Here is a 236,369-nt window from a genome sequence, read left to right as displayed (position 1 = left end):
TGGGGGTGTCCCAAGCAGGCCGCTACAGGTGACGCAAGCGGGGTTGACGTGGCCCTAATGCCGCAACCAAGAGCTCGTCTGCCCGTACCGGATGGCAGATTGTAAATTAAGGGCAGTCAAATGCTTTTGTCCGGGGGCGGTGAAACAAATGGCAATATTGAAATGAGGTTCTTGGCGACATTAAGGCTAAATGGCATACAGAGCTGTATGAAGAGGCTGTAGCACGTGGAATGGAACATGAAATGCGCATTTCATAGCAGGCAAAACATCAAACAACAACCTCTTTATCATCAAACTGAGTCAAATTCTTGTAATATATATTTGGTTTAATGACCATAATACATGTTGTGCATAAGTTGGTGTTACTTAAGTCCAGGTTTGCCTGAGAGAAACATTTCAAGCAATTCTCTTTTTAAATAGAAAACTAGTTTATGCGTAGTTGATGTATCAGTATTAATAAGAAACGGATCATTTTTGTGCCATATTGACATGGAAAGTGGAGTTTGCAGCTCCAACATCTGTTCTTTCTGCATCCAGCGCCTTCATTTTGAAGGACTGGGACAAAATTGCATGCAAGGAAGAACCACAGGCTTTTTCAGTGTGGATTTCTCCAGTTTGCTATATGGATGTTCCTCTAATACAGGAGGATACAGTATGGGGGGGGGGGGGGGGGATCCCCTGGGAGGCAGAAGCTTTCACCCAATACACACGTATGCTGCCACGCCTCCCTGAGCAGGAGACCCTGGTTTTCTGGGTCACGGTTGCACACAATGCATTTGCATTGCTCCAATTGACAACATTTGGCATTGACACAGATCGGACATCCACATGAAAGGGGCTGAATTTAACCCGCTAAGTACAAGTTGGAGGCACTTGCCCAGCACATTAAACTACTTTTCAAAGCTAACAATTATAGATTTTAGTCTAAGGTAAATCCCTGCATTTCAAGGTTTGCCAATCAAACACAAATATAAATACGACGCATGTAAAGTTTTCAGAACCACCACATGAGCTTGGCCAGTTTTCTGTAAAGGTACAAAGGGGAAGTTCATATAAAAATACACAAAAACCATTGAGTTACTCATTTAATGGCTTGTCAAAAATGTTTTTTTTGCTCCTGTCTCTCTCTGTGTGCCTCCCTTTAGCGTCACTCACCTGTCATGTTGTAATACCTCAACCTGGATAAAAGCTCCACGTGATCAGCATAATCTCACAGCTCAGGTGCTGCCAGCAGGACACACGCAGGCACCAAAGTGCTGACTGGGGGAGCACGGAGAGAGTTAACGAACAATCACCGTCACCGACAGTGGGATTTATTCCCCTGCTAATGGCGCTTCAGTAACACACAGCACAGCCGCAATGCTTTCGTGCTGCATGGTGCTGCAAGTTGGGTGAACTTGCGATACACCAACACTTGCGCTTTCCCCACAAACTGTCGACAATGGATGAACAACCAGTGAAAGCATCCCATATGACTGTGCTCTGACAATGAGGTGGCAAAGATGAGCTCCTTGGTCATAGTGTCTATCTAATCAGCAGTTTGAACAGGATTCCCACTGTGCAAGAACAGAGGCTGGATGTCAGACAGCTCCCGTGAATTAAAGTAACCAACCCTCAATGATTTAATTTATCGGTTGCCTTGGTGACGCATGTAACGCAGTGGAATACAACAGCGCAGGGGGATAATTTGATCGCTCTTCACCTCTGGAGTGGCATTGCTGAGGGAAGGACAGGAATTCGCTGGCTGCGTATCCTCCGATAAGGTCGGTCCCTTTCAGGCGTGGAGCAACGCAGCAGCCGCTCTCCTTCGCACGAGGTCAAAATGGACGGCCTATGAAGACACAGACGTGACATATCAACACCGCGTGGTGCAGTTTCTGCTTGTGTGCCAGATGAAGCGGTTTACAAGCCTTCCCCAACACCTCCATATATGAGGATCACTTTACTTGATGGAAGGTACGACTCCTCCTGTGAAAACGGTTGTACAACTTCCTCCTCATTGGCTCTGGAGGGAGTTTCTAAGGTCAAAAGTGTAAAAGAGTGCTTGCCTTGCAGGGATCATCATACCAACACGCTGCATTATGGGACTTGTAGTGTCCAAGGTTTTGACAATACAAAAGCCTAAAAGTTTGGTTATTTTAGCTTCCCTATGTTAATCTGGCTTCTGTATATTAGTGCGTTAGAGTACTGTGCCCTTCAATTCAGTTTAAAAATACATTTTTTTTTTATAAACCAATTTGAATTTGAGCAAAAAAACCCTCTTAGTGTTGGCTTTACCTCCAACTCTGTCTCTGTCCAAGGACAGCAGCACCAGAATGGCCGCGAGGTGGGAATTAGGGGGTGGGAGCGTCTTATTAAATGCCATCACGTAGCAACCAAATGTTTTCATGCTTGTTTGCCGCTGCAGCCGAGAAATTGACCGAGTGACCTCATCCCACTCAAACTCAAACCCAGCAATAACTTGTTCTCATGTCGCTGGCTGGCGAACCCGAGAAATACATTTTCTCACGGGAGATTGCTGTGAAGCAAGGTGCTTTATTTTGTAATTTACCACGCAGCTCTGTTTAATCAAGTGAGTGGAGGCCCACCTGCGCTGAGCACACAGTACCTTCCAATCAACACACCGCCACACACTCTTTGACTGTAACCTCACGAGCGCTAAGGTATCGTTTCCTGATACAATGGAAGGAAGTGCGTCACACACCTCGAGACAAAGAAGAATGGAACACGGCTCGGGGCGAAAAACAGCGGAGAGAGAAAAGGGGAAATGTTGGAAGCGTGTGGTGGAAGAAGTGAACAAACAACACACAACGTGTTGTGAGAGGAGAAGAAAGGAGAGCAACAGGTCGGGGCACTTCAGAGCGGTCAACACATCCGCAGCTCGCAGACCAACAGGACCACGTTCCACCTTCACTGGACTGCCTTTTTTTGGTGGAGGAAAACAACCCCCCCTCTATACACACTTAATATTAGAAACCGGGGGAAGGAAAATGCTGCCAGACAAAAAAAAAAGAGATGTTTTGGTTTTTTTTCGGTAGCTCTGCATGGGTGTTGTTTTTCTTCGTCGTTGGCACAAAACAGTCCAATGAAATGGCCTCGTCTCAGTCCGGCTCAGCCTGCAAACAATGGGCAGGTTTATCTCACTCCGTCAACAAGGTAATCCACGTAATTTACGAGTATGCTGGTCTGGGAGCGGGCTGAGCAGCGTGGAATGTTAATGCGTTTTAGCCGAGGGACCATGTCGCCCGGCTGCTGTTTGACCTCAGCAGGTTAAAGAAGAAGCCACATAGAGAATGACAAAGACGTAATGTGTGAGTTTGCTCTTCTACTGCACTTCCCAGAAATCACATGTTAAAGTGAAAGGGTGGGCGGTACGTTTGAGCTTCAAGGCCTTTCTTGCCGTTTCTTCTGGAAAGTCTGGAAACACAAACGCATCACTTCACAGGCACCAAACAAAGTGTGAAAGAGCTTTTTGAAGCGCACGTCTGAGACATTTTCTGCTGTGGAGGTTGAATCATCCTATCAATTATTGTAAAGGCAGATAAAGTCCCCTTTATGGAAAACCAAACGGAAAGAAGGGGCTGCAAGATACTGTTTTATCCACTTATCTAAAGTCTGTTCATCAAGCTGTGCTGTATGGGAAAACTTGACTCCACGTCATGTCGGAGCTCAGGGAGGATTAGCGCTCTTGGCTTGTCTCTACGAGCAAGCTTGCATTTCTTGTTTGTGTTAACACACAGATTTCTTTGTGTTCTAGTGTGCCGCTCTGAGGCTTATCCCCGCTGTGGAGTCATGCACAGTTTTGATCCGGGTCCTGAGTGGAAGAGCTGCCGTGCAATCGGATGGGAGGATATCGGCGTTGTAATTGATGAGCTTTCATATTGGCCCTACCAGGATGAACTTTACAACACAAAGATGGTGGGATGGGAACCAACACTGTGGGTGATGGTGGAAAATAAATATGCTCTGCATATAATATTCTCTGAATTCTCTATTCATTCAATTTTAAGCGTAGTGAAATGTAATCGACATGGACCTCCGTGATTAAAGATGATACCAGTAGCGACCAAAAAGGACATTTGACAACGGTACCTGGTGATGGCACCAGTTAAAAAGTTCAAGGGACACATCTGTGCTTGTGTACACTGAGCGTGAAATAAGACTAAGACGAGTGTCCCCACTCATGCGGGGCTTGAGAGCGACCAAAGGTACAACATATTTTTTTGGGGGGGGGAACAGAAGAAAAAGGAAATATTGTTTGAGGATGTAAACATTCAAGCATGATATGTCTCTAAGGGATCAAAAAGGTTCTTACAATCCATCCTCTGGGGACCTGATATTTGTGGCAATCCATCCAATAGTTTAAGACAATAGGTCTGACCCTTTGACCTCACCATCCCTGTGGCCACGCTGCTAGTGGATCAACACACTCATGACTTAAGTTACTGCACAGTTGCCTTTAGGATGTTTCCTATGACTGAGATCTCAAAAGATGCTCCATCCTCCTACATCTACTAAATGCAGATGTAGGAGGATGCATGAGGGATCTCCTTCCCGTGGCTGAACAAAATGGTGCGGGCTGAGCCTGTGGCTCACAGCTAGCGGTGCTAACAGCAGTTTACTTGAGAAGGTGATGGAGGAAGAGCCCTACCACTCCCCCAACGACATGGTGGGTTGGTTAAACAGCGTGCGAGTGCAGAGCTTAAAGGCCGGCTACGTCAAAAACTCACAGAACGACAGCACCTCACTCGCTGCTCGGCTGGACCTCAGTCCTCCATATGTTTATATTTGCTGCCTTTTTATTGCTCTGAAAATCAAATTTAGCATCTTAACAACAAAGTGAAGGTAATTGTAGGAGACAAAGCAATGTGTCTAACCATCTTTGGTAATCTTTGTTTTAGCCAACATCACATCACATCATCAAAGCTAAAAAAATAAATAATTCCAATATTTTAATTGTTCACAACTGAAGAACAGTTAAAAGAACATTAGCCAATTTCCAAATAGATCAAAACAGTATGATGGTGAATGAAACATGACCACATCTCCAGTGAGTTTCTGAAGGGACCTTTAATCTTTAATCTTGCTCCCGTGTTATCAGTCATTGGGAGCCAAAAAAGAAGGGTTTGGTTGGCAGGGTAATAATAATAGTAATTTGGATTTATATAGCGCTTTATAGTAGTCTCAAAGACGCTTTAGCATAGTTGGGGCGAAAACGGTATGAGACAGGGTAGAGCTGGAGTTGAGGATGGAAGAGTAGGCAGCAACCACTGCTAAAGAACCATGATACGTGGAGACAACTGTCAATCAAGAAAGACTCATTATCCTCTGAATGAAACAAGAAAATGGCACAGAGAAAGTCAACAGTTCAGGAGGGTATCAGTTAAAACTCTTATGTTGTTTGACAGTCATTGATTGAACAGAAATGTGAGTGGGGGGGGGGGGGGGGGGGGATTGGGGGATTGGGGGTCTTCTTCCTGCGGTCGACTCCTCTGGTGCGTCCATTACTTACAGCTCAATGGAGGCTTAATGTGAGTGTGGAAAGTGGAAAATTTAATTAGGCTGCCAAGGGGGGTTTGTGTCACTTGGCACGAACCATCCCCCCCACCGTCCCACCCACACCCACCAACAGCCCCTCCACCCTCGCTTACCCTTTGCTCGCATCGTTTGCTGCAACAACCCCGGCGTTGGCTCCTCTGTTTGTATTTTTACCCCCAGTCCTGCGGGGCCCGACCCACTGGTCCAGAGGAGCAGTGAGGGGTCGACACAGAGGTTGTGCGACCTGATTGTGGTGGCGCTGCCTACACCGAAGCCGTGTGGCCGCTGCGTGGAGGGAGGCACAAACACACCCACTGCCATTTTCCTCTTTGCTGCGTGTGACATTAAAACACAAGGCTCACATGAAGGCTTTTGAAAACCAGTTTTATGTGGAATCACACTTGTAAACAGACAGGATCAGACAGGATCTGCAAACACCGTCACCAAGAGGCCAATATGTGGTTTTGTATCTGCTGTTGCATCACTTATTTCAAGCACATTCGCATGCAGCTTCAATTTCTTTATAATTTTTTGTAAAGTTGGACAATTGGCCTTATTATTTATTATTACTGTTGTTTCTAGACTCAGCCCAGAGACTGAATACCACAATTAGAGAAGAAGCATAGATATATTTAGCGATCTTTGACGTTCCATACAGACTCATCAAACTGTAAATCAAGGAATCTCCGTCCGTTTTTAAGTGTGTGTTTTCTGCTCCTCATTCATCTTTCCTCGGCGAGTTGAAGCCAAAGAGAGAAGGCGTCCCAAATCAAACACAAGTTGGACGCAGCATATTGTCGCTCATGTCAATTAGTTAACGATCTGAAGCAGAGAATTTCTTGCATTTCACGGTTTTCATTTCCAAAAGTATGAGATGTGCTATTTCAATTTGACTGCAAAACCCTTTTGTGTCCAGTGTGAATCCTAAACACTGCGGTGGATTTATGTCAGCATCAACGCATCAAGATCAAGTGTCTCTTCCATAAAATGTTCTTCACAAATGCTCATAGTGAGATCAGAAAACTTGAATCCCACACAGACAATGTGGAACTGACGGCCGAGCGGTTCATCATGTGACCGGATCACATCTGCTCAGGCTCAACGGAAAAGTTTTCCTCCACTCGTCAACTTCCAATGCATGGATATTTATGTTTCAGAAGGAGGGGGGTTGGCTGGTGGAGGGCTGAAGAAGTCTTGTCACATTACATGTACCTGTCTGTGCGCGCGTCTCCCCTCGCCGCTGTCATCTCACCTGACAGGTCTATCAGTGTCCACAGCTGATCAGAACGCGTCCCTCAGACTGACAGGCCGAACCGACCGCGCTGCAATCCAGACTGACAGCTCCTCAGGAAGGGAGGGGGGGGGGGGTAAAAGAACACACACAAACAAACACAACAAGGGGAGTAAGTTAAAGTCTGTGAATGCCCTGAAATAAGAGCCCCCCCCCCCAACATCTGCTAATGAAGCGCTCCTGAGATCACGCTTTGTAACTCAGCGATTGTGACAACACGTTACATTCAAAAGGGCCATAAAAGCCCAGAATCCTCTTTATCGTGGAAAGAAACACCGGGTGCCAATTGGACTATTTTTAAGCAAATTGAGACTCATCTCTCCTGACAATCGGTAACGTTGAACCGAGGCCAAGCGTCTCCGCACAGGGTTGTACGTGTTCCAGGAAAAGAGGAAAAACACCTGCGGGAGGAGCTTTGCTTTAACCCATGGCAGGTTTAAATCCAGTGCCTGTGATCACACCTGGGGGGGGGGAAGCTAATTTCCCTCCTTCGACAAAAAAATAAATAAAAATCTGCCTTTATCTTGTCAAAAGCCATCGAATAACAAGCCCATCCAGAACGCCTCGACGACGCGAGGGCGAGCCAAAACGGGAAAAACCTACGAGCTGCAGAGCGGGGACTCTTTGATCGGCTTAGCCACGCTCTCCTGGCTTCTCATGTACGAGGAGTAATTAGCAATTAACAATCGGGGTTTAACTAGATCCAGTTATTATCTAAGCAAGGGGGGTAGGAGAGAAATATCTGCTGTTCTGAGTTGGGAATGCATTAGAATTTGTGCTACTCGAGTTTGAAAAAAAAAAAAAACAGAAAGAAGAGCGAGGGACCCGAGTCATTTTCTCAATTTCACGACATCTCTGGGCCTTTTTCCCCCCTTCTTAAATTCCCAGATCAAACAGGCTACAACAAAAGGCACAAAATCCCCCCCCCCCCCCTCCGCACTCCACCTCCTCCTCCTGCTCTCTTTCCAAAATTAGTTAAGCCTCTCAGCTCCAACATCCTCAAGATGGCTCGCATCAACAAACCCTACGCTGCATCACAAACGCCGCATAGCCTCAGAAATCCACTCCTCACACACACACACACACACACACACTCCTCATGCAATGACAAGGACAAACTTCTCATATGTCACTCTGAATTTGTAAATACAGGCTAAAACACAAAGTACCCCCAGAGTCACTAAAGTTTGTGATTCGGCCTCCCTTCTATTTCACTGGCCCAACTGTTGGGTAATATGTTCAGTCAGGAGGCTGAAATGTAAAAAGCGAGGATGTCAGACGTGCTGATTGGGCTGCAGGGACAGGAGAGGACAGTAAACACTCTGGAATAAGGCCTTCATCGTGCCCTGACACATTCAGGCCTTTTGGTTGCTCCTTCTGATGACCTCATCCTCATCCTCTGCCCCGGCTGTTTACCCTCTCTCCGATCGCAAGGTGATGATTCAGGGTTTTCAATTTCAACTTTCCCTCTCTCTCAGCTGTCGTCTCTCCGCGCACGCTTCCCTGCATCCACCCCCAGCACATCTCCACGTGCGATTCCCTTCACTCTTCAAAAGTTGCCAACTTCTGAGGCGAACGGATGCCAGGAGCTGACTCCAGGGTGGGTGGGGTAAGTGGGTTGTGGCCCAGGAAGAGGCGCTCGTTGCTGAGCTCTGAAGTGATCCTGTTTCACACACTTGTCAGTCTCGGGGGGGGGGGGGGGGGCCTTGCTGCCTCCGAGCCAGCTGCTTTTTTAGGGCTGTCAGCCCAGCGGTTAACGTTAATCCAGAGCTAATATCGGTGCTGAGGACACCTGCCTCCTCTGGTAGCATCAAGGCTGCTGGCACCCATTGGTCGCTCATTACTTGGCTAGCTGTCCGGTGGCCACCGGCGAGGACGTGGCTGAAGACGACATTCTTCTCACCCCGAGCTACACAGCGGAGTAGAAACATCAGGTCCAAACACCACTCCATCGCCCCTCTCATCCTCCGGAGGGGGGAATGATCTTTGTAGTCTTCAGCCCATCCTGAAATCGAGTCCCGGTCCAGCAAAGCGTGACCGCATAAAAAAAACCTGAATCCTCTTCCATCAATTTCATCATCTGTCGTCCACATTTTTCCAAACTAATTATTCCACCCTTTAATTATTCCACCCGACTGCCGTTGAGATCTCTTAAAGACGGGCGGATTAGTGGATTTCGGAGCATTAGCTCGGAGGGTTGGCAGACCTCTGCACTGTAGAGGCGCGTCTTCAAAACGTACCTTGAGCAGCACCTCCACAGGATCATTACACATAAATCCACGCTAAGGTGCTTATAAGCGTGTAAAGGTGAGCCGTGTTTAGGCGCAGACACTTTTGAGGCGAGAGGCTAACCGAGTGTGAATGGGGCGTCGCCACGCCGACACAGTTTAAAGCCACTTTGGGGGGGGGGATTGTTTACAAGTTATTCAAAGGGCTTATGTCAACTTGGGTCAGCGTCAACCCCTGAGGGAACTTTTTGGCTCACTACACAGTGCGATGTCACGGCCCGTATTGGTTTAAGCCAGAACCTTTTGAAACCAACGGACTCGATCGCTCGTTGTAAACCAAGTAATTGTCGATTCGGCGGGCTGAGCTTCACCCCTCATCCAAAGGTCACCGCTGTGGAGCATCCATGGCGGGAGTTAAAGCTGGCCCCTGCTCATGCTCGTTAAAGATGCTACTCCTTCTCTGAACCCCCCCCCCCCCCCTCCAGGACTGAAGAGCGGACTGTCCCTCGGCTGACAACTGAGACGTTTTGAAAGCAGGTCGGGGAAGGTTAGAGCAAGGCCCGTGGAGCCGGGCCGCGGAAAAGAGGAAAAGAATCCTGCTTTAAAAAAAAAGATGTTTTTTATTAGGGGCCTTGATGCTATTAAAATGCCCCAAATACATTCACCCTATAGTTCTCAATTAAACGTGACAGTTGCTGCATTACCAACAATAAATATAGCAAAGGGCTGCGCCTCGGGCCGGAAAGGACCCCATAACTATGACCCTCATATTTAATGATGAAAACAAGCAAGCGCATGCATGCGCACATCCATGCATGGGCGTGTGTGTGTGTGTGTGCACGGACGGACACGTGCACGCACACACACACACACACACACACACACATTGTGTGCTTTGGCTCCTTATTACACAAGCGCATTAGGGGCCTGTGAAGAGAACAGAATCCCGAGGGTTTGTAAATGCACTGCAGATACGACACATGAAAGTACACCTTAAACATTTGAAGGGCAGCTCACAAGTACGAAGATCATCTGTTCTGCTAGAAAGGGTTTAAAATCAGTGTTTAATCGAAAAAGATGTTTCTGTTTTTGTCCACACAAAGATGAATATTTGTTATACAAGCAGGTAACATATTTTAACATCTATAAGAGAAACAAACAACAAGGGTTTCCCAACAAAGAATCCTGATGAGTTTTGTGGTTTGCCATAAATATCTGAAATTTGGAGCAGACATGGTGAATAATTGCTGATTCTAAACGCGCCCGATGCCATCGACTGTGCAGTTGATTTCTACAAGATTTCAAAAATATATTGCCTACTATAGCTTTTTTCTTTTAACTTTTTCTTTTTAACATCCCTTAGGATGTCAACTGCTACAGTCTGAATGGAAAAAGGAGATCACACCCTTTTGAGTTCAAAACAAGGGCCCACTAACAACTAATTTTTTTTTTTTGATTTGCTCGAATAATAAATTCCAACACAACAAACAAACCGTGGAGACAAAATACAAAAACATCACGCACGCCGTCTGGGGAAACAGAATTCTTTAATGGATAGAAATTTGGACTAAACATTTACAGAACTGTCCGTCCAGCTGTCAGGAATAGACTTCACAGGGCTTTGAACGGTCACATGGAGCATAGAGGCATTTAAAGAACATTTCTACATCAACAGTGGAGCTAAATATGACAAAACAAACAAACAAACGGTAAACAATGACATTTTGGCCTTGTCGCAACAGCTCTTTGTGATTAACATGTAGTCAATAGTTTACATTCCATCAAATATCTTTCACAGCGAGGCAGCTGTGGATTGAAGAAGTTCTCGACAAAATTCACATCATTTCAGCCCGATCCCATTAAATTGTGTGGCAAGTGTCTGCTACACCAAAGTGACTTCACACCATAACTGAAATAAAACCAGAGTAATGAGAGGCAACTATTCCACAGAAGCTGTGTGCAAAACATTGTCACTGTGCTGTCCATGTACAGTACATTTCCACAGATAATTCTGTGCACACAGGTACACAACACAAAACACACACTCGCATACACCCTCCAGGCATGTCATTAGGCTCGCGGGTACTAGAGTTTCCCGTTGGCAAAGGCTCCCTCTTGGAACTGAGGGATGAAGCCCTTGAAGTACGCCCTGAGTGAGAGAGAGAAAACAGCAAATGAAACATAAAAAATGCAACAATAATTTTGTTTAAACGACATCAAAGCATCTCACGCATCCAGTGGGTCCCTGCATGTACCAAGAGTGCAGATAAAAGGCAGAATGTGTTTACTCGTTACAGTTACGTGTGCATGCCACTGTCTACACGTTACCGCTGTGGAGGGAAACAGGAGAAACACAATCAAACGACACAAGGTATTTAGCCACAGGTGGTGCGTTCAGGTTTGGGTGTGTTTGTTCGTTCGTGTCAGATTACACAAAGCTAAAAGTTCATTTTGGGAACGATGCATACTTTTGCAGAGTGTTAGATCCCGTTCATATATTCTGTTGGTTAGATTTGTTGGTTAGTAGCTGGATCAGCTTCTGTTCTTATTGCCTTGTAAGAAAATGTCTTGTAAGTTTCTAAAAATGAGCCAATAAACTTTGTTTTCCTGTATTTAAAGTTTTGAAAACCGTTTTCCATTAGTTTATCCGAACAGCTTGATGAGGTTCCATTGCTTTCTCTGAAAGACATGTTTTTCATCAATTAAGTTACAAAAATATAGTTATTGTAGTTAAATACAGGAGGTCACACATTTCAATCCCCCACATATTTAGAGCAGTCATTAACCTTTGCCATGCACAAAGCACACCCTTCCTGGGCTGCTGCTGACACCTATAGATCGACTCATTTATTGAAGGAGGGATCACATCTGTGTGCAGTGCAGTCCAGACAATATGATCGTATTGCATCAAAGATCTAAAGCAGCTCATATAGGATATTCATCATGATAAATGTCATTGTGTGGAAAAGCATTCTGTTGCTTTTTAGTTTTTAGATATCCACTGTGTCATTTGAACGCAGTGAATTCCCAAACTCACTTTGCCCTCTTTGCCATCTCATTGCCGTCCCAGCGAGGGCTGTAGGGATACGACTTCTGCACCTGAGAATACAGCTGCCCGCTGCTGGTGAAGTGGTACACGGACTGGAAGGTGAGGGTGGGCTGGTCCCTCGGGAAGTACAGCGGGAGGTCCACTAAGAGGAGCAGAGGGACAAAGAGGGGGAGGTGGGAGGAGTAAAAGAAGAAGTTGAGCCCATCTGCTTGTGATTCCAGCAAGAACAGCAACAGACCTTTTGGCTTTCCTACCGTGGACTAAGAAGCAAAAGTCCTTCCACATCAGTAAAAGAGTGAGTTTTGTGAATCCCTCGGCATCATACTCCACCACGCCCCTGCAACACACACACACACACACACACACAGGTCACTTTCTTGTAAAACGTCAGGGATGGTGTCGAATGCTGTGACCACTTGAGATGACAATGTGCTCCTCTCCTGTCCACTCACATTCCAAAGTGGCTGAGGAAGGCGGCGATGTACTCTCTCCTCTTGTGATAGCCTTGGATGACATATTGCACCTGGAGGGAGCAAAGTGGCAGCTTTAGCAAACAAAGGGAAAGGCAACTGCAAGCCCCAAAAGCTGACCCCGCGGAGCTGCATTTGGGGGCCTTTAGGCCCATGCATCACAAGCTGGGAGCCAGAAGACTCCTTTGAGACACAGTTCCATGTGTCAAAATAGTCTCGGAATAAATCTGGAGTAAACGTGTTTTAGTTTCATTCAATTGTGGAATAAGGGCACTAAACATTAAGATGAAACAATGTGTTGGCCATTACTTGTGTCTTTAACTTGTTGCAGCTGTTTTTGGGGATAATACGAGATGTTGCACACATTAAGCATTTTCTACCATGTGTTAATTATTACAAATATTAAATTAAGCCATAAAGTATTAGTCCCTTTTTAGAGTGGTGACCTGTTATTTATTTATTTTGTGAAATACGTTTGTGATTATCAATAATTCAGGGGATGCAGAATCAGAAATGCAGTTTCACACTAGCTCTAAAGCTCAGATCCCAACACCACGGTACACTGAGAAGTCCACCGTGGCACACCCACAACTGAGCTGACGTCATAGTATCAATAAGTGCCAAAGGTCTGTCCACAATACATCCATTTCTTTTCAACAGGTTGCCCGCAGTGCGTTCTGAATACAGGCCATTGTTGGTTTTGTCGATTACGGGTCATGTTATCATAGTCCTATAATGTATCATGTTGCATGGAAGTCAAACGGCAAACCTGAGGAAAACCAAATCGTATTAGCGCGTTTGACACCCAACAAGAACGTCTCTTTCTTAGCTGTGAAACAGCGATGGAAACTCTACTAGAAGTTTGGAGTGTACTCACCTCCCCACAGATGTGATTGGATCATTTCTATTATCTTAGTAATACTTTAATCATTTAAAACTCTACCTTAAAAGAAAAGAAGTTAATTCTCACCCAAAGAGTCAATTAAAAAGACAGCCCTATACATACTCTGTTCAATGAACAGCAATATTGTAGTTACATTGCCTCTTTTACCCCCCCTTCACATGTGCTGTATGCATGGTTCCTGGTCCGTCTTGCCCTGAATCAGGCCTTCAGAGGCAGAACTCTACCCATTAAAGAGCCCACCCAGAAGGTAAACAAATCGTTGGCATCTCGAGAGCTTAAGAGAGCTGAACTTTCTTTTGAATGTTGCTTTCACTCTAGAAGCAGACTGCGCAGAGCCGAAGGAGGCACAAAATCTATGAACGGGTGAATTTAAATGTCACAGAATCAAGCTTACCGCTTGACGGCCCAAATCTGGAGGAAGAAGCTCTTCCACAGAGTCTGTCAATCGCTGTCGGAACGTTCCTCCATTCAACTCGAGGGTTTTACATGGAACCTGTACATTCAGTTGGTTTCAATGTATTTATCATAAAAGGTTGTCTTAGCCCACTGATGGGGGGTTTGAGGGGAATGGATTGTGGCCGCTGAAAGCAACATGGACAGTGCATCACTTGCAATCGCTACATACATAATGATATTAAGGCGCAGACATTTGCCTTTTTGAATCATTTGCATCTGAATGCAATAACCAGGTTGCCAAAGGTAGAACATAGTGGCAGAGGGGAAAAATAACCATGATTATCTTTTGACTGAACTGACCAACGAGTTGCTCAAAGCCTTCCTCAAAACGTGAGACCATGTGACAGAGACAAACTGTATGTGGACTTTATCAGTTGCAGTCTCCCATCACCTACTTTGCAAATAGCACAGCAGCAGCAATATGCTCTTTGCTTGGCAGCGTAGCTTTGCTGGCGCTCAGACCCTCGGATGCTTTCTTTAGGCCTGATAGCGACTGCAGAAGCAGCGCAGCCCTTTGCCCCAGAGAGTAACCCCGGACGCAGCTGATAGTGATCAGCGACGGCATCACCGCTACACACAAAAGCCGTATTTAGAAAAGAGCGAGTGGAAACAGGTGGAGCCATTTCATCTCTACAATAAAAAGCCACGAACTCTCCAGCACGAGAACCGGTTGCTCTCTAACTGACGTGTTTAGCGTGTGTGGACAGGTGTGATGAAGAATCCTCTTTGCGTCCAAAGAGGGGAAGCTCAGGGCTCACTTCATTTCATTTTTTCCTGGTAGCAAAGAGCGATGTGCAAACTCATGTAGCAGGCTCATCCTGAGCCGGAGCTGACCCTCACTCACCAGAAGGTAACAGGACAAGATGTACACCATCATACGTATGTGCACATGGAGGGCAAAACTAAACTGGCCACTCGAGAGCCAATCCAGGCGTACACGTGGCCTCTTGACTTTATTCTTTTGTCTCAAGTTGCTAAAACCAAGCACAGAAAGGGAAGCACCTACAACAAGTAAAAGTAGACAAAAAGTTATGTTTTCAACTTGCTAACATTATTTTTTGATCCAATTTCAAATACCACAATCATTTGGAAAAGGGTTAACTTCTGGAAAAAGCAAATGCTACCAGGGGATGAAGAGAAGAACCGTGTGATATATCGGCACATCTACAGCATATTGCATGATTAAAGTCAGTTTTTATCTGAGGAGTGCACACACAATGAATAAAGCTGAAGACCCACGGGTACTGCATGGTGTGATTAATCATCAGCCATGTATGAATGAGGGCATTTTAAGAAAGAGGTAGTAATCTCTGATCCACACAGTTGTGTGCGTGCCTGTGTGTGTGCACGTGTGTGTCTGAGGAAGGTGGGTCTTGTAGAGCTGTTAAACAGACACTTGTGTTTACATGGGACAGTGGAGGCGGCAATTGAGCTTTCTCAAAAGCTGCAGGCCCATAAATACTAAAAATGCTGTTTTATCTGGTACGTTAGTGTGTGTGTGTGTGTGTGTGTGTGTGTGTGTGTGTGTGTGAGTGTGTTTCACGGGAATCGTGGATCACTGAACTTTCACACTCATGCTGAGAAAGGACTCCCACCCCCACCTGCAGCCAGGTCTCTATTGGCTGCATAGAGGTTTGAGTGATGCAAGGCAGGTGATCTCGCTCTGCAGGTATTCAAACCCGCCTCCGAACCACGACTCCCTCGCCCACTCGCCCATTATCGTCTGTGTGTGTGTGTGTGTGTGTGTGTGTGTGTGGGGGGGGGGGGGGGGTTGTGATGCAATAAAGCCGGAAGTGCTTCCTGTTGTGTTATTGAGAAATCTCTCGTCGTCTTCTCTCTCTTTCACATAAGCATTCGCACCGCCCCCGGCTTTCATTTCATGAAGAGTGAAAGCTGCATTTTAAAGAATTGATATCCTGCTGACATGACCAGCGTGTTAATATCCTCCCCTCACCATCTATTCTACACTTTATTCTGAATGTTAGAGTTGATTCTGTGCACCTCACATATCGTTGTCCCAGCATAATGGCAGTTAAGTTGAGTCTATCTGATCCAATCTGAGCAATTCTACACATTATCTGCTTATTTGGAACAAAGTGAAACTGGCCTCACCAGCAGAGAGGCCTTGGTTTGGATTCGGATCATCCTACACATCTGTAGGATAAGTTTTGTGACTGCACCTGGTGCGGGTGAGACGCCATCATGCTGAATCGGTCCCAGGTCCAACACAAACGAGCCTCACGAGGTGGAAGTAAACCGTGTTGCTGGTAAATATCATGATGTGTCATGGTGTCTCGTCTCCACCACTCAGCTTTCTGGAAATCACTCGGCCCAATTATTCATGTGTTGTGCATTACTTTGGCGGGCGGGTTGCCCTTAGAAACTTTGTGTGGATAATGACGGGAAATAGCCCCTTTTCACAGACAACCTCCCGTGTGAACGTTGGTTGGATGCGGATCTGTGAGCGTTGCTGCCTCTAACTCCCCGCTTAGACTGCCAGCCGCCTCTCGCTGTAACGCACGCAGACGGCTGCACCACCTCAGCTTTGTCTCAGGGGCACTGCCGCTTCAAGTGTTTATCTGGGCTCAGCAAACGACTGCCCCCCCTCCTTCTGCTGTGTCTCTGGCTGAGGGCCGGCAATGCACTGTAGTGTCACCACTACGCCGACCGGTGAGTGAAACTGGTGAGTGAGGAGATAACAGGCAATGGATGGCAATGCTTTTGAGAAAGCTGCGGCAATGATGGGCTAGACCCCCCCACGACACCCCTGCCCTCTGATCACTAATGTGGAGATTTTGGCCCCAACTGACCAAATCACCAATGCAAGATGGCGGACATACAGGTTATTATGTACAGCGCGAGATATAAATATCGCTTATGGCACAGACGCCATTAATGACCTCGAGCACACGCAGTAACAAGGAAGCTGAGGACGCAAACTTGAATTAATCTCTCTCATAGGCCATTGATTGATTGAAAGCAACTACTTCCATGTCTTGTATGTACGTACTGTAGGCAATGGCTGAGAAAGGTCCTGGAGCCGATATTTGTGAGTAATTCTTTAATGATGCAGGCGCCAGGTGCTGCCAACATCACTCCGCACAATCCTCGGCAGAGCCACAGCTGTGAGCCCAGTGCGCTGCAGACAAGTTGTGTCAATACAATCAAAGCATCTGGAGTGCGTGGGAGGGAATAATTGATGGTTTTTAAAGAGCAAAATGACTGCACAGCAAGTCTTCTTCTCCAGAAAAATACAATAATGAAGTCGTCTTCTTATGGGCAACAAGAGATAGAAAGAAGCTCAAGGTTGTTTTGCATTTCTGATTAAGTGTCTTCTTCCACTCAATTTGGACATTTATTACAATTATTAAATGTATAAATTTATAATTTAATGTTTTTTAACCATCAAAGCTTCTACAGCCTTTCAACACCATGGAAACAAACTCCCCATTTTAAATAAAAGAACTAAAGCAAAATATTTGGCTGAATATAATCATGTTACGAATTTGTGATCGTTTTTTTTATTAAATCTGTCATGACCTCAACTATTACACAACAATCTGCAGTGGCTACCAGTATTTGGATCAAGTCCAAAACAAGGCCTGGGTCGGGTTAGTGGTGATACTGTGAGGAGCTGGAGCCCTCCTGCTTGTGTCACGCTGCCCTTATCTGCGGGTGACGCTGCTCTGCAACATGCCGTTCCAAATGCAGGCCGCGGCCTCCGTGACTCTTTCAGGGAGGCGAAGGGAGGGGTCGTCATACTGCTGAACCTAAGCACCCGGACACACGGGGGTCAATCTGGGACACGAGTGTTCTGGGCACCTTGAGTATGCTGGTCAGAGTCCAGGAACAGGAGATGGAAGGTATGTGTGTGTGAGATGTGTGTAGGGGGATGGGCATTTCTCCCCAGGGGAATGGCATCACATAATGTCTACACTGCATATCTACCTGTCAACCTGCAGAGTCCAAGGAGCGCTCAGACAGCCTATGGAGGTTGGCCAGCACGCCCACGTCGGCAGATGCCAGACATATGTGCATGAGTGCCCATGCACATGTTAGCGCACACACAAAGACACACACACACACCCAGCTTGACAAAAGACATCCTTCAGTGGACACACAAATAAATGATTCCCAAACCTGTCACACACGTTAAAGTTACTACGAGGAACTTTTAACTGATTACAAAACAGTCCGTACTCAACGCAAATCCCTCATTGTGACCTACAGACATAAGTAAACCAGACCATCAGCAGGGCGAGTGGTCAGCGGTGCCGTCTGCTTGGATTCTGCCCGAAACCGATGAAGTCACGTAGCTCCGTCAGCTCAGACTCCACCAGTGGGACTTTAGTTCCAAGAAAATAAAGTGACAACCACAGGCTCCAGTAGTGGGGCTTCAGTAAAAACCTTAAAATAATTTGAAATGACATACAGACGGCGCCCCCATGCTATGTAAAGGTAAAATGAGTTATGTCATACAGCGTTACCTTGTTGTTGAGTAACTGGCACACTTGGGGGACATAGTCAATTAGGCATCCTCCGCTGGGGAATGCTGGGATATGAAGTGCCGAGGAGCCGCCCAAAGCACTGATTGAAAAAGAAGAAGACAGAAGCGCACATATTCATTACATGTCATTTAGCTGACGCTTTTATCCAAAGTGACTTACAATAAGTGCATTTCAACCATAAATTCATATCCTCATCACATGCAGTTGCTACCTCGTTGTCTGGGCCATTATAGAACAACACAAAGCTTGTTTGTCGTGCTGCATTTTTGAAAATGCATCTAAACATAAACCATGACCGAATCTGCTAGTCGGCAGCCAACTACAGAGGTTAGGGAATTAAAAACATAGCAGGAGTGGCTCGAGCCGGTGGAATCCTCCTCATTCTCCTTCACTCATCCAGTTCTTCTTTTGACAGCCTCCTGATTCCATCCTGCAGCACAGCTCCATTAGTGATTAGTGCACGCTTGTTTAATCAGGAAATCTGCTGCAGCTCCCTAGTGACTAACCAACCAAAGTAGTCACTCCCTCATTTTTTTTCAGATCTGGGGCAAATAAAACAGAGGGAATACCCTGAGGATGAGTTAAAGGTCTCAAGGAACCGCTTATTAGCTTTTAATGCTCATTTAAAGACACACGGCGGAGGGTTTCTTCCGCTGCTTTCTATTTTTATTTAATTCTTCATTATAGCCGGACAGTCGGAGGGCATTCGGACATGCTGCGACGCTATTGTAATGTTGAATGTGAATCGACCACATTATGCAACATTATGTCAAATGTCGAAGATCAGGTATGTTGAGATGCAGCCCCTCATGCTTAAGCTTTAGCAGAAAGGCTGCAAAGGTAAAATGTAACACCAGTGAGTCACAAACCAATCCATCATCCAAAAGTCTAAGAAGTTTCTACACCAAGCATAGTAGGAAAAACCCACCACTCGTTTTTCAATTGGGGTTATTTGAGGTCCAGGTTTATATTTTGGAATCATTAATCACAAATTTATCTGCTTGGTGCAATTACAACCAGGACGACCCTGAAGAAGACATTTTAAGAGAAACTAATGAAATCAAGCACCACAAAGCACAAGGAATGAAGCAGCTTGAGAAGAGTCTAATCCAACTATTCAGCAGAAGTTTCAGTTTAAAGTTAAAAGTTAAGTTCAACGTCATATTTTTATAACATATTCATATTTCTTGCAGTGTAGTGCTATCCGTGAATCCAAACGCATGGCAATCATTTTACAAGGTCAGAAAAATGAAGATTCATAGAAGGTTAGAAAGCAACATTAGAATTTGTACTCCACCTGAAATTGTTGCAAACTGAAAAGATAAGAACGACCTTACGTTGTGTAACTATTTACACACTGACAGCAAAACTGCTCTATCATTATAGTTTTTAAAACAGGTTTAATTTCTCATGTTTAAAGTCACCGTGAATGCAAAAGTAATCCGATGAGCTGGTTTGATTGGATCATTCATCAAAGGTGAAGAGAGGAGAAGAAAGAATTTAAGGGTGGTAACACAAAGGATGCACACAGGATGATAGGGATGGTGCTGTAGGCACCTGAACGACAGCTTCTTGCTAATGTCTGTCATTTATTAGCCCAGTGTGAGGACCAGTGCTATCCATTGCACCCCTGTAATTGATTGAGCTTTGCCTTGTTGAACTCCTTTTCAGAACAAACACAACAATACAGCGCATTGCACTCAGTGTGCATGGTTTCCGTGGATAAGAAATTCTATTAAATAAAACCGGCGCATAATTAATTACGGTGTGCAGAATCATTTTCACAAGCTTTTGAGGGGAAATATAGACAATATGCTTGAAACTACTAAACAAATCATATATGTGGATTGCTAATATATTTGGTTTTATAATTTATTGAATATAATTTTGGAGTTTTCTCCATGTTATTCTAGTGTGCATTAGTTGGAGACATTCAGAGAATCCATTCTGTAATCAATTATTCATGAATGATTGGCAGACATTTCGAAAGACATTTCTCAAAAGTTATGGGCAGCTTGCCTTCAATTCGAGTCGACAGAGCAGATGGGTCGCAAGTCCACAGCTCTTCATCATCATCATCATCATCATTTCACTCCTCAGTCACAAATAAATTGCTTTTTTTCTCCAATGGTGTATCAAAATATTATCCATTGGTTTCTGAAAATGTTTTTACTGTGTAGGATGTTTTTTACTGTGTTTAATGTTTTAATTGTGTATGTTTTTTACTGTGTAATCATGTTTTTACAGTACATGTTCTTTACTGTATGTGATAATGTTTCAACTGTATTTGACAATGCTTTTTACTGTGTGGGATAATGTTTTTCTATTGCATAATTAAAGAAATTCCAAAGAAATGTGAGAAATAGGGAGGTGGAGTGAATTGCGAAATCAACCTGTCATCATTTCCAAAAAACACTACTGTTTATGGGGAAATGACGTCTCACCAGAGTTGAGGAAAAGGTCAATAGCCACCTGACTCATAGTGTTGCCTGGCCTAGGAGGTGTATTTAACTGAAGGAGATAAACAGCTGGTCTCATTCATATAGATGCAATACAGACTGTCATGAATCCATTTTCATTGTCGAAATCATTCTCTTCAGAACTCCAAAGCCACCATCTACAGTAGGCTTTGTGCACATCATTAGTAATAGCTTGTGCATTTGCTGTGCAGCAACAAATGGTCAACTGAAAATGGCTTGCAGCAAAGAGTAGAGAACCTTTCAAAATGTGATGCCCATCTATCCTCCCACATGTCTAAGAATAGCTCCATATCATTCAGATGGAAATGCAAACAAGGGAAAGAAAATAGATGTGTTAATGGCACTCAGGTGAACAGAATATGATACATTTTGGATTTCCATGTTTTTTTCCCCCCTTGAACTCTCAATTGAATGGAGGCTAACATAACACCGACCTCATATACTTACCAACATCAGACACTCACTAACTTTATCAAAGAGTCCAAATCCAGTTCCTGCTGACTGTGGCCTAAGGATGTAGACCCACTGAAAACCCATTCACTTTGCATCTATTCAACCATTTTTTCTGCCAGAATAATTAATATCAAAGTGAGAGCCAACTTGGCTTAAAATAAACATTGTGGAAAAAGAGTAAAATTAGAGGACAAAATCAATGTAAAAAAACACAAAAAACGTGAATAGCTGTACAATGGCAGTTACAGTTGTCTGGATAATTCAGGTTAGACAAATCATTGTTAGAGCAGAACATATTCAACGCAGTCCTTGGCATAAAACTTGCAATAAACTTTTACTTAGTTGTGTTCAACTTAAGTAGGTAGCGGATGGTTAACTCTCAGCTCAAGCTAATTTAGACCATAGAGTCAACCCCTGTGCAGAGGGTCACATCCAGAGCTGGTGACAATAATCTACTTACAGCTTCTCTACTTGCAAAGAAGTGGAATATGTCACTTTACAAATTGACGTGATAGTCTGAAAACTTTCTTTTTTTCAAAGTAGAATTTATTTTTCTGAAGCTGACGTACTCTAAACCCCCTGAGGATCGACCTAGCTCAGATCCCACCTGTTCTAAAATAGAATTGAAAGTATGGTACATTTCTCAAACATGAGCCCCGCCTTAATGCAGGAAGCTGTATAAATTGCACTTGCATGGAGCAAAAAGGAAGAATCTGACATTTAAGTAGCTGCACTTATCTCAAGGTCAAGAAGAATTAAATTAGGCAGCATAACTTATGCATGGGGGGGTTGGGGGGGGATGTAAAAACAACAATGAAAAGGCATTTATTCTGTTAGACACTTCTTATCTGGTAAATTCAACATTCAACAACACGTTTGTTAACTCTGTATCATCTGTCCATGTGCTGCACCACATTGGGGGCAGCATTTCCCTTGTACTACTGGTATTGCAAACTTACAGTCCCTGTTAATAAAGAAAAAAGGGGTGGTCAGCTCGGAATCATCTGGTGTAATCCCCAACGTCAGAGCTCACAGCGGACTGGTGCAGTGCCGGGTCTAAACTCGGATTTTGGGGCTAAATGCCAGCCGCATGCAGAAGAGCCGCTGAATGCAAAGCATTCGCCTTTTGAGGTCCAAGTGGTACAAACTAGCTGGTGGAGAAAGAATGTTCCCCTTCAACCAGACAGAGGGCTGGCAGATCACTCACCACAGTGATGTGCTCGAGGTAAAATGTGAAGAAAAGGTTTGACAGGGAGTCCGTGTCCATGCAAATACATATTCCTATCCAGTATCAAAATCTAAAGTGAAGCATTTTCCTGAAATTGTACTGCGTCTCTATTTTTAATGTTCTCAGGCCAGTGTGAGCTTTTAATTGGCTTCGAATTGAGCTTCCTGTGGGTGGGCTCACCATCCAGACATAATGGCGTTTTATTTTTCGAGTGGCACCCCGAAGAGTCCTCGCTTCAGTCTCCACCGGTGACATCGACTCTACCCACACACACACCGGAGTCACCATACAGACATGCAGCCTTACACAGCCAATGTGACCCACTGTAGGACCTATTTACAGTAGACAGTGGGACATGCCTGCCTGTTAACACACTCGCACGCACAAACACGCTAATGCAGTAAAGTGACAGGGCTGCCTGTGACTTCATCAACCAAAGAGATTATACTCCGTGACTCAGGTGGATGGTGACGAAGCACAGTTTGTTTATTTGTGTTTTGAACCTACGAGTGTGTGTGTGTGTGTGTGAGTGTGTGAAAGAGAGAGAGAGAGAGAGAGAGAGAGAGAGAGAGAGAGGGTGTGCATGACAGTGACGGCGGGTGAGCAGATAAAGTCTCAATTGGAAAAGAGGGCAGACATGATTCACTATCAAAGTGAAAGATGAGGCTAAGAAGAACTGTTATTCAAATGTGGTTTCAAAGCAGCAACATTTCCATTTTTATTGCCTTCTTCCTTTCCTAAAGCCTGGGAGGTTCCTCGGAGGGCCGCGTTCGACTGCGCTTGTTGACTCGTTGGACTAAATAACATCCTATTCTTCCCCTGGGACTGGAGAAAGCGTCCGTTGCCTGTGGCGGTGGAAGTCAGTAACCTTTCTGTTGAGAGGTGACCATCCTCCAATAAAAGTGATGAATTTTGTCTCGGATTCTATATTCGTCCTCTATTTGAATGCAACCAGATCAATATGAGCCCCAGGCCTCAGCCATTACACACAATCGTATAATATGATTAGGTCGGGCAACGGTGGGAAAAAGCTGAACTTGAACTGACCATATAGGATATATGGTGCTAATGTTAAACATCTGCCAATTATACTTTATTCTACTAATACTTCAAATCAGCGATCCCCAACCCTTTTTGCCCCAAGGACGGGTTTCATATGTGACTTTAAGGCCCAGTCCACTTGCTCTCCTCCACGGATCAAAGGGGGAATGCCTGAATATGCTAAGCTAGTGTTTAGCAACTCATCAGCAGAGTAGCTAGCTATAGGAAGAGGGACATTGTTAGCTTGAATCTTCATGATGGCCAAGAAACGTCTAATCTCTTTTTATACATTTCTCTGTATAGTAATTGATTTTGAATTACTTGTGCACTGGTTTTAATTCTGTATTTTGCTTTTATAGTATACGTTTGATGCTATTCACATGTGATGATTTTTTTCTTGTTGACCAAGTTTATGCCTGCACATTAGCGTAACAGATTTCTGTACGTGTAATCCTGCAAAATGTCTGGACTGGACTTCAAATGAGGGTGTCACGCACAAAGACACGGCGTGCACTAACGGCTTGGGATTGGAGGCGCCCCACATTTCAGGGACATCCTCAATCCTCAAGAGAGCGGAACCACAGGAACAAAACCACACAACAAAGAGGTGTTCTTGGAGAACAAGAGGAAGGCAAGAAGTGGCAGCGTGCTTTGAGCTGCTGAGATAATGTCTGCAACGATATTCTTAAGACTGCTGAGTGGGTTTTGTGGTGAATTAATTTCATCAGACAGACAATTTCTCCACTGTGACGAGACGTTCCGCGGAACCTTGAACAGAATCTGATCGAAAATGCAAAAGTCTGTAAAACACCTCAACAGACCCCGGAGAAGGGACACACAAACTGTACACCCACACGTACTCACACACATCGGGCAGGCAGGCATGTACCCACACACACACACACACACACACACACACAGGCACCTACAGGCAAATGCAGATACACAAACATTAGCGCACCGCAGCCTAAAACTGTCTCTCTGTGTTGATTTTTCTGGGCTCCTAAATCTGGTTTGGGGGCAGAGACGGTGCCCACTCGATTCTTTTATGCCATGCAGCAGGTTTTCTGGGGGAAGGAGAGATGCATCTAACTCGTCTCATGGGCATCGCACAATCAGGTAAACAAGGTGCAAAGGCGAGACTGAAAAGCGCGCTGAGTCTGGTTGCGTAGCGGCTGAGGAGACGGTTTCAAACAAACGTAAAAAAGGGTGACACGATTAAAAAGGAATGTGAATGTGTTGTTAGTGATGAGTTTTACGTGGACAAATATATTTTGAATTACCCAAATGAAGTAACAAAATAAAGGGCAAAGATTAAACCCTAATTATGACATTCTGCCAGCAGCTTCTTAATTACAGCCGGGTCAGAGCGAGGATTTCAGCGGTTGAACAACAGGACAAACAGCGACGCTCTCTTGTGAGGTGGGTGAGAATTAGGGGGGGGGTTTTGCTTTATGTGACATTGATTTTTGTTACAACTTTCTTCAGATATAATGTAAATCTTCATGGGACGATGGGACGTCCCCATTAGCCGTGTTGCATAGGAAGGTGTGTTGCTGTCCTTTGCACATGGACACATCTGTAGACCAGATGCCGGCTTGCTTTTGGCGGCTTTAAATCGGCGAGGCCTTTCCTCCCTAATTAAATCCCTAATCAATTATTGACAAACTTAAGAGATTGAAATGTTTTTAACCGCATTATATACCATGTTTTATTTGTCTTTTTAAAAAGCCCTACTGTTTGTTGTTTGTATGAGTTGGTTTGGTGTAAGTTAATAAAGCTTCATAATTAGTTTAGTTAAGATTCCAGCTTAAATTTAAAGTAAGGACATTATTGCCAAAGAATGACACGCTTGTCTTTGTTAGCTCAGCAGAAACACTTTGATGTCTTGTGTGAGATTTATGTAAAAAATATATTCCTCAGGGATGGATACATTTGAACTGCATTCTGCACCATCTCTACCCAAACCGCTTACTATTCGTATCTGTAATTGCACTTGTCTCCTTGGTATTAAAGCCAAGTTAATAAAATCCCAACCCGCTTGATACCCGTGACCCCTCTAGTGCCCTGTCTCATAACTATTCTGTTTCTCTGCCATACTCAAGTCTTCCTTTTTGTTTGGGCCTCCACTGCAACAACAGTTGAAAAATACATGATTTGGCTCGACAACAGAATCTACCGCCTCCTCCGATGTTAACATTTATGCATTGTCTAAATCTATTTAACACTTAACAGCAAGTTTAAACGAGCGAGGAGAAAAAACTGCAGGAGCTAGGCAGCGTACCACCATGGCTTTCACAGTACATTTCCTTCTAGGCGGCCCTGTAAAATGTTATATAACAAACAAACACTGAATCTTAAGCAGGTGAATCTGTAAACCGGCAGAAGAAACCGTGATTTGACTTCTGCTAATCAATCGTTTTCTGCAACAACAAAAAAAAGTATTTTTTTCTCCCCTTGGTAACATTTCAGCTGCGGTCTGTTTGAAGACAATCAACAATAAAGAGGGAATAATGGAGAAAGCAAGAAATGGAGAGGAAGAGGGAATAGAAATAGAGGTAGAAGGCTGTAGCTCAGGGGGGGTTACAAGTTTGCGTTCAGAGCCCCCAGATCCGAGTAGAGTAAAAGTGAGATATCAAACAACTCGGTGAGCGATGAAAGAGAAGAGAGGTGCGGGAAAGAGAGAAGCACAGTGAGGGAAAAGCTCTCTTCTCCCGTGTGTTGTCGTCTTTTTTCTTCCTCTCCTCCCTTCCTCTCCTCGCTGCGTTTCAGTGGAGCGAGGGACGACCTCGCTGGGTAGAGCGCGGCTCTTCTTTCTCTTTTAAGTCCCACTCACTCTCTCGGTTCCCTTTGAGGATCAGCCAGAGGGATCAGCCGAGGAGAGCGAGTGATGGAAAAAAAATAAAAACGGAGAAGGATGGAGAAGATAGACGGGCGGCAGACATCTGAAAGTGTGGGGGGCAGAATAAAAAAAAGGCAGACAAGACGGCAGAGAAGGAGGAGGGACGATGGAAGGATGGAGGGTTTGAAGGACAGAGCAGTAGAAGGATGGAGGGATTGAAGGATGGAGGATGGGGCATGTAAGGATGGAGGGATGGAATAAACGACTCAGAGTACTTGGAGGACAACCCCTCATTGTCTTTGAGTCAACCCAAACAAAAATCATAAAAGAGCAAGACAAGACGTCTGTTCAGGTGTCACATGTTTGATGACTTGGTGGTGTGTCTTTGTCTCTTCAGAGTCTTGAAGACTTTCACCACTTTTCAACCTGGTGTTTATCAAGAGACGTGCTCATAGATCTCCTGAAAGACTTCATTCAGCACGAAAACAAATGAAATCTTTGTTGACTAAAAACAACAAAGGGCTTCACGTGGCCCTAGAGCAGCGTTAACGTCCAATCAAATGAGGTGTTGTGCCACTACTTTCCCAGCCTTTAAATACAACTCCACTTCAGTCTATATGGCAAATAGATGTGTGCTCTGATGGAGTAGAAAGGAAAAAGACAAGAAATAAAAAAGACAATTGATTTAGAGAGACGCAGGAACCTGAGAACATTTGGACGCTGAATAGATGAAGTTGATATGACAGCATAGATAAAACAGGAGCATAACCGATTTCTGGAGCTGTCTGCAGCTGCTGCTGCTCCTTTCAACATCTCGTAAGAGGTGATTTAAACAATTCCCCACGCCGTCTTCATGTGAATTTCATCCTGGCACTATGAACATTTGTAGAAGCCCTTGAATGTCGCCGTCTATCCAACAGGATGTTCACTCCTCAGTGGAGCCGCGTGGATACAACGGGCGGGCCGTGAACCGAGGACTAACGGGGGTCAGCGAGGACGGAGACGCGCAGCGAGCAGATCTGCAGCCATGCATCCGCATGCTAAACAGCCACAGCAGATGCACGACGCGCAAGAGGTTTTGTTTTCCAACGACGAAGGAAAAGACATACATTTCTATTTATTTTTTTTCCCCGCCCTGGGTCATGAATTAACACACTCCCACACAGCTGACAAAAAAGGTGCACAAAGGCATGAGAGCGCAGCGTATCCCTGCCCGGCCTTGATATGCATATGTGCACAGAGCTCACAAGACAAAAGAGGCAACAGGAGAAGAGGGCTGGTGAAACCAGCGCCTGGCTCCAGCGCGGTTAAGCCTCTGCAATTTTTCGAGCGCTTTCTTGAGGGGGGTTTAGATGAGGAGTGGAGTGTGTGGGGGGTTTATAGCATACTACCCCCCCCCCCCCACAACCTCCCCGCGTGCTGCTTTGCCGGCAACCATCCCGCTCCATCCGCTCTCCACTTCTACACGCCTTTAGCCTTCTTCTGTCTGTTCTCTTCACGCAACTGCCAACTGGGGTGGGGGTGCAGCAGCGTCGCTCTGGTCTGGAGCTACGGCATGGCGAGGGGTCAGTCTCCCTCACACACATATGCCATGTTTAAAAAAAACAACAAAAACAAAAAGGTGACTGCAGTTTTTCCGACCACCACATCAGCACTCTGGGTGAAAGCCTCTTCAACCAAATGGATGTTCAGTGCAGGAGGGGGGGGGGGGGGGGGCAGTGCACGCTCTGCACGTGTCAGCCACAGTCAGTCTGGATGTCAGTACAAGTGCTCAAGAAGTCCTTTGTAGTCACTGCCTTATGCACGTGGTATTTTATCCAAAAAATGCTTCATTCCAATATCATATTTAATAATCAAAAAATTCCCCCAGGTTCCATTGTGCATCACTGAGCTGTCGTAGCAGGTTACTATCTCGTTTGACAACTACAGTGTAACTTCAGAACATGCGCACAAGACAGAGACATTCCTGCTGTGTTTTTTGGAGACGCCTCAATCTGGCCGGGCGTCCTCAAAACAAAGAGCTAGCAGACGGCAGTCCAATTTATTTGTTCTTAAATCAGGACCTGTAATCGCGCCCTGGCACTTTGCAGTCTCTGTGTCCGCTGGGTTTCCAAGGAAACATTGTGACTTGAGACGTGAAGTGAAACAATAAAGTGAAAGAACTCGGAGGTTGTGCTACGTCAAGGTTAGAACATTGAGTTTTGCGAGGGAGTTATAGCAGTCGCTCTCAAAGCAGAATCATGTACTGTAGGATTCAGACACAGTTTATTCTTTACATATTGGAGAGGAGGCGTGTGTGTGTGTGTGTGTGTGTGTGGCAATGCATACATCTGCTTCAGTGTTTGTGCTGGAGTGTGAGAGACAACTGCATATATGAGACAGAGAGAAAAAGAGAGCAAGAGAAATAGAAAGAGAGGGATGTCCTTTGTATAACATGGCAGGCGATAGAAGAGGACAAAACAGAGAAGAGCATGTGAAACAAGGATGAAATAGCAACGTGGGGAGACAGGAGGGAGGGAGGCAGAGAGAGAGAGAGAGAGAGAGAGAGAGAGAGAGAGAGAGAGAAAGTAGTAGTGGAGGTGTGGGGGGAAGCAGAGGTCTCTTAACCTTGTGCGACGGGGCGTGTGCTTGTAAATAAACATCAGCCTGAGATTATTCCGAGCACGAAGGCCTAGACCCGGGGGGCCTGAGGTCAGAGTGGGCCCATACCTGGCTCTGTCCCTCACACACAAACACACACACACACACACACACACACACACACACACACACACACACACACACACACACCAAACACATAGATGTGGTGTTATAGCCTATTCAAATACCCACGAGCATGCATGCATCTTAACACACTCATTAGCAAACACAGACACAAGCACAAGCACACGCACACACACACACACATCACAATTTGTGATTCAAAAAAGTGGATTTAAACAAAGAGAGTAAGCACTGCTGAAGTACCCACTCACAGTGCCCACAGAAATTCCACACAAGTCTGCGTGTGTGCGTGCATGCAAAAACAGACACACACTCCGTCTTTTGTTGTTGTTAACACCCCAGATGTCTGCAGACACCCAGTCATCCCGAGCCATGACGCTGTGTTTCATCCATCCCGCTCTTTTTGTTTTGTTTTGTTTGTTCTTCCCTTGTTGTATTTCCAGGAACAGACTGATGAGTACAGACACTGGGATGTGGGATTGTGGCAAAGACATAACATGGCGAGAGATTCACAGCACACTTGCATTAATTTGTTGTCTACCTTGGGCTTTCCCGCCCCCCCCCCCCGCCACGTGGCTCTACAGGTGTCTACTACAGAACACAGGTCTGTATTGTTCCCTCACACTGTGGGCATGGGACAATGAGGATACCGGCCATTTTAATCATAGACTCGTCGCCAGATTATTTTCAAGATGAATCGATTAACAGTTTTGTTGTAAATGATAGAGGAAAAGGAATCATGCCTCTTGAATACATTGCATTCACTTATTACCGAGCCGTCTGTAGTCTGGGACTTTTTCATCATGACTGTACAACGAAACGTGTTCATTTCAGGGAGAAAGTGACACAGGACACATATTCTTGTAACTTCAGCGCAAAATAAAGTCAGTTCAGATGGAGATGGTAAAAATCCCACTAAGAGCGATCCCTGAGAAAACTGAATTAACCAGCAGGACCAACAGAAAACACATCCATTGCATACGTGGTGAGCTTACTGTTCGATGCTGGGAGAGAGGTAGAGTTTGGGGAAGACTTGGGTGGCCTCAGCATCCTCAAAGCTCACAGAGAGAAGAGCTACGTCCTCTCCAGGGTCCACCGCTGTGTCCTGAGAAAGACAAAGCAAGGACGGTAATGTTACCTGGTCAAACCATCCTCTATACCAGGCAATGCCTCCTCTGAGACAAATACCGCAGATTTGTCGAGGCAAACTGATTATTTTAGGTTCCAGATTTGGTTAAAAGTTTAACGGTAGTTATGAGTACATAAAACAATCTATTTAGGTAGCAGACATTTTTGGTTTCGTGGCAGCATTTAGAGAATCTTTATAGTTCATAAAAGTATATCAAACTTTGGGAAAATCCACATTCTAAATGAAAGCCTTATTTGATCAGACATCTGAAAGAATTCAGATTAAAACCTGGCCTTGGGGATTGCACACTATAATGTGTGGGCAAGTCCCAAAATCTGGAGGGAGATGGAGAAGAGAGGAGGAAAGACACCAGATGAAACATCTGTTTTGTTTCATGCCACATTAGCTTCAACAGCTGCACCACGTGGCTGAGATGATGACTGGGAGCACCAATCAAATCATGTGTGAGATGGATGCAGAGGCCACCCGGAGCTGCTCGCTGCAAACATCGTCTGTCTCTCCGAGGTTCCAATTTCTCATTCTGTGATGTTTTTCCTCGAGCATGGCTACTTCTCAGGCACTGCCATTAGTGCAATTCCACATCAAGTACCATTCCGGGCTCTCTCTCCCGACAGAGGCTCGGCGGCATTAATCAAATGTCTTACAGATGGTTTGAAGTCATCCATTTGTTATAATTGCTCCATGCCGTGGTGAGAGGAAAGCTAACCACCACACACGATGGACAGAGGCGAAGAGCAACCAGTTTGCAGCACGGCAGCCTCAAACGCGACGGGCCTCATTAGCTGATTACACACACTATGCTGACCACCAAACCAAACTGACCATTGGTTGAAGAGAAATACGTCTGAGTGGGTGCACATTTCCTCTCCAAGTGGAGTGGACTTAATTTTTCTGCAATCTAATAACTTAAAAAAAAGTAAAAAACACAACATGAGCATGGGATATAATGTATTGGACCATAATAAACAGATCTTGAATGCACAGTGCATTACCACAGAAGAACATGCAGCTAGAGACAGTCACAACAATGGCAGCAGCTCTGCTGACTATCATGCAGCAGGACTTGTCGTGGCAGATGCATTAGGGGGTAAAGACATAAAGAGTCGATGGGAGGCTATGAAAGACAGCGGGGTGTGTGGCATCCAAAAGTGTTGCCTGACGGAATCAGCTCACATCATTAGAGCGTGCATCAGTACACAGGAACGGCCCTCTGTCCTACAGCAGCACTCGCAGGCATCTGCCGCTGACAATATGGGACAGATAGGAACAGGCGTGGAGATGCAACGCTGGGTCGGAGGTGGGGGGTTTAGGGAAGGATTGTTTTGCTCCAGTTTGTCGCTGTCAAGTCCAGTTCTCATCATTAAAGGTGATTTAATGGTGCTCCCTTTGGACCACGGAGGAGTAAACAGACAGATGAGACCCAACAGGAAGGTGAGCGGGCCAGGAGAGGAACAGAGGGCTGCTCTGTACGGGCTGCAGCTGACCAATCCCCCAATTCGGTCCGACTAAGGGCGCTGTTGAAGAGAGAGCCTTTTTGTGGAATGATTCAGACTCATCGCATCCCAGCAGACAGCAAAGGGCTGTCACAAGTCATATTGCATCAAAGAAACACAAACTAAAGGCAGAGCCTTTAACTTTTTGCCAATGCCATTTTAAATCAAATGTGCTAGACGCAGTTGCTGAGGCTATGTACATGAAAATATTATTTTTGTGTAACTATACATCAAAATTGTACATGTTTGACAAACATTTCTATGAAACTGGTAGTAACACAAAAACCTTGTCAACCAGGTATGAGCTCCAATTAAAACATACAACAGGATTTGAACAATCTACAGTCACATTATTGGCTCTGTGAGGCTTCACTTGAAGTAGTCCTGGTACAGTCACAAATACACACATGTATGCCTCGAGATCAGTCCTCTATGGTCATAGTAACATTAGAAATTATGCTCACCATCCGTAACATTTACTGTGTTCACCATCTTGAACCTTTCCTTTTAGCATAATTGCTAATTAGCATAAAACAGCGCAGTTGACGGGAATTATTTCCTTTTGCACATGGTCCCTTCTACCCAACTATTTGAAAAATCTTCCCCAAAGCATTGACCTCTGATGGTAAAGTCAGGCATTCACCTCTAGTCATTAAGGTTAAGCATTGACCTCTGATGGTTGAGGTTAAGCATTGACCTCTGATGGTTAGGGTTAGGCATTGACCTCTGATGGTTAGGGTTAAGCATTGACCTCTGATGGTTGAGGTTAAGCATTGACCTCTGATGGTTAGGGTTAAGCATTGACCTCTGATGGTTAGGGTTAAGCATTGACCTCTGATGGTTGAGGTTAAGCATTGACCTCTGATGGTTAGGGTTAAGCATTGACCTCTGATGGTTAGGGTTAGGCATTGACCTCTGATGGTTAGGGTTAAGCATTGACCTCTGATGGTTAGGGTTAGGCATTGACCTCTGATGGTTAGGGTTAAGCATTGACCTCTGATGGTTAAGGTTAGACATTGACCTCTGATGGTTAGGGTTAAGCATTGACCTCTGATGGTTAAGGTTAGACATTGACCTCTGATGGTTGAGGTCAGGCATTGACCTCTGAACACATCAAGACATAACCTGATGATTGGCGAGGTGGAAATTTGACCATAGGGTTAGCGTTGAAGAAAGTTATAATAATTCATCAAAGATATGGGCCAGATGTGATTGCCCATATTTTTCAACGGTTGTTGATATTTATCAGTCTAGACAAAAATTGTGGAACGCCTAACTGAAAAATTCAGTCCTTTCAGTTATTGTAAATTCTGACTTGGGGATAGAACATCAGTCAGAGAGAGAACGTTGACCAAAAATTGAGTTTTAATAGAGTCTAAGAGATTATAAATTGCTGTTGACCATTTGCTGCGATTTGTAAACAAACGCTTGATGAGTAAAAACAAATGTGTTGGTCTCTGAAGCTCTTGCACTGCTCAAATATCATGATCCCATTTAATGGGCAAAAACGTTCTCGCTTGAAGTAGCATGTTTAAAGTTAATTAAAGTGTAGAGGGACAATACAAATGCTTTATTTGACAGCTGGTTTTTGTTATGGAATACACAGTGTGCTGAAGTGGGTTCTTAACAGCGCAACGGTAATTTAGAGGCATTTACTCTCATGATTACCTTCTCCCTAAAAAACGTTGCAAATCCAATACAGGCAGTTGGGTAAAGATACAAAATTGACCTTTTAACCTGCATGCATTGAAACCATTATTTAAATTGAAACAGACGAGCTCTTCGCTTTGTAATTTAAAAAAAATCCCCAAATGTCCGCTAATGTTTCCGTGCACATCTACAGATCTTAAGCCCTTTCAACCAAATACACTCGAGGGCAACTGCTGCTTGCTTATGTAAAGAGTTAGTGGAGAAGCAACTTCAAAAAAAGCTTCTGCTCAACAGGCCACAGGCAGAACCCTAATGAAGAGACTTCTTCATTGGTAAGTAATGAGCACTAAAAATGGCTTGGGTCAGAGGAGGAGGCTCCTGCAGGGGTGATGGTTAGATGTTAAAGCAGTATTTACTACATGGCCCTGGGGGGATGTGACTCAACTGCTCAAGGACTGGATTTAAGGAAGCAGGCGAGGAGTGTGCGAGCCCACGTGTGCGTGGACATCAAGGTTAGAGGGTGCCTCCGAGTCAAACGCTTTCACGTGGCCGCTGCCACCCGGCTCCTTCCATCCTCCTTACTTTTTCAGTCATGGGTCCACGACACACGCACGCATGCACGGGGCCCTTCGCTCCTTGTGTCCGCCCTTGTGTCTTCCTATGCCCCGGCCTCTGGCATCTCCTCTGTGTGGCATGTGACAGGTTGGAGATGTGACAGCTGTCCTTATGCCAGACCAAGTCTGGCCAAAGTCGCAACACACACAAACACACTCATCGGCGAACGCTGCACGGGGGCTCCACTGCAGGGCTGGTACGGAGGAGGTAAGGGCACTTTGTCCGCCTTCTTCGACCAACTTTAAATGTCATGCCCGACGTAATGGGGCGACTTGACTGACAGCAGGGTTGTTGTGCGGGGACATGTCCAGCTTCTAGGCCAGCAGCTCCAAGGGGCCTTGTACATGTGCTGGACACACAATGAGTTCAGGTCAGTGGCTGCCATTCAGGTAGGATATTTCTGGAGGAACTCTGGATCTTCACTCGGTGACCAGAGCTTGCTTGGATGCATTAGGGTGCGTTCACCCTGTTTATATGATTATCTTGAGTTAATTTGAAAGCTGTCGTGGCATGAAACAAGCAACTGGGAAATACGTGTGTCTCTGATGCCAATGAGAGTTTAGGTCGCGCGACTTCCTTAGCACTGGTAATATTAGCATTTGGATGGGCACACCATTGTTCTTCTACCTCAGGGGCAACTGTGGCTAACAGGGGGGTAGTGTCATGCTTCAAGCAAAGGGTCATTGGTTCAATCCCTCTGGTGTCAATGTGTTCATGGGCAAGACACAACCCCAAATTTCTACCGTATCTGTGATAACAGTGAGTGAATGGTACAAATATCAGTGAGCGTGTGGATGGGAAAATGATGTATATTAGTAGTACATGTACCATATTAGAGTTCATTCACCAATCTAATCTTTATTATTCTTCTGTACACTTTTTTTGGATGCTCGCTGCTGCTTTCAGCTGCGGAAACCATTAAATCAAAAATGTTCAGCTCTTTGAGGACACCTGGGCTGTCCTAAAACTTTATTTTTCATACATTGACAAATTCTTTTTTGAATTGCAGAAATTCCTTTCGGTTTCCTTTGTTCCTCAAATAATGGCTCCAGCTACAAAGTCAAGCCCAATTTTTACACTTTCACTTCCAAATATTTTTGCCATTCTTCCAATAAAATGTCAATGTTGTTTAAGAGCCACATGGAAATGTCACAAAATAACATGGTTTTGGGGAATGGTCCACAGGATAACGCAAGAAATTCTGGGATACGAATTCCATATGAATCACAAGCTGATGTATCTGTATGTACACACATACATACTATGGAAAGACTGACACACAGGCTACAGATGGACAGTAAATGGAGGAAGTGGACTCGATGTCAGTTGACACAGAACTGACTTGGCAGCAAGTTCTTCATTTCTTATTTTTATTTCTGGTTGTCGATGTTGTTGATGACTTGTATTGGTTTTCTTATTGTTGAATTTAAAAAAAATCTGTTAACTGGATTTCAAGCCTCTGTTAATAAAAATTCACAGAGCAGCACTAAAATGTATATTCCCCGCTCAACGTCAAGAGCACGGAAGAGAGCGTAAACGCGACCATCGGCGGTACAACATGCTAAATGATACAGTTAAAATAGAATGGAGATCTCACGTACTGAATTATACGTTTGGGACTGCATTTTCATAAGTTTGAGAGACTCACAGTGGCACTCGAGGGCGGGCAAGCGCAGGGTCAAGGTGGCAGCTGCCAAAATGTCTTATTGCATGACATGAAATGTTCTGATTGAGAAAGAGAGTTGAGGATATTGTTCCTAATGATGTGGAGCTGCTGCTGCTGCTGCTGCTTGTGGGGAAGGGGGGGTGGGGGGGGGGGGGGGGGGGCGCAGAGATGTGATGTACTCCAGGGGCCATGATGATCCCGCTCCCTCCATCTCAAATACACAACATGCAAGCGTAAGCACAAGTCACCGCAACCTAATCTGGCACGCATGTCCAAGAGGACCTAACGTCCTCGTCTGTAATGTCTGACCCGTCCCACGCCTTTCCTTCTCTTTCTCCAACTCTCCGCTCACGTTTTAACTGATCTAAGACAGCGATGGTGGATGATTAACTAGGCAACTTTGCGTCAACCACATAGTTTCCCCCTAGTCCAAGGGCTTTATTTTAGCAGGAGGACAAAAGGCAAGAGATTACAGAGCACACATGCTCCACCTGCAAGTGTGTTGGTGGAACAGGACCCAAACACACCTAAACACTGCCCTGTTGCTGCAGCCACGAAAGCTTTGTGGACGGGGTGTGTTTGCAAACTGAAGAATGGGAGTACACCCATGTGCGTGCCTCTCCTCCGAGCATGCAAGTCAGTTAGAGCAACAGGGTGTGGAAACAGAATGTACCCAAGTTAATTTGTTTGGTGAATGCATTCATTATGTCTGCACACGATAGGAGTAAAAAGTCCTTCTATTATTAGGTCATCTTAATTCCAATATGAGATTGGGGAAATGGAGACCATTCTTTTTTTTTCACCTGAATGCGGTATTGATATAACAGAAATGTTGATCATGTGCCTTTGCAGTTAATCTCTCAATTCATCAGATTTTCATTCAACGGTTTACGGTTACAAACAGTTGGACACAAACTTTTGACGGATCGAATGTTCATTTAATGTTTGTTTAAATCATAATTCATTCATTTTCCTAAAAGTGGATAGAGTGCATGAGAACAGTACGATTAGAGATCAATTGGAAATGGCAGAATGGTTGACACAAGCTTTCAAAGAAAAACTGTGTTTCCAATTTTAAGCCTTTCAAATTTCACTGGACTGCAGGATCTTTAGAACTAACAATGAGTCCGTTAGCAGTTCTACGTAAGGAAATGACAAACGGAACAAAAGAGTAACTTTGATGCAAAAACAGCAGTTGCATTCCCCAAACTCCCCCCACACGGCAACACACCCTCCGCTGCTTGGAAATGAGATGGAAGGACCTATCACTGAGTCATAACCATGGATGAAATATAGCTACAACCAAATGGGTCAACTGTGAACTCAATACCAGCCATCAAAGGTACCATGAAAATGCATAAAATCAAATGGGAAAAGATGCTGACATTTGCGAGCACAGCTTTTTGCAATAGGGCGGAGTATACTACACTACTTCTTGATCATTTCAGTGCTCCATTCTCTGCAATGGCTTTCGTCATTAACTGGCAGATGACCAATACGGAAGCCACCACGGGAGTCACATGCGCGTCCGTGGCCAAGTGTCACCGATAGTGTGTCACTAATAGCATGTCACCGCAGCGATCTGGCCTTCGCTGTACGAACATCAAGAGAGGGTGTGTGTGTGTGTGGGGGGGCTGGAAGCCACACGGCTGACTCAAGTATGGGTTTGCATAAGCATGCCTGTGTGTTTCCAGAAATGAGCGAATGCACGTATGTCCGTGCCGACGGCACAACGCGGGGTGACCTCTAAGTCAAGTGCCATCCGACCGGTAGACCTTGTGGTGACGGCATTGTGGGCAACGTCATCAATCTCAAACTATTTTTGTGGTTGCCAGAGATTGTTTGTAAAAACACAACTTGAGAACTTTCCACTAAAAAGGCTGGACTTTTTGAGCGGAGGGGCGAATACACTGGGTTGCTTATTGTGGCATTTTCAGGGGGTGATAATTGTAATTGGATTAATATTGCTTCACTGGCAGTGTTGCAGGGTGTTTTTGTCCCACTGCGCCGTTAATGAGACTAATCCGGTCATTTGAACCACTGCAGCCCCTTACCGCATTTAGGACTGATGTTGGGCTTAAATAGCCGTGAAGTAAAACCATTTACTGCATTTCAACATGCATGCAAAGCCTATTGGTCCATGCAATTGCATGAAAAAAAGATAACGCTCATCTAGATTGAAAATAGATTGGAAAGTACAATTTTCCTTATATTCAGCAATTCACAATCAATCTTAGATAAAACACAGTATTTCTAGCATCTGACATGCGTTGCTGAAAAAAAGCTGTGTGAATACAACAGTGAGTTTGATATCAATTACGATGAATTGCTGACAGCAGAGGATTTTCTGTTATCTTAGCTGATTGTGTTACTGATAACAGAAACATGTGATACCACGAGGGAGATATGCAAGACAAAACATTCCAAAAAACAGTATCCTCCTTAAAGTTAGTCCAAGTAGACACATTAACTGGTTAGAATCTTGTCATGTCATTTTCTCTAAATATATCAGATGCAGGGCTCTAAGCTTATATTTATTTCATATAAACCTTTTTCCAGTAGAAAGCCAAAATACAAATATCAACTGGCATGATGTGTTGTCTTTGAGCTTTGGAGAAACAAAAAGGAGCCGGAGAAGAAACACACATAAAAAGTCGGATTCTTTTCACGGTAAGCCACGGGAAAGTAAAGGCCAAGACAAATGAGCAGACAGGCAACATATAGATACACAACTCGCCCCCCCCCCCCCCAAGCTACCACTATGTTAATAAAAAGCCTGGAGAAGGCGCGCAGGAGGACAAGGAATTGAGGGTCAAATGAGTGATGATTACATCAGGCTTGAAGTCATAAAACCAAAGGATTAGGGGGAAGATCATTCCTTACAGAAACCAAAACATCACATATAGATAGTGTACAACTTGATGTAAAGCGAAGGCAGAAAGTAGGCCAGAGAGAAGTAATTCCATGGAGGCGTTGGAGAAGTGTGGGGCGGCGGAGGAATAGTCAGAGAAGGGGGGAGGGAGGGGGGGTTCTCCTGAGACTGTAATGCTGGAACCCTCTGATGCTCAGCTGGGGGTACAAGCAGGTGGGCGCGAATCTCCTGTCTAGAGACGCAATGTGGGTGGTTACGAGGGAGGGTGTGGGCCAGTTTTTATGTGTTGGATGATTGCGGATCGCAGATTAGCCGAGGCGGAAAAGGAGGCGGAGTGACCTTTGGTATCAGGGAGTCACGTTGGGGGTCACTGGGGCATTAGGGAGTGGGTTGGAGCTCCGTGCTCTCTAAGTGCCCCTCCTGAGGCTGATTTCCCCTAAATCCACAGACTCCAGAGAGTATGCCGAGGCGCTATCCTTCATCTCCTTAAACAATCTTTGGGCATTTACTTCTACACTTCAAAAACAGGGTGAGGGGGCATCCACGTCTTCTATAAACACCACCTGACATTTCATCAGGTGGTGTTTTATTGATAGGCTTTCATAGGGATGTAAAGAACATTAGTTAACGGGGGATGGTGAGCTATTTACAGGCAGCTCCTTAAATAGACAGTAGAAATGTATGTTCCTTGTAGTAATTGAGGACAAACAATACAAGAGGAATGTGTTGTTGATGTAGGACATCTGATAATTAAAGACAATGTTAGATTATAATCTAATCGATTGACTGTTGATTTAAAACATTTCAAATATCATTCTCTGAAGCATGACATTTTTGTAAATGTATATATACATGTATATCATGATTATTTCAAGGCACTGTCTTTATTCTATGTTTTCAGCATACGCACATCAGACACTGAAAACAAGCTAGCCAAAATGAACAAAACTACTAATTAAAAAAATCTTAATTCAATAAAAACAAATGTCCCAAGCATTGAGAGACTCATGGTGCAAATATGCTTCCTGATTGCATGTTTGCCATGACATCATGAGGTGAAGCGTGACTCAGCCACAGTGAGAAATAAGTGGTTTATCATGTTCAAACAGTTATAAATTCATCGGCGTCAGAGGCCTTCTGTGGCATTACTCACTGCATATGGTCCCACACCTAGTCATGATATGATGAGCCAACTAGATGGGCCGAGTGCGCGTCATCAAGGGTGGGATGGGAGTTTTTCGGAGGAGTCTGATAAATCCGCTGAAGAATTACGAGCCTAATATGGCAGCCCTGGTTGTGTGGAGTGTGGGAAACAAAAAAACAGGAGGAAGACGGCGAGGAGATGGGAGCTGTCACAAAGGCGAGAGAAGGTGAAAGAAATGAAAAGGTCAAGGAGCTCACGTTGTCGGAAAACCACCCCGTCTTGCGGCCGAGGTCTGGTGCCACTAGTCATGTGTCACAACAAAGGATGAAGGAGAATGCCCGACTCCTCCACCCTAGGGCACGACCTTTCTGACAACCGGGCCGTCAATGCAGCACCAGGGGTTGTTGCTGCAAGTGATGGCTCAGTGGATGGAAGCGCACTGACAGAGGGGAAGACATGCAACACAAAAGGCCATTTACATCTGTATCCGAATCACCTTTTTTTACACTTTAAATCTCCTGAATGCAAACTGTAAAATCTCAATAACGTAAACCCAATCATCATGGCCCTTGATTTATTTGCATAAATGTTTTCAGCTTTTAGTTTTAGGTAAGGCGTCTGCTCAGGTTGAAATTGGGTGCAGTAATGCTGTACAGGACTGGACAAAGGTCACCTTTGTTGGACTCGGTCCTGCAAATATACAATGTGCCATCATTATCCCTCTGCGTCATGAAGGGAATTCTGACGCATGACGAGCAGAGGAGCGACAGACAATGCGACCCAAATTCGGCTGTTATGTGGACGTTCCGGTAAAGGCTGGAACGTGCAACTGTTTGTTGTTCATGTCGCGTGTGTTTCCTCGCTTGAGTGTTTGAGAACAAACCAAACAAGGATCCACTCATAAAAAGGAAAAGCCGTCTGGCCCTGACCAGTGCAAAAAAAGTGATGGTAATGTGTGTTAAGCAGAGCAAGCACATGCCCACACACTTCTTCTTCTGATGAAGCAGAAGTGATATACTTCTGTATTATGTGCCACGTCCTGTAATGTTCCAGTTCATTGTGTGCATTCCTTAAACGTGACTTACCAAAGGGGTCAATGGCAAACTGCTACAAATTTACTCTGTTTGGTTACAAATAAAAAAAAATAAAAAACACTGATTTGCCATTAGATATTGAGATTGCTGGCCTCCTTGTTGTGCCCGCAGCGTGCCACCTGAGATTAATGGGAACAGTTATGTCGTAACTCATAGGTCAAGTCAAATATTTACATTGGCTCTGTTGGGTTTTTCTGGGTGTGGGCATGGCCGACCACAAATGGATATTTACTCGAGCATGGATACTCTCTGCTTTCTCGTGGGCTTTCTATGTTTAGGATTCAGATGAAGCCTTCAGTCTATCCAGCTGTTGACATGTGAAGTCATGACCTATTCCCCCTCCCTATTGGGGGGCAACAAAAATGATATTATCATGAAGCATAAAAGTCAGCGGCTGCAGAAGGAGGGAACTACACAGAATTTGAGGGGGGAAGTTAATTCGGTCTGATAATGATAGCTTTGTACAGTTACAGACACGAATGTCAGGTGACAGGCATCTGCTTTTGGCTGATTCAACCAAGTGGAGACCCTGGAAACTTAAAGAGTACACAGGGACACACGTTTAGAGACGCAGCTGCAATGTGAATCAAACGCTTTGACTACAACAGGTGCTTTTTCACGGAGGCCAAATAGACCAGTGACACGCACTGATTAAAACCCTAACATAAGACTGTGTGCGTCTGAGATAGTTTGTCCCAAACATTATTTGTTAACACGCTAGTGCACAGGTGTTCTTTGATTTCAGCGCTATGCACACAAGGGGAAAGTATGACTGTGCGGCGCTTTCTTCGTGACAGTCTGGAACATGAGTGAGATGAAAGCATGTTGGTGGGCAGCTTCATCCAGACTCCCTTTAACTTTGTGCATCATTTTACTCAGAGAGCTTGAAGCCATGGAGTAACAGATGTTAAACCACCTGGTAGTCAGCGCAGCAGGGTTCAAATCCACTGAGCTTGTGAAGAAGACAAACTAGATACAAAAGGTCAGGACCTCTGACACAAAGGCCCACTTACTGACTCTACAGACATCTTCCAATAAGCCACCAGCACAATCACTCTCAATGTCCTGCTTTGTAATCATGGCTTGCCAACTTGTGTGTACATGCAAATGCTGGTGAACGTTGCCCTGCTATCGTTGGCTTTACATCTCCTTCTAAACTCTCCCATTAGCGAGTATCACTATTACACAACATTTAACCATTACCAGCTCCAACTCCACCAAACCACTCTGTCCACGAGCAATAACTGATGAAACAATGCGTCAGGTCCATGGATCAAAGCCTCAAAGGACCCTGGTCTGAGCCAGCCGATGCTACTGTGCTCCGATTGGCCAGTCGGCGTTTAAGGGGCGGGACCTGAACAAGCCACATCCACACTGAAATTATTATATTCATAATACTTCAATGTTTTAGTAATTAACATCATAACGTCCTGGTAGATTGGGTGACACCTGTGGTCCGTAATGGGAGTTGTTTTAATTTTACAACTAAAACTGTGTGAACAGCAGGAACAAATATTGCTGCTTTGCAGTGAAGGCCACACCTGGTGGGATTGTATTATTGTCCTTTAGTAGAGGAATGCTCACTGTGGATTACAAAACTCTGTTACAGCAGTCAGAGAACAACCAACTCCTGGAAATTCATTCATTCGCTTTGTCCTCTTGCTGATTTTCTCTAAATTTGGTGTCAATTAGCAAATCCTTTGGAGGGAAGCCTGGTTAGTGAGACCGCTATCAAGGGCTTTCTGGACAACGTGCATGCATCGTTTCTTTTAAATCTCACACATGAGTGGCATTCCACTTAGAATTAAAACAACTATATGGAGGAAATAATAATATATTTAAATGATACTGCCATAACTAAAAAAGGGTTTTATTTTCACACAAAAAATGATTTTGACCTTTTAATTAGCTTGAATAAGTTGTTTTTGGAGTAGGGTCAGACTTGCAACCCACTGACCCACTCACCCCCTTTATTTTGCAATTGCATCCAGAACTCTTGCAACAGAAAGGTTTCAGTTTGCTGTGCAAGCAAATTCAGGCGAGGGGTGCGCATTTCCTGCCATCAGAATATACCCATATATGGTATCATTATGTCTGATCATATCATAAGGTGCTGGTAATTAGTAATTGAAAATACACATCTGCTAATGACAGACAGTAATATCAATATTGCTGCAGTTTTATAATACAGAAATAAAAATACTATTATGCAATTTTTTTTATATGCGAACACTTAATACTTCTGTTTTAGAGCCGTTACGCCTGACATTTAAAGTCATCTTCACCAGCATACCAAGCCATAGTACATCCACCATTTAAAAGCCACATAATTGTTTATCTGAGTGGAAGCATTGGATGGCCTTTTCCCATTTCAGTGGAACACTGCATTAGTGAAGCCCAAACTGGCAATTACTTGACGATGTCTTTTGGGCAACTTGCTTCCCTACTAAATGCCATGTCTCAATACTATACAGATAAGCTATCACTCAGCAGCAGGACTTTCAAAAAAGCACCAAGAAAACTAAACACATCCTTATATGCTTTGGTTTGACCCGGAATTTATTTTAAACGTAGTGCTGCAGATAGACTGCATTTTTAACGCTGAAAAAAACAAATGTTTTTTTTTTCTCCATGGACCCATAAAACAAAAGGTAGACGACCCTATAACAGCGGGCTGCTTCTGACAGAAGTGGTCTTGGCTTTTACACCAGAACAAATGTTGGATGAGAGTAACCGCTGATTACATATTTAAAGTAATACGCATAACTTTGACTATATTATCATATTCATCTTAAAATACGCTAATATATATTTATTTTTTACATTCCACCCATTTCTATTCATTCTCAATTACTGCAGTTTATCATAAATAGTTCAACATTAGCTGAACTTGCGGCCTCTGTCCCCTTTGTATCAAGCTGCTGTGCAGTAAGAACATGCACAGATGCAGCAGGAGAAGAACCACAGCAGAAAGAACACATGAGACAGAAGAGGCAAGGCAGAGGCAACACGCACAACACTCTAGGCATTATGGGAGTAACCTGCAATTATTTTATAGCTCTTAAGATTCCTGAGCTCTTAGTCAGTGTTTACCGTGCAAGGGCACGGCAAGGCCACAAATTACAACCACTTGCTCTGGCACCAAATACTCAGCAGTCACGCACACGCAAGAGCTCCCTCTAAAAGAAGCCCACGGGCCGAGAATGGAAGGACACAAAGGCGATGGGTGCACGGTGGCCGGTGGGTCACTTTTTTGCTTTGTTGGTAACACTAAAGTCTGCATGATCCAGTAACGTCCAATTGTACTGAACTCCCTCACAACAACAGCTCTTTTAACAGGATGTGAAGCAATGTGGTTGGAGCCACAACCAGCGGGTCAAATCAACAGGAGCATGAGGCAGTAGTTCACCACTTGGCTCATGACACAGCAAAATACCTAAAAGGGCCGTACTGAAAGCAGCCTGATCGAGGTCCGTATTAGATAGCACTGATGGATCTGTAATCCTAGGTACTGTTGTGTGTCCATACATGTGTGTGTGTGTGTGTGTGTGTGGGGGGGGGGTAGTGACCACAGTATGGTTTTCAAGGTCTGCCTCAGGAGTTGTGAAAGACTCCTCATGTGACGCAGCGAATGTCTTTAGCCACGACTTCTCCAAAAGCTCAACTGCCTTCCAAGTGGAAGACGTAAGCTGGACAAAAAAACCCACAAACAACAAAAAGCTCTACAGCGGTTGAGAAAGGAGGGACAATTATGTGGCAACCGGAAAGGTAAGAACCGCAAATGCTGTAAACAGGTTTGGGCACTGTTCTGACCCGATCGGGGCGAAAAACACATCTGGGTAGCTTGGACCAGATTGTGCACAACCAGATCACATCGACATTAAATATACGAGACCTGGGTTAAGCAGACCTGATCGAGATCGGACCAGATGGGGGGGGGGGGGGGGGGAGGACAGGTTCTTCTGATCCGCTGCCTCCTTTGCACTCCATATTAAATAGAGTTTTGGTGTTTTTCTTGAGACTACAATCTGTTTTGCAATGACAACAGAATAACGTTGGAACCTCGTGGAACCAGACCACATCTGTGTAGAATAACAACATCTGGGTAGAATAGGACCAGAATGTGAGTAAATAAAACCAGTAACATATAATGTTCATGGCTGACTGCTGTTAACATTCTCATGTTATTCTAAAACCTCTTTTTGAGACCAAAAGCAATTGCAAATAAAGAAACAGAGGTGAAGAGTGGGATGGTGAAATCTATTGATTAGAATAAACAACACCTACCTAATCAGCCCACTGAAGTAATCAGAAGCCGACCCCATGCTATAAGTGACCCTTCATGTTTGATCCCTTCATAACTGATTAAACAGGAAACCATGAAAAACACTTCAACAGGCTGTAGGTGCTGGGGATGGATTTTTCTTCTTTTTTTTTTAATTCATTGCGGGGCGTACAAACTGAAATAACGCGGATAAAAAGCCACTGTGCCAAGAGGAGCTGTTTTGAGAAGAGGTTAATCATTCAAATTATATTTTTAATTCCATAGCACTGAGTGCCTTTGAACAACTTGGCAATGTAAACAACATGGGTGCTGACCAATGAACTGCTATTATATCTAATCTGCTATTTCAGTGCAGTTTCCAAATGTCAGAGGAGGACGGTGATGCAGCTCATCCTGTGCACAGAGCGTTAGACGCTTCTACCGCTTCCAAAAAATGACAAACCATCCCGACCATACCAACAATAGCATAACAAGTAGTAGGATAAAAAACACATTCAAACTGTTGTGTGGTTCAAATGTGTAGACAAGAGAAATCTCCATTCTAAAAGAAAGACCTAGTCTACAGCACCTTCTGGTCCTCTAATATCAAACGTTGATGCACATGATCATTTCTACAATGAGTCACCAACAATCAATAAAGGTGATTGTGCTTTTGAATGTCATGATAACATTTGATTACTTTGATTGATTTAAAATAGTGCCCCATATCCTTATGAAAAGAAGGTTGATTGGTCATTTTTTTAAATTATATATATTGAAAATCTAACCATAAGCTGACATTTCTCTAACTTACTGGTTTTTAAAAGAAGAACCCTGTGAGAACTTCAACGAAAAGTAACAGCGTTACTGGTAATTCCATTCTTGCAGAAAAACCAAAAAACGTTGATAATTATACTGTGGGAGATAAACTAAGTAAAACAATAGAATATGAATACAGGACTTTTGCAATGTTATAGGAAATAATGGCAATGGGCAGTTCCATGGTATTATTGGTCAGATGCATTTCAATAACAAGTTGTGCTTGAATTGTTAAGCTCTGGGGGGTGTGTTTATTTTTTCTTCTACTATTAGCATTATTGATTTGTACTTACTTCACATTCATTGTTTGTATCTCTGCTCTCGCCCTGCTGAGGTGGAACAGCGTGCCATTATTGAGCATGGCGGTGCTGCGGTTTTAATTTCTCATGTTAATTTCAGTGTTCTGCCTTTATGTGAAAAGTAACAATTATGAAAAGATGTGGGAAATGCATCATTTGCTAGAGATCCATTCAATATTTTATTTTTGGATGAAAGAATAAATTATAGACAAAAAGAAGGAAAATTAAAAGGGAGCGCTAAAATGATATTAATTTGCACTGACTAGGGTCTGGATTGCTTTTTAATTACTGATAGTTTTCAGCTGTTATCTTGGCTTTGCAGACCTTTTTGCCCCTTTCTTCATGTGTTAAATACTTTTTCCCTGTGTCATTTCACATTATTACCCATAACTTTATTTCTGAACTTCTTTCTTTTGGTTTCTTTCTTTTCTCAGTAAATGTATTTACTGAGAAAAATGGTGATGTGTTCAATACTTATTTCACCTGCTGTATGTGTGCAGGGCATAAGGAAGGGGACGAGGAAGTGTAATAATTAGAGTAAGCCGCCACTGGGAAGTTTAGACCAGGAACAGCTAGCTCAACAAACGAACATCTTAAATCCTAAAAGTTTGATATGATCAAACGTTTGTAACAAGATCTGTGAGCACTGTCGTCTTCACTTGTTAAGTAGATGCTCAGCTTGCAGCTCATACATCTCTGTTCATGCGTCAGGTTTTGAATTTACTATCAGGGAATCTGAAACGGCTCCATGTGTGGTCATCTCACACAGAGCAACGGAATATAGCAGATATTAGTTTGTTCACAAGACAGGTCACCTGTAACACCCTGTTAGATCAATGACAGCCCCCCGAGGCACCTCAAACACACACACACACACACACACACACACACACACACACAAACACAAACACACACACCCACACTGGTGACATGGGCCAGGACTTGTGGGGGGAAACAGGGCTCAAGTGAAGCGAGAGCGCAGGGCTCAGTCACGAAGGTGGCGTCACTCTGGTCTGATCGGGGGGGACATTTAGAGGCAAGCCGCCGCTGCAGATCTACGCACGCCGCTGAGCAAGGACGGACCCACGGACAGATGGTCGCATGAGACGCAAATAGGGGAATCTTCAAATAAAAAGGTCACTTTTGTAATCAGGCTTTTTTTTGTTCTGTTCAGGTGAATCCTGGAGAAGCTCAGTGATAAATGTTTAGTAGAATTACAGCTAAGCCATATAAGCCAAAACAATTATTATATTACTATTGGATTTTTTTTTATCAATCTTGTATGTATACGAAAACACAAAAATACATTATCTTTAAAAATGAATTAAAGATGCCTCTTGAAATAAGTGTATGTTGTGCTTGAGGAAAAAGCGATTTTGAAAACAGGATTAAACACGTGTTTTAGTGTCGGCCCTATGGCGATGGAGGTAATTCCTGGCCGCGTGACGGCAAATGTGCTTCAACATGTTGGATTTGTCTCCACTCACCTCAAACTCGCCGCCCTATTCTAATACATAGCTCCCTGTGTTGCTGCTGCTGCTGACCTGGAACCAGCAACAGCTTATTTTCTGAAGAACTTTAGAAGACTGTAGAAGTCTCTGAGAAAATGACTACCCTTCCCTTGATTTATTGCCTCAGTAAACACGAGTTATGGTCTCAATCACTAGCAACAAATCTTCTTCAATACAGCATGAAGTTCATTTAGTATATTATGGTCCATTTAAAGTCAAATAGACCCTCGAGCATTCTCCAGGGAAGATCCCCTTTTTGATTGACAGGTTTGCTACGACAGCATTGTCCAGTCGGGAATTTGTCTATGTTATTGTCTTTAACCCTTTCACGTTGTGTTTTCACTTAATGAATGTCATTACAAAAAATGTCTTCTGCCTCCTGTGTCACTGGTGTTTGCAAATAAAAACACAAGCGCCTTCAGGCTCCCACGTGGCAGTCCACAAACCAAAGGGTGAAATCAAAGACTAGGTCCACTTCTTCTATACAGTCTGTGGTCTGAAGAGAACCCACGCGTGTAATATGACCCGCTGGCGCTCTGAGTAGCCATTTAGAGAAAATCAATTTACATTTTAAAACATAAAAAATGAATTGAAATGAATCTATAAAACGTTTTTCCCTAGTGTCCTGCCATAAAACATCATGATACAAATCAAGACGCGTGGTGTCAAGCAGACCATAGCAAACGAGACGCACACTGTACTGCAACCAACCGGGTCACAGGAGAAAATGTCCTTCACAGTGTGAGGTCAAAGCCCGCCGCTGAACAAGACGATAAGAGTGAAAGCAACTTCAAACGGGTGACAGCCCAGAGGTCAAGGTACGATCAAGGGTCCCGGCCGGTGCCCGAGAGAACCGTGCAGCCTTTAAAGGGGGGGGGGGTGGGGGAACTGCCAACATCCATCTGTGTGCATTTCAGCATCGTTCCACTTTCACCGTCCTTCCTACTCATTCATTTAGACTGAGGAGGGCTGCCCCCTTTAAAAAATGTTTAAAAAAAAGGAAAAATAATGAATAAACTTGCATTCCTCCCCCCTTCCCGAGGCTGGCCAGTGAATGCAGGAAGGTAAACATGTCCACTGTGGTGAGCTCAGACCACGCGGATGCCTCGCTCCAGGTAACAGTTGTCCTCCACAGCTTCGCGCCCACCAGCTACATCTCGGCTTTCCACGAGCCGTGCAGAGTAGGCCGTGTCTGCACAGATTTCCGCTTCAGTGCCAACCCTCCCCTCCTCAAGCAAGGACATCCATGGATTTGATGAGGAGGTTGATTCAAATCAGGGTCAACAGTCTGACCTCTACCTACAGTACCTGGTCTGTCTCCATGGGATCTTTTTTTTTTTTTTTTGCATATTACATTGGAGTGCAAGCCTGTTTTCATGTTCGCAGCCACAATCTGCAATCTATGTATATGTATGCATGTCTGCTCAGTTAGGAGAGAAAAAATTGCTCTTATTTCTTGTGCAGAAACAGAAGATGCAGAAGAAGAATTCACTTGAGTCGTCACTTGCAGAATTAAGATTCGGGTCGTCGGTTTGGCGTGCTGTGCATTTGTGTTCTTAGAGTCCAGCCTATCGCTCCATAATCCCGTTCCCCTGTAATGCGTAGGAGGACAAGGTGTGGGCTGATGTTCATTACTTTCCTCTCTGCGAGTCAATACTCTTTCTGAGTCTTCCAGTGCTCCCATGGTGATACTATGTATACCCAAGCTTCCAGATGCAGCACAATACTGTGAATGTGTGTGTGTGTGTCCATTACACATGATGTGATCAGGGTGACCAAAATGTACAGCCTTATCTGGGACTCTAATGAAATCACTAAATATTACAGGGAGTTCTTCTTTAACAACATTGTGTCAATGGCTACCACCGCCCACTGCTTAACGATCTCAGTGAGTCTGCTTCCACTTTGAAAGACTTTCCTTAGAGCCACCAAGTGACAGTACGCTTGTGTAGAACCGTTCCTTCCTCTGAGCACGAATGTTAAAAAACATGTACCGTATTTTCGCGACTATAAGGCGCACTTAAAATCCTTTTTTTCCTAAAAAAACGACGCGTGCGCCTTGTAATCCGGAGCGCCATATATATCGATTAATTGGTTGATCCATACTGGTTAACGAGGATCCATTGGAGGGAAAGTCTGGTGCCAGCAGCCGCGGTAATTCCAGCTCCAACAGCGTATTGTAACGGACTGTGTTTTCATGTTCTGGAGCGGCGTTGCACTTTACAGAGTTTTGGGATGGTCAGTGAAGGGCGCACAATGTGACGTCACTCATCTTAGTGCCACCTATGGGGACGCGGGAATTGTTGTTGTTTTGGAGAGCGATGGTGTGTTTTTGTTCGGCGTAGGCTACGGCCGACAGGAGCCTGTTTCTCCACAATAAAACCAGAAGATAAGCACATTGTCCAGAGACAATTAGCGAGAGTGGCTACAGTACATTAAAGCTCGTAGTTGGATGTCGGGATCGCGCTGACGGTCCGCCGTCTGTTCCAGCGCTGCCTCTCGGTGCAAGATGCACCAAAGCATTTGCCAAGAATGTTTTCATTAACCAATAACGAAAGAGATATTGTTAATATCCACATTAACGTTTGAACAACGTTTCCATGGGAGTGAAGAGTTTTCAGAACGCTTAATAACGTTTGATTTAGCACAGCCGATCTAGTGGATGCATAACGCAGCCCCAGTCAAACGTTTCACTGCAGTTACTTCTATGCGCCTTGTGATCCGGTGCGCTCCATATATGAAAATAGTTCTAAAATTGGCGATTTATTGAAGGTGCGCCTTGTAATTCAGTGCGCCGTATAGTCGCGAAAATACGGTAAGTTTTATTTCACAACCACTAGTGCAGCAACAAAATAGAACTTAAACGCTGCATGAGCCCACTTAAAGGCTGCGGAGAGTGAGACGGGTCGTGTTGCTTCAAGATTTTTTGAGAAGCTCAGGGACACTGGAGGCTGACGTGAGGCTGACGACGGTTGCCGTTCCCCTTATGTTTACCATCATTTCCCTCCACAAACACAAGGTCGGGCTGGAAAAGGCCAGAGAGCCAGCGCCTCCAGCATGAGGGCAGTTGAAGACGGGGGGTGGGTGAAAAGAGAACTGGAGATAAGGGAGGGAGGGGGGAAGAGAGGGGTTAAGGCAATCGCTGATGAGATAGAGGGAGGGAGGGAGGGAAAGAGAGAGAGAGAGGCTAAGCTGCCTCCAGACACCACGCGGCTCAGAGCAGATCGAGAGTGACGGCTTGCTGATTAGTCAACTCACAGCCCCCCAAGACTGCATGCATGCACGCACGTCCCCCGCACACACGCACACACACACACACACACACACACACACAGTGCGGTTCATATACCCTGCTACTACTGTTGCATGCATGAAAAAACACATAAAACACGTTTTTTTTAAAGTGATCATAATCGATCAGGGAGAGGGGGGGGGTGATTAAAATTACCTTCAGGAGGTAGACAGGGATGTTACTGAAGTCCCCGGGTAGCTTTAGAAGGAAGCGGGCTGAGAACTCTCCTGTCTGCAGAAAGAGGAACGGAGGTATGAACATACGTGCTCATACATTGACAAAAAATATGTTTTGATGTTGAAGAATATATGGAAATGTTCATGTATAATCACAATCAAAAATCAAAGGGCTGAAAATCTAAATTCTGGGCAAATACAATACCAAACACGTAGGAACTCCTCACGTAGGCTTGTAATTAACCGTGTGCGTGGTGTTGTTCCATTTAAAGCTAAATTCGTACACAACTGGAAATAAACTGCCTGTGTTGACTTTTAGTTTCCAAAGGGACACCAACAGCGGTCTGCCAGCTGATCAACATCCTACCTCATCTGCTCACTGCCCAGCTGTGACATATTGAGCTTTCTGAATGACCAACGGGTCTGCTTTTCTTTACTGATATGCACATGTATACGGCACAGTGTTCCAAACCAAAACATGTGCTGTCAACCTACAACATAGCGGAAGCACACTATTGTGTTTGCTTATGTTCACGAGCACTGGGATCGTGTCCTCGGGAATGCGTGCCGAGAGAGCACGCACGGATCACAACATGATGGAAAAATGATCCGAAAATCATGTGCTTATTCGGAGGGGCCAAAATAAAAAGAACAGAACACATGATTCTGACTCGTCTGACACTAGTCATTTTGTACAAGCAAACGGGAAGCTTTTATTCCATTCTATTTCCTCTGGAATTGTCTTCTGAGGCTCCATACAAAATGTGCAATTATACAACCATGAATTATAACTGGATTCTGTGAAAAGAAGCTTATTAAATGGTGTCACAGTAGAATGAAGGCTCCTGCTAGCAAGTATTTATGTTGCAAACTGACATGGCGACAGGAATAGCATGAGCTTCTACAGTGAAACCGTCCCTACGCCTGTCAGCACCAACGGGTGCAGCCTACCCAGCTGTTCTTGCGCCCGGCGTAGATCTCCATGTTGCGGCCGTAGTTGGGATCGTCCAGCAGACTGTCGTACTCGAAGAGCAGCCTGGAGCTCTCGCGCAGACGCTGGCACTGGTAGAGGTGGTACTGCTGCAGAAGCTCCTTCACCAGCTGCAGCAAGCAGTCCGGGTCCCCAGCGTCCCAGCGGACCAAGTGCTGCGGGGACATGAAGACAAACACGAGACGCGCAACTCATCATCCGGACGACACGGGAGAGTGTCCAATCAACACGTGGGTTATAGTCAAAGCCTCCGGAGGCATTTACTCCTTTATACGTTGTGGCCGGAATGTGGCCTACTTTGCATTCACCCTCATTTTTCTGAGCAAAACATGAAAGTAATTGCACCACTAGGCTGTAACATGGTTAAAGTTACAGCTGCTATTAGATGCAGTTGATGCAAGACAGGTGAAAAGATTTAGTTCCTTCATTAAAAGGCTCACAAGGTGTCGACTAACACAAAGTAACCAGGACATGAATGCTGAACAGAGATATTATTGTTCTCAATCATTCAAATTGATGGTCCAAAAGGGGATTAAAAGCACAACAGGGAAAAAGGAAACCAATGTGGTTTTTACTTTAAGATTTCAAAATGTCACTGAAAACATCCTGATAAAAAAGGAGAGTGGAGGGTCAAATCTGTAATGTTTTGAATGACTCTCTGGACCACTCATTTGTTTCCTGTACTATTAAAAGGAACACAAACATGTTTTCTCAATTCAACGGCATACATGATGGTTATGTGACCTTTCTAAAGTCCTGATCAATTTGAACAACCCATTATGGTTCCGAATGACACTTGAGACAACATTTGGAAATAGTTGGTAATTCATAAATACTAGTGGTACGGCAGATAGAACACGAGAGTACTCGGGGGAGTTGGGAAGAACATGGCAGAAGAATAAAAGGATTGTCCCTGGAAGAGGAGAAAAAAAGATGTCACAGTAGCCTGATCCTGACAAGCGGTACTTCCCAAGACCAGATCAGAAGGAAAAGGGTTGTGCTAAAGGAAGTCCTGTTTCCAAGGAGATTTAGAGATTTGATGTGGAAAAGTACTGAGCCTTTTCTGTCCTCTGCTGCCATTCTGATTGACAGATATATATTTTTGAAAAGGGTGCTTTGAGTTGTTTGCAGCATGTGGATGGATATAGATCACACACACGTGGTATTATCATTTAAAAAAGCTCCACCGCGTACACAGACTTCGACTCCCACACTCTTCACTTCGGCAATCCCCGACAGCACTTGACCGACCAACCGAAGCCCGGGAGCATCATGCAAATTTGAGAAAAAAATAGCAGAAACCAATATGCAAATTTGGGGGAAATAAATCATATGCACTTATCACATATGAGTAAGCAGGACCTACGAGGAATGATTCTCGAGCAGGTTCATTCTACCACACGGAACCTTTCCACTCTAAGGGGAACCCGTCCATCGAGGCACGAGGAATAAATCCCGTATAATTAATGCGAACAGCACCGTGTGGAAAAAAACCCTAATGGCAGGGAACATCTCAGGTCTAATGAAGACGGATGGATGGCCTGCTTCCTGGGTAATGAATGCTTGATAGTGGGGGAGTTCACCACGCAAAAGCACAGCAAAAAACAAAGATGAAATATAATACATAAAACAAACAACTGTCTTAGTGAGGTTGTTCCACGGTTTGGTCTTTCTTTTAAATCTCTTGGCGGAATGATCCCTTTGAAGAGATGGCCCTGGTTTTCCTTTTTTTAACACCGTATTTAATTTAATTTGCGTCAGTTTGGAGAAAGGCAAGATTGAAAGTACGGGAAGAAAGAGATTACGGAAGGGGCTGCTCACACTTTTCCGTCTCGCAAGCTACTTTTCAAACAACCAAGTCATGGCGATCGACCCCCCGACCCGCGTCGACCTGTCCAGGTCCGTTTACCCAAATAAGAACCAAACGGAACAACAACGCTTCATACCGTGAGTGCCAAATGAATCAATATAATAAAAAACAACCAGCCTCTTATCTGTCAGGAGGAGGGACATTTTCATTACCTTACTTGGATGACTTGCACTGATTGGAGTCAGCCAGGGTTGCTTTTGAATGAAATTAAATGTGTCCGTTAGTTGGATGGCTAGTAATTAGCACTACTAAGTTTTGCCCAAGTGATTTTCTTCCAATGAACTACTGGCACCGCCTCGGCAATTGACCGGTCTATAGCGATCGACCTATTGGACCCCCCCCCCGAATTATGGTTAAATGTTTGGGCTTAAACTAATAGGTACAGGAGCCTCTGTGGCAGTGAGACGAGTTTAGGGGCGTAAATTACAGCAAGAGCGCCTCTGGAGTCCTGGAAAAGGGAATTGCTTCCTGTCCCGTCTCCCTGAAAGTGGACCACTGCTCTGCAGGCTCAAGCGGTTGCGCCTTCTCCTCCCCGCAGCCCTCGGGACAATTGAACATAGACCAACTCAAGTGATGAGCGTGCACTGAGTGGGAGGGAGGATTAGACCGTAACCACCAATAACCATTACACGAGCGTGTCAAGTCGACTTTGACTTGCATTAGCTCGTCTCAGTGACTGTCTGTCTTTTTGTTCGCCCGTCTTCCCGTCTTCGTCTGGCCGCCCATATTGTCCCGCTGATGGACAAAGCTTCCATTGTTTTAGAGAAACGTCCGCCTTACCATGGGAGACAAGGGGGGAGGGGAGGGAAAGGTCTAAACAGACAGACAGTGACTTCATCGTCCCTAACCAACCGGTGGTTACCAGCAATGTCAGGATTCCCGAAACGAGGACCCAAACGCAAACAAGGACAGGCTTTGTCCAAAAGAGGCAGCCGGCGCTCCAGGGCAGAAGCCAGCTGAAACCGAGGAGGGACTGAGGAAGTGCTGCGTCAGGATTGTGACACAGAATATCAGCCAGACTCCACAGGAGGAAGAGAATCACGGAGGAGAGATCTGAAATGGGAGAGTGGGAGGGAAGGGGGGGTGCGGGCGGGTTGCAGAGCTCAGGCAAGTAGGCCAAGGCCAAAGATAACAGGCTTGAGACTTGTTCCAGTGGGAGGGAAAGCTACTGTAAGTGTCCTCGCGACGTGGTGAAGCTCTTCCTGACGGTTGCACATGATTCCCCGGTGAAAGCCCCGCTCACAAGGCAAAGGCTTCATTTCTTCATAAATCATGCAACACTAGGCTCGATTTTATTTAATACATGGCCTGTAGAAAGGCAAGTTTATGTAGTTTATGAATTTGAAATCGTCTGCAGTACCAATATGATCCAAACGGTGAATACCCAAAACAATTATTTTATTACTGGACAAAAGCAACGGCACATACCGGATGCTTTCTGTAAGGTAAAGCATGTGACCTTTTCCCGTGAGGGTAAAGCTATCCTTTGGTATATATGAAACAACACCATCGGTCTTGCCATTGGCCTTTTAAAAGATCCACGACTGACAGACGCCATTCGTATTGGGGGAAGAAAGAAAAAGCGCCCACCACTGGACTGTCTCGTATTGTACTGGCTTTCATGACTCTGAGTTAACAAGGTAGCCCTGGAAAGCCGCAGCAAGGCATTGGTCGAACACAGAGGCAAACATTGTGAAGAGCAATGAACCAAAACAGCGATGTCCGCGCGTGTGTGCAGACATGCGAGTCTGTATACAGACTCTTCGCTGAATTGATTTTATACGCTCCGCTGAAGGCTGTGTGTGCCAAAACAAATCTGTGTTTTTTTTTTCATGAATAGAATAAGCCCTGCAGAAAAATGTACACATTCGGTGCATAAAAAACAAAAGAGCCAATAGTCGCAATCAAAGCTACCTAGGAGTCAAGATAAAGCGTGTGATGAAAAGAACTGGAATATATTCCTTGTACGAGCCCTCTCGATCCCTCTGTAAGGAAGGAACATGTTCGCTAAGGCTTTATCCACAGGGGGTGGATAACGTGGTCCTCGACAAAAGTCCCCGGTTCAATCTGGAACTTGTAATCCAATTATTTTGACACAACACACTGGTTAAACCTGTGTCAAATGATTAAGCCTAAACTTGGCTTATGATAAAACCTGTCGTCTCTAATTCGAAAATCACTGATATTTTCCTTATTTGAAAAGAGCACATATCTGTAAGGGAAGCCACGTGTAATCGTATTACCTTTAGATACTATTATTATTATTGATTCAATATCAATGCTAAAAACTGCACCAAAATATTGGATTACCATTTAGCATCTGGGCTATTCCTGTAGTGTGTCCGAGCCAATGTTGAAAACAGTCAGAATAGCATTGACGGTTGACATAATTGTCTTTAAAAACACACATGCCTACTGACCGATTTACTCCAATCGAATTTAAAAATGTAAATGAATTACAAAGAACTAATCAAATCCTCTGCGGTTCAGCTAGCGTTCACTTTTCAGAGAGTCACCCACAATGGACAAATAAAAGTGTTTACTTTGAAATCAAAAGAAAAGAAATAGAAAGTATCCTTCAATCAATTCTCTGCATTTAATCCCACCCACACACTGGGAGCAGTGCGCTGTCGTTATGGCGCCTGGCGAGCAGTTAGGGGTTGTCTTGCTCAGGGACACTTTGACACAGGTCATGTAACAGCCGGGATTCAAACCGCCAACCCCACCATTACCGGCGCAACCTGTCTACTCCATGTGCTCCAAAGAAGATCACCAGAGGCAATCTGTTTTACAGATTAACCCACTGGTAGCACGAAAATCCTGCCAGCACTGCTACACAACTTACCATGTAGTCTTGTTTGAAGAAAGACAAAACTACGGAGTTCAACTTATTGCACTAAAGTGACAGACATTTGAGGGTTAGAGGAATCACTGCGTATTGTAAAATGTGCTGGCAATAAAAGAAGAACTCAACAAAAAAACGGTGTTTTCCGTTAAGAACAAAATGTACACCTAAATTGGGCATCTTCACACTGAATAGACCCAAGTTGACAGAATTATGTCTTCTTGTGCCATCCGTCTGTACCATCTCTGATCCAATATTTATCGTAGGCCAATGAGAGGGGGACTGGCATCTGAAAATGCAAGATAATTATATAGGCCAAGAGAAGATATTTGTTTTTATGTCTTAAATATGATTTTTATAGATGCTGGCAACCTGATCCAATAAATCGCTGTTGACTTAAAAGTGTGAGGCATTAAAAACTCCCAAGTATTAAATTAATCTCTGTTAGTCTTTAATTCAAGTGTGGGCTCACACCCTATTTGCCCCTAGAGAGTGCCAAGTCTAAGATCATGCTAAATTGCTCTTGTCATGTGTTTAAGACACTTGGCATTCTCATCCCGGTGTTTTTTTTTAATTTTTACTGTGAGCTGTGCCATTTGTGTCCAACACAGTGCAACTTGTTGACAGAATTAGCTCCTGTCTCATTACGTTGCATGTGGCTCAGTAACTTCTCCGACCTAGGACTGGACACTAAGAGGACCGATACGGCGCTCCCATCTTAGCCTTAGCTCTTACGTCTCTCGTTTTCTCACATCCATCAGCTGGTGCATACGACTTGCCAAACTGGTAGCGAACAATAGCCTGCCTGCTGAACGCATTCACAGAGCTGTCAGTGGGCCCCGCCAATAATAAACTCTAATAAAAGCTGGAATGCATTATTCCACACAGCGGGAAGGAAACAGGAGCAACAGTTGGTACGCCGTGCCCAGGTTGACATAATCCTGCTTTATGGGTCTTCTGTGGTCTATTGTTAAAACCTAACAGGGGACGAGCTGGAGCAGCAGATAGGAAGCGCTCAGCGATGCTCGGCATCCAGGAATACCACCGGGTAACGTGAGGCTGGGAATATTTCCTTTTCCTACACGGGAATAGTGCTTAAACAGGCTTTAAACTCATTTTTCTTCGTAGGAGTGGTCCTGATATCTAAACATTGAACAACGTCTCATTGTCTGAGGCCAGGACTTCTCTAAGGAGTTTTAATCTCCTAAAAATAGTGCAAGGGCAAATAATCTTTTTGGCTTGGAGAGCAGGAGTGACCCGTGAGCGCAACTGGCAATCCGATGAAAATACAAAGCGATGCGTTTTGCCGTCTCACTATCTCCCTTTCTAACATCCATAGCCTATTACGGGCCTCGGCGCACAACCCACCTGCTGCTGCTGTACACGTTAACATTGAAAGATGGGTCACAGACATATAATTAGGTTTTTAAAAAAAACAATAAATTACTCAAACAGGGGTAATTTGAATCATTAGGAACTGTGAAATAGAAACAGGTGCTCATGGAGGCAAATGTTCCTCTAGTGCACAATGGGGCTTATTGGTGTGTAAAAGAACTCTCGTACATTAGTAATTACTCCAGGATTTGGGTATTTTCATGGTATTTCTGACAATACTTCATTCTGAAATTGTGGGACATGGCCCCCACCGGCAAATAACAAGCCTTCACTAAATTAGCGGGGGGGGGGGGGTGAATAATGGTCAAAATAGCCTTGTATACTAACCAAACAACACAATAGAGAGCATTGCTGTTCCCAGGGTAACTAGACAGAGCCTGTCCCTATTGCACACAGAGGAGTGCTGAGAAACAGGTTGATGCCGTATCTGCAGAGACCATCGTGGCTAACCCCGGGTTCCATGGGGCAAACACACACACACCCACTGACAAAAGTGCTTAACACTGGGGAACTCCCCAAATGCCTAGTGCCTGCACGCATGACCAGACACGTCTGGACCAGACGAATAACGCATTGGGCACAGAGAAGGTTAGGGTATTAGGTGTGTAAAGTAACAAGGCATATGTACTCTTATCGCACAGAACATATTGTATTTCTGCTGTCAACTTCACAAAAAGAACTTCAAAGGGCTGCACAGTTTCTCCATGTTTGTAGTTTTACATGAATACATTTCACATGAATATATTTCAATACATATAATAATAGTCTTATAACTGGAGTTGTTTATGACAGTTGAAACATTCACAAGATTCTTCTGAGGTTTTTATTCAAATGATTCATATAATTTATAATAATACACTTTTTTTGATCTGCCTCCCAGTCAAACAAACATTCATCACACCATAAGCCATCAATGTTGACCTGAAAACTTGCAGAAATCTTGAAATCAAGCTGGATATTCCTAAAGGGTAAAGATCTGATAACCAATGACATGTTGAGCCAGTTTTAAGCAAACTTTTGAAAAATTAGGAGCGTTTCAATCAACTGGATTTGAGTGGGAAAACCTTCGGGGCAAAAAGCCTCTGAGCTTCACTAGTAATGAATATCAGAGGAGGAGGTTGCCAGCTGGAAAGAAAGCACCATGCAGTGGCACTCTACGAGGGGGGGGTTGAGAAATATGTTTTTAATCGCTCTTTGAAGTAAAACATTATAGGAACAACTTATCCGCCACGAGTGTTTCATTTATCCTTTTTAGACAACCGCTTGTTGATGGAGACGTTTATAACTAACTCATGATCAGGATTTCGGTTTGATCCTTTGTCAGGCCCAATGGTTTTATGAAACTCGGTTAAAGGGCGAGGCGCGGGCCAAGGAAGGATTTTAAGTTTTAAGTAAGTCACGGTGAGGTGGTGCAGGGCTTGGGGGACGTCTACCCCTTCCAGGTGCTCTTCCAGTTCCGACAAGTTTCACAACTATGTTTAGTGCAGATATCACACCAGCATCTCATTCAAACACAGGTTCATACTTTGCCATTGCACTGAATAAAATGTCTTTATAAACATGTCACAACAGAACCATGACATCATTTCCTCATTGTTAATAAGAGCAGACCAATTAATGTCCAGGCTTTTCCTCACACTCATAATGCGGCGGTTCCCAAGACGTATACAAATCTTTTCACTTTAGATAAGGGTGGAAGGCATTTTGTAAAAACGAGTTAGTAGTTTCAGGTTCAAGGGCTGCTGTGCTGGATGGCTGGCAAGCCCTGACTGGGACCTGAGTTGGACGCGTGCATGTACGTTCTAAGCAGACTACGCCAGTCCAACATCATGTATTGGGTTCCCATGATAAACATTGCAATGCTCTATACTATTTGAAACTTTATGGTCGCTGCATGTTCACCACAGTTAAGGAATACCTCACACGTCTTTTAACTGCCGAATGGAAGCGATTAAATCTTTAGGTTAGACACCAGTTAATGGAGTGGTTGAGTAATGATCACAGCTCCAAGTCAAGATTTACTTCCGTGTTTAAAACAGAAACAACGGCTCCCTCTCAGCCCAAGTTCGATTCGATTTTGGAACACAAAGCTTTCAGATTTTCGGGGGGTCTCTGGCTCCGCTTTGGGAGCACAGCGAATATTAGCTAATGTCAAATAATTTGATATAATGATCTTGATAATGGGACTAGCCTCAGCTGTTGGCCGGTACTCAGCAGGTATCTAAGAGCAGGCTGCAAAAGGACGCTTACACAAGACTGCTACTGACCGCCAGACTCGTCAAAAACAAGCCATCCTCGCTAACTCCAATATATACAGAGTGGAATATCACTCCCAAAAAACCTCATTATGCAGAGCTATGTTCTGTACGTTGAAATGTTAAAAAGCACACAGATTTCCTTTAACACATTGCAAACTAAAGTGACAAAGTCCTATATAGAATCCCAAAATAGATGTTGATGAAGCTTAGAAAGAAATTGTAAATATGGGAATATGCAAACAGCTTTGATGCAGCTCAAACCCAAACTGCTCAAAGTCAAAACAGAATAACATTTGTAACCACATTTGTAAGGCCCTAAGATCATGTAGAGTTGACTGGATGAATTGTTTAAATCCTGTCATTTTTCACATTTCTCTGTCTAAACAGAAACATGGATACCTAACCAACTAGAGGCCTGGTGACAGCAGGGAAAAACCACGGAGCCATGCAGAGCAGCTAATGATACCCTCGACCGGCTGTAAACAAGAGTTGTGTGTTGCTGAGACATCGAGAATCCAACCAGCCACCGACCGAGGGACCTAAAATTAGCCTAATGTTTACCCCGACGGATCGCAAAGCTCCCACAGAGAACTCCTTCTCCACGTATCTGATCAATCAACAGCATGCTCATCAGAGGTAGCACACCATGCAATTCTTATTGCCATTAAAAGAAGTCATTGTACAATTACATTTGGTCGCTTGGTTATGAAAAGATTCATTTTGTATTTGGACAGTAAATAATTCCCGGGGGATGAAAAGGGAAATTAAGGACCTGCTGGGAAATACGCGTTTTAAGGAGTTGGAGGGGGTTGTACTTACTGAAAATGCACAGAAAAAAAGGAGGGAGAAGGAGAGATGACCTCAGGCTGAGAGACAGATGAAGGAGGATTATGAGAGCATAAACGGCAAAATGCAGCCAGAGATTGAGGAAAATAAACATGTGTCTGGGCGGCCGTGCACTGGCGCAGCAAAGGTACTTCCCCTTATGTGAACAGCTGGATTTTGCGAGACGGTGAGCAATACTCCCCTCTCTTCTCCCAGACTCTGACACAAGCAGGGGAATTTGGCGTCTACGTTCCGTGTGGCTTCCGTATAGTTCTGGATAACTACATGGTACTATCGTAACAACAAAGAAGTACTCAGTATACTGCAGATCTCAATCAAGGCCTAATAATCTCCCTGGCGAACAGTGAAATGATCCCATAAACAGCCCGTGGACAATATGTCCTAGTCGTGACATTTTTGATTGATTGGTTTGGAGCCAAGAGACAATGAAAAAGTTACTTAAACTTGCATTCTTTATGGACATCAGTGGATGGACTCAGCATTGCAAACCTGGGTTTATGGTAGTCTCAAAGAAGCACATGCACATTATCTGGAACTTCACGGAAGTGTCATGTTGAAACCACTTTTTGTGCTCTACAAACATTCAATCCACACCCTATTTGAAGTTAGACAGCTCTGATGCAATCAGTCCTGCAAAACCAGTTCTCATACCACACATGCAATTATTTGATTCTACTGTAGATCATTGCGTCTCAACGTTTTTTCTGGTTAAAGTTAAAAGTGTGGGGGAATTATTTGTGGATTAAGCACGTGTGAGAAAGGATCCTGAGGCCTCATTCACTCAAGACCAATGTTGAGTTCTGCAAGACTCGCGCAGGTCTTACACAAAGTACTACAGTCCCTTTATCAGTCCCAAAAACTTAAAAACTTAACTTCTACTGAGGTAAAAATAGGCAATAAACCCCCTGTAAGGAGTGTTGGGCTTACAGCTAGCAGCTAAGGCCATTACCAATACACACTTTAGCTGCTGCCAATTGCCCAGACAGCTTAATGAGTTTAACCTGGTTTTTGGCAAAACTGTGATGTGTCACGTGCTGCAACTTGATTTCCCGTTTCATGACAGATTTCCGTCTCTGCCGATCAGAGCAGGAGCAGATACACACACACACACACACACGCCGGTTTCATTTGTTTAGGGAATGAATGCCTATTGCCACCTTTTCCACTGAAGACAAAAGCCAGATGTCAGAGGGTTGTTTTTGTCCAGTGGGAAAGTGGCTTAAGAGTGTTACGTGGTACTGAAGTACAAGTGAATTTATGATCAGTTATTGTGAGGATTACGGGCCGACATTCAGGCCCACACAGGAGAACCATGCAATGTGGCAAATTAATGAAAACATCTGGTTAATAAGTGGAAAGGGATCAAAACAAATGTGTGGTACATTTTGGTTTTTCTTGTGCCCAGTAGTAGTATAATAAAGCATTTACATTAACTGTAAAATCAACTACATATGTACAACCTTTTAAGTCCTCCCTTGGTGAGTGCACATACTCACCGGCAGTTCAGAGGGTTCGGGGAGAAACTCTGCATCCTCTCCAAAAATAAAATCTGGTGGCAATTCTGGATACTGTGCATTGAATATGATATCCCCTGGGAGGAAAGAAGGAAAGGAATAATATAACCAGCATTAAAAAAGTTTACTTTACTTGCATGTTACTGTGCAATATAAATTGAATCTCATATGAGCTCATTTTCAGCATTATTTTCACTTTTCAGCACAAGATCATTTTGTCTCCGGTGAGCCTCAAAATGTAATTTTCTTTCAACGAGAGAAAAAAAGTGTCATCTTTTTTTTCTTTCATTAATGTGGCAATCTGCCTTATTCCATGTGGTTTCAGGATATGGAGAGGGGCTTTTTTTCTGGGAAACAGTGGCCTTATATTATCCTGGCTAGTCTTTGATCTGAATCTGTCTGAAGGCAGCCATTGCTACTAGTAGTATTAGTAAAGTAATGAGCAAACTAGATATTTATTTTTGACGCCACTCAAATCCTCCAGAACAAGTCTATCTATCTGGTAAAGATAACTGCAGATGCTTTTACAATAGCAAACATTTAGCAAAGCAAAAATAGAATATCGTGGTAAAACACCCCAATTAAAGGATGCGTCGAGACGAAAACAAAATAATGTCCTTGGCCGGAGCAACCAACAACATCATCATATAATCTGATCACATAACATGCTCCTTTTGCCGGTACACAATGTTCCGATATAACGTTACACAAGTCTGTTTGTGTGCTGCAAGACTGATCTGTTCCCCTTTTTCGCCGCTCTAGCCCCAGCGCAACGAGGTAAAGCGCACACACATGGAAATAGTTTTTTCCCTCCCAGTGGACAAAGGAGTCAAACGAGGAGACGAGAGGACGGGCTCGTAGATCGCTTTCAAACCACTGGCAGTCTGTCAGAGACGTGCTGGCTCGGCTCCAGAGGGAGAAAAAAAGGGAGGTCTTGGAAGTGCAACCTTTCCAGGTTACATTTAAACACCGCTTTGTTCATACAGACGGCAAAGAGAAGTACCGTCTGGTCGCTGCGTGCCGGGCCTTTCTATTTCAGCGAGCGCTTTCCTCTCTTATTGAGGTCACAAGGGCTTAATATGAACAACAACAAAGGCCACAAATTGTTGTTTAGCAGTGCCAGTCACAGCGGTGAAGTGGGAGGGGGCTGGGCTCACGTTATTAGTGCTTGGCTGTGTGCAGTGCACCGGGCCTTTGTGCACGGCTGACACCACCATCCCTGGTCCTGATTAAACAATGGGTGGGTAAACCAAAGGTGGATTACATGGCTTCATTACAATATAGGTCTAAGACCCTAATTTCACATTAAAAGACCACAGTGTATTAGTCCCGAGGGAAACCTTTGTGCCAGACATTGGTCAAAGATTCAAACTGGTGAATAACAAAAAACAATAAAAGAAGCAATATAAACGCGTAAGAAAAATAGTTAATTGCAATATGAGTGAGGTAAATAGAAAAAATACGATTCAGTAAAGAAAGTGACATTTGCAATTATATTGAAAAGTAATAAAAAGTTATTGGATATTTTTATTCTCAGTGTCCAATGTTCAGTGGAGCACTCTTTGCATTTTCCTTTGCTACATATTCCTAAACCTTACGTCTAAACGTCTCAAGCTTGGCTACATCTTGACAGATGTTTTGATCATATCTGCCCAGACAGATTTTTTGCAAAATAAGCAAAGCATACTTCCCTTTTGCTAAAAATGTTGATTTTTCCCTCCTAACCAGGACCACAATAACTTCGACAGTTAGAGGAAACGTCACACACATACTTTATCATTTCAGAATGTTCCCCACCTGCAGACTCAGTGTTTCCCCTATATTTCCTACTATTCAATAAAATGATAATATTTGATATGATAGTTTAAATTGGTTGGCCTTATAGTTTTGAACGCCTTGATATCAATCATTATTTTGTCATTTTTTTACATCTGATTTTGCCGTGAATATTCAATTCATTTTATCTTGTGTAGCACAAAAGAGCAAATTAGCCTCAGACTATACACATGCAACATTCCCTGTCCCGAAACCCTCACTTCGGCACAGGAAAAAAAAGGGAAGAAACCTTAGTGGGAAGAGGGCAGAGGAGGGATCCCTCTCTCGGGATGGACAGACTGCAATGGATGCCATGTGTACAGGATGAACAACATAAAGGATGTACAGTACGTTTAATTCCTACAACAGCAATGACTTAATTATACATATTACATCCTCATGCATTCATGATCATCTACTGCATGTCTTCCTTTGAGTTTATTTGCCGCTGTACTGTCAGAAAATCATGGCTTCGGTGACTCTTACCCCTTTTGAAGTAGGATGGCCACGCGCAATTAGAGAGCAGCTCAGCCTTTGAGGAACCGTGACAGCCTGAAGTCAATCATCGGGTGAATTTAAGCGGTCTAATAGGACATTTGATGGGCTAAGTTGAACCACGTACCAGGAACGGGGCCCTGATCTAGCATGTGTGTGTACGTACAGGTCCGAGTTGGCTGTGGTGCATCATCATTTCAGAAAGCATCCAATAGAAAACATTGAAAAAACAGTATAATCACTTAACATTGTTTCAATGTTGCCTATTGGGCACTTGAGGAGAATGTTCCAATGCAGCGTCACCATAATAACAAAACTATTGTTGTTGTTGTTTTTGTGCTTGTAAGATTCCTGTGGGTGCTTTAGGTCCTTGCCTATTAAATTGCTAAAAATGTCCACGTTGCTGTTTGGTAAATCTTACATTTGGTTCAAGTGGTACAGTGTGTTTACATTTTCATCATTGGCATCCCTCTTTTTAGTCAAGTTAAGGTATCAGGACAGGTCGGGATATGTCCACAGTCTTCACTAATCTGTGTTGTGGTTATTTAAAAGGTCTTTTGAAAAAGGTTGGCTTAATTTATGCACCAGGGTTCGAGACTTGAAAACCACCCGTCATCTTCTAAGTGGATCTCTTGAAAATAATCAAGGCTGGACTGATTGAAACGTTGTATTTGAAATCAAATTAATTCAGCACTGTTTTTTTCTTCTTTTTTTCAAATTACATGCACATTGTTCACCTACACAATGAATCAATTAACCCGAGCACAGTCAGAGACCTGCAAATTGAAATTCTGTTAGCACTTACATTTTGGGGAACAAAGAAATGGAATCCAAATGAACTAAATCAGTTATGGTTATTTCATTTGTGTCAAACCATCAGACGAGTTCCTGCCTAGGTAGAGGGAAATGTGAGCGCTGTGCACAATCCCCAGCTGACCTGAAGCCCATGTTCTGGTTGTGGTGGAATTTATATTGTACTTATTAGAAATAACTTGCATTGCTAAAATCTGAATAAATGCACAATTCATCATCAAATATTAAATGTTACTATAAGGCATTTTATTTTGTCTGCTTTCGGACCATCCTGTTCTGCCTTCTCCTCTCGAGATTTTTCCTGCAGCAGATATTTGGTGGCCCACTTCTCGCATACGTGTGCTGGACGTAGGGGTCCCGATTAACTCACAGTGCTTTAGGGATGGTTGGTGTATCCTATCCTGTCCCCTGACCCTTTTTGTAATTGAGTGTTTCTTTAAGTTTTACTTCATCATGTTAATTTGCCTCATTTTTTAACATTTTTACACTTATGTTACTGATAAAATACCCACACCAGAGACTAAACTGCTCAAATTCATGGGCTCATTTACTCACACTTCAGGGTTTCTCCAGCGTAGGGGATGTGGAGTTTAAAGCGATCACAGCAGGGACCGGGGGTCAGAGATGTACAGCTGAACATGGGAGGAAACAACAGAAGACATAATTCATGTTAAAGCCTGAGCACAGTGGGCAACCTGAAAGTCCAGGGATAATTCAAAGCACATTGTATTTCTGACTGTAATGGTGCAAACTTAAAATTGTGTTCTTAACATCTGCTCCACTTTCATGTAAAACTCTTTTCTGTAGACGAGTCCCTTTTTAAGTCAAGCTGCCTGAAATGTCCAAAGGCTGTCGTGTGCCTCCTGTAATTCCACGTTCAATTTATATGAGAACAGAGATACACACAAAGGGAAAATGTATCAACCTAATCTTTCAATGCATTCAACTTTTAAAATTCAACTTCATGACTGACGTTTTAAAAGGATTATGCCCATTTATTTTCTCCCACTTAGCCTGCATGCATTTTCTTACGTTTTTTTTTCTCCATTTTTAAAAATGTAAAATTATGATTAATACAATGAAAGTGTAATGCTGAGACATTTTGTAGTTAGAACATTATAGAATATTTTACATTTTGAAATTTGATTCATTGTGTTTTGAGATTTGATTTGTGAATTTAAGGAATCTAAAGAATCCCATTATGTAATAGAAAGAAATATGCATTTCTACTCATGCCATTAATGTGTCTTTCTAGGATTTCTTTTTTCTTTTAAGCTTTGGTTTGGTAATGGGTCAGGATTTTGATAAAGAGCAGGTGTAACCTTTGGAGAGACAATCATCATTTTTGTATGCTTCTGTATGAATATGAACACATCACGTATGACAAAAAATGGACAAAGTATGAATAGGCATTAAAGCTATCATGCAGCATCCTTTTTCTATTTTTTGTAAGAGTGCAAAGGCTGCATCATTGTCTATTGTCCTGGCATAGAACACCATACATAATGATATCAGAATCGTTTTAGTGGTCTTCAATCACCATTTAAGTGTAGGCATTCAAATAACCAAAAATCTCAGAGAAGATACGATAAATATCTAGTATTTTCATTTAAAGAAAAATGGAAATGTACGAGCCTGCGTTGACAAAAAAACATTACAACTCAAGGAGCATTTCGGTTGAACTGAGAGATTTGTCTTTGGATCAAAGAAGAAACGATTAAAATGAAAACAAGCTGGAGATCTAGGTGAAGGTGTGGAGTCAGAACTGAATTTAAACTGCCACAATTACAAAGTCAACCTATTTACACATTGGGAAGTATCAAAGATGAGAGGACTTATGGTTCAGCAAGGTTTGTAAAAGATTTACTCGACCACTGGAACAGTGTTCTTACTAAGAAATCATTTAGAGAACTGCAGCTGATCCAGAACGCTGCTGCTGCTCTGGTCCACCAAGACCAACCAAGTAGATCACAAGACTCCAGTACTGCCCTCTTTACAAGGGCTTCCTGTCTCACAAAGAATCGAAAATTTCAAAATACTACTGTTGTTGATTTTGTGTGTAAAAGGCGTTGGAAAGGCAGTAACATAATATATGCCGCTTACAAATATTGAACCATCTTACATGAATCCAGTGTTTCAATTTTTCCAAAGTGCCGAATAACAAAAAATGTAGATTAATGTATAATGTAGTTTTATGCATCACTTGAATGCAACATCCCAGTAGAGTAAAGCTCAGGGCTACTGAATGGACACCTCTGTGTTTGTTTCACATGTGTCACATCGATGGTCTCAGACTGCTCCTCACCCAGTTTTGAGGTCTGTGACACGGAGACAGTTTGTCGAGTCGAGTCCCACGCGGCCATTCCGCACAACGCTGGACAGCAAGGGCCTCAACTCGGGTGAGATCCGGTGCAGTGCGACCTCGGGGGACATGTTGTTCATTGTAGCCACTGTTGCGGTGCCTGTGGAGATACAACCGTTCGAGGAGATGCTTTACGTGGCATATGACGCAACCAAACCTTTCATTCGCACAGACAATTCAAAGGACATTAACTAGTGTCTCATCTAACGTCAACGTAAGTGACAAACGGTCATTTTAATACTAGCATTTCAGAATTGTACGAATTGTACGATACTGTAAATCGTTAGCCGCTGATAGCTTTCGGTGGAAAAGAGCGTCGAATTCCCGCCATTTGAGACAATAGCTTGGTAAAAGAATAATTCATTAATCGTTGTCATTTTGGATACACGTGGTATGAGTTACAGTACCTGAAATACCTATAAATCATACAATTCAAGAAGGAACTCCAATGTTTACTTCAAGCTCTCACATTTCCGGTACATGTTGTTTGGGTCCTTTTGGGAGCCCTGGACTCAGCTGTCTATAATAATGCCTGTTAGCACAGTGCGTGTTTTCACTACCTGCGCCATATTTCCGGTTATATAGAACTCGTACACATCTATTTATTTTATAAAATGATAAATTAATAAGTATGGGCCAAAATAAATTCATATTGCATTGATTTAGTGACAACAATGGATCTGGCAATAGCTGTGACGTTAGAAAGCTGTCATATTGCTCTTTGACCGTCACATTTCTGTTGGCTGTTTGAGTTATAGACGGTTATAACTCTACAAGAACATAAATGCAAGGTAATGATTATCAACAACAATTTGTCTCAACACACCTGATTCGACTTTAGTTTTTGTTTTAAACTAGGTTATATTCCCCTTTTCCTGCGATGTATTCCACAGTGTTCCTTCACCACAACTGAAAAAAATGCTTCACACGTTAACTAACCTCAGATTAGTTTGCTTAAATATATCTTAATATTTGCCGTTTCTGGTATTATGAAGACAATTGAACAACTTTTTTACGAAAAAATAATTTGTCTGCAAAGCACACTGCGGAAATACTACAAATGTAAACTAAACTTTATCAGTAGGACTTTGAACACAACCGGAGAAAAGCTCACGTGTAGATACATCTACAACTCATCACCATTTATTCTAGCATTTTATTGACAATACTTTAGGTATCACCCATTTTGGTACACAAGTCTAAAGAAAAACAAAAAACGGACCGACAAATCGGGAAAAAAACCAAAATAAAAAATTAGCAGAAAGGGATGGAATTATTGCAATATGATCAGTGGCATTTCCACATGACTGCAAATGAAATTTGACTGTCTTTGGGGTGATTCAGAATAAGTAAGAATTCCCGGGAATGATTAAGTATTCATTGGAAAGGGCTGGCATAGCAAATGTAAAGCTCATTATTGTCAAGCAATTACTGGTGTGGAGTAATTAATTCAATGCCGTTATTGGTACAACGTTTAGCTACAACGTTTAGTCTTTTGAGTCTACTGAAATGGTTGGAACAAAAAGAGCCTGTAAAAGTGTGTGTGTGTGTTTGGTTGGACCGAGTATCAAAGGAGTATTTCTATGATTATAGCCATTATCTAAACTCCCCTTTACTTTTTTGTCAACCTTAAATGGTCAAATCATTGTTATAACAATCATTATCCAGCCTAATCGGACATGCTTATGGCTGCGTCTAAATAGTTTATCCCACTCACATAACTTGGAATAGCCTTCAGACTAAACGGTTTCAAACACATGAATGCGGCCCTTCGAGAGAATGCTTTCTTCATTCCCCCACAAATGTGAACCTGAACCTTTTTATGATCTCTTTTTTTCATGCATTTGGATTTCTTTCTGTGTCTATGAAGACCGATTGTGTCTATTGTGAATCCACACTCAAATTTCAATAGAGGGGTAGAATTTGCTCATTTTAGGGGTTTTGAACAATGCAGATTGCAAAATATTCTCCTGCAGTGGAGACGGCGAGGGTTTTCTGGGCGAGCTCTTCATGCCTGCTGAGGGAAGACAATATGCTGCGAGGTGTGGGAAGAGAGAATTGAGCCATCCGGCAGCCAGCGGCCAGGCTTTCCAAGTCCTCCACTGCCTCGGCACAGATTTGAAGAGATTAACACACTCGTATTAGCTGCGATACAAGCCGGGGATTGAATTAATTATAGACTTTTGCTGGGCCGCGGTGCAGTCACGTGGAGGAGCATAGAAATGCCCCCCCCCCCCCCCCTCATTCTCCAATAAGATTGGAACCCATCCAACTCAGAAGCGATGAATGCTCTATTTTTACATTATTCCTTGTTCAGTCAAGCTAATGCTAATGTGGGAGATAAATAATATCAAGTGAATTTTTGTGTGGAGGCTTTTGGGAAAACAAATTTACATATTTTGCCTGAAATGCCCCTAAAAGGCCACTATGCTAATCTGTTGTTGTTTATGAATAGCTTATACTGTGAAATAATGAAGAAAGTAAAAAACTGGACGCAGATTGAGGAAGATTGAGGAATTCAAGAATCTCCCAAATCATCACAGCGTAATTTAATCCAAAGATCCAGGTCAATAAATGAGTGTTATTGCAGTAGAAATAACAGCTGTTTGTGTCTCAATCAGATGTCTGAGGAGGCTTTTGATGTGATGGTGGTTGGCTCCTGTATGACTGACTTGGTGAGGTGAGTAACTTTACTCCTCTAACGCACTGGTAGTTGTTTAACAAGGTGTACCAGTTGTAGATTGTAAATACACCCGTGATTCATGAGAAGGACGAGCAAAGAATCGCCAGTTAAATCCCAGTTCGGGAAACTCCTTTGCTTCCTCAGTTTGGCCCAACAGGAAGCAAGACATTGGGCAAATGTTCATGATCATGTGAGAAGAAGTATTACAAAAATAAACCTTTGTCTTAGGCTCAAGGTTTTGGACCCGTTCAAGACGTCCCAATATGAAGAGCCACAATTATATTTACTTCTTGCTGTCTGACTCCAACTTATGTTTTGTCTTAGTCACAAAAAATACTGCAACTATACGTAAGTGGTAAATTCATCAGTTAGACTAAATCTCTCATTATGTTCACATAAAGACCATAATCTGTGGTGAAATGTTACAAAAGTAAGCAGTTCCTAATTTAAAAAGGGTCTCACCAAGAACATTTCCATATGCCAAAAGGTGTGCATGTAGCTCGTAACAGCATTCAACTGAAAAATCAGCTTTTTGATGAAAACCATAGAGCAAAATTGCATTGCTGTAATCATTAGTAAGCCCAGCTCAGTAGCGTGACAGTGTGTACTGCAATACATGCAAGTGTATTTTAGTTTTGTATTTGTTGAAAGTCAGCCAAGGAGGTTGAGTGATTTTAGCCAATCCGTAGCGCTAATGTTTAATTAGCTAACTAGCTAAAGGCAAAATACAGTCGGCATTTCAGAACAAATATTAAAAAAATCCAATGGAAAATTCCAAATGACCTTTTGTCAGGGGAACCAATGCAATGCTGACTTCCAGGTTGGTCTACAAGTATGCGTGGCCACATTCCTGCCATGTCTCCATCCATGAGGCATAGCAGCAATAACCAACAAACGCTCAATTGCCTTTCGCTTCAAACGTGTTTCCCTTTGTCCCAATTATTTACCACCATTTTCCATCGGCTACTTTATTTTAAAATGCCAAGCTTGTGGAAAAAATGCCCTACAGGCTGAATGGTATTTTCCATTATTGAAATGGACTGCACAGTAACGACAAGAGAGGAAGTGGTTTAAACTTAGATAATGGCTGCCTTTTCAATACTAAACGCCCAACGATCTAAAAGCTTGTGTGGTACAAGAGCTTTCAGACCATTAGGCCGTAATAGCATGAAGACTTCTGGTTTAAATATACATCTGTCCATCCTTTCTGTCAGAAGAACAGATTCATTGTTACAGCAGGTATGTATTGCTCTGGAAAACACTCAAGTCCTTCATCAAGTGATTGACACATGACATTCGCAGAGCAAATCGGCCCCCGGTTTTAAAGGCCTCAAAGTGTGCAGACGATCTGGCTGCTGCTTACAAAAATGTCAGCATTGCATCACCATCATAGGCGGTGAGATTTGCCGAGCCTAGTGGCATCCATTCCCACAAATCATTAGTCATCAACAGCAACACCACGGGTTGGTTGAAAAACAATTCGTCAGCCTCATTTACCGTAACCTTTGTGAGGAATGACACAGTCTAGATGGATGAGTAGAATCCATTTACGGTGTAATGTTGTGTCTTCGCTTTGCCTCGTTGCACCGACACTTCTTCCTGTCACAGCCTCTGAAGCGGGCTGCTGGAGCCTGTGTGGCATATTGTGTCATACATCGTGTCCAATGTGTTTTTGTGAGAAAAATAACTGTAAACCAGCTACCAACACCTGGAGTCCCAACTGAACAACAGCAGAATATGTGCTTACGGGGGGAAAGTTCTGTGTGTGTTTGCTCTCAAGTTGTCACCACGAACTGCAACTCATCAAAAACATATTCCCTCCCCTCCTGATTTTTTTTTGGAGGGGTGGGGAGTTGATTTGAGTTTTTTTGATTTGTTGATCATTAGCAATTCAAGCAGGGACTGCTTGCTTCGAAAAGCAGGCGTTGCCAATTAAGACCCTAATAAGCTAACGGGAAAGGGCCTGTTTTTAGAGAGCATGTGTGTGTGCAAGAGTGTGTGTGTTTGTGGAATGGGGCTTTTTGGATAAGGGTCAGAATGCAAATAGGGGCAGGTAGTTGCAATACTTTAGCAGGCCTTCAAAGAAACATGCATGGCAGCGTTTGGTCGGCAGCACAATTCAGTGGCACACAAACACAAAAACACACATGTCACATTCTCGACCGACACAAACACACAAGTGTAACTCGGATCCCTATGTGCGACTGTACTTCGCTTCTGTGAGACGGTCGGACGTCTACCTGCTGTCTGCAGTGCACAGAGAGGGGGAAACCTGAGCCTCTCAGGCTTGTAACCCATTGTCAAAGCCATAGAGTGCCCCCTGCTGCCTCACTCCACCGAGTGGAGACACGCGTCACCTGCTCAGTGAAGTTCCCCAGCAGAGCCCCAATGCACCACGGGATCATTTCCCGCCGAAGCACAGTGAACACTTTACCTCGTGTCTCTAGCTCAATGCAGGTACCTACAGAGGAGAGCTCCAACTTTAGGTTGGGTCAGTTGCACATTTTGTCCATTGATTAAAAAATTCTTCTCAATGTCAACACATCTTTAAGCAAAAAATGATTATTTCCATCAAAAAGTATTCAAACCAAAATGCCTTTTTCTGTACTCTATGCAGATCTGTGTGCCGACTTTCCATTAGCGCAGACCAATTCAGACACAGAACAGTTTGACAGGTGGCCTGTTATGCCCACTGATAGAGGCCATTTCTGACTGCCAAGTAGAAAATAGCAACACGCACGTGTCTCCAATCGAGCGGTTGGACCACGCAAAAATAACCACACACGTTGTAATCCATCACGACACTTCTTGTTAGAAAGAGTGGCTTAAATTGACCGTGTGCTTTCTCCGCGTGAAGAGGCCTTCACCTTGCCGTGATTTCCTGGAGCTTCTGCCCAAAGTTCACTTTCCAACGACCAGTATTTCAATTTGGTTTCTGCCCGTTGCTCGCCGACAGCTGAGAAATGACTTTTGATAGAGACGGCGGAGAGGGAAACGAGAGCCAGGCCCAGAGCAAATAAACCACGCCATCGCAGCACCTGCTTCGCTGCCTTTTGGGTTCCATGGGAGAAAACGCACTGAGGTTGCACTTTAGCACGTAACTGCGCTGTCGGTTTGGCGTAGTCACCACAGACAACAATAGCCAAGTGTCTGTCCGGGCATCGCGATGTGTAGGTGGGTTTATTTAGGAATTCAGTTATCCGGCTTGAGCTGGCTGTTGGCCAAATCACGTTTATTTACAAAAGTTGTGCCCTTTGTTTGTTACAATTGTAGGAATACCTCAATAAATGTAATAAAGATATCAAACATGACACACAACAAGTCAGTTTAAGGCAAAAACCTGATTAGTGACCCATGCATTAAAACATGCTTATGATGCTTCTTAATCTGCTTAAAGACCTTTTTATTCAAAGTTACAAGCATGGATAACAAAAAAGGATGTTTTAGATAGTAAATAATGCTTCATAAAATAATCATAACTCAGTAACACATCTATAGTATTTTACAAAGTCAACCATGTTATACACAATCCACAATACATTACTTAGGATATTATAATGATATGAATATTTTTTGCAATGTATTGTGATGTGATTATGAATTGAATTCCTTTAACACATTAAAGAAAGCTAGTTTTGTATGTTGCATTGTTGTTTAAGGAACATGATACTTTTATACTTGACTTAAAGTAAAAAGAGAGCACATAGAGTAACTGATAATCACATTATGACGATTGTTGCCATGGAAAGAGTTGTAAAAATAATGGTACACTATGATGCTTGCAAAAATAAATCCCATCAGTGAGTTATGAAATAATTATGGTCCTTTTTAGTCATCCTAAAGTATTTTACAATACGTTGTAAACATTGTTTTTAATAATTACTAATAGTTATGTTGAAGAAAAAGTGAGAAAGTCGTACCAATGGCTCCTGTTACAATTCTTTGACAAACAGCCTCCTATCTGTCAGCATGGTGCACTCCTCTGAAGAAAGATTTAAAGACTAGCAGATAAACTGGAATATGTACTAGATTGAGTAAAACATTCCACCAGGCGTGGTTCTCATTGCTGTTTCTCCCTGACTGACACTCCAAACACAATTTGCTTATGTACACCTCTGTAAACATGCGATTCCTCTAGAATCTGAAAAGCTAGGTTTTGTATAGACATGTTGAGTGGTTATTTGTCAAACTATTTATTGTTCTGTCCTCCTTGAGTTTTACTTTAACACTATCGAACGTGTTATTCCGTGAGCTTTATAGGCCGATAGGTGTATTTTGTCCTTTTGGAACAGGCTAACTGTTGAGTCAGTATGCTAAGCTAAGCTAGCCAGCTACAGGCAGCAGTCAGGTTTACCATTCAGATAATGCAGTGATATACAACTGGTCTTTTTGCAAGACGGGGGACACCAAGGACTGGTCTTAGATGTTTCATGAAGAATGTATTCATACTTTAATATATATTTGCTACTTAGATTACGCGTTGTGTTCACTTCACCTGTTGCACATGAACTATCTACTACCTTTACAGTCTGTATGAAGGTTTAACGATGATAAAAGTGGTTTCCCCCAACAAAATGTACATTTTCAGGTAGATTTGGCCAAGTGTGCGTGCGTGTGTGTGCGTGTGTGTGCGTGTGTGTGTGCGCGTGTGTGTGTGTGTTTGTTGGCATATTTACATGTGTCCAACCTTTGTTTTGTTTGCTTCTCACCACAATTGAGTCTCGCTGACCTCACATCCTGTTGCCTGCGGCATTTCACTGTTTTCACACGCCAGTGCAAAAACAGCAGCATTTAGAGCAACCTCCAGTGTTTGCCGCCAGCGTCTCAGTTACTGGAAATCCTGGGATTGAGTGGGTTTACTGTAATAGCACACCTGCCATAAACACACACACGCAGTGAAAAAAAGAGCAATAACAGGGTGAGAAACAGGTTTATGACAACATTTTGCCATCCGCAAACCCATGGCACCAGACCGTGCCCTGACGTACCGTATGGAGCCGCCTGCTGTCTCTCAACCAGGTTACTCACCCCCCTCCCTGGCTCCTTGATTGGGGGGATCAGGGGGAACAGGCATCTCCTCCTGAAGACACCCACCTGTGGTGCTTCAAGAAGAAGAAGGGGGAGAAATGGAGAAGGGGTAGGACTTCAACCCAACCCCGATGAGTCAGGCATTAGTGGTGGGGCCAGTGTCAAGCTGAGACATCGATGGGTTTTGGCTAAATGTGCCATTTGCAAATTTGGAGAAACCTCCAATCTGACTGAATGTCTACTGTAGGTAATCTATCTTGGAGTGATGAGCCAATTGCCCTAAGCTGAACTATGTTCATTCTGAGAGGGAGGCCTTATGGTTGTATCTGGTTGACTAATAGCTACACCACCAAAACCTTTAGTCTGGGATTGTCATTTTCCTTGATAAATAAATAGCTTAACCAAGTTTAAAGTTTGAAGGATGCATTTTGGAAACTTTTAGCTATAGAGTGAAGAGACTGAAGGAAAAGTGAAATGAATTTCAAATCCCAATCAAACAATGTTTTTTACTTTACATTTACTTTAAATGTACTTACGCCTGTTTTATTTTGCCCCTCAGCCAGGCACCAAGGCTACCCAAAGCCGGGGAGACCATCCATGGTCAGAAGTTCTTCATAGGCTTTGGAGGGAAAGGGGCCAACCAGTGCATACAGGCGGCAAGACTGGGGGCCAAAACCGCCATGGTCTGCAAGGTAAGGCGCTGGATCCAGTCCTTGTTATAGTGTTTGTTGGATGGGGATCCAAGCACGTATCTGCGCACTTCAGTTAAAAAGATGCACTCTTGTTTGCCCAACCTTTGGTTCAGCTACATCTTACCCAGTAAAAATAATCAGCCGTCAGCCACCACATACCACCAACTAGCTAACAACTCCCGAAAACCTTATAGCTTCGTTCACACTTGAGCACATCAACTCTGCATGCCTCATTTTCTCTTGATCAATACTATACAGCATGCATACGCCCACCCACACTTGCACGCCTTCAAACAGGCAAATTCCCATACCATACAACCCTGAGTCTCCAATCAGTAGGCTCAGCATGGCCTTTCAACCTGAACACTAAAGCACCGAAGCCCCACCTCTGTCAGAACAAAGAGGCCCGATCGATAACAACCCAGTGCGGGAGGAGCTCTCCGGGCATGGGGAGAACCCAAAAATAGACACCCGGTCTTGTCAAAAAACATCCAAGACGGAAGGCCACTCTTCAAAGAGAATGGGGCCAAGCAGCCAATACCAGCCCAACCCATTATCACAGACAGCTAGAAGTGCCCGTGTTTTGGCACGTTTTTTGGAGAGCGTGGGTTCGAAGTAGACGCCTTGGGGCAAGGTGGGGAACCCTTCCACAACCCAAAGTAGCTACAGATGTGGACATCCCTATGCGGATCAGGGGAAGAGGAGATGGAGAGAAAGGAAACGAAGGCGAGGTTGGCATGAAGAGGCGGGAAGGCGGGGTTATCGTGTCTTCGAGGCTTGGCGCAGCTGGTTGTGTGTGTTTGCGCGTGAATGCGTTTGTTGACTTTGTGTGTTGGTTTTTGCACATTTTCGCCGACGGCACCATGCCAGTAAGCCGGCAGGCCACACAAAGATCCAACCCAACTGAGGTTTGACTAGAACACTTTTCAAAAAGTTGCCGCTAACCAAGTCTGACCCTGCTTGACACTCTCTTTGTTATAATCGTTTTTTCCTTCAATCTTTTTTAGGTTGGTGAAGACTTCTTTGGAGACAATTACATTCAGAATTTCAAAGACAATGGCGTCCACACAGGTACAGTTGTTGTTTTCTGGTCAACATTTCTGGGTTGAAGATAGAAAGTTCACACACAGAGCAATGATTTCTTTACAGTCTATACTTGTTAGTTCTTTTAGTTACTCAAGGCTCAAGGCTAGAAAGGTTCTCTGTTGTTATGGCCAATGGCAAAACATGGATTTGTAGTTTCTTTTCAAAAGTTATGTTCAGTGCATAAATCCGACTTGTACGGTCTGTCGCTTTCGTAGCTAAGAAACCGTGATGTGAGCCAAATGCACTCCAAGCAGTCAGTAGCGGTCCGTTACTATGGTGTTCAGTGGTTTAACAGAGGAGTTTTCAATTAAAAAAGGCACATAACGGGTGCTTTTCATCTTCTCTCTCCATCTCAGACTTTGTAGGCCAGACCCCTGACGCAGCCACGGGAACTGCCTCCATTATTGTCAACGATGCAGGTGAATGCTTCTGTCGCTCGGATCCAAAAAGCTCTTTTTTAGTTGAAGTAATGGGCGTCATAGATGTACAACCAAGGGTGTTAGCGGCAAACTCTTTCTGACTAATGCACACAAACATGTATGCCATCACAGACAGTTGTTGCTCCACCGCTGTTCCAGTGACTATAATTCCTGGACACACACACAAGCACAAATACTTAATGCATCCACCATGCTGAGGATCCACGGGTTCCAATGTGCAGCGATACGAGGTGTTTTGTCCTGTAGCCAATACAGTAGGGCTCAGTGTTTTGAAAGAGAATTGAAGTCCTACTGGCAATAAGTCATTAAAGAATGTGCGCATGCCATTTTGCAATAGTGTAAAAGGGTTCAGTTAATTCAAATGTGTCAAGTTATTTCATTAAGTGACGAAAACACAAGCCCAAGCAGAAAGCTTAACCAATGCTAACCCAAACCCTCTGTGTTCTCAAGTGGGTTTATTTGATTTTCTACACATTTAGTATATGGAATGACAGTTTTGATGGAAGCGTGACTTTTGACGTCCCATGTGACACTGCCGCGCAGGCGAGAACGCCATCGTGATCGTGGCCGGTGCCAACATGCTGCTGGGCGGCGAGGAGCTGCAGGGAGCTCTTCTAGCCGTCAGTCGTGCAAAGGTTCTGGTGTGCCAGCTGGAGATCTGCCCGCAGACGTCTTTACGTGCGCTACGCATGGCGCGGGAAAACAAAGGTCAGTGGGTGTTCTGGACGCCACGGTGAGGTGTAGGGAGAAAATCGATGGAAGAAAAGAACCAACTGTGGTCTTCCAGGACTCCTTGTTTCACCATAGAAGTTACAGGTAAACAGGTTATGGCAGGACTTCTGATTACCTGATCGTGATACAACAACCAAAGTATTTCTTTTGAAAAACTGAGCGCATGTTGGCGGAATTAGTAACCACACAGTGTTTGAGAGCTGTGTATTCCTTCCCGTATGGAAATCTACGTCAAAAAAAAGTGTCAACTCTATGGAAACCTCTCTATCCAGTTCCATTTGTTATCCACAACCATCTGTGTGCTCAGTATCCCAAACATTATTATGTTTTGCCAAAATATGACTATATGCATTTTATTTCCCGCTTGCAATCCCTGTTGAGAATGCTCCTCTCAGGCCAAGCCTGCTCATCCGCTAGCCTGACACTGTGCCTCACTTGGTTATGTCTGATTGGTAGCTGATGGTGGTTAATGTCAGATGCAGAGAACATTTCAGAACTGTTTATTCGCAAACATGTTTTTCCCGCTGGGAAATCCCGGTAAGCCTCGCTGGATTGTCTTAACGCGCTCTCCTCCGCTCATATCAAAGGTTTTCTTGGGAAGACCGACAAGCAATGACACTTGAAGATGTGGTGGTAACTTCTCCCTTGAGATCTCTTTTGTTTTCGTTCACCATCCCAATTTCAACACTTTGTTGGTTGTACGCCCAGGCTGCAGAGTGTAATCGCATTGAATACAGTACCCAATGATCTATCTTAATCACTTATGGGACTTTTCTGTTTGTCAGCCCTATTTACACTTCCCTCCAGTGAAAGGCCTCCCACTGACTTGCATCACTCCACCACGCAAAGAGCGGGTTTTGTTTGGTCGCCGTCTACGTCAACCACCACGTCTGCACAAACATTACTAAACGCTAACGGCATACGAGGCCCATTTTTACACCATCGCCCACCCGTGGTCCCTTCCTCCAGCCACCTTTGTGGTGCTAACCAGGTTACTGAGCTCATCATCCCCAGCAGCGTCCTATTATTAGCGAGCGTCCGCGTCATTTGGTGCGTCTGGGGAGCTTCCCGCCCCTTGTCATCGGGGCCTGTCGCCTGGTAATCGCTCGCCGCAGGCTGCCAGAACTGAAAGTCGCATCCACAATCGCGTTGCAGATGGGACGCCCAGATGGCCATGCTGAGCCCCCCCCCCCCTTCCGTCACTACGTCGACCGCACCACGGGATCAGGCTCTGCATGTGGCACCAGGAGAGAGTGGCAGAGCGGGCGAAGATGCCTTGGCAAAGATGCCGCCTCGACGCTGCTGCTCCAGCTTATTGCGTAAATGGAGTTCTCCGGAGAGAACTGGGTGTTAATGGGTTTGGCGACGGTGATATAATTTTAATGGCGCGGGGGTGAAGTGCCGCTCGAATTACGCAAATGTCACCATTGAGCAGCACAGATGCCAGCTCTCAGAAAAACCCTCGCAGGATGAGTTCATTTTCCTTTACATCTGATTTTTTGAGAGGGAAACCTATGCATATACTGTATTTATTACCATCTACCATTTTAAATTGAGGAGTAAATGCAACTCAATTAATCCTCCCCTTCTTCCTTGTTTAAGCAAGAAGCCGCTTTTATATTTCTCACCAGATGCAATTAGAGCCCGTTAAAGCCCTTTCACACACTCACTTATGACTCATTTACTGTGTGTGTGTGTGTGACTATGCAAGAGTGTTTGTGATTGCCTTGTTCCCCACCCTCCCGCCATTGTTTTCCATCCAGCTTTCCTCCTAAATTGACCACAGCAGAACCAAAACAGCAGTAATTCTGTACTTTCTGGGCCGCTCCGGCTGCGTCTTACAGTCCATGCACGGCCAGATCTTGAACCTCTATGCAAATATGAAAAAGCCCAGTCATGACACATGCACACACATTCTCCTGCCAGACGTGACTCAGTGTGCACACATCCCAGTGTTACCACATCTGTCCCAGCAGCTGTGTGTGTGTGTGTGTGTGTCTGAGTGTGTGTGTGTGTGATTGTGTGTGCAGTTTTACTCACATCTGGAGAGCAAAAAAAACAAAGTAACCCGACCACGACGCACCGTTTATCGTGACGTCCACACTAGCAGGTCCTTTGCATCGGAGAGTCAGATTACTTCATGCATCAGTGTATGAGAGATTTCACACAAGCTGCTCTGGCGCGCATATTGATAAGCTTCCATCCTCGGCAGTCCCTTTGTGTGCATACTTAATGATTGTCTATGCCTTCGACATCGGTGCCTGAATCATGCCGTTGATGAGGGAGCAGTGAATGGAAGACTGTCTCTGTGCTTCTAAAGCGGTTCCCTCCACAGCTACAAATAACAACACGATCGCTGGCGGTAGACAGAGTAACGCATGAGGAAGCCTTTTTCAGGATGCTGTCTTTATCCTGTTCACATAGTAGTCAGGACTGACTGTTAATGCCACTAACACACCACGTACTGTAGGCTGTGGAAGGAATCCCAATTAACAGTACAAATCAGGATGGCGCAGTCAGCATCAAATGTTACAATATGCAAGCGAGCGCCTTCGGGACGTTGGAGAGATGTGATGGAGGAGAAAAACTGCTGAAGGAATAGAGTTGAAAGTTTTGTTCATATGCAAGTAAACAGGCTTCTGTTCATCAAGATTCGTGGCCGTTGATTTTTCAGGATGCCGTTCTGTTTTCCTTTCTTTCTAACATAGTTAAAGAACTAACTAACAAGAACCATAGAACTCTATTGATCCTCCTTTGTTTCAATTAAACAGTCGGATTTCCCTGGTCCGCCCCAGTTCTAAGTCAGAAATAACCGAGCACCTTAAAATGTTTTACTGATGTTAGGGGGTTGGGTGTATCAGCCCTCAATCTGCAGATTGAAGTACTTGCAGAGTGTACAACGTACCATGACTGCGCTGGCAAACAAACAAAACCCTCACTGCTATTTGCCCATATTTTGATTGGCTAATATTGAGACTTTTGGCCTGAATTCCATCTCTTTCAACGCTAATATCCGAGCGCTGGCTCCAACGGAAACTTTAGCGTCTTCAGAGGATTGGAGGTTATTCAGAAAGGCTGTCTCCAGCAGACATGTCAGCAGTGACGGTAGTGACGGTATAGACTATATACGGATCAACACATTATTGGGCCCTCAAAAGACTAGATGTCATTAGTGAAATATGAATCTTAGAGGCAGGTAGCGTTTGCAAGTTAAAAAACAGCCCCCTGGATTCCCATGGAACTGTGAATTCTCGTTCCCAGGAAGAACCAAGTGGTTTGGACCGGGCAGCAACGGACTGTACCAGAATAATGACAGCCTTATTATTATAACATTTTACAGCATTTGTGGAGGACGAGGAGGAGATGAGGAACGGATACTGAGGGCCGAGGGGGGCAGACAGAGATTCCATTTCTTTTATGCAAAACAGAGGCGTCACATTTCAGAGATCTCGCACTTGCCTTGGAAACCAAAGTGATGGAAACTGAGGTGCAATTTGGTCCAGAGAGAGAGAGAGAGAGAAGAAGAAGAGGAGGAGTAAGAAACAACCTCACATCAATTCTTTTGTGACACAGGCTTGGCTCATGTAGGGTATACATCCAGTATATATATATATATATATATGTGTGTGTGTGTGTGTTTGTTTAAAAAGAGAAAGAGAGAGACGCTACATCCACTTTTACGAGCGAGCACCCCGGCATCCACCTCAAAGCACCAGGTGGCCAAAGCCCTGCACAAACCCACGCAGCTGCTCTCTCATGTGCCCACGCAAACACACACACACACACTCAGCAACTAGGCACACTCTTTTGCAAAACACACTTTGATGTCACCAACGCTGAACATATATTTCCCTCACACACAAGCCTCACGCACGCGCTCGCTTGCGTGAGGCTTTATTTTGTACACAGAGATATGAGGATGGATTGCTTCGTCAAGCCGGGCTTATCCTCACACATACACAGGAATGGCGGTATTAGACGCATTAATGCCCTCTGCTCATGAATATGCACGAGACAGTGATGTGCAACACGTACAGAGGATTACTTCTGACAAACACTCTTTCGCTCTCACCCTTTCTGGCGCGCAGAGAAAGGGTCACAACTCACGCTCACCCACACACTGACACACGGGTGCAGGGTTATGTGGCCCCTATTTTGACACACGCCGTTTCCACCAGGGTTTTATATATTCTGCTCTATTCCCCGGGAACGCTAATTTAATTGTTTAAAAAAGGTGTCCTTTTATTGACGCTCATCCACTTGAGCCTGAGAGAGAAATCCCCAGTGGTGGCCCACTAGCCTTTGTTCACATTGAAAGTCAGACCTTGACAGTAGAGCTTAGCAAATGGAAAGACAATGATGTGAAATGTGTCAGCGAGGGACATTGTCACAATTGTGTTCCTTAAAATGCAAGCTGGCAACTGTAACCGAGAACAATTGTGTTCTTTAAACGCCTGTTAATGATCGGCGTCGTCCTGAGCATCCTGTAAATTGTAATGTTTTTGCAATTCAGTCAATGGAATGAATTGCCTCCTGGTTTCTTGTTGCAGTGAAGACAATATTCAACCCAGCGCCGGCCATCGCAGACTTGGATGCAGGATTCTACACAGCCTCCGACGTGTTTTGCTGTAATGAGTCCGAGGTGATGAATCACACACACACACACACGGGACATTGTTTTTGTCACAGCAGAATTTATGCTTTCTCACACATTAGCTCTTCGTCCTCAAGCATGTATACGGTCACAAAAATAAAACCGCTCTTACACAACACAACCCTTGGTACTGAGTTGAGCAGATTTCTGTTGTTGCATCATTTTTTTTGTTGTTCAAAAATACACTTAAATTGACTCTTATTCTGAATGTCTCCAGATGTCTCTGTAAAAAGGTCTGTAGTCAGATGTGTGTAGAAGATGTTGAAATGAAGGAACAGCATTGTTTTGGCATTGCAGATTAGAAGTTGGTGAGTTTATGGTCTTAATTGCGTGTTTGCTCCATATTTACCAAATGCCTTTCTGGGCCCACAAACCAATGAGGGACGGCACAACGACTGCAGCCCTATGCTTAATTTTCAAGTTTCATTTATATTATGTCAAGACAAAAGGCCTTTTAGGATGAGGAGTATGAGCCTGGTTAACCCATTTTGAGTACTGTGAGCAGCTTCTACACAGTGGGGTCATCTGCTCAGTGGATTTCTACCTAACCTGTAAGCCAACCTCCCAACCAAAGTACATTTGCAGGCTCTGCTAGGAGTAAGATAGCTGGACATACTTTTCCCTTGACATAAAGACACAACCTTTGTCTTAGCAAATAGTGAACCTAAGTCATGATTGTTCCGATCAACAGAAGCTGCTGTTGAAATGTCTGCAAAGCAGAAACATTGGAGGACTTGTCGAGCAGTTGGAAATAGATCTTTTACTCTTCTCTATAAAAACAAATCCATCAGTAGGTGTGCGCTGCTAATGCGCGCCCACACACACGTTTTCACAGAGATTCAACTGGGTCATGACCCCTGTCGGCACATCAATAGCCCCACTGTAGCCTTTAGCCAATACGTGTAAGCCCCCTGGTATGACGAGGGAACCCAGCATCTCGCCACCTTTGTACGGTAAGAGCTCCATGTGTCTCGACTGTCAGGTGATGACAGACGAGCGACGGGTGAGGGGGGGCGAGGGCATTGTCGGATGTGAATCGTAGTAAAAGACAACAAGGCAGATGTGCTCTTTGGCTGAGTCAGCCACCCCCTCGGGGATAAAGTGGAGTGAAGTGAAGCTAGTTTGCTCCGGGAGTCTGTATTTGATGTGGTGATGCAGAGCGGGGAGAAGCTTCAGCCAGGTGTGGGGACATGAAAGGGAGAGTTGACGAGAGCGCAGCGGTGCCAGGTCACGGAGGTACAGTCATGTGTTGGAAAGAGCACTAAAATATCCCAATTACGGCCCTGGTCAACTCTGATTAGCACATATACAAAATGACTGTAATGACAACCCATTCTTCCCACCTATGCCCCCACCCACCATGTCCACAGCTTTCTACTGCATATGCTTTGTGCCGTATGTGTGTGAGATAAGCTCACGCACATTGTGAGAGACATAACTCAACTTTGTGATATCCGTGTAAACAGAGGGAGGTAGATTGATTCCCTGCCCTGGTGCGAAGCCGATGACTAACAAAACGGCTCTTTTTTTATTTTATTTTTTCTCTTGGCATCCGACAGCACCGGGTTGCGCTGCGGGCTCCGCATACACGGTTTATTCTTGAACTGTCCAAGGTCATTGTTCACTTTGACAGATCACAAAAGAGGGTGCAGGGGGAGGGGGGGGGGGGGGGGGATTGGATACTCAGACCCCCATTCAACACCAGCGTGAGTCTGGCTTTGACCCTCCTGTGTGGGGTTTACGGCCGGAACACCTTCTGTACAGGTGTGTGTGTGTGTGAGGGTGGTCTCACAAAGTTCAAGTAGTCTTTGATCCTCAGCCCACATTCTCCACTCAAGTGCTTCATAGTGAGGGGAATCATCTTTGATGTCCGGGCCGCGTGCCCAAATGGGACCATGTCGCTATCCTCCACAGATCTGACAGGGATCTCACACGCGCATTTTAAGGGAAGCGTTAAGAGACAAGCTCCTGTGTTTCACATGCTGCCAGTATTCATAGACGGGCCAATTTCAAACACGTACTTACTGCAGCAGATTCAACTGGATTTCAGTGTGTTTCAATTTATTCTTTTTTTCAGTTCACAGGAGCAGTAATCAAATTACTTTTTTTCACCTGTGGTTTTGTCTTTGCTCTTGCTGAAATGTAATTATTATCATCCAAGTAGTATGTGATTTAAAAGTGCTAAGTGTTCTATGTTTAATCTATTTTTTATTATTATTTTTATATAGTTATTACATTCCTTTGAAATGCAAGCATTAGAGATACCCTAATTTAAGACAACAACGTTATTCAAATTATATTAATAAATCATCAAATGGTCAAAGATAGATCGCAGTATGTTACATTTTCTTTAGATCAATTTTCAGTTAGAATTTGCAAAGCTCTCAATTTATCCAGATTGTGCACAAAATAAAACATTACAATCCATTTGATAAAATCTCACACATTGTTTCTCACTTTATTTCCGTCATGGTTAACCCATTTGAAAAGGACATTTTCGTTATCAATTAAGTTGTCAATTGATTTCCCTTAAACTATATAAATTAAGAAATGTCAGGAATGATATGATCATGTTAAAAATAAGAATAACATTTTCCATTCTCAAATAAAATAAACTGTATTACTGTTAATATAAATGATTCAGTCTGACTTTGCACTACAGTTAATATTAAATTCAAACATGGTACAAATTAGGTTTTTCTGTTCTGGCTTAACCACAGATCTTAATTATTTCAATCACTTAAATTCCATGTACAGTAAAACTGAAAACATTCCCTATTAAACTGTCCCTTCTCTAACATACACTTGCTACAAATACACATACGTGTATTGTATCATTTTGACTGTGCTAAAAAGGGAAACAGATATATTTATTTTTATTTTTCTTTAGGAGATGTAGAGAAATGCTCCACACTGAAATGTAAATGAGGTGTGTGCATTTCTATGAATTGTCCAGATAGAATTTTCTACTCTGAAGAGAACCGCTGTGATTCTCCAGTTTGCATTGAAGATCCCTCAAACATCAGCCAGGGGGTCCTGCTTTTGTCACTGTTTAGTCATCTGCAGCCAGATGAACCGGCGTAGTCAGACACTCTACTCTCTGGAAACGTTTGGCCCACAGACGGATCCATCGAAGCCTCGACACACTGAACGTGTTGGAGTCCGTCTGACCACAGTCGCTGTGTAAAGAAGAGCTGACTCATCACAAGACTTAATTCAATACAGTGATTTAAAGCAAATAGACCAAAGACCTGGCTTGACAATTCATTTGCAATCCTTGGTTTTGGTTTTAAATGCATTCTCCAGGTATCCCGCTCTGCTGCTGGTTTCAACCTTTATTTCATTTCCATTCCTAGCCTTGGATTAATTTAGCTGCCTGACCAAGAAACAAAGACGTCTAATCCGAATAAGCATCTAAATAAGAGTGTGTCCTATATGTGATTACACAGTATTGTTTGTTTTGTGTGTCTGACCTGTGCTCCTGTGGTCTCCCTGCAGGCTGAGCTGCTGACTGGCTCCTCTGTGGCTAACGTGGAGGAAGCACGTCAGGCCGCCCAGCAGCTGCTGAAGCGCGGCTGTGGTTCAGTCATCATCACTTTGGGACCCCAAGGCTGTGTGGTTGTCAAGGCACAGGGGTTGACCTCAACACTTGTTCAAACTACTGCTTGTGCAACTGTGGACACTACGGTGAGCGTGACATGACACAGACACACGTGTGGGGATCATTCCTGCTTTAAAAGATGTCATACGGTAGTGTCATAAGCACATCATCACGTTTCAGAGGTTTGAACCAGATCTCACCACGTGGCCTTAGACATCCCCATTTTCATGGGAGGTTCAGGAATTTTCACCATTTTTTGTCTTTGTCCTTACCGAGCATTTTGATTAATTGGTAAGCTTAAGCCATGTTTATATTCATACCAAATGTATTTGTTTTCAGTAAACTAGTGAGTAGGATGTGTGTATTATTCCCGGTCTGAGTCCATCACAAAGCGTGAGTTGGGCCAATATATGACAAAACAAAATGTTGTTTTGTCATATATAACAAGGTAAATACAGATAAAAAAATAAATAATTATCCAGTTATATTCCTGTTAATTCAAATGTGAAGTTTCCAACTTTGAAATGATCATTCATAAGGAAAATTGGGCCACAGAATATCAAACATTTTTTACAAACATTTAAATTCAATACAAAACAATAATGTTATGCCATCTTTTTTTAATACTTTATACAATTCACAGTATATAATTGTTAATTATCATTTTTTAAATAGAATAATTTAAATGAGATCATTATTTGAAGTTTAAAAATTGAAAAATGTCCTATTTTTAGGTGTGTTAGTTATGACTGACGGGAAGGCTGACGGCACTTACGGTGTTTGTGAAAAAGGAAAACGCTTTAAATGGAAAATGCTTTTAACCTGCCCATCTCTCTCAAGGAAAATCGTTGAAATAGATCTTTTTGCAATAACAAAGGAACATATTTCTCTCCATAAGTCACATGGTAGCTTTTGACTCGTGTACTGCGATCGGCGTGTTTGCTGAAGCGGAACGCTTCCACAACACGGATGTGGTGACCAGCGGCTGTTTTCCCCCCCCCACAAAGGAGATTTTCATCTTTTTAAAGAGTTGACTCATTTCACACCGGCCTCTGCGGCTTCTCTTTGTCACAGAAAACCTCGGCTTGAAGTTTGCATTTCCTGCGCCTCGAGTTGTTGCTTTTTTGTGGCGCCGAATAACGTCATCACACCGAGCGGTTAATCTCAACTTACGCTGGCTGCCCGGTCTGATTAAAGATCGCTTTCAATGAGTAATGGATTATTTTACTCAAGGGTTTCCCTCAGGACTTTTTAGCGTCCATCATTGTAAAAACTGGAGGAAAACAATTCCATGTGCGCACTCCTAGTTTCTACATGAAAGCCTCATGAGACATTGCAGAAGTCGGAGAAAAAGCGGAGACAGCCGGTAAAAATGGTGAGTGTGTGTGTGTGTGTGTTTGTGTGTGTGTGTGTGTGTGGTGTGTGTGTGTGTGTGTGCGTGAGTGTGTGTGTCTCGAGAGGAACTTCAGCTGAACTTAACACAGCTCGTCTCCTTGTGACCTTCCCTAGCGCCCCCCCTCTCCGCACAAACACATTGCCAACCTCACCCCCCCCCCCCCCAGCGGCACTTAACCGCCACCCCTGCCCCTCCCCCCTCGCCCCTCCCGTGACTCACCTCCTGGGCTTGCATCAGTCAGCAGAAAGCTGTGGTGGGGCCCGCTGTGTCCCCCCCCCACCCCCTCTGTTCTTTGAAGGGCCCATAAATTCTTGAGTGTTTAACTCTTTTGGACATCATAATCCCCTCTTCCAGTAAGGCCCTTTTTTTTTCTTTTTTTTTTTTACTAGAGAGGGGAAAAAAACAGGTTGTTATCAAGATCATTTCTCAATTCTGTGTGCTCGTTCTGGCAACACCTCTCACACCTCTCCGGTTACTCACCGCTTTGATTGGGTCCAGACTTATGCTGAGACTTGTCTCCACCAGGGCCTCGCCTCGGCTCCGCTGCCATCGGGCTGTGAATCGATATTCTCGGGCCACGGCACCAGCTCAGCGAGTCGCTCGCGTTTCCTCGCTGTTTCAGCTCGGCGGATGGCATCACCTGCTTTCAGCTTTTGGGAAACCAACACAAGTCCGCCTACCGTGCGCTCGCGGTGTGACCCGCCTGAGACGTGGCGCCCGCCTTGGAGCGATCGTTTAAATCGCGAGGTCTTGAATCCGGATGAACAACAAACTAAATCCTCTAGTGTGGGTCTGCTCTTTTCCCTGAGCCTTTCACCCGTTTATCTCCCTTTTGTCTTAAATTGAGTTCAGGCTTCACTCGCTGAGATCCGAGCCGTGTTTTTCTTTTGTGTGTGTGTTTGGACGGTTAGGAGAGGGAATAGCGCACACACACACACACACACACACACACACACACACACACACACGTGCAGGCAGTGGCTGTTAGACAGCAGGACTTGGGTGGCCTTAGTTTCCATTGCCATGGGGAGGTCTCCTGTGGAGGGCGAAAGAAGGCAGACAGTGGCGTCCAAACCAGACATTACAGCTCGGTCTGGACGGTCAAAGTATTCCCAGTCTTCCCCTTCCCAGAAGCCCAAAGGTAGGAGAATACCTCCTGAGTGTTGCACTCCCCCAAACCCTGCAGACTGCAGATCAGTATGAACACAGAGTAAAAACGTTTGGTAACCCAGATGTTGGGCCTGGTCACACAAGAGTACAGAGGGGGACATAGACAAAGCGCTCTGATTGGTCCAATTAAATGCCTTTCTGATCTCTGAATGGTCTCCCTGTAGCTCATTCAGACAACGCGTCCCCTGCTGTTCGCAAAGTCCCGCTTAAAGCTTCCGGACGTGGAAGCCGCTCCGGGTCACCCGTCGGTGGGTCTTTGCTCTCCCCCCCCGGGACGCACCGATGGGCCGCGGGGCTTCGGGAGAGAACCGCACACGGGAGTCGGAGCCGCAGGAGGCCTCCGGGTGGGAAATCTCAGCCACAGCTTTTCAGAGGCTCGGGAGATTCAGCGGGCAGATTAATCAAATAAAAGAGATCCTAATTCTCCCCCTGTTTTTAGTCTTTGCTGCCGAGCGCTCACGACTGTGGGCTCTCTGCGCTGCACTTTCCAAAGATCACCTGTCAATCAAAGCCTGGGGGTGCTGTCGTCATCTTTTGTCCTCGGGCTTTCTACCGTTGACGGACTTGTGAGTTTCTGTGTGCGCTTCTTTTGTTTGTCTGCACAGCCGCGGAGGTTATTGCTGCTTGCGTTTCTGTCATTTTTCTTCTAAACACGTGCCAATAAAGCTGTTGTCAGAAGAAGAAGGAAAAAAAGGTCACTCCCCTAGTGAAAAATGAAAGTCTCATGCATACAAAAGGAGAGCTTTCGATCTCGATTGGCTCGTGCTTGTTGTGTTAAACCAACACCAAGTCAACAATTATTATTATATTATTTTTAGAATTTGCCCTAAATCGGGGGTAAGAAATAAATGCTTCTGATTGATTGAATCAAACTGAACTGGAAACTATACGTCCACGTCCCCTTTTGGAAGTTGTCAAATTTGCACAAAGCAACCGGTGCAGCGTCTCTCTGATGTGTTGCTACTGCAGAGAACTTCCTAAATCATGGTTGGTTCATTTGGGGAGCCTCTCACCTGCCATTCCGATTCCTAACTCCCGTCTGAGTACCAGAGGGGAAGCGGCGGAAGAGCGGCACCGAGGTCAAGGCGCGGCGGACGGAGACGATCCGGCGAGAGCATCACAGCTCATCCACGGCGAGCGCTTGTGTCACTTGATTGACAGGCCCCCAGATCTAACCTTCACCAAACTGTGTCGAGGGCAGCAGTGGCGGGGGCTGAAGGGGGCAGCGCTTGTCAGCCTCGTTGAGCTTCACCCACTGGATCCGGTAGCGTCACATGCCAGTCTCAGCGGAGGAGACGTTAGGAAGACAGAGAGAAAGGGCGGAGGGTGACCTGCGCAGTCAAGTGGCCTGAAGTCCAGAGCGGGGACCCGAGGACTTGATACTTTTGGTGGACAAATGACGTAAAAATGTATTCTATAGGCCACCTTGCTAACGTGTTCACCAAATCAACAGCAACCCCCACGTACTGGAAAACAGTATTTTGTCAAAGCAAACACACTCATTTATATTCACAAATGAATCATTTATTTCGTTGTAATATTTGCCAGGCTTTTGGTTGAGGATCATTTTTAAGGACCCTTTTCCTAAACACGGTGCACCTCAAAATCTGCACCTTTTTGTGTCTTGTTGGAGCAGGAATATACAATAATTCTGTGTAAATCTGTATATACTTAAGCGGTGTTACTCATATATATATATATATATATACACGGTTTTCATAGTAAGATCATTAAATATTCAGTTGAGGTTAAACGTTACGTCCTTTTTTTCGCCCCTGTGATACAGAACCAATTCAGACACTGATGCCCAGAATACATTTCCTATTACCAAATTCAAATATATATTCTTTACTATATATTCTTTTTTTATATTCTTTAATTTATCTTAACTGATATGCTAATATCTATATACAACTATTTTTAGTTTTTACTCTTACCCAGTTCAGCCCTTAATGCTGGTATTGGCCGTACTGCACTGGTAATGGGTTTCCGAGCATCAACCCCACCAGTCATCGGTGCAAACTGGGAGACGGGCCAGAACCAAACTGGTGTGGCGGCTTCCCCTGACGGTGGCCTTGTATTGTGGGCCGGACCAGACAGGAGACATAAACACACCGTGGCTTCAGACGTGGAAATGCACCAGGCCTGTCAATCGCTTCGGCTCTGATCCCCCCCCCCTTTCCAGCGTCTCCCTGGGAGTCACAGCAGTTGCGTGGGACGGGGGGTGGGGATGCAATAATGGCTTTGGAAATGTCAAATCTGAACACTCGTGTTTGCTACATTGCTCCTATCCACCGCCTGGTTGAGCATTGAATGCCTTGAATAATACCAGTTTGGAACGTCTCGTCTTGCTCGTTTTCTTCCGTGTGCCCCGGCGTACCCTGGATCGGGGTCGTAGTCTTCCTTTTTTTGGCCCCATGTCACTGAATCATCCCTCAATAGACAATACCCCTGACTTAAAGGGTTACTTTGAGGTTGGAGGGGAAGGGGGGAGGCAGTTCATAGAGGTGCTCAGAGAAGAACTCCATTGAGAGGCGCAGCGGTGAGTAATGCAGCGGCTCGTGAGAACCAGCGTCTGGGTGGGGGGGGAAGAGTCGCGGTTAAACAGGAACGTTTCGCCACATACCATTATACACCGTCCCATCAACGAGACCCTCCTCCCTCCATCACCATCCAGCCAACCACACACACCTCCCCCCCCCCATCGGGAGTCAACTGCAGCACATTCCTTCTCTATCAATAGACGAGGGGAAGTAACAATTGACAAGTGATAAAAGCGGCAGTGTGTGAACCCAGTGGGGATTTCTGTGGGTTTGTTTCTGACTAACACGGACCCTCCATACCAAAAAATATACATGGCTAATTTGTCCATTAGCAACCATTTGGGTAATTACATTTTGTAACATTATTTGAACAGATAATGCATTGAAGACTTGCATTGTTTCTTGTATTTCATTAAACGTAGTCTGCTTTTCTAAATATTAAAGGACACACTAAGTCCTACTGCATTTAAGACGCTTTCCCCATCGTATTCATCATTCTGCTGGCATTATAGGAGGGCGTGTAGGGCTCGTGGTACAGATGTTGCTCTGAAAGAGCTGAGTGAGACACTTTCACTTCAGATAACATTTGACTTACAAAGGGTAGAGACTTCAGGAAGGAACACAGCACAAATGCCATAGCACCCCCTACTGTTGACCAGTTATTGAATAAAGAAAAAAAGAATACTTAAGAAAGGTAGTTTCAATTCTTACATTTACCTTGTTCCTAAACTCAAAATCGGTATGAAACATGTTCAAATGGTAACATTTGGGCTTGTCACATGTTTACATGGGTCAGGGTTGGTCTCCTCACTACTCGAGGTTTATGATTCTTATGAGTCATTCACAGCTGCAGCGTTGCAGTGGAACGGCTTGAACTACAGGTGGAATCTAATCAAGCTTTTATGTAATACTGTTTCTTCTCAGGGGGCTGGAGACAGTTTTATTGGAGCGCTGGCGTTTTACACGGCTCATTATCCCACAATGCCTCTGGAGGAGATGGCCCGCCGAGCCAATCGGGTAGCAGGAGTGAGCGTGCAGGCTGTTGGCACGCAGTCATCTTACCCCTTCAAAAGGGACCTACCAGCTGAGCTGTTCTGAGAGCAGCAAACCAGCGAGCAGACACCAACGATAGGGGACCACATCCGGAGCGGCTCTCGAGGACACAAACCCAACGGTCTTATGAAAAGAGCTGCTTGAATGAAACCCCTGTGGATAGTTTATAATTTAGTCAATGCTAGTTGAATAGAAAGCTAACCCCAATTTGAATGTAAATACACATTAATGGTGACAGTCTTAAAGGTTTGAACGGTTTAATAATGAACAAACATTGTTACAGTTATTACCTTTAAAATAAATGGTGTCTCACAAAATATATCCAGTTTAATTACAAGTTGGGAAACAGTTGACTGAACCAACAACAATCTCCATGGTGGTCTTGAAGCAGAGTCGGAGTAAGTGTCAAGTCGTTCTGGGGCAGTCGGCAGAGTAGAGGCTTTATTTTGTAGATCGCAGTCGAAATCCTCTGACAACACCTCAAGCAGCCAAACCGAAACGTTGACTGATTGCAGCTTGTATAATCCACGACCAAAAATAAAAAATGTTGCAGGTATGCGTTGTCCATATATTTTGGTCCATTATCATATCGATTTGATCTTCCTCTTTTCAAAAAACAAAACGTGCTTGTTCACTGCAAAGACAAAAGAGTTGATTAAATTCTACCACTAGCCTCACTGTAACACTACTTCACTCTCTGATCACTTCTTCATCTCCTACTCTCTAGAACTGACTCTGTACCCGTTTCGCTCACTCTCTCCCTCCTCTCTGACCTCGGGGGAAGTAGCAAGCATATCCAAATCATTTAAGTTACCCTGCTCCAGAGCAGGTTCAATTTCATGGATGTGTTGCTATGGTAATTTTGCATAACTTGCTTGAAACCTACAAACCTGACCTATGTAATAATATCCTGAAAATGATCCGGTTAACTCATTTAGCAATTTTTAATTTTTCAGCACAGACGAACACATTGCGTCATGGAGCATGCAGGGCTGGTCATTCACGTCTCACCAAATGGGTCGTGTTTGCGCAGCACCATCTTCTCTCGGAGACGGCTCCTCTTGGTGTTGAAGAAGTAGCCCGTCCCGGCTGCGCTCATCATTTGAACCAAGATGGTCCTGACACACAAACACATTGGACAACATTTCAGCCGGCAGACAGTGGTCGCTATAAGCTTCTATGGGACACTAGCGAAGATATAGATAATAACCTCATTCTTAACGTTACTATTTCCACTTACTTTGATTTTGCCTTGGCCACTGAAACGTAAAGAAAGCAGAGGACGGGGGTTAAAAGAAAACTAGACAAGTAATATGCATGGACGTAACACTTTTAACAGCAAGTAATATGGCGAAGATAGTTAGCTCACTATTTTAACTCAAACTAATCACTGGGTAATATTACACAGCCACGTAACGCAACATTCGTAATTGACGACACTTGGAAGTTGAAAGCGCTATAAAATGAAAAACACTTAGAGCATGCCACGTAAGCTAAATGTAAACCACACTAAAAGACAACATCTGCCACGAAGTTAGCTGACGTTAGCTAAGCTAAGGTTAGCAAACTGACATGCTACTTTTAGTTAGCAACGTTTAAACTCCACTGCTCGCGCATGCAACCGACTTTTTAAACAGCCATATAACGTTACATTTAAATACCCACAATTTGCGGTGGTAAGAAACATGTTGTTGCCTTTAAGCCACTAGACGAAGACAGCATTAAAACATAACAATATTTGCCAAGGTGAGACGCAATAGGAAGGCTGTACTTCCGGGTTGTCGATCATCACTTCCGGGTCGCCTTAAAGGAGAAGTTCAGATTAACAAGACTTGTGTTTGACTCCAAGATCCATCAGGAATCAGGAACCGTTTATTGCCATTATATGTTAGACATACTCCTAGAGCCAATGGAGGACTCCTGTTTTTATCCTACCCCTTTCTAAACAGACAATCGGGCTCAAAGGGACACTTCATGTGAAAGGACTTACACTTCATCTTTTTTCCCTTTGCTGTCAAACTGTCTCACAGTAACCCATGTACTGAAGCTTTTTTAAAATGTACACATCTTCATCTCATTGATTTACTGTAGATTTAGTCAGATGAATAACAGAATGAAGGACAGCCAGCATTGTAAAAGACCCAGTGGTCTCCAAGCTTTTTCTTTGAGGATATATTAATAATGTAAGATTCCCAAACCCCCACACCGCCACCCCACCAAACACAAATCTATTTCAGTTTGTTTGTTTTATTTTTATTCGATTATTCTCATATTTCCTGGGTAAGAGATTTTGGTTTTGCATTTTGCATTTTTGAACTATTGAGCTCTTCAAGTTAATCCAGTATTTTCTGATTTCAACACCTCTCTCGGAAAGAGATTTTTGGTTTGGCAAATACAGTAATATACTGTGTGTGTATGTATGTATGTAGATTTAAGACTTAAGAGAACCAACCATCGACCTGTTGGTTCATTTTGGTGGTTTCCATCTCTGTCTTGTAACTCAGCAAGGACGATGCCGGAGACAAGTGGATAAGGAATAACGGCTTATTTCCTTCACAGCTTCCCTACATCAAAAGAAAGTGGATCCGATGCGACACTGAGGTCCCTCTAGTGCATAGATTAGACGAACACAAAATAGGTGAGTGATTATGTGCTAATGAGCCTAAATGGAGTTGTATTGGTAAACCCAGTGGGGGGGGAAGTCATGCATTAAAGCGGAAATCAACACAAATGTTATTGGACAGGCCCAGGAGCGCTGTAACCAGGCAGGGAGCAGCTGTCAGGATGTGAGTGGAGGAGCTTACGTCACCAAGGGATGATTCTGAGAAGGGGGCAGAGACCAGTAGCTCCAGCTCTCTTCCTCCTCGTCCTCCTCGTCTTCCTCCACCAGCCACCCCACCCACTCAGCACAGCCTCTCCGGACACCAGCTACTCTTTTCTTTTACCGCTTTATTGCACTTAAACTCTTCCCTCTGCATGCTGTTCCTTTCTATCACAATCTATGATGTCCCAGCTTCTGTGTCACTCATGTGCTAAATTCTGTTTTAGATACTTTAGCTCTAATTTAGTTCTTATTTGCCAATACCTTTACAGTAATGGTGTCTTGAGATTTGGCAGTTTATTAGAAAACAATCAAGGGGACAAATGTAATTGGAGCAGAAATGTATTTACGAGTAAAGATCTAAGAGTTCAAGGACAGATTTGTAAATGCAGAACAAGTTTTGAGATTGTATACTTATATTACCTTTAGACAGTCTTTCAAAGACAATGATCAAACCGTACATTTTGGATTCTATAAACAAAAAGTGGAATCATGTTAAAGTTCAACATGTCCATCTTCAGGCAAAAACTAGTATCAACATTTTATGTCCAACAATAATTTGTGTACATGATATATATTGGAGCACCAGGAGGGAAATTATTTGCATTAAATAGTTGATTTAAAAAAAAAGAGATGAATATAACATTTTAGATGAACCATGCAACTGTTCACTTTATAAGCAAAGCGTTGGCTGATGGTCAACATATTATTAAGCAGCTTGAACGCACACCTGCACTTACACACGTACAAAGACCCAGAACACGGCCTCCAAACAACCCTCTACTGGCAACTTATTAGCTGCCACTACAACGGTTTGCTGGTCTTTTGACCTACCAACCGGATCACGGCGACTCACAGAGGCAGCAAATGCAAAACGCTGCTTCACAATTCCCCAGTTATTGCTACAGTAGCTCTATTGATAAAACTTAGGGATCCATAATCAATACGGTTTAAATTATCATTGTGCTGTGAGAACCTACCAGCTTTTCTCTTGGGGTGAAAATGAAGGGAAGAGACACAAACTTCTCATCTTTAACTCTAAGGTCTGCTGTAATTTCAGCAGCCTGGACCTTACAACCAGCACTGAAAGCATCACGCTTCTTTTCCCACGTCCCACGAAGAAATTCCCCTTTCAGAAGTCTACGGTGTAGGAGGAAGCTGTCCTCACTTTTCCACTGAAAATGTACTCGACTCTGAAATATAGGCATAATATTATTCAGAATAGACCAATGGTTTCTCATATTGATATTCCAATATTTCATTTAAACTGCCAGCAGCTTTCAACCAAGAAGGGACTTGATTCCTCTTCTGATCTATAAGCTGACAACTTGTAATAAGCACATGTGTTTTATTTATTATTTAGAAGTGTGACAGTTGAGCTTCAGAATACGAGGGAGCGACCGTTTGTATAAAGATATTCTGAAAAGCTGGCCTGTTGGCTTTTCTGGAGGGGAATGAACTGAAATGGCTGATAGAACCAGTGGAATTAATGCCAATATACTGGAGGATATCTGTTTTTGCCTTGCATAATAACTATGATCTCAAATATTGTACTCTCTCCTGATCCTGGGTCCTGAAATCTAACTAAACTGTTAATACGTACCAGTTTGAGCTGGTAATCTTAGGAATTTATTTTGTGCTGCTTTTACACACCGTTTTTCACAAACATCTGAGTGCTGATCAAACCGCGGTGGAAAAGCGTTTCCTCACATTCGGTCTGTATTGCATTATCGGTGAGGCTGTTCCAGAAAATCCTGCTTGATCACATGACACGCAAGTTGCTGCTGGAGATTTTCAAGCAACTTGTCTCCGTGTGTTTATCTCACTGTAATTCAGCTGTCCAAGATCTTTGGGAATTTTCTCCCAGGGTGGATTTTTTTCTGTCAGCGTGACCCAGAATTCGACTGTTCAAGTCCGGCTTGCAACGAAAAGACCTAATTCTCTTGTTTATAAAACGCCAACAATCTAATTTGGGTTTTGTTCTTGTGTAAATCCAGTCAACAGCATTTGCATTTCAACATGTTTGATAACAACCTTCTGTGTGCCGTTTGTACCATTTTTCTTATTATTGTCTGCAACCAGAGTCTTAGGTAATGCTTGTTTCAAGTAGGAGATGGACCAGACAAAAACAATAATAGCAGGAAGGTCTGAACTTGAATTGTCCCTCCACTCGCGTAAACAGGAACAATTGTGTCACTTATGATGTCACGCACTGATGCATCAGGTTGCCATGGTTACACCAATGTTGTGTGATCGGGGAGCCCTTACAGTGGATAGTCACAGGAAACGGGCATGAAGCTGTATCTAGGAAAAATCAACTTCATCAACTTTTCCAATCACAATGTGTATTTGAAATAAGGCACATGTTGGAACATTTTCAGTGTTTTCTCTAAAAGAGTTAGCATTCTAATGAAGCAAAAGACCACCATAAAGGCGTAAGTTAGCCTTGAAACCATTTCCGAAAAAGTGGGGCCGACTATTTGTTCACACCAAAACGTTAAGTTCATACTGCACTACACGGAGCTCAGTCCTAGAAATAGGCCTGCATGATGAGTCTACAATGCATCTTTACATAGTCATGCTGAAGACCTAAGCATTGTTAGGAGTAATGTTATAAAATAGGCAGCAAGTGTGTCCTCCTCCCATCTGTTCTCTCTCCTCAGTCTCTATTTCTCTGTTCCATGACGCAAAGCCTGAGTGGGAGTGGACAAACCTTCTGCTCCCTGAGAGGACTGAGTGGGCCGCCGCCATCCGCTCCGTGCGCAACAGAAACGGAGGCAGAGATGGATATGAAGGGGAGACATTTGAACGGCACCGTGCGGAAGCGTCAGAGAAGGTGATAATAATTGATGCAAAGAAGTAAATAATGGGAATGACTGGTGAATAGGAAAGGAGAGAGTGTCAGTACCGTGGGAGTGTCAGTGCAGCTTGCCGAATGGGTTTGTTGCAAAGGAGATGTGGATGAGTGAGGAAATGTAGATAGAAAGAGAAGGGGTGGGGTTGGGGAGGAGGAGATGAGGGGATGAGATGCTAATAATGGGGAGAAAAGGATGCGAGGGTGGAAGCAAGCGGAAGACAGACAGGAAAGGAATGGCTGAAAAAAAAACAGGAACCAGAATGATGATTCTCAGAACAAATGCATTTGAAATGGGTGCCATGGCTGGGGGGTCCAGTCAATGGTATCAGTGAGTTGCACATCACAAAACCATGCAAATGTGGCCAGTATTCAAAACAGTGCAATTCAGTTTATTACATGATTAGTTGAATTAAAACCACAGCATCTTTTCTCTCATTTAAGTATGTACTCAATGTATTTAGGAATAATATCCTCAGACGTGTCTTTGCACTGAGGGGCGACGGTGGCGCAGGGAGTAATGTGGTGCGTTGGGAGCTGAAAGGTTGGGGGTTTGAATCCTGGCTGCCCCATGTGCCAAGTCGAAGTGTCCCTGAACAAGACACCTAAACCCTGATTGCTCCCCAGGAAAAATGTAATGCACGGGTTATAATGTAATGTAAGTGGCTTTGGATAAAAGCGTCAGCTACATGACATGTAATGTGTCTAATCCCTCTCAACATAAAGCCCTCTTAGAAAAATGTCTGGCCATAGAAAAACAATGAATTGATTTAAGCTAATTATTTGTGACCCGTGGGCATTGGTAGTATTATTTTAATGAATTATAATACAATAGATTAACCACGATTTGCTAAGGAAAGTCAGTTTTTTAGATTGCTGTACCCCTGAGTACCCTTAACTCTAACAAATGTTCATAAAGAATTTATCAGTTCAAGCAAAGCAAGTATGAATAACATTGAAATTTGGAACCCACCTTCCAAGCTATGTGCATCTGCTAAAATATAACCAACAGAACAACTTGAATATCAGTGAGATAAAGTCCCCTAAACTCCACCTAAAGAATCGCTTTGAGTAAACAAACTTCAATTTTCTATTGTTATTTTTCTCCCCTCGTGCTATCCAAGAGCAAACATTTAAGCCTTCTCACCAAATAAGAGCGACAGCATGATACATTTGGGGTTGTGTACCACTTGATTAATGTCAGGAAATATTGACTATTTCACAACTTTGTTGTGGTCCGCGAAAAAATATCCGCTTATTGTCCAATACACCGTTTCCTTTTTCAGACTAATAAAAGGTTCCTGTAAAACAACATTGTCATGAATGAATAGCCCTCATAGTGACCTCCATCTATTTCTAGATCCCTCCCTCTCCTCCCACCTTCTGCTGCTTCTGTTCAGTAATCCTTTGCCCCTCGTGGCCCATCGGTGGCTATTTTACACTTTGGCTAAATCCAGCTCTGAGGTAACAAGTGACACCTTCTGTTTCCATGCTTCCGGTCGCTAGGCAACGTCAGCAATTATGCCTCTGCCAGGAGCGGGAATGGAGGAAGTTGCACCCCGAGGCCCCCTGCCACCATTATTCTTGGCCGTGGCCACTCATGCTTCATCCTTCATCTATAAGTGCAGTGCCTCCATACCAAGACAGTGACGAGGGCATGCGGCAGCATGCTGCGCTTCCTACTGCTCTCATTAAATCAGCTCTCTTGTGTTGCAGGGATGGATTTGTCTGCCGAGGAGTTGCATGACACTCTGCTGCCCTCTGTTGTTACCTACGGTTAAATAATGAATAACTGAGTGGATGAACTGAAAAGTGCATAAGAATAAAAGGATTAATGTGAAATTAGAATCATGCATCCATTATGTAACAGAATGGCTCCATATTATATTATAATATTCTTGGAAAATTGTTAATGACACATCCAACAACAGCATTTTAATATTGAGGCAGGTTAGGAGGAACCTTTTTTGTTTTTTCTTTACATAGATCATATACATACATCATATATAAAAAACCTGTGCGTTTTCAGGTGACATTTTTTAATCTGCTATTTAAGACTACTATCAGAAAAGTGAAATATTTGCATTTAATGAAAGCCATGTTTTTTTCACAGTTCTTTAAATATCTTGCTCCATAATCCATGTAGTTCTTTTGTCCTTTGTCTGCTTTATATGTTCTTTTGTCTTTTTCACTTTTGCCCATTGCAAACAGTAAAAATGTTCTCTCTAACGTGTTCACAACACATCGTTATCATCGAGATAGTCTTTTACCAAAGAAAGACTTTGCACCCGTTATCCGAGGGCTTTTTGACAAAACACGACCTGAACCAGCAATCAAAAATCAGTTGCACTCTTTCAGGTCATCATGATTTCTTAGCGGAGACACACACACACACACACACACACATAATGGTCCACTGTGTTGACGCAATCAGACAGATAAGAATTTCACATTAATTTGACTGCACACCGAGTGAAGGACATGAATCCAGACTGTGTCCACAGAGAGAGATGCTCTACTTTCCCTTCAGTGTCCCCACACTCTGTTCCACAAGAGTGAACACAACTGGAATAATACTCAAATGGAAACATGCTTCAGAGGAAAATGTGCTTCCAAAGGCCAGCGTGGTGTTGCTTACATCTTATGGAAAAGGTTCACATGTATATTTAAATGACCACCCCCCTGGAGAGAGATTTCTAGCGAGGTGTCACTGAAGGTTAACATTAACTTCCTTAGTCCAAATAGAGTGAAAAACAATGACATCATGGAAGTAAACTGTAAAATGTTACTGTTCAGCTATAAAATGATCATTTTTTCTTCCTCTTTTTTAGGTTAGGGCACATGACCCAGAAGCTAACCGTAGCAACAGACTGTATCAGCTGTTTTACCTAGTGCAACTTGTATTGCTTCTTTAGCCGTTTAGTTACTAACACTAAGACTTAATTTCTTCTTATGATACATTCATGCATTTTGTCATCCTTGTTACCCATTGTGTTACAGCATAAAGGGACATTTCCTTCTGAAAAATCCCTTTTAAAAAAAAACTGCTGCTTTTCTGGGAGTAGATTTGGGGTCAACGAATAGCTTCTCGATATGACATTTTAACACTTGCACTATGCATTTGATATTTAAAATTTCGTAATGCCTCTTTCAAATATCTATCTGACGTAGATTATATAGTTTTTTTATATTGTATAAATTGGTATATTTTCCCTCTAAGACTCTCCAAAAGTATCAAACGCCATAATCCGTATTTTTATTTTTTTATTTGTTAATTAATGGATTGCTATGAATTTTGCACAGATTTCCAAGATGCTAATTGCTTATTGCTAAATGTTAGCCACCGACTTGTTAAGACGGGGAACGTGCTACTGCTAAGCGTGTTGTGCTAATGGCAGCGTTAGCATTTAGCTTCGAGGGCCCGCGTGTAGGATTTATCTAGTGGTCAGGTTACTATTTGCAACCAACAGAAACTTGTGCTGTTGTACGAGGCCTGATACCTTACCGTTAAAAAGCTAATGGTCCTAACCAGAGAAGCAACTTTTTTGAATCTCTATTTTCCTGGCACTTTTCTTTTGGCCGTTGATAAATATTGCAACAGCTTGGCCAACATTTTGTGAATGGGAAACCTAGTAGGTCAGTCCTACACTGAATTGAAGCTCATGGTGTTGGCTTGAAATGTGGATCCCTTCCATTTACCAACGTATGTCCAACCAACCTAAACAAGAGGTAAAAGCAATCAAAGACACTGTGACACAAACATCCCATCACGGGGATGGTTGTCACGCACTGTGGAGTTGATGGTCACAAATCTTAAAAAGAAGGGAGAACTACATTTTAAACTGGAAATGCATTGATAAACAAATAAATGACAAATAAACAACTTAATACTTCTTAACACAAAATGAGCAAGTAAGGTGTACAATCTTTTGGCGAGCATTAATAACATTAAGAACTCGCTATGATAGCCTACTCAACAAGGCTCAACACATATTGAGTTACAGTGGCTTACTCCAGAGAAGACGAGGTATGCAAGGTCTGATTCTAATTCCGGACAATTCTATATCAACATTTGAGAAAAAGCACCTTCTGGTGGCAAGAAATAATGAATGTGGCAACCACCGCCGTCACCCCCTGCTGTTTTACATCTGGCACGTACAAACTGGAGTTCCAAAGTGACAAAAATATGCACATTCATTTAGTCATAGCTTCTATGAGAGCTTCTATGGCCCGAATATGAATAGAAATAGGCCTCTGTAGTGCAGAGACTGCAATTTAAAAAAACATGAATACCTTCCCTCGGCCAGGGAAATAAAATCATCCCAGGTCCAACTTATTCTTTCCTGTAAGGGTGTATTGCAAAGGGGAAAAGTGCACACTGTTGTGTAAACAAGACCTGCAAAGCAATAAAAGAGAGCGCGAGAGAAACAGGCGTTGTTCAAGCAAGCCTCGCTTTGTGTTTTAAAAATACTTTTAAACATCAGTGAGGAGAAAATAGCACGGTGGACTAAAAGTAACATCCCCACCACTGATGGCCCCCACGCTTTCCGCCAGTGGGTCAGTGGGTGAGGGAAGAGTGGAGGGAAGTGGAGGCGAGAGGAGAGGCATGTGGCCGCTTGCCGCTATCCAGCGGGGAGTGTGGGCGACGTGGGCGGCAAGAGAGAGAAAGACGAGGACTTCCGAGGCCAAGTGGGCCGCGGTTCTGCTAAAAACAGACGCGATGACGTTCAGAGGTCATCCGGCTGATTTGTCATCAGCTATTTCGGCTTTGTTAACAGCGACTGACGAGGGAGATGGAGAAGTGTTGACATCACTGGTGCATGCTCACATCCCTTTCTTGCCCCCGCATGCTTCAGATTGTGCAATCATCAAGGCGAGAGGAATCCAACGCTCTTTCCCGGATTTATGGCTCTGCCATATTTGGTAAGCAGGACACTATACCGGGTCTAGATGCTTGTGTCACAGCATCACCTTTAGGTGGTCTCTGGTCCTGCTGCTGAGTAGAGCGTTTCATCCAAGCTCTCCTCCCCTCTGCTGTCCTCTGCTGTCTGACCTTTGAACGGTTCCCATGTGAGTCATGACACACTTTTCATCCAAAGTGTATAAATAAATGATGAATAACTCCGATGAGCCAATGATGAACTCTTACTCAACACCTCATGGAATGATTTGGAATAAGTTTGACACAAAGGTAAATGACTGAAACCCAAGAAACAAACATTTCTGACCTTAGACAGGAAATGATTTTACCACCCTGAGATTCAGTGATTCAGAGTGCCAGTGCCTAATACATTCATTTGTTTTTTTTTTCCTCTATAAATGTCACAGAAGAACAAACAAACACCTCTGACCTCCCTCCTTAAGACTCAGACCTACACTCCCCGCGGTCTGTGCCGTGTCTGGGAGTGACCAGCAGGCTGCTGCTTGTAGTGTAGTGTGGAGCTTGCCGCAGCAGGCACCGGGAAACACAAGAATCAGAATCAGATTTAAGACAAAGACAAGATTAAGAAGTAGAACGGATGAAAGTATAGACGTCCAACAACTATACTATACAATACAATTCTAAATATATACCCCAAAAGTAAGCATGTGAATAACTCAATGCATCCATCCATCTTCAAAGCTGCTTATCCTTCATTCAGGGTGGTAGGGGGGCTCAGCTAATTCATCTCAGCTAACATCGGGCAAGTGATGGCGTTCACTCTGGATTAGCTGACACAGAGAAAAACAACCATTCCTAACTACAGGCAATGTAGACTCACCAATCAATCTAATCCCCAGAGCATGTGCTTGGACTGTGCGAGGAAGCCAGAGTAACCGGAGAGAAGCAAACTCAGGGAGAACATGCAGACTCCACAAGGAATGGCCCCTGTTTGCAGCTGAACCCAGGAGCTTCTTGATGAGAGGCAACAGTGCTAACCACCATGCAACCTGCGGTGAGTGCAGAGTAATGTCAAAATGGAGCAAGCGTGGGGGGCCTGACTTGTTAATTGTTCATCAGAAAGAAGGCCTGAGGGAAGAAGCTTTCGGGCCTACAGTGCTCTGTGGCGCCTCCAGAGGAGGGAGGCAAAGGTTTGTGTCCAGTGAATGAAGGCTCTGCAGTCATCTGTTTCTGACTCTGGAGGTGTCGGAATCCAGGGTGGAGGGCAGCCTGGAGCCACCTCCACCTCCTGCCTCCACCATTCCTACACAATGCTGTATCTCTTTGACTCTATGTAGTCTTCCCATGTACTGAATTGCTGCCCTCCTGTGGCCAAGAAATGAACAAACAGAATGATTCAAGCAGCCTTTTAGTCTTTTTTAATAATTTGTCCACACCTGAACATAACCATGATGCACTTTTGTTGTTTGGACATTATTAGAAAACACAATTTGTATTTTGATTTGAACTGAGCTCGACCTGGAGCCGAGAAACAGGTTGCCTGGAAAGTCAATCGGGTCGTTGACCCGGAGCAGTTACTGTAAGTGAGAAAACCTCTCCAACACAAACTAGCGAGCCAGAAGATTTTTAAAGGCGTAGCATTCTGGCACGCATGCTTGACATGAAACGTTGAACCTTTAAGAAATCTTACTCTAGTTTAAGGCCGTGTTTTTGTTATGAATGCAGAATTTAGTGATCATACAAGCGACAAACTAAATAAAATGGAGACAACAAATGCAGCTATAGCGGAGGACATGCATGGAACATCTTAGAGTAGCAAGCAGGAGTTGCAAAGAATGACATCATTGAAACTGGATGCCCCACTTACACCAATTATACCTGGTATGCACTTCATCTTCACATCTCCCTCGCTTTGTCTCTGTCTCTCTAGTTTCAAGAGAAAGTCTGGTTATTACTGGCCACAGGAATGGTTAGAGTGAACAAACGTGATGGTCCCAAAATGTGCAGATGTTAAAATGCCCCCCCACCCACAACATACAAATATTCTTAGTATTGGTCTTTACAGGGTAATAACGTTTAATTCAAACATAGTAACAATTGTATTCAAATACTTGAGGATCTATAAGAGAACATGAGATAGAAAAGGACAATAGTTTATCTCAGTCCAATTTGCTTTGGAAAGTAATCATGTGCAAATACAAGGTTATTTGCACAGTTATTTGAGTATTCTATAATTACAATTTAGTTGATAATATTTTACCTTTGACTCCAGTCTAATTGGGAGGTATTTGGAATTAGGAGTTAACAAAATGTAAATTCATAAAATGTGATGCACTGGTGAAAAGTAGGAAATCACTTTATTTACAGTTTACTTGCTCGAATATTTCAATTTTGTGATTGTATATTTTCTGTGGTGTGCTTCTGAAAACGTTCCCACAATTTACAGTTTGAGACCTAAATCCCAGGAGGAAGTCAATGGATTGAATAATTTACCTAATTTACCTCATCCAAAGCATGGTCTGATATGTTTTTCCATATGATTGTGATATGCTATGATAGATACTTCTGTGAAAAGTCTTTTATTTCAAGAAAAGGCACATCTGTAACTAATGAACAGACGCACTAACTAAGAATGGCTGCATTCTACTAAATCGACCCGGTACAGAATTATGGAAAATTTTGGAAAGCAACACCACCTAATAGAAACCCCAAACCAAAGGTTATTAATGTAGTCTAATCATAGTCTAAGAAATCTCTGCTTTTCTATATAGGTGCTGTGAAAAAGTCAGTTGGTTGGCCATTTAAATGGATTTAGTTTGACTTCAATATAAACAGGTATAACGCAACTTCAACCAATTTGTCAGATGATGTAATTTTTTCAAGTAAAAATAAAAAAGGCTCTCAATTAACCTTTTAATATCACCCACATTTTTTAACTTCCTTTAATTAAATCAGAAATGATTATCCTGTCAGGAAAAGAGGAAGAAAACGGACAAGATAATGTGGCTTTAACTCTCAGCACCTCCTCCGACGGACAGCAACATGACGTCACTTGGAAGCGCAGCCAATCAGCGGGGGGCTCGCTCAAGCTGGAGGAGCAACTCTGTGCTGTTAATGCAGGTGGCGAGCAATTGCGTGGGTGTATATACGTGAGAGTGTGCGTGCGTGTCCCAACGCCAACAAGTTGCTAATATTTGTATTTAACGTCCTCCAAACTTATGGTGTATTACGCTGCGGGAGTAAGTCGGCGCTACGGCGAGTGAAGCATCTTTCATGAGGAAATGAAAAAAAAGACTTTCCACAACAACGGAACTCCAAAGAACTCTAAAATAAGAAGTTCGCTGCGCGCACCCTCTGACGACAAAGCCGCATCTCAGTGAATGTCGGCGTATCGTTCTGTGACACTAACGCTAGCTCACGGGAGCTAAAGTGTCACAGCTGCTCGTGCCGTTTTTTTTGTGGTGGTTGGCTGCCTGCAGTCAAAGAGTCTCGTGCGCCTCCTTTTTAAACGTGTCACGTTCTCATGTTCGCTGGTGAAGTCGTAGTAGTCGTCACTTTAACAGTATTAAAACCTAATAGTCGTTGACAAGCCGTACGTGAGAGAGGAGAGATGCTAAAGAACCTGACGAAGAAGCTTAGAAGACACTCGCTCAACGAGATGCATCCTTTCCAACTGAAGGTGAGTTTGACTCCAGTCCCCTAACTACTGGAATGACACTGTCTCCTGTAGTATTACACTGTCTCCTGTAGTATTACACTGTCTCCTGTAGTACTACACTGTCTCCTGTAGTATTACACTGTCTCCTGTAGTACTACACTGTCTCCTGTAGTATTACTCTGTCTCCTGTAGTACTACACTGTCTCCTGTAGTATTACACTGTCTCCTGTAGTATTACACTGTCTCCTGTAGTATTACTGTCTCCTGTAGTATTACACTGTCTCCTGTAGTATTACACTGTCTCCTGTAGTATTACTGTCTCCTGTAGTATTACACTGTCTCCTGTAGTACTACACTGTCTCCTGTAGTATTACACTGTCTCCTGTAGTACTACACTGTCTCCTGTAGTATTACTCTGTCTCCTGTAGTACTACACTGTCTCCTGTAGTATTACACTGTCTCCTGTAGTATTACACTGTCTCCTGTAGTATTACTGTCTCCTGTAGTATTACACTGTCTCCTGTAGTATTACTGTCTCCTGTAGTATTACACTGTCTCCTGTAGTACTACACTGTCTCCTGTAGTACTACACTGTCTCCTGTAGTATTACACTGTCTCCTGTAGTATTACACTGTCTCCTGTAGTATTACACTGTCTCCTGTAGTATTACTGTCTCCTGTAGTGTACCACTGTCTCCTGCAGTATTACACTGTCTCCCATAATATAACACTGTCTCCCATAGTATAACACTGTCTCCCATAGTATAACACTGTCACCTGTAGTACAACACTGTCTCCCGTAGTATAACACTGTCTCAGGTAGTATAACCCTGTCTCCTGTAGTGTAAGACTACCTCCCGTAGTATAACCCTGTCTTCTGTAGTATTACACTGTCTCCTGTAGTATAACCCTGTCTCCCGTAGTATAACACTGTCTCCCGTAGTATAACCCTGTCTTCTGTAGTATAACCCTGTCTTCTGTAGTATTACACTGTCTCCTGTAGTATAACCCTGTCTTCTGTAGTATTATACTGTCTCCTGTAGTATAACCCTGTCTCCCGTAGTATAACACTGTCTCCCGTAGTATAACCCTGTCTCCTGTAGTATAACCCTGTCTCCTGTAGTATAACCCTGTCTTCTGTAGTATTATACTGTCTCCTGTAGTATAACACTGTCTCCCGTAGTATAACACTGTCTCCCGTAGTATAACCCTGTCTTCTGTAGTATAACCCTGTCTTCTGTAGTATTACACTGTCTCCTGTAGTATAACCCTGTCTCCCGTAGTATAACCCGGTCTTCTGTAGTATTACACTGTCTCCTGTAGTATAACCCTGTCTTCTGTAGTACCACACCGTCTCCTGTAGTGTGACGTCCTTCAGACCGCACCGTCTGCAGAGACAGGCTGTCAGGGAGTCCCACCGTGGGGGTGATACCACACAGCTGGTCCACAGCGGGGCTCTACTGCTGTCTTGTGACTCCTTCCACTCGTGGGCCAGTTTACTGCGCAGCTTAAATGAGCTCATAGCCCGAACGGGGGTTACAGTGAGCTCATTAACACTTGTTCCCTTTCTATTTCATGCACGGAGCGCGCGCACAAACACACTCTCTCACTCACTCAGACCATGACACAGAAAACAGGAGGTACAGCCAGTCTGTGTGTCCTGTTACTTCAAGCATGTGTTGCTTGGAGTCTTTTCTTTCAGCTTCCAATCACCTCGACCCCCGTCGACCTTACAATGTCACAAGGAATAACTTAGAGGGTCAAGAGGTTTTACAAGATGAAACAAACACAACCCTGGAGATCCATGGTGCTACCAAACACGCCAGCAAACGTGCGTTAACTCTCAGAGCATCGCCTCTTTGACTCTGACATTGACACTGAAGTGTCATTAGCAGGGAGTGAGAAACTCTACCCTCATTCTACCTACGTGGGTGTGTGTTTGGGTGCACATGAGAGAGAGAGAGGATACCTGCAGATAGATACAGAGAAAATGCTGTAAATAGCTCTGTGTGTGCGCGTGTGTGTGTGTAAGCAGGTAGCATAGTATGCCTGTTTAGATAAATACGCCTGCAAAGAAACCTCATCATCGAGGGCACGTCTTCACCCTCCCATTTCTCCACAACAGAATCCCTGTAAGTGCGCTGCAATTGTTATTGCCCACTTGGATTTGCATAATGCCTCTTTGGGGGGGTCCGATTGTACCCGCCATGGGTCACCAACTTGCTCCATCTACAACAATATCGTGTCTGTGTGGGTGGGTGTCAACCGACTGCATGGTCGCATGGCAGCCATTTTGAGCAAAAGAGCACCGGTTCAAAGGCCTCGTTTGGAGGGTACAGGGCTAAAGTGTGCCGTCCCTTTTGTTTGTGTGTTGCTCTGCTCAGTGGAAAAGTTGTGTGTGTGTGTGTGACGGGGAGAAGGATTTGAGAATAGTAACCTGGCCCCCACAGTCTGACTCCGTCAATGGTACCGGTTCCAAGGAATTTCCTGTGGAAACAGCAATGATTGCGTTAAAAAAAATGACATGTATTAATTTCTTGGGACAGTTGCCACTGTGCCTGCTTTAAAGACACCTGGTTTGGGAGGTTCACACAGTACAATGGCTTCAGCCTGGATCAGCCAGCACATCAACTTTTGAATGTTGAAAGGATAAATCCACTTATTTGTATAATTATAATCATTATAATTATAAGTATTTTAGTGAGGAAAAACAAAAACAAATCTGGAATCTTGTTTACCAGTTGCTTTAACAAAGCAATAACAATAACAATCTGTATTGGTAAATGGGATTCATTGGTGATGAACAATCTGTAACAGCGGCACAAGTTTGGGATTTGTCTTAAAATGATGTTTGCTCCCTTTTGTTTCTGCTCATCAGGTCCATAACTTGATGAATTGTAGGTGAACTGTAGGTGAACTGTAGGTGAACTGTAGGTGGTTTGATCCAAACAGGGAGTTTTTTCCAACTTCTTTTGATGGCTGAACAGTTCTCGTCATGGCAAGTAAAGAGTTGTTGAAAATGAACCACTAGCTTTTTTGATCTGGTTTAAAGAATCCAGCAAAAAACGAAAGGTGTCGGTGGCCTTCTGCTTGTTTTCTTTACAAGTCTGGTTCCCAAGGCTGGGTTGTATAGTGTCTGCCCCTAGGAACATCGCTGGTCGAGGGCGTCTAGTGCACGCCTTTTGTGAGGTAGAATTGTCGTTCTGGTGGATGGAGCTTGAGGATTTGTTAAAGCAGCATCATTATTTACAACACTGCACTATTATGCATGAGTTACTCGGGGTGTAAAGGTCCACAGCAATCTCTGTAGCGCCTGTTCCACATGCAATCGCCAGTGCTCACTTGGGGGCCGAGGGCTTTCACGACTATTTTGGGATAATCGACAAAAGGCCAATCTCATAGGCGGTGTTAAAGTACCTACCGTAGGAGCTTACGCTAATCAACACTACCTTCTACTCCGCTCTGAGGAAGATCCCTTGGACAGCGAGAGCTAGAGAAAACGACCTCCTGCGGGCCCTGTGTGGTGTGTTTTCGTGAGACTGAGGGGTCCGTGTTGGTGAGGATGGACGGGGCAGAGCCGGTATGTGTGCGTACGCTGTGACATCGGCGTGGATCCGGCTTGGCGAGCCGCTCTGCGATGTGAACAACAGACAAGCATTTCATTCAGATGTTTCTGACACACAGACTCTTTGTGTGCCATCCTATGCATGCACAAAAGCATGTGCCTCAGCTCTAATGATAGCTGTCTGTAATCACCGTCTTAATAGACACCAGTGTAAGACTCTAACATCTAACACGGATCAAAGAATGTTATCAAAAATCTAGCACCCTATTGTGGAAGGAGGGTTCTCACGAAACCAAAATTCTGACTTTAGTACCATACTTGCCCTAAATATCCTCGCTACTTACAATACAATACTAGAATTGGACCCAATACCTTAAACACGACATGGTACTGGTATATTTATTTATATTATTAATAAACAGTGCTGGGCATAGATGGAATCTAAATTTAACTTAAGTAGCTAACCCATGATTGTTTTCTAATTAACAGCAATTAATTACATTATGCGCAAACATCAATAACAAACTTAAAAACTAGTGTATTGGACACTTTTCTTTCAAAGTAATGTTATCAGAACAGTTTGGTGCAACAGCAAGTTAACATAAAGGACATCAAATTGTTTCCTTTTTTCTGAAAAAAGTGCCAAAGATTGGCTCCACGGGTCGTGTGGGTATCGGCGCCTTCACGTGCAGTGTTTCCCCTGCCATTATATAGGGGGTGCACGCTCTCTGTCCGCTGGTGAGAGCGCTTTCACCACAGGTGAACCACAGGATTTGCATGATTAAATGTTTATGTTTTCCGTCACTTGACCCCGACCTGTTTTGCGTAAAGCGGCCATTTCTCAGGTCGCATACCATCCGGCTGAGTGGCGGTGGGTGTCACAGCGATAGTCGTGGATCTGGGTGCCGAAGGAGGAAGGAAGTCGCTGCTAGTCGTGTGGTTTAATGTGCAGGCCCTTAGCTGAGACACGCCGTGATTACTTCACACTGTGACACAGCCTGAAACCCAAATTTGCCCTTTTGAAATCAAAATATGTCTGTACGTGAATCGTGTAGATCCGAAGAGTTCTGTGCTGGAGTGGGCCGCGCCAAACATGGTTTGCTGCAATGTGGATCAAACTTTAGCAACCACAATATGGATTCAATTTAAATGGAACTCTCTCAAAATAATCACGCTGCCTCACGGTGATTCACTGGATATCCCGGTGTATATCAAAGCCCCAAGTGAGCGGCTTGCCAAAATACATTTCCTTCCCACAGTTTTCTTTTTTCCGACGGATTTCACAAAGTGGCGGTAGCTCGAGACTCTGAGTGGCAATATTTTCTTTTCTTTTTTTTCCTGTCTGTACTGGATCACAGGACGGTATGGGGACTGGGACTTCTTGTGGTGTTTATCTTCTGCTTAGCCTTCTTTGGTATCTGCTCTGTTGCTGTAACGTGTCTATTTATTCACAAATCATTAAATGCCACATTTTACGCTATAAAATGCATTTTCTGATGAATGAATCTCATAAGAATTTTAGAACTACACATCTACATATGAAATTATACACTGGAATTCACACTTGAACACAGCCTTCTCTTATTGGGCTCCTTTCTCCCTTTTCTCTCCCCAAGTGTGTGTGTGTGTGTGTGTGTGTGTCATGGAGGCGGACGGTCGACACTATGTTAGTGTGGATACATGTGTGTGAGCACATGCACACATGCACAGATGGCCGCTCCTCAGCGAGGCCTCTGGGTGGTAATTACTTAACTGTTAGCGCTGCGGTCTGCAGGGTATCTGTATTGTTGCTTGTGGTCTAGAATTAGATGTTAAAGAGCCTCGCTGGTTCAGGTTGTGAGGGACAGGAAGTGGCCAGGACTTAGACCGAACCGTGGCTCAACTCATCCAGCCTTTTGGCACTTAAATCATCTGTGCGGTAGAGCAAGTACCTTGCAAAACAATCAGACAACAATGCAGACAATGTTGTTAAATCGTCTGCGTTGTTGGTGAGTGGGAAATGGCCAAATGATACCGAACTCCGAATTACGATTCATTTTAGTCTATTTTGTTATTAAATTGATGCGATGGTTTAGGTTTTACTTGCTTTATTTTGTTAGATATTGAAATTGAAACTCCCTTCAGCGTTTGAGGTGTTACCATATGACATATATTTACATAACATTTTTCAGATTTCTTACCGTGGCTGTGGAGAGGGAGGGGAGAGCGACGACTCAGAGGGGGAGAACCAGGAGCTTGCACAGATTGACAGAGGTAGGCCCAAACCAAATTTTGTACCAGTTTTGATTTAAATAGATAATGATGCTCCTGTCGCTTATTGTTCCTTCCACATTCACATTAAAGGTTTCAAATCAACAGATAATATGACAATTGTAAACTACGTCTCCACCTGACATTTTCCTCGTTCACCGACTCCCCCCAGAGAGACGGAGAAACTGTTGCCTCACACCTTTGGCCACCAACCAGCAGCACAACCAGGGGCTCCTCTCTCCAGCTCGGTTACGACGCCTTCGCCTCCTCCTAGACGCCAATGTGGATCGCCACTCCGAGGACGAGGACGAGGAGCTCGAGCGGATTAGCCGCGGCGACAACAGGAAGTGGCTGTCGGCGCTTCCCCGGCGCCACGGCGACCACCACAGCAGCCCCTCCAGCGACGAGGAGGTGCGCGACCTCTGTGGCTGCAGGTCACCCTCTGCCTCCGCCAGGCCGCTGGGCGAGCCGGCCGGGCGCCTGGGCGCCTCCCCGAGCCCCGTGCTCTTCAGCTCCAGTCCACCGCGTAGCGTCAAGCCCCCCTCCATGCGCGTTCAGCTGCAGGTGGTGCAGCCGCTGGCGCGGCCAATCATTTTGACCCACTTTGACCAGTCAGCACCTTATAGGAGGTATCGGCACAGTTATGTCGGGGAGCCAGGGAGGCCAAGTCTGGATCTGGAGAAAATGCAACAGGTTAGTAGTCCCAGCTGTGCTTGGAAGGCTCATAAAATGTTGTTGCTCCATTTGTATTTGTGTCTGTTACACGATATGATACCCCAACCGACAAGGTTGTAGGGTGATATCCGCTTTTTGGTCCTTTCCTACCCCAAAAACTTCAAAGTGTCTCTTTTCGAAAAACACTTGACTATTAATAATAATAATGTATATTTCTTTGCATGTGAAACTAGATGCTACATCACTGTCACTAGCAGGCTGTTTATCTCCCCGACCAATTAAATCAGTCATTGTGGAGCCAAGGATTGGGCCCAACAATACAATGATGCACTGCCAAGACTACTATTAACTAGCTACCCCCCGCCTGCACACACACACACACACAAGGTCCCTTTCGATAGCCGGACGCGAGCTGCCACGGTGGTCTGGCTGGGGAGGGATGAAGGAGAGGGAGGCTCGGACGGCAGATGTCTGCCCCCGTTTCTCACAAAGGCTGGCAAGCGAGGGGAAACGACGAAGGGGTGGAGGCAGAAGGAGAGGATTAAACACACAACAGAAAGACGACAGCCACTAATGAGTCATGGAAAAGCTGGTCCACTAATCATTCAAATCCAATAGACTTGCTGGCCCACACCAAAAGATTGGAAACTGTGTGTGTGTGTGTGTGTGTGTGCGCGCGCGCTTGTGTGTGTGTGTGTTTGCAGAGATAGAAACTGCAGTTTTCAGGGGTCCATATGTCCATGAGGTTTTTAGAGGGAAGGAACAGATGATGAGAGACAGCGGGCAGCAAAGAAAAGGGTGCAGAGAAGAAGAGGTAGAGTGTGTGTGTGTGTGTGTTGTCTATTTCTGTCAGCGTGTGTGCCTTTTCCTGTCCTGCTTGTTGCTGTATCAGTGTGTGTGTGTGTGTGTGTGTTGCCACAGTGCGTCTGTATGTATGTGTGAGATTGTACACACCCAGTGAAGTGGAATGGGAGGGGCTGCAGGGAGTACAATAGGGGGCCTACAGAGGTAGGCTGCAGACTCCGCTCCAGTCTCTCTTTAACCCTTTAGCTGGACAGCTTCCAGCGACAAGTCTCCCTCAACCTCGACACAACGACCACGTCATGTCTTTCACACATGCTGTCCACGAGTTTCAAAGCTGACTGAGCTGCTTCCCTCAAATTTAGAGGTGTGTGTGTTAGTGAACAACAGTTACATAATAACACTAACGATTGTGTAGCAATGTATTCAGAAGTGTAGATTGACAAAGCAAAGTGACACAACGGTCACTGAGGCATTTTTTAAATCAGGCCCCCTAAAACCACCATAAAGAGTGGTTAGTCTTTGTGTTGTCAATGTGGGGTGGACAGAATGATTGTGCTGCCGTCAGAGCAGTGGACGTGTAGGATGAAAAACAAGAAGGACTTGATCGTGGGTGGAATAGTGTCGGCTCATTGTTTGTATAAAATTAACTAAAACACGCCATTTATGGGCATTTTTAAAAGGGATTTATCATTGTTTTAGAACAATAATATAAGATTTGGAAGTAGTCTCCTTGACGTCACCCCTAGGTCCCTTAAATGGGTGGCTCGTCCCGTTGCCATCATGGCAGATGGGCGACAGGGTGGATCGTTTGGGCAGCTGGGGGGGCTGGTGATGCAGCAGAACAGACAGGGAGCACGTAGCGGCTCACTTTGGCACTCACTCCAAAGCCCAATTATCTGTCAAATCTGAATCCTTAACAAACGGATCAAATCATATCTGACGTTGAGTTACTGCAGCAGCACGTCGCTCGCCGCACGCATACCACCCTTTCAAAATGAACTTCATTGTACAGCTGTCATGAACGAGGATATTAGCTCTAGAGACCTTAACATGGGGATCTCTGTAAATTGACCCCAGCCTCAAGTTCCAGCCTCAAGTGGCCATTCAGGGAACTGCAGTTTTTGGACTTTGGCGTTGTCACTTCAAAAAGAAATGCATCTCCAACAACTTTTTCAAGTACAAATATTTGTTGTTTAATCATATTTCAAGCAGCTTGTGCCCACGTGGGCTGTTGTCTCGTTGATACAACTCCCTCCCTCCCCCTTAAAAGATAAGAGCTGACAGGAGGCGAGCATGAGGGCACACCAGCTCACTCCCACATCAGAACAGCAGGGGTCTTGGGCCTCCATTCTCTCCCGTGCTCCCTTCCCCCTTTTCTAGAAGCTACCTCCCCATACTCCAGACAATTCAAATGATTGTGTGATCCCTCCACCCCCACTGTGTTTTTTTTCTTCATTTTGAGAATTGTGGAGCAGCGTGGTTGTGGAGGGGAGTGGGAGACAGGATATTGCATAAGCCACTGACTGACTGTTTGGTTCAGTGAGACAGCTGGATCCGCCTCCCTTCCTCCATCATCCTGGCCTAATGTCCAGTGAATGCTGAGGCTCGCTAGTAGCTGTTTCCGCCTCAGAGCTGGCCTACTGTAAAAGTTTCTTCTTCAAATGATGGTTGTATTTCACAAAAGGGCTGTGTTAGAATCAGCACATAAACACAGCTTAACCTTATCCAGGCGGTGCTTTTGCCGGTTGGATTTGCATGAATGTACATAAAAGCTGCTGAAGAAATGTTGAATACTTCTTCCATGTTGGTCCACATGGTCACTGTGCATTCTTGTCCACAGAAAATGCTGCTGAAAAAGAACTGTGGAGGGAAAACGCGGACCATAAAGATTCGGGTGAGTTTTTAATACAACAGTAAAAGAACCAAGTATTTGGCGTGATGAATTCATTTCACAGCCGTGTGTGAGCGTGTGCATTCAGATTATTACCACTTGTATGCAGACACGCAGTAGATGGTCTAGATCAGGGTGGGGGTGTCCAGTCCAGCAGAGATAAGGGTGCCAGGTTTTCCCCGGTGAACAGCCTGGCCCGCTTCGTCGCCAGCACCTTCATGTCCATCCAAGTGCACACTGGGACGGAATCTAGCAACAGCATTTGTTCCCATGCCTGAGCCGTCTGGAAAAAAAACCTGATGGCACCATTAGCTCCTTCTAAAAAAACAACAACAATTCTGTGATGTCTAGGGGAATGAAACAAAAAGAAAAAATGTTTTTAAGTTGACTCCATCTCTTTAATAGCCGATCTTTCCACTCCTCCCAGTCGTGTTCTGGGGATTGTACATTCAACCGCATAAGTGGCTTTGTAAACAAAGTTATTTCCTGATCTTCCCGTAAAGCAGCCTTTTTTCCCTCCCCTTGGGACACGAGCCCCGCTGCAGCATTGCGTGTGCTGAACTGGTTGGGGGTGGGTTCAGGGAGGCCGGGTGGTGGAGGGGACGGGGGGAGCCCGGGCCCCTTGCCACAGAGCTGGGCACTCCAGAAGGATGCGCAGTGTGCTCAGTGACGTTGTTATCACATTGTGTGGGTTAGTGTCAACCGAGCCTCGTCACACAACTTGTTTATGCACACACACACACACACACACACACACACACCAACGCATAGTTGCTCTATTGCTCCATGTGGAAGTACGGATGAGCGGTGCAAAAAAAAAGTAAAAACTGATCTTCTGCGAGTGTTTGGAGGAGGAATTTGCGAGTGTTGTTTGAAAGCGGGCTGAGGGGGAAGAGGAGGCGGCCGCGTGCTATCGGTTCCTCCTGTGGTGTATTTCCAGGGATGAAGTCATTTTCCATTTATAGCCTGGCCGGCTGATACATGGAGATATTGCTCATTATCCTTGGTTCCCGTGAGTGTAGTGTGTAGTGTTGTTTCCCCCATCCGTACGGCTGTGCACTCTGGGTGCGTTCCAGTTCCTAGATTTGTATTATTATTTTTCTTGTGAGTACACAGAGAGTTCTTTGAATTGATGAATCATTTGGAGGCTCGTCTTGACTCTCTCTACGCTTGGTGCCACTTAACACAGCAGGACCCCCCCCCCCTACCCCACCTCAATTTGTTCGCCCCGGGTCTCCTGGGCTGGATCCAGTAGAGACCCTGCATCTGGATGGGCCCCCGGCTTTGAGGCTGGATTCAAGTGCTCAAGCATGGGGGTAGTTATAGGTGATGAGGAGGTCGGTGGTCATGTGTAAGTGGTTAGAGACGGGCAGAAAGTAAAGATGGATTGAGGTGAGGGAAATGGGGGCGTGGTGGAACATGCTGTATACCTCTTTGATTCAAGTAAACTATGTTTTGGGGCCTTAGACACATATAGTCTTGTAACGTTTAGGGAGTTTTGTGTGCGTGTACAACCCGGCCCACATATTTTGTTCATAGTGGAGATGTTGAAAGGAAACTTCTTCCTAAAGCTCAGTGGCACAGCACAGCCACTCTGACCATCCTCACCCAACATACCAAACGGCACTTGTGAGAAGCATCCATGTTACGTTCTACACGGGCCGATATTGGACCTGACTCGGCTCGGGCAGATGGACAGTTTCAAAGGTGCTGAATACAACATCCATTGCTGCCACATGGCTCCAACACGACAGCATGCTGTATACTAACCTTGTTTACCCCATGGGGATGGCAACACTTTCTAGACCTCCAGACCTCCAGGTCCTAGATGTGCACCATCCTGGAGAGGTGACCACAGGATGACTCTGTGCAGTAGGGCCAACTCCACCACATCTATCAAGTTCTTGGCCCCACTATTGTTTTTTTTTTCTCCACTTTTTGCCTGTCTATACAAACATTGGTGGATAAAAGAGCACCAAGAGGTTTGGGGAATTGTTGCCGTGTTACTGCTGCTCAGTTGTCAGCACTGAATCCCTAAAGATGTCGGCTGGAGTCATAGCAACACCAGGGTCCTCCCATGCACTGTTCACAAGGACCTGTTTCAAATGCATTGGTGGCACTTGGTACTTTTCCAGGAGCAGAGGGATGTCTCACTTCTCAGAGAGCTGAGAAACAACACTTATCCATACAGACACGCACACCCCCCTCCTTTCTGAGATCAGCCCCTAATTACAGTGAATACATCCAAGGTTCCAATCCTCCTCAGTCCACCTTCTCAAATATGCCCCCCCCCCCACTGCAGAAAGTGCTGCCTCACTGCCAAACCCAACAAAGTAATTTCCTGCCATTTTCTGGAGGAAGAAAAAAAGAAATGACCACAGCCAAGTTTAGAAAAGGGTCTTGTAGAGCCACGAGAAGCGAGGTTCTGCTCGGGGAAGGGGGGCCTGGCTCCTTGAGTGGAAAAGCCATCTAGTGGGATTGTAAAACAAAAGTTCTGCGTGAACATGTTCATGTTATCATATTAATCTTCTCACAATCTCGTGACACGGCCTTACAACTATTGACTCGTGGTGCAACCGATCATCAAGCTCATTTTTGGATCACATTCATGGACTGGATCAGCACAAAGGAAACAGTAGGATTTTCTTTACAGATTTGACAGGTTTGATTGTAGCACCTGGGCTTTGTCATAAAAACAGACAGTTCAAACAGTAATAAAATGAGGGTTAAAAGACATCTTATCGTATTATAAGCTGTTTGGAGTTAATGTAAACAGTAGGGCCGGGACTTTAGCACGTTAATTACGATTAATTAATTACAATGTGAATTAAGATTAATTACACAAAAAATAACACATTAAACATTTTTTACGCATTTTTACACTTATTTTTTGCACCGCGGAACGTTTCTAACTGGATGAGTTTCGGGGGGACCGATTATACTGGAGCACCAACTAGCGTCCATGACTTCAGACAACAACAAACCACAGTGAACATGAACGAAGAAGCTGACGAGACCGTGTCGGGTGGCCCCGTGAATGGGAAATCTTATTATAATAAACACACGGATGGAAGCGTCGATAAGAGCGTGGTTGTGTGCAAGCTGTGCAACAAGGAATTCACATCGAGCCTCAAGTATCACCTCAACGCAACACAATTAGCAGCTAGCGTGGACGTTACAAGGACCCACACCCAACCCACACTGCACCAGATGACTGGTTTAAGGACCAGGGTAACCAAGTCCACGTCTGAAAAAATAACCAATGTTCTGAATGTACTTGAAAGTATTGGTCTACTTAAAAAAAACATAGTTTACAGAAGGTCTACTTACCTATAGGCTACCTGAATTTCTGAAAGTACTATATTTCTAAATATGCTATCTCTACACTTGTCAGCTGGAATTGGTTGAACAAAAATAAAAATCCATGTGAAAGAAATGACTTCTCACTGTTCTCAGGTCAAATATTTATGCAATTAAAATGCGATTAATTTTGATTAATTAATTACAAAGCCTCTAATTAATTAGATTAATATTTTTAATCGAGTCCCGGCCCTAGTAAACAGCTCATGATGTATTTCTAATGTCTATTATGTTGTTATATAAATGTTTTTTACAATGCTACATTTTACGAGATTGCATATGAACACATAGTTATAATTCATCTTTTCCTAATACTCATTTTCACTGAACTGAGCTTGAACTTGAGCATGATGGAACCAAAGTGAACAATTAGAAGTCCTGCTAATGTTACTGTCAGTTTAAACTCCTTCCTGAAGGTCATCAGGTGAGTCCTCCTGACTTCTCTCTCTCTCTCTCTCTCTCTCTCTCTCTCTCTCTCTCTCTCTCTCTCTCTCTCTCTCTCTCTCTCTCTCTCTCTCTCTCTCTGCACACAGACTCTGACAGGCGCCCGCCCTCCACCCAGGTACACCTACGATCCCTCCATCTTCGCCTTCCGCTCTTTGAGCGTGGTGCCCCCCCGCAGCCCGCTGACCCCGTCTGAGGACCCTCCCTGCTCGTAAAGGAGGTTCACCCAGCGCTAGTTCATCCTCTCTCCTCCTCCTCTCTTTCCATTCGCAGATGGCTGCTTTTTTTCTTTTTCTGCTTCTGAGGCGAGAAGGAGAAGCGACCGTTTATGAAACCGACCACTAAGAAAAAAAAAAAAAGATGTTTGTCTGGTCAAACTATTGCACACTCAGGTAATCCCACCCTATCACTTTCAATCACCCCCCCGTGATATCCATGTGACCATTGGGGGGATAAAAATGGGCCCAAACACAATGTTTCTGATGCTGCGGGTACTGTGCTGGTCTCTGAAGAAGATGCTGTGATTGAAGCATCCAGAAACACTCATGGACAAAGGGACGTGTTCTGGAACATTACTTCCGGGTCACAATGCACATGAGACAATCAAGAGGTCCTGGTGTTTCCTCCAGCCACTGGACATACTGTAAGGTTCTTGGTAACTTCATACTCTAAACATGGCACCGTGAGTCATTGGATATTGTGTTATTGAGACCAACGTAGACAGTGGTCCATCTGAAAATATTTCTTTGGATTTGTCACATGTATGACCTGCTGATCTTTGTGGCGATGTATGTGTTCTCAATGAATTTGTCACTTTAGTCCAGGTCAGGGTTAAGTGCTTGTATCTTCTCTCCTCGCATGCATTCCACTGCTCGTCAGAAAGAGGAAGTGACGAATAGTTCGCTGCACATCTGGCAAAAAGTAACAGGGGCTCTGTTACGCGTAGCCGACTCGTTGTGTGCCATTTATTTTTTTCAATATTGTACCTCATTGCTTCTTAGGTAGAGAACCACACTGGTGTATTCGAGACGTCCCAGTGTTTTTCTAAAGATCTCTTAATGCCTTGAAATCACATTCCTGTCGCTCGGATTGAAACTTGAGTCCTGGGCTCAATCCGATAAACGCAACAACCCCCTTAACCCCTCGTGGAGGAAATGCATTGTGCATCCTTCACAGCCCAGAGGCTTCCAAAGGGACAGTGAAGTCATACAATCTGCAAACTAAACACACTTGAACGGTTTAAAGCGGGTCGATGCCACCACTGTAACAAGAATGTAACGTTGTGACATGAATGAATCAATAAATACCCTGTGGCCTCTTGATTGGGAGATTGTTAATTCATGTTGTATCCACTGGGGAACCTGATTCATAAATAGCATTCTCCCCATGTCATCTAAACAGCTCCTTGCCAATAGTGTGGTTGCCCTACAAATCACTTTCCTTTAATGCCAACTTGGATGTTTGTCCACCAGCCTTTTATCAGAGATTGGGGACACTGAGCCTTCTGAAGTACCTTTTTTTCCTGTGGGTCTATGTGAGTGAGCGTGAAATAGAGGAAACTAGAACCCCAAAAAGTGTACAACTGAGAGGATACAAAATCAGTGTGACTCTCAGGTTTTGTACTGACAATTTTTATTTTTACACTTATATAAAACAAAACTGTTTCTTCCCAACAGGAAAGAGGAGGGCAGTAAAGCAAACAGAAGAGCACTGAGTGGGATCTCACAGCGAGGAACCCTGCTCTAGGCAAACACCACAATAGCTGACTCACTCACAAAGACAATCCTGTTTAAAAGAGAACTCTGAAAAGGTGTGTGCGCGCGCTTGTGTGGACACGCACACTCCACTTAGTGCGAGTCCTCATCAGCTTGCGTTTCATCCAGTAACCCATCCAAGTGTCCAGATGGTCATAAAAACGAGACACACACACACACACTGCGGCATTGTTTTTTTTTTGTTTTTCTAGGCTGAACCCCACGAGGACTGAGCCGGGCCGAGAGGGTTAACGGTCAGAGCCCAGGAGGCTTTGTGCGGGAGGTGTTATCTGCAGTCCAAGAGCTGGTGGAGTGGAGACACGAGCTCCCTCCCTCCCTCCCTCTCATGTTCTCTCTCAGTAGCCGTACTTGGCGTTCAGGTGTGTACGTCCGTCTCCAGTCTGATCTGTAGGTGAAGAAAAAACATGGCTTTTACACCCAAAAGGTTTCTACTCATGTAACAAGCTAAAAGAAAAGAAACCTGTATTGAAGTAAATACATTTATGTCCCACTAGAGCATATTCGGCCTGCAGTTGCCGCTGACTCATCTCACAATGCCCGAAAAAATGAACTTTGAATCCAAGCTGTGTTTGGGTCCTTCTGATCAGACTTCTCTGCGTTCCCCGACAAATAATAAGATCAATGCAAGTCAGCGGCACAAGAGCATTCCTCCTTCCTTTCACCGTGTCCCCTAACTAAAACTCCCCCCTCCTTCATCCCTGTCCACAGAGGGCCAGAAACAAACCGGCTCGGGAGCGTCATCGAGTGATTGGTCAACTAATAGACCTAAACCGAGTTAGCGCTAGCAATGCTGCCGACAAGGAATCATTTATTTACAAGACCTTCTCAACACCGCACGCTGCAGACAAGCATCGGCCGTCCCCCACGCCGTCCCACAGCCTGCATGCATGGCCTTGAGCATATTTGCAAGTGGTACAGTGTCGGCGATGCACAGAACATCTGGAAAGCGGCTGCATGCCGTGCTGTTGATAAAGTTTATTTAGCCCTTAAGAATCTTCTGGATATTCCATGGTTCGCTGTTTCAATTTACTGAATAAAAACAAAAAACAAACATATTGATCCGCCCATAAACAGATTCTTACACACACACACACTGCGTTATTTAGTCGTGCTTCTTGTTGCACATCGGCACAGGAAAAACTAAAAAACTCAAACAAATGAAAAACCCTTTGATGGGGAGAAACCTTTAGAGAGAACGCAGAGGAGGATCCTTCTCCCGGATGTGACGTGTACATAATGAACAACTTGAATATGTTCAACTCTTACGATAGAAATGATTCATAATGTTCATGATCATCTGCTGCTCATGTTTATGGAGTTTATTTGTACGATTAGAAAATCATGGTTTGGGTGATTGTCTCTTCCCCCCTTTTGAAGTAGGACGGCCACTCGCAATTATGGCCACTGGTTCAAATTAAGACGACTTGAGAGCGGATCAGCCTTTGAAGAACCGAGACCCTGACTTTAATAATCGGGTTAATTGAATCTGGCTCATAGGACATTTGATCGACGTAGGAGGAACGAGGTCCTGGAAGCCCACGTCTGCTCATCGTGAATTTGTCGGGACAAAGAGGGTTCACTTTCACGCCGGTTTACTCTGCCCTCGGAACTGCATCGATGGTCAACAGGTTTCGTGCAAACAAGATTGGTCAGGTGGTTTTACCTGTGGGGGGCACCCAGACGCAGTAATCGGGGTCGTCCTCTGGATACGGTCCCGAGGGCTGCCTTGGGGGCTGTGGACCCAAATCATGCAGTGAGCTTTTATGCACAATATATATATATATATATATATGAATGAATGAGAGAGAGAGAGAGAACACCCTACCCTGCTGGGGCCAATCACTTTCTTCTTCACATTCTTTCTGGGGCTGGGCTCTGCTGCTGGGCCTCCATCGCCTCCTGTTTGGGACTCTGTGGGGGACGTCGGTAAGTATATGGCATTAGAGAAGGTGACCCGCCACCACGCTCATGGACAATGACCACCACTAGAGTTGCATGCGCAAATTGATACGGAAACGGTAAAAACAAGGTAACCACCTGGACCCGGCGAGGCCCCCTCCTTGCGCTGAGAGTCCAGCTCCGCTCCTTCAGCGGACACCTCGCCTCCCGTCGGTGTGCCGCTGCGCTCTGATTTCAAGTCAGACAAACTAAATTATACAAAGGCTGACCAGCATAAACCATATGCATTCATCCACAGCATTCAAGTTATACATTCCTGAGCATTTGATCATTTTTCCTTCTAGAACTCTGCCACAGGGTGAGAATCGCTTTTATGAACACACAATGATCTACTGCCACCCAGTGGCAGAAGGGATGCAGTACAACACTCGTTTCTTATACCTTTGGGCTCTTGAGAGCGCCGTGGTTTCCGTCTTTGCTGCACCGACGGAGACATGGACGCGCCAGACTCCTCAGGGTTAGTCTCAGTAAGAGTTGCATACTCTTCATCCTCATTTCCCTGTTCCCCTTCCTTTGCTTCCTCCTCCACCTCCTCCTCCTCCTCCTCCTCTTCTTCTCCACTGGGTGGAAGTTCTTTCATGTTGAAGAGCTCGGCGGGCAAGTTGGGGCGCTTCGGAGGTAACTTCTACAAGAGATGAAGAAACATCAATGAAAAAGACAGAGAACCTGGGATGAAAAGAGGCTTATGATGAGAGCGGTGAAAAACACAGCGACCAACACCTACCCCAATGGTGCCGGTCTTCAGTTTGAATTTGCTTCCCCCCTTCATGGCTCCGAACAGCGGTAAGGTTTTTTTGGGCGCCTCTGGCTCTGCGCTACCACTATCACACATCAAAATAGTGTTCAGGTATGTATTTTACGGGCTGATTAGACGAGAGTCTGCTACAGACTACAGTGCGAGACAAAGCCCAACCTGTTAAACCCTGAGGCTGCACAACAAGTAATAACTCTGGAACTCCTTTGTCTATCTGGAAAATTCTTTTTCTGTGGGGGTTTTAATGTGTAAAAATCGGTTTATGTGTTATGTCTTGTGTTCACTCTGAAACGTTCTCAGCAGCGGGTCTGACCTCGGCAGCAGCGAGGGCATGCGGGCGGGCCGCGACAGCTCCACCAGCATGCGCAGCCTCTGCGCATCTTTGCGAAGCTCAGCCACGTGCAGGTGGACCTTCCTGCGCTCCACGGCGTCCATCGCCGCCTCGCTCCGCACCGCGGTCATGAAGGCGTCCAGTGGGTCTTCGGCCGAGGAGCCGGAGGAGTCTTAAGGAGGCGGAGATGAGAACACACGTTTAAAAAGAGGCAGCTGTGGTCGTGGCGTCGGCGGTGAACGGCGGCCGTGACTCACCGCCCCTCCCGCCGCTGAGCTTTGTCTGAGCCTCCGCCAGCTCCGTCTCCACCTCTGATAGTTTGGCCACCTGCATGAGGAGCGAGTGCGTTGATGTTACCACAGAAACTTACAGCGCACCAAGCATCTCAGTAGTGGTGCAGTTTACATGAATACACCTCCTTATCACTAGTTTGGGGGTATTTAGTGTTGCGAATGATATCACGCCAACGTGCTGAACCATGATGGTGAAACATTACGCCTGCTCCACAGCAGCATGTCGGCGTTTTCAGTCAGAGCATGGAGCAGAATTACTAGTATCCCTGAGTGTGCATGAATAGCTGCAGAGTCTCTTTTACCAGCGACTCGTACGTCTGGGGCCGCTCCTCCACCTTTCCCGCCTTTTTCATTCTCTCCTGCCTCTTCCGCTCCACGGTGCCGGTTCGATCCAGGAAGGTGTCGTCATCGCTGTCGTAGTAGTCCTCGTCTTCCCAGTTCTTCTTCTTGCGCTTGCGAGACACTACGCGCAGGAAGGCCAGCAGGAGACATAAAGTACACGTAAAGTACACGTAAACATAAGTACAAGCTAGAACCATTGCAGACGGTGGTCCATAATCAGCTCGGCACCTGCTTCCTGGCGGAGCAGCCCTCGGGCTTCCAGCATTCGGCATGCCTCCAGGCAGCACTGGATGGCCACATCTTTCTTCTTGCCGGTGTGGGTCGCCTCGGCGACCAGCTGCCGGCCCGCGGCGTCGTCCACCGGGAGCCTGACAGAAACGGGGACTCTGTGATCGCATTCAAGCTTTCTGACAGCAGGGTTTTAAAACAAATGGGTTTTCACTTCACTCACTTTATCCTGCAGAGCCACGTGCCGTGATTTTGGTCTTCATACTCAAACTCTAGCTCCTCTCCTAAAATTGAAAAGTCAAGAAATTCAAGAGCAACAAGAACGAGAAACGACAGAAAGAGAGGAAAGCGTGCGTCTGTGGGTTAACAGGAAGTCTTCTTACCTTCCCTGTCGTAGAAGCCCTGCAGAGCCTTCTTTGGGTCCTTCAGGTAGGCCGCTTCCTGGTCCTCTTGGAACTCGGTTGAAAAAGGGTTTTCCTCGTTCTCGTCGTCCTCCGGAACGACCTCTTCGGCTGATGGTTGGATAGACGAAAACAGAATTAAAAGGAGACGAGTAACGGTACTGACGCCAGGTCACTTGTGACGGCGACACTACAATATGTCCACACAGTTCATACTGTGGCGTGGTACAGAACCAATATCTCACCCATTCCCCACGAGCAGCCAGAGTCTTTGCTCTGGCCCTTGTTGATTTCCCCTTGACCGTGTCCCGCCGCCTCGTCCTCCTCCTTATCCCCACCATCATCGTCATCATCATCAGAACCGTCTCCCATCATCCTCTTCTCAAGTGCTTCCTTCTGTTTTCGGGCCTTCTCTCTCAGCTCCGTCACCGTGAGATCAGACTCCTCTTCTTCGTCAAACTCTGGACCCTGTGGGAGGAGGAAACACACGCAACAATTTATTTTGCTTGTCTAAAAATAGGCCCGCCTACATTACCCAGAGTGCAACGCTCCACAGAGTTCGGTGAGATGTGAAGGTGTTACTGTAGTAGCGGCTAAAGTTATGTTAGAAATGTAGTTTAACGCCACGCTGTTGTGCAGCGGCTCTGTAGGCAGGGGAGGCTACGTAGAAAAAGAAAGCAATGGTATGCATAGTCCATTTAATACATTAAAAGCGCGTCATGAAAAATAAAATCAACATAAAACATGATAAAAAAATAAAACCAGCAAATGATTTCTACTTAATTAACAAAATATTTGTTCACTGTTAAATAAATGTATTGTTGGTAAATTGCTGATTTCTGCTTATTTTTCTTTTAGAATCAAGATTCACAGGCAACGTAGATCTTCTCAACTGTCATACTTTTTCACAGCCCTGTATACATTGTGGAGTGATTTTCTCCTGATCAGCACCACGTCGGCCACAGGTGGAGGCACCTCTTGGATCCTACGGATTTGTCTGTGAGCTTCCGGATTGGAATAAGTAGCATGTTGTTGTATGAGCTCCATCGGGGTTTGTGTGCAGGTGTAAACGTCCACCTCAGGACTTACCTGAAGGATAAAGAGCCTCGTGCTGCCCCCAAACTTCAGGACGTGTCCCACCCGGAGCCGGATGTGGGTCTTCGGGGGAACCTTGTTCTTGTTCACCACGGTGCCGTGCGTGCTTCCCAGGTCGTGCACGTAAAACCCCCTCTCCTCCCCCACGGAGTCTCCATCCCCGGCCTGTCCCCGGTACTGAAGTATGGCGTGGTACCTGGAGATGGAGGGATGCTCCAGGGAGACGTCACACACAGGTAGACGTCCGACCACGAAGTAGCTCTTCTGCGTCAGGGGTACCGTGTCCACGATGGTGCCGTTTTTAAGAATTTCCAGAGAATAGGGCACATCCGTGGCAATGCCCCCCCAAGACGGCTCCGTGTATGGGACGGGTGGGGACTTACCAACAGGGGGCCCTTTAGATGGGAGCACCATGGGTTTAGCTGCTGGTTTGATTTTAAAGGGAGACACATTCTTGTTTTTAACGTCACCGCCGTCCTCATCCTCCACCCGACCCGTTTCCGTGGTCGTGTTGTCATTTCCAGGAGCCGCCGAGTCCTCCCCAGCGGGGTGTCCAGCCTCGGCCCGGCCGGGTTCCTTCACGGGTTTTGCGGCTGTGGATTTGGACGCAGCGGCGACGTTCCCGCGTTTGCTGGCGAGAGAAGGCACCGCGAAAATGGCTGGTTTTTTAAAAGTGTCCTTTTGTTCTGGTTCAGCCATCGTTTCGTGCTCGCCTTCGTCCTCTGTGACTGAGCGCCCGTCCGTTTCCATTGTGGAGTTCATGTTTCCATCCGAGGTGCCCACACACACGTCTGACGGCGGGGAGGCGTCCATGTTTATCTGGTGCAACTGGGAAGTGTCTCCGGGTTGTCGAAGCCTCTATAAAAGCGCCACTTGAGAATTACTTTCCGAGAATTTGGAGTTGAGAAATTATTTGAAAATGTTTTTTTTCTTGTCGAAACCAATGGTATTTGAATAGCACTTTCCTTTTATGCAAGTCTAAATAAATAGTTTTTGGCGGAACTAGATATCTGGCCCGGCTGCTCGCCGAGTCGTTTAATAAGCAGGACTAAGATGATGAGTTCCTGTGCAACTTCCTTCATAAATACAACAAGGGATGTTGGTCTCAAGTATTGCAGCCGCTTCATCTATCCACGTACAGTGTGAGTGGTTGTTGCCTTTTTAATGTGTGTGCCATTGTCTAAACGTGCTCAGCTTATTCGTTCCTAGCCTGGTCGTTTCTCTTGCATGAAGGATGTAATGGTTTCCCTCTTGAATGCTCAAACTGCACCAAACTGCAGACACCTGCCACACGTTGTTTTCTCTGTGTTCGAGAGACAAACATACGCGTTAAACCATAACTTCTGAGCCCGCCCCAATCCATGCTAATTTACTTTTGTATTCGGTTTACATCACGTCAACTTTAGAGCGTTTTCCGAAGGGTTTTCTTCAGCATCAACAGTTAATTTCTATCTCTTTTTTCATCATAAAGGCATCGCTATAATTCCTAATATGTGTGTATGTATTTTGTGTGCAATTCGTCAGATATCTGCCGATATAATCACAATTACATGTTGAAAACGAGTTGTGCACATTTGCCGCTATTAGATCGGTGTGATCTTCCCATGGCAATGAGTTTAAGTTAGTTTTATTTTTCTAAATCTAACGTTGCTTTATTCCACTAGATTCTTGATTGTGTTGATCACTGAGAACCACTCTTCTGAGAACCACTCTTCCCCCCACCATGATGCGTTACTGGGGCGAGATCCCTGGGCCTGCGGGGGCTCCTCCCAGTCGCAGCTCCTTTGACTTGCTCCAGCGCGAGTTTCGCTCAGTGGAGATGCAGGACCCTCCCCTGCATCAGCCCTCGGCCCAGCGCCCGCGGCCCACCACCATGCTGGACATCCCCTCGGAGCCCTGTAGCCTCACCATCCACACGGTGCAGCTGTGTCAACATGCCCGCCGCCTCCGTAGCCTCCTGTCGGCGGCTCAGGGTCAGAGCTCGGCACCCTCTGAGGGGGGCAGCAAGCTGGAGGAGGCGGATGCTCACCTGCCCCCGTGTCCTCCCACCCCGCCTGTCATGCCAGACGACTTGCTACCCGTTGACAGCAAAGCCCCGCGGCAGCCCTTCCTCCTCCGCCACAGTGACCCTGAAAGTGACTTCTACAAGTGAGTTAATCCGACTGGCATTGTGGCTGAGCCAAGATGAATATTAGTGCCAAGTGAATATATTCACACATTTAATGTCACGCAGTTCGTCAATGGTCATTCGTTTCTTCTCGCTCGTTCCATCTTAAGGGGGAAAGGCGAGCCTGTCACAGAGCTGAGTTGGTCTTCCTGCCGGCCGCTTCTCTATCAGTCAGTGGCCACCATCTTGGCCCACGCCGGCTTTGAGTCGGCCCAGGAGAGCGTGCTGGAGACCCTGACCGACCTGGTCCATGAGCATTACATGCGGCTCTCCCGCATGCTGCGCGTGGCGGTGGACCGCGAGGCGCGGCTGGGAGTGAGTCCCTTCCCAGACGTGGTGGAGCAAGTGTTCCACGAGGTGGGCGTTGGCAGCGTGCTGGCCCTGCAGCGCTTCTGGCAAGTGAGGATCAAGGACTATCACAACTACATGCTGCAGGTGAGGTCCGGAATAGGGGTTGTGCTATTAGACAATAAATGTGTTGACCATCCATGGGTTTTTAAAAAAACATTTTTTACAGTTGTATCGGTAAATGTGTAATTGTATTAGGTTATTGTGTTTCAAATCAATGAACAGCACAGTTTTCATAGCTTTGAAAATGATTTGTGCATAAATCCACTTGACAAAAATCTGATCTGAACAGGGATTCTAGAGGTATACATCTAATTAACTTATTCTTCGAGTCTATTGTGAAAACCACTGAATTTTGCCCCCCTTTTGTTGAAGCACGTTTCCCTTTAAAGAATTTCTAGATAATGTAGGTTTGGCTTTTGCCTTGTATCTACAAGCCTACATCTGAAAAATTTGACGAATAAAATATTTTCTTCCTCCCAGGTGAGCAAAGATCTGTCAGAGGAATATGAACGATTGGTGAACCCAGAAAAGGCTTCGGAGGACTCCAAGCCCCCGAGGATTAAGGAGGAGCCCATGAATGACATCTCCTTCCCCGTAAGCGAGGAGTTGGAGGCGGACTTGGCCTCTGGGGACCAAGCTCTGCCCATGGGGGTCCTCGGGGCCCATGCTGAGAGGCTGGCATCGGCTCTGGTTGGAGACCATTCTCCTCACACCTCAGGTGAGAAAACAAGCTTTTATACAAACGTGAGCGGCGTAACCGTCACGTGACCCATTGGTTTCTCCGCCCCCGGAGGTACCGCTTGGCACTGATGAAGAGGCCAATCGTAGTTCTTGTAGTCCGCTGCCGTATCTCCATCATCTCCCTGCCCGAGCCGTTGTAGCATCTGTGGTTGTGTCCCCCCCGGACTGTTAGAAACACGCCACGCTGTTACCACTAACTAGATCAGGTGATTTATTTTTTATTCCTTGTTTTTTAAACCTGAAGCATTTGACCTACCTACTGGTGGGGTTACCACCAGTCGGACCGCTCACTATAGAAAAGGCTTCCAGAGGTGCAACTTAAACATGCTAGATAAGTTTGGAAATATCCTATAAGCCCGATTTTAACATGTATGATTGTGCAGCCCTCCTCTCTTTAAATGGTCTGGATATTATTATTATTTTTTTATAGAAAATGAAAGAAAAAAATGAGTGCTCCTCTCTTCTCAGGGGGTGTTGGGACCAACAGCTCCCCGCTGTGGCCTCAGGTAAAAATGGAGCCGCAGGATGCTGAGGAGGGCCAGGGCACCGGCAACCACCACCACCACCATCACCACCATGCCGTCCTAGGTGGCGACGTGTTTGAGGAGGGGGGACCCATGTCCACCATGAGTGAGTCAGGCGGAGCCATGGCGGCCTCTCCCGGGGGAGTGGCGTCAGACGCCAGCTACGCGTCACATTCGCCCGATTCCTTGATGGGCGCATCGCCCGTTTTCAACCAAAGGCCCAAGAAGCGGTCGAGGAAGATGTGAGGACGTGTTTGAGGAAGCTGGGACCGCTGAGAACTGAACTCTGAACACAAAAACCTGGCGGGGAAACGCACCAGCTGTGCAGCTGGCAACACGAACAGCCACGCCATAAGTTGACATACATGTCATGAACTGATGTGAAGAGGGGGGGGATGCGAGTGTACAGTTCCTCTCCAATTAGCGGAAGGCTTTACCGTTAAATTCACAACAGATTTTATTGTGAAAAGAATAAACGTCTTTCAAAATATCCGTTTTGCTTTGAGTTTTGCTTTGAGATTTTATTATCAAAAAACAGGAAAAAAGTGGTCCAAAAGCAGATCATTTTGTCAAATAGTTTAATTCTGCAGTGGTTTGGTTTTGACTGTTAAGTCCCTTTTACCTCACATAAATATTACGTCCTGTGCCATTTATTAGTAATAATAGATGCCCCTCTAAAAATGGGAAATATTTATTTTCCCCATTATGAAGATGCCATTGCATATTATGATTTCCTGCACATGTAGCCCAACGTGGTGGAACGATACACACACACACACACACACACCTGTCTGCCCTAAACCGCTCCGCTAAATTAGCATCTGTTTCAGTAATGAGCCAAAGCTGTGAAACCCAACACCAGAGACAATTATGTCTTGCTTGTGTGCATCGTGACTGCTACATCAATCCCTTCTTAATGGCAAACTAATTACGGCATGTGTAATTCTGCACACTAAACGAGCAGACCCCCGTTTTTCTTTAGTGTTGCCGCCTCCTCCAGGTTAGCAATCAGGGAGATAATTGTCTGCCTTAAGGAAAGGGTGGATGGGGCTCACCTATTGACATTCAATAAACTGCGTTAATAGTTAATTTTGTCTTTTTAAATGTGATGGAACAGCTTGAAAAACAAATTTACTATCACAGACAGACTAATTAGCAAATACTAATGTTTTAACGGACTAAACTTCATACGTATCCATTGCCCTCGGAAATCCTAACAATTCTGACACCTAAAATATTTCAAAAGGCTGTGCGGTTTGGTAGGGGATCCCTGCTTAAAAATCATTGTGATGATCTTCAACAATGCAAATTGTTACAATGCAAATGCGTACAAAAAGGGACCGAGATGAAGTGTAAAGTAAGAATGAAATGAAATGTAAAAAATGTAAGAATGAAAATGTAAAAAAACATAGTAATAAATTCATCATTATACTCTGGAACAACACTGTAAATACTCCCCACTACTTTTAATAATTTTCAATTATTTTTCCTCAAGGGAACAGTTGATTAAATCTATCAAAAGTAAAGATTGAAAGAGACCTTTGTTGTGATGGAGATTGAATGTTTTGCAGTCTGGCCGGGCCAATGTGACCCCTCAGTCAACAGCTGAGTACCTTTGCACTGGGGAGAAAAGATGTAATTACAAAAAGGTTTTTTTATGGAGAGGGACCAGAGAAAGGACTCAACATTAATTACCCTTACCCCGTGAACTTACATTTTTTCAGGTTTGAAGTTAGCGAGCGCTATGATCTCGCATCCTCCTTCAGCCTCCCTCCAGCGTGTCCTAGGTCCTCCCCGGGGTGTCCCACCAGTTGGTCGTTCCCTAATAACCTCCAGTGGAAAGCGCCCAGGAGGCATCCTAGTTCTCAAACCACCTGACTCGACACGAGGGAGTGGCGGCCTCCTGATATCCAAACTCCTCACCCTATGGCTGAGCATATATGCTCCCCTTGCACCCCGGTGTTTGGGGATCATAGGTGTGGGTCGGGTTGGGTATACTTAAACAATGTGACCTCCCAGCAGTGAAGCCTTGATAAGTAAATGGTGTGTGTAATCTCAACTAGACATTGCAGAAGCATTGATACATGTCTTAGGTGAATATGTCATACATTTGGAGATGTAGTAGTATGTATAATGTACATCTTGGATCTTGACCTCTGAGCAGCAACTTGACTGTTTTGTTTCAACTCTGCTCCTGCTTGCAAGTATTATTTAATAAATATCCTGTTTAATGATTTTACACCAATGTTGAATAATATTTTTTTAAGAGACATCCCGATAGTTCAAGCACACTTTTCCGGTCCCCCTTTTTAAAAATGGAACCACCCCAGTCTGCCAGTCCATTGGCAATGTTCCCAACCCTCATGCACCATTGAAAAGGTGAGTCAACCAAGACAGACCAACAATGTCCACTCGAGCAGAGAAGAATCTGCAGGTATGTTGAGAGGTTGCAGGAGAGCAGAGCCCCAAGAACTCCCCAAAGACATGCTGTGGGCAAATTGACAATAGCGTTTTATAGGGTTTAGTTATCCTTAGGATTATTGCACCTTGGCATAGGAAAAAATATTATGTTGTGACCCTTTTTTCTGACCCTTTGAAATGTTGTGACCCTTTACGGAAACGATCCCCAACGTGAATAGAATGAACAAACTTTGAGCTGTAACGTGGGACACAGCGGCGTTTTTAACCCCAAACTCGTTTAAAAAGTGCCGACGGCTTGCGTTGACGTGATGAGTTGCGGGTGAGACAGCGTTGAACGGAGCGGCTGAGCGGACCGGTCCTGTTGCATCCTCAAGGAGAGAAGCTGAACCTGACCAGCTCAACAGAGGATGAGCATCGCACGCGCCGTGGTCTGCGTTCTCTTTATCTACTGCCGGTCCCGTTGTCTGAGCGGTGCGTGTGACCTTTCTGGCTCCTGGTGGTGAAGCTACTGGAAACAATATTGGCCTTTTGACTTGACACATTTCTGCAGGGGGGGGGGGTTGTGCAATGCATGTAGCGGCAGTCCAGCGATCCTCCATCAGAGGGCAGTCCCGTGCTGTTCATGGGTTGTAGCAGCTCCTCTTCCAGTTACCAGCAGAGACCCGGGCCCTCCCAAGCCCAAGTGAGCGATACGTTTTTGAAGGCATCGGTGTGTTGCAAAACGCTGTCGAGACGTCACTAAATGGTTCAATTTCCTCACGTGTCTGACTAACCAAGCGTGTTATGTTGCATCAGAACCAATAATCAGAAATGAACCGTTGAATTTGTTCCGGATCATGATAGACAGACTAAATAGATGAAACACATTTAAGATACGTTATTTTGCTCTCACTGAAAGGTGAGACTGGACAGAAATCTGGTTTCTGAATCCCTAATTGCTTGTGAGTCTGCGGCAGCGAACCTGATGAGTTTAGTGTTTCCTCACATATGGCTTTGTGAGCGTAAGGGCTAGAGTCACTAATTAAGGGGAGCTGGCCTACACATCGCTGCCAGCAATGCGCACAAAAGACGAACTGCCATTTTCCCATTCCAATCCACGTCAAGTGATACGTCTGTAGGGTAATGTATTCTCATCAGGCGCCTTAGAGCACTTTAGATGATGGTATCAATATCATGAAGATCATCATATCATGTAGAGGGGCAACCCCTTAGCGTCCATCTGCATTGAGCTCGCTCAAATTCAAGCGATTGCTTTTGTACCGGAACCATTGTGGTTCATGTGCAAAAAGAGAATTTTCTTCTTTTGTTCCTGTTTTTTTTCCAGCTTTTATCGTTGTACCAAATAACATTTGTCCGTTTGAGTTTATCACAAAATGCTGCATTAAAGGATAGCTTAAAAGCAAGCAAGGTCTGACTTTTTTCTTTTATTCTATGATTTCTAAACAGATTTATTTAGTATTTAGTTTAGACATTGCAGGTCCTATAACCTTAAGTAAGTCACTGACTATAAAGATATCTGTAGGCTCAGATTTATGATTGAGAGAAAGATTATGATTTCTACCACAGTTTGTGGCCATCATGACACCTTCACTCAGTGCCTGTGCCTCTCGACCCTCCTGCGCACCCTCCAAGTGACCCACGTAAACCCCCCAAGCAGGGCCCCTGAAATGAAACCAGGTATTAGCGCACCCTAAAACCAAAACAACAACAACACAATGGTCCGGGGCTAAACGGGGTCACCGGGCTTCGCGGCCTATTCTTGGAGAGCGGATTCGTCAAAGTGTGACACGCCGGGACGAGCCCTGGTGGGGTTTGTCACAGCGCGCGGGTGACGCTGTGACACTTTGATGAGTCCTTAGTGTCAGCTCGCCGAGTGTGTGACACCGAGCCCGTCACCGTCTGCTATCAGTCGCCACATTCTCTGGAACTGTCAGAAGCCTCCTTGAGATGGTGCGGGAAATAAAAGCCCAGCTAGTGAGCGGCGGCGGCGGCTGACGGGGGGAGGGAGGGAGGGAGGGAGGGGAGGGAGGTGAGGGCTCTTTTGATACTCCGCCAAATGCCGCAGAATTTCAATGTGCGGGCAGGAATGGGTTTGTTTTTTTACTCAGGCGAGTTCAAGGTGGTGTTGATAACGGGATGAAAAAAGGGACATGACCTTTTTGAGGATAGAACACAGTTTGCTGTGAACGATCAGGTTTGTTTCCAATCAAAAAGGCAAAAAATATATATTTATTTTGAGGTAAATGCAGTGTGCTTAATTAAACTGTGCAGTGAGCCTGCAAACTCCTCTCATGCGCTTTATTATTCTGCTCCCACTCAAAGTCAGTCATTAAATCTATTTTCATATTCAACAGCTAATTACATTCACATTTCACAGATTCTTTGAAACTTGTGTTTTCTTTTCATCACTACTTTTCACGCGTTCTGACATATCATATTTATATGTATTATCTTTCATTATTCAATGCCAATTACGGTCAGAAACAGACACACGAAAGGAGGAATCATGTCGTCTTCCCTCTGATAGAAGAGGAATGAGGTACTTAACACATAACGCTTTTATGTTCTGCAGTTAAGTTGAAGTCAAGCGCTCTTTTTAAACATCATTATTTCACTCAGTGCCCTCTTTGTTTTTTACCCTCAGAACTTGAACTTTTCCTCTGATCTCACCGATTTTGTTCGACAGAAACGACTGTCAAACTGCTACAAATGGCAGTAGTCCTCTCTCCTCCACCACGTCGTCTTTTTCTCCTTTTATGAATCAATCCCAATTTCACTCAGTTTTGCTGTGAACCGAAATAATGTTGTGTGCTTTTTCTTGTTTGCCACGCGACTGTCAAGCAGTGACGGCAGGACCGACCTGTGCCGACATCACTGAAAGCAGCACAGGAAACAGCTCGCAAAATAATGGGCTTTCTTTTCAATAATTAAATGTGAGTGTTCAAAAACCACTTTTCTATTTCTACTTAACGTTATTATTCCCATACAGCTTTCTTTCTAACCAGCACATCAGAGGTAAATATTCTACCTTTTACTCTAAAACATGTATTTGACAGTTTTAGGTAACATATAAGCATCTAGATGGCATGAATGGGTGAATGATGACATGCAGCGAGAGCTTTGCGTGGTTGGAAAACCACAGAAGAGAAATGCTGCACCGGCCCATTTGCTATTTACAAAGTTGGGGTTGAAAGGACAGTCGGTAGCTGGTACCCTTCGAACAGGTTACTGGGATGACGCCTGGGTTGCTCCAGACTGCAAAAGGCCTCATAGAGACTTTCGATTATCATCCGAATTCCTATTTACGGGCAAGGCTTTTCCTGGGGTTGTCATGGTAACTCAGTCAGGTCCAGATGAATAAGCACCATGATACAGTAATTCTCTGACCTACAACATGACCAACTGTTGCTTCAGACTTTTGTTGTGAGTTACATGCAAAACCTGCATGCTGTTTTTCTTTAGAAGGTTGTCACGGTTACTTGAGCTCAATTAATTCCGACATTGCCTTAAAATGCAGCTTATTGAACCCCTGTGTCCGTGAGAAGTTCCTACCTTCTGCTCCTCTGGTTTGGGAATGTGGGGCCTTAAATGCCTCTGCTACGTAAATGATTCAATTACTCCTCCTATTAAATGTGTTAGCAGAGATAGCACTTTGCTGCCAGAGAGAGTGGAAGGAATGAAATTAACCTTGGCTAACTCTCTGTGCCCTCAACACTTGTATTATGATTTTCTATTAAAACCATATCTTTCCAGTAATGAATTCAGTACAAGAGAAGAGTCCCAGCATTTACGCAAACTCATTTTTGTTTGTGTTCAGGTGAACAGTCAAGTGGCAGACCTGCTGACGCTGAGGCACTGAATGCTGTGAAGGACCTTTTCAACAGAGCTTTTTACGACAATCATACCGATAACATGGTAATTACTTACAAATTGAAAATGTTTTGAAGGATTAAAAAAGCATATAATGACATATTCATCATATTGGTATAGAGAATACAAATGAATTCAAGGGTTGTCACTATACATTGTGATTTATTAAAGTAATAACCAATAAAAATGGAATGACATTGAAATTCATTATATTTTCAGTGCATGTGAGTATATTTTGTTACCCTCAGTTCAATAATCATTGAATCCCTCCTTTCTCTCAATTCAATGAATCCCTCTTTTCTCTGTTAATACTCAACAATATGTTCCAATAAATTCACATGTACACGATGCATGAATTATTAGTCTCAACTCCATCTGGACCACACGATGTCAACACACTTCCTTCATTTTCTGGAGGTTTTTCTATGCTGGGCGCCGAGGGACTGAGGCAATTGCTGCATTTACTGGCTGTGAGTCAATTCAATGTCACTGTACTGGAGTGTGTAGAGCCAATTGTTTTGCCAATTAAGATAAATCCTTTACGCTACAGCCAACAATGCTATTTTTGTTACTTGTACTTCTGCATTTATCAGGAAAAGATTGTTGGTAGTACAGCTTAAAAATGGTTCACTCCATCCAGCAGGTTTTGTATGGATCCACATGGGTCCACCACAGCAGTTATATCCTTTATTGATTATTGCATCTATGAACATGCTAATAACAGGGTACCGGAGCACAGCTAATAAGGCTGTAGGCCTATGTTGGATTAAAATCTATGGAAACCAGAATTTTAGACAACAGTTTACCTTCAACTTTAAAGGCAACTGTTTGGGGAAGCTCCAATTATCTTTTCCTTCTTTTTAATTATTTGTGTGCACAAAATTTACCGGCCTCCTCGTTTCTGTCATGTAGCTTAAAGGGAGGAGATCCCTGTTAGGGGGTCAACATATTCTCCCCCCCGTCCCAACCCGTCGAACTCCGCCACACGGTCAGAACGCACCTCGAGGTAACACTCCCAGTCTAATGCAGAAACATGCCTCTACTTTTGGTCATACAGACACACATACATATGTTATCAATGGGGCTCGACATGGTATGGATCTTCTAATGGGCACTCATTATTTCAATTGATCTCAGAGCTGTTGACAAAAACGGTTGACTCAGCCTGAGGTAACATGAGGTGTCTAAGGCCAGGAGGGTTAATGGTACTTGGCAAGACCATTACTCTCTCAGCACTGGAAGAGAAAAAAGCAGTTAACTACTTGGAGCACAAGGAATTTCACATGTCTGTTTGCGTGGCCCTACAATAGGTATGGACTCCACAAATGAATGGCCTTATTAACAGTGTGGCTGGAGTTTCTCGGGGATCTTTCAGACATTGCAGTTTCCATTGCTTTTGTTATCAATTCCTATGCCGATTTGACGCTGTTCCCCTGTACACCGGGGGTTGTCTCTATGCAGCTGCCCTGACAAGAAGAAGAACTCGATAAACAAGATCAGATTGCAGGCAGTGGCATGAGCAGTTGCTATGGCAACCCCCCCCCCCCCCACCCCAATTCTCCCCCAGAATCAAGATCCTTCGTTCTACTTGCCGCCGATGCAGGAGACTCTCATCCGGCAGGACGTGTGAAGTGACAGACAGACAAAACACCAGTCACTGCGGGTAATCCTGAGTGGGTGTCACGACCCGATGACATCTGTACTGGAAGCGATCCCTTTGAGAAATCTGTGGAAGAAATAAACAATGGTCCACCCAGGAAAGTGGATGAACACCATTACATTTAAAGCATTTCACATGAACTGACAGGATTTTTTTTTTAAACGTTGAAATGAACAGCAACACACGGAGAGGTTTAAGCAATATACTGCACACATATGTACATGTATGTCTGTCGCACTCTTGTATGTTCTATGCTTCCTGTTCTTGTAATAGAAGCTGTTGTAATCGCACAAGTTTTCCTTTGAGTTTGAGCTGTCACATACATCCATCATTTTAAGCCTGTACAATTCCCCGTGTCCCCCCCCCCCCCCACTTCATTTTTTTTACCTCATTTGGTTTCACTGCCTCCCCCATGGTCTTCGTCCGTCAAATCTGCTTATTCTATGACAAGCACTCGAGCCTAGCAGGGAGGATTCCACATTAATAATTGGGACATTCAGAGTGACGACGTCGCCTTAACTCAGTGTAAATAAACCCGTTGCACCCATCGAGACATTGGAATATGTGTCAAATCAATTCCATTAATGAACACCGGCATTTCCCATTTAAAAAACACACAAAAATCATCAGTAACACAAGTCTTGGTTCAATTGAGGCAAATGTAAATCAAGTGCACACTCGAAATGGGAGGTTTTATTCTCGCTACAGCCTTTAAAAGAATACAAGAAGCTGTTTCAAAAACGTGTCAGTAGCGATTGCATTACGGGTACCACTAGATAATTAAAGCCATATTTACATCAAAACGGGGAATGAGGAATGTAATTTAGCCTTTTCGTCGTCCAGTGGAGGCCACGGGGAACATAAATCACCCTCCTGTTGGCATCCGTCACTTGGATTCCGCTGAACCCAGACGCATGCAACTGCATGGCATTAGGGAGTTTGAGCGAGCTCCCCGCCCGCTCGCTATAGTTTAGATTCAAAAGATGTGAGGGTGAGGCCATTTTTACACTGACAACCAACTGTGAGGCAGGGACAGGTCATTAGTCAACCCTCCTCCCTCCTACAGGGCACCACGGCTCTCCTTCACGTTCTCCCCTGCTTGCTCTCTTTAAGAGGAAAGGATGTGCCTGGGATGCACAAGTGGGCTGGAAAGCCACTGGGAGCCCAAATACATGCTAATCAAATCATCTGCTGGATGGTGGCTGGCAGGTACGGGAAAAACACACGCATACGAGGAGAGCGGGCTGGATCACAATAGACACCCAGGGAAGAAGTGAGCAAACTGCTGTTTACTTAATATCCACCAATATATAACAAGGAGGAGCACTGACAATGTGCTGGTAGGAAAGAAAGGCAAGCAAGGTGAGACAAGCCTCTTTTATTGTCCCTTCAAATGAAATAAACAGGAATGCAAACTGAAAAAGGTGACAAAGACTGAACAAACACCTCCCTGGAAGGTAACAGGCTATATACATGTAGAGCATCTATTGCTATGGAAATTAAACCCAGATGTAAAGAATGAAAAAAGAAATAGGAGGAGCTTCACTTAAGCTCGTTCCACTTGGGCCATATGCAAATGTAATTGGCAATTATATCTGTGAAAGTATTTTCATATTTGCGTGAAACCAGTGGGGGAAAAAAGTAGAGCTTTTTTCTTTCCCTGCCACACCAGGTGGCGCCGTCGATTTTGATTGAGCGTGTCGGAATGGTTTGGAGCATCGCTGACCTCACCGACCGTTTTATTCACAGCTCTCTTGCCCCGTGCGTGCTGTTGGAACTGACGGCAAGCAACAGGGTTGCCTCGGTGTGATGCACCTGCACACACTGACATCAGCGTATGTCAGAGAGTGTGTGGAAAAACGTCTCAGGCCAAACCTGGAGCAGCGGAGAGAGCGCCTCAGGAAAGTCATTGAGTGTGTCAAGTGGAATCACCAGTTGTCGCTTTGTTGACTCAAATGACAACTGTTAACAAACGTAACTTTAAAGTGGGCTTCACCCCGCAGCCGTTCCCCCTCATGCAAACATCATAAGCCCCATCAGCACGTTCGCCATAGTTTGCACTTTCAGCATTGTTAGCTAAGAGTTGCTAGCTCAAGTGTATCCATGTTCAGAGTGGTTGAGAGTCTCAACAATCTCGTATCTTGCACATGTAATGCTAAATGAGGATAAAAATGTCCTGCATAATGTACAATAATCACATCAAATAAACCCCAACAAAACTCTAAATTTGCTCACTCACAGCCAGGCCCAAGGATGAAGGAATACGTGGACGTAGGCACCTCGTTTCACATGGGATGTTTCAGGAGGGAAAAAGTGTTTTTCATATTCATCACCTCGGAAACGTCAGCGTGTAGCTCCGTTGGTCAAGCTACTAGGATCACCAAATCCTACTTTTCCCATAGAATTACTCAATTATCATGGATTTTCAAGCAAATACACATTGAAGACCAATTCTGAACGGATGTAGTGATTGTGTAGAAACAAATAAAATCAGATGCTCCTTCCTGCTGTAAATTTGAATGCATGAAATGTCACATGCCATACGCATTCATATTTATACGGGCATTAAATATTTATCTCGGTCAAGGTGGGAAAACTATTTTGAAACTCTGATGCATCCAACTCTACAAAATTGCAACCTTCTTTTCTCTTCCTGACATTTACAAAGAAACGTACTTCTTGGCATTTGGAAATGTGAATGTTAACTCCCCTCTTGGATCAGCTGTGGGAGAAATCGCTCAGCAAATGCTTATCCAACCTCTTTTGGCTCAGACAGCATTTTCATTGAACGTCTGAGCAACTGAAGCAGCCAACAAAGCTTTTGCACTTAGTTCAGTGCTGAGGCTTCTGGAAAACAACATTCACTTCCACTGCTTGAGAAATCTGTGATTAATGAATTAAAACCATAATTAACATGTCATTTCCGACTTGCCTCTAGAGTGTCTGCTAGCAGTTCATTTTTGTCATTTAATATTTAATCAAAAAAGAAATTATGTTTGTACTTAATATGTCTTTAGGCTATTATAAAGTTCTCCTTCTCATAACAAAGAGTTTGTGGCCTCGCATCTGCAAAGATGCACTGAGGATGGACTCAGACAGGCCACAGCCGGATCAGCTTTGCACTGGGCTGCATTCCTTCTAAAACGCCTCACAGCAGCTCGTTATGCAGGTGCGGATGTGTTTGTCTGTGCAGTAGAACATCTTTTTGCCACTCTCTCTCTCTCTCTCTCCCAGACTACGTATACCTTCATTGAAGCTCTATGGCTCCAGTTTCGCTGGGGAGTTTATTTTCTTCAGGACAGTACTACTTAACCTCAAATCACATCACCAGACGTTGAAGTGAGCCTGTGTGTGTGTGTGTGTTTGTCAGCATGGTGAAGGGGTGTTCTATCTGCAGATGGATTTTGTAACTCCAATAGTCTCTCAGATTTACAGGTACGCGGCTGAAAAATGGAGGCGGAGATGTTCGAAGATGGGTGTGTTCCAAGCAATGGTGATGCAAGTGGGATCCACAGACGTAGAAGTGGACGTAGAGATATCATCTATTCGTTTGTGGACCGACGTCTTAAAAATTCTACAGTTGGGCATTTCCCCTTTGCCATCTTGAAATATGGCTGTTCCCGTGTTTTTTTGGAACTGATGAACAGAAACTACTTTGTTTGGAACGTGTAAAAGCAAATGTTTGTCAAATAGTTTTTCTCCATTTTTGTTCCTTTTAGGGAAATGTCTGTGTCTTTAGCTCCCGAATGCCAATGTGTATTTACCAGATCACTGCTAATTGTTTTCTCTAAGCCATTTGGTCATGGACAGGACGTCAAAAAGCCTTCGTAGAGCTGAGAGGAATGTCAGAGTTGTTGATAATAATATTTTGGCTTGTTATAAAAATATCATCATCACACAATGTAGCCACAACTTGTAAATAAAAACAAGTAGGAGGTGATTGGGCCAGTACACTGTCCAATGCACTTTGGTTGCATTTTGGAAAGGAATGTGTGCATTAGAAATACATCTCCTTTTCTCCACCTCCCAGAAAATGCAATAATTTTGTTTAACTCTTTTTTGTTAGTTTTGTCCAGTTATAATTAACTGTCATGGACTGTGAAGAATGTGCCACACGAGAGTCCAGTTATCAGTTTAACAGGATCAATTGCTTCCACCTGGCATCGAGCCCACTCCTGACATCCTAACTGCCCCTGCGGGCTAGAAGGCCGTCCTGCGTTCTGTTTTGCAAATGTAGAAGAGATGCTGCATGAATCCAAATGCATTCGGCAGAAATGTTTCTCCTCCCCATATCGCTGCATCATTTAGCAGCTAGCGGGCTGCGCCGTGATTTGCTTTTCTAAACTGAGAGGAGAGTGAAGTGCATTCTACACAGCCAAAAAGCGCTGACCTGGCCTAACCCCGCCCCCCCCCCCCCCTTGCGTCCTTTATTTATTCATTTGTTATAGTGTGACACACATTCAAAGTGTCAGCCCAAGTGTTGCAGCCTTTTTCCTCAGTCCACCCTCTAGTCTCTCCCAGGAGCTTACTTCGATCATGTTGCTTTGTGCCCCCTACGTCGGTGTCAGGAGCTGTGATGCACCGGCAATGAAGGAGCAGCCTACCTCTGCATGAAAATCAGTCTGACTTGTCCTACAAGAGGAAGAGGTCTCTTCACTACGCGTCTTTGGTATGTCACACATCAAACCACAGCATCTACCTCCCTGGTTCCATTCGCAGAAATACTGTTCTAACAACTTTTTGCAACTTCTTTTTTTCTGCCTGGGAGGCAGAGTTAACTTCTTCAGGACTTTTCTTTCAGCATCTTGGTACAGAACATCCTTGTTAGAGGCAGCTGAAGTGGTTTCTTCAATCACCATCCATCCTCAGACTCTCCCATGTGCCCCAGTACCAAAGTCATCACATTCAGGAATCAGGAATCAGGAAATGTTTATTGCCATTATATGTTAGACATACATGGAATTTGACTTGGCGGTTGGTGCACAGAAGACAATACAATAATCAGACAACGTAGTGTAGCAATAAGATAAAAATAAAAATATTATAAAATATATGCTATGGGTTAGTACGCTAAGAAGATTAAATTAAAAATAAAGATAACAGAAATAACAAAGTGACAAGTGACAAGTGAAAGTGACAAAGTGAATGTACATGAGATTGAGAGTCATTCAGGGGGGGCGCCGGGCTCTGTTGATGAGCCCGACTGCCGAAGGAAAGAAACTGTTAGTGTGGCGGGAGGTCTTAGTCCTGATGGACCTCAGCCTCCTGCCGGATGGAAGGGGCACATATGTCCAGGGTGAGAGGGGTCGGCTACAATCTTTTTTGCCCTCTTCAAGGTCCTGGAAGCGAATGGCAGAGACGGCAGATTGCAGCCAATCACCCTCTCTGCAGAGCGGATGACACGCTGCAGCCTGCCCTTGGCTGTGGCTGCAGCGTACCACACGGTGATGGAGCAGCGGAGGATGGACTCGATGATGGCCGTGTTGAAGTGCACCATCATCGTCTTTGGCAGGTTGAATTTCTTCAGCTGCCTCAGGAAGAGCATCTACTGCTGATGGAGCTGATGTTCAGCTCCCACTTGAGGTCCTGAGTGATGATGGAGTCCAGGAAACGGAAGGAATCCACAGTGGTGACGGGGGAGTCACACAAGGTGAGGGGGGAAGGTGGGGCTGCGTTCTTCCTGAAGTCCACAACCATCTCCACTGTCTTCAGGGCATTGAGCTCCAGGTTGTTTGCAAACTTCAGGAGCTTGACGGACCGGTGACTGGAGGTGCAGTTGTTGGTGTACAGGGAGAAGCACAGGGGAAAGAACGCAGCCTTGGGGGGAACCGGTGCTGATGGACCGAGAGGCAGTGACGTGTTTCCCCAGCTTGACGTGTTGCTTCCTGTTTGACAGAAGTCAGTGGTCCACTTGGAGGTGGAGTCGGGCACGTGGAGCTGAGAGAGTTTGTTCTGCAGCAGAGACGGGATGATGGTATTAAAGGCAGAGCTGAAGTCCACAAACAGGATCCTGGCGTAGGTTCCTGGGGAGTCCAGATGCTGGAGGACGAAGTGGAGGGCCATGTTGACCGCATCGTCAACAGACCTGTTGGCTCTGTAGGCGAACTGCAGGGGGTCCAGGAGGGACTTCCAGATTTATCAAAGTTGGCTTATGTCTTTGCTTTACAGCAGAGGTCACTAACTGGCGAACCGCGGTCTGGATCAGGACCCAAAAGCCGTCCCATCCGGGCCTCGACCAAAAGCAAAACGTCATTCAAACGTGAGAGCACACTTGCGCAGCTTTACTTGTCTTTACGGTAGTGGCTTAAAGCACAGACCAATTGCATTCGAGTTAAACCATCCCACGTGGTACTACACAACCAGTCTTTGCATACCAGGCAGGACGATGATATGGTCTCATTACTGTGGACAGAGAAGAGAGGAAGCGGCAAATTAAAAATAAAATGATGGTAGGAAATTTTAGAAAAAGACGAGTGAGACGGAGAGAGACATGAACGGGTGATAAAAATGAGGAAGAAATGGACAGCGACAGTAGAGCATTTAATCCATAATGGATGGACTCGTTTCTGTTCACACTTTCCACTGCAGGACTAAACCAGTGTCTCATGTGCTCAGAACCCGTTGAGACGGCATCATGAAGCGCAATGAGCTCCTCCACGTGAGAAGGAGAACAGCTCTGATGCATTCAGGTACAGGGTTAACATCCTGGCAGGAAAAACTAGATCTTAATTCTTCCCCTCACCAAAAAAGTGCAAGAGTGGATATATATATATATATTGTATTAAACTGTTCAAATTATAAATCTATTAATTATTATTTGCTGAGATTGTCAAGTCCAAATGTGAAGCAGAAAAGGGGAAATTCAAGCTTATCTTCCCGTTATTTGATTTTCTCTGAATTGGAGCCCTCTATTAGAACATGCAGAAATGTTCCAATTTTTAAAAAATTTTTTAAATACATTTACAGGTGTGGATCAACTGGCAACAAGCACTAATAAACACAGACTCCAAGTGGAGGGGAGGGGGTCGTCACACAAACTTAAAATCATTGTAAAATAGCAAAATATGAATATATCTAAAAACATCTGGAAATCTTGTTAAGACAAATGTAACCCAATGCTGACCCTCCACATCAATTCTCCTCTTTAAGTTGCACTGCTGTAACAGGGCTGCTTGAAGTTCCTCATGCTGTATTGTAAAAGCAGGCAGCGACCCCAAAACGACACCAAACGGTGCACGCTGCTACTGTGTGTGTGTGTGTGTGCTTGCTATCTTAAAACATGTTGACAAATACATATAAAAAACATCATTGGCTACTGACAACACTGAAGTTGCCAAACGCATGACCCCTCACTCTTTTCTAGGACTGCAGCCACAGCTGGTACGGCTCAGTGGCCTTTCACACACCAATGATTATGGGCCCGGAGTGGCATAGTGGGCTACAAACCCACAACCATTGGCCCCATCACGGTGATAGTTGCTTACACTTAGGTGATCCAGGGCTCTGTGATGCTGATAAGCATGCTGCAGGTGAAGGGTAGATCCGGTTCAGGGTTTGGGGTTTTAAAATCGGTTGCACACAATTTTTAAAAAAGGCATACTCATGATAAAAGGCGTAACTATTTTGTCTATCTGGAAAAATGCTTTTTGAAATTTTTTGATGGGATAAAAAAGAACATCTGTGAGTGTTCTGATGTAAAAAATGTTACTGGTGAAGAAAAAAATCACTTCCATACCTAATAATGTCTCAAATTTACCATCTTTTCTATTTTTTTCTCATTCCAGATCCTGTCATCAACACGAGATCATCTGTCATTATCTTCACCTGGTCCTCATGCCCTTCCCACCTGCAGCCCATTCCCTCATTAGTCCCTCACTATTTAGGCCCCTGCACTTGCCCTCTGTCAGATTGTCTTAAGGCTCTGCTCAGGAAAATAATCACAATAGTTCAGTTTTCATTGACTCCGGTTCAGATGCAAACCTCATGGACATGACTCTGGCTTCTGGAAGAACAAATCCGCGCCACAGTGTTAGATGGTCATATCCTCTGCAGGGTTACCCATCAATCCCTCCCTCTGGCTATAACTGTGTCAGGTAATCACGATGAGATACTCACCATCCATTCATCTCATCCATTCACCACAGCAAATGTCATTTTGGGCTATCCGTGGCTTAAAAGGCATAATCCACACACTGACTGGGACTTTGGGAATTGTATTATAGTGGAGTTCCCATTGCGATGCTGCATGCCTGAGACCGGTCTCATCGTCAGCCCCCAATCTGCACACCTCCTCAGAATTGACTGATATCTCCGGTGTGCCCAAGAAAGACCATGATCTTAATTTTTTTAGCCCGGGCCACATCGTTGCCACTGCATCGTCTGTATGACTGTGCTATTAACCTTCTTTCTTAACAGCTCCTCCCAGAGGTAGACTTTTTTCACTGTTTGCTCCAGAGACTAAAGCCATGGAGAAATACATACTCTGCAGCTCTCATTAGGCCTCCTTGTCTCTTGCGGGAGCTGGGTTTTTCTTTGTAAGAAAGACAAGGCACTTGCATTGATTAAAGGGGACTCAATACCATTACTGTCAAGAACAGGTACCCTCTTCCCCTTATCACTTTGGCATTTGAGCTGCTACAATGTGATACCATAGTTTCCAAGCTTGATCTCCGGTAATGCTTAACATTTGGTAAAATGTATCCCAGAGGGAGATAAGTGGAAGACTTTTAAGGATTTTGTGAATCAGTCATCTCTTCTACAGTCAGTGTTTGTGTACCTGGATTTTTTCAAATTCTCTGCAGGGACATGTGGTGCACATACGACAAGGCTTTTGAACAACCACCTTATGAAAAAGCAGAGCAGTGTGAGTTCCACAGCACGGCGATGTCATTCCTGGGTTTTGTCAGCCTAGCCTGCCACACAAAGGGAACTTCAACGCTTTCTTGGCTTTGCCAACTTCTACTGGAGGGTCATACGTACAGTCCCATGGCTGCCCCCCTCACAGCGCTTGCCTCCCAACTTGTGGTCTTCTGCAGCGGCGGAGGCCTCAGTGAGTTAAACTCTCCAATGCCGAACATCTTGTTCCCAGTGCTTGTCCGGTTAACTGGTTGTTTGTTCCTTCCAACCTTCGTCTGCAGGTTCTCCAGTGGGCTCACACGTCCCGCCTGGCTTGCAATCCTGCGATCGACTCACACTAGCAATGCTTAGACAACGCTTTTAGTGGCCTTTCATGGAGGAGGACGACGACGCCAAAGAGTTACTCAGTGCTTGCCTGGTCTGCTCCCAGCATAAGAGCGCACGGCAACCGCCGTCTGGACTTCTTCATCCTCTGCCTATTCCTTGTCACCCTTGGTGCCACATTGCCTTGGATTTTCTAACTGGCCTACCTCCTTATGATGGTAACTGTCAGAGGTGTGGACTCGAGTCATGTGACTTGGACTCGAGTCAGACTCGAGTCATGAATTTGATGACTTGAGACTCGACTCGACAAAACGTACAAAGACTTGCAACTCGACTTGGACTTGAACACCGATGACTCGTGACTTCACTTGGACTCGAGCCTTTTGACTCGAGAAGACTTGCTACTTCCCATGAAAACATTTTCACACGGCCGCGCCGCTTTGTTTATCTGCATATGTCAATAAAATGTGCGCCACCTGTATGCAGAGAGCGCTGCCTACACGACATCCAATTACTGCAGTCCATTTGACCGTGTCAACGAGACAGCTCGTTCATGGTTACAAAAATCCGGATTTTTTAACCCGGATTCATACTTCGATGGAAATCCTCGCCAACATTATGTAAACGTCCGTTTTAAAGTACTGTAATGAGCTGAGTTAATGTTATTAGCTAATCAGTTATGCAGATGTTGCATGTGTTCAGGTTATGCTCTGTTACCAGCTGTAGTTACGCGAGACAACCCGAGTTTTAGGGGGCCGTGTATGCGGAAGTGTTCGTTCGGCGTGGTGACGGCCAACAGTGACCGAAGTGGAGTTGTTTTATATAAATAAAGGCACCGGAGTTGCAAGCCAGTCATCGCCTCCTTATTTACGCTGCAACATTGGGGTGAGCGTTACAGTACTATAACACTGTCACAGTCGATCCACCATTATCCTTCCCTACGTAGTCTAGGTCTGTGAGGCAGCGCACCATCACCCAGGGTTCCCCGTCCCCACTATAATAAGAGGACTTAAAATGACTCGAAACTAAAATGGTAAGACTTCTGACTCGACTTGAGACTTGTTGGCTTTGACTTTTGACTCAACTTGGGACTTGCCTCGTCTTTGACTCGACTTGACTAGGGACTCGAGGGCAATGACTTGATCTTACTTGTGACTTGCATAACAATGACTTGGTCCCACCTCTGGTAACTGTCATCCTCACGGTAATCGATTTTCTGTTCTGAAGTCTGGTATACCAATACCACTATCAAAGCTACACACCGCCAAGGAGACTGCCTAAGTTTTTTGTTGCAAAATGTTTTCGGGCTATATAGTTTGTCGATTGAAGTGGTCTCTGCCTGGGGGACCACAAATCACCTCTCACTTTTGGTCAGTTTTGTAGACTGCTAGGAGCCACCGTCAGGCTTTCTTCAGGGTACCATTCTCAATCTAATGGGCAGGCAGAGCGAATGAACCAAGAGATGGAGACCATGTTACAATGACCTTATCTCGCAACCCCTCCTCCTGGTCGGAGCAACTCTTGTGGATGGAGTATGGCCACAACACCCTACCCAGTTAGGCTACTGGGCTCTCACCGTTCCAGTGGGCCAGAGGGTATCAACCACCACTGTTTCCAGAGCAGGACTGAGAGGCCAGTGTCCCTTCTGTCCAGGCATTTGTCCAGAGGTGCCGACGCACTTGGAAGCAGGCCCGCTCCACGTGTCTGGCTGTCAACGTGAGAACTTTCACTCAGAATCATTAACCCTGTGTCTGTCCGTCTTCAACTGCCATTTTCCATGAAGATCCATCCCACCTTTTAAGTTTCCAGGATTGCGGTGCCCAATCAGTCCAGGAGTTCCTCGACCCGGGCACTGGCTATGCATCAAACCGTGACATAGCAGTCACCCTGCGATAGTGCACATAGATCCGTATAGAGCCATTCTTCTTGGCGACCAGAATGATGGGGCTGCACCAGGCACTGTTGGACTCCTCTATAACCGCTCAAAAATATAAAACACGTGAGCACACTTTTTCCACCCTCTTTTGTGTCAGATAAGGTATTTTCATTGCTGTGAGATATCGAAACGGTGGTGAGAAACATATTGAAGTAAACTCCAATATGAAGAAACTAAATTTTCCACTGACTTGGTCCGGTTCTACGGAACCGAAGCTTCTTTATTTCGTGACTCTGGAAACCTGCTGGGGCAGTGACAGATCCCCATTCACAAGCATGAACAATACTTAGAATACAATGAAGAAAATCATTTGATCTTCATGAGTGACTAGAACAGAATTTTCACAGCTGTCCGTTGAACTGGAAAAAACTGAAGGGTGAAAAGACTGGCCTGTCAACAGTGGAAGTGATCAACATTACACTGGAAGACAAAGCACCGTTATCAGTAAACACATTTTAATACCACAGGTTTATTTACAGGGAAAGACTTTCCACAAGGTAGTATCAGAGGAAGTTGAAGCTGATTAAATGTAGCTCCTGGCCTATGTTAAGTTATGTTTCAGTCAACCAAGAGAGTGGCATTCCGTCCACATTTCTTTGATAGATGGCAAATGGATAAAAACTCCTTAAAGTAATGTAGATGCCCATACGCATTTTCAGAAAGAAATGCGTTCTTAACTTAATATTAACTTTTTAATAAAAGAATAATACTATTTTCTGTGAATAAGATATACATTACCTAGTATTAAAAAAACATTTTTAGGATTGAGAATCAGTCGGTAAAATAAAAGAATATCTCCCATTAAAAACCAGGGTTCCAGCCTGCTATCATTTCTTCCCTTTGATCTCCGGCGGATCTCTTGTGCAACATTTCCTCCGGGAAATGCATGCTTTTTTAATAAGTACTGTACAACAGCTGGAAAATGTGTCTGTCGCATGAATGGGTGCCAGGGTTAATACGTTTTGGCTATAGGGAAAAGCCTTTATATATAGAAGCATGTGTTTTACAGTGCCCATTTATCCTAATGGGTGAACCCACAAGGGGAAAGATTTGCAGCTTCAATCGCATGCACAGGCAACAGCTATGTGCAGCCAATGTGGGGAACGATAATTCCGTGTTGTGGGGACGGCACAGACAGACAGTTAACACCATGTTGCACGGTACAGAGATAGTTCTGCATTATTGTTCTATTGACAGGAACACTCGGAACAGGTTTTTGAGTGTGCTTTCGTCACAGCTGTGTGTCACTCTCAGGACTCTCGCGGATGGTGTATAGGGGTGATTTGGGCAACGCCCCACCAACTGGGAGAAAGAGGGGGGGGGGGGGGGGTTCAACAAATTCTATCACAGCAAAAGTAGTTTTCAGTGTTCTAGACATATTATCTGTCATTGTCCAATCAGATTCGTCAGATTCAGATCACGTTTCAAATGGTCGCGCGCCCCCGCCGCGAGTCCCGCCTCTCTCGGGGCGAATTCATTGACGTGGGAAATTGCGCAAGCATTCTCCCGTTGAGTCATGTTCAAACTTTTTTTTCGAAAATCGAGCCTTCAATGCATTTTCAATGAGGATTTGGGGCTCGCACTTACACGCTTGAATCATACATAACTGAGCAAAGAGAGCGAGGGGGATAGGAATATTACCAACACCAGTGTTGTGCCTGAACGCGTTCATTGAACGGTAGTTCATGAACTCGTTCATATTTTAGGCGAACGTGAACTGAATGTACTGTATTAATGCCCGATGAACGTTCCAGGCTGCAGCCTGTATCGATACACATGTTTGGAAGTGTTCCACGATACGCCACCAAACCAGTTGTCTTGGCTCACCCTGAACCAAAAGGTTTTCTTGCCACTGACGATGTACAATTTTATGACAAGTATTGAAATCAGCAGCAACACTTGAAAGCTCGATTTGGCCCCCGTTTTATAAAGTGTTTCTGTTTTGCTCGACTGGGTTCGAATCCAGGTTGTGGCGATCTTTTAATGAACGTATGTTCTTTTATTTATTTCTTTATACGTGGCAGTGATGTAGTGCTCACTTATACAATCATAATCGCTGCATTGGATATGGGATGCATTTTGAACATTTTCAGCAATATGTTTGCGAATGTGTGACGTATCAGGTGACCGAGGCCGACAACATCTGCCGCTGTCGGGGGAAAACAAACACGCACGCGTAGCCAAACCAGTAGGTTCAAAAACCAGTAAGCACGTAAGTCTGTTTATTATTTAAGCACTGTGAAAGTTACTTATTAAGATTATTAAACTCTCACATGAATGTGTTGATTCCTATATTATTAAGTGCAATACTAGTTGTGGTTAATGATTGATAATTTTGAGAAAATAACTCTTTGGTATGAAGCCTGTAACGTTTATGGGTGTTGTAAATTAAACAACCTTTCAAGGTGGATTTGCTTGTTTTAGACCAATTCTGGATCCTATTGAGTTGATGAAAAATGTAGTTATACTTTTTTTTTATGAATGTATACAAAATTGCTGGCTGTTATTGCAGTTTGAAACTGTTGCAGTTACAGTTCTATTATGATCATCATTTGATTAAACAAGTTTATAATTACACAAGGACAATTTTTTACAAGAAATGGCCACAGAGGAAAAACAAGTTTAGTTGTACAAATTCAAAACAAATGTGCTTTTTTAAAAGGTTTTATATGCTAATGAATTGTCAAAGAATGAACCTAAGGCTTTGAACAGTAGGAGGTCCAAGCAGTTGCCCACTTTGTCCGGCCGGTAGTCCAGCCTGGGAGCATAACCATTCTCTATTGCAAGTAGGCTTACAGCCAATTGCTCCAGGATCCAAAAAAAGTTCACTTATGTTGTATAATATACAAAATATGTATCTACTGGGACAGAAACATGCTTAATCACTTGAATGGTGGAAAAACAACTTGTATTGCAAATAGGAAATGTGCAAAGTATTAAATAACAATATTACAGACTTCAGCTTGTGGCAGCTGCTGTTTTGATGATAGCGTTCCAAGAAAAAACCAAATTCATCCCCTAATTCAACCTTGCTGTGAACTGGACAGCTTAGGCCGAGGCTATGTCAATGCACCTTTTCCTTCCTCCACTCACACACCAAGGCCGTAAACACTTGGCATACATGAAAACCATCCCCCAAATAAAGCCTAAAGCTACAAAAGGAGGTGTTTTGTCTGGCTATGATGATAGGAGAAACAGAAGGATCTACTTTGTCATCAAGCTGTAGACTTGGATATCGTGGAGAGGATGTCTTTGTGTAATTACTCTTTTCCACAACGCCAAGAATGAAAACTGTTGGCCAAAATCAATATGATAATCCCGATGAAAATACCTGTCGCCTACAGCAGAAGGAATGGATTTTTAAAGAACATACTCCTCTAATTTCCAAATGCAGCAGATGAACAAAGATTCAATAAGAAATTCATGGCAGGCATTCAACAGCAAGAAAAACATGCCTGTGGCTGGGAAAAATATGAACTCATAATGGTTCATGAATAAAGATTGAAAACTCACTTAAAGGTCCGCACTGTCCTGGTGTTACCGCTGTGTGACAGAGCGTGTCGATAAACTAAACAGGTCTTTATTATACAGCTTTATTGTTTACTACCAGACAACATCCACCATTGAAAAAAGTCAATTGTCACTTCCACGCGTTTGTGGTGCGTTTAATTAACGTAGAACCGATCCCAATGAGATGAATGCCAGATTCGGCCTTTATTTCTCGATTTAGTGCTCATCTTCCTCTGATTCATTTGTTTGCTGACCTTGCACCCTGCTGGTAGAAGTACTCAGACTATTGAATTAATTAAAAAACAATAATACTGCACTGAAGAGAAAGTCCTGTAGTGCTGCGTCAGGATTTTCTAACGTATGGAACAGTCTACAATGAACGCTGCTGCTACTATATGACCCATAAGTAAGCAAGAAGATCGGCTCTTTCCACAGGATATGGCGACATTTTAAACGGGGCGTTTGTGCTCACCCGGATGTACGCGTGTCCTTGGGCAAGACAAGCCCAGCATTGCTCCTGTAGCTGCGACTTCAGTGTGTGAATGTAAGTTACTGATGGGCAGTTTGCCCTGTGTGTGGTAGCGCCTGTCAAGTGTGTGAATGGGAGTGAATGATGACATGAAGTGTCAAAATGCCTTGAGTGGAAGACTGGAAAAGTGCTATATAACTACAGTCCATTTACAATTTTAAATGAGACATTTCCAATTCAATGAGCGTTACAAGGGTCATTGTGTTTTGTTACAGCTTCTTGCAATAATAAACAGTGTATTTTTTATTTTTTGATCATTTAAAATAAAGAGGGTCTTGTAAAGATAACTGACAGCACTGATGTATTTTTGGGACCAGGACTCTGTAATCAACAACCAATCATCAGAAGTGTAAGCGACAACAGAGCGTGCTCAGATCTGTGACTGTCAAGGGGGAAAAAACACTCTTCAAAGTGCCCACAAAAGGAAAAAGATTGATCCTTGTGAAATCATGGATTTTCTTCTATTTCCTTCATTTTCTTCAATCTCTTGAATGTTATTTATCCTTTACAGCCACAACCTCTGCACTGTCTTTCGACCAGTGCATGAAGAGTCTGCGGTGGCAGCCTCGGTAATAAGCAACCGAAAGTGTTACCCTATGTTCCCGCAGATTTATTGATTAAGTGTGAAATGCTGCCATGTTGTTCACTACCGGGGTGATAAATAGGTAGGCGGGACCCGTCTGTGAAGCACTTGTTAAAAATTGCTGGTGTTGGCGTCAGTCGAGTAGGATCAGGATCAATGATTCGTTACTCCTTAATGTGAAATATTTGCCTTATGGGAGCAGTTCTTTGGATTGTGTGCCACATTAGGGGTCTAGTAACTAATTAAGACAGTCATACACTATGAGCCCACTGACCAATCAGCTTCATGGACACTAAGTCGTGGCATGAACAAGACTAAACTTGGAGCTTGTGCATCTAAACTTGTAATGTTCATTACCTATCAAAAACACAATTGCTGGCTGATTGTTGAATCCTATCTTTGTTTTTTGGTATCAGAAGCATTCTGGTATCCATTTTATAGTCCGTTTGAGGTCCCAGTAGTGAAGAACAATCCTGTTAATGCAACCTTTGGTTGACTACAAGTAAACCGTGTGGAGAGCATTAAGAATGTTTGGGATACTAACTAGGTGGTGGATTCATTTAATAATATTACATTTCTATCTACAATATACACTAAAAGTTTTAATCACTGTTTCATTTTGAACAATTTATTGCTTCACTAAAACCATGCATTTATAATTTATACATTTTGAAGATATATTTTGTTTCTGTAGGTTTTTCCTTCACTATTATATCGCAGGGTGCCTAAAAGGTGTTAACCCAGGGGAAACATTATGCATTTGCCTGATAATTATCAATTCAGTTAATTTATGTCCATGTATTCATTTATTTGTTCCACAACAGACGTACGTATATCCCATGGGCTTCAAGACGGCAGAGACAAAAACCTTATTAAGTGCAGGTTCAAACCTCTTTAGAAGCAAGATGTATTTTAGGCCCCTACTCAAAATTGAATTCACATTCTAAAATGACATGTCTTCAGGTGCTTGATGAAAAGTGTATCCTCTGGGGAACACGTGTGTATCATCATTTCCAAAAGTTTTATGGAAAAACAGAGTATGTTTGAAAGGTTCATCCTCGGTGAGGCCAGTCCTTTTAAAAAGGAGGTTAACTCGAACATTATCTTCAAGCAACACTTAATGAAAACATTAAACATGAATCAACCTTGGGGGGCACAACACTCTATTCAGAGCTCGGATACAAAAGAGCCTGCAAGGTTCCTCAAAACGCCCCTGTCGCTTCTAATCACTGACGCATTGTGCAGCCAGGGAGGACATTTGTGGGATGTTATGCACAGTCAGTTCCGATGATCATCCTCCCAATTGTCGCTGTCTGTGGCGCCGAAATGACAGCATCATTATTGTCTCTTTGAGCACAGTGGAGATATGGCCACGTTCCCCCAGGAACTAACGGGAGTTAGAAGAAAAGTCCGTCAGAGGTGGAAATGACTGCACCCTCTCTGTCTGAGGCGTTCAGCCTTATGCACACAAGTTCTCCCATCTGAGGAAACGACTCCCACTGAGGCTCAAAAGGAATTCAAAGAGAGAAAGAAAGTACAATGGTGAAAGCAGGGTGCACATGATGTGGAGGTCAAAAACAGAGATAAATATGTTGTAAACAGATGAGCTCACAGGATCTCTGAATAATCAGGAGCTTTTTCTCCCCCCCTCCGGGCTGTTATTTTGTCATGTTTGTGCACGACTTGCTCTTTGCAGCTGGTGGCAACTTTTCTCAGACTGATTAGATTGCTCCAAATGTCATTACGGTAATAAAAAAAAACAAAATATAATTGCCTAATTATTTTTAGTTAGAAAAGCATCAACATCTCTGGCATGTAAAACACGCTGACCTGTTTTGCAGTCAGTCGGGTCGCTAAATTTGAATTTAGAAGAGTCATTGATGCTGCAACATTTTGAGGTTTATTTATTTGTGGTATAATATAGTGTAAAATATATTGCTTAGAGAATGTTTTCTCTGGTGACTGCTTCTTAAATGCAAGGATGTTCTGCTTTTCTTTTACGTCAGTGTTAACAGAATTAATTAGGAACAATTATTTAGGATGAAAGCATGTGAAGATGCAGTTTTCTAACTAGTTTATAGTTTCTGTCAGAATAAACAGCCAAAGCGGTTTATTGTTTAACATGACACATACAGAAAAAAAGTGTTTCTATAGTAGCTACTCCTCCACAGGGGAAACACTGCTTCAATGTTTTGTATGATTTCTGTAAATACTAAAAGTTGCTTTAGACTCCCTTTAGCTATTAGGAAAGATGTGAATATGTTTGATTGACACAATTCATTACAAATATGCTGAAGCCATATTGTAGGGTGTTAGTATTTTTGTGTCTAGTAAGGCTGCTATAATTATATTTCACGACTACTTACTCTTTAGGTATCAACACCTTTTGCCATATCTCTTCCTTTTACAATTCCCCTTAGATAAAGAGGCTTCAGACTTGCCAATGACTACAACAATTATTTCCTTGACACCCGGGTAAGGATACTGTCGCATTGCTCTTTGGTCGACTGCCAGGCATCAGCGTCACCACCCACGTGCACCTAAAGGAACTCAAGGTCTTCATTAAAATGAGGAGATGGCTCCTGTTTCTTACATCACTGCCTCCTGGCCTCTCCTCATGACTGGCAACAGGTTTGTGTGAATACATCCATTAAATTGGATTCCTGGCCTGCAGGGAGTGACAAGCAAGAAAAAGGGGGTTTGAACCAGGAGGAAAGGATGATATACATTTTGGTCGCAACGGAAAAACAGTCCCTGTCGTAATAGCATGGCTATTTGGTCTGCTCAAGCCCCAATTTCCACAGTCCTAGTCACTGAATGTCAATTTGGGGCATGGCTGATCACAATGAAATAGCTTGTGAGAGATGTCCAGTTTGGAGCAGAAAATTGTCCAAAAGTAAATTGTTTGCGAGCCAAAAAACAGTTATTATGACAAAAATGTATTTAGTATGTTGACCCCCCTTCTGCTCATCCCATGGGTTCTTCTTCATTATGACAGGTCGCATTCTCTCTCTGCTTCCTCCAGCTCCACAAACCGGCAGCTCAGCTGGAACCAGGCAGGTATTATGGGGACAAGTAAGTCGGCCCGAGACTGACTCCTATTTCTTGTGCAGTTCTTTCAATGCCGCTGCCAGTGCTGCACACTCCCCAGTCCCAGTGGAAGTTACACAGCAGTTCATAGTAACCTTATTACGCTATTATTCAACTCATGCTTCGCTGGACCAGTGCAGCCAAGGTCCGCCCGGTCCATTAGCTTCCAATTAAAACAGATTACTAAATGGCGAACGCTCATTTAATGACTATTTCAGCAGGTGGCCGTGAAATCGTCGGCTCTGTGGGGGAAAAAAGACCTTGCGGCAAGGCAGAATCTTCCACATGATTTCTCAGTTGGACGTAAGCACACAACCAATCCATCTCCTTGACAAAATATGTATGAGACGAAGATGTGTCGATGCAGGCTTAATGTGATATTGTATTTTGCAGCAGATGGTCCAAAATAGTAACATTATCAACATAATGAAATGACAACTTCCCAATATTTAGCATTAATCTGGAGATTTCTTTGTCAAAAACAATTCAAATAAATGTCTATATGACACGACACCATAATTTATATCAGAAAATAGCCCATTACAACATAAATTGTTAAAAAGTGCTCTTGATTTTTATTATGTGACTTTTACTTTGGGTACCTGTTTATTACCGTAAATATCAGTGTAACGGTGCACTAAAAATCAAGTGTCTGCTGAGTTGACCGCAACAATTGTTGTGAACGGTGGTCATATTTTCAGGGTTTTTATACGGATCGGACAGTTGAACTGTGAGTTAGACTTTCTTTTTAACCTACGTTTGTGCTCTGCTGAGTATTGGGAGGCAGCAACGCACCCGAGCTCCACGGTCCTGTGGGATTGCAAAGTTCTGAGTTGTGTGAATGCATGAGGGTGTGTGTGTGGCTCCGTTTAGAAGAATTGTTGTTATTATTGTAACGGCCTCTTCTTTGTTTAAACTACTGTGATATTTGTATTAAGGCTGTCAACATAAACGCATTAATCGAATTCTGCCTCCAAGATGATCACATGTGTGTAATTTTGTGTTTAAAACAACATTAACAATTAAACAGTATTTGACTCAGCACGTCTCTCTCTCTTCGGCTTCGGCTTTATTCTACGCAGCAACGCGTCAACTTAATATAAAATAAATAAATTCTGTCACACGGTTGATAAGCGATATGCTCTCGTGCCTCATACAGCTCTTCTGTGTTGCATCGGCTGCAAACACACAAGGAGCACATAAATGAAATGATTAATATTCCCCAAATTCCAATAAAGTAATACATACACTTCCAGTTCTTACAAAGACACCGTATGTATACTGTTAACAGTTTGTATATTGTCCATAATTTGAAGTTAAAAAAAGTATTGGCTCAGTATCGTTTAATCACTGGTATCAGTAAAAACCACAAAGATACTCATCCAATAGTAGATAATTGTCTTTCATTGTTTGTTCCAAGGTGCCGGAGATACAGTACCTGCTTTCCTGCCCTTCTACAATCTTTTCCATAATTTTACTGCCTGCCATTCCACAGCAATTCCCTCTGCCGTCACCCCCTCCCTTTGTCTCCTCTTCTTCTATGCAACCACCACTGCGCCGCGCTCATATGGGCCGACGCATTCAATGAGTGGCAAGTTCTTTGTCGCAACATGCTACCTGCAACAGGCCGCTGTCTACGGCTTTGAAAAAAACAGATGAAAGGGCGCAGCCCAGCAGCCAAAGCTTTGTCGTGTCTCGCAGCAAAGCCAGGGAGGAGGGAGTCATGGCTTTATCCATCCCTGCAGAATATCGACAGCCTCCGCCGATGGACGTCCTTAGTGCCCGCTCACCTAAACAGCAGGACAGCCAGATATCACCTCTGGCTGGGCAGAAAAGGGAGCATGGTGCTTTTTGGTACAACTTGCAAACACTAAAACCCAAGTGGAGGGATTGGGACACTAAACCCAGCTTCCAAAAACAATGAGTTTATTAAGTTTATTTCAGAAGAGACATATTTTACTAAGGATGAGACTGTGCTCTCTGGGTGTGTTGTGCTTGTTTCACTAATGGAGAGAGGAATGCGGTGAAGACGGATAACAAAGCAACAAATACAAAAGGTTATTAAAATGAAAATGGAGTCTCATGCGACAGCATCCACAACTCCCAAAAGGAAAGGTCAGATTTACACTGCTGTTCCCACCGCAATAATGCTGCTGTCTCCAGGGTCACCAACAAACACATGTTATTCATTCAGGTGCACTTAATTAGATGCCTGACTCATGGTACAGTGTTAGCAGTGATTTCTCAAAGGAGGCAACGGCGTGATACGCATTAATTCATCATCCAATAGATAATCCTGAGGTGCAGGCCGTCATCGTCTGCCAAGTTCACAGCAAATAAAGACCATCTGCTGAAAATATTGATTGAAATGACAACATTCTAATCAAATAATTTCAAAGAAACCCTTACTGCCAGTGGGGATCTAATACAATCGTGTAGAACAAATAAGAGCAGGAGGGGATGGAAGCAAATTTGCAGGTTTGAGCACAGGAACGGTGTTAAAGCAGAAGGTTTCTTGATCAAAGACGGTGCATCGTCTCAGCCATGGACTTTTTTATTCATTAAAATTTCACAAAGCACCGATGCTGCCTCTTGATTCTCTTTAAAGGGGATATATTATGAAAATACCCCATTGATAGGTCTTCTACATGTTAATGTGGCAGTCTGGCTTGTCTACCAACCCCAAATGCTGGAAAAAAGCATGTTTTTCAATGATTCCTCCAATGAATGAATACTAATTAAAACAGTTATTTCCAGGCAGGGTTTGCCAAGGACAGCAGACCAAGAGGGACTCTCCCTTACATCGCCTTGGCCCTCCCTCCCCCACATCCCGCAAACACAGTTGTACATCACCTCCCAAGCACAAGAACATAATGGGTTACAGTGTTTCCCCTAGGTGTACAGCTTTTGGAGGAGGGGGGGGGGGGGGATTTCTTAGGCGGGCGGATCAATAGAATTATTAATAATTGCTAAGATAATTCACAAAATAAATAAATGAGAGGGCACCAACCTAAAAAAAGGTCTAATAACGAAAATATAATTCAAGTCCCATAATTGATGTTCCCTCTTTAGGAGAAATTAAGATTTGAAGGTTTGAGTTGGTACATAGACTATGCTATATTATGCGATATCCTAATATCTAAACCACAAATAAAAACATTCATTCATGCTGTCACACCGCAGTGAGGTGAAGTTGGAGTTGGTCTTGTCTTCATGTTTTGTCTTGTCATGTCCTGTTTTATTTTGAAAGAAGTAACCTTCCTCTCATTTCAGGTCACTTGCTCTTCCTCACGTGTCACCCGTCGAATTGCGTTCCCTGTTCCCCTCACGTGTCTCATAGTCTGCGTCTCCCTTTGTCTTGGGCCTGAGTGTTTTCTGATCTCGCGTTCACCCAAACCTCCCCACAGACACAGCCGTTCTTGCTTGGCCTTGTCTCAGATCATTTAGCCGATTCCTTTTGTTTACGAGTGAAGTTCTATTTATACGTTTTCTTAAGAATATTCTCGAGTTTTTTCAGAGATTTTTGGTTTGCCTCTTAAGGGAGTGATTTTGAGTTTCCAGTTCACGTTCTTAGGTCCTCCCCTGGGAAGAGTGATTTCCTGTTTAGAGATAATTTCTTTCTGATGATGTTAATACGTTTTTGTAGATAATATAGGATTTCCATAGCCACTTATTTGAAGATCATAATAAAGACGGCTTAACGCATTCACCCTGCTGCATCTGAGTCCTCTTTCAAGTCCAGGTCTGACACGGGCATCTGGAGGGGGAGGTGTGTGTGTGTGTGTGTGTTTACGCAATGGTGGAGCTCAACAAACCATTCCATAGATTCAGTTAGTAGACTACAACTTGAGCCCTTTAATTCCACGTTTGTTTGGATTTGGGCAAATTGGTACACCAAATTAGAATCCAGTCCAGTTAGAAAAGTACACATTGCATTAGTGTACCTGGATTACTTGTCTTTTGTTTTAAAAGAATAGAATGTTTATGAAGCATTAAACCGCTGCATTAAATAAAAAGAAATAATTACAGTTGTGGTTCTCTAGCCTTAAGAAGAAATATATAGAATTGCATCAAAATTCCATTGAATATAAACAAGTCACTATTGATGAAGAATGGGCATTCCCCAACCAGAGCTTCCAGATCTGGAGGTTTCTTAACATGACGTGTGGTAAAGGTCAGTCCTCTCTAACATGGGGACAGACCCTAATATTTCAACCTGGCCATATGGCCTGTGCCAAGCCAATAGACCTTTGTGGTTCTCCAGCCAGCCATGTAGAAAGGATGTGGTCCCCGTGCTGCGGCTGCTGTCACAACCAATAAATCCTCCCTGGTGAGAGGCACTAATTGCCTTTATTGATCTTGAGTTTTTCTCCAGGACAGCACCTGATAAATACATCAGGGAGACTGGAGAAAGCAGGTGCCGGCACTGTTTCCCTCCCCTTATCGTTTCCAAAGGCAAAGAAACTATGCTGTGGGGAGGTGACTGGCCTCCAGTGGGTTTGTCCTTTGTCGCACATCACTGTCTATATAGTATGACCACGAGACCATGGTGTCTGAGCATCTGTGTTACTCCTGGTGATGCTGCAGGAGAGAATAGAAGAGCTGTAAACAATATCAGAGGAAGCAGAGCAGAGTTCCACCTCTGTGATTCAATTTAAAAAAAAGCCTCTAGTAATTCTTTTCCTGCCTATTTATGCACTGCTGAGTGGAGAGAGACAAGGTAGAGAGACCAGGGTCAAGTGGCCTTTCAATGATGCCACTAACATTTTTTTAATATGAACCACAGTGCAAGTATTACAGGTACTAGAACCCAAAAGCACATCTCAGAAACAGAAATCCAATCAAAGTTCTTTACTTGTGTTCAGTCAGGGTCTAAACCGGGTTATGAGTCCAGCAGGCAGGGAACCCGTAGACGAGAATAGGCGGAGGTCAGAACCAGGATGGCAATCAGACACACTAACAAATCCATTGTCTCATAGGCCGACTAGGTCAGAACAGAAGGACATGGGGCTTATTTAGAAAGCGTGGGGACCTAAAGAGTGAGGGACCGGGCTGCAGCTGGGAAGGCCATGAAGAGAATGGCCGATGATCTCGTGTTGATGACAGGATCTGGAATGACAGAGTTAAGTGACAGGCAGGCAGGAGAAAAAAACTGAAGACGGAGAATTCGTGACACACAGGACATTAGCTCCAGCCTTTGAGACAGCAACAGTTGATTCAAATATTAATATAAACTATGTTGGTTAACTCCCACACATCATACACATCTATAGTTCCATGGGTGATTGTAGCTGGTAAGGTTTCTCCATTTGTGACGTGCCGAACTACCTCTTCAGGTTTGGCAGTGTAATTAAGACCCCCTCCATCACAAGACGCTCAGCGGATGACATTTTTATTGAATTGATTGTTTAGGATAGATGTTCAAGGCCGGGCCAGCTATTGATAGACATAATTAGCTCTGCTCTCATTATATACTGTATTTCCAAGCGAGCGTTGCTGCCCGGATCGACGCCGTAAAGCTCACAAGCTACTTTTCAATCAACCTGACAAGACGAGAAAACTACTTATATCCCTTATGAGTCTTTTAGGGTCTTTCAGCAATTTTAAAACAGTTCCTGTAAAAAGTATTGCAGATCATCAACCTGAATCAACTTAAAAGCAGAAAATATCTTTATGCAATTTGGATTCAGGCCAGGGCCAACATAAAAACCTCACTAAAAACATTAAAAGCTTATTCATGACTTAGTGTTAACGTCACTTACCCCTGGTATCTCTTCTCCAAGATGTTCGCCCATCACGAGTTCCAGGGGAATAATTACATCCATTTATAGGTTTCGAAATAAGACCTATTATCTAAAACAAGCTTTTGGAAAAGCAACCTTTTCCAAAAATAATGCTGATGCTTTTTTATTGGTATTTCAAATATGGACCTACTTTCCAGTGTCCATGCTAACCATAATTCATGCTATTGATGCTTCTGTGGGTTAAGAGGCTTTGGCTGGGGTGGATATGTTCATTAATACCTATTTTCCGTTTTGCAGGAACATCGACAGAATCACTGAAGCAAGGTGGGTATCAATGATGTTCTTTTAATCCTCCGGACGTGGCTAGTCACATTTATTAACAAGATCTTGACACAGGAATGTGTGACTAATTGTCACGGTTTGGCTTCGCTTCCTGTTTTAGTTTGAAGTTTCATGTCTCTTGTGGTCCTGGGTTAACTTCACTTCCTGCCTTGTCTTGTGATTGCGTGATTGTATCCACCTGTGTCCAATCACCTGCACCTCCCTTGTGTATTTAAGCCCTGTGTGCCTGTTGTCCTCTGTCGCGTCATTGTCTATACGTCAGTCGTCGTTGGAGCACGTCTTGTCTTGGTTGAGAATAAAGAGCACTTTTGATTAGAAACTCTGCGCTTGAGTCCTCCCTGCATCCTGCTTCAGCAGCGATCGTGACAGAATGACGCGACCCCAGGAGGACTCAGCAGAGTTTTGGAGCGTTCGGGGCCCCGACTATTTGGACGAGGGAAGTCCTTTTTGGCGGCGCGAGACGGACCTTGTTCTCGGGCCCAGAGGCTACCGAGAGATGTGCCTCGAGATTCGAGACATCCTCAACCCGAGGAAAGGGAGCCCGGGGGGGGAGGAGACCACGAACCCCCCAGTCCCGGCTCCTGTCCCGGCCCCCAGAACCTCGCCTTCGCCCGTTCCTGCGCCGAGACGCCCGTCAGCGCCCGTTCCTGCGCCGAGACGCCCGTCAGCGCCCGTTCCTGCGCCGAGACGCCCGTCAGCGCCCGTTCCGGCGCCGAGACGCCCGTCAGCGCCCGTTCCGGCGCCGAGACGCCCGTCAGCGCCCGTTCCGGCGCCGAGACGCCCGTCAGCGCCCGTTCCGGCGCCGAGACGCCCGTCAGCGCCCGTTCCGGCCCCGAGACGCCCGTCAGCGCCCGTTCCGGCCCCGAGACGCCCGTCAGCGCCCGTTCCGGCCCCCAGAGCCTCGCCTGTGCCCTTTCCGGCCCCCAGAGCCTCGCCTCCGCCCTTTCCGGCCCCCAGAGCCTCGCCTCCGCCCGTTCCGGCCCCTCGTCGCCTGATCTTGACCCCCCCTTCCCACCCTCTGGGGACTGTCTGGAATCCGGTCCTTGGAGGGGGATTGGGGTCAGGGCTCAGCCCGGCGCCCCCCGCCACGACGACGCCGGAGCTGCACCGCCCGGCGCCCCCCGCCACGACGACGCCGGAGCCGCACCGCCCGCCGCCGCCCGCCACGAAGACGCCGGCGCCCCCCGCCACGACGTCGCCGGAGCCGCACCGCCCGGCGCCGCCCGCCACGACGACGCCGGAGCCGCACCGCCCGGCGCCCCCCGCCACGACGACGCCGGAACCGCACCGCCCGGCGCCCCCCGCCACGACGACGCCGGAGCCGCACCGCCCGGCGCCCCCCGCCACGACGACGCCGGAGCCGCACCGCCCGGCGCCCCCCGCCACGAAGCCCGGTCGCCGTAGCGGTCGGCCCCCCGAGACCCTGAGGCCCGGTCGCCGACCCGGCAGGGGCCCCGAGACCCTGAGGCCCGGCCGCCGTAGCGGTCGGCCCCCCGAGACCCTGAGGGCCGGCGGTCATCCCGGCCGGAGGGACCCGACACCGTGCCGCCGACCCTTGGGGTCCCCTGGGCGGCCGGGGGTTGTTGGGTTCCCCGCCCTCCCTCCCTTGTCTGTTTTTCTAGGTTCCACCCTCCTTTAGGACCGTCTGGAATCCGGTCCTTAAGGGGGGGGTTCTGTCACGGTTTGGCTTCGCTTCCTGTTTTAGTTTGAAGTTTCATGTCTCTTGTGGTCCTGGGTTAACTTCACTTCCTGCCTTGTCTTGTGATTGCGTGATTGTATCCACCTGTGTCCAATCACCTGCACCTCCCTTGTGTATTTAAGCCCTGTGTGCCTGTTGTCCCCTGTCGCGTCATTGTCTATACGTCAGTCGTCGTTGGAGCACGTCTTGTCTTGGTTGAGAATAAAGAGCACTTTTGATTAGAAACTCTGCGCTTGAGTCCTCCCTGCATCCTGCTTCAGCAGCGATCGTGACACTAATATATCAGCTCATTGGCGATTGGTGATGTTCCTTGTCACCTAAAATAATGCACTTGCATCTTAGAATACAGAAAATGTACTAACTAGCAATCTAGATAGCCTAAAGACAGCAGATGCAATAGTAATCTAGCAGAGAAGCCTATTTAAAGAATATTCTTTGCCTAAATCCAGGTAGTCCTCTATTCTGTGGTCGAAGGATTAGAAAGTTGTTTTGTTAAGTATACTATTTTTACTACAGGTACAAGATGCCCTGTTTTCACACTCCATTTTAAAGGACTGTCTGATTGTCTGAAATCTAAAAAGTTCTCAGCTCCTGTTTTGTTGGTTCGTTTTAATTTCCCATTCATAAGTTCTATTTTCTAGATGCTTGTTTTTATCATCTCATTTTCATTCTCAGACAATGTGTTTTGCACAATGCTCAGGAGGTAGGATACATCGATCCTACTTTTTATCTGGATGGAAGAGACAATAAACTTGAATGGATAGTGAGCAACTGAGTCGATCCGAGGCATTGAATTCATGCACAGTAACACGATTGAGTGCAGCGTGGTCTGTGGAACAAAAGTACCTCGAGCAAAAAGCCAAAGAGAGAAATTCAATTTGGTCATCTGCGCAAAAGATGTGGGTAATAACAATAAACACTCAACGGAATATGCTCATTCAGGTAAATCACTGATGCAACACTAGAGGACACTTTCAAAGCGAGAGAGACACTCCTTGGAGACGGCGATAAGGCCAAAAAGATTACAGGGGATTGTTTTGTTGGCATAATGTGATCTGGGGTACACACAAAACCTCTTAATCCAGTGCGGCATTAAGGGTGCTACAAAACATAAGCATAACTTGAGCTTTCTCTCTCCAAAGCCCTGAATTGAGTCGCCAGCTGTTGCAGAGATATTAGATTGATTGCTCTCACAAAATACATAAATGTACAATTTAATAATATGAACAAATTATCCTCCTTTTGAAAAATGCAATCATCACATATGCAACGCTTAATACGGTTGGAAGCAATTTCAGAGCAAATAGGAATCTTTAAATCATCAGCATTGATGTGTGGAAGGACGCTTACACAATATCTATAAAACATGAAGAAATACGGGAAGATGAAAACCTTTTTGTAATTCCATTTGTACAAGTGCCCACTGACTCATTTTTCTAAACCCACATGTTAAATGGCGGCAATTTATGACATTCATTTTTCACAAGTTTATAGCCTTGGTTTACCAGATTTCTATCGTTTTTTTAAAATTATTTGATGGTTTTCCCACTTGAAAAACAAAGTCTGGTGTTTGTACATACATGCATCTGTGAAATGAGATAATGTAAAATAGTGCTGCCTTTCCCAACTCAATTCCTACAAGAATGAAGAGAGCACAATCATAAAACAACTTTTCCAACACTGCGGGTATTCAAATGTTGGACCTCCAAACGTTTTGCAGACATTGTCATGAATTCATGACATTCATCTCTGACGGGCATGAAATTCCCAGAAGATGAGTGATCATCTTGTTATACATGAAATATGCATCACTCGAACAGTGCAGAGTTTAAAGCGATTAATTGGCAGCAAAAGAATATCATATTCTACGGTGTGTTTCCATAACTGTACAGAGATAGAACAGGAAGACAGGAAGTCAAGAGGAACGGCTGATGCTGTTTTCTTCATTCTTCATAAAGCGGGGTGTTAGGAATGTTGGCAATAGCTGGCAGCTGAAAGCAGAATAAAAGGGTTTGAACAGCAGGAGCTGGCAGCCTTATAATGGAAACATTCGTTGTACTTGAAACACAACAGAGCCTTGACACCGCTTGGTGTTCATGTCTGAAAAAAGTCCAATAAAAATCCAATACAAAAGACTAATCAAACTTCCTTCCTTGGGGTCCTAAATGTATACCTAAACACTCTCGTTTCACTGGACGGCACACATTGAGAACATATCTGCAGTAATTAGCCACTTTCTCCTTCCTGCTCTAGTTCTAATCCTCACATTGAGAAACTATAATGAAACCTGACAGACTATTGGATGTGTCTTTTGATTTTGATTCAAAGCAACTCACCATGAACTCCCAATGAGCCATAAGACTGCCATCAAAGACGGGGCAGTCAGTAACATGCCAGGATTGTGTTGAATCATCCATATAGATGCAGTATCAACATGTCATGCCTGTTTTACTTGAAAAGGACGGGCTCCTATCTGCCTTCAGCAGATTGCTTGGAACGTTCTGCTACTTGTTAAAGCAAGCAAGATAAGAAACAACTCCCACAGTTGTTTAGTGCTTCACCAAAATATATATCCGTATCTTGTAATGTCAGAATATATATCCCAGCTAGTTATTTAAACACAAAGCCTGCATACCGACGTAGCATTTAGAATTAGTGACTCGCTGTATTAATTGCCCAGCCACAAGGTGAGAGGTGTGAAGTCAGCAAAAAGACCCTTCTGGGATGAGAGCTTAATATTTTCCTGCGCTGCAAAAGTAAATTAGAAAAGGAAGCTATCTAATCCTGTAAATAAAGTCTCATGTGACAGCAGTTATTGTCATTTTATTATTTGAATAAATCACAAAGGGTTCTCATGCTGTACATACATATTCGTGATAATGACTCAACGGAATAGATCCACAAATTAGAATGCAAAGTAATATTGGCATCTTCTTCTATTTACTTTAAGGGCCTCAGTCACTTATTTATTTGTATGGATTTCATGTGCAGCTTTTTATTCTTTAATAGAAAATTACTGCATGTTGTGATATTTGAAGTTGTATTGCAGGTGGTAATGGTAAAGCCAAACAAACAATGTTTCTAATGTTACTAATGCAACATCCCTTCAGGGTGTCCTAGGGGTGAGTACCTAGTTTCTCGTGACCTTCAGTAGTTCTTATATCAGTGTCCACTTTTATGAAGACAGTTCTCAAATCTATCTCAACTGCGACACTGCAATCAACCACCAGAACACTGTAAACATGCTAAAGGACCTACATGAAATCTGCAAGTTAATGAGCTACTGATATTGACTGGTCAACACAATACCATCACCTAGGTAACAGTACAGCAGGTATCTTGGGGGCGCGTTCATATTGAAACAAACCTGGAACAATCCTGAGTTTGCACATGAGATGTTCAGACTTACACATTATATGTAATTATGCAGAAGTCCCATATACATGCAAATGCTGATGAAACCCAATTCCCTGTAAATGGCCATGACGTGCACATGACTTTAATTAACATGAAATTATCATAATGGGATTGCTTCAGCAGCTTTATAATCCTCTTGACAAAAGTTAATAAAGAAAAATTCAACTATGCGAAAACACTTTGTTCAGCTGAGGGGAAAAGGTATTGGGGGTAGTACGGGGCACCACAAAGTTATGTATGGGAGGATATAATAAAGCAGTGAATGCAATAGCATCCTCTCTAGAAGCCATAGCAGAAAGTTCAGAAAAAAGTTTAATATAAAAAGTGGTTCTTAAATGAGGGTTTGCAGTCAGCTGAGAGAACGGAAAGGTCTGGAGAGGGATAAGAGTTCTCCCCTAAACTGCTGAATCGTCATCTTAAACCAACAACCGTCATGCTAATCGAGATGTGTGTACTACATTTCCTAAAGTATTCATATAGGGCATTTTTTTCTGTGTGCACTGCACCAGGGGAGTGTTTTGTGCTCTGAATGGTGTGCGTGATAATGTTGTTGGGGTTTTGCATTGTTTACAGAGTACATGCAGCTGTTTGTAAGCACTTATGTTTCTGTGGCTCCTTCCTTTTTTAACTGTTCAGCCCGCAGGCGACTTTTTGCCAATTTTTTTCTTCTGTCAGGATAAAGAGCAACGCCTGTGAGGGTTCTGAGGTGTAAAAATCAGTTTATATGTCACCGCTGAAGAAAAACAAACAAATATGGCACAAATTTTGAAAATTTGCTGAAGAGAATCCAGAGTACCCAGCCCAATAAAACATGGAGATACCAGGCTAAAAACACATGCAAGCAATAGCCCATTGTGTGGACAGTAAACCTGGAAGGTTTTACGTTGATAGGGTGAAGCTGAGCTACTCGAGAGGCTATAGTCAGGGAGGAGTGAGAATCTGGAATTTGGGAACTATAATTTCCAATAAATGGCACCCTGTGAAATGAAAAGAATTCCTTTTTCTTGTAGCTTATTGTTCTCTGGCCCGTCTGCATTTCCCCATCTGTAGGACTTACAGATACAGGCTTTTCTGTTCACTCTCAGGCTGCTGCTAGATCCTAGAACCCTTCCTTCAATACGTCTTACTATTATGGTTTTAAAGTTTTACTTTTCAAAATGACTTGCTTTCAGAAGTAATAGTAGTATGGAGATGATTGACAGATTATTAAATGGCAGTTTCTAACATATGACAAATAATAACGGCTCCGCTTGAAAAGTTTTGACAGTTTTGTGCAGCAATTCAGTAAGAATCCAATAATGAACGAGGGCTGGATATGTTGTCATTTGTGCGATTGTCGACAATAGACATCAGAGCACAGGGGAAGGTAATTATTTCGTCACAATTTCATGAAATAAAAAAAAAAGATAAAAAAAACACATTGTTCACCATACGCGTGTCATTGTGTGATCACCCTGCACGCTGTAAAAAACATAATTGAATTGAAAAAGAAGGTTTTGTAATATATATATATGTGTATTGCTTGGCATGAAGGCAACAATTTCCTTGCTGGTGTTAGGGATTTCAGCAGATGTCACAGATGCCAATTGCCATCCTTTATGGCCTTCTCCCAACACATATTTGAGCGAAAAAAAAGCGATGAAAAGCAGCAGTGGAGATGCACGGGGCAAAAAAGTCCCATTCTGTCATCTCCTTCAAATGCGGTCAATGCACGCAGCCGATTTAGAGGATCCTATCCTTTGCGGCCCAGCATATCTCAGCACGCAGTGCAGGCCGATGAGGATTTCATTTATTTAAGGACGGAGGCAGGTGAGGCGACAGTGCGGAATGTTATAATATAAAATATATAACATCACATTTTAGTTCATGAAATCGCTACGTGATGGTGGTAACCGAACAAATTGCTCTTAGTTATAACGTTAACTCCGTCGTTCTGTCCCCCCCTCCATACAGCCCCTCACCGGAATTTTTAAACCGCTCGGTTCAGCCCATGCGGTTGTTGGAGGACCAGCCCAGGTCTACGAAGGCTGCTGAAGGCTGGAGGCTGCAAGGATGCAGCCTTGCGCCTTTGAGACACAGCTCATATTGATGCTCACGTGAGACTGGACGCGGGGACTTCTCTATTTCGCGAAGTAATAATATACTATTCATACTTTATTTTACTTTGTAACTGTATTGCTCATTGTTTGTTAGTTATTAAATTCTTTACAATTTTGAAACTCAAGCTGTGCGGTTTGACCCTAGTGGGCTACCATAGAAACACGGTCCATGTAATGAAGAGGACGCTCTCTTTGTAGGTAAGGACTCCACCTTATTTTTAGGTTATTATGCACCTATGAAAAGTTAGTTGGGAGCATTACATTTTATTTGTGCCCCCCCAATCGCTACAAAGTGGCCCGAAAGCAGCCGCATGTTCAAACAACAAACAGCTGAAACATTAAATAATTTGGAGGTATACCCTGTAAAAAACAGCAAAAGTTCTCCCCAGTCAAAGTTAGATTTTCTTGATAAATATATCCATTATTCATGTTCACTTTTAATGGGGCACAGACGAAAGCTCACCCCGTCTTAAAAGCAGTAGCAGGATATTTCCATGTTGCTCTTAACTAACTAACTAGGTGCATTCCCTTTGGTCACGAAGGAATACTTGTGATAAGAAAACGATAGAGACACTTGATCCGCAAAAGTTGGAATGATAAACTTTTTCCACAAAGAAATAAAAGGTTTTCATGAATTAGAGCACACTGAAGACACTGTGAACACCTTCTGAAACAACTCGCCCGCGGGATGAAGGAGGTGGGAGCACATTATTTCTGTTTCCTACATTTCCTTCAGAAAGCTTACAATAGCTACACTAACAAGCAGACTTGTTTACCGGCCCCGAGGAAGGCATTGTCAGAACACAGGAAGGGCAGTTGGGTTCCCATAGCATGGCCCTGTGAACGCACGGTCGACTACCAGGCGCCAAACACGGCGTATCAAACACACACGCAGCCCAAGGGGGCCTGGGAGCCGCGTGCTGCCACTTTAGGCCCTGGTCCAAACGGCTGGCGGCCACTGGCGAGTTTAGAAGAGCTCCGTCATACGCTGCGAGTCAATAAGCAGTGCCAGGAAGCAAAAATGCGGCATGGATGAAAGGCGCCAACACGCTTGCCAATATGTGATATCAAGTGGAGGGGAGGGGAGCGGAGCTCGGGGAGTGTGAATCATCCCCACACATCACAGGCAAAGCAGGGATGGTAGCAAAGTTGCATCAATTGCTCTGAGTGTTTGCTTGGGACTAAGGCCTTTACATGCACCGCTGTCTAGTTCCTTCAGTGGAGCTCCTACGGAAAAGCACAAGAGCTTGCATAGTTTGCCATTAGCTGCCTGACGGTGGAGGCGTGTTGGAAACAAGAGCATGCAAGCTCATAGGATCAGCACTAAGGTAAGGGAATATACAACATGGCACCCAGATGAACATTCATACTTCTTGGCTGGACTATTTTGAGAATAAATATCCAACACTGTGCACTATGATATGGACATTTAATGTCCACGCAAACAAAGGGCATCGCCCTAAAATAACCAATGGGCATGAAAAGGGATGCTTCCATGAGTTCGGATGTGGCTGATATAGAGGTGGGGGGGGATTCTCCTGTAACAAACTGATGGTAACAGTATTGACGAGGGAGAGTGCTGCCTACTTGATAGAGTGACAGGATTGCAAAGCCCATCAGGATTAATCATGTCTCTAGAGTCCAATTTACTCCATTTGTTGCCAAATTTCCAACTGTGAGTCAACCCAATAAATCAACTTAGCACTTCCTTCCAAATTAAGCTGGAAATATTAGACTGACAATCTGAGAATGTACGAATAAATAAGGGGATCAATGTAACAGGAGAAGTCTTATATCTAATAATTATATCTCAATTCCCCTATCCCCATTTCCAACACTTTACAGCATCTACTTGATACTGCAAAGTGACTTTATTGAGTGGCCAGGATGAATTCCCATCTCAAATAATTTACATTTTGTAAGTATAGCGGAGTAATTAGTAGTAGTTTTGGTGCTGTGGTGATCTCCTTCTCTGCTTTAGTGTCACATTTATTATATAGTATATTTACTATACTAACTAGGTACACCTCCAGACTCCCTTTATCCAGGTTAAGAGCTGCCAGCACTCTTTGAGGCTCTTGGCGAGGGCCAAGGGACTTGCTATGAGCGTTGTTGTAATGTGTGGTCAAATGAAACACATTGTACAGGCAAATGGGAGCTGTCGGGTTTTTCTTATTCTCTTCCTTAGAAAGATTATATGAATAGAATACATTGACTGTGGCATTGTTGCAATTCAAACAGTGTTTGCGATATGAAAGGTTATGGCTTTGGTCATGCATTTGTAAGAACATACATGTACATTTAAGGTCTTTAATTGCATGCAACTGCCTTCCTATTATCAATGAGAATGTCAATCTACAGTCACCAGTCCCCGTTTGATTTTTAGAAAACCAGCAGCACACACACCTGTCCCTCTCACAGCCCCCCAGGCAGTCTCCAGACAGCAGTGTACAAATGAGCTGTTGTGCATAATTCACACTGAAAAATACATTGCATTCCCAATGTGCATGGGAAGCAGTCTGCCCTGTGCTCAAGTATCAATCATTCGATTTTCATACCAACATGGTCTCTGTTTCACTCACATGAAGATAAGAGTACTTTTGGAAGATTAGAGATCAAGACGGATAATTACAGCAAGCACAGCCTTGATTCAATGTATTTCAAGCCCAGGTGCACGAGTGCCGACAATGATTACCTCAACAGCCCGAACGTCAGTCCGTGCTCTTCACACTAGCCACACTCCAATCACTGGGGTTTCACTCTCGAGGAGCGGTGGGATGGTCTCCTATAAGGGCTAACAGCAACGCACAGGCTCCCTGGATGATTATAGCTGTGTCGAAAATCAGCGTTCCGCAATAGAAGCCAACACGGGGGCTGCAGAGGAACCCCTTTGCCGGCTCTTAAGTCCTCTCTCTAGAGAAGGAGCGAGGGTGGTTTGCTGCTCCAGGGTGCCGGTGTGCCAGGAGCCCTGCTGGGATCTAAAGTCCAATTGCTATGTAAGGTGAATGGAGGATCGGAACATTACATGGAGTCTTTGTGTGTGTGTGATGCAGAGGAGAGAACATGACTCAATCATACTATATGCAGATAGACAGCAACGGGGAGCATTAAAGACTGTGTGGGAAATCTAGGAAGAAAAAAAAAGGTGCCATTTTCATAATAAACACATCATCGTTAACAGAGTAGTTTGACATTTTTGACAAATCACTTTTTCTAACGATACTTGAAGGATGTGTGTGAGGGCAGGAGTTTCTCTAAGCTAACCTCACACGTAATGCACAGAAGCACTACTGATGGGTGTGTCATTCAAAGTCCATTGGTGCAATTAGATGGAGCCGTTCTTATTTGACTTATTTGATCGCTTATCAAACCCGGGTTGTTTGGACATGTTGCCATACCTAGACAACAGAATAGATTGCTTATCAATGACTCTTAAAACCACTGTGACATCGATGGCTTAACAGTCGCACGGTGGCAGTTTTAAGCTCAATAATTTGGTTATATTTATGCATCAAAACTATTTGCGGTATTATGCTTCATGTTACCAGTGTATCTGTGCTCTCATTGTTTATGAGGTTGAAGTAGATTTGGGGTTTTATTTTTTAGAAAGAAGTATAATAGGATCCCGATCGGAATGATCATGTCAATGTCTTGTGTAATAGTAGTGGCAGCTACAAATTGTACACTATAATTCCTCTTTCACTTTTAAAAACCGCTTACATTTTGGTTAACTGTTTAAAACAGGCCACGCAAGTTACGGTTTGGGGTATTTTTTACAGCGTAGATGCAGTACAGTGCAAAGCGTCCATGTGTCAACAGTGTCTGTTCCAGCTTGGACAGGTATGAAGGAATTGATCAAATGAGGGGGGGGGGTAAACAGTTGCCCCTGGCCTGTTTGATCTATGCAGACACAGATGTGCCCCGAAAGCCTAATGAAGGCCATTCCAGCATCACATTACCAGCAGAAACCCTCAACAGCTTTGAGGTTTCTGTCAGCATTTTCAACCTCAACCCTTTCTCCCACAAAAACACACTCTCACTGACATTCACGCACACACACGTTTTGACGTAATGTCAAACCCACACCAGGCTTCAGCTCTAAACATGATAGCAATTACCTGCCACCAGGAGCTGGGAGATGCACCTGAAAGCAGAGCAGGACCTTCGCGAAGTGAGCTCTGCAGGCCTGGCTGCGCTCAGAAGCAACTGAGTTCACATTTCATTAACCCCTCTGCTGGGTTCAAGATGACCCTTCTTGTGAGTGGGCTCTTCCCTCCTTCCTTTGAAAGGCTGATGTTTTCAATGCAGCTGTATCAAGCAGCAGAAAGGAAAGGAATCTATTGTTTTGGATGGAATGTCCATTTATAATTCGATCTAAATAGCTGAATAAAAATGGTGATTTTTTGTTTTATTGTTTAATATACTCAGCTGATTAGTAGATCAATTGAACGGAAGCGCAAGTGACGATGCTATGATGTACAAGACAGGACTTTCAATTAATGTACAAAATGTCCGTTAATTTATTTATTTTACCACATGGTTTTGCTAATTGAGACAGACATTTTGGTCAACATCAACACAAAGTAATTTTTGACGCGAAAAGAAGTCTTATTCAGTGTTAATTTGCAACCAGCTCTGCCCTTCTGTTATGTCTGCCATAATGACAAACACAAGGCTTCAAAACAACTTGTATCCATAGTTCATAAGAAGCAGGTATCCTTAGCTGTCCATAGGACGTTTGCACATTATCAGGAGATGACATCTTAGGAAAGCTGAAATTCTTGTGATTTGATTGATGTATAATTCTTGGATATAATAACAGCATGTAAAACCAATGCCTTTTTCAGAACACAACAAGACAACTCACCAATGAAGCCTCTATCCGCTGATCAATTACATTAAAAAAGGGGGTTGTGATATTGTAATTTACAAAACAGAAAATATGGTAAAATGATTAGTCCAAAATAAATTATTACATGAATAATCAAACTGACTTTTAAATTACATGCAAATAGGTTAGCCATGTGCATTTAGCTATAAGTAATACTGCAATCGTAAGGCAAGAGAAATCAAATCAATACAGTCCATGAAAACAACATCAGCTAAATAAATGTCAGCAAAAAACTTGCATGTTTGTTTTTAACTTGCATATAAGCAGTAAGATATTATAAAATATTTCCAAGCAACAGCAGTGTTTATTCACCCCCCACCACACATCGTCGTCCCCCCTCAGCTTGATGAGCATGTTAGTGTGTTTGTATTTTGCTGCCCGGTGACGTTCTACTTCCCAATGTCTGATCTGAAGATCCCTGATGGATTAAGAAGTCATTCCGTGAAATAACAGCTCATATTTGCATTACCACAATCTTTATCCTTATGCGCCGTTATCAAAAGGTAAGTTTCCTTAGACTTAAATCATGCTGAAATCAGCTTGAGCAGGACTACTGCTGGACCAATGAATGAGCGAACTGAAAATAAATAAAACAAATTGGATTATAAATAATTCTCTAACGAGTCATTAAGAGGATGCCAGGCTGAGAAGGTTTTTAGCGCAGACATTTTTGCCTTCGCCCTCATAATGGCGAGACCCTTGTGCGCGCACACGCACTACCACTCCAGACAATTGCAAGGCAGATCATTTATTTTTCACCATTCAAGTAACGCAAACCTTTGATCAGCCCCACTGACATCAGCTGCAGCATTGCTCGAGCACGCACAAACACACCATTTGTTGAAAGGTTGATGTACAAGAGGGACCAGCTACAGTAATAAAGCTGCATTTGCTCCTGACCATCTTTGCCTTGTGTCGATTGCTCTTCCGTCCCTAAAAGGTTGAAGGAAATACAAGTCGAGTATTTGATGCAGCCTTAAATCGCATGAATTTCTTTGGTTATTTGCTGCAACAACGTCATAATATCGCCTAAAAAAGGTTGATATGGCAACCTTTTTTAGGCCTAGTTATATTTAACCATTGCAGTAGATTCACAGAAACATTGAAAATCATTTACGGTGGTGTTTTTGTTTGTTATGGGATGAAGTCCAATATTTTTTCAACCTTTGACCTTTGTTTGGTCTCTGCCAACTGCTGGGTCTGTTTCACTGCTACCTGCTTCTCTGTTCTCCAGCTTGTTGACAACTTATCAGGTGGCTTGGACTAGCTAGTTCACTCAGTCAAATGAATGCATGAAAGAGTCTCAGGTCCATAATGGACTCTGCGTGTCTCAATGGGTCATGGAGCAGCGTCCCCCACAATAAAGCCTTTTTAATCCAGTGGTGGATTGGGATTTCTACAGTAAGCATCATCTGACGGGGCCTTCTATGCATCCACCCCGCCACTCACCTGTGGCTGTACACAAACTTTGCCTGCAACCAATCTCCGTGATTTGTAAGCCGCGTGAAGCAGAGTGAGGTCTCATCTGGTGTATCTGATTGATGACAACAATGACTAATTGTCCAAACAGGTGGCATCGACTGTTTACCCAGGGAGTAATCACCGATGCACTGGAAAAGGTAGAAATGCTGTCCTCCTGGGGGTTGGGATAAAGTGGAAGCAACCCCCCCCTCACCATAACGTAACCCACCACTACTTTTAGTCACGCATCGTGACTTGGTGAGTCAGAGCGGTGCTTGCACAGACTTGATCTGTTCATCTCACTTAATTATCATAACAGTGTAATCGCCGTGGGGGAAATACACACACAAGCAAAAAATCATTGAGAGTCAAACGCAGAGAACTGCAGTGGCCAATTTAGACAAAAACAGATAAGGTTAGAAGAGATACAGACAGCGAGCTTTGTTGTAATAATCTTCAATAATGAGAAGGAAGGTTTTGCAATTGATAAGAAAAGCTGTTGACATTCTTCAGAAAAAGCGCTGCTTTCAGTGACCTAAATATTTGATTTGGCTCAGAGTGATTTGGCTGCTAGGTGGCAGTGCAGCACGGTTTGTGTGCGTGTGCCTGTGTATGAAAGTTTTTTTCAGATGAGAGGATACTGCTCTCCCTGGCCAGTACAAACCAGATTAAGGGGATAATCCTCATTTAACAGGCTTTATTATCTTTTATTGAGTAGCCTCTGAGCATCCATCTCCTATGAGAACCTGTCCCCTGAGACCTTCACGACAAAGAAAACATTGTTTTTAGGCTATTTGGCTTCCATTAGATAATACAACATTTGCATATTCATACATATTCAGAATAATTAGTATTACATAAAATAATTGCCTTACTGTCAATCATCAACTCTGTAAAGTTTACATGCCGATATCTATAAATATTTTGATCTCATTCAATTTCAACATCTAGCCAAACACTAAATATAACTTTTTCTTCCCTCTGAGCAAGACATCTCAATTTCAGTAGCACATATGTACACATTCCAAAGGGCTCTGTTCAAATATCATTCACAGCCTTATTTACACATTTGTTCTTAAAAACATGTTTGTCAAAGACTTTGGCAGCCGGCTCATATTTGACCAGATCATTTATTTACTATAATCCGATTTTCTCTGGTGCGCAAACTGTATAAGGTGGAGAGGAAATGGGATGCTTTGATCGGTGCTGATTACTGCGTAATTGAGAACAAATTGATTTTTCTCACCTTGCATTACACTATTGATCTACCATCATTTGAGTGTGGGTAATTAAAGTGGTCAGCCATCAGGGGCTAGTCTCACACAGTTGATCCCTCCTGTCAATCGAGGATGTCCAACTTCATGTTTCTGCTAATTTTTGAAAAGTCTCAGAGCCAAATATAAAATGATGATGCTGAAGTCATCACTCTCCGGACCATTTATACTTGCTCGCCGTACGTCTTAGTGCATCTATGCAAAGGCAGACCGATTGAAGTGTTTCATTCTCAGCTTAAACATATTCCATCATTTCAAAGAGTGTCTGTTCCACACAGCCGTGACACAACATTAAAGCGTTTTTTTCCTCTTTGTCTGCTATGCAAACAAAACTGCTGCTGTCCCTTACGAGAAAATATGGAGCCCACATTTTCTTGTCATTGCGTCCAATCTTTTTGACAAGTGGTTCAAACATTACAACCCAATTCCCTATAAATCTCCAACCCGTCTACATTTGTCTTAAGGGGGGGGGGGGGCTCCCTACATCTTGACGCCGGCATTCATGGTCAGTTATGGCAGTTAACGGTCACCGCCCCCCTTCTACTACATGCTGTGGTGTAGCCCGTGAAGGACTTTATTGACGAGCACGCTCATAACTCAGGTTGTTGGCTCCTCACAGGCCGTCATCTGGTACCACTTCATCCGTCTCCTCTGTGGAGCCCGCCAGTGACCTGCAGATAAATCGCATGTAGGGCCTTGCGAATGTCTCCAAGGACAAAATTAGATCAGTGTGTACCTGTCAGCTTCATGAACTATGGAATGGACCAATTCCTACTTGTGCTGGGCTAAGCTAAGGGGCTTTAAAAAGAAACCTAAATTCTCAAGAACAACCACACTAAACAGCATGTCAGTCAATGAAATAAATGCCCCTTTGAGACAACACACCCCAAGAGGGCATCTCAATACATAGAAATAGGACAAAGAGGCTCATTACTGTACATGCAGTAGCTCCAGCAATTTCGTGGCGCTGCAGAGCTCAGGAGGAGGGCAGGTGCTGACTGTAGGAGCCCGATGCACATGTAGATCCGTTCACATTGCCATCGTGAACCTGCAACACAGCCCAGCTTTGGGGAAAGACAAAGCCTGCTTTCTAAACCCCACCACCCAACAGGGGCGTCAGCTGGGATTTGATGGAGGCCTGTGAACTGGAAACACCATCTCAGCAGAGATTGCTCTCACCCCGAGGAGAGCAATTTAATGAGATGGGTTCCTCTGCCCACGCACCACCGCCATTAGCACTGTTCACAGAGAGTGACAGATGAACAGTGCAGTAGGGTCCATTCTCTGATCTCCTTGGTGACCTGTGAGCATGGAATTAATGGAACGACATACAACGGCTAATATACACTACCTTTCAATGATACTGTGGGCTGCCGCCAGAATGACTGAGGCACTGCAACAGCAACGTGTGAATTAGACACACCATTTCCATTTGTTGCTCACAGATAAATACATTACACCAATTGTGTGTTCAATCTCATCCTAATAGCTGATTATTTTGTATTCATGAACCTATTCATAGATATATAAAACACTTGGGAAGTCCCCTTTCCCAAAACCAAACCAAGTTTATGACAACTAATGCAGAGCACGTCTTGCGTGTGGACCAGAAAGAAATAATGTAAAAAAAGATTAATTATTGCCAATGCAGGAGATACACCGTCAAAAATTGAACCCAACTGCATGAAAGCAGCAGGATCGCTTCATTGATCCAAGTTAGACACAGTAGTAAATTATGTGATTTGGAACAAAGACAATGTATTGAGACATACGAGAGAGACTCAAAATAAGAGAGAGCAACGCACAATGGATGTGCTTTCCTTTTTTGATTAATCAAAGTCTTTAACAAGGTTGGAAAACATGATGTATAATTATATATATTAAAACAGAACATGTGTGCAATCACACTCTCTCTCTCTCACCAATCACGGCAAAGATTGGGAACTCTTGTGAAAATTTCCTCAAAGTATTCTTTCAAAACTTGATGTAAAAGCAAAAGCATTGATTTTGTTTTAGGGCTTTTTGCAAGCTGTGTCTCCCCGGGTACAAAACGCACAATGCCAGTTTCGTCTCCTGTGTTTGTCGCAAGCTGCAGAAAAACATCTCGGTGGCTATTTTAGGATTTGCAAACATCCCTTTCTGATGCGTTCATGAATAAGTCAGCCGAATGATTCTTGGTAACGCTTACATCACAGAATCTTTCTGTGATTTCCTCTTGCCCCAGAGTGCACCGCGTGATCCCGTCGGTGACGGACGTGTGATGCCGTGGATGCCATTGAGTTGGAAATCTGTGAAAAGCCGGCGGGCAAGGTCTTCCACCGCTTGGCTGAACAAGCCAAGGGCCCCGGTGCGCGATATCTGAATGCGTACAACAGGGAATTGCTCCTTCTGACATGTAAACTAGCTTTAGAGCCATTAGGAGAGATTTGACCTCGGAAAACGTAAGATCGCTGGGGAACGTTAAGTGCTACTGGCACTGCAGAGGTCATCACGGGCGGTATGGCAGCATGCAATTATCTGGGCGGATTCAAAGCACTACTGTGCAATGCTGAAACAACATTGAAAAACTCCGTTCCATTCTGAGTCTAAACCTTTGGGTTGTATAACCATACGACGTAAGGTTGATAAACAATCATGTTTAGGTCATGTGTAAAGTTACTTACCCAAAATAACCAGTTTCTGAAGCCAGTAGGGGAAAATACATTTTATTTTAAGTGTCAGTGATTTAATGTGGTACTTTCTGTCAGATCTAGGCCACACTTCCACATTAGCTGGTCAACCGTAAGACTCACTGCCTCTCTGGTTTGTTCAGCAATTTAGGGGCCCTATTCATGACATTTACAAATACAAAGAGTTGCTCCAGTCATGAATTTCTAGTTCTTTGAATTATTATGATGAATTTCACCTTACAGATAAAACAAGAAAAAAAAGAACATTTCTACCCGTAAGAGAGCTATTGCTAGGAACAGTGTGGAGAACTTTTAAGAGGCTTAAAATTCCCTTAGCAGAAGAGACCTGTGGCAAGACAAAGAGGAAACATTTCTCCAAATGCTGATCGGCAGTGACTTACATGCAGGGATGATGCTTGTAGCTTTTCCACACACCCGCCCTACACAAAAAAGCTTTAACTCCGGACACTAAAATGATAACACCATGCTATTTGGCAAATGGAAAAATGATTCAGTGTAACAGTAGGTTATCTACCAGAAAGAAAGAATTCAAAAGCACACAGATAGGTGGATAGGTGCGATCATTCAGAGAGGAGACCTCGTTCACGAGGTCACGTGTAACAATTCTGTGACTATTTTAATTTTGTGATTTTTTTTTTGTGATTCTTAAATGAGTGACTAAGAAGATCCAGCCAGTACCAACAGGAACTATCACGTGCGGTGCACTCAAAGTACTCCATATCAATATGGTCACCTTAAAGGCTGCCCTTTGAAACAGCTGTGAGATTGTCCATGTGCTCCAGGAGTTACTTGATTGAAGGGTGTCAAAAGTAGGTGAGACTGCTAAAATGGACACTGATGGCGTTGTGAAGGATCACTCAACTCCTCTGACCTGCACAGAGCTGGAGGCGGATGAATAGGGCGGACGTGGTTGTTATCCTGAGTGTCAGGCCATTAGCGCGACTTTTCCCCCGGCTGCAGAGTGAAGCTGATGCACTGCCCCATAGAAAAAAAACGGTTTGAAATGCTAGTTAGTTTGGTCGAATCATCTATTGCTGTGAATTAGCCATTCACCATTTAAAAAGGAAGCTGCTCGGTTCAAACAGTTGGGCAGCATCTTTTAGTATTCTGTGAATATTCATTTCGGAGGTATGCTCAAGTTATGCATATTTAGGGGGAAATGTTTGAAGTCGTTCCAGAAGCACGACAGGGAGCTGGAACCCATGGCCCCCCGAACAAAGAAAAGACACTATAATATTCCTTATACTTTGTAAGTCCTTCACAATATGTTTCTTTCTTAGTTGGATGAACTTGAAAGTCAACGCAGATTAAATGGTTTGCTCCTCTGGGAGGCTGTGGTGGGAGAAAAGTGGAAGAGCACCAGACCCGCATTAACATTGCAAATGGTTCAGCGTGGATTTTCTTTATGATCTGCATGCGCATCTCGCCTCCGCACTCACAATGCACTCCTTAAATAAATAAACAAATGTGTCATGAATATTTGATGCAATCACCTTTAAAAATGCAGAAAGCCATAACCTTTGACCTTGACTTTGTGTCAAGGATCAAGGGGTAGCTGTGATTTACCCTTATGCGCTGCTGCTTTATGAAGCCATATCGTTCTCAATGCACAGGTTCATAACCCATTCAGCGGGCTGAAAGGTACGTTTTAAATAGCACGGTCATGGCACATAGCACAGATGCATTGATCCTCAGAATTTGAAAAAGAGCTGTTGCAACAGAGGCGGCTCATCACACATTCCTTCAAACAACGGGGTGGAGACAACAAAGAAACCAGCTTGATGTTCTGCTTTGTAACGCCGAGCAGCTTTTGGCTACAGACCTCCGCCAACCAATCCAAGTCAATTATTTCAGTATTCATCACAGCCACGTCAATGTGACTCACCTGCCAAGCACACAAGCAAAAAGGATGATCTCATTATGCCCCACTGTTCATTAAACTGTGTGGATACAGGAACCCACATAGGCTTAAGCTTTACATTTTACACAGAAACATTTTTCATAATTTACTAGCCTGGGAATCTTTGGATGTTTCAGACATTTTAACCATAACACACATCAAAAAATAAATAAAATAATATATATAATGTATATAAAAATGTTTTATTTGAGGTATTGAGAGCATACTTCACATAAATAGAGTATACTAGGGATGAACAAACCCTTTGATTTGCATCAAAAGCACAGAATCTCTGAAAGTTTGTGCGAGCTAAAAATCGTTTATCTGGTCCACTTCACACCTGGCAGGTATACTGCTGGTGAAATTACACTCAATAAACCTTAATGTAATCATATCAAATATAAAGCCAAAGCTTTTTTGCCACTGCCAGGGCATTAACGTTTATTTAAAGTAACCTTCCATCATACCATTATACATTTATAAATACCAGCATACGCATGTCTCTTTTATCAAGGAGCAGCATAACGAGTCTATCAATAATCTATTCAACAATATTCTATGTTCAGTAGCAACTTGAACTGAAAACTTCCACGTAATATTTTGCTATCTTTCTCCATTTCCTTTGGTTTGGTTCATGGGATCCGCTGCAGCAGAAGAAGGCCCCCTCAGCGTGATGCCCCTCCCAACCCACTACTGATCACCCCGGCCCTCTCCTGTGACCCATGGATAGTTTGTATGTGTATTCAAAGCCTTTCAAAATAATAGTTAATGACACACGCGTCTCATCGACTAATTGAATGTGTTGCAAATTGATTTAGCAACCCTAAATAAATCTCCTGCACCCAGTCCTTGGTTACGGTTGCCTTTATGGTCAGCATGGGACTGAATAAATGAGACTGGGATCATACAAATGTTGTGTGTGACTGATGTTTTGAATTTTACTGTTGTTATTTACTTTAATTTGTGAAGACATTCCTCCGATTTTTTGGAATCTTCCCCCATCATCATCATCATGGGGGCTTTAGAGAAAAACATGTTTATCAAGAAATCAAGGTAACGCAGGGGAATAGAAATCACATTTCTATTTATTTAACAACTTTGTGTAACTGCACCAACCACAACTTAATCGAAATAATACCCAAACAGTCCTCCAAAAGCACTTAATCAAGGCAGAGGCGTAAAACACCAACCTCCATAACCCGAACCACATTCTCTGTGCCGATGGTGGGGAGAGACGAATCGAGCACTTTTCCTCCCGTCCTCTTTTGTTTACAGTGTTTTTATTGCTTATGCATGAAACACAGAATGAAAGGAATGTCTCCGAGGCTTTCTGTGACGGTAGTTAATACTATTATGAAACATGCTGAGTTAGAACAAAACAACACTAAATTATTGATCATTCTTAAAAGATGTACCCATGGCCTTTGCATTATTCAAATTGATTCTTATTACTGTCTCCACTGTCCTAAGATTTAAAAAAAAACAGGAGACCGAGGACAGAGCCTCGCCACCCTTTTTCCGGACTCCACTGACAGAACCGGATGTCCAATTCCACCTTCTGAGAGCAAAGTGACTGGCCGCACCACAGACCCGACAATTTTGGATGTACACCCAGGAAACGGGTATAGGAAGAAGTGCCTATAATAAGGCATAATACAACAAGGACACATTGGGACACTGCAGCACATATTGTTTGAAAAAACTCCACCAGATGCTTCAGCATGTCACACTGTTCTTCATATGGCTTGGAAGCCACTTCAATAAAAAGGATTAAAGATATGCATTGCTGTTGTCACAAGGCTAAATGTCATCCTCAAAGCATTTCATTTCTATGGACAGCCTTTCATGTAATGATGAAACTAATCCGTGTCATTTCTTTTGCACTACCTCCTCTATTAGTATTCATTATCCATTTTAGAGAACAACTCAAACAATGCTGCATTGACAGGATTATTAATAAAAACATTTTAGCACTGACCCACTTTTTCTTTTGAAATTACGTAATTGATGAAACGGATTGTTGCGGCGTGACAGCAAAATCCGGTGAACAAACCGAGGTGCTAGGTTTTTCAACAAGAGGGCAGAGCTGAAGGGCCGTTAACGGTTGAACAACTGCGTCTATTACTGTCTCTCCTCAGTGCATTTCAGCAATTCATTTTAGGAAAGAAATGGAGAAAAAAAAAATCTAGCTTCTGCATGTCTACAACATCGTCCGAGGAATGTGCTCTAATGTTATGGTCAATGGAACAGAGCGAGGTCAGGGCTTTGCCTTTAGATTTGTCGCAATCTATTGAAGTTTCCTTTTTTTTAGAAAGCTGATGAGCCACAGAAACTGAAAACCACTTCCTGAAATCGCCACCACATCCTGGCTTATCCAGTCCCCTCAAATTCGCCCTGTAATAAAGTTATATATTTATTTGTTTAGAATGTTAGAATTTAGAATGTTTAATAATAATCTATGACAAGCCTTAGTTTCATTGCTTTAAATAAAGTAAAAAGCATTATAATAATAATGTGAAACAGCATATTGTATGAAACATCTGTGTGTAGAAATGTAGCTTTAGTGCCATTGGACGGAGACGGCTTCATTAAGGTATGGATAAGAACCATAAAAGTTCTGTTTCTATTTAACCATGCCATTGCTTCAGGTTTCACATAAGTGAGCCTGTAACATTGGATAATCTGAAATCTGAACAGAGGGGTTAAATGAGCTCCGACTACATGTGTCTCTAATATTCCTGCTTCAATAAGCCTTGGAGGTACTTGCAAAGTGGAAGTAGGTTCATTGAACCCTGAACCCTCAGGGATTCAACTGATGTCCCTCGGTGAACGATTGTGTGTGGGTCTTTTAAATGGGACAGCACTTGGCTGCCAAATGTCAAGTTACCATGACAACGTCAGAAATAATGGACAGTTGAGGGGATTATCCTGTTTTTAACTTTACATTGGTTGGTTTACATGGTTCATGTTGAGTTTGTAAGAACTTGATTATTTCAAATGTTTTTAGCTCTTGTTTCATACATTTTGCAATAGGCAGTCCAGCAACATCTGGAAGCCCCATTTTATAGTCCGCTGTATCAAGTAATGTACAGCACATATTATGCTCCACCCAACTGAAACATCAGTAATCCTTAGATTGATCCACTGTGGGTATAGAGTAGGAGAGAGAAATAGAGCAGATGAACTAGAGGGAACACTTTTTTTCTTTGGATTAAAATTCGTTACGAGTCCTCGGCTCTTCAGTAGACTACCAACAGCCTTTCAAACGGATTCTTGCCAAATAATCTTGTTTCCCCCGGTAGTAAGAGGGATTTATTTTCATTATTCTCCAATAGTTTAGGATTAGTCCACTAGAACCATTCTATTGCTTCTAGGCAATTATCGTCCAATTACAAACACCTTTCCATGGCCTCTACAGATGAACCGGATTAAATCAACTTCACTCAGGTCAGCGCTACCGGGTGGTTGCGTTTGAGTTATAGTAATGACAACCTTCTTTGTGTGAGGAAAACTGCTGCCTAAAAGTGTAAATTCCCATACAGCGGCCTCACTTGGCACACAGTCCCCTCATGTCCTTTCAACTAACTTTATGCCTGTTGGATGGCTTTAATCACTGTTTGAACCTTAGATCCTAAAAAAAACCTTTCGCATGCCCTTCAAGAGTGAAAGTTAATTATATCCTGAAACAATTTGTTCTCCAGTCATGCCGGGAGCTGTTCTATTGCATAGAGTTCAGGTTTGGGCTACTTTCAGCAAGTCAGTAGGATCCAGTCCGATCCCCCACCAGGAAGTGCCTGCAGGGATGTAAGTGTGGGCCTTTTTGGCTTCATAGCTAAGATAATGCGTTATTATTATGTTTTCGTTATTAACATGTTTTCGTTATTAACAGTTTTCAAAAAATATTATTTTTAATGTCTGTTGCGCACTAGCTATGAATACACATACTGTAGATAAACCACTGGAGGTGGGCTTTATCACATGTTCAACCAATGAGAGCATTTGGGGGCACGGCTAATCCTCAGCGCTCACATTACCGAAGCAGAACTTGCGGGGAAAGAACAATAAAGAAAGGTAGCATTCTTGTGCGTGGGCATTTTCCTTTTGTACCCCTTACAGAAGCTGGAGTCGGTAGAACCAAGTTATCAATCATCTGCATTAATAAAAAGTTTTTTTTCTTAGTTTTTTTGAAGGATGTTCTCTATCGGAAATCCAGACAAACATGGACTTTACAGACAAACAAGCCCTTGCACAGTAAATCCCAGCTGAGTGATTGGAGTACTAGACCACTTCACTTTAAAAAGGGACACATGCTACTAACATGGATAATTGATGGATAGATAAACCGTTGCTGCTCTCCGATTAAAGACAATCGTTTGTTCGGGTACCTGTTCAGAAAAAAAGATTCATGAATGTTATCTTGCCTGTTATAAGGTTACGATCGGGGGATAACTTGTTTTTTTAATTCAATTTAATTCATTTTATTTTGTATAGCCCAAAATTGCAAATTACAAATTTGCCTCAGAGGGCTTTACAGTCTGCACACATGCAACATCTTCTGTCCCGAAACCCTCACATCGGCACAGGAAAAACAGACACAATGTAAATGACCTGGCAGTGGCAGCTTTGGTCTTATGTAATATATCACTTTTAACTATAAGTTGAGATTTACGAGAAATTGTTTACTGTGAAAAGAGAACTTTATCTTTAAGTGTTTTGAAACTATTATGGAATTTTGCACATTGTAATGCGATTAATTGAAGAAAATCATGTTATCAACCGATTGAATGGTACGCTACGCATCACCTCAGGTCCAGCTCCTTGGTGGGAAAGAGCAAAGCCGGTAAAGACCATCACAGTAGAAAAGCCCAGCTGCCCATGTGTGTTTAACTGTGGAGTTGCTGTCTCATTGTCAAAATATCATTCCTGACCTGTCACTCAAGTGAAGAGCACTGCTTTGGTGCAGTAGAATGTCAACATTTGCCTTGCTTTCTGCGCAAAGGACATACAATTTTAATGACAGAATTCAAACATCAATCTACAGTCTGGCAACAAAACATGAATGTGGAAAGTCTCCATTCAGATCTGTGAAGAAAGATGAGTCACCCTCCAAAGCCAAATTCTGAGCTTACCGGTTTAATTTAGAAAAGTGTTCTACAGCATTCACTGAATTCATAAATCACTAGTCATCTGCTTTTTTCTAAAGTGCTTTGAATTTCTGTTTTGAAGGGTTGAGAATTCAACTATTTCAAAGTCTGCTTGTCATAATTACAGCCTTAAAATATTTTTAGAATAATAGATTTTTGATCAATCAATGTGATTCTACCAGATTCCAGGTGCCACAACGTTACAAAGAAATGGCTGCAGCTACGGTTACGCCCTGGCCACTGCGCCGAAACAAAAAAGCTGCAGGTGCGTCAATCTTTATTTTGCCGACTATGTTACAGTGCCCGGGTCCACAGCAAGTAAGGCGAGCAAGGAAGAAAATGACTGGGTTTATTTTAAATCACTTTTATACTGTAGAATGGTGTTACGTGCCTCGGCCTGCTTGTGGGAGGGGGTGTGTGTGTTTTGATTTTGTTCCCACAGGTGTTCTGACGCACCCACCAGCCAATAATCTCCCCTGCCAGCTCCCACCTGCAGACACTAATCACCCTCACCCACAGCCAATCAACTGCAGGATGGAGTGGCTTAAAAGGAGGTCGGAGTAGACAAGAAGAGGAGAGCGGTTGGAGAGAGAGAGCGGAAGGACTGTCGGGAAACAACTTTTTGCAACCGAACAATTGTTTTGAGCGGCGTTCAAGTGACATTTCTGTTTGTTTTGGTGTATGTATATATTGGGTCACTTGAACTAGTGAAGGTTAAGTTATTTTTGTTATTCTGCTATCACGTTGTCTGTGCTATTCAGTTTCTTTGTTTTGTTTGTCCCAGGGAAAAGGGGACCGCACAATGGGAGTGTATAGGTAAGAGACCCTGGGGTTTACATACTACCCGTAGATAAACCTCTGTCTATACACACTAGGTAAGATCTGGGCGGACCACCCACCTGTACTTTTTAGAGAGTTTAACAAACTTGTGTTTAGACTAGGTAGATTTAGGGGTCTTTTTCATTCATTTCTTTGCTTTGGTTCCGCTCAGCCCCTTTTCCCCCACTACCGTATTATAGTTCAAAATAAACCTGGTTTGAACGGTACGGTGTTTTTGGTTGTCCTGATTGTGCGCACACTGTTTTTACTTCACCTCACCCTCCCGGTGACCAGCTCACGTGTGACGGCGAGTTACGGTATCCTCACTTTAGAGGAGGGCGTAACAAATGGGGGCTCGTCCGGGATCATGGATCTAATACCCGTTACTCTGAGCACGTCATTGGGAACTTGGTGTGGTTGTATGTGTTGGTGCGTTGTTATCCGTCGGTAGTCTGTACATTTAGTGAGTTGTTGGTGTAGTACATTGTTTTCAGTATGGCGACTTCGGCATTGGCCGATTTCTTTGAAGCCCCTACTTTTGAAGTGTTGGCTACATTTCGAAAGGTAGAGTTACAGGCTATAGCGGAACACTACGAAATCCCTGTTCCTAAACAAAAGCTTAAAGCTGAGCTTTTGACCCTAGTAACAGAAGGGTTAGCAGAGAGGGGAATTTTGTCCTTGAAAGAGGATGAGAGGGGTGCCTCAGGAGAGGAGTCTGATGGATCCTCTGAAGCAAAAACAAAGGATGGCGTAGAGAAAGACGTTGCTTTCACTCCTGTTACGTTGCCCCGGTTTGACCCTTTGTCTCCTCCTTCAGGTCATTCTAATGGCGCTGCTAGGCTCAAAATGAGGCTGGCCAGGTTGGAGATGGAGCGAACGGAAAAAGAGAGTATTCGACAAAGAGAGTTCGAGTTAGAAATTCGGAAATTGGAAATCGATAAAGAAATTAGAATTCGACAACTGGAGCTAGAGGCTGGCTCCCGTGTGAGTCCGTCTTCAGCTCCGCCTCAGGCTCACTTTGATGTGAGTAAACATATTGCTTTAGTACCGCCATTTAGGGAATCAGAAGTTGATTGTTATTTTTCTGCTTTTGAGCGTGTGGCAGCAGCGCTGCACTGGCCACTCGAGGTGTGGTCACTTCTCTTACAGTGTAAACTGTCCGGGAAGGCCCAAGAAGTTGTTGCTGCTCTCTCCCTGGAAGAGAGTTTAAAATACGACGTTGTAAAAGCTACAGTTCTTCGCGCGTATGAACTAGTTCCCGAAGCATATAGGCAGAGATTTAGGAACCACAAAAAGGCCTTGAATCAAACCTTTGTTGAGTTTGCCAGAGACAAAGAGTCTTTGTTTGATCGCTGGTGTTCAGCCAGCAAAGTTATAGATTTTGCGGGTCTCAGAGAGTTAATTTTGTTGGAAGATTTTAAAAACACTCTACCTGAGCGTCAGGTGGTTCATTTGTGTGACCAAAAGGTGGCAACGTTGGCTCAGGCCGCAGTGTTGGTGGATGAATATACCTTGACACATAAGAGTACGTTCACGCCACCTCGTTTCGGGGACAGAACATTTGTGCCATCGGTCCCAAGTCCTGCTCGTCCTTCACCAAACCGTTCACCCAGTCCCAAGGATGTGCGGGAGTGTTTTTATTGCCATCAAAAGGGGCATCTGATTGCCACCTGTCCTGTGTTGAGCAACAGAGACAGGCGACTGATGACTTCCAGTAGCAAACCAAAAGGTGTTGGTCTGGTCTGTTCCAGGAGTCACCCGGTGAAAAGCGGTGCATGCTCTGCACGAAGCAAACCAGACAGACTTTACAGCCCATTTTTGTTAAAAGGTTTGGTCTCCTTATCTGGGATGGAAACGGAACAAAGGCCCATCCAAATTTTGAGAGACACTGGAGCTGCACAATCTCTTATTCTTACTGATGCGCTGCCTTGGTCTTCGGAGACGTCTTGTGGTTCACAAGTCTTGCTGCAGGGTATTGAGATGGGGACACTGCCCGTGCCCTTGCATTGGGTCCATTTGACGTCTGACTTAGTTTCAGGACATTTCCGTGTTGGTGTTATGGACACGCTGCCTGTGAAAGGTGTGACTTTGCTGTTGGGCAATGACATAGCAGGTGGAAAGGTGACGCCCTTGTTAGAAGTGTTGGATAAACCTAACCTCAATCCAGAAGATGAGGATCTGTCAAAGAATTTTCCTACTGTGTTTTCGGCCTGTGTGGTTACTCGCGCACAGTCACGACGACTGGATGATGTTATAAGTTTGCCTGAGGCTCTGTTTGACCCAGTAGCTGTGGAGAGTGAGGTTCCGTGTATTCCTCAGGAGCCTGCGCGTTTGAACGAGGTTCACCCTCACAGGGACGTTGTGGATAAGGGGCCCCAATCAAGTGACCTTTTTGTAGGAATCACCCCTGAAACGGTGATTGAACAGCAAAAAGAGGATCACAGTCTTCATACATGTTTTGCCTCTGTGGTGACACCGGAAGAGGTGAAAAATAAGGACACGGCATACTTCTTAGACCAAGGAGTATTAATGAGAAAGTGGACCGGCCATAAGGCAGACAGTGCTTGGAGGGCCGTATTCCAAGTAGTTGTTCCTACCCCGCTTCGGCAGCAGGTGCTGTCTCTAGCTCATGATAACAATTGGTCGGGCCACTTGGGGATAACTAAAACATTTGACCGTGTTCTAAGACATTTCTTTTGGCCGGGATTGAAGTCCGATGTAGCTAGGTACTGTAAGACATGTCATGTATGTCAATTAACTGGAAAGCCAAACCAGACGATACCTCGAGCTCCTCTCTACCCTATACCTGTGATAGGAGAACCGTTTGAGAGAGTCATAGTGGACTGTGTTGGGCCATTGCCCAAAACCAGGTCTGGTAATCAGTTTTTATTAACTGTAATGTGTTGTGCCACTAGGTATCCAGAGGCTATTCCTCTTCGAAAGATAACTGCTAGGACTGTGATCAAAGCATTGGTCAAGTTCTTTTCGACATTTGGACTTCCTAAAGTGTTGCAAACAGATCAGGGAACCAATTTCCTATCAAAGTTGTTTGCCAAGGTGTTACAGACATTGTCGATATCCCACAATGTATCCAGTGCGTATCATCCGGAGAGCCAAGGTGCCTTGGAACGCTGGCACCAAACACTTAAGTCAATGCTGCGCAAGTACTGTATGGACACCCAGAAAGACTGGGATGAGGGTGTGCCACTTGTCCTGTTTGCCATACGAGAGACCGTGCAGGAGTCCTTGGGCTTCAGTCCTGCTGAGCTTGTGTTTGGCCACACTGTTCGTGGACCGTTAAAAGTTTTAAAGGAGCAGATACTGGCGTCTGACTCAGTTGGCTCGGCTGATAAAAACGTGTTGGAGTATGTGAGCCAGATGCGGGAAAGGTTGCATGATGCATGTGCAGTAGCCCAAGAGTCCATGTCTAACTCTCAACAGCGAATGAAACGCCAATATGACCGGAAAGCAGTTAGCCGTGACTGGAAACCAGGGGATCAGGTTTTAGTTCTGTTGCCGATTCCAGGTTCCTCCTTGTCAGCACGTTTTTCTGGTCCATACGTAATTGAAAGGAAAATCAGTGAAACAGACTATGTGGTTAAGACGCCAGACCGGAGACGCTCATCCCGGGTTTGCCATGTTAACATGTTAAAAACGTACCATGTTCGAGAGACCCGTCCCAAGTCCTCAGATAAAGCGGCACAGGCTACTGTCGTGCCTATGGCTTCTGTGGGACTGCATTCAGAGTCTATGCCAGAAGAAAACCAGGAGGATGATTTGGTGGTACGTAACACTCTCCAGCAATGTGAACGCTTGTGTAACTCACAACTGTTAAAAACTCTTCACTCCCAGTTGGGACATTTGGATGAAAAAGAAAGAAGGGATGTGGTTGCCTTAATTAATGATTTTCCAAGCCTTTTCAGGGATGTTCCAAGTTGTACATCCGTCTTGGAACATGATGTGAATGTACGGGATGCCGCTCCGATCAAGCAGCATCCCTATCGTGTGAACGCTGTGAAGAGGGCAGCAATGAAACAAGAAGTGAGTTATCTGCTACAACATCAAATGGCTAAACTCAGTATTAGTCCGTGGAGCTCTCCTTGTATTTTGATACCTAAACCTGATGGTACTTTTCGGTTCTGTACTGATTATCGACAAGTGAATGCTGTCACTGTGCCTGACTCATTTCCCTTACCACGTATTGATGACTGCGTCGACACCATAGGTGCTGCGGCGTATGTGACTAAGCTTGACTTACTGAAGGGTTATTGGCAGGTGCCTCTAACCTCTCGTGCTTCTGATATTTCCGCTTTTGTCACTCCAGACAACTTCTTACAGTATAATGTAATGGCGTTTGGGATGCGCAACGCCCCGGCCACGTTCCAGAGGCTGGTGAATATTGTACTAGGTGAGGTCCCTAACTGTACTGCCTACTTAGATGATTTAGTCATTCATTCCGCCATGTGGTCTGACCATATCTCCACTTTAACAGACGTGTTTCAGAGGTTGGAGAAAGCATCGTTGACCCTAAATTTGGCTAAATGTGACTTTGGAAAGGCTACAGTCACCTACCTAGGCAAAGAAGTTGGACGTGGACAGGTGCGGCCTGTGGCTGCCAAAGTGGAGGCTATCGCTAGCTTTCCTGCCCCTACGACCCGCCGCCAATTACGTCGGTTTTTGGGGATGATTGGGTACTACCGTACCTTTTGTAAGAATTTTTCAACTGTGGTAGCTCCTCTAACCAATTTGCTTAGCCCAAAAATAGCTTTTCAGTGGTCTCCAAAGTGTCAAACTGTTTTGGAGTCAGCTAAAATGTTGCTTTGTAGGGCCCCAGTTCTTGCAGCCCCTAACTTTGAGAAACCATTCAAGTTAGAGGTGGATGCTAGTGCTGTTGGGGCAGGTGCAGTGCTCTTACAAGAAGATGACGACGGAGTGGACCATCCTGTCAGCTTCTTCTCGAGAAAATTCAACCCCTGCCAATCCAGGTACTCTACCATTGAGCAGGAGGCTCTGGCCCTGTTGTTAGCCTTACAGTTTTTTGAGGTATATGTTGGCTCGAGCATATTGCCTGTGCTGGTCTTTACTGACCACAACCCCTTGGTTTTCCTAAACAGGATGTATAACCAGAACCGCCGTCTGATGCGGTGGGCCATAATGGCCCAGGGATATAATTTGCAGATCTGCCATGTAAAGGGCTCCAATAATGTTGTGGCGGATGCTCTGTCCCGCGCATGGTGTTAGGTGGTATGTGTTTTGTTACACAAACTAAGGGTTTGTGTTTTTTGGGGTGGGCGTGTTACGTGCCTCGGCCTGCTTGTGGGAGGGGGTGTGTGTGTTTTGATTTTGTTCCCACAGGTGTTCTGACGCACCCACCAGCCAATAATCTCCCCTGCCAGCTCCCACCTGCAGACACTAATCACCCTCACCCACAGCCAATCAACTGCAGGATGGAGTGGCTTAAAAGGAGGTCGGAGTAGACAAGAAGAGGAGAGCGGTTGGAGAGAGAGAGCGGAAGGACTGTCGGGAAACAACTTTTTGCAACCGAACAATTGTTTTGAGCGGCGTTCAAGTGACATTTCTGTTTGTTTTGGTGTATGTATATATTGGGTCACTTGAACTAGTGAAGGTTAAGTTATTTTTGTTATTCTGCTATCACGTTGTCTGTGCTATTCAGTTTCTTTGTTTTGTTTGTCCCAGGGAAAAGGGGACCGCACAATGGGAGTGTATAGGTAAGAGACCCTGGGGTTTACATACTACCCGTAGATAAACCTCTGTCTATACACACTAGGTAAGATCTGGGCGGACCACCCACCTGTACTTTTTAGAGAGTTTAACAAACTTGTGTTTAGACTAGGTAGATTTAGGGGTCTTTTTCATTCATTTCTTTGCTTTGGTTCCGCTCAGCCCCTTTTCCCCCACTACCGTATTATAGTTCAAAATAAACCTGGTTTGAACGGTACGGTGTTTTTGGTTGTCCTGATTGTGCGCACACTGTTTTTACTTCACCTCACCCTCCCGGTGACCAGCTCACGTGTGACGGCGAGTTACGGTATCCTCACTTTAGAGGAGGGCGTAACAAATGGTAAGTCTTAAATCCAAATTCTGCCATTGTTGTTGAATACATATTCGGATATCCCATCAGATTTTTTTTCAGGATCAGGGTGATTTGATCAATATGTCTTTCGCATTTGTCCGTCAGAGAAGTGGATGTTTTCACTCATCATCCGTTGTTCAACAATTTAACCGGTGTCACCTTGATTTTTAAGAAACAAAAGAGACAGGAGAGGGTGGAGTGAACCTTCTCGACCAATCGAGTCCTTGCATTCCAGGATGATGATATTGTATCAATACTGCGGAAAGACGCAAGAGGTACCGGAAAATTACAAATAAAAAAACTGTAGGAAGAAAAGAAAGATAGCAAAATTTGAGAAAAAGACGAGTGAGACGGGACGGGTGATAAAAATGAGGAACAGATGGACAGCAACAGTAGAGCATTTAATCCATAATGGATGGACTCTTTTCTGTTCATACTTCCCACTGCAGCACTAAACCAGTGTCTCATGTGCTCAGAACCCATTGAAACAGCATCATGAGGCGCAATGAGCTCTTCCACGTGAGAAGGAGAACAGCCCTGATGCATTCAGGTACAGGGTTAACATCCTGGCAGGAAAAACTAAATCTTAATTCTTCCACTTACCACACCGTTCATTTGTTAAAATGTGTTTAGATTCATTAAATGTGTAACAGAAAATGGGGAAATTTAAGCTTATCTTGCCTCTTTTTAATTTTTTCTGAATTTTCTTCATTACTTTTTTTTAAATGCAGCCCTATTTTTATTTTGTTAATTGCGAGAACATTATTTATATTTTCAGTGTACATATATGTTCAGTTCTTTGTTACGTGACAATAAACTGGATATTAGCTTGAATCAGATCTGCCAACAAACGCTGACACAGATAATTTGTTGCAAATTTGAGGAGAAACAAAGCAGTTTTCCACATGGCGACTCAGCACAGCGCCTCCTCTGGGCATGAAATCCTTTAAATCAATAAATTTAAAATCCAGCAGGGATTTCCACCTAGAGCTGTTTACAAGGTTGTTTAGATGCAAGCTAAGGAAAGAAAAGAGCCGGCTATAATTGCCTCAGACCAAAACCTGTCATGGTAGCGTAAGAATATGATTGGATTGGTTGTTTGACGAATGCGAGTTTATTTTCCACCTTCACTCCGGCAATCTAAGGAGGGAGCAATGGCTCGTTTTATTCTCATAGTTACACACCTGGAAGCTGCCCAGTATAACCATTGATCAGTTAGCCTCTGGGCAGCACCACTGTCATGGTTGTGAGCTTAACTTTGGTAAAAGGGCACCTGAGAAGGAAAGCGCTGATCTGTCACTAGCCATACCACGATTCTGGGAGTAGAGCAGTGACCTTCAAGTTATAAACCAGCTCCTCTCACACTAGGTCATCGCTCGCATCCCTGATCCTTTCAGTGGATGTAGTCGGTTAAGGTGTTGCATGTGTTCATCCATTAACCTGCTTTTAGCAAGAATTGAACCAAAAAGAGCTTTGTAGCAGGATTATAAAATGAGGAGGTACCCCACAAGGCAGAACGAAATTAAAAAACAAAAAAAATTCTGTTTAATAGAATGTACCACAGGGGAACCGGGAAGGCAATAACCCTCCTTCATCTTTGGGATTGTCAAGGGTCCTTGAGCCAATTGGATTATTCTGGAGACATTATACACAATTGATTGGGAAGTTGTTGAGTGAGTAGATGTGTGTGTATTACACAACTGTTACCTATCAGACTGCTGTGCAAGAGAGCAGGGTTTTTTAAGGGATCGGCAGAAGCATTCTATCACTCTCTCCGACGAGGTTTAACACCTCTAAATCTGAGGCCATGGCTCTCAGCAGGCCACCGATGGATTGCCTACTGTCACAGCCGGTGTCTTGTCAAGTGTTTGTCTCTACCCCCTCCCAGGTGTTTCTCGTTCCCTGATTGCCTCCCCGGTGTGTTTAACCTCTGTTCGTTTGTTGGCTCTCTGCCAGATCGTCTTATGATGTTTCCAAGCCTTCCAGCGTTCCTGTCTCCCTGTCTTTTCCCGGCCTGCCCTTCGTACCTGACCCCCGCCTGTCTGACCACACCTGTCTCGTGCCTGACCCCCGCCTGTCCGACCACCTCTGTCTCCAGCCTGACCCCCCCACCTGCCTGATTGCCTCCTGCCTGACCCCCGCCTGGCTGTCTACGTCCTTCCCCTGCTTGACCCCCGCCCGGGTGACAACGCCCGCCTCCTGCTTGACCCCCCCGCCTGGCTGACTACGTCCGTCTCCTGCCTGATCCTCGCCCGGCTGACTACGTCTGTCCCCTGCCTGAACCCCGCCTGCCTGACCGCCCCGCATCGTGCCCCCGCTCAGGCCACTCTGCTCATAAATAAAAGCGTTGTATCCTGCTTACCTGTGTACCGCGTCTGCCATTGGGTCGTCCCCTGCCTGACAGTACGATCTGGCAATGTCCGACCCAGCGGACGCCGGGGACTGGCGGGACGCCATCTCCCGCAGCCACGCTCGGTTTGCCCACCACGAGCAGGCGTTTCGAACCATCATGGAGGAACTGGGGGAATTGCGGCACCGCTGTGCGGCGGCAGGGCCGGCCAGCCCCAACGCCGACGGCCCGGTTCCAGCGCCTCTTCTTTCGTCCAGCAAGCCGACCCGGGAGCCCCTCCTAGCCCCTCCGGAGCGTTTTTCCGAAGACGGCAGAGCCTGTCGACCGTTTTTGTCGCAGTGTTCCCTGCTGTTTCAGCTACAGCCATCATCTTTTCCGACCGAAGCCTCCCGGGTGGCATATATGATTTTCCATATGTCGGGGCGTGCAGCCGCCTGGGCTACCGCGCTCTGGGACAAATCGATCACCGCTTTGTCAGAGCCACGACGCCTTCGTGGAGGAGGTGAGGAAAGTGTTCGGGGCGCCCTTGTATGGGAGGGAGGCGGCCAGGAAGCTATTCCGTCTCCGACAGGGTTCCTCGCCGGACACAGCCGACACTCTCCGGGTGCAGCCGAGTTCGCAGCCCCGGAACCCATGCAACTAGGTCGCTCTCAGCTTTCTCCAACCGAGCGGCGGAGGCGTATCAGGGACCGCTGTTGTCTCTACTGTGGGGAATCAGGTCACTTCATCGCCACCTGCCCGGTAAAAGGGCGAGGTGAGTGTGCCGGTGCTCCGGGGCTCACCCCTCGTCATTTCCGTTTTCACGTCACCTTTTTTCAGGGTGAAAAGCCCCTGACTGTACAGGCAATCATTGACTCGGGGGCGGATGAGTGTTTTTTGGACACGGGTCTGGCGACCCAGATGGGACTCCGCTCCACTCCGCTCGACACGCCGGTGCACGCTCGAGCTCTTGATGGCCACTCCTTGGGAAGGGTGACACAGGCCTCCTCCCCCATAACCATGCTGATCTCCGGTAACCACCGAGAGGAGATACGTTTTTTGCTTCCCTGTTGCTGGGGCTCACGTGGCTGCGGCGACACAACCCGGTGGTGAACTGGCAGACCGGGCGTATCATGGGCGGGGTGCGTCCTGCCATACGCAATGCTTACGCTCCGCACCTTGACCGGTACCAGTTCCCGATCCCGGACCCGGGGCCCGAAGCGACGTCGCTGGGGTTCCGGACAACTACGCTGACCTACTGGAGGTCTTCAGCAAGGTACGTACCTCATCCTTGCCTCCGCACCGTTCGTACGACTGCGCCATTGACCTTCTCCCGGATGCAGTTCCCCCTCGGGGTCGCCTGTACTCCCTGTCCCGTCCGGCGACTAGGGCCATGGAGGAGTATATTGAGCAGGCTCTCCAAGCAGGGCACATCCGTCCATCCTCCTCCCCCGCCGGGGCGGAATTCTTCTTTGTAACTAAAAAGGACGGAGGGTTGCGCCCCTGCATCGATTACAGAGGGCTAAACGATGTCACCATCAAAAACCGCTACCCCTCATGTCGTCTGCGTTTGAGTTGTTACAAGGAGCTATTATCTTTACCAAACTGGACCTGCGCAGCGCCTACAACCTGGTATGCATAAGAGAGGGCGACGAGTGGAAGACGGCGTTGAACACAGCATCCGGCCACTTTGAGTACCTGGTAATGCCCTTCAGGCTAACCAACGCACCGGCATTTTTTCAGGCGCTGGTTAATGACATCCTACGCGACCTGTTGAATATTACAGTTTTTGTCTACCTAGACGATATCCTGGTGTTTTCTAAATCTGTCCAGGACCATGTCAACCACGTGTGCCAGGTGCTCTAGCGGCTCCTCGAGAACAGACTGTTCGTGAAGGCAGAGCAATGAGAGTTCCACCGCTCCACCATCTCCTTTCTGGGCTACGTCATAGCGGCGGGGAGCATCCAGATGGATCCAGGGAAGGTAAGGACGGGGGCGGACTGGCCTGCCCCGACTACCCGTCCGCAGCTGCAACTCTTCCTGGGGTTCTCTTTTACCGGCGATTTATCCGGGGTTACAGCACGGTGGCAGCTCCACTCACCACACTCACGTCTACCAAACACCGCTTCCAGTGGACACCCCAGGCCGACGCCGCGTTTCGACGCCTCCAGGAACGGTTCACGACGGCGCCCATCCTGATCCAGCCAGACCCCACGCGCCAATTCATCATCGAGACGGATGCCTCAGACACCGGGCTTGGGGCAATCCTCTCCCAACAGGACGCGAGGGACCAGAAGACCCACCCCTGCGCCTTTTTTTCTCGCCGTTTAAGTCCCGCTGAAAGGAACTACGACGTGGGGGAAAGGGAGCTCCTCGCCATTAAAGCGGCCCCTGGAGGAGGCACTGGTTGGAGGGGGCCGACCAGCCGTTCATCATATGGACGGACCATAAGAACCTAGCCTACCTCCGCTCCGCCAAACGCCTCAACGCCCGCCAGGCCCGGTAGGCGCTCCTGTTCGCCAGATTCAGGTTCACGATGGCTTTCAGACCTGGGTCACGCAATGGGAAGCCCGATGCCCTCTCCAGGATGTTCGGTCCGGATGAGACCGTGTCGACTCCGGCCACAGTACTTCCCGCCTCCTGTTTCGCCGCCGCAGTGTGCTGGGGGGTGGAGGCGGTGGTTCGCAACGCCCAGCGGTGCCTGACAGCCTACTCCGGGTAGGGAATGTGTCCTTACCCTAAGTGAAAGAGTTAAAGTACCTCGGGTTCACAAGTGACGGGAACATGAAGTGGGTGCAGCGCAGGCGGTATTGCACTTGCTTTACCGCACACGCTTCCTTTGAACTGGAAGGCGAAGCTCTCAATCTACCGGTCAATCTTCATTCCTACCCTCACCTATGGTCATGGAAAGAACTATAGATCACAGGTACAAGCGGCCTCTCCCTTCGAGATAGGGTGAGGAGCTCGGTGTAGAGCCGCTGCCGAGCCAGTTGAAGTGGACCCCGGATAAGCAGTTGAAGATAAACCGAAGAGCACTCAAGTACAAAAAGTGTTTGGAGTTGAACCTCACATGGACATTAGATATAGATCCAAGATGCCTGCCTCGGTGTTTCGGTGCTCTTTGTTTTTTGATTGTTTTTGTCATAAATTGTTTTTCCTGTTGCGATTCCCAGAGCTCTTTCACCAGAAACGAGCTCTTGAACATCCGTGGAACAACTCCATCGGAGTTTCGGACTTTTCTTCTATAATCTGTGAAATGACTGGACATTCTAGTCAAAGGTGCGCTCACCTTTACTCACGCGGTGAGACGCCGGAGGAGAGGAAAACGGGCCGGCTCATTAGTGCGACTCCGCAAGCGTGGTTCTCGCTCACTGTGCAACAAACTGGACGAACTTCAGCTGCTGGTGAGAAGAGACAGATACTTTTCTTCATCCTCCATTTTATGCTTCACAGAGACGTGGCTCTGTGGCTCGATACCGGACTCCAGCTGGCGGGCATCCAGCTGCTCAGAGCGGACCGCGACACGGAGTGTCCCTCGTGCTGCGCTGGGACACTCCGACCACGTCATGGTCCACCTGATTGCTGCATACAGGCAGAAACTGTAAATTGGTGAGGGAATCCAAGAAGTGGATCAGCGACGCGCTAGAGGATCTTCGGGCGTGTTTTGACTGCACAGACTGAGATGTTTTCAGGACTGCTCTTGACAATCTGGATGAGTTTACAGAGGCTGTAACTTCCTACATCAGCTTCTGTGAGGACAGCTGTGTACCATCATGCACCAGGGTGAGTTATAACAACGACAAACCCTGGTTCACAGCGGAACTCAGAAAACTACATTTGCAGAAGGACCAGGCATTAATGATTGGGGACAAAGACTTGTACACAGAGTCTAAATACAGGTTTAGCAAGGCGGTGAGAGAAGCTAAACGACTGTACTCTGAGAGACTCCAACATCAGTTCTCAGCTACTGACTCTGCTTCTGTTTAGAGAGGCTTTAAACACCTCACAAACTACAAGGCGAAAACCCCCCACTCCATGAATGACCTCCGCCTGGCAGACGAGCTGAATGAGTTCTACTGCAGATTTGAAAGTCCTGACTCCATCCCCCACAACTCCACCACCCCTCCTTCCTCCGACACATCAGTGGCTCACACCTTTGGATTACTCTCCCCTCCCCCACCGCCCCTCTATGTCCTGGAGAGAAACGTTAACCGGCTCTTTAAAAGACAGAACCCCCCTAAAGCAGCCGGTCCGGACTCAGTCTCGCCCCACACCCTGAAGCATTGTGCTGACCAGCTGTCTCCTGTCTTCACCGCTATCTTCAACACCTCCTTGGTGAAATTCCACGTTCCAGCCTGTTTCAAGGCATCCACCATCCCTGTTCCCAAGAAGCCCAGGATCACAGGACTGTGACTACAGGCCTGTAGCCCTGACCTCTGTTGTCATGAAGCCCCACCTTCCCCCCTTACCCTGTGTGACTCCCCTGTCACCACTGTGGATTCCTTCCGTTTCCCGGGCTCCATCATCACCCAGGACCTCAGTTTTTAGAGGTTTGCTTGCACAATTTTGAAGAGGAATAATATTTTTTCAGATAGAACGTTTTTTGGCTGATACATAAAACCTCAAACTTTCTTACCAAGAATTAAAGATACATTACATACTGTAACATTGCCTTGGTTTCTCCGTGAGTCTCTGTACAGAGGCAGCAACACAGATGGTTCTGGTTCACAACAGGTTTTATTTTGCGACTCTTAACATACAGTTGAGTAACGACCGAGCGGGGGGTCACGCTCCTCTCTCTCCCCTCCTCCTTCTCAGTCACTATACTGCCCTTTATGGGGGGGGACACACTTACACAGATTGAGCACAGTTTAGGATGATTAGACATTATTCCGGCACTCTTCCCTTAAACACCCCAGCTAAACTAACCTCGCCCTACATAAAGAAAACCGTTCAAATGTGGTACTTTCAACAAGCAAACAGCTTCATGGCGTCCTGACCATGTCATCCCCCACCTGCCCCACTTAGGAAAAGAAAAGCATCAATAAGAATAATCAGCCTAGTGACTACGCGTAGTCATTTTTCTTCTAACTTCTAGAAATTAAAATACCTCCCATATCTGCATTAATCAGCTCCCCCACAGCTGGAACCACGACTCCCGCTTCGCACATCAATTACAACATACAGTAGTTAGGTAATAAAGCAAAGAACGACAAAAGCAAGTGTGTAGAGCTGGAGGGTTCTGCTAACCAAGATATCAGGCACAACTCAGGCCCACTTATTCACCAAGCCACAGAGAAAGTTTGGGCGTTGAGTGAGAACCTGGGTGGAATTCTTCTGTGCGTACCTCAGGAATGTAAAGCCTAATTTTAAATGGATGGAGGTAAGATTCCAGCTTTTCAAAAACACTTAATTTTCCAACAAAAAAACTAAAATATAAACTTTTGTCTTTCATATCATGAAAAGAATTTCAAATTAAAGCTGCAAGCAGTGTTTTATGGGTCCTCGCTACTCCGCATGTGAGGGCATCATCGGGAGGGCTAGAAACGCAGAACAGCTGCGGCCGTCGGACAAAGTGCCCGAGAGTTAGTCGTTGTTAAGCATGTGCCGTTCGTGAACAAATCCTGACAAGGACTCGGGAGTAATGAGTCCTCTCAAAGAGAGATTTGTCTATTATCTTGTGGCCGCGCGTTGGGACTGTTGCATAGGCCCGGACAAGGAAATGACTGGATCTTTGGGTAAGAGTCTTTGGATCCTTTTTTGCGTGACCTGCATAGGCTCAGTACTAGTTAGCTAGAGGAAACGACTCGTTCATTTCCCGACTGGGTCTTTGTACGAGTCTTTGGATCCTCTTTTCACATGACCCGCATTGGTTTAGTGGAGGTAATGAGTAAGGTTACCTCATTCCCTTTTGCGTGACAGCTGTTTTAGAAAGACGTGAATGATATTCATTCACAAGTCATACTGACTGGTTTCGTTATTTTTCGATCTTCCCATCACAATTGGACATTGCTTAACACAAGAAACTCCAAAAAATCTAAGAAACCCTTTTTTTATGATTCAGGGAGACATTGAACCAATAATGATCCACAGAAAATTGTGTCACAATCGGACACAGCATTTAGGAAAATGAGCAAAAATGTGTTTTTTTCAAACTCAAAATTTACGGAAAATCTAGTTTGCATAACATGATTGACTTTTTTCTAGAACATTTCCAAGAGCAATTATGTGACAAAATTGTCATTGTCAATTGGGCATCGAGGAAAGAAACTGGCCTAGTGTGGTACTATAGGGGGCGCTATCGTGACATTTCTTGATACCCAAATGCGAGACCCTAAAATATCAAATTTTTCAACAACATATTGAATATGATAAAGCCCCTAAAATGGCAAAATTCCTTGAAATACAACAGGTTCCTCTACGACAAGTCTTAGCGAGGACCCTAATTACAAATTCACCATTTTAGTTATGCAAATTAGCATCTTGAGAAATCAAAGAACCACCAAAGTCATTAAGATTCCGTCTAAATGTAATCTAGTGCAGCTACTAAAATGGAGATCCTTAGAGCATGCTGTTAGAACTAAACTGGACACGATGTGAAAAGGGTTCTGACAAATTCCCTCAAACTCCTCTCTCACTTTACCACTTATATATTTGGACAAAAGTGTCAACTAAATGACATGTAATGTAATATATCCACTTGTCTTCCTCATAAAACCTCTTGAAAAAAGAATTATGTAAGAGACGGTTGACAATAACGTGAGTGGTTAAGGAAATTGTAATTATTTGCGTTAAGGTAAGTGGAGGGTTCATCTAGTTTCCCTTTGAAGTAAGCGCTCCGGTGTGCTCTGTTTGTTTTTCAAACATTTATACATTTCATGGTTGAGTTGTAGCTTCATAACCTTTCTCACTCCCCTCAAATACACACTAAACAGACAATAAATAGATCTCAAGCTAACTCCGACATTTGCACAAGCTAATATTTCAACTAAATAAAAATATCAAATTATTTTTGGTTTTTAAAGTATTCCCATGATCTGCGCATCAAAATCAGTGTAGCAGCTGTAGGCACTGAGCGGGCACACTACAGGAAAGCATGCTCTCTGAGCACCTTTTTGAAAGGGCAAGCTGTGCTGAGTGCACGGTTGGCTGTTTGCTTGTGTGTAAATGTAGTTTTGAAACAAGGACACACTATGGCAAAATATGCGGCACTAAATGTCACAGGTAAAGAACGGCTACAAAAACTGACAGATACATTGACAGATTATATTATCTTAGCAACACACTAAAGGCCTGTGTCTTAAAATGTAACTTCGGAAAGTTGAACGAGATTCAGGGTGATAAGCCACAAATCCTCTCCTTTGCGTCCATCGCGCTCGATGCAGTTCATGCTAATTGACCAAAAATGATCCCTGGAGAGTACGCGGTACGTTTAGGGTGTTTGAGGAAACCAAAAACATTTGTTTTGTGTTTGGTGCGAACACCGCATTAGCCTGTACGAGCTGTTCTTGGGAGTTTCATGAAGATTTTGTTTGACTAGACTATTCTTAGCCATTTGGTAAAATACATCAGTATGGGGTCATTTGAAAAAAGACATGTATGTGATGTACTGAAAACGATTTACAAGTTAAATAAATAGTTTGGTATATGGCTAAAAATGATCCAAAAACACAAATCATCCTGTAAACATCTCTAGGTGGAAAAATAGTCATTTTTTTATCATGCGTATGCAAAAGAGCTTAAAAAATGGCTTGGGGCTATTGAGGTTTCAAACTTTTCATTTGCAACTTTCAAAATGTGATCCTTAGTAGAGCTTTCCATTTTCCAATTACTCCAGTTTGAACCTAAGGAGAAATAAGTCAAAATTGTGAATGTCTTCAAACACAATTTTCATAGCCTTATCCTAAAAAAAAGTACAGCTACCGTTTTTAAAGAGGATTCCATGGCCATTGTAGAAAACAAATAAGGAAGATCAGGAAGATCCAATAACATAATTAGCAATGAGCTTATTAGAAGGAGTATTTTGGGGGACAGTCAAAACTATGGCCGTTTTTGAGACAATGATCTGTTGGACTAACATTATCTAGACTATTTGGATTCCAGATGAATGGTCAGAATGGTGGCCTGAACCCTTCACAAACTCAAAGCTCACGGAAGCAACACAGTTAAGGGGAAATAGCGTTAACTGAACTGAAATTCAAAAGGTATCACATAATTATGACATCGTTAATTTGGATTTAGGATTTGGATTTGGACTGTTTTTCAAACAGAATCAAGCACCAACTCATCTTAAACAAGCGACAATACATTTTAATCCTCATTTCATAAATTATTTCTCCGCTCAAATATTCACAAATAATGCAGACAGAACTATGCTTTAATATAACTGGTGGTGGGCGTGGTTCGGCTTAGCTGCAAAGGGGACAGAATGGGGGGAGTGGCTCGGGGATCTTTGCCAGGTGGAGGTGTAATTGGCAAAGCGTCCCTGCACAAACCGTGTGATTACTGCCACCATAGAAAGAAATTTGAACAAAAACAGTAACCTTGGTGTATATTATCTCCTTAGAACCCAAAGAGCACCTCTTCCCCTGGTAACCAGACACCCCTATTTCATCTCTGTTACATTACTTGCACAAAACTAACACAAAAACTGCGTGTATATCTGTGAACACCATGTTTTTGCAAAGCATTCTTGAAGCATTCACTGTGGTCGGGAGTAGTATCTTGCACCTGCCAATGCACAATAGTATCTTGAAGCCTGCCCCCCCCCTCCTACTCCATTGTTGTCTTTGACGGCATGCAAAAAATCATGTGGAAAATTGCTTGCACAGCAGCTGAGAGGACGTATGCCTCTACAAAAGATTCAAAATGGGATACTCTGTTGTTGACAATGTGGGAAATTTTATGGGGATGTGTGATCTGGGTGAGAGAAACATTTCTGACAGATATCTGAATGTTGCAACCCACGCACACCGAAAGTCGAGGATTCTTGAGGATTGCAAAACCCAAATCTCACCTCAATGGTATACGCAGTCAGTGAGGATATTCTGGATGCAACAAGCATTTGCAAAGCAGTTGGCAGAGACCACTCAAGTCACAGTTATTGGAAACCCCATCGCTAAAGAAGACTTTAATGTTGTTGTCTTCCCAAAGCTTATCAATCTCTTTCTTACCTCACACCCAGAGCATTCATGTAAATCTAGAGAATAACAAAGAAAACCCTTCTTTGGTTTCCTTGCTCAGCTTGTTGATGTAACCAGGAAGATTAGTGATCACTTTACCTTTTTAATTTCTCACTTCACTGACTGTTGGCGGCAAATGCAATCAAAGCTTGGAAGTGCATCTTCCAGGTTAACTCTCTGTTCTAGCCCCAAACTAAGAATATAAATCTGTGTAGTGGTTGTTTAACTGTATTCAAAATAATTCTGCTATTCCTAACTCAACTCAATATTATATATCAAAGGGAGGGTGTCTTAAAGAGACAGGCACTAACACAGTGTTAAGAGGGTTAATCAAAGACTTGAGTGTCCCTAGGGTATGGTGTGAAAGGTGGGGTGTGGAGGGGAGGTCAGGACAGTGTGTGAGGAGGATATCTACAAAGGCAGGGTAGTTCCCTCTAGCCCGAAGAGCTGAGGCCAGCAGGGGAGTTCTGACTGTCCAGCATTAGCAACCTCATCCCCAACAGGATGGATCAGCTCAGGGAGGGGAAAAATAGCTTCTACGGCTGAGCTGCAATAGGAAAGATGAGGGTAAACAATCTCCATCAACGTTCTCATCTAGGTGTGAGGCTGTGCCGTGCAAAGGGGGGCCACTCGGTGTAAACAACAGAGGGATGTTCCAACTATGATTCGGGATAACTGAATCTAAAGCTGCTTGCAAGGCTTTCACTTGCTTTGTTTACAGGAAGGCTTATGTTGCTCTTCGCATTGTTTTGATGCTGTCAGATAAGTTCCTAAGTGTGTTCTATTTTGAACCAGAACGTTGCTCAGCTCCCCACAATCGTGACAGTGACAGGGATGCATAGCTGCAGGTGAGGAACAAGTAAAGGCTACTTCAGTTTGCTTTCTTTAGGGTAACCGGGGCAAAATACAACATCCAGTAAACTACTGGCCACTCGCAATTTAAGCAAGGCGTATGACAGAAGTGAAGTCTGAACTATATATTTTTAAGAGAGAATCCCTCTTTAACTGCCTCTTTTAAAGCCTTATCTGTTGATAATTAGTGGTGTCCATTCCAAAAGTAATTTGCACTTGTCTAGTGGGTTTGAGAGAACTTTAAGGCAGAAAAGCTGCCTTTAAAGTTAAAGAAATATTAATTTGTGTGTGCCTGGCTGGTTGAGGAGTGTGGAACTATGGACGCTGAGACCACTGCACATTGTGGAGAGAAGCATCGTAGGAATCCGTCTTGGTTCACGGGAAAGAGAACACCGGTCGGGATTAGCTGACTGAGATTTTTAAAGTAAATATGCTTTACAGTTTATTCATCCAGTAGGAACAATAATAAAACAATAATTAGCAATTAGCTTATTAGGAGTATTTGGGGGGGGGAACAATAGACAGTCAGAACTGTTTTAAATAATGTAAGTCGGGCGATGCCCTATTGTGTTTCCAAGAATTATTATTAGGGCCTGAGCCGACTGGTCATCACGGTGTGCAAATGCGCCTAACTAGATTTTCCGCCATTTTGAATTTTGTGAAAAACAAATTCTTGGCAATTTCTCCTTAACGCTGAGTTTGATTTTCACAAAACCTTCAGTGGATCATTATTGGTTCAATGTGCCCTTATATGGGCTAATTAGCTTCGTAAGGGGTGTGGCTTAATCTGGTAGATTTTTAACATCCAAATGACTTGGACTGCCCTCACAAAACTTATAGCATGTGTACACTTTGAAGCTCTGAACACACCCTAATTCAAAAGACCGAACTCCTCCCAGGGATTAAACTTGATTCTTTTCAAATACACGCAGTGTGCTCTTGAGACCTTGGGCTCTAAAAATGGCATTTTGCCGGAAGAACTATTGAACTGTGCGTAGGGAGCAATTACAAAAAACAGCTTGTGAAAGATTTCGAAGGAAGTTGGGTGATGTATGGTATTTTGAGAGGCTTTTATTTTGGGATGGTACATCTAAATGTCCTGGTTATCCCTGAGTGACAACTTGGGGATGTGTACTATCTGTCTGAAGTGGAATGGTCATGAAAGTATGTATTGTTTCCTTTTAAAGTCGTCCTCGCTGCCACTGTCCTCATCCATACCGCTGTCGTCCTCCTCCTCCTCGCCGTCCTCGCTGCCGCCGTCCTCATCACTACCGCCGCCGCGGTCGTCCTCTTCGCCGTGGTCGTCCTCATCCATACCGCTGCCGTCCTCATCCCTACCGCCGTCGTCTTCCTCGCCGTCGTCGTTCTCTTCTTCGTCCTCATCCATACCGCCGTTGTCGTCCCCCTCTAGCGTACAGCGTATCTGTCAGAAGTGATGACATTAGAAGCACTAAGCCTACTAGTTGTTCATGTGGGGAGACAGACCATAATAATTTTACATTTTTGGAGGGTAGAGCGTTTGCTGGTGGTTGAAAGACAACAGGAGGTTCAACAATGAGGGTCTTATTCTCATCAGAGGAGGATGCCTCATAATCAGGGTCCTCCTCAACATCACCTTTTGTCTCAGACACATTGTCCTCTATGTCACATGATCAAAGAGCTATGACAAAACCTCATAGACAGAAAATCTTTCTTTAGAAGTCATTTTCAGTTGAGAGAGAGAGAGCAGAATAATAATGCACCCAAAGCACCAAGATAAATGCTTTAGAACGCTGCTGGTCAGTCTCACAGTAGCCCCTCGTGCAGAAGCCCCAGCCCAAAAATCACTTGGTACCAGACAGTGAGTCGAGCAAAGCTGAATCACGCAGTAAAAACACGTTGGTGTCCCTGAAAGATGCTGGAGAGGAACTTTTCATTGGTAACGTTGTCATAGCTCTCCATGCAAAGAATTTCTCACTCAGTTTGAACAAGACTACCCCAGAAGAATCCATATCTCAACTCAGGAATCACATTACTGTCACGGTTTGGGTCTGCTGTCTTATTTTGTAGTTTTCATGTCTCTGGTGTTCCTGGGTAACTTCACTTCCTGCCTTGTCCTGTCTTCCCCTGTAATTGTCTGCCGTGCCTGATCGTTTCAACCTGTGTTCAATCACCTGCACCTCCCTTGTGTATTTAAGCCCTGTGAGTCTCTTGTCTGGTGTGGCGTCATTACATGTCAGCGTTCATGTGTCGAGTAAGTCAAGTCAAGTCTGTTTCGTGTTTTCAAGTCTTCAAGTCCAGGTCCCTGTTTTTGTCTGTTTTGTTTTCTCCTCCTTCCTCCCTTTTTTGGTTGGAGTGATTTTGATTTTGAGTTTTGACAATTAAAGTCTTTTATTTTTCAACTCCGCATTTGAGTCCTCCCTCCTTGCCCTCGACCGCGTCCCCCCCACCTGACAATTACCTTCAAATAAAAAGACTTGCATACAATTTGTATTCATAAACTGGTATCTCACTGTATTTACATGCAGACGCTATTGCATTTATAACCTGATCACTCGAGGGGGGGTTCTCTGTTTTGGAGTAAATGTTCGGCCCAGGCTGACTTCATAAACGTGGCCCAAATCCTGGATTACTTCCACAATTAAACAGATTACTGGTACATGGAAAATCCAGCCTTTAACCTGTAGTCAGGGCTATTCTGTTAATTGACTTATTTATGGAAAAGCATCAGGGATACTCGGGTATTACATGTTAATGCAAACACATAATCCGGTTTAAACAGGATTAGCCCAAATTATACCTTCCATATGGCCAATAGCAGGTAATCACAAAGCCTTATCCTCTTCCTCTGGAAATTTGAAAAAGCCAAACAGAACTCATCAGTACAGTTTTTTTCCTCATTAAAAAACATCTCTGTATTATGCAAAGTAATAATTATTGTTTTGGTTTCCTACTTCGCTTTTGATGATGATCATAAAAAGTACAGCACTCACCTAGGGTTTCAGATCGAGCTGTGTGCTGTGTACACATTACCATCATTTATAACTGCCCAGGCTCAAAATGATGCATCACACACGTCATTAACACACAGTGTTATTGAAACTATGACCCCAATATCTTCAAAAGAAAAACCATCATCATTCAAACGTCTTGATCTGGATCCAGTTGGAAATGGCTGCAGATGATGGCGCGTGGTACCCTGGCAGAGGCTTAGCGCTTGCTTGAGTCTCAGAAGGGACACCTTAAGGGCCTAGAGGCAGCATTAAGATAAGCCCTTGCCTGCGGGTGATGAATGGAGTATTACGAATGAGTTTCTTTGTTCCCCACCCTCGGTTGTTTCACCTGCCAGAATCAAGCAGACTTTTCTTCAAAATATCTCCCAGTTAAGCAATTTGAAAACCTGTAGCTGGACCCATCTGGGCTGCCAATCATGCTCTTTTTTCTCTTTTTTTATGTTTCCAGGAATGAAAAGTAACGTGGAAAAATTGCTACCGATTTTGACTGGTGCTGTCCCTTAAACGTACATTGAATTTTACTCTGCTTGGACGTGTGGTACGAACTGAAAGTGAGACAATAGAACAACGCGAAAAACAAACCATGTCTTGAGTTTATTTTGTATTGCGAGACAAACTTTCCCTGTGAGTAATTTGGCTTTTTGCTGGGTTCTATTTTTAAAGCTGTCAGAAAACAAACAAACATTCGAGGAAATGCTGCTGGTGGTGCAGATCGCATTGACTGTGGGAATTTTGCTGCTTCTGATATACAAGTTTTTGAGGAAAAAAAAAGATGACTTTTGATTAACATATTTTACATATGTATGTTATATTTGCCCTCATGTTTGATTAATCTTGGAGGGGGTGATGGAACATTTCACATGCTGCACAACAAAGCTGTTCATCCTGCTGGGATGCTTTGTAATACTAACAATGGGCGTCATATGGTGTCCCAGGACATTTTAATCCACGCAGTCACAACTCATGGTCCACGTGATCCTCTTCTAGACCATGACACCCCATTGATTAAGGGTTAATGAACCCTAAGTAAATGGTATGGTAAATAGACTGTACTTGAATCAAAACGCTTTTACAGTACATGTCATTATTCATCCATTCCTACACTGATAACAGGCGGTACCATGCACACAGCCACCTGCTATCACTTACTTGCTCATGGGAGCATATAAGTGTTATGCCCGTAGACAGATGGACATACGGAGCAAGGGAGGGTTTACAGTTATTTGTGTTATTGACATTTCAATCTTCAAATGAATGTTCTTTAGATACTAACAAGTCAGTGATTTTCACAAACGCGCCACAAGTACCAGACTGTTTGTCTTGGCAAATGGAAGTTTCAGAATACACATTGTACTTTGCCAAATATGTCCTTCTTGCTAGTTTGCCATCCGGAATACAATGTCAGTGTGCCTATTAAGATGCATGCGGATATGTGAGCAAACTAATGCTTTCCTTCCTGTGAGAGCCATGCGTGACCCACAGAAACTATCCCTTGTGACAGGTGCCTCTGCTCCAGGCACGCAATAATGAAATATTTATGGAGGACTATTGGGGTCACCTTGAAATTGGTGATCCACATCTGTCATCACAAGTTGGACTCCTGGTGGGATTGCATTAACATCTCCTTCTCATCACACAGGTTTCTGAACTAAGTCTGATTATGAATTCTTGGACAACAGCGGAATAAGTGATGGAACTTCATAGAAAGAGAAAATCCTTCTTCTTTGTCATGAATATACACTACATGGCTGAGTTAAAGACCGGGTCTCAGTCTCCACTCACCAGGTGCATTGTGTCTTCCAAGTTAGGTTTACTGTTGTAGGGCTGGGATTTGGGTGAAAGTTATGTTGTTTGCAAGGTAAAAACGAAAGTCCCGAGGAAGATAATTGCAATGTGGAAACTTAACACAACTGGACATGGCTGGATGGCCATGACAAAATAGGAAAATGCACATAACCAAGCAAATGGTATTTCTCAGCTTAACCAAACCTAAAAGGCAATCTAAACTAACAACGACATGTGGTGACTCAGAGTGAAATAAATTGTATTTTAAATTCTTTTGTGTTCTACTGTGGCACATACACACCACCTGACTGAGAAACCACTCTTTGGGTATGTAGCAACAAATCATAATCCATCTATCCATCCTCAAACCGCTTATCCTGCACTCAGGGTTGTGGGGGGGGCTGGAGTCTATCCCAGCCATCTTCGGGTGAGAGACAGAGTACACCCTGGATCGGTCGCCAGCCAATCGCAGGGCAACACAGAGACAAACAACCATTCACACACCTAAGGGCAATTTAGAGTTCCCAATTAATCTAATCCCCAGAGCATGTCTTTGGACTGTGGGAGGAAGCCGGAGTACCAGAGAGAACCCACACAGACACAGGGAGAACATGCAGACTCCACACAGGAAGGCCACCAGGTCTTCTTGCTGTGAGGCGACAGTGCTAAGCACCACACCACTGTGCCTCCCCTACAAAACACAATATTTAACCAAATTCCAAAAGGTGTCTCATGCTTGCAGGGAACGCAAGACAACCAGGTCACACCAGTCTTCCCACTATAGAGTTTTGACATTCGTCTCACTTCGTGTGACTTACTATCGAGCGGTTGCACCTTTTCAAAAAGATCTTAAAATATGTATTTATGCTTCAGACAAATGAGCAACCAAACAAAGGCACAAAGTTAATTCTATGAGTTTTGTCTGCTTCCTGAGAGAAACAAAAGATCTATGGCCACATATTATTAGCAAGTGGCAAACCATATGACCACCCTTGCACTATAATACATTTTTACAAGGATTATCATTCTGTGTAAGGAAATAGAAAGCAATTTAATATTGAGGCCAACGTTACAAAATGGTTTGCATGTTTATTAAAAATCTGAACTGATTGAATGGATATCATGAACAGCTATTAACAGATTTTTTTGTTTTCCTCCAATCTGCTTTGTCCACATTCATGATACTACTATTCAGCAGTGTAAAAAACTCAATCTTTTCACCAGTGAAAAGCAAGTCCACCTCAAATGTGTTAGTGTGCTAACTCATTGAATTCTGTTATGCTGCTTTTCCATCACGTCTATTTGATGATGTCGTTGTGCTGAACGTATTTGTACTCAGTTGCTTATTCCCTGTGATCATTTGGTGTGGTTCGTCACAACAGAGGACCCCCTTTCACACTACACACAGCCATTTGATACATCGATTATATAAGTATTATAATACAGGTAGACAAAATACATTATTTAAGCAATAAGGTACGAGAGGCTGTAGGTTCGAGGGTGTTAGGCTCGATCCGCATGTCTGTGGGTGGGTTGAATATCAATAGGGAGAACTTTAAGGTAACATTTCTACATGTTTGTGGTGGCGGGCGTGGTTTCAGCTCGGCTGCAGGGGGGAGAGAGGGGGAGTGGCTCGGGGAACAGTGCCAGGTGAGAACAATTGATTGATGACTGACATGTGTGTGTCCTCCCTACTCAAAAGGCAGTAGGATTTGAGAAGTGCAGCATAGTAAAATGTTATGCTTTTTGAACAATAAAGTATGTTAAATGTATCTGAAACTCCAACTATGAACCTAAAAACGTGCATGAAATGTCTCCTTTAGGGCTGAGAATCTAACTAATAGCGTTTCACTCTAAGACCACATTGTGTTTTCAAGTACACTAACCTGCTCACACGCTAGTATATAAAACATTTAAAGCTGAGTAATAATATCTTCACTTTAAAGAGGCTTAGCAGAAACCACAGTTGCAAGCATTCCACTTTTAAACCTGTTCATAAAGCAAAATGGCCTGACCTGTTTATGAGTTTTGCAAGCTCACTACATACAGCTAATATGGATTCTCTTATCAGTCGCAGAAGGAGACAGGAAATGTGCTGCTTCAAGTTCTAGAAGTCACATTTGCGATTGTTCTGTGTGGGTTCTTATCATTGGTTTTCACTGGCATCAAAGAGTGCTGACACTTTTAAAGTGTGAGCAGTTTGTAATAGTGTCTCTCATTGTTAACACTGCAGCACAAAGTGTGCAGAAAGTTTTTTTCTTTTCTGTGTCCGTTACATCTTTCAACAGCTCTACTTTCCTTCACTCATTTCATTTTGATGCTTCACCATTGGAAGTAAATCTGTGTCATTGGGTTTTAAAAGAAAAAGGTGATTGAATTTCTAGCACTGAATATTCATGCATTGAAATGATGTATCTGAATGTTTTTAAGTTAAAATACTGCAAAGAAATTCAACTGCAAAAAATTCAACCACAACATCCGGGACCTCAAGGAAGAGCAATCGATTCTAGTAAAATAATAAAAAAATAATACAGTCCATTAAGCATAACTGTATGAGATGAGTCCAGTATAAACCAAGCTGGGACATCCTACCAATAAGCACAAGGCATGTAGGGGCTGTATGTTGCAATAAATTACTAATTTTATCATGTTGAACATTTGTCCACAGTTAAGAAACCCATAGTTAATGCATAGTTACATGTGCTGAGGGATACTCTGCAAATTAAACCCCCAGTCTATAAAATATTAAGACTTTTTATTTAGTGAAATCTATTCCTATAAAACAAATATCTGCACAGTCAGCCAGGTTTAAACATCCTGTATCATTTAATATACCCATTAGTGTCACGGTTTGGGTCCTCTTCCTGTCTTATTTTGTAGCTTTCTTGTCTCTCGTGTCTCTGGGTGAGCTTCACGTCCTGTGATTGCCTGAGTGTTCCCACCTGTGTCCAATCACCTGCACCTCCATTGTGTATTTAAGCCCCGTGTGCCTGTTGCCCCTTGTCGCGTCATTGTCTATGTTCCCGTCGCCGTTGGTGCACCTTCCTCGGTTTTTTGGTTTGAATAAAAAGCACCTGTTCGTGAACTCTGCGTTTGAGTCCTGCCTTCCCTCCGCACCAGCTACGCTACCTGACAATTAGTTTATTTGTATGGAGGGGATTTCTCTGTCATTCAATTTACAAAATATGAAATCTCCTTTTTTCGAGAATAACATTTTCTTAAACGTAAGAAAGTATATGAAAAATATGAAAAACCCTCAGATATTCTAGTGAAGCTGGGAAGTTTGTTTCCCTGAGGTGGAGATCACCACCATGCATGTTCTCAAGTTGATTAATAACTTTCTTTTTTAGCAATTAATGTGTAAAATGTTTAAATTTGCAAAATATGTGTTATGTACATTTTTGGTAAAGTTGGGAGAAATCTGCAGAAGTAAATCAACAACGTAGTTAAATAGACCCTTCAATGGATGTTGTTTCCTTCCCCTAGTCAGGAATAAGATATTTCATGGAACCAAAATAGCCCAGTAGCATGTCATTGCCGTCACCTATGCTGCGTTCCGTACTTGATGTGTAGTGTGATGAAGTTGACAAGGAGAACACACACACACTCAATTGTATCAAACTTGTTTCATTGACTACTGATGCTGGGAACCATGTGCACAGATGTGACAAAATAGTTCCTTTTTCATGAACAAACATATTGAAGACTGGAGTAAATGTTTAAGTGAGTTGAGTTAAATGAGCAGATCTGTTGCTTTGTTTATTCTGAATATTTGTGTGTAAATTAACAAGCATATTAATGGGTTGTCAAATCTAAATATTTAGTTTATATATTTTTGATATACTTAAGTATGTCTGTGGTTATGAATCAGGTGTGTGTGTGTACATAATGAGCACAGTTCTTTTTTATAAAGGGAACTAGTAGTTGAATAGTAGTGAGAATAAATAAAGCGTCATTTGAAACAACATCTGCACTCCTGTCCCTAAGACTGCTTGGCCATGTTAATAAGCATAAAACATATCTTTGCCTGTTGTGTCTGCCCAACGATTAGAGAGGGTTATTTATTAAAATAATTAGAAATTTATTTACACGTTTTTCCCCTTCTGATGTAATGCATGTGACTGTCAGAACGTCAGAAATCCTGAAAAATAGGAACAAATCTGCCTTTACATGAGCATTGATAAAGCCCTGGCAATACAGTTATGTAGATTTTGAACTAATTGCATGGCATGTGTGGCACACAACACAACCAAAGGACCTTCGGGCTCAGTAAACAACGTTGTTCTCGTTGAATTCACACAACAGAATTTCCTCAGTAAACACATTTCATTGGAGTAATCAAATCTCCAGACAGTTGGCAGCAACCTACAGAAGGACACAATGTGTGTCTCTGCTTTGTTGTGTGCATGATACACAAGTAGCCTTGCAGTATGCATGTGCAGAGTGGTAATCACTTCATGGGATGGTGCTCACTGTCTGTATAAACCAATATGAAGGACTTTGGGTTGTCTGCTTGTGAAAAAACGACAAGGACAAGCTGCTGATAGCTTGTTTAACAACCACAGTTGGGTAATGACTTAATAGACAAAACACATTTCCAATGATATCTAATTTTGAAGGGTTATATCAGTCTACAACATCGGATAATGTTTTCTGAAATCGTACATGGATGTCTGGGCTGCATTATGTCGGCTGAATTGGAACAGTTTCCGCCTCTGAAGGGTCAATTGTCTTCTGAGACTTGATGTTGACCTTTGACCCAGTTCATGTAGGATTAAACTTCTAATGTGTTTAATTATTGGTGTTAAATATTTCAAGTGCCATCCTCTTCTGTAATTCCATACCAATCCATTGTATTAATGGGTTGCCAAAAATCCGAAGTCACTGTTTTTCCAAAGTCTGAACCTCCAATATGATGAATAATGCAATGGTTTAAGTTGCACACTGTCAGAAATTCTCAGTCTTATTAGTTTCCCTTCTGCCTGTCTGCTTGTCAATTAACTGTCCTGTCATTGCAGATCCTGTCATCACAAGTTCCCTATCAGGGAACGAGATGCTGCGTAAAGACGCTGTGGGAACCCCCCTGCGTGACCGCGTCATGAAGCATGTGTGAAACCTAACCAATGGCGTGCTGGTACGTCATAGCGGGGACGCCGGACCAGGGCGCTATAAAGGGACCCGAAGGGACGCGTCTCGTTCCCTTCAGCGAACGAAGGTTACATACGTAACCGAGAGACGATCATCTCTAATGCCCTTTACTTGGTCTTCATGCCCTTCCCACCTGCAGCCAATTCCCTCATTAGTCCCTTACAATTTAGGTCCCCACACTTGCACTTTCCCTCTGCCAGATTGTCTTGTGTGTTACTGCCAAGCGCTCCAGCGTATCTTTCCAGCGATTTTGATCCGTATCTGCCTGTCCCGACCCTGTTGGACCGATATCCCTGTTTTGCCCCTGCAAAGAACTTTACTTGCACTTCTCTTTCCAGTTGTTGGGTTTAAGTACCTGTAATCCTTACACATACAGCTTCAGCTTAATAGAGCCTCTCGACAGTCCAAAATGTAAAGCTTTTATTTTGTGCCTTTTATAGTTATTTTAATTAAAAAGACTTAAACTTAAACATGGCATCTCCAACTGCAGCCTTACTTCTTGATATTCAACCACAAGGCACCTTTTTAAAATTCAAACTGAACAATTAAAAGTGATAGTTTGTTCAATTCCTGTGTCACAAAATGTTATGTAAACATTGTGCGATAGCTGAAACGCACAAAGCGTCCATGTACAAGAATCCAAATCATCATCTTTCATTATAAGGCCCCTTGTGGACGCATTTCCTCCCAGCTGGATTGGAGCCTGTTTCCCCCACCGCATCTACGTTTTTTAGAAGGTTGATCAAATATACTGAAATAATAATGGCCACTTGTGTGCTGACTGTGAAAAAATAGCTCCATATTGCAGTACAGACCAATTGAAGTCTCTGCATCTTGCTGAGGTTACATTTCAAATAATACTGGTCTGTGCTCCTCAGGGGACATTTTCAAAGTAAAACCACTTCCCCTGTAGGGCAATGAAGGTTACCTTCGTAATGAAGGTGCCACAACAGCAGATCAAAACATTTGCATATTCATGCTGCTTTACAGTTATCTACCTCACTGTATTTCATTCAACTGTGCCCTCTTTATTTATTATGTGTTGGGATGTAGTAATATGGAAAGCATTTTCTTCCCATGTCTCTTGGCTAAATAGCTATGTTTATTTATAGATTTCCCATGAACTGGCTTCTCTGTGTGTAATTATCCCTGCTCCCACAGGCTATTGTAAAAGAATAAGTGATTTTAAAATTGTGTTCTGTTGACAAGGGAGCGTTTGTCATGTTAAAAAGATTCCTCCCCGGCACTCTTCCCCAATTTAATGCATATTTTAAGTTGGGCCGTTCCCATACAATGATATCTCCTTTGCTTACCTTAGACAAAACATCTGCAATGCCTGCCATGAACGTGTTACCAGTAGCTGAAAGGATGGTTTGCCTTGTGGGAGCAGATGTCCGGCTGCATTTCCATTACGGACCCTGACGGGCCAATGATACTTCTTTGTCACATTATTTTCTCTCAAACCCTTGCTTTCTATAAAGGACAGACTCTTCACTGATCTTCCTGTGGCATTATTCAGTGTGAGTGATTCAGCAAAAATGTTGGGATATTCCTGCAGTAACTCACAACGCCTTTCGGCTCTGGACAAAGTACTCAGTGCCATAATAATAAAGGTTAACTTTGATCATGTCATCTTCAGAATTCCCACGAGCAGGGTCTCCGCCTGCATCCCACCACACACACCGTTTTTATGAAGGTGTCAACAGTCATCCTAGTAATCATTCACTACTGGGTGTCCGCATACCACCTCGCTGGAAGACAAGGGATTTAGAAATGGAGTCATTGGAAGATAAAAGGCTCACCTTTCTCAGTGTGACAGGGTAGCCTTTGAGGGGGACAGTACTATCCGTCATTGTTCATGTCCAGGATATTGTAACTTCAAAAGGGTGTTCTAGACAGATACAGTTGCTGTATGTCTGCACATGCATGCTTGTTTTTATTCGGCATAATTTCTTGCATTTTAGAGTTCTTTCAATGTTTGTTTGTCATCCTCTGTGTAGCTGCTTTATGTGCAGTTCGTTTCTGATTTCACATCTGCTCAAGTGGCAAATTATTTAAAAAATTGGCGTTAATTTTTACATGTCATTTAGCGCATTTTAACCATAAGGATACAAACCCAGAAGGACAACAAAGTGCAATTTCATCGAGTAATCCGATTTACAACTTGCTATAGAAAAGAGTGCAAGTAAAGTGCTACATTTTTGTTGTGTTTTTTAGTCAAGGTATAGTCTGAAGAGGTGTGTCTTTAGTTTGCGACAGAAGATGTGAAGGCTCTCTGCAGTCCTGGTGTGTTAATGTTAGTCTGGAGTGTTGGAGACTTGGATACAATCAACAAGAGAGCTTAAGACCTGGGTTTAAACTTATGTTGAATACCTTGAGGCTTGACTTCATCTATTCTTGGATGATGAAACAATTACAAATTTGCCTCAAAGGGCTTTACAGTCTGCACACATGCAACATCCTCTGTCCCGAAACCCTCACATCGGCATTGGAAAAACTCCCCAAAATATGAAAAAACCCTTCAATGGGGAAAAAAGGGAAGAAACCTTAGGGATCCCTCTCCTGGGATAGACAGACTGCAATGGATGTCATGTGTACAGAATCAACAATGTAAAAGATGTACAATACATTCAATTTCTCTAAGAGAAATTATACAAGTAATTGCAAGTAGCAGAACAAGTGTACGGCAGGACCACTGCAGGGACAACCACCATGAGGTCGAACCACCATCCACAGAGGCTTGTGTGGGGAGGGAGAGCATAAAGATTTCGGTTTATGATGACAGTAATATGAATCATATAAGTAATGATGATGGCAGCAGCAGGTGTCAGCAGAGCCATGCCAGGAGTCAGAACCGGGGTCCGCACAAAACTATGATCCACGGAGACCTGCTAGGCGAGAAAGCACAAAGAACTCCCGGAAAGAAGCTTAATTAGTGATGTACATTAATAAATCATGGATGATTGTGGAAGGAGAGAGTGAGAGTGTGAGAGCGAGAGAGGGGCTCGGTGTGTCCTAAGAAGTCCTGCGGCAGTCTAAGCCTAGAGCAGCTTAACTAAGGGCTGGTCCAGGCTAACCTGAGCCAGCCCTAACTATAAGCAATATCAAAGAGGAACGTTTTAAGCTTTATCTTCAATGAACTGACCGAGTCTTTCCCCCGGACTGAAAGTGGAAGCTGGTTCCACAAAAGAGGAGCTTGATAACTGAAGGCTCTGGCCCAACCTACTTTTTAAAACTCTAGGAACCACAAGTAGCCCAGCATCTACGGAGCGCAGATGCCTTGTAGGGCAATACGGTGTAACAAGCTCTTTAAGTTAAGATGGTGCCTCATCAGCAAGTGCCTTGTAGGTGAGAAGTACCTTAAATTCTATTCTTGATTTAACAGGAAGCCAGTGCAGAGAAGTTACAGGAGTTATATGATCCCCTTTCTTAGTTCTTGTTAATACACGTGCTGCAGCATTCTGAATCAACTGGAGAGGTTTAAGCGATTTACAAGAGCAGCCTGATAACAAAGAATTACAGTAATCCAGTCTAGAAGTAACAAATGCATGAACTAGTTTTTCTGCATCACTTTGAGACAGGAAGTTCCTGATTTTCAATATATTACGTAGATGAAAAAAGGCAGTCCTTAAAGAAGTCTTCTTTATATGAGAGTTGAAGGACACATCCTGGTCGAAGAGAACTCCAAGATTTCAGACGGTGCTGTTGGATACCAGAGCAATTCCATCCATAGAGACTGTATCATGTGACAGCTGACCTCGAAGGCGCTCTGGGCCTATCATGATAACTTCCGTTTTTTCTGAGTTTAACATCAGGAAGTTGCAGGTCATCCAGGTTTTGATGTCTCCAAGACAATCCTGAAGTCTAACAAGCTGGTTGGTGTCTTCTGGCTTGATCGATAGAGACAGTTGAGTATCGTCTGCATTACAATGGAAGTTTATGCGGTGCTTTCTGATAATGTCGCCCAAAGGAAGCATGTACCGGGTAAATAGAATCGGTCCAAGCACAGAACCTTGTGGGACTCCGTGACCAACATTGGTGGTCCTCGATGATTCACGGTTCAAAAACACAGACTGGGATCGATCCTGATAAATAAGATTTAAACTAGCTGAGTGCAGTTCCTTTGATGCCAATCAAGTGTTCCAGTCTCTGCAGCATGATACGGTGATCGATGGTGTCAAATGCAGCACTGAGGTACAGCAAGTCAAGAAAAGAGACAAGTCCTTGGTCCGATGCAAGTAGAAGATCATTTGTAATTCTAACCAGTGCCGTTTCTGTGCTATGATGCACTCGAAATCCTGACTGGAAATCCTCGAACAAAGCATTGTTTTGTAGAAAGTCACATAATTGATTTGTGACAGATTTTTCAAGGATCTTAGCGAGGAAGGGAAGATTAGAGATGGGTCTGTAGTTAGCCAACACCTCTGGAGCTAGAGTAGGTTTCTTAAGAAAAGGTTTAATTACAGCTAACTTGAAGGTCAGTGGTACATGACCTGTCAACAAAGACAGATTCATAATATCCAGTAGGGATGTGCTAATTAACGGAAAAACTTCCTTAAGCAGCTTAGTTGGAATCGGATCCACGAGGCAAGTGGAAGAGTTGGATTTCAAAATTGTAGAAGTCAGTTGATTAAGGCTGATTGAAGAGAAACCATTTAAGTAGGTATCAGGGCCCACGGCTGCGTCCAAGGTTCCTACATCCAAGGACGGGTCGGCTCCGGTTGGAGGTGGTAGACCATCAATTTTCTCTTTGATAGTCAGAATCTTATTATTGAAGAAGTTCATGAAGTCGTTACTACTGAGGTCCACAGGACGTCAGTAGCAATCGCAAAGAACTATCAGCTTTACCTGGACCTTCAGGAATGATGACTACTTTCTAATCTTAAATCATTTTTTATGACTTGGACGAGCGATTTATTCGAAACAAGCATAAACCTTTTGACTCAAAAAAGCAGCACCACTACCATTACTCTCCATTAAACAACATGACCATTAACTGGATTCTATTTGGTTGAATCACTTGCCACGAATTATCAGTTTGGCTTTGTTCGAAGCAGAGCGATGCTGACGGATAAGTAAATCCCAGCACCTGCATACAATCAAGATAGTCCTCGAACATTCTTCTCTACAATATCTTATTGTGTGGTTCAGTATTCTATTCAACTAATCTGAATCATGCTCACACTGTCAATGCAGAACTTAATTCACTGGATAAGTGCCAGTCTTCCCTCTGAACTACCTCAACCCTGTGCTGACAAAGATTTGCTTTCTGTAACATTGTAAACAAATGATTCATCTGTAATTCTAAAGTAATTTCAGTTTTACACATTTTCACTCCATTCATTGAAACTTCATGGGATATTGTACCTTTAACACACACAACCTCTACTAAAGACAGTGATACAGAATCTCTTGTGGCTTATTTGTTTCTCATACATTACATGTATGTCCAATATGTCCAGGTTGACTAAAACTGTGCGTTAAAAAGACTTGGTCTCAGTCATTGTATGTATCAAACTCCACTTACAGCCATGAAAAAGAAAATGTTCCGTTGATGTAATGGTAAGATGAGATGGCGGCAATGAACTTACTTATGTTTCTCACATAATTTTCCAATGTATAAGGTTTTACTGAAGCTTTCAATTGTACCATCTCACAATGCCAATCCCATGGGATCCGAAACGCTGCTTTGTGGGGAGATTGTAGACACTTTAAACACAGCTGTGAAAAATGATTGAGAGTTGATTACTCATTACTTGTAAGATTTAGTCTTGAGAAGAAAAACACTTTTACTACTCAATGGCCCTTACACTAATGTCTGAGGCATTAAGGTCCTTCCTCAAAAGAAACAGTGCTTCAGGTCATCCAAGGTCACGGGCGACTTCCCTGTCCGATCATGAGAAGTGGACTAGTACAGTGTTGAAAGCATTGTTTTGCCAGAAACTAAAACGATTACTCCCTTAAGGAGAAATAAATTGACCTAAATATCCGTAAATAATACATGTGTCACTAGGAAAAAAAACGTTAAAAACCAAAGTTGTTAAAATAGAACAGGATTTATGAATTAATCTAGGCGGTTCTAATCCTGCAGAGAGCTCAGACTGTGGGGTTTCAGATTAAGATCCACGTGCTGGGCTTGTCCTGTATTTCAACCTGACGGATACTCTCTTAAGTGGTTAATCTGAGATACTTCATTAGCTATGTAGAGGAGATACATCTACTGCCAATGCAAAGTATAACATCATGCATATTTATCAGCATGAGCTCTGGGGGCCTTCGGAACTGTCGCCTCACCTGCAAACCCATCTAGGCAAATTGTGCTTTCACATGATCTAATGAAGCACAAGTTGCGTACAGAGGCTACATTTGTCTTGACTTTCAGACTTTGGATTTCAGTGTCCAAGGAGAGAGTGTGGAGGGGATGGTGGGGGTCTGAATAGGGAATAGTGAGGTCTTTTTTCAGTAGATGATTCCTTGTCCGGTAATGGGTTCGTTGGCAAGTAATAATATGCCTGCATGAGGCAGGTTATTTTTGGAAAGTAGGTGTGGCTCACTTCCCAACTTGTTTGTTACAGTTACACCTGGGCTTGCACTCCAGAAAGAAAAGTTTAATGATCTTTTAGTGCGAGAGGGACAACACAGAACACGTCACTCACTGGAGTCAGGCCGTCCTGTACACAAGAAAATCTTCCTGTTTCCTGTAGATCTACACTCACCAATCAAAACATAAGGATGGCATCCTTCAAGCTGACAGCACATAGCACCCGGGAGGGTTTAGTTATTTGATCTGGATGACTGGCTCTCCCCCGCTGCTGCCTGTTGCTTGCAGCGGAAGGCTCACAAATCCCAATTCATTAACACTATCTTGCCTGAGAGAGGCGATTTGGGCTTTGGAGCAGTCTCCCCCCTGGTCTAGATCACTAAAAGGAAAAAAAAATCCTGTTATGGGACTATTTACTGACAATGTTTTTTGTTTTTGGGGGAGTTGTTCCTGTGCCAATGTGAGGGTTTAAGGACAGAGGATGTGTACAGACCCTCTGAAGTTTCAAATTTCTGATTTTGGGCAATTAAAAATGAATTAAATATGAAAGCGCAGTAGTGTAAATAACCAATTGTTTACCCAATAATTATATAACATGATAATGTGTGCCAACTTGTTTCTCTGCGACAGCAGGTCGAGGTTAAACATCACATTAAGTCAGTGTATATTGACAGTAAATTGAAAATGTAAATGATTATATTTTTTAAGATATGAAAACATCAAAGTAAGAACAAGCAGGGGTATTGATCCTGCGACAAGATCTGAAAATGGTGACATAAGGCGATGGCATTTAGATGATATTCTTCACTTCGTTAAAATGGGGAGGGGAGGACACAGTTGCACGCATCAAAGTCAAAGGACCTTTATAGATAATTGATATGTCCTTTCTGAGAGGATTAATACAAAGTTCTGTATGTGAAACATCTGCTTAATGAGACAGCACATCTGTGTCTCTCTCTGGGAACAGAGCAGTGCCAATCCTGTGGTGTCCCAAATAGTGATACTAACTTTAAAAAGGATGAGACACACACTTTTCTACTGAAAAAATAATTAAAATCTTAAGGTGGATATTTAAATAGTGTTGCCTTGAATTACAAAATAACATCCTTTTTATCAGACACGATGAGATGAAATATCACAATTATTAGATGATCTCCATGGCACGCAGAGGTCATGTAGATTGAATGCAATTCATGTCTTTGAAGCCGAGATTTTGTAATTCTTAAAGTCCATTTGAAGATTGTTATGGTTGCTGAAGATTCACTAATATCTCCCCTTTTAATAGAAAGAAAACTGAACGTACACTCTGTGACAACTTTGTATTGTATGGAATACATTTGTATAACCTTAAACCTGCATCACAACAATCTGATTCAGGGGAAACTTCTCTTTAAGTCATAAATCTGTCACGGTTTGGGTTCATGTCTTGTTTGATTTTGTAGTTTCATATCTCTTGTATCCCTGGGGTAACTTCACTTCCTGCCTTGTCCTGTCTTCCCCAGTGATTGTCTGCAGTGTCGATGATTGTTTCCACCTGTGTCCAATCACCTGCACCTCCCCAGTGTATTTAAGCCCTGTCAGTCTCTCGTCTCGTGTCGCGTCATTACATCTTGTTGATGTATGTCCCAGTGGGCCTGTGACATTATTTTGGCATATGTTGTTCTCTATGATGTTGCCACAATTATAGGAGAGCAAGACCCTGCCCAACAAATAGAAGACCCTGATGAGGACTCCATTTACCCTGCAAATGTCCAGGATGAGCAGTCAGACATCGTATGCAGAAATCACTTCACCGACTAAAACACATGCACCACACAAATAATTTGTCTTTATTTCCTGAAAATACAAAAGCAACAGTTATGTTTATATGCTGTTCCAATATTTAACACAAATCACCTGTGACCATGCACCCACCTCTAGCTTGTATTTTAGGATTTCAATTCCCAGACCGGTCTTTTGTATTTGCCGGTCCAACAACACTATTTCTAGGTCACTTTTTAAAATGTTTTTGATTAGGTGTATCCTATGAAGGCCCTGTGCAAGTAACATTAAAATCATATAGTTGAACATTATGAGCCTTTGGCAGTTGTTGAACTTCTCACTGTATTTAGCTGTGATGTGGAGTGTTGATGGGATGCCTTCAGCCACTGGCCTTCGCTTGTTCTGACTAAGGGCCAGCGCCTCAGCCTCTGTCAGAGGTGGTGGTGCTGGTCCTTCACCAGTTTTTTGGGCATCTGCCTTCTTTCTGTTGGCTTAGTGGAAGTCACATGTTATTTGAAAATTGGCCATTTTCATTAACAAAACGGGATAGCTAAGAGGACATTTAAGTATGTGAAATTTTGTTGAGGCTAAAGCTACATTACATTCAAAATTTAATTGAAGTATGTTTTCATGTTTAATTTCCAGCAGCTTCTCTCTCTTTTACTGCAGTAGCGGTGTTGCCTTTTTTTCATACTCGCCGTACGCTTGCATTAACATTTCCACCTCAGCAGGGGTGAAGTAAGCTGACCGATTGTTTGTGATTGTTACCATTTTAAATCGTAGTATCAGATTCATTCATACTGCCTACTGTGGTGGTGCACGCATTCAACTCCGAGACAACCTACTCCGAGTTGATTGAACCAACTCTAAACAGCTGTTCTGAAATCGGAAACTCTGAGTTTAGGGTTTGACTCAGTTTGTTAAACCACCAACTTGTAGTAATAGTTAGAGTCAGCACAAAAGGTCAAAAGTGTCATGGGCTAGTGCTTTATGGAAGTAAATCTGTGCCATCGGGGGTTGAAATAAAAAAGGTGATTGAATTTCTAGCACTGATATTATGTTCCTGAATGTCTTTCAACATTAAAACACCGCAAAAAAAAACAACCTAAAAAAAAATGTTGAAATGGAGGTTACAATATTCAACCCAAAAAATTTCAACCTTGACACACCAACATCCGGGACACTAAGGAAGAGCAATCGATTCTAGATTCAAGATCAGGAGCGTGCGTCAAGCTAAAGGAGCGAGCACCCAAAACACCTTGGGCTTCGGATTGTAGCCATGTCCAATAATAACGGGGCTTTAACTCTTCTTTATGCCATCAGTGTGGTTTGTGTCTGTAAGATTCCGTAATAGACAGCTGACATTTGTACATTAATAGACTGTATTGGACATGAACTAAGCGGAAGTTAAACGAGAGCGTACAGCCGCTCAGAATACGCCTCTTCTTCTAGTTTTGAATGAATTTAATGATGCTGAGATCCTTCGACAAGCTGATAGGAGTGATTGGCGGAGTTTTGAAACCAGGAACGCGCTTGAAGAGGCACATGAGCCGCTGTATCGTAGTGGGGGGGGGGCAGCGGCAGCGGCTTTAGGGTTGCGTGCAGACGCATAAACCCGACAGGACAAGCAGGAATAACCGCAGTAGCGCCGAGTGCGGAAATTGGCCGGTGAAAGGATCCTTTTTCTGAGCGGCACAAGCCGATCTCAGTTGGGTATTAAGCGGCATTCAAAGTCCACGTAACGTTAAATGAGTCTTCATGACCATGGGTAAACTTTATTGAGGATCTGGCACAACACAGCGACCTGCAAGTAGCGCAGAGTCTTACATAAAGGGATGTACGTCTTAATGCGAGGCTTTAGAATTTATCTCAAAGGGATCCTGTATTTGCTCAAAGTCTGAAACGAGAACCCATTTTTCAGTGACGGTGTTACGTGCCTACTGGTTTTTGAACTACTGGTTTGGCTACGGGTGCGTGTTTGTTTTCCCCCGGCAGGCAGGTGTTGTCTGCCTCCGTCACTTGAGTCGTCACACATTTGCAAACATATTGTGCTGAAAATGTTCAAAAATGCATCCCATATCTATTGCAGCGATTACGATTGTATAAGTGAGCACTACGTCACTGCCACGTATGAAGAAATACATAAAAGAACATTTATTAAAAGTCCGCCACAACCGGGATTCGAACCGTGTCGCGCAAAATAATGTTGTGCCACAAAGCAGCTGCGCTACACACTAGGCCAACCGAGCTTAAAGGATTTTAGCTGATTTGTATAGTTTATAAAAAGTTGTATATCGTCATTGGCAAGCAAACGAAGCCCAAGGTGTTTTGGGTGCTCGCTCCTTTAGCTTGACGCACGCTCCTGATCTTGAATCCAGAATCGATTGCTCTTCCTTAGTGTCCCGGATGTTGGTGTTTCAAGGTGACATTTTTTGGGTTGAATATTGTAACCTCCATTTCTGTTGCGGCTGAATATTTCAACAGTTTTTGTTTTGAGGTTGAATTTTTTTCATTCAATCACCTTTTTATTTCAACCCCCGATGGCACAGTGTCACAAACAGACGTTCCCCGTCTCCGGAATACTACGGTCCGAAGCTCGGGATCTCAGTCACCCCTCTGTGGCACGTTACAATGGTTTGTGCCACTCAGGATCAGCCCACTGAGCGGGCACGGCCACTCCCACCAACGCACCTGTGGCTCGTCTCTCATCAGGAGAGGCTGGGCATTTAAGCTGCCGAAGCCTCAGAGACCGGTGCGAAGTCTTGTGCATGTTGCCATCACATTCTGAGCGTTCTCTAGATATCCTGTTTCTGCCTACCTGTTATTGACCTCTCCTTTGTCCCAGACCTCGTTCACGCCTGCCTGACCCCCGACGGTACCTCTGCCTACCTCCGCACTCCCGGCTCTCGACCCCCCGCCTGACCTCCAGCTACGACCTCGCCTGCTCCCCGACGGTGCCTCAGTCTGTTCCCTGCTTGCCTGTTCACCGGACACTACCACGCCTGATCCTTGTCTGTACCCCGCTAATAAAACTGCGCTCTGCGCTTGAGTTCACTCTGGTCTCTTGTGGTGCGTTACACACAGATTTACTTCCATAGTGCTTGTAGGGCAAGTATCCTTCCCTCCTTCCGCCGCATCTGGCCTCTTCTTAGACGAGACTAACTCTAACATTAGATTGCGATTTCAACTCAGTAGAACAGATGCAGTTACTTAACTATGCAGTGAACAATAACTATTTTGTAGTTGATATAAGTATAAAGTCAATCATTACATTCAAGTAAGCAAGCTCTGAATGGTTGGTCTGATGCAGGTAGGAGCCAATTTCCTTGGAGTGGAGCGTGACTATGGGGTCAGATCAGTATCAATAATGGCAAATGCGCACAGAAGGATTTACAATCATATCAATAAATCACGATTTATATTTGCGAATCACACTGCATTTACTTGCGAATCGCTTCACATCTGGGTGTGGGTTTTTTGAGACTCGTCTGACGTTGCAGATCCACAAATGCGTTTTTTTCAACATGGACCGGTCCGTCGCCCTCATTTCAACTAATCGCAGCTCCCCCCTCCCTTCCCCACGAGCCTTCCAGCAATACACCAAAGCAACCAATGGCGTCTGGTGGTGACGACGCTCCGCTTCTAGTGTAAGTGAAATAAGTTTAAAGTTTATATCTACTCACAGACTTTACTCCGCTAACATAATATTAACGTATCATGGTTGAAGAAGGGGGGTACTTTAATTTGTGAATCGCGCATTTGCCATTATTGAGACTGATCTTTTTTACGTTTTGAGTTTAAGATTTTTTGTTCAAAATGATTGCTCTGATTAGAATGGAAACTATTGATGTGTTTATGCTATTCAACAACAATTCAACAAAAAACCTTAATAAGGCAACATCCAGCAGTTGATTAGTGGCACCATCTCTGCAGATACAGCTTCCTGCAAAATGACGAAACATTTTTCTCAGTTGTGGCTTCCCCCTTAGCCGAGCGGAGGCAGGGGGTCTATACTTGGCCAAACGGTGAAGGATATATTGGAGCCAGCATGATAGCAAAGGCCAAAGTGTTTAGTTATGCTGGGGATTTGCAATACACAGCACTCCTGGGAGGGATGACTTTCCACCGCGTACAAAACCCCCTGCCAGGCATGGCAACAGACAATATGCTGCAGAGATGTGATATGTATAATAATGGAAGCAAATCAAGCCTGGACTCTCTATTTTGTCCTTGGCTGTTAAAACACTACGAGGGAGAGGTTATTTATAATACCACTGTACTCCAAGGTCAACAGTTTTGTTGGAAAGAGACAATAGGGATGCAGGCTTAAAACGCCTTCTGTCTCAACTCGGTTCGACTGTATGCTGTGACAAATTGTTTTCAATAGCATATTTGGGTGAAAGAAATTTAAAAAAAGCCTTTTTGTTCGTTTCACAGTAATGCTGAATCTCTTTAAATATTTTTTTTTTTTTTTGCAGCTTCTGCAAGATCCCATAATGTTTCACTTACATTATTGAAATAATCTCAATTTGGTTTTCCTCACATCCCTTCAACCTTTTCTGAACTGACTTTGGTCAGTGTAAGGATGAGATAACAGGGCCTCTTCAAATCCCTTTCCAGACTGGTCTCAGCATTAAGGATTCAGGCCTCTCCAACCCAAACCATTTTCTAGCTGCGACAGAGTAATCCGGCTCCCCCAGTCCTCACTTTCAGCCCAAGCAGTTCACCAAGGAGGAAAACTTATTCTACCCCCTTGGATACAACTCTTGCAGAAGTTAGATTTGCATGTGACGTTATTTTTGTTTTGGTGTTTACTGTCTTGTTTAACGAGAGTGTGTATGATTATGAACTGCGTGACGTGATAAGGTCAACCACTATCGTGCCTCACTTTGCTTTGAATCTTTCCTTCTTTCTTTGATTTCTAATTTAGTCCCTTCACACATATTTACCTTCAGACAGAGGTTTAGAGGTGTGAGGAACACACGTGATTAGCTTGCAGCTAGCTCCCTTCCTGAGCTCTCCCCTTCTTATCTCACACACACACCCACCTCCCCCTCCACATGCATGAATAAATGTTTTATTTGTTGTTTAGATATTAGGATATTGGATAATTTGATAGCTTTTGTTGATTTCAAATGGTATTGATCTGATTAGTATTATTCAAAGTTAAGGAGCTCTGTTGTACTTAAAGGAAAAGTTTTCTGTGATTTCTTTGTGCACATGTGTACTGTAGTGCTGGTTGAAAGCATAGTCAGTGTATGCAATCAAGGCTTCAATTCATTGCTTTTAACAAGTGAATATCAATTATCAATTGATGTCGATGATTTAATTTAACCAACACATTGCCCCTACAATGAAGTTACAACACCGTATTGGATGTGACTGACTGATAAAAAAAACCTGTGTCATTGGGCAGAAGACCTACATGCATTGTTTGGGATTTTCTCTGAATGAAACCTTGAGTTAGACTGTTATTATCACCTGAAGGGAAAAAGTACTGATCATTTCTTTTCAAATTTGAAAATAGAGAAATGGCTTGTCAAAGTGGTTTGAAAAAAGGTATGTGACGATAGACACTCAATGAGGAAAATCTGCTACAGCAACAACGAGGCCACAGATTTACAAATCCTCCACAAAGAATTAGAGGCTGAGGTCATCACCTCAGGTTGCGTGAGGTGACCCTCTGCTCACAGGTTGGCCATTTCATCTTAAGTGGGATCCAGCGTGGTTGTGCTGTGTTGCTCGGAACTTTTAAGAAAGTTTCTTGATGGGCAATGCAGTGATTTCACAGTCTAAATATAATAACGTGAATAGGGCCTCATGCCAGCAAGCTGTCCAAATCCAATCTCCAATGTGTCATTTAGTGTAACAAAATGAGAAGAGTGTGTCTTTTTCAATCAAAAAAATACTTTGAAAGTTGAAATTCTTCTCTCATTGACTGGTTGGAGAGAAAATTGGCCCATGTGTGAACCTCAACTATCTGATTTATTAACATATTTGAGTTCATGTAGAAAATAAACCTGTTTTTGACTTGGATTGGAGAGATATTTTTGCCTAAATTGTTCAACACCACCAACTATGTAATAACTTGTACAAACAACTGAACTGTACTTGCAATTGAGTTTTGAGGGAAATGTACAGTATTATTCTCAGGATTAGCATTATGGTTTGATTTAATGTAGTGATGCTTGTGCACTTCTGTGTCAAAGTCACAATAACATGAATCTGCTTGACAATGAAAATAACATAATGCATAACATGCAGTAAAAAAAACTAGCAGGTCTTGAAGGGTTACTTGAACTATCATCAGAGTCAGTCGGAGGGACTTTCCATCGGTTCATGTTTGAAAACACAGACAGTGCACAAACCGTCCATGGAGTGTGTAGTGCGTGCATGAGTGTGCCCACAGGACAGAAGGAGACAGGTGTGATGCAACGTTTGAGAAACCCTTTCTCCAGACAAGCCAGTGTAGGATTTCTTCCTTTAATACAGCATTCAAGGTTATTTGTGTTGAAGGGTTAGACACATGCAGACATTAATTGTGTGTCTACTCTTGGTCAAGTTTTGCTTATATTTTTAGGGCTTTTTTTCAAATGGTGCCTTGGGTGTGATTATTGTGACCTAATTTAAAGTACTGTCTTGGGACAAGAAATTCCAGCATTTAATGCTCGTAAGACGTGTAAGTGTATAAAATATCAACATGCATTGATTGTATCAAAGGAGGCGGTGTTTAGTTCAGCCCTGCTGGGACTACCGCATGACACACATTGTTCCTTCTTCACCCCTGAAGTAAACATAGTAGTATTTTGCTGTTCTCTGCAACCCTGAAAGTCAAGCAAGAAAAATCGGCATGATGTTGTTTCTGCAGGTGTGTGTGTGGCATTTGGCCCCTAGTACCAGGCTCCAGCTTGATTTGAATTGTCATTGCTTGTAGACTACTAGTTGTGTATCTATGCATGATTTAATGCTGCCAGTTGTGCGTGTGGTTAGTTATGAGCACCATAGTGCGCTCTACGAGCTTTGTTCCATTGGTGCTTTTGATTGCTAACTTCAAAGACTAGCAAGTATCCCACAGGAGTTTATTTTGAGTTATATCAAAGTTTACAATGGAAGAGTTAAAGGTATGTACAGGAAAAGAAAAATCAACAAAATATAAAAGTAGATGATAAAATAAGTAAACAATGCTTTAGTGATATTTAACTGGCCAGCCAAGCCATGGCAAATAACTCTAAATTGACTTTTTGTTTCATGCGGTCTCCCTGGTCAAAGAGTGTTACTTGTTTGACATGTACACTTCTCCGTCCCACAAGGGCTTCTGTGGTCTATTTTATGATTGCATAGGCTTTAGTAGAGGAATACCTGTGAATTAAAGTGCTTTGGATTCAACTAATAGAAATATTTAGTCAATTGGGAAGCATCGCCATGTGTTATTACTGTATCTTTCAAGCCTAGACTTTGTCTCTATTGTCTTTGACGGAGTAGTTGTAAAGGAGCTGATGCAACACTGGCAAGTATTCCAGCTCAGCTCGTAGCTTCATCCTCAAACAAGATAGTTCTACTATGACACAGCTGCTACAGGCTGTGGTCCCATGTGGAGTGTTATCATCCTGCTGCATTGGGTTACAAGCACACTTTGTTCGTTACTAACTGAACGAGTTGCCCCCGTGGGAAGAAAGCATGGTATTATCTCACATGAACCAACTGGCCATGATCGACTGAGGGAGGTTAGTTAAGAAGGAGCAACAAAGAAATACTGTGTAAAGTCCTCTACAATTCCTGACGAGTCATTTGACGATGCCACGGTGGAAGACTGAGCCTTTTATTTTATCAAAGGCTGCATCTGCTGATTGCCGCTTAGTCATTTTTTCTATGGATTCATTTTCACTTTCAACTCAAAAGTAAAAATGTTGGAATTGAAATGAACGGTATGGCTCAGGGCCAGGGTGCAAAAAGACAACCCCAATATAACCCGGTATTTAACAGTCCGTAAGATAGTACCATACGTTGGTGTACTTGTCGGAGCTCACGTAATCCTCCACCAGAAAACAGTCGTTAGTGCTCACTGTTCCAAGGAGCACTAATTTCAGTCTTCCCAAAGCCATAGGTCCAGCTGGAGGCGTGATGGTCACTGGAGACTTTGTTTTTTCTGCCTTTTGCTCCCTGCGGCACAGTCTTTAGCGACAGCCCTAGCCCGTTAGCCGCTCTGATCCTCACGGCCTCCACCACGCTCCCCGTTCCAAACCTTCCTGTTCCTCAAAACCTCTTTCACACCTCTTTCAAGACCTGTCCCCCTTCCTGGTTCTGAGTCTGGTCTAAGTGTGTTTTCGCCATCTTTTGGTCCTGTAAGAACATGTGTGATATGAATTAAATATAAATGCTTGGATACCTTGACATTCTTTTAACATGCATCTGGATTCACATACAATTTAAACGTAACACAACCTGCGAAGCACGCATTGCAGCTCCGATACCATTAGAATCCTTTTGGGGTTTTGGAAATGGTGTCATGCAGCGTCGAACCATCTGTTTCCCCTTAGGGATCTGCTTTTAGCTCAAGTGTCATCCGTGGTTTGCAATCCCAGTGCAGCTCCTCCACGCACACCATGGCACCTGCTAACAAATCTCATTGTTATCTGCGCGGAGATAACACTGTGAAAGAGGCTGACAATACCCTGGACCTCGCCTGTCAACTGCAGTAACTGCAGAGGGCCCTGATGCCCTTCTGGGGCGTTCTTGTTGTCACAGAGTTGATAAAGTGCCCCTTGATCTTTAAAGAAAATATAACACCTATAACCCCTTTTTTTATGTTTCACTAATGAGGAATGTCACCTTTTTAAATCAACTCCCCATCATCACAGTTTTGGATATTCATTTTACAAAACTATTGCAGCCAAGGGTCAGTGATGTTTTGAAAGGAATAAGATGCAATGTTTGGTTAGTGCAGGGGGAATCTGACCGCGCCTTCTTGATGAAGGAAACTCACTTTATAGTTTCTCATTCGGTGAACAAAAAACGACATGAACAACAAAGCACTCCTGCTGTGGCAGAGAAAGTGCTGTAAATTGAGAGTGACGCTTTGCTTTTGTTGTGCACTGCAGGCTGTGGATGGCTGAGTTTGAAGTAGTATCGGAGTGTTGATGTGTTTTGAATATTTCTAAACTGCATTTGTATGTCAGACGCGGGAAAGCTAATATTAGAGGACACAGCCCCAATGTGCACTTTATGAAGATCATTTTGTCCCAGTAACGTTGGCTTTCACACTTCTTTTAAAGCAATCAATGCGCAACACAATCAAATCCTTTTTAATATCCGTGGTTCTCGTGGGGAGAAAATTCATACCCCATGTTTCTTTCAGAAGTGACTCATCACAGCCGAAATAACTAATTTGAGACTAAATTGGATCAATTGTGATTTTATATTGAATATCTTTTTAAAAAAGCAGTATCGTTTCAGTTCAGGTGTTCTTATATATTCACTTTTACAATATTAGTATTATGTTATTTCTGTCTCATTTTTGTTTGTTTCAGTTTAAGTACAGCCTTACACAGAAAATTGGAAAGTGAATATTGGAGTGTATTGAACTTTCTTTGCGAGTTCAGGCTTTATTGGGGGGATGCTAAAATTGTAGTTTAGTCAACCCCAGGGAAAGCAGATTACCAGAAACGGATGCATGAAAAAAGCTATTAAGGGGTGATTCCATACAGCCTGAGGACATCATTAAG

The 236,369-nt window shown here is 43.9% G+C and overlaps 6 protein-coding genes across 7 annotated transcripts; 3 read left to right on the top strand and 3 right to left on the bottom strand.

Annotated features, from left to right (window-relative positions):
• Window positions 1-10,585: 10,585 nt before the first annotated feature.
• On the bottom strand, window positions 10,586-68,987 carry babam2 (BRISC and BRCA1 A complex member 2). Its single transcript, XM_037486059.2, has 12 exons — window positions 68,869-68,987; window positions 68,405-68,561; window positions 66,655-66,731; window positions 62,959-63,053; window positions 52,209-52,403; window positions 51,238-51,312; window positions 30,208-30,317; window positions 18,424-18,523; window positions 12,559-12,629; window positions 12,361-12,443; window positions 12,095-12,248; window positions 10,586-11,206 (listed from the first exon to the last, which is right to left on the bottom strand). The coding sequence occupies exons 2-12, from the start codon at window positions 68,539-68,541 to the stop codon at window positions 11,143-11,145; spliced, it is 1,161 nt and encodes a 386-aa protein (XP_037341956.2). The 5' UTR covers window positions 68,542-68,561; window positions 68,869-68,987; the 3' UTR covers window positions 10,586-11,142.
• Window positions 68,536-94,095, top strand: rbks (ribokinase). Of its 2 annotated transcripts, none has more exons than XM_037486060.2 (9): window positions 68,536-68,675; window positions 71,083-71,141; window positions 76,732-76,864; window positions 77,872-77,935; window positions 78,307-78,369; window positions 78,934-79,098; window positions 83,673-83,764; window positions 87,275-87,463; window positions 93,411-94,048. In XM_037486060.2, the coding sequence occupies exons 1-9, from the start codon at window positions 68,604-68,606 to the stop codon at window positions 93,582-93,584; spliced, it is 1,011 nt and encodes a 336-aa protein (XP_037341957.2). In that variant the 5' UTR covers window positions 68,536-68,603; the 3' UTR covers window positions 93,585-94,048. The 2 variants fall into 2 exon arrangements, with proteins under 2 accessions (XP_037341957.2, XP_037341959.2); XM_037486062.2 differs by lacking the exon at window positions 68,536-68,675 and adding an exon at window positions 69,155-69,252 and having other exon boundaries at window positions 93,411-94,095.
• Window positions 93,780-95,355, bottom strand: mrpl33 (mitochondrial ribosomal protein L33). Its single transcript, XM_037486063.2, has 4 exons — window positions 95,205-95,355; window positions 94,780-94,798; window positions 94,551-94,657; window positions 93,780-94,173 (listed from the first exon to the last, which is right to left on the bottom strand). The coding sequence occupies exons 1-4, from the start codon at window positions 95,224-95,226 to the stop codon at window positions 94,124-94,126; spliced, it is 198 nt and encodes a 65-aa protein (XP_037341960.1). The 5' UTR covers window positions 95,227-95,355; the 3' UTR covers window positions 93,780-94,123.
• Window positions 95,356-107,165: 11,810 nt separating this feature from the next.
• si:dkey-16j16.4 (uncharacterized) lies at window positions 107,166-122,064 on the top strand. Its single transcript, XM_037486303.2, has 5 exons — window positions 107,166-107,775; window positions 113,490-113,571; window positions 113,741-114,261; window positions 116,888-116,941; window positions 120,832-122,064. The coding sequence occupies exons 1-5, from the start codon at window positions 107,707-107,709 to the stop codon at window positions 120,955-120,957; spliced, it is 852 nt and encodes a 283-aa protein (XP_037342200.1). The 5' UTR covers window positions 107,166-107,706; the 3' UTR covers window positions 120,958-122,064.
• A 277-nt stretch (window positions 122,065-122,341) lies between these two features.
• slc4a1ap (solute carrier family 4 member 1 adaptor protein) lies at window positions 122,342-128,766 on the bottom strand. Its single transcript, XM_037486301.2, has 14 exons — window positions 127,915-128,766; window positions 127,071-127,293; window positions 126,808-126,936; window positions 126,648-126,708; window positions 126,425-126,564; window positions 126,157-126,317; window positions 125,819-125,888; window positions 125,544-125,733; window positions 125,201-125,297; window positions 124,858-125,101; window positions 124,555-124,644; window positions 124,343-124,428; window positions 124,181-124,250; window positions 122,342-122,902 (listed from the first exon to the last, which is right to left on the bottom strand). Exons 1-14 carry the CDS (start codon window positions 128,731-128,733, stop codon window positions 122,853-122,855), a joined length of 2,430 nt encoding a protein of 809 aa, XP_037342198.2. The 5' UTR covers window positions 128,734-128,766; the 3' UTR covers window positions 122,342-122,852.
• A 126-nt stretch (window positions 128,767-128,892) lies between these two features.
• Window positions 128,893-132,191, top strand: supt7l (SPT7 like, STAGA complex subunit gamma). Its single transcript, XM_062557199.1, has 5 exons — window positions 128,893-129,062; window positions 129,585-130,068; window positions 130,198-130,527; window positions 130,924-131,156; window positions 131,648-132,191. The coding sequence occupies exons 2-5, from the start codon at window positions 129,644-129,646 to the stop codon at window positions 131,947-131,949; spliced, it is 1,290 nt and encodes a 429-aa protein (XP_062413183.1). The 5' UTR covers window positions 128,893-129,062; window positions 129,585-129,643; the 3' UTR covers window positions 131,950-132,191.
• Window positions 132,192-236,369: the final 104,178 nt, after the last annotated feature.

This window comes from Pungitius pungitius, chromosome 14 (genome assembly GCF_949316345.1).
Source record: "Pungitius pungitius chromosome 14, fPunPun2.1, whole genome shotgun sequence".
NCBI lineage: Eukaryota > Metazoa > Chordata > Actinopteri > Perciformes > Gasterosteidae > Pungitius > Pungitius pungitius.
The sequence above is the reverse complement of the archived record's forward strand: the minus strand, read 5'-3'. Positions and strand labels throughout refer to the sequence as shown.

Bases quoted from the DNA above. Each gene is read 5' to 3' on its own strand.
- babam2 (XM_037486059.2), bottom strand. From the start codon at position 68,541: ATGAACAACATGTCCCCCGAGGTCGCACTGCACCGGATCTCACCCGAG. The intron at 51,313-52,208 runs GTAGGCTGCACC...CTCTTTCTGCAG, and splicing joins CCGGGCGCAAGAACAGCTGG to ACAGGAGAGTTCTCAGCCCG. The intron at 12,249-12,360 runs GTAGGAAAGCCA...TGCTCCTCTTAG, and splicing joins CTTTTGCTTCTTAGTCCACG to TGGACCTCCCGCTGTACTTC.
- rbks (XM_037486060.2), top strand. From the start codon at position 68,604: ATGACGCAACCAAACCTTTCATTCGCACAGACAATTCAAAGGACATTA. The intron at 68,676-71,082 runs GTAAGTGACAAA...TGTCTCAATCAG, and splicing joins GTGTCTCATCTAACGTCAAC to ATGTCTGAGGAGGCTTTTGA. The intron at 78,370-78,933 runs GTGAATGCTTCT...ACTGCCGCGCAG, and splicing joins CATTATTGTCAACGATGCAG to GCGAGAACGCCATCGTGATC.
- mrpl33 (XM_037486063.2), bottom strand. From the start codon at position 95,226: ATGTTTCTTACCACCGCAAATT. The intron at 94,174-94,550 runs GTGAGACGTGAA...TTGTCTTTGCAG, and splicing joins GCGCAAACACGACCCATTTG to TGAACAAGCACGTTTTGTTT.
- si:dkey-16j16.4 (XM_037486303.2), top strand. From the start codon at position 107,707: ATGCTAAAGAACCTGACGAAGAAGCTTAGAAGACACTCGCTCAACGAG. The intron at 107,776-113,489 runs GTGAGTTTGACT...AACATTTTTCAG, and splicing joins TGCATCCTTTCCAACTGAAG to ATTTCTTACCGTGGCTGTGG. The intron at 116,942-120,831 runs GTGAGTTTTTAA...CTCTGCACACAG, and splicing joins CGCGGACCATAAAGATTCGG to ACTCTGACAGGCGCCCGCCC.
- slc4a1ap (XM_037486301.2), bottom strand. From the start codon at position 128,733: ATGGACGCCTCCCCGCCGTCAGACGTGTGTGTGGGCACCTCGGATGGA. The intron at 126,937-127,070 runs GTGAGATATTGG...TCCAACCATCAG, and splicing joins TGGCTGCTCGTGGGGAATGG to CCGAAGAGGTCGTTCCGGAG. The intron at 124,429-124,554 runs GTGGTTACCTTG...CGTCCCCCACAG, and splicing joins GGGGGCCTCGCCGGGTCCAG to AGTCCCAAACAGGAGGCGAT.
- supt7l (XM_062557199.1), top strand. From the start codon at position 129,644: ATGATGCGTTACTGGGGCGAGATCCCTGGGCCTGCGGGGGCTCCTCCC. The intron at 130,528-130,923 runs GTCCGGAATAGG...CTCCCAGGTGAG, and splicing joins AACTACATGCTGCAGGTGAG to CAAAGATCTGTCAGAGGAAT. The intron at 131,157-131,647 runs GTGAGAAAACAA...CTCTCTTCTCAG, and splicing joins CCATTCTCCTCACACCTCAG to GGGGTGTTGGGACCAACAGC.